This window comes from Lagopus leucura, unplaced genomic scaffold (assembly GCF_019238085.1).
Source record: "Lagopus leucura isolate 7727_CA_CO unplaced genomic scaffold, USGS_WTPT01 Super-Scaffold_1, whole genome shotgun sequence".
NCBI lineage: Eukaryota > Metazoa > Chordata > Aves > Galliformes > Phasianidae > Lagopus > Lagopus leucura.
The window spans coordinates 12,707,490-12,953,760 of NW_024962250.1; the positions used below are offsets into that span (position 1 = coordinate 12,707,490).

The following is a 246,271-nucleotide window of genomic DNA, read 5'->3' on the forward strand; positions in this document are numbered from 1 at the left end:
TAAAATCAGCTAATTACTGTATTACAGTCTTCACTGTAGCATCAAAACATTCTTAATTGTTTCTTGGGCAAATGCTCTACCTAGCCTCAGTTTTAGCTTCTTGTGGCCTCTTATATTCACATTCCCCAAGCAACAAGTGGGCACACTTAACCTAAGTGTTAACAGAAAACATAGGGCATGTCTTTAAGACATGCATAATTTTTAATTCAGACACTACACTAATTTATATTGTGTAAATGCTTGTAATAAATTAGCATGAAAGGCTGGCTTGGGTTGAGAGAAGGTCATTGGAATTGGCTGCCAAGAATAACAGAGATAAAATATGGTGACAAGATATTTACTGAAATGCTGCTGATATAGTGTACAAGTAGAATTGAGCTCAGGAAAATCCATGGCTTTTTTTTTTTTTTTTGAGAGAGCTCATGAGACAAACCACTGTGACAAGGAAGGACTGAGATGCTGGTTGTACTGCTTCTAGTTGAGATGGTGCCACCTCACCAGCTTTTTGACTACAGCAGCAGTCTGGGTGGAAGACTTAAACAGATAGGCATCTGCCTCTGCAGCTGTTTATCCTGATGTCTCTTTTCATGTGGAAGAAAAGCATGAGGCAGGCCTGGCTAGGGAGGAGTATATGATTAAAATCCCTCAGAGGTTGTTTTCCCCTTGTGGCTTTGACCATGCTTAGAGAGTCCACAATCATGCCTTTAAGACTGAATTGAGCTACTGCCCCTTAACTACAAAAAGGCCTTCAAGTGGACAAGTTGTTATGCTTGGGGTGAAACATCCTGCACACTCCATCTTGTTACAGTTTTAGTGGGGAGATTATTGAGGTGTTAGTTTGAAGCCCAATTTGACACAGGTAACAGATATTATTAACATAACTGGGAGCTGCAGAAATTGTACAAAGCATGAACAAAAGCAGGTGACACAGGTGCAAGTGTCCATGGTGATTTATTGTTCTCTGTAAGAAGTTCTATTGTACATCTTACACAACTTTTAAATGGAAAATGGTTAAAAATGTTTACAAAAAAGCAGGTTCTTAGAAAATAACACTAGAAAAAACATGGGGAAGAAGGAAGCAAAAAACTTCAGTTCAGTGTGCAAATATTTTATAAAAATAGAAATACTAACTCTACAGGTAGCATTTCATGATAAATTATTTAAATAGCATATCTACACAATTATGTGATTAACTATTACAATGGCAATGAGAAAAATAATTTATAAAAAAACACAAGCAATGGTATACAGGATGTCAAGAAAAAATATAACAATATTATAAATCGTATTTGACATTTTTTTCCAATGCTATTTCCTTACTGGGAATATATTTTTCCGCAATGAATTTTTGACTATGTACAGCATTAACTCTTCAGAACTACAGTAGCTTTAAAGTTTGTTAGACATTTGAACTCTGCTTAATCCAAAGGTTTTTCTCAGTCACACAATAATGAGGTAATATTTGTACGTAAAACTTTCACTGTTTCTTTTCCTTTTTTGAAAAGACAAAGAAATGATATAGGTATAAGATTGCTGCCCCTGTTCGTGTACATCAAGCCCTCTCCCTTTTCTGCAAGGAGCTCCTGAAATTCTGTCTAGGCTGTGAAGAATTCCTTCTTTTGTAGCTGCACATTGCTAGTTCCAATAATTTGTGTGCAGTGACATAAATAGCAAGACTGGATGATTACTGACTGTAGTCATTCTGTCTTTCTGCCACCTCCTCTGGGCCGGTTATTCTGCTTGAAAGTCAGTCCTGCTGACCAGTGGTAAAGCACTGCTGACGTTTCACAGCACTAAACTTCTATAATGCTAAATGACATTCCCTCAGCCCTAGCTCTATGGATGAGACAGGAACTGCTCCCCTCTAAAAGGGCTTGAGTTTTAATACTGCAGAACAGCTGCCTGCCAGGCAACCAACTGCCTTGCACAAAGAAAGGAAAAGCCAATGCTGAGCTCAGACTGAGAAAAACAAACATTCCATTCCCCACCCTGCTGCTTTTCCCTGTGCCTCAAAGCCATTATGGGAAAATTGCTCTTTGTAACTAATACATCACCACTATCTGCTCCAGACAAGATTTCACTTAACAAAAAACCCTCTAGTTTCACTATAGAACAGAGTTAATAAATAATCTGTATTTACAATCCTAGAGTCATGAAGACTTGTAATAATGGTGGATAGTCTTGATGCATTTCTTTTAAAAAAAAAAAAAAAAAAAAATCAGTAATTTCTCAGTCATTGCAATATCAAGGATAGTTAAAAATAAATATTTTACAATTTCAGTATTTTATCTACAAGCCCCTTCCCCTCCCCTCTGAAGCGAGGGGCTTAAAGCATCTATGGCATGTAGAAAAGGAATGTTTTTATTACTGTTGTATCTTGTGCCTTTTTAACCATAAAATATGAAGCTAACCATAAAATATGAAGCACATGCTGGTTTCTTCCTGAAGGACAGCACAGTGCGAGTTGAGATGGTGGTGTTTTCACACCACAGCTGAAAGAAAACATTTAAAAAGGTAAGAAAGATCTGCATCTAAGCAGGAAACAGAATCTTGTAGTAAATCCAAGTTCTACCAAAGCTGGTGTGATCCAGTGTGCCAATGGCATCCTCCTTTCCCCCCTCCCTTCATAGAGAGGGGCTTTAGGATATGTTTTGTCCTGTGTTATAGAACAGCTGATCTAGCTCACCACAAAGTCAAGGATTATTTTCATCTAAAAAGATGCAACATACAAAAGGATAATTTCTGCAAGTTAAGTGGATGTAAACCAAGGTAGCAGAAACCCCACTAAAAACAAAACAAAACTCCACCCCCCCCATGAAGAAAAGATTTGAGAGTTCACCCTCCCACCCAAAATCCCTTTCCCCACACAATGAAAGGTCTTCAGTTTAAGTAGTCCACAGCACATCCAGAGATGTTCTTTTTACAAAATGCTACTCCATGGGACCTCCAGTTAGAGGCAGTGACAATGCACTGTGATAAATAAACAAATGTCTTTGACTGAAAGAAGTGTGCATTTTCAGTGAAGACAATTCTTATTTGCAAGACATTTGTTTCCTTCCATTTCAGAGGTCAGATGCAAGTTTCACTTCTGTTCTCTCAAAACCATTCTCTTGAGGCAGGTAATGTTTCGAGTCCACATTTATGCAGGAGGAAGAAAGGAAGGAATAATATAATGGTCCCAGGATTTGTAAGGCTAAATGTTTCAGAAGGTGCAATACCAGCATTTTGAAATAGTCTCTGAATCCAGTAACCTTGGGATTATGGATCTGTGAAAAAGAGAGAATTAAGATAAGGTATTTCTGTTATGCATGATTGATTGCAGCTAAGTCATTATCCATATGTTCCCTACAAACACGTCTAGAAATTAAAGAATGAAATACTTCAGCACTTTCTGGAGTTAAAATTTAGACTCTAGCTCATGTAATCATTACCTAACAAAGTCATAATTTGAAGCAAAGTAGGTCAACTTGGAACTTAGTCACATGCACATATCACACTGAACTGCAAGATCAGAGGGCTGTGTGCAGACTGTACTTTGCTTATTTTTATTAAGTCAGTCCTTTGCATATCAGACACTATTTTTGCTGGTTAGTATTTTGCATTTTCACCTTGCAGTTTGTCATCTGTATTGATTCATTCTACAAAACTTCTTTACAAATTTCAGTTCTAGAAAAGAGCTATCTTAACATGAACTCCTGATACTTTGAACCAGCAAGACACAGGTATTCTTAAAATTTTGTATTTTTTAACTTTTTGATTGTGAATAGTGTAATTGAAAAGGTGTCCCATTTCTGTCTGGGAAACATGCTTGAGATGAAGCCATGTAAAGTGATAGATGAACTTTCCCTTTTAGCTACTTTCTAAAAACCTGTCCTATTTTTCTTGAACCAATTCTTTTATATAGGGCATCTTCAATAAAAAGTTTTCCTTACCTCTGCATTCATATTTAAGATCTGAGAAGAACACCATTTCTTGAGAGAAGACAAATAATCCTAGACGACCACCAGCATAAGTTTTATCATAGATTGGTCCTGAGTCTGCCATGATTTTCTTCCCTTCATACATTACAACTCTACAAAGATACAGTATAATCTTGTCAGATATGAACTACTGTTAGGTTTATTTTTATAGACATGTGGTTTCTTTGGGACAACTACTTAAAAGGATAATGCTCACCTGATGTAGCCAGTCTTTGGTCTATGGCTAAGACGCCATCTGTATGCAGTGAAGTCTTTCCAGCCTATGTGACGAGGGTCATGCCACAGAGTTCTCACCTACAAAAGAATAGTTCAGTTAACCAGAAGGTCTGAAATAAGATAACCATTACTTTGATATGCAGGTCTCTTTATGAGTAGCAAATGCTTGAAGTTCACCATTAGGCTCTGTAATGGGCTCTTTTGATAGCTCTTAAATATGTAAACAAAGTTTACTCCTGTAGTCCAGTAACAATTGATTCACTGCTGCTGAAAAGCTTACCTGCCTATTAATAGTTAAACTGTTATTTGTCTTTGCCAAGGCAGCTATCCTATTCTGAGCAGTGTGTAGATTCCTCAACATATCTAATTTTTTGGAAAAACAATATGCCTTACAGTGCAGTAAGCAGTGCAGAAGCAAAGGTTATCAGTGTGACCTTTACCTGGCCAGGTGTGTTTCCTGTGTGCCACAGAGCATTACGAAGGTGTTCTCCTGGACCTGTGGTGGAATTCACAACCTTGATGGACAGACCTGAGTAGCCTTGAGCTTTGGTTGGTGTGGAGTCCCAGTAAGACTGAGTAATCTGCTTCCACATGACAACATAGAAACGACTGCTAGATTGGTAGCCAAATACAAAGCCAGCATAATCATCATCCCTTTCTGTATTGATAAAGAAGGTGCCACTGAAGTCCACAGCATTGAATTCATCAAAACCTATGTGGGCATTAGAAGAGGAAGATTAAGATGTTGCTTAGACTTTTAAACAATTTCTTAGCAATTTCTCAGTTTCCATCCCACCTCTGCCCTCAAACACTGTAGTGCCTCTAAGAGTTAGCATTCTCCTTACCAACTGCAAGGCCAGGGTCACAGTTGACTGTCTGAACCAATTCTTTACCCTGGTGACGTACAACCCAGTTTGGATCATTTTGGGATGTTCCTTTTGGATCCAAGGGAATCATCTGAAACCTTCGGAAGTCAGTCTCACTGATTTCCACATTTTCAGGACAGATGTCATCAATGTCTGGCACGCTGTCTTGGTCAAAGTCATCTTTGCAAGCATCTCCACGTCCATCACCTGGAGGACAGAAGTAATTTCACTATTCTGAGCAATTAGACATGGGTTGTTGTTTGCCAGTATAGTTTTAAGTCTTACTATTTAGGAGGTGAAAACCTTACTGCAGAGCTCTGACTGCCCAGGTACTGCTGGCAGACACTACAGAAGCTGGAACTGTCCCTTTTGCTCCAGCCTGATATTGCTAAGTGTATGAAGACAGTTTAATACGTGCAGATTATCTTTTTACTTTGACTTTCTTTCCAACCCTCAATAGCATAAAAAAAATCTCAAACAGTTACAAGATACTCTTGAAGTGTTACTATGATACTGGTCATCTTACCATCAGAATCTGCTTGATCTGGGTTGGCAACTAATCTGCAGTTGTCTTTGTCATCAGGAATACCATCATTGTCATCATCGTGGTCACAGGCATCACCTTTCCCATCCTTGTCATGATCAGCTTGATTGGCGTTGGGCACATAAGGGCAGTTATCAAGATTATTTTGATGACCATCTTCATCTATGTCCTGGTTGTTGTCACACTCATCACCTATACGGTCAGAGTCTGTGTCTTCCTAAAAGAAAAAAAAAAACCGAACATCTTAAAAGCCATGAAAAGCATCTGGATTATGAGCCTTAGTAGCTAGAATTGGGATTTCTTTAGTTTAGTAAGAGCTAAAATGGAAGTATTAGAGAAGATTTTAGAATGTTAAGAGACATTATCTGTAAATCATGGGGCAGAAAGCATGAGGTCACCTTCCACCCTGAGATGAGAAAGCAGTTAAGCAAATGACAAATAAGAGTAAGAAGGTTTATAGTCTCATTTTAAATCCTTCAAGTAACACTGTTTTTAGGCTACATGACAGTACTAAACTAAATTCTCCTGACTTGCAACCCCTTTTCTAACTCTTCAGTCATTCCAGTTTTCCAGTTACCTTCCTGAATCAAGTCATCTTACAGCCTTGTACTTGGTAGGCCAGCACAAGCTTTATCTACTTTTGTCTTTGAATTTTGATCTAGTAAGTTGTATGAGAGGCTGGACTCCTAAATTTTAGTGGGGGGGGGGGAATTTAAAGAGTATCATACTCCTTTTCCCTAGGGAAAAGTTGTGATGCCTTTACTGGTAGAAAAATAACTTTTTTATAAAAAAATAAAAAATAAAAAATAACTGGTTTGGATTGAAGGACACAGATTATAAAGAAACTGTTTAAATTGAAGTGCAAGTACTATTTAATAGCTGATCAGTTAATTACTCCTAGCACATTTAATGTGTAGTATATCCTGCAAGTCCTGAAAGCATGTTTAAGACTTTGGGCTGTTGCTTCTATTTTAGGAAAAGGTGAACTAGGCTTTCTTTGAAGCGGCCAAGCACTGCAGTTCATTGTGATTTACAGAGCCATCAATAATTAAGAGTTTCTGTACTATTAGCATCCTGCATGTGCTATGGGCTACATATACATTAAGCTACTGAAAATATATTCCCTTCCAATTTTGATTTCATAAAATGCTCCCAGGTATTTCATATTGTTACAGTGAGGGTCAGTGCAGCTGACAAAAGGAGAGTTGTACATGTGATAGTCTCATGGATCCTCTCTAGAATTCATTTTTGGAACATTACCTTGCCAGTGTTTGAACTGTAAAAGACTAATACTGACACTGTTTGGCAAATTAATGAGAATAGTACATCAACTCAAGTTACATTTGGGTATAATATCTTGTGTATTGTAGCCTACATCAACAACAATATTCTATTTGTATAATAGAAATCCTCTACCTGGTCAGGATTATGTTCCAGTGGGCAGTTATCACACTGATCTCCAACACCATCCAAGTCTGTGTCCCTCTGGTCTACATTGTAGACATATTGGCAGTTGTCCCTTTCATTGAGGACACCTGCAACATTAAGATCATTTTGTAAATGCAAGTCAGAATATCCAAATGCTTCAAAGAAGCATACAGAGTCACCACACACTTTTTGATAATGCTTGATAACATTTTGTAAGCCTTTTGAAAAGCATCTGATTGAAACCTGACTACATTGCTAGCCTCTGTTCTTACAGGAAATAAGAACGGAGCTAAAATTTAACTGTACCCAAATGTATATTTTTCAAAATGAATTTCCATTAGCTTCAAGTGCTACTTTAATAGTCTTTATATCCTGAAAACATCAGAGATGGGGTCTTGTGTGTTCAAATATAAATTTCTGGTATGAAACCAGTGGTACCATTGTATACATTTGGCCTATCTGATGAGCAGTGGAAAGGTGTAATCAGAGGATGCCTACCATCTCCATCAATATCCACTGCACATGCGTCTCCTTCTCCATTGTTGTCAGTGTCAATCTGATCAGGATTGTGATTGTAGGGGCAGTTATCACAACGGTCACCAACATCATCCCTGTCATAGTCATACTGCTGTGGGTTGTAGATGAATGGGCAGTTGTCCTGCAAGAGAAAAAAAAGTCAAGATTTAAAAACAGTCTAATTAAACATACAGCAGCATGAGCAGAATCTGAATGGAACAGCAGATGGGAAAGCAGACAGAACTTGAATGCTTTTATGTCAAAACACAAAACTGCTTATTCAACTGTGGGAATAGTTGACTAATAATGAAGATTCATTTTTCAAGCTCACTAGCTGCAGAAGGTTAGTCTGCATGGTTATATCTGAAGGTTTCTAGGGTAGCTGTCAGTGCCAGCAATTCCATATTAAGGCCATAGGAGAAGGAACAGGAGAGCTACATTCTAAAATGCTGCTCTTTTCTGTTGTCTTACCCGGTCATCAGGAATACCATCATCGTCATCATCATTATCACAAGCATCACCAATCCCATCTTTATCATAGTCTTCCTGCCCAGAGTTGGGGAGATTGGGGCAGTTATCCTATAGCATGGATAAAGTACATATTTTTACTTAGTCCTGGCTTGAGCACAATACGGATTTTAGCAGATATAATCATTATGCAAAAATCAAAAATATCAAAACTAGTTAAGTGTTATTTTACTGAAGTATCTTTATTTTAGTTAACCATATTTATCAGATCAAGGCTGATCTATGTGATAGAACTAGATTACTCCTAGAATATTTATAATGCTTGTACAAGGCATCTTTCCCCACCCCACTTCCCATGTTGTAGAGATGATTAAAGCAACACTAAAGAACCTCCTAACAATGGAAGGATATCTTATTAGTTGTAACAGCTCTAACTAAATAGATACTAGATTTATTAGATTTATACCTTAAACCTAAATTATTTTTACAGAAGCATTCATTCAGACGTGTTTTAGAGGAATATTAGATAAACATACTTTTTTACAGTGGTAAGTGGCATTGGCAACACAGACAAGGTTCTCATTTGGCCATCCATCCAAGTCAGTATCTTCTCCACAGATTATACCATTGCCTGCATAGCCTGGTTTACATTCACAGCGATACATCGGGTCACTGAAGTGGCCAAGGTAATTGCATTTGGCATTCTTGTTGCAATCGTGTGTTCCATCTGTGCATGGATTACGGGGCTTGCAGACCTGGAAGAACACAAAGTAAATCCACTGGAGACATCTTTTTATCACAAATTTTTACCCAGAGATTCTAACAAGGCAAAAAATCCATGCCTATTTTCATCAAGGATGTTTCAATAAGGAAAGAAAAAAAACCTAATACATTATTTTCTCTGCACTTCATAACTCCAGTACCTGTCTTGCACTATTTCTCTTGTTCAAAGCTTTTATGTTCAAGTGGAACAATGCACCTTCAAGGTATGTACTGCTCTACTGCAAATTAATACTTACTAAATTACTCTTAAAATTATCTGCAATGTCATAATTCTCTATTGCTGGAGAGGACATTTTCTAATTCATACTGCACTCCAACAGGAGAAGCATTAATTAATTACTGTTTTGAATTACAGATGATGTACTACAAAATCCATCTTCCCTGAAATGCATAGTTGCTTTCCACTGTTTGCGGACAGCAACTTTGTATGGTTTGATAATCCAGCACAGCTCTTAGGTTGACAATACCTGTTTGTTTGCCATGGCATCCTCAACACTGCGACCAAATGGCTGTGACCCAGTGAAACGTGGTGGACAAGGCAGACAGTTGTATCCAGGTTCAGTATTCTCACACCTGTGTACTCCATTGAAGACAAAGCAGGCATCAGGAACTTCTTTACACTGAAATGCAAGAGTTTAAGATAAAACAGTGTATTAAAGCACTAGTATTGCTTCCCTTCCCATTTTCTTCTCCCTTTCAAGTCACAAACTTTTCTAGTCTTCCTACCTCATCAATATCTTGGCAGTGGATACCATCGCCATGGTAGCCAGCAGGACAGGCACCGCACTTCCAAGATCCATCAGGGGAGCTTGTACATGTAGTTCCCGCAAAGCAGGGATTAGACAAACACCCATCTGAGAAACAAATGAGAGTTAAGATGAGGGATGCTGCTGCCATACTGTGTTTTGCTAATATGCTAAATGTTCAGTGTTTAAGCACTGTGGTTTTAAAGACATAGGCCATATTTTTTTTAAGCCAACTCAAGACTGACCACAGCCTTAGATGATTATGGAAATGGAATACTCACCAACTGGACAGTCCTGTTTATTGCAGACCTGAGTTCCTTTAGCTTCACCTACACAAGTCTTCCCACCATATTGAGGCTCAGGATTGTTGCAGAGACGGCTGCGTTTCTGAAGTCCTCCTCCACATGTTACTGTGCAAGCATCCCATGGAGACCATGGTCCCCAGTTGCCATTAACTAAAGAGAAATAGAAATTAGGGCACTTGTATGGCTTCTAGTTCAGTAAAAGTTACTATTTTCAAACTAAGGGATGTTTCTCCTGTAGCAAGAGTACTTGAGACATTGTTCTGACCTAATTCACAGAATGGCAGCCCTAACTAATAGGCTCCATAGAAAACTCAGATCACAACTGCTAAACAAGATTAAACCATTTTCTATAAAACTGAACTATGAGATTTTACCAAGCCTGTACCAACATTTAAAGATAAAAGACTACTAGAAGTCCATTATATGGCAGCTTCTTATTTGTGAAGTTCACTGTTTAAACTAGTGAATAGTAGCTAGCACTTGGACACACTTACTTGGGCAAGGATCTTTCTGGCAGGGCTTGGTTTCTCTTGCTTCACCCTCACAAGGCTTGCCATTCAGCTGTGGTACTGGAGAGTTGCAGAGACGAATTCTAGTGATCATGCCCATACCACAAGTGACTGAACATGATGACCACGGTGACCAGTGGCTCCAACCACCATCTTGTTTAACTACAGAAAGAGATATCTGTTAGTAGAGTTTTTGAAAACCAGACTTCAGCTTCAAAGCACTTAGAACATAGAATTGTATTAGAAACTCTCTGTACCTTAATACAATCATAGATCAAGTTGTTCTATTGCTAGAGAAACTGTACAGCTAAACTAGTGTCAATTTTTTTATCTGGGAGCACAATCCAAACATGTTTATTTACTGGATCAACTATCTTCTCCATTTTACTTGTTAAATATAAGTACTTAAAGCCAGCACTCCAGTTCAGTGACAGAGTAACAAGATAAACTTTGCTGTTAATACTAAGTCAATAGAAGTGGCCCATGTTTTATTACCAGGATGAATGGATTAAATACTTACATCTCTTATCACACTCTTGAAGGTGGCAAGTCCGAGTTTGCACAGAAGACCCTTCACAGCGGTTGTTGAGACTGTCACAGGAACGCCCTCTCTGCTGAATTCCATTCCCACAGGTCACCGAACATGAAGTCCATTCAGACCAAGGAGACCATCCATCATCTGCGTAGTCGCTAGCTGTAAAGGTGCACAGCTCTGTTACAGCCCCAAATAAGATGCCAAGTATGTATTTTCCGTATTCCTTTCCCCATCCTTTCCCTTGCTTTTTCTTTACCATAAGAAAAAGCTCCACACAACTGCCCTCAAAATCTACATGCATTTCCCTTTCTTGTACAAGGTAGAGAACTCAAACGTTTCAGTGCTTGCATTACCTAAGTTACTTCAGGTGGCTTTACATAATAAGAATGAATTCAGAGATGTACTTAGATTAGACACTACACTAGTTCACAGTCAGCAAGGTTTCTAAGAAAACTCAAGTTTAATCAGCATTGATAACTAGAAGTATTATTGTCCGGAAACCCATTTAAACATTTTTATAAATATGCTTGGTTCATAGCTGCTCTGCAGATAAAGAGAAGCAATGTTGCTGACTGATATATTTTAATTTGCTGAGATGTGGAACGCATGCACTACTGAAACATATTTACTGGTGAATACAATACACTGGAGCATCTAATACCCCTCAAAAACTTGTTCTGCCTGCACATGTTTATGTGTTGTATTCTTTGGATTTCAGAGCTCCGTTTTTCTTCTCTTAATTATAGTGATCCAACGTATCCCTAAACTCCTTCTTTCCCTACAGAAATGCAATGACATCCAAAACCACTCTGAAGCACTGTAATTTTCAATAGGACAGTAGCAATTCCTTATGTAAGCGGCAACTGGAAATTAATATAACATGTTTCTATTGCTATAAGCTATTTAGCAGAGGATAGACATTTGAGTTTTAATTTAAAGATGCAGACTATCCAGTTGTCTTCTATACACAGATATATAGAGCAGTGCATGTCTACTGACTGTAGAGAGGTGTTAAGATATTTCTAAGTACTTACGCCAGCATCGGGGGCAGCACTCCCCATCAGGCACAGTGGCATTGGAACAAGGCATGAGAGGGCAAGACACTTTCCGGCATATAGTGGCAGAGTTCTGTAAAGAATTGAAAGAATTCAATAAGCAAGCAGGATATAAAGCATACCTCTGGAGTCTAAACTCACAGCTGATAAAGTCAGATGATAAAGACGCCCTTTGTGCAGCACTTAAAGGCTCACCTAGCACATCTAAAGTAGAAAACCTTGTATTTAGAGCTGATACAATTCAAGAGTAGTTCCTTCCAGCTATTCTTACTCCATCTTCACCTCATTCCTACCCTCCATCCATACTATTTCCTTCTCAGTTAAGCAGTTTTGTTTTGAATAAATTGGTCAAGAATGACTACTAGAAACAGGCTAGAGTAAAAGACTGAGTAAAGAACTAATGCTATACGATTCCCAAAGTATACGTTCAGACTTCAAGGGAAAGAACCAAGAAGTCAGCTTTTCTGTTAATACGGATTTAAGCTGATTACATGGTGAACATAAAATGAGTTCAGCGGACTTGGCTGAGGAGCCTTAAAAATTTATAACTTATACTTAAAGGTCTTTGATCTTTAAGCCAAGCAGGCAGGGCAAGAACACCCATCTCCAATCTCAATGAGAGATGAAGTGTAGTCTGTAGTTTTGTTTCTTGAAGGCAGTAGCTTTGTCCAAAGAAGGCCCTTGTGATAACCCTTAGAAGCCCCCTTTTTCCCCAAGCAAATGACTATATCAAGGCAGATACAGATAACATTGAATAAGAGGGTTGGTGGGAAGATGAGCAAAGGCAGAAGTCACAGTATCACATGCTGCATGCAAGACTGGAGATAGAAAGCTACAGAAGCAAATGCAGATTTTTGTGAGTTGCCCTGTACTGCACATCTACAGATACTCAGCCTTTGGCTTCTAAACAGAGGCAAGAAAGATCAGACACTCTTTGGTAGACTGATACTCTGAAATGCTTTGCTTATATATACTTTAAGCATTAAAGCAGAACAAATAATGAATATCTTGTCAGGATACCCTAGATTTACAGAGTTCAACTGAAATCTGGAAAAAGAGTTTCTGTTGCATGTGATCTGTTAAAAGCCTACAGGACATAGCTAGAAGCATTCATTATATAATGAAAAAAGGTGTAAATTTAAGAGCCTTTACTGAGGACTAGAATCTTTTCTGGTAAGCCAGCAGGAGGTTCACTGAGGATAGAATATCCATTTAAAGCATTCTGGGGAGGAAATATGGTAATACTGTTTGGTCTTTTAATACTGACTTGTAGATGTGCACATAGATTACATAGAAAGCAGAGGCATTCCCCAAATTCTGAAATTGAGTGTCACTCTCATACAGATATTAAAAATGCATTTAGTGTAATTCTAAATTACTGCTGCAGTAATACTATACAAAAGTTGTAGTCATATAAGAGATTTAATGGGGTAAAAAAGACAAGCTGAATACTTTCTCTGGGTATGATAGGGCCCCATTCTGTGTAGGATTTGTTCAAACAAAGAACGTCATTTAGAATTATCTGTTAATTTGAAGTCATGAATTTATATGCAGAGAACTTATGAATGCAAAGAATCTTACCTGGCAAGTACATTCAGTGCAGCTGTCAATAGTCCACTCTTCCTTATTTTTGTGCAAGATCCCATTATGAATGCATACTCCAGGAGTGATCTGAACCACTTTGGCAATCAGTTCATTTTCTTCAGTCTTAAATGGCGGGTGTCAGGGGGAGGGCAGCAGAGAGATGATATTTAGAAGTTAACACAGAAAAAACACTTCCACAAATTCATAGCAAGAGTGAAGTTATTACTGTTTATCCAAGCTCAAAGGACAACTTACACTTCTTTAAGTGACAGATAAGACATACTGTGAGTATAGCAAACACTTACCACTTTGCGAACTCTGTCTTGAAGTGTTGTCACCATGGACCGTAGCCCTTGCAGTTCTACAAACATGTTAGTTAGTTCATCACAAGAAAAGCCACAGACTGCTTGAATGTCCTTTGTTTTATGGCCAATGTAATTGGTGCGGATAGCTGGGCTGGAACCATTCATGGGGTTGTCCAAAGTAATGATTGCACTAGTAGCTAAGAGACAAGAAAGTTTACATAAAGTAAATGCATTTTTTTGCCACATAGATTTATAATTCCTGGGTAGGACTTGTTACACAGCTACCACCAGATTCACTAGAATATGTCCAGAAATATTATTTCTTATGCAATGTAGATTTGAATGTCAGCATACTTCTGAGTTCTGTTTCAGGTTGTCTTTCTAATGTACTTAATAGATCATTGGATTCAGAAGATTGCAGACTTACAGCTGGAGCAGCCTTTGTTCCTCAGAATAGTTTCCAGAGTTGTTCCAAACACGAACCGTACATTCTGCAACAGTCCCTGTGGAAAAAGAAAGAATTGCAGCTACCTGCAACAACTGCAAGGGAAAGAAGGGTAACTTGCATGGAGAGAGCCTGTAGACAATAAAGTTCACCTAAGTTCATCACAAGTAATTTCACAACAGACAGATGGCAAGGTGAAACATGTTAATTTATTCTCCTGAGTGAGCGCAAGCCCTGCTTCCTAACATTCTCAGTCTTGACCACAAAGACTTGGCAATTCGCCAGGCAGGAAAGGAAAAAAGCATCAGTTTCTCAGTCTTGTATAATAAGTTGAGCAATCAAACTACAACCACCTGTCCAGAAGCTTTGGGATCTACTGTTGCATGAAGTTCTCCCCACAAATCTAATGCTTCACACTTCAAGCTGCATTGATAGAGTTTAGTAAATTCAGAGGTGGTCCACATGAGATGTACAGAAGCAGAATCTTTTCTCCCGTTTCCTACAGTTTTCTAGCTGTTTAAGTTGGTTGAATAATGTACTTTCGAGGTGTATGACTGAAAATAATACGCAAAAATGCAAGGAAAAAAATCTTACCTGGAAGTTGTCATTGACTCCCCCTTTGGCAATACGGAGCCTGGCGCTGCTGGCCAGGTCCCTGGTGAAAATGTTTTGAATGGGAATGTCCAGTTCAGCATTCTCCATTTTCTCACACCCCACATAAAGCTGAGCCCGGTCTTCTTGCACAAACAAGGTTATGTTCTTCCAGTGTCCTGTAGCTAACAAAGCATCCTCTACAGACACCAGCTGCTGCTTGCCATCACCAGAGAGGCTCAGGTCCAAGGTGCCTGCCTTGCCGTTTGAAACTAGACTGAAGACATGACCAGAGCCGTCTTTCCGTTCCACAGCCAGCAGCGTGCCTCTGCTCTTCTTGGCTTGCCGGAGAGTGGCCAGAAGGATGAAGCCCTTCTCAGCATGGATGATATCTAGCAAGTCTTGGAACTTGGAGTCAGGGACAGCAGGGATGCGACTGGCATCTTCAATGCGGTAAGCAGGGCTGGAGGACTCCGGCCCCTTCACCAGGTGCACCCCAGGTGCCCGGCGCCCAGCTCCCTTGCGAATCAAGCCAGCGAGTTCAAAGAGATCAAAGACGCTGTCATCATCACCCCGGGACTCTGCAGAGAGACCAGAGTATCCACCGTAAGCCACGGAGAAGAAAAGGCTGCGAAACCATACATCTCTCAGGGCTACTTAACACACTGACTAGCGATGTTGGCACTACAAGGTACGCAGAGCACGGGCAGCAGCTCTCGAGGCAAGGCAGTCCCACCGGGAGCTGCGTGCGGCACTCCGCGCACATTCTTGTGAAGGAGCCAGGAGGCACGGGAGCGCCGGGTACCCGCTGAGTGACACCGAGGTAGCGGCACGCTGACACCTCATTAGGCTCTGACGGAGGAGAAACGGCAGAGGCACGGCACACCGCAAGGCTCTCACAGCAGCCGCCCGGAGAAGGGACAGCAACCCCCTGTGGGGACATCGGGTGGGCGAGATGCTCGAGAGCTTCTACTTTTGAAGGCTGCAGGAATTCCACGCCGAAGTTCCGTAACTAACTACCGCCCTGCTTAAAGTCTCTCGTTGGCCGAGCCGTGGCGTTCTGCCCCTCGGAGCGTCTCCCTATACCTACCCAAGGCGCGCTCCAGCCGACCCCGCCCGCGCCGGCCCTTACCTGCCGTGCGTTTGGCTTCCGGGCCACCGAGCACCAGGAGAAGGAGAACGAGAACAGCGACTGGCCCCATGGCGAGCATCTGCCTCTGACCGACCTGGGAACGGCCACAAAGGAAAAGGTCACAGAGCTGCCCCGCCGCTCGGCGCGACGGGACGGGTGTCCCGGGACGGCGGGAACCGCATCAGCACTTACCTGCAGGGAGAGCGGGCGAGCAGCTCCCGCTACGGGCGAGCGATATCCTCCGGGGAGCGCGGCGGCGCCTCGGCGCAGAGAGCGGCGCGCTGTGCAGCAGGGGTCGGCGCTGCCCGGTGCTCTGCCGATGCCGGGCGCCGCGCGCACCTTTAAAGGGTCGCTCGCATTCCTGGGCGCGCGGCGGGCCAATCGGCGGCGGCGGGGCAGGAAGCGGGAGGCGTGCGCGAGACGCGCAACCGTCGGAGACGGCGTTCCACAGAGCGGCCGCCGCAGGTCGGGGGCGGGGCCGCGTGCCGAGCCGCGCGCCGGGTGGCGCGCGGCGGCCGCGGACCTGCCGGAAGCGCCGCTTGGGGGCGCCCCGCGAGCGGTGTCGGCGGCGCTCGTCCTTCTATGGCGAGTCCCGGCGCCCAAACGGGCGGCCGCCGCTCCTCGGCCCCGGGCGGAGGAGCGGGAGGCGGCCGGGTCGTCGTCCAGACCGGGAGCGCAGCGCGGCTGGGCACGCGGCCAGGCGTCAGCCGCTCTGGAAGCGGCTTAGAAGCGAGCCCCGACGCGGGGATAGCGGTGCCCCGGCCTTGCGGTGCCGACACGCGGCAGCCCCCGGGGCACGAGCCGCGGCGGGTCGGCCGAACCTCGACCCTCGTGGTAGCAGCGCCCCCCTCCTCCGGCACGCGGATGTGGGGACAGCACGTAAACCCCGACAGCTCTCCCCGCACAGCCCCAACGGAGAGAAAGGCGGGGGGGTGGGACCCTCCGTGTCTGTATCGCGGGGAACTTTGTGTGAGATGAGCAACACCGAGCTGCGGCTGAGGAGCCGGCTGTTAGTAGTGAACAGAATGAATAACTGCTCCGGCCAGGAATGTCCCGTGTAACCAGATTTCAGGTAAGGGGAGAGCTCCTGAAAATGAGCGAGGCAGATTCTCTACATAATGTCCCACTCTATATGACTAAAAGTTACTTGAAACGGCCCTAAAGTAATCAAATTCAAAATAACGGCCAATTCCTCTGCCTTCCCTGGCCCTTTCGCATTTGGCATTTTCTCCTGCAGAAAGCCAAGCGTCAGAGAATGAGAAGAATCCATCAGCCGATGGCATGTGTGGTGAGGGGAAATAGGAGCACTCTTGGCAGCCCGAAACCCTGGCTGGACCGGGCTCTGAACTGAGCTGCACTGTGTGAAACACATCAGGCTGCTGGCCCGGCTGATGCACAAGGCACCAGTGCTCTGCAGATCATCCCAGGAAATGCCTTGGGAAATTCTTGACTTAAGGAACAAGATAGCTACAGGACTGTGTACGTTAGGGGGAAGCCAGAATGAGTGTCATCCCTTCTATCTTAGGAAACAGAGCATGCCATCTGAAGCAGGCCTTTCGTTATGAAGTGATTCATTGAAGAAAAACCTCAAGTGCCACAAAATAAGCAGAGAGCAAGAAACAGGGAGAGATGCTGGCAATGAGGAGGAACCTGCTAGGGTATAAAAATCAGTAGGAAAGAGAGCAAGAGGGAGACACTGACCCCACTTGGACAAGTCTAAGCGTCGCCTGGTTTAGTTCACTAAGCCCTATATGTGCCAGTGGCTTCCTGTCGTAAACTTGCACAGAAGTAAAAGGGACTGTATCCAGACCTTATTGCTCTCTACGGCTGCCTGGAAGGAAGCTGTTGTAGAATGAGGGTCAACCTCTTCTCTCAGGTAACAGCAGTAGGAAGGAAAATAATGGCCTCAGGTTGCTCCAGGAGAGGTTCAGGTTGGATATTAGGAAAAACTTATTCTCTGAAGGAGTGCTGAGGCATTGGAACAGGCTGCCTAGGGAGGTGGTGGAGCTGTCGCTAGAGGTTTTCAACAAAAGGGTAGATGCTGCACTGAAGGACATGATCTAGTGGTATAGTGGTGATTAATTAGTAATTGAGCTAGATCTTAGTAGTTTTTTTCCAACCTTAATGATTCTATGATTCCAGATCCCTGAATCCAGAGGGTTCTGATCAAGCTTTTCCTCATGAATCCCTAAGTCAAGCTGAGGTCATGTTGAAAGCTGAAAGAGAATGTCAAAACTGTTTTTACAGTAAGTGCGGAAGTTGGGGCAAGAATCCAGAACCACCCACTTCAAAGTGAAAAAGAACATCCCATGTTTATCTCTTACTTTATCCGAAGGTGCATGGATGAACCTCTCAACTTTTGTCAGAATATTCCCTATGAGATGCTTGTAACCTCAGTGAATGGGCATTCTAAGCATGAGATGCTGGTTGATACTTGAAAAAGTGTTGGAGCCTATGGAGCAGTGGAAAGCAATGATAACACGTTCTTCTAGGACAGGAGCATGCCTATGAAGATATCTAGTTTAGAAAGCAATCTAGAAGGTTACTTACCCTTTCTGAAGACTGGTAACACCTCAAAAAGAGCTCAGTCTCTAAAGAGAGATTTTGGCTGCTAACCCTTAAATGAGGGTGAGATGGGGTGGACCCAAGTTCCATCCCTTCCGGTCACTCTTGCTTGCACATTGCTTGCACCTGAGCTCCTTGGGTTGGCCATACCTTCTCACTTGGTGCTCATTCATTGGTTCAGGCCATGACCGAGCAATTCCCATACAGAGCCCAAAAAAACTCATAAAATTCCTCATGACTTTGAAAAATAATCAAATTGAGATCCAAATTTTTCAATTTGGACTTGTCTTCAAATTTTAAAGAATGCTTTTAGAAAATCAAACTCGAAGTATATGAATAAATCAGAAATGCATCCCAATGACTGAGGTCAAAATCTGGCCCATAATTTTGCCGTGTCCAACACTTCCAGGTTCAAGTTTTTATCACAGTGTTTAAACCTAGCTCTGTTGACCTCTGTGCTGCTAATACCAGTTTACATTCTTATCATTGATACTGGAATTTCCATTAGGGAAGGGAGGACTGATTTGTTGAAACAGTTCTAGGGGAATTTACCTGCTGTCATTTGAATGTGCTCAAGAATGTGAGCTGGGCTAAAACAGGTACCAGCTCTATAGATGTTTCAAATCATGAATCTGTTCCCTTTCTTGTCACGAGTCTTGGAATCACATCCTTTCACCATATCTCTCTGGGGTACAAGGTCCTCTGTTTACTTCCATTGAATATTCATTGCAGAATATTTTACAACTCCAAAGCTTGTTAGTATTGCTTTTGCTTTGAGACTGCAAAAATTGTAGCTGGAAATAAGTAAAAGCCCCACAGCAAGTATTTAGGACAACGTTGGTAATGATTTCACTTCTTTAAGTGTGGTCTCACTCCGTAGTAGTCATTGAATCAGCCAGAGTTAATGCATTCATGTTACTCTAACGATTTGAAAAATTAATTTCTATTGCAGAACCATTAAATTCATTGGTGATACATGCAGAACTACTTTGACTTTTTCAATTGCTATACAGAGAGTAATTTCTTTTAGTTTGTAACAGCTGTTCAAGTGAAAAATGCTGGAGTGTTTTATTAACTCTTTATCAACTGAACAAACTGATTTTCAGGACGAGAGTTGGAACCTGAGTGTTGATAGAAGTATGGATCCTAATCTATGGATCTGAATCTAAAGATTCAGCTTTTCTTGCCCTGCAGTGGCTCACTTTCTGTACTTGTTGGGACTGCTTTTCTCCTTTCTTGAAGCATCATCTTTCTCAGTAGAACAGCTGAAGTCAGAACTGAGCATGCTGCCATGTTATACTGCAGTGTTTCACATCCACATGGATAATAGTAAGGTTCAAGAAAGTGAATAGTGTATCTGCTCTGATTTTAGTGTGCAAATTTGTTGAAAATAATCAGTCAGTGTGGTTTCAAGTATGGTCTCAATCCAAGGTAAGCCATGAAGAAGTGTAGTTGCTATTATAAATGAACCTTTCTCTAGATTAGATTTGTCTGGAATCTTTTTATAATGCTATCACCTAGCACACAGAAGTATAGACTTTTTCATTTAAAGTTTTTAATATAGAAAATAGAATCTTAATAACCTGTCCCGAAACTGTAATTTAGGGGTAATGATCTGGCTGATTCAATTTAGGAAGTTCAGTGGAACGGTGCCACTGAAATGCATGGTATTAAAATAATTCACAGCAGTTTATCTGTTCTGTTTTAGGCACGCAGAAGAAAAGCTTTAAAAATGTACAATATAATTTCTAATAAATGTGTAAAGTGTACGAAGATAAATTTAAATATAGAAATAATGAACAAAAGAGATTATGAGTTTGGTTGTTACTATCATCATCATCATTCCACAATTTAGCAAAGGTCTAAAAAATTTTCTCATGCTGCGCAAAATTCCTTTGGCTTGCTTTCAGGGGGATTCATTGCACTTCCCGTCTGAAAACAGACTTGGGTTTGCTGGTTATGTCCTTCCTCTGTTAAAGAGTCTTCAGAAGGCCTTGTTTGTTTTAGGGTCAAACCTAAGCCTAAACAAAACTGCGAAAACAACTCGCAGTTTGGATTCAGTGCCTGAAGTTGGTTGAGGAAGATCTCACCAATTATGGCCTTCTGTGGCTGTGCTCTGTTGCTGTTCCTGGTGCTGTCAGTAAAGATAATGATGGCTAGAGGCCAGAGGATGTAGGTACTTGTTGGAGGAGTGTGTATTTGAAGGCAGGACATAACCGTTCCCCAGTGACGTGGACTCCAGCTCATTGTTCTGTGGTAGATTCATCTCATGTCTCTGGAAGAGGCCCTCTATGAAAACTAGTGTGAAAAAATTGCTTATACCAAAATACCTTGACAAGCAAACCATGCTTAGCGATTCTGGTTCTCTTAGTGTGCAGGTGTATTCCCTATGCACATCACATCTGCCTGCGTACAAAAATCAGATTGGATATTTTTATCTTTGAAGTACTTGCATTGAACATGTAATGATAGGGTTTTTGTACAGCAGTGGCATACAGTATTGTACTGCTGCATTACCAGAGAAGAAGTAAGGCCAATCAGTCGTCTTTAAGCCTTTTTCCTTAGATGAAATTTGCGTTGCTTTTATAAGAATTGTAATTTAAAGTACAAAGTGTAAACTGCTTCCCTACTGTATTCCTGAAACCAAGAACAGTTACTGTACTTCAACTCAGTTTCCTTTGTCTCTGCAGAAATAAAGAGGACAAAAAGCAGCATTCCCAGTGAAAAGATATCTTCATACACTGCCCTTGCCATCAATGGATCAAAGGTAACCTTAGATATAGGCGCCTATTCTCTGCCTTTGCAAAGTACTTCTAGCCAGTGAATCATTAGAGCATGTATTGAAATTCAAGCACATGGTAGAATTTCCTCGTTCTTGTTAAAATTCAGAGCATGCTTGTGGATGTGTGCTTTCAGATGTTCTGCTTAGTTGAGGTGAGCATAAGTACATGTGTTTATACATTTGCATACAGGACCTTTGATCCCATAAAGTGATTGAAAGCTGCTTATTTGCATGGCAGCAGTCTGTGACCCAGTGAGTTTCTATGTGTTGTAAACAAGCAGCTGCAGAGCTTATATTCCTTTTCGGGTAGTCACAGAGGAAAGAAGAAACTTCAGTTATTGTTCACCTATCAGAGCATCTTTCGTCTCCAGCATTAACCTTGTGTTACACAATCAGTCTGAACTTGATTATACACAAGACAGAGCGTATACAGTTTACCCATGTTGTCCAATGACAGTGCTCTATCTCTGTGCTTTTCTTCTTTTAATTAGGCAAAATCAATCAATTAATCATGGGTTCAAAGCACTGCTCCTAATAATGCCTTTACTTAATATTGCATAATTTAAACATCGGAGAAAACAGCATTGAAGGATCTGTGCAACACACAGCTGGGTCTTGCTGATGGTGATGTGATAGAGAAAGTGAATAATGTATGTTAAAACATATTAAAAAGACTGTGCTGTCATTACACAACTGGAAAAAAACATTTAAAGTAACTAACAGAAATGATGAATAAACAGTAATTTGTTCCTGGGAAGGAACTGTAATTTTCTACCAGGAAGTGATGTGCCTAGGAGTTTCTTAAAAGCCAGTTACTTAAAATGAAGTGCCTAGAAGGGACTGAAATAGAGAAGTAAAAACCTTGTGCTGTAATTTCCTAAGTCCCCTCCACTTGTCACAGTAGGTGAAGCTGTCTACTTTTTCACCTTTCATGAGAACTGATTGATAGAGCGTCCTTTGTCACAGTTTACGTGTGCTATGGACTTAGTCTAGATGAACAAATTAAGACAAATGCTGCTCTTTACTGCTGAGCTGCAAATAAGCAGTGCCAGCTTTTGGTCACTCCCTTATTCCTCATAAGTGTCTGCAGGGGTCTGACAGAGCAGCCGTTACACGATGCACACGTGTGGGTAACACTTTAGGAAGACTGGAAAAGTTCTGTCTCATTTTGAGGAAGGAGACTGAATAGCAAAACTGCTCACTGTAGTTATTTGCAGGCTTTTATTACAAACAATGCCTTGGGGGCTGGGAAGTAAGATGTCTTGCCAACAGATTATTTTGAGCATATAAAATGATCTGTGAAGTTTACAGCTAAGAAGCCTCGACACACCCCAGTTTAAACTCCCATGCACCCTACTACTTAATGGAACTGCAGCTGTGTGGTTTACATACATGAGATGGGAAACGCATAGAAGTTACAGGCACGTTTTTTCCAGTTTCTGATTATGCCTGGCCTTTTCTTTATCCCAGAGCTCGTAACGGCAGCGTTGAACCTGCAAAGACTTACTCATATGTCATTAGCCCTGTTGACTGAGTCACATGAATAAGACATAAATAAAATTCTTCAGGGTCAGGTTCTAATACTGCTCTATTTATGTGAGTCTGCTGTGACTCACATCTCCTAAATTCAGGTCACATATAGCATAATACATATAGCAATTTAAAGTTGTCTGCCAAATTGTTTCACATAATGACTTCTGGGAATGGGAGGAAGTTTTAAGGAAGTTGCATTTGCAGTGTTTGATGCTGCATTGTTGCGTGATGGCACAACATGTGAAGTAGCTCAAACCGTTCTGGAGAGGTTCATCCAGGAGATAACTGTGATGTGTAACACATACCTTCCTCTCTCCACTGCAAAAATAGAAGTCATCTTTCCCACAGTCCAGCTGTGACCATATTCACTTAAACAAAACTACTTAGAATATCTGAAAAAGGACACCCAGTAACAAGAGAGAAACCAAACTGTTTATGCTGTGGTGAGAAAAAATTTGAATGGCCCTTTTGAAGGCTGAAGACTTGGTCTTAAAAGATGAACTAAAGAACAAATGGTGATCTAAACAGTTCTGCCTAGGTGTGTTTCCACTCAATATTGAAAAGTCCTCCAGGTAGCATCTGTGGGACACACTGGGGACTTAAATTTGCAGCCTAGCATATTATTTCATAGCTTCCCTTTCTTAAGGAATTAGGTACTAGGAATGTGGACATCCAAATTATTTTATCCTTGATTTGAACAAAGTTGAGTTTGTAGAGGTAGAATTCTTTAGCTGTGTTTCCTAAGGAAATGAGGCATATGTGATGATGCTGAATGTCTATAGGTCTATATCTGCATAGAAGACCACTTTCCTCACCTAATAACTTTGAATCTGTTTCCAAAGAGTCAAACAAAAATCTGTCAAAGAGTAGAAGTGTTAAGAAAGTTTTTGTAAGTCTCATGAAAATTGTCAGCTGTATAAAGAGAGACAACTCAAATTTCCAGATGTGACAGGCAGGTTATTCTGTAAAGCAGTCAGCTGCTAGAGGGCCAGTCAGCTGCTCCAGCTGCGGTTTTTACTTACAAGTAGTCTCAATCAGCCCTCGTGCTTACTTCCTTCTACCTAGACAATGTTAGTGAAGTAAACAGGAAATTGGGAATAGATGGATATATGAGGTTGCTGTTATGAAAAGGAATTGGGATTGCTATGGACATCTCAGAGCAGAGAACTGAGATGGAGAGACATGCAACGAAGAAACACAAACTAATAGTTGGTTGTATAAGAGATACTGTAGAAAGTATTTTAGAATGAAACCAGTAATGTAAGAGAAAGGAGTAGAAAATAGCAGAGATCTCAGATGAATGTCAGCCTAATCCAGTCTTCTGCAATTAACCAGGTTCAAGTCGAGCAGTCTGTCTAAGTGGTAATCGCCCAACCTGTAGTGAATCTTACATGCTGTTTGCTTATACCTCTCTACTTGTAAAGGTACTTCCATAATGCAATTTGGACTCATTTCTCCTTGTCCATCCTTCTGCAGACACTGGGGCTGGTTGCTATTTCCTTACAAGCAATCTTTTACACATGAAAGCCTGCTATCATGTCTCTCTTCGGTCTGCTAGACTAAACAAACCCAATTTCTTCATCAGTCATATTTTCTGAACCTTATTCTTCTTTTTGGGCCTTGTCCAGCTTTTCTCCAGTGTTTTAAAAAGAGAAAAAAAACAGTAGCCAGAACTATATGCAGCATTCCAGTTGAAGCCTTATAGGACTTAGTGAAGAAAAATAATGACTCTTTTTAATATAGAGTAGTCCTGATGGCATACACTGGCATAAGAGTAGCCTGTTTTTTCTTACATTTAACCTTAGTTTTGCAGCAGTGTCATATTATGGATCTCTATTCCGTCTGCAATTTAATGTAGGCCTCAAGTCCTGTCAGTGTTTTTTTATTGCCTTGCCAGTTGTTTTCACTTTGTATTTGATTTCTTGCTCCTTGGTACAGGAGCAGACCTTTCTTACGATGAGTTTCACCTTAGTTACTTTGCTTACAAGATTGCTGGTAGGGCAGAGCTCTTTGAATCTGAGCTTGACTTTAGCCAGTTTTACCAATGTACATGACAAATGAGAATCTGATAAACCTATCCTGAGTAAGCCAAGAGAGCTTATCTTTTTGGAAATTATTATCAGTATTACTTTATTTACAACAAAAGCATCTAAGAACATTCTCATATAAAGAGTTGTATTATTCAATTGTGGGGATGAAAATTAGAGCTATTAGTACTAATAACAGTTTCAAAATGAGCCAGTGCAAGCTTTGCATCCCCACAAACCAGCCTTAACTAAAGCAGCCAAATCTGGCAAGTCTAATTTTCTGCAGAGGTGAAGGCATCCAAACTTGAAGGCTGTTCAGAAAATACTGACCGAAGGAACCTTTCTGAAGGCATCAAGCCAAGGCAGATACTGGAATGTATTTTGAGTATCTATATCTACAAGTGCACATTATCCTGTGTCTTGGCAAAGTGTCTGAAGTAAAATATACATCCTACAGCTATGCCTACTAACTGCAGTCTTTGTACCACAGCTGGTGCATGTCTTGCTCGCTCAGTGTGTGTGTGGAGCTAGCAGAAGACCATCTGCATTGTCCCTTTAGACAAATACTAAATCTTGCTTTTCAGTTCTGTCCCTGGTGGCTGGATGAAGCATTGTACTGCTTCACACTGGCAGCTTTTTTTTTTTTTTTTGCCAGCAATAAATGCTGCAATATGGAGATACTAACTGGAATTTTCTCTTAGGGGTTTAGTTGCCTGAAACTTCCCTTTGCAGAATGGTGCCAAGCATACTTGAAGGCTGATTCATCAATATAGAGATACTCTATTATAGATAGCCTAATGTTGCTTGCATATATGTGCATGTAGTATTCTTGCTCACATTCTTAGGCATGTACAGATCTAAAGAAAAATCACTCTTGATCTGAAGAGTCTTAGACATTTTTATTTTCTAAATTTTTGCTTTTCTCTCTCATCACTGAATTTACTTGTCAAGAAAAAAGCTGTAGGCACTGTGTGAATTCCATCATACATATTTACCCCTTATGGCCCTTTCTGTGAACATACTCCATGACCTAAGAATGCCAGCAAACCGAGTACTAGCTTTGTGGTTCTGAACAGCTTCTTGCTATGCTGAAGAATGTTATTTAACATACAGCTCCAACAAAACCAGAGCTGCTAGAACATATTTCAGAATGCGAACAACAGCCAGAAACCAGGACTAAAGTACAGCTTTCTGTTCAATTACAGAATCATATGCAGATAAAACATGTCCATATTGTGTTTAATAAAGTATATATCCCCAAGGAGATATAAAGAGAGTATTCCTGTATTCCTGCTTTTAGTTAAAAATAGATAACAAGGTTAAAATCAGGATGACATTTAGTTTTGGGATTAATAAATCATCACGTAGCTTTTCAGTTCCCCACATATTAGAAGCAGCCTACCTACAAGATATTTATTTCTTGCCAGCAGTACTCTTTACAGAATGATCAACCTATGAACAAGCATGAAGTCACGTTTAGTCAGAGCTTCTGGAAGACTGAAAGTAAGGAGGCTTTGGAATGTGTGATTGCCATGAAGAGGTAGGCATTTGACTTTGTACTTTCATTTTTTCTTTATTGGAAGATATTATTTGAGGTAAGGTAGCCCATGCAGGCCAGAGGGAAAAAACAAACAAACAAAAATCCTAACCCCACTGCTTTGGGTTACATTCTCTTTCCAAGTTTTCAGTAAGTGAAGAGTTTGTTCTTTGGTGCTTACTTTTGGCTGGAGATGGAACTCATTACTGAAACTTTAGACTATGGCTGGATGTATGATATATAATGCAAAAATAGTCATTGGTGAGACCAAATGACCTGAAAAGGCTGATGCAGAACAGTGAATGGTGTTCAGTGGAATTTCTATCGAGACAATGTAAACCCATAAAATACTGTAATATTGTTATGAACACACATTTTTATCTCATGATGGGTATATCTGTAACCATGTGGCATGTGCATATTTATTATGTAAAGAAATGCACATGGAAAATATAACTTGCTCTGAGAGATTTGTTTAGTAGCTACCATCAGAGCTACATTGTTGCTTTCCTCTGATCCATTTATGCCTACAGTCATAGGCTCTATTTAATTTTCACAGCTATGAGTAAATGCACATGTTTTCTCACGATGTGCAACCAAACAGAATGCATTCCCGAGAGATCCCAAGGGGTTTCAAGTCTAAAACATTCAGACGAGTCTCCAGTCATAAGAATGCTTAACCAAAATACTGTAAAGGTCATTTTACCAGGGAAAGAAGCAAAGTAAACACCTTTTATGTACTGGAGATTCCTCACAGTCAGAGTTAGACTATGAAATAGTTTTAGGAAAGGAAGCAAACATGCACAGTGTAAAGTATTTAGAATGACAAGGCATTTTGTCTATCATTTCAAAGACTGAATCAGCTCCATATAGCAAAAAAAGAAAGAAAACAACAAAAAACATCCAAAATAAAAAATAACCCTGCAGTATTGCTTTAAAATTATTCTGGGGGAAAAAAAAGCTACTTTGAAGTTTTGTCTTCACTGTGCATGAGAAGAAATAAGTGCCTTGCTGTGTAGGTAGCCAGGAAGTGACACAAGTACTGTATGTGCTTTAGGGTGTGCTTATAGGTGCATGGTAGAAATACATGTTAAAAACTGTCTGTGGACACTATTAGTGGAATCAATACTGTCAAATAGAGCATTAAGTGCAGTGTACTTACTGAAACTTTCAGAATCCGTGCTGCTGAGAATGTGACCTAAAAAAGTTGCCTTTAGACTTTTATATAACCTCATCTTGACCTGGCTGTGCTTCAGCTCAAGTTTTCAACAGTCAGTAACTTACACTCTTTCATGTGAACAGCAGGGAAGACTTCAGACTGAGGGACAGCAAGTAGAGAAATTAATCATCTAAAGAAGGGAGGAGGAAAAAGGATGAAATAAACGATGAAAAACACAACAGAATTACTGTGAAACTTAGTGACAATGACAGTAAGATTATTTTTATTGTTTGGTTTTACCCTTGGCCCCATAAAACTTTAATCCAGTCATGTGGGGAAAGAAAGTAGATTAAATAGAAGTTGTTCATACAAAAGAACATACACTAGAACATACTTTCCTAGAAAAGTGTTTGGGATAAGCACTCAGGAGGTGCCAAATGGGAGCAAATATTTGTTTTTGAAAAGAATGGAGAAAGAAATACAAAAGAATCCCTTTGAGATGGGAGGAGTATCACTGACAGTATGAATATGTCATATCATATGAATAGTAGAGTAGTTGTGCATTGCAGTGACCAGAAGAACAAACTGTTGCTAAACTGTTGTGTGTTGCTAAAGAACAATGAGTTATTTTTCCTCCAGTGGTCTTTTTTCCCTCATTTTTTCTGGGTGTCAGGTTTAGCATATGATGCTATCACTGTTAATTTGTTCAAGGGTTAAATGTAATTACTATCTTTTAGTTTTAGTTTTAAGCAAGATTCTGCAGTTTTATGAAGCCTTTCACAGGTTTTTCTGCAAAATAAACACTGCTTTTTATTTTGGCACAGTTTCAATCATTAATTGGGCTTTGTTGCTGTTAATAAATTGAGCAGGATGATATCATGTTTTTAAGTCAAATTTATTGTTGCAAATAAAAGTCTGTTTTGAAGCTAAATTTCAGTCAGAAGTTGGTATCCATTCAAGGGACATATGGGAATATGTAAGATGAGGGAAGATTATGAGAATAAAATTCTTCAAAATACTGGAAGTCCTTAGGCTCAGAAAAAGTTTGTGTATCTGAAATCTCCTATTTTTTAACCTGATCCTTTTGGTATAAGAAAACTACCTTCAAACATTGCCCTTCCTTGTTTTAAGTGGAATTTTGCTACAGCACTGATGATCTAATGTGACTTACAGCTTTTACCTATTGACTTACAGAAGCATTTAGAAAGTAAAATAAAGTATTGTTTGAAGATGGAAACTTTTGATCTGAAGCCCCAGTAGATGGCTTTGGCAAATGTTTGCATGTTCTATGTTGCCTCATTTATTTGTGTTTAAGACTGCTATGCTTGGAGAGCTGTCACACTACTTTCAATGGGAACACATACAAGGGAAAGCACTGTTCCATGTAGGAGTGGAAAGTTATAGCCTTGGCCTGCACTCCAAATTCATGTGATTACTGCAGCTTTGAGTATCTCTAACATTATGTACAATCAATAAATATTAAGATGCTATAATTATAAAAATAAGGCTCCACCCCTTCCGGCAGCACAGGAGAATTGCCTTCAGCTGTGCTCCCATGGCTGACTCATTGTTCGCCTCAGGTGATCAATCAGAGGTTCAGGCCGTGACTCAGCAGTTCCCATACACATTATAATGTGATGGAAAGTACAGCAACAATAGCAGGGTAGCAGACTCAGGTATGCAGGGATCTCCAATGAAATACCCTTACATCCACTGCCAACCTTTAAATGAGGTCTGGGAAGGATCCTGGCTCTACCCCCTCCAGTCACTCAGGTGCACTGTGTGCATCTGAACACCCCTGGGTGCTCAATTACTGCTTCAGGCCATGACTTAGCATTTCCATTGCAGTACCTTAAATAGAAGTGTGTCTAATAATTAAATTCTGAGGGAGTCCAATTGCTGGCTATTGCTAGGAGTGTACATCTTTGTAAGTGATATGTGGTGTTGAGTTTGTAGATGACACAAAGCTGAGTGGTGCAGTTGGGAAGGGATGCTATCCGGGGGACCTGGACAGGCTTGAGAGGTTGGCCCATGCCTACGTCATGAAGTTCAACAAGGCAATTGTAAGGTCCTGCATCTGGGTCGGGGCAATTCCATGCAATGCCACAGATACAGGTTGGGTGGAGAATGGCTTGAGAGCAGCTCTCAGGAGAAAGATTTGGGGGTGTTGGTTGATGAAGGGCTCAACATGAGCTATCTGGCAATGTGTACTTGCAGCCCAGAGGCCAACTATATGCTGGGTTGCATCAAGAGAAACTTTGAGCAACCTGGTCTAGAGGACAGTGTCCCTGCCTAAAGCAGGGGAGTTGGAACTAGATGATCATAAAGGTCTCTTCCAACCTGTATATGATTCTTTGATTCTATACAAGTCATTTTTCAAGCTCTATAGTAAGAAAAGTTAGAAAGCCTCCACTACTCTAATGGAAAGCCAATTACAAAATCTCAATTTGGTTAGAAACCATCTTCTAATTTTCAACTGCTGGAGAGTTTGTGGTTTTGACAATATTTAGCTTAAATAGCTCTTTTTCATCTCCAGGGTTTTACCCTCAGAACCAAATGTGGTTCTGTTTTGTAGCCTATGTTGTATATATTCCAGGTTTACTCTTTGTATCATCGTAGAAACTTTCATCTAGTCATTTGTCCTGGATGTAAATGATCAGATTGGTATACTGTCCCCCAGGCAGACAGGCCTTTGCAATGCTTTGTATGGCATCATTGATCTTTCGTAGCTTAGCTATACATAAACTGACAAATGCACACTGACATTTGTAATTATTTCAGATGGTATAATTTAGCATTCATTGTGACAAAGAGAAATATATTTTACTATTTCCTCTAGCCATGAACTTTTTGACCTTACTATGGGATAGTCAATGGTTAAAATGCCATCTTTCAATTCAGTCATCATATGGGCCCTGAAAAGTCTGCTTGCAACAGTGGACTGTTCTCAATAACTCAGAAATTTCTTAATGAGTTAACAGCAGCAAGTGTTGCTCTACTCTTCTATAACTCAAAGGATGAGATGACTTAATCTCCTTACTAGACTGGAATTTAGAGAAGGGGCCCATGTGACATTCTCTGAACCAACCGAGTATTTATGCATTAAGTGTCTGAAAACTATATGCAGCTTTTGTAACTGGCCAGCAAAGAAACTTGGCTTTTATCCCTGGTAAAGGATATTTTATCCCTGGTAAAGGAAGTGATACGCTGAAGATAGAAGATGTAAGACCTCAGCTAGGTATTTGCTGCTTATATAGAGAAGGAATTTTGATTCAGCATCTCATACAGGTCAAAATTAGGCTTAAAGAATTAAGATCAGAAAATGCCAGGCATTAACTAAAGCTTTTCTTGGCGAGGTGCCATAGATATCGTGGCTGATGATTTCCAGAGAAAGGTGAAATTCAGTCCCACAGCTTTTCATTTTGTTTTCAATATTCACAGATTTTATGGTGAACTGTCTGCTGCCATAAGGCTTCTTTTTTTTCCAGAATTCTACAGGACGTGTGCATTCTCTCAATCACATGCACACACAGCATGTCACCATGTCACACTGGTTCAGCAGGAGTATGTTCATCAGGTGTTAATTTTTGCTCCTGACCATCTCCCTTAATTTTCATTCTGAAGAAATAGTGGAAGTAGTGAGGTTATTTCTGGACCAGCTGAACTCTTTAGGATATAGTCTGTGGCCCTGTTTGCCTTGCAAGAATCACTGAGCCTGAACTGAGTCCCACAGAAGTCTCCCTGAGCACAAGGACCTGGCATGCACAGTAGGCATGAAAACTAAAGACTAGTTGTGTGCCGTAAGAAATGGCAGTGGTGAAATGTTGCTTGGCAGATTATTTGAGCTGGAAAGAGATTGAGCACTGCTGCCAAGAAAACAGCAGAGACCAAGTTCTGTAAAGATCAGCCTGAGGTAATGACTGTGCCCCATTGGTGACTGGGAGTCAATGTAAGGTCAATGTAAAGTTCTGTGCCTTGTTGAACTCCCTTCTCTTCAGCCTGTTCCTGGGTCCATGAACCTGTAGGACGCTGCAGAAAACTTGCATCACAGTCAGTTTTAATATGGAGAGAGAGCCTTATGTTTTAAGTTCTCATAGCAGCTATGGAAATACAAAGGTGTATTTGGCTCGTTTATCCTATTTCTCTTCTGGGCTGCAGTATAGACTTACCCTTTGGACAAATCATTGCCTGTACTCAGTGTGGCTTTTCATCTTTGTTATTTTGCACCTAGGAATGTGTGAAAGGCCTACAGTCAGGATCTCCCCTCTCCCATTACTATTGTCCTTCAGTGCTTACTGTGAGAGTTGTGATTTTGAGCCGATTTATAGTTAGATTTTATTGTTTAAATTCACAACCAGCCTCACCCTCAAAATTGCCACTTGCAGTCTCATATCGCTAATTTTCTTCATCTTGGGAAGAGAAAATGCAGATACTATGCCACTACCCTGGCATAGTAGATGGCAGTTGTCAGCTACACACTGAATTTTGTTACAGTCTTGTCCTTCCAAATGTCATAAAAACCAAACTTATTTCATTTTGTCCCAATGAGGATTTTTTTCTGAGAGGCTGTTTGGACTCGAGTGTGACCGCAGTATTCTTGGCAAGGCATATAATAGACCTATAAAATGCCCAGATGTGAATGGCTGTTGGATAAAAGCATTAGTTTAAAGAATGGTTTCAGGGTATTCATAGAAAACTCTAAAAGTCATACCCAGCGGATTTTCACATAGTGGGTTTTGCATCACTGTCACAGTTTTCCCCATAATTTCCTCCATATAGTTCTTACGATTGTGAATCTTATTAACATATTTTTGTTTTTAGCTGTCCTCAAGGCAGAAATGTGGAATGATTGGAATTCCAAAATGTTTTAGGTCCAAATAACACTACCGGGAAGACCGTGGAGAATAGGAGAAAAAAAAGTGCTTAGCGAGGTGGGTAAGGGGACTGGGCACTCCTGGAGCTTTTTATATCTTAGCAGTGCTAGACTCTGCTGGGCCTCTCTGACATGTCTCCTTGCTGACATGCCAGTTTGGAGGGAGGGTTAGGATATTTTAAGAAAGGAGAAGAATTTGGTTTCAGAGCCACTTGGAGCCACGGGAAACCTCCCACTGGCTTCCATGAGCTTTTAGTCAGGACTCTGCTGTGCTGCATGGTTGTGTGTGACCCTCCACTTCTTGGCCCAGCAAGAACAGCAGTCTTTGTTTTAGGCTAGTATGTTGTGCTGAATCACTGATCCATTTGTTACAGCATGCACAGCAGGACTGTTTGTCCAGAAGTGTGTGTAAACCGTAAATGTCAGATCCAGATTCAGCCTTTTCTGAAGTTCAGGACTGTTTCTTTCTGTCCACTGCACCAAATCCCTTTTGCCATAAGCCGTGTCTGTCTCTGTATGTCAAGGAGATTCCATAGCACTGCAATTGCTTGTGTCACACGTGAAAGCTAAGGGACTCAGCTAAAGAACTCCATATTGCCCAAAAAAGTGAAACTGAAAACTGTGAAAACCTGAAAACTGAAAACTCCATCCTCCCTCGGCAAAAATACCTAATTGTGAGATGATGCCTTAAATTAATTTTACTCCTGTGTCAGTGGATTTAGAAGGCAGAGCTTTGGGCGTTTTCAGTTTGCAGGCTAGTTGTTTACTAAGTCTTAGAGCATTTGCCTCTTCTTTGAGAACAAGCTAAAGCAGGGAGATTTAGTGCATTTGGCAGCTGCAAAATGATGATATATCTCCTGCCCATGTATCTATGAAAAAAAAAAGAGAATATGACATCTGAGAACAAACTTTAGTTTGATGTTAAATTTTCACAAAAGTTTCAACAGAGCTGTCTCTTCCTGCGCTTCTGTCCGTACTGGTAACTGCCTTGATTCTTGTTCATTTGCTCTTTCCCTCTGTGGGATCGACATCATTTATTATTAGCAACTAGTGCACATATTTTATTTTGCTGAAATCTTCTAATTTTGCTTACTTCATGAAAATTGACATCAACTTGTGGGGAGCTGGAAAAGAGAAAAGTGCCCTGTGGTGGCATCAGCGTGCATTCAGTGTGTGGGAACTGCTGAGTCACGGCCTGAACCTCTGATTGATCACCTGAGGCGAGCCATGAGTCAGCCAGAGGAGCACAGCTGAAGGCAATTCACCTGTGCTGCCGGAAGGGGTGGAGCCTGGCTGCACCCCTCCTAGCCCTATTTAAGAGCTGGCTACCAGTGGGGAAGGATCTTGTCTGGAGATCCTCTCTTCTGGTGTTTTTTGTGGGTGAGCCTAGCGTATGGGTAAGCCCTCCACTTATTCTCTCCTGTGATCTTAGTCTACTTTGCTTAACTCTCTTGTTCTTTTTTGTGATTATAACATCTTAATATCCATTGATTATACAATTCAGTAAATGAAATATGGCCTGGGTAGTCTGCACAAACACATCTTCAGTCCCAATTTTTTATGTTGGTACCAAAGTTAAAGCAAAGTTAAAGTTTGATTTTCAAACAAAGACAAATAAACCTTTCTACACATGGCATCCTGTGTGCGTGCCTATGGCCCCCTGACATGCAGGCAAGAGGGCATCAGCGTGAGCTATGCTCACCACACCCCAGTGTAGGAGTCAGGAACTGGCTCCTTCTAGCTTCAGGTGTTTCTCCCTTACTCACAGCTTCCCTTTCCTTGTTCTTCAGTAGGTCAGTTTTCACAAACACAAACTTAAAAGCATAGGAAGAGAGGGGTTGGGAGAAACTGGTGGTTTATTTGCTGAGGTGGTGTAGGGACAAGAAAATATGCTAAAGCGTGTTTTTTAAAAAATATCTTAGGTGGTGAAATGTAGCCAGATGTAGCTAGGAGAAGTACCTTGCAACTTGTCAGTAAGCTGGTATCTATGCTGAACGGTGGCTGAGAGTTTAAATAATCAGCACATTGCTCCAAAATGTTGTTTATCATGTTTTATTTTCACACCTTCTGTGGTAACCTTTGTGTTAGATTACTCACTCAGAATGTTGGTTCTGTTTCCCAGTCCATGATATTTATTTGCTTACTTTTAAATAAACACCAAAACTGTCACTGATCGGTCAGATGCTGGTGCGAAATCTCAGACCCTGAAGTGTTCCATTCTCTCTGTCAACTGTCACTTAAAGTGGACTGAGAAGCCTACAGGATGTTACTGCTGGTTGTCAGTGAAGTTTGAAAATCTGAATGCATTCGGAGTGTTGAACTCCTGAGTGAGTCCTAGAAGAAGCATAATCCTGACAGTATTTGAGATGTTGAAGCTGTTTAATTTCCTCTCCATATCAAGCTGTTCAGCTTGTTAAGGTTGAATGTGTATTTCAGGAGATGTCTATGTTGACATCTATGAAAAAAGACTGTCATATTCCTGCAGTCTCTTGCTATATATATATAGTTAGATATTAAAAAGAAATTATCTACCTCTATAAAATATTTAACTGGCATATTTTTGTGTCATATAAAAGACCTTCCCAAACAGAACGGATTAATGCAAACCTTCAATACAATTTCATGAATCTGCTCTGTAAAGAGCTACAAAACTTGTAGATTACATTGAGTGCATGACAGCAAAATGGAACGTTTGAACTACATCACACTGAAAATACAAGAGTCATAGAAATGATAGATGGAAATTATTTGATCATGGAGTTCTTCCTTTAGCATGGCACATGAAAATCCTTCAACATATCATTTTAATGATGAAATTATTTGTTTTCTCCCCTTTAGGATACTGCACTATACATATAAATAATCAGACAGGAACTTCTCTAAAGCTCAATGGGTGCCCTTGAAATTTTGTGCTCTCTTAAGTAAAGACGAGGTAAATGAATACAATAAAACTAAGCTTTCCTAACGCAGGAGATTTTTGCAAATCTGATGACTAAAATAACCTTCCCTAATCTCCCCAAAATTCTTCTGCTTGCCAAAAATCTTCCCAACTAAGCTTCCCATAAAATTAAAGTAGCAAATTGTTTGGAATTACTTTTCACAGGCAATTTCTCTGATTACTTCAATGTTGCAGTATCAAATATTCCTCCAATTGAAATATCATTTGAAGAGATGTGGGAACTTTGTTTAAAGGTCCACACTAAATGAATTGCTATACCAGCAAGATGCAGACCTTTCTGCTTCTGCTGTCACTTTTAAACTTACGTGAAGTTTCTATAACATGAAAATTCAAGCCCATTTTTATTACATGCCTGGAACTCCAAATACTTGGGCATCACCTTGCTTTTGAATGCAGTATGGTTTAATGGAAGCATTCTAAAAAAATTAAAATTTGCTCTTCATGAAAATAGTTATCTGAATCACTAATTGAATAGAAATTCATTAACAAGAATCCAGAGAGTGCTTCCCTGTCAGCTGGCACTGTCTTATAATAATACCCATTGTAGAACTAACACATCTTTCCCTTAGTACAAAAACTTTTTTTTGATTAAAAAAAAAAAAAAGGATGATCTCAATAATTTATCAAGTTCTTAAAAATGATACTCTGCACTTAATAAAAAGTGGGTAATAATTCTGGTGGTTTATTTCTGTAGTTTACCATGACTAACTTCTGAGCACAGTCCTACGAAGTGTTAATTCACAGTCAAATGAATTATTTTTTAGTAGTACTGTGTCATGGAAAATTCTGCTACTGTGCACTGTTAGGCAGTGCTACCATCTTCCACAGATTCTTGTCTGCTTAATGAATCAGTCCCTGGATGACTTAAAAATACATCTAGGATAGAAGAGCTTGTGCTACATTAGAAGTGTAAGTTGATAATACTGACAGTTATTTTGTCATAATTGGTGGATATGCTCAAAATTACTCTTAGAAATCGAGAAGACCTATCCGTAAACCTTCCTGACTACCCAAAGATAATTTCGTAGTTGTTTTCTAAAGGGATCCAGAATTGTTTTGAACAAGGAGAGAGTCACTGAAATTAGTGTGGTAAATGGTATTGAAAAGCTAGCATGTTCTGAGCTAAACTTGACTGTCTTTACCCCTGAAAAACGTAAAGCAAACATAAAATAGAAAAAGAGGCTGTCTGCCTACTTAGCATTCCATTATCTGTAGAGTGCTGTGTTAATCTGACAGCTGACCTGGTCCCATACTACCGTATAGTGCCTGGTGGAACTGCAGTTCAAGGCTCTGCTCTTTGCTCCCACTCTGGCTTTGTGCTTGGTCTCTTAGTTCTCTGGATTCTATCCTTCTCCAATTCAGCAGCAGTATTACACATGCTCACGAGGGAATCTTTGTGTGGCTTTTTTGCAAGGAAAGATAGGTTGCCTCATATGAGACCTTGTGTGTGGGAGGAGTGCATAAAAGCAAGGGATGATTCAGAGTCGAGTCCTTAGAGAAGTGAAAATGTAGCAGCAGACTGCTAAAGCCCTGGCTGGGCAAACTGGGTTTGAATGTGGTAGGAGCCAGTGTAGCAAAAGCCAGAGTCTGCTTGTTGGTCTTCCCATCAGACCTGCATCTGACTTCCAGCCTTTAAAGCGCTAAGGGGCTTTAGGGAACGGCAGAAGATGAAAATAAAAGCCCTAATTCTAAGTTTTGAATAATTTGGGATTATTCCAATTGCCATAGTAGTTGCTTGTTTTTATGTTGAAAAGTTTGGCTTGGTAGTGTCTTGTTTTTATTCTTTTTTTTTTTAATCATTATTAATAGTGCACGTAAATATTTCCATGAACTGCTTTGTAATTTGCAGTTCAACCTCATCCCTTGTGTCAGCTTGCATTTCCAAGACATGAATATCTGCAGTACCATAGGAAAGCAGATGATGTTACAGATTTGCTCAGGGACAATCAACATTAAGAGACTCATGAAAAGTTCCCAGAGGAATTTGGAGAAATCCCAACCCTTTTCTTATCCAGTAAATTCCTAGGTGTGCTTAAGGCTACCAAATCTTTTGTAAGGCCTCATAGCTCTGGAAAAGTTATCAGTGAACAAATCTGCTTGCCGCAGTGCCTATTTGCTGCAAAGCACTTCTGGTTATTTTATGGCTTCCCCACATCCTTAGTCTAAAACAGGAGGACAACTGGCGATATCCCAGTGTCTGTCACACAGTATGTTAACAATGGTACACAAAGGTACATAAATCCAGCAGAAGAGATGTAGGAAATCTCAAACAACTTGTATGACTGGTATAACCATTTCGGAGGTAATAATTGTTTTCACAGCTGTATAGAAAAATCATGTGCAGATGTAGTTGTCTGTATTTGTCACTATGTGCTTCATTAAATCAGGCTATAGTATTAGATGAGTCATTGTTTTCAGTACTAGGCTTTATTCTGAGAGATGATGTTCAAATAAATAAATGTGTCAGGATACTTTTTCTGTTGTAGTGAAGCTAGGTTCTTGCAATTTCCAGTGATTTGTTTTTCCTTACAGACAAGTCCGTTGAGAGGAAAGCATACACCACCAATATTACAGTTTTGTGTATGGATTTAATTTGGGGGCTTAATGTGGAGGCTAAAGGATGAATGGTATGAGTATTTGGTCTTCTCTGACTTGGTAACTTATTGAAGGCAGGAGATGCTTTGTGTGTTACCTAATGTAATAGTTCCAGCTAACGTTGTGGAACCAACCAGTGCATTGTGATTCAGCAATTTATAGAATATTAAAATAACTCAATTTTTGATTTTAGATAATGCTGGAGACTCTTGGTTTTATCTTCATTTTCAGTGAGTGTTTTTTGCAGAGATGCAAGAGGTTTTAAGGGGTTCAGTCAGATCCACAGGTCTGGATCTACATTAATGAAATACTCCCACCCACAGGCATGAAACTCTACAAATAAATTATAAAATAACTGACAAGTTAGATGGTGGTAGAACCAACGCAGATTGTAGCACATCAGTAAATACTTGCTCAAGAAAAAAATTCTTATCCCCCTGCCTTGGTTTAGGGTCTCTTATCGCCAAATGGTAGAAGTCAAACTAGTGAAAAATATCTCATTTGAATGGACTCCATCTGCTAGGAGTTGATGTAATTCTGAACTGCATGGAGTTGTAGCACGTGCATTAAATAGAAGACTGACCAACCAATGCAAATCCTTGTTTTCCCAAGATTCAAAATCTTAGAGGGACAAAATACAACTGTAGCAAAAGTCTGGTTGGCTTAAGCAGGAGTGCTCAGTCTGTCACATCAGCACAGTAGCACTATCATATGATCAGCCAGCTCTCTAGTTTGAGAATCAGACACAGGAGAGGGTTAAGAAGACAAAGGTTGGAGCAGAAGCAGTGCAAAGGGTGGTGTAAATGAGCTGGTCTGTCAATTCAATGGATAGCTTATGAGTTGCACAGAGAAGTCTGCCTGTTCCCACCTTCTGCCCCAGAGACTTACTTGTGAGGAACACAGTGAGATTGGCAAGTTCTTAGATGTATTATGGAGTTGGAGACACATAAAGATAGTGAATTTGAACTCAGTATTGTTGTGTTTTTCTGGGAAGTCTTTTCTTAATCAGTATAAATGATTTCCATCTACAGCAGAATTGAATCCAGACCAGAACAGAGGATCTCAGTCTGCTCATTCTGTAGGAGGGCTCAGATCGGGATATGGCTCCAGCCTTTTTGGCTTAAACCCATTTCTTGTCTGTGTTGTGGTTTTATGAGTTGATATAGCAAATATGTGACATTTGCTCTCCTTTTTTCTTCTCTTGAATTTTTTAGAAAGATGAGAGTTTCCACTGTAGTAGCATAAGGCTGAAAACAACTGAAGAAAAATCAGAATAATAATGGACATTTTCTGCAGAAAGCTCCGTGTCTGGAGAACAATAATTATCTGCAGCCTTATAAAGGTTAAGGATTTCATGGACGTTAATGCACAGACATTTGTGGTTGCTGATGGAGCGATGCCTTTCGGGGAAAGGCACAAGCACAAATACAGTTTTCTCCAGTGGATGTTACAAAGTTATGATGACCCTTCTATATTTCAGGAGTTTCTAAAGGGACTAGCACAAAGAAGCAGTCTTTAGGCTAAAGAGTCTCAGTGCAGTAATATGAAAGATCAAATTGAGTTCAGACAAGTTCATTTTGGTAGTCATGTGGAAGCATGAAAACATCCTCTAAAAATGAAGCTTAAATCACAAAAATGATTCTTTATTGGACACACAGTCCTGATGTTTTTAGTCAGATGGAGATCTGACTTTGATGCAGAAAATTTATTACTTAGAGACTAAATACCACTGATACCATCTCTCCATCTGGGACAGAACAGTTTCTTTAAAAATTCTTTTTCTAGGTAATGTACTCATCTGCTCATAGCTGCAGAGAGGAAGTTGTTTGGATTCTGGAAAAAGTCTTCAAACAGAAAAATGCATTACTTTACTGGTGTTTTAAGAGATGGACAGTATTGCATTGTAAGTGGGATTCATCATGTCTAATTTTAGACAACTAAAAGCTAGACATATAATCTAAATTCTCTGGGCTTCCCTTCACTGAAATAGAAAGAGATGGATACTTCTAGTGACTGTTTCATCTCTGAAAAAATTGTCTAAAATGGCTGGAAGGACTTGCTTGCTGAGGGGTTGTTTCTTTCCATTGATTATAGGGTTAACATGGAAATCTAGTATGGTCCAGACACCTACATTTTAGCTGAATTGAATTCCTCCGTGTATGTTCCCATTTCAGTGCGTAGGGGCAGTGCCTTGGTTGATGCAGATGCTGTGGAGGGCTAATATTGAAGCAGGTTAGTCAGGAGTGTGAGTTTAAGCATTTGTGCATCAGAAACCAGTGATTTCACTTAAAATGTCAGCAAAGGTAAACAAATAAACAGGACTGTACTAAAGAATGTATGGCTCTCCAGACTGAGCAAAAGGACCATTTACTGACCTCTTAAAATTCCTCAGAGTAGTGACCCTGTTTCAAAGCTAGTGGTTAAACATAGTCCCTTGTCATTTAATATTAGCTAATAATTTTAGATATTTTGGTTTCTAAAACTGCTTACAATACTTTTGATATATTGTAAGCATTTGGGCTTTTTGTTTGATGTTCTTGTATATTTTAACCCATATCCCGTTATTGGACATTAATTGTCATAATTCATGCTATAGGGCCTGTCCATAATCTGTCCCAATGAACAAGTTATTTGTCATGTGTTCAAGCCTTTGTGCTGGGCCTTTGTGCACATTTGAGGCATAAAGAGGAAGGAAAGATGAATACTGCAGAGACTGATTTTATTGACTTATTTGCATTTCTTGGTAATAAGCAACAGGTGAGAAATCTTCTCTCCCTTTCTCCTCAGGGTATTTTGAAATATAAACAGATTTTTTTGTTGTTGTTGCAGAATGCTTTTCTCTGTTGCTTTATTTCCTTCGCAAGATGTCGGAAACAATTAAAAAGAAGAGGGACTGGAACAGTTCCCTTCTGGCTGGAGCCAATTGCACTCATGCTACAGTGACCTGGCTCTAAATGATACTTTCTTTGCTGCCAAATATCTTAGATAGCCATCTAAGTCCAGTAAAGAAATGCTGCAGTGTATGCATAGGCCTCCTATATGCTTCTAGGGCACCTGCTCTATTATACCTGCCTGAAAACCACAGCAGCATTGAACTGCTACAGTTGAAAGGCTGGTTAACACTGTAGCCCTCAGAACCTATTTTATAATAATGTTATACAAAATGCAAAGATATTATTCTCAGTTATGTATTTATCTCCTTGATCCGTCCATTTTGAGAATGGAATTGCGTTGTGTTGTATCTTTTGCATTAAGCTGAGGCTAAAGAAACCATTTTGGTTGCTTGTATTCTTAGAAAAGGGTTTGAAAGACAGTGAGCAAATGCACATCGATCATTTTTTCTCTTAGATTTGTGTGTGTGCAGGATTTGCACACCATGCTGTCATTGGCACATATGAGTTAGTTGCTATCTGCTACGCTTCAGCAAGTAAAGTTTCTGTCTAAAAAAAAAAAAAGCAGAAATTTGCAGTAGGAAGTAAAATTACCAAAGAAAAAAAGTGGGGTAATTTTGGTGAATGCTTTAAAAACCCTTTGCAAGCACTGTAGGAAGTACCACTGAGACATCATACACAGTTAGTTACATCCAAATTGTTGGTCTTAGAGCATTATATTTGAGAATAAAGATGTATCCCAATTTAAAAGGAATGGATGCATCGTAATTCAATTAGATAGCTTTCCAGTGTCAAAGGAAAGCTTTTGGATACAAAATAGTCAGATGGGAAAGGTAGGAAATTATAGTAATGCAGTGTCATATTATAAATTTTTTTTCCCTAGAAAATATTTTATATTTCCTCTTATGAAGTTGATTATATAGCTCAGTATTCACTAAGATTGCTTTTAGGCACTATCTTTTTTTCCCTACAGAGAAAATATCAATGTGATAGACTCATCGTACTATATCTAATAATACTGTCTTGTGCACATATCCTCATGTTTTAGATGACCTCAGCAGAACAGTATGGCTTTATACCAGCAGAAGATATCTTGCTTTTTATCTGAAATCCTAAATGCTGGATCCGTTTGCTGGAAGTCAACTAAAGAGCTGTCACAAGTTCAGTTATCATATGGAGTTCTTTTTGTCACCCAACACTTTCACCGTAGAATAACTGAGAGAAAAACGATAGTTGTAATAGCTTTGAACACTTCCCAAGAAACTAATTTATTAATGTTCTTTTCTAGTAAGACCAGGACTTGATAAGTACTAATAAGTGGCATGTTCTTTAGAGGGATCTGAAATGCCACCCCTGTGGTCCATCTCTAGGACGCATTCTAGGACTTTTAGGTCTTTGCTATGTGCTAGCAAAGGCAGAAGGATTTACCTGCTTGAGTCAGAGGAGATGTGGTAATGCTTCTTGTTGTCACTAGTGAGTTCTCAGTCTTATGTATGTACTCAAAGGTGGGTATTGTCCTTAGTAGAATTTTTCAGTGGGAAAAGACAAGCCTACAGTTAAATTTCTATGCTTGATTTATTATTTCAACAAGTGTTCGATATAAAATGTAACTTTTCTTTTTGAGATTTATTATTTCACCTGTCTTCAGATGAGAATGCCAACCTGTTATCACTGGGAATGATAAAGTGTCTGGTTTCATTGCAACTCACGTAGCAAGCAACTTTGGTAGCTTCCACTGAAAGTCTTGTGGCTTTGCACAGTAATACTTTGCTATAGCTACCAGGTGCTTCTAAGTCTCTCATGTCTGCTGGATTTAGGAGTACTAGTACTTTTCCCCTTGGAACCACTTGGTGTATGCCTGTCCCTTAAAATAGGGCTTATGATAGGAATTAACATGATGGATAAGTGAGGGTTTTCTAGAAGTAGTTTATTTTCATGCCTGGATGAACATGGCACATCCACAGAGTAGCTACTAATCTACTGATTTTTTTTATGCATAACTACCTCTTGCCAAAATGTCAACACTGGTTATGAATTTGAATACCTATTAGGAAACAACACATCTAGACTTGGCTATGTAATCTTAACTTGTGCTCTTTTTTTGCATATGCATTTCCAAAGGTTTTTATTATTGCTAATGGTCCTTTAGTTTCACTCCAAGCAAAATCAAGAATGAAAATACTTGGATATATGCTTTCCTGCAATTATATTCAAGGCTATTTCACAAGCAAATGTGAGTGGATACTTTTCCAGGATCTGATAAAGAAAGCAATTTTCCTCCTTCCTGTAATGGAAAACATCATTGTTAGTTCTTAATTTGGTCCAGGCTGGTTTTTTTAATTTTCGTTTAAAGTGCCGATTAAATATGATTTTATGAAACTAAAACTAACTATGATTTTATAAAACTAGTGGGAGCCATTTCTTTTTCGATTAATTTGCACTTTTCAGCTTTCGCAACAGAAAATATTTCCTGGGTTTCTCACATAAGTTAAGTGAAGATAATTATCTTTTCTAGACAGATGTTTTGAGAGCTCCAAAGCGATTTACAAATGACCAGAATGTCCACTGAAGTGTTTGCATTCAGAATGATACTACAAAATTACAATGGTACAGAAAGGTAGCGTTTGTTTCCTGACAGTTGACTAGAAAACTATAATTGCTCTCAGAGAGCATTTTATGGCCTATACTAGATTTTAAAATTTGTTATAAAAGAAAGGATATACCTACACCCATTACTCAGTCTGTAGGAGGGGATTAGCACAATAACACAAGAATAGGAAAAAGTAAGAGAAGCATGTGAAGTAAATTAAAAAAAGAAACCAAGAATGTATTGTCCAGCTTTTCACTTTAGCATGTATTAGCTGGAGGATAGGATCTCAGTATAATAATTCTTGTGCGTTAAAAGTGCTTTTGGCATCTGTTCCTTATTGATGAGGAAAATATTTATTGCCATCTGGATTTCCAAATTTATTTTTTTGATATTACTTATCTGGAGTTGCCATAGGACATAAACAGCTGGATTAAATTCCATCATGTTGTGTCACTGTGACTCATGGCTTTTTTTCTTATCTATGAAAATTTATTGTTGTAAATAAGCTCTCAGTCTTTCCCTTTCTGAAATACTTTACTCTTCTGTGGAATTAATACTCTCTCTCTTATACTTTTTCTTCTTTTTATTGCTCCTTTGTCTTTCAATTTTCTAATTCCTTCCCTTTTTCTCTTATTCTCCACTTAGCTCCACAAATGCTAAGAAGCTTTATAGACCGTGTTTCTGCCTTATCAACAGGACCTAAATATAAATTTAATATTGCTCAAACAATAGTAACGTATTTATAATGTAATGAATTGGTTAAACTTAATTTAAGCTTCCCAACTGAAATTTCAGTCCACTTAATTGAAAATTAACCAGATGACAGTGAGAGAGGGCTGATTCCCTGGTGTCATACAGCTAAGTGAATGTACGAGAAAGGGAACATTTTATGGATATTAGATGAGTAATTTATTCTCTCTTCCAGCTGCGATTGAGTGTCAAGTAGTTCTGTATAGGGTTCTCATGCCCATGAGCAAAAAATTATTTGCCAAAATATATTAGCCAAATCTGAGAAGTCATAAAGAGTGCTAACTTGGCAGTATTTCTTGTCTGATAGGCCAACATCAGTGATTGCTGTTGTAAAAACGTTTGTGTTATAGAACGCAATCATGCACACAGCACTTTCTTTGAAACTGTGGCAGGTTTTTTTTTCACAAACTGGATATTTTAGGAATACCAATTCAGATGTAGCTGGAAGTCTTTCAAAAATGTAGATTCAAATTTGCCTTGGATTTTGGGTCAGACCACAGCGTGGTCATTTTGTGCACATTTATTTCAAAAATGCTATTTTTTCATTGCCAATGGCAAAAGCTAAAAGGAGGTTCCTTGTTTGTCTCATGAAAGGGGACTTCTCACAATGAAAATGATTATTGTTTCAGTGCAGATTTTTAGTGCTTTGCGGATATTTGTCTTCCAAAGATTTTGTTCAAACTTTTGGTCCTTCAAAGCAACATGCAACGTACTGCTGCAGACATAACAGATACTCTTCTGACAATTCAGGACTCGTATTTAAAGACAAGATTGAGCAAGAGGTATTTCTGTAGGTCAGATGATACAAGACGGGAGGTTGGGCTTGGATTTTTGGGTCAGGAATCCTTGGCCCGTGTTTGCCTCTCCTCCACACTTACAAAGGTCAGTAGCTCTGCAAGTTTTTTATGGGCTCTGATGGGGCCTGGGTGTTACCACAGTGCAGTCAAGGCATCATATTAGATGTGTAAATAGGGAGGAGGAGGAGAATGCAGGAGCAGCTCTGGAACTGATCACAGAGGTCAACACTAAGGCATAGAGGATGTGGGCTCATTCTGGCCAAAGCCAGTCTGACCCTGCCTAAGTTTGTTGAGGGAAGACGTGGAAGAACTGACTGGGGAGACAAGAGACTGGGGGTAGATATATTATAAAGAAATGACTCCTTATGTCTGTGGGAGAAGTGGGCCAGTCAGAACAAACTGGCATCAGCTACATTGATATAAGGGGGTGAATGAAAAATTAGAGGACTTGTGGAAGTAGATACATGATTGAAAATTTTGTTAATCTAGCATGAGCATTATGCAGTGTTTTCAAAAACAGCCTAAAATTTAAAAATTGCACTGCTCCTGGAAATATTTTCTCCATGTAATATTTTGTCCATGTAGTATTTTGAGAACTTTCAAAGCCCCTTAAAAATATGGTTCCAGCATTTGGTTGCCGTGAGTGGAAGAGTGAAGGGAGAGCTGTAAAGGCACACCAGTGGCGGTTCTGTGTGGTACATCTTGGTTCAGCATTCTGTTTATAGTGGCCAGAATTTGACTCTTGAAGATAGGGAGCATCTCATTGAGCAGGAATTTCCACTACTGTCAGATTTCTCAGCAGTATATAATTCCCCTTCATCGTGCTCTTACTAATTGCTTGTTATCCAATTCAGTACTTAATCCACTCATAATTTGCAAGAAGATGGAGTATCTACTTCTAGAATTATATTTTCGTTTGGCCTTTTCATTTTGTTTGGCTTTCTGACAGGTGATGTTGCATGAAGGGAATCTGGAACTAAAAAAACTAAATAAAATTACAATTTGTAAAAAAGCTTCTTTAGAAAGACGTATCTGGATTGAAGTTAGGTTGTTAAATGGTGTAAACTGAACTACTGTGTACAGTATACAATCTTCTCCTTTGTACACAATCCAGAGTATACAAGACCTTTTTTGTTTTACTGTTCCACTCAGATGTTAATGATACTCATCCCATTGACCTTAGTCATGCATGCATTTGAGAACCTGAGAACCATGCTCATTTCATGGTTTTTGATTTTTTTTTTCTTGTTTTGTTATTGTTGTTTTCTGCTAATTGAAGGAGCAGATATTTCCCCTAAATAAAATCTATTAACTTTTGAGACTTGAATAAAACATTTACTGGAAGTCATTCAGACATGGAACTGCCCAGGTTCTTACTGAAAAAATCCTCTTTCACACAAAAGAGCCAAAAAGTGAAATGAGCTGGGCAAACACATGCAGGCTTTATCCATATGGTTTGTTCTGTAAGGTACTTAAATATATGTTTAACGCTGTGATTATGAAGATGTGAGGAAGATTGTTTATTGATTACTTTTTTTACTATTTCTGAGAATTAGCAAGGTAAACAGAAAGGACAATAAATTCCCACAACAAGTCTACTCAGTAAAGGCATGACAGGTATTTGCATTCACTTCTAAGGACAAATGTACACCGTAAGCACTGTAAACCAGTTTGTACTGGTTTAACTGGTGAAAACTTGATATTTTATTCAATGAAATACATTATCTGTATTGTTTTGATATCCCTCCCCCACAGGCCGTCTCAGTTTTTTTTATGCTGTGACTCGTTCTTATTTGCCTTGAATATTTTTAGAGCCAAAGTTTTTTTTTTATGTGCTTTTACTGATTCTGTTACTTTTGATTCTGTTTAGGGAACTCTTCTATGTGATGAATAAAGAAAGAAAGGACTTTTTTTTTTTTTTTTTTTTTTTTTTTTAACCTGAGGAATCCTTACAGTAGCCATCCCATGGGAGGCCAGGGCTGTACCTGGAATCCAGAACAGTGGCAGCGCTGGGATCCTTGCTGTCACTGTGGCACATCAGGCTTAGTATTAGAAAAAACACAAGGGAGCAAGGAGTAAATATTTTACTCAGTAGCTGTGGAGATCTGTAGTTAAGGGGTATATCTGAATGTACTGAGTATTGTTTGCATAAGGAATAGAAACACTTTAGTATTTATTCACTTTGGTGGCCAAACGAAGTAAACATTATGTCTTGCTTCTCTGATCTAAAAAAAAAGGAGAGAAATTCTGGAGAATATCATGGCCTGCATTCTGCTACATTTAAGCACCACGTTCAGTTTGGAATGCTATCTGTTTTCAGAGTCTCAGTACAACCTTTTAGCTATGTTTGAAGACGTCCTTCCCTTTGGATATCAGGTGCACTTGTACCTATGCAAAGATTGGAAGAGCAGACAGCACAGACAGGGAGAAATGCCACTGAGCAGACCAGTATAATGTTTCTTTGAAGCCTTACTTAAGAGGAAAACTTGTCTCATAAATTAAGTTTTGCAAAAAAGCAAGAATTAAACTCTTATTTTGCTGAGATATGTCTTGAAAGAACAACAGCATGAGTTCAGTTGTTCCTAAAATTTCTCCTATGACATGTAAAGGTATAATTTCCATCCCCTGTTACATCACAAAACAAAACTGGTTCAGATGAGAAGTTATTAAGCATTGAATTTTTTCTCTTACTGACCTTTGAGCAGAGTGATTAATGAGGGACTTACTACGAAGATGTGCTAAGGACACACTCTCAACTCATTGGTGAGATCTTGACAGAGACATTCCAGAAGTAGTTCTGAAAATGAGCTCTGTTCTGCAGTGAGAGTATGTAGAATTAGGAGAGGAATGTAGAACTAAAATTAGCTTGGAGAAGAGAAGGCTCCAAGGAGACCTCAAAGTGGCCTTCCAGTACTTAAAGGGAGTGTATAAACAGGAGGGGGAATGACTGTTTACAAGGGTGGATAGTAACAGGACAAGGGAGAATGGCTTTAAACTAAGGTAGGAGAGATTTAGGTTAGATATTAGGAGGAAGTTTTTCACTCAGAGGTTGGTGATGCACTGGAACAGGTTGCCCAAGGAGGTTGTGGATGCCCCATCTCTGGAGGCATTCAAAGCCAGGCTGGATATGGCTCTGGGCAGCCTGGTCTGGTGGTTGACAATGGCAGGGGCGTTGAAACTAGATAATCTTTGGGGTCCTTTTCAACCCAGGCCATTCTATAATTCTGTGATTCTATGATCAGATTCAAATGAGTGAAAAGACAGCATTAGAAGCTGTTGCAAATAAGATAGTTAAGGCATGTTCTAACTATGGTCAGTATTTGTCAAGGATTACTTCTGATGGAACTTAAGTGGATATTTTTGCAGATCATCTTAGTGTCAATTTATATGTAGATTTTAATGTCAAATCTTAAAGTACTTAAAGATTTTGGAAAAAAGTTACTCTATCATCAAAATGACAACTAGTTAAACTATTGAGTTTATTTCAGAAGTTCTTGTTAGAACTTCAGTGATTAAAACACTGTCTGGTATTCGTATCAAGTTCTGTGTTAAGGTGACTTGGTATCAAATTCTGCTTCCATGATAACACCAGAGCTGTAACAGCAGCAAGCAATTTATGACGGATGAGTGGGATCAGATGAAATAGTGTTCAAATTAAGAACTGGCATTCAGCTCCCTGCCAAGAAAAAGAAGGGAAAAAGACAAAAAGTACTGCATTTTTCCTAGGCCTTCACCAGCATGACTTATTTTGGCTTTTTGTATTCACATGGAAACATTAGATACAATGAGCTAGCAAGAAGGCACTGCTTCTAACATTGTAGCCCATCTGAAACTGAAAGTTCAGGAAATATTGATGGACAGTTTGGTTTTCCAAGCCTCATCCTTGGCACATTGTGTTTATTAAGCACCACTTGGAGCACCCAGTAAGGAGCCAAACACAAAGGTCCCACATGTAGTTTAGACATCAGCAAGCAGAAGACCTAAAAAATGAGTAACAGATATTTCTGTCAGTGTTCAAAGCTCAGTGATGATCTGCTGTCTGCTTGTTGCACTTCAGACATTCCCCTTCTACCAGTGTATCTGCAGTGTGTGCTTATGACCACACTGTTGATCCCATTTGCTCCGTGTCTGCTTGTCTTGGTAGTTTTGGCAGCAGGGAACGCTGTGCCTCTTTCATGTGGTTTGTGCCACATGTGCTGCTGTGTGAGATGTATACAGCTCTTTGGGAGCCTGCTTTGATTGCTGCGCCATGTGCTCCCTTGTGCGCTTCCTATGCAGATGGCTTTAATGGCTCTCATGGACAATGTGTTTTTTTTTTTCAATTTCTTTTAATGTGTGCACATCCATCCCAGGCAGTTCCAATGAAGTATGTGTTGTTCATAGAGTCATAAGATGGCTTTGGCTGGAATGGACTTTAAAGGTCATTCAGTTCCAGCCTCCCTGCTACGGGTAAGGCTGCCACCCATTAGATCAGGCTGCCCAGGGCCCCATCCAACTTAGACTTGGACGCCTCCAGGGATGGAGCATCCACAGCTTCTCTGGGCAGCCTCTGCCAGTGCCTCACCACCCTCTGAGTGAAAAATTTCCCTGTAACATCTAATCCCTATCTCCCCTCTTCTAGCTTAAAACTGTTCACCTTTCTCTTATTGCTATTAGACTATGTGAAATGTTAATATCTTCATGTTTTTTAAGCTTTCTTTAAGTACTGCAAGGCTGCAATGATATCTCCCCAGAGCCTTGTCTAATTGAACAAATCCAGCTCCTTTAAACTTTCATCATAGGAGAGATGCTCAAGACATGCTCCCTGATGATCTTCATGGCCTCATCTGGACATGCTTCAGCAGTTCTTGTGCTGGAGGCCCCAAGTGTGGGTACCTGAGGGCAGAGTATGGAGAGACAATCACCTCCCTCTCTCTGTTGGCTGCCGTTCTTTTTGTGCAGCCAGAGATGCAGTTGGCCTTGTGGGCTGCAAACACATACCTGCTGGCTCTCTCCTTCTCTACAGGGCTGCTCTCAGTTTTCCCAATCTGTACACCTGTCTGGGATTGCTGTGATGCAAGTGCAACACCTTGAACTTGGCCTTATATTAGGTCATTTGGGGCCCACTCTTCAAGCTTGTCCAGGTCCCTCTGGGTGGCAGCCCTTCCTTTTATTTTGTCAACTGCACCATTTAGCTTAGTTTCATCAGCAAGCTTGCTTCTGTTTATAATCATGTAGTGCCTAATTTTAGCTGTCATTCCACCAGAAATCCACTGTTTGAGGAGAATCAGATGAGATATCCTCCTACAGCAGGCATCTAAGATAGGCAGCAGATGCACCTCTCCAAGATGACTTTCCTTTTCCCATTGACACAGAAGGATCTCAGATGACAAACCTGGACTAATTGCCTTCTCTTGGAGATAGCGCTATCTTGGTAGGATATATCCCTCAGCGGGGGCCCAGTCTTCATGGTGCTATGCTTGCAAACTGCTGTCTGGGATCTTTTCATCACCTAACTCTTACGAGCACTTTTCATGCTGCCTTACCTAGTAAGATAGAGCACAGCGCTCAGTGTCAGCAGAGGGGCATGTAAATGTAAGAGATTAAGACTAAGAGCTTCCTTACAAGTAGGCAATTTCCAGACTCACATGAGGTGTTTATTATTTGAAACAGAGTAACAGAGTGGCCTAGGTAAGAAGGGATGGATAGCAGTGAGAAGTTAGAACAAAAAAATCCCTCAAATCAAACAAAAGACAAAAACAGAGAAAAAACCTCTGATGCCAAATATTTCAAATGCAGGCAGGAGATTTAGCAAACTCATACAGTCAAGACAATAAGTGGAAGCTGAGAAAGGTCAAGCTTTCCATAACATTAGTGGTCCCCTTGATTTTCTCCCTGAGAAAGCTAAACGTATGCCATATGTGTTATTTATATCAACAGTTATTCATTCTCCCATCAGAACTGATGTTTTCATTATCAACTCTGCTGGTTTCATTCAAGACCAAAACCTGAATACTGATTGTAAATTTGAAGTATTTCTGCTGATTCATGAGATTTCTCCACAAATTGTTTTCAGAATTTGTGCCATTTCTATATTTGAAGGTCTGCACTAGGTAAACTTAACTGGCCACATCTGTGAGAAATAAGGCTGCTTTTGGAAGAGTTGTTAAAATATTCCAGATTTTTATATGTTGAAATGGTATTGAATAGATCAAATGAAACAGTAGCAGCAGCAACATTTTTATTTTGGCTGTTGCCCAAAAATAACAGGAAAAAAGATACTACTCATTTTCTGTTGGCTTAGCAAGCTGGTCCTGTGCTTGAACTCTATGTGGTGGCCCCTGCAATGTCACTATGAGCTCTGCATGAGCACCAACTGTACAATGGTATATATATATATATATACTCCCATATATAGGACACAAAAGCAACCGTGAAAACTTTAAAGGTTATTATCTGGAGAAAAACTAGCTTTGCCCAAAAACTCTGCAGATCCCCAACTATTGCAATTTAAGGAAGTTAAATATGGGTCTGTGAGGTGTGGAAGAAATGATAGGCTTTGAATGTGTCATTGCTCTGGTAAGAGAGGAATGATAGCTAAGGGCAGACTTAAGCAGCATCGTTTCTAGGTTGGTCTGTATCCATCTCTTAGGAGATTCATTAGAAAATATTCCACATAGTGTGAGTTATACATAATGACCCAGTTCTGTGCTTATGCAGCTTATCCTGTTGTAGTTTCTGGAAGTTCTGCTTGTAAAAAAGATGAGACTGGACATGTAGTCTCCTTTAAGATACTACTCTCTCTTTTCCTGGAAACTGATGAAAAATAAAATAAAATCTAGTGTTCTTCACCACTGACACTGGCTTTAAGGGGCACCAAAGCTTTACTTCAGTTGCCCATTTGTAATCTCAAGGTATTTTCCTGTCTGACTGCAAAAGTCATCTTGGAACGTGCTGGAGAAAGTGGTGGAGTTATCTGAAGGCCAAATGAGTTGAAAGTTGCTGTGGCTAAAGTACAAGTTTATTTATACAGAATAAAAAGGAGAAGTGAAAAGTTTGCTGACTTATTTTCTTTAATTTGAGAAAGCTTTGGAGGAGTTTGTATAAAATAGAATGAAGGGTGAAAAGAAAGGAAGCATCATGACGTGATATAACAGACAGTTAGTGGCTGTCACTAGCAAGTTTTACATTTAATTTTTTACCTCACTCTAAACTAGACAGTAATATCTGTTATGCTGCTGTTATTTCCTAGCTCAGGAAGTTTTTGAGGTTAAAACTTCCACTTTTTTTCTCTCTGAATTTGCTAAGCAGTCTTGTCACTATGAAAAGAATACAAAAGCTCTGTACAAGAAGTGAAATTAAGGAAGTACGGCTTCAGGTAGATTTATTTTTTGATTTAAGCTTATACCCTAATGCTGAATACCAAAATAGTCTTTGATTCTCCTGCATTCCGTACAGCATCCATACACTAGTGACAGCGTATATGCTAAATATTTTGGTCTTAGACCTCTGCTGACTGCTTTGTTATCTGCTGTCAAGCAGAATACACAACAGCTGAGTTATGCTTGCGGTCTCACCCAGTTCTTAGAGTTGAATCTTTCTCTTCTACCTTTTAAAATAAGTTATTTAAAAGTTGAAGTGTCTTTAAAATGTCCACTCCACGTTCAAACTTTACTGAAAAAGATCAGGAGGATCCATAGTTTCTGCAGTGAGTGCAGACAGACAGTATAACATCAGGATCAGCTGTCCCTCCTCTAGAAAACCAGACCAAGATAATGCCAGGTTACAGTCCACTCTGAAGTTTATTGGTTAGGTGTGGCTACTGATAGCAAACAGTCAGTGAACATCCAGCAACCTAATGAACACGATACAAGGTTAAACCAATAAACTGGTTTAAATCTCAAAATTATAAACATAATTCTTGGTGTGCAGCATTGAACCTTATGCTTGCTTCCACAGATACCCAGCAAGTCCTCAGCTAGTAGATCATTAATCCATGCCTGTTGGAATATTCACGTTCTAGTGAATGAGATGTTGGAAAGAATCCAAGAGATCTGGATTTGATTTTCAGCTCTGTCTCCTGAGATTACTGTTGGTCTGTTTTCCTTCTAACTGCTAAATTTTGTGTGCTTGTGTCACTCATAGAGGGGCCTTATTTTCACATTGAACCTTCCTGTATCTTGTTGATAGTTTGCAGGTGATCTTGACCATGTGTTAAGGGGAATTTCAGCAGATACAGCTAATGAACTTGTATGTTCTGGCAGTCATTCTTGGTCCACGAATCAATCCAACCTTCATGTGCAGAGACTTGGGCTATGTGTGGAAAAAAAAAAGAAAATGAAAAATAATCAATTTTTGAGAAGTAATAGGCCAGGATACTACTAAAATTAATAAAACTAAATGCAACCAAAACATTCCAAAGTTTGTAAACTTTCACTAGAATATATTGTTGTCTTTCTGCTGTAATAAATGATAAATAATGAAAGGGTCATTGTGATGAAATGTGTATGATAATGCAGCTGAGAATTACAAAGTTTCTGTATTTGATTGACTATTTATTTTTTTTAGCATGGATCAAGTATAATTGACTCCAATGGTTTTGTGTATTTCTTTTGACTACTGTGGTAAACAGTTTAAACTGTCACCTCAAGAGAAAACCTGTTTTGAGTCTTCAGGGATGGATGGAGGTTCAGCAGTCTGTTTTCAGGAAATTACTGTGACAAGAAATGATATTAAGTATGAAGAACTCTAATTACTGGATAGTTCTATATTTCATTATGAGTTATTTTGTGGGTTTTGAGATTCCATCTGGAAATAATCCCCAAATTTGATAAGGATTTGGAACCTGAGCTGATTTAAAAAGTAAGGATAAAGAGTGGTCTGATAAAGGAGCCTGATGAAATCACAGCAAAACTTCCTGTGGCATAATCATGAATAATGCAAAATGTATTTGTGTTGTATGTTGAACACTATAATATCTTAGGACTGAATATTTAGCACCAGATATTGGAAAGTCCTGTTCAGCTTACTTACAGTACTTGATGGACGTATTGCTTTAGCAGAGTTGCATGACACCGAGTACTACAAACAATATAACATGTTACTATAATATGGGCTTCTCAGAAATGCTCAAATCTGGCTCTACTTGTGTTATTTCATTAAACCTCTTATGAACACTGTCCCTGTTTTAAGAGCTCCCTGACCCAAGCAGTCACTCTAGTATGGGCAGCATTTTCCTGGAGTGTGAAGCAGCTTGATTGCACAAGTGTGCAACACATCTCTTCTTTACACGTGTGCCTATTGCTGCATTGAACCACCTGTATTAGCAGAAAGGAATGTGTTGAAGACAAAAGAGATGAATATTCCTGCCAAACATTCTAAGTTGGGCCTACTTCTGACCCCAGCCTCTGCCAGCTGAGAACATATGGTGGCAAAAGCATCATTGGTAACTGAGTACTACTTAGAACTTAAATTCCCACTAGTTAAGAACAAGTAGGATCACAGAGAAGTAAGCAGACAGGGAATCCTGCTCTGCTCTTGTGATTTTGTCATGAGAACATCAAGCTGAATTATCTGACACAGTTAATCTTAGTCCTTTTTCCTATTAGCCTGCTCACTACAGTCAGATTTTTTCTGAATTTGTTAACCATTTGCAGCTGCTGAATGAAGCTGTATCCAGTACTAAAGAGAGGCTTCAGCTGTGTGATCACTCAGTTATGCGACACCCATAGTTGATGGGTTGTTTAAAAGTTGTTTACAGCTGTTATTCATTCTCCCTATGAGTTACAGGTTTTACTGGCAGAGGAACGCTATTTACAGCATGTGTTTTGCCTGTACCCTATTGACCAAAGAACCAAAGAAGGGACGGGAAATATGAAAGAGGAATGATGGTTTTCATTTAAGTTTACTCATGTAAGTCACAGCTGCTCAACTGTTTTGTAAATATTAATGGCATGAGAGATTGAAGCATATGTTATCCATAGTATTGCTTCATTGCATGTCTAGGAAAGGTGAGTTTTGAATTCCAGGAAACCATTTTGTGTACATTAAAATAGCAGGTTTGAACAAAAAGGCTTTTTTTTTTTTTTTTTTACTTTATAAAAATAATGTAAAATATCTGAGCTTATGTGGAAAAAAAAAAAGTGATGAGAATATGTTTCTAGAAGAAATACAATTAGAAGGAAAACTTTGAACTTATTTCTGTTCATGCAAAGTAGGATCAAGCTGATAATCTGAACTGTATACAAATCAGAACACGAGTAAGCACAAAGAGTGAATGAGTACTAGTGTTCTTTTCAAAGCAAAGTTACACAAGTTTTTACCAAGAGCAGCAGTAGGAGGTTTTTCTGTCTGCGTAGTTCAATGAAATAGTAAGGGAAAGATCAAAAAAAGTGTCTCTGTTATGCAGGATTCACAACTTAAGTCATTTTTCATTAGAAGGCAGCTGGTAGAAAAGAGATGAGAAAGCATATGAGAAAGAGAGAAGGGAGCTAAAAGAAAGGTGGCAGAGGGGAAAAAAATGGTTCAAAGGAGAAAAGACTAACAGGTAGAGCCTCAGCAACGCTGGTCTGCCAGGCTGCCCACATTTTCTCAAGTTATTTTCATCAGCATGGTGAGCTTGCATTTTGTTTTGTGTGGTCCTGACTGCTTTATGAATAACGTTTTGGGGGACTAGAGGCTTTCTATACAGTTCAGTAGAACCACAGGGGTTTACACTAGTAGCTATAGACCCTCCCGTGACTTCTGAAACAAATGATCTCTGGGATTTGATTCTGAGCACTTGTGGTAATGCAGAAGAGAATTTCAGAATTCTCTAGGAGTAAACTAAAATATTATCACTGTTTATGGGGAACCATACTAAAATATATGCATGGGAAGAACTCAGAAGAGAGGTCATATCTGTAGGAGGTGTTTACTTCTATGTGCCCTTACTTAAGCTTGTGGTATGCTGTTGCAAAATTGCATGTAATCTGGTAAGAAAAGCATATTTCACTGTAGCACACATAGTAACAGTAGGCCAACAAACAGTATAAATCCAGGTGGCAAAGCCCCACCCTGATGAGTGTTAAAAAAATCTAGTATTACAAGAGCAAGATCTCTGCCAGGGCCTCTTTACAATTCTGGACTGGTGAAAATGGATTCTTCCCATTTGTTTAATATGACATTGAATGCAGAACAGATGGCAATTGCTAGCCTTGATTTTGAGAACAGTTTATTCTTATTTCTGTTTTACATATATTCATGAGTGGCTGGCACAAATGTTGCTTCTGTATTCATTTTATTATACGAAATGATAACTAAGGATAAATCACAGCAAGGAGAAAATTTGGTGGTATTTAAGGCTACTTTTTTATACCAAGGACACTTAAAATTATAGAATTTAACTGCTGTTAATTTCGTATGAGTTCTGCCTGGCTACTGCACAGGTGTTGTGCATGTGGAGCCTGGCAAAGGGCAGGCTTGAGCATCAAGCTGCAGCTGGTAGTCTTCATTACTGGAGTGCAGGTGGGAGGTCTGGGGGTAGAGGTGATTATGCTTGAAGAGAAAGATGGGTGCCTTTTTGCCTTTCTGCCTGTCAGGATGGGCTTGTCTAGGAGACTTTTCTCAGGGTGAGCTCAGGGGAGACATGTTTCTGGGGAAGGAAGGAGGGTTAGCTGGGATGGAGTTCCTTGTCTTCATAGTATTGATCTCTGGTGTGATTACTCATTCATGTATCTATGTTTGGTTGAGTTTGGGCGTACATTGTTTTCATTGCTTTCTAATTTTAGGGGCTAAGTTTTCTAGATCTGGATGTGGACAGCAGGCTTGAGGCTTCCCTGAAGCCTGCTTGTCCATGTCACGGGGTGACTTCTTTAGCTCATCTGCATGGTGTGAAAATAAGTGGCGCAAATCTTGCACTGCCTGAAAAGCAGCCATGGTTCTTTGCTTCAGTGTTGCTGACTGCTGAGTGGGGAGGAGGGTTGATACCAGCATGAGCTAAACGCACATGGTGGTGTTCCTGGCTGCAACATTTTGCAGAGGCTCAATAGGGCTTGGCTGAATCCAGAAGTTTCCACAGCAGCTTTTCAGGCTGTGTTATGCACTAGGTGAATAGCTCTGCTTTGCTGTCAGGGCATTTGTTAGGGAGAATAGGCCCCAGCTAGATGTCTCCAAGAGACTATCTTGTGAGGCTGTGAGGTGAATGGGAGAGCTGTTGCAATGCTTGCACAAAGCCATGAGGTGGTTGGAGCAGTGCTACTCATCCCTTGTGGTGGCCTTGCGCGTAAAAGTGCATCCATGCAGTTGCGGTCAGCACCACTGAACAGAGCCTACCTTTTGAGGGAAAACCATGAGACTTTCCCCTCTGCATGGGGGCTTCAGCAGGGCTGATAGCAGCTGGTATTTTTTTCTTCAGGTGAGAGTATAGGATGAGAAGTCCTGGTCTCAATTTGATCAATTCAGAGGTTGTGGGGGGGGGGGGGGGGGGGAAGAAAGCTGCTTTGGAAGAGAAGGGTGAGATAGTGCTAATAAGCTCTAGGGTATGATGTTTGGAGGCTAGGCCTGTGCCTGTTTAGTATGAATTCCCAATGGTTACCAGTGTGATGGGAGCTGGTCCTTAAAGTATGAAGAATATTTGTGACTCTTTGTAGGACCAATGTGAATCTTGCTCCTAATTGTTGATGTCTTTTTGTTTTGGAGTATTTATTGCAATGCTTTTCTCAGTTTCATTTTGTGAGAGCTCAGCACTCCCATGTGCTTGGCAAGTGTCACTAAGTTGAGCTGTGTTTCTATAGCTCTCCTGTATAATTTGCTGTTGTAGGTATTTTGTCTGCCTCAGTTGTGTAGTGAAGAGCAGAATGGTTTCTGTACAGCAGAGATGTATTGCTGGTCCTGGAGAGAGGGCCTAGTTCTCATTTTGCCTTTTAACATTTATGTACAGGTAGCTAATAGTATTTCTAGCTTCTTTTTCCACCCCCTTGCACAAATGCAATTTAATTGTTGTTTTAGCAGATCTTCGAGCCCGTTCCCCTAAATGCTTCAGTTTGTAAGGAATTTTAAGTGGTGCAGCTGTTCACTACTAGTTTCTCCAAATTGACACAGTTTGTAAATAACACCAAATAAGAGAAGGAAATTAGACTTGGAGAAAGAAAACACCAATTGTTGACTTACGGCAAAAGAAGAGCAAAAAAACCAATTTTAAATGGTTTCATAAACAAAAACCATGTGTGAATGGGGAGTCGTAGTAAGAAAGTGAGATCTAGTAACCAGAGCTTGTGCAGAGATGGTTGAGTTCACTAGTCAGAAGGAGCAATAAAATACTCCTAACGGTAACTGGTGAAGAAGCTGAAATAAGTTTTCCTCACCTGCAAATCTCTGGACTTTGGTTCCTTTTTTTTTTTTTTTTTTTTTTTTTAAGGCAGTGATGCCTGTTTAGAAATGAGCCTCTTTGTTTGTCAACTAACTGGGGGGGGAAAAGAAGGACTGAAAGAAGTTGGCGACCCTACTCTTGGCAAGGTGTTTGAAACTAGATAGTCCTTGAGGTTCTTCTCAACCCAGGCCGTTCTGTGATTCTATGAAGCAAGACTGACAGAATAGCTCAAGTTGGAAGAGATGCTGGAAGGTCTTTAGCTAACCTGCTGCATAAAGCAAGGTCTGTTTGAGGTCAGGTAATTCAGGGCTTTATCTATCCTCATCTTGAAATACTGCATGGCTTGAGACAGTATGGTAGTCTATGGACCCAGATGCAGGATCTATATATGGTCTGTAAAGTGCTCTGAGTAGAGGATATGGTCATATCCCTCACCCTCCTGGCTGTGCTGAATGCAGCCCAGGATGTTGTTGAATTTTCTCTGCTAGCAGGGCGCACTGCTGGCTTACATGCTGCTTGATCTCCCTGTCCACTCGAGTCCTTTTCAGCAGTGCTGATTCTCAGTCAGTTCAGTCTGCATCAGTGCCAAGGTCACTTCCTTCCCAAGTGTGGGTTCTTGCATTTGCCTTTACATTATGTTTCTGCTAGGTGTTTCCTTCAGGCTGCTGGATGACAGGAATTCCCTTGAGTATTGGTGGTCCTCCAAGTTAGGTGCTATTTGCAAACTTGCACTGTGACCTGCAGGTTGTTGATGAAGGTGTTGAACAGATATCCCAAGATAGACCCCTGCAGTTCACCTGTATGTAGCTGCCTACCTATTCAGACAGGAATGTCTCTTCTTGAATACAGCTATGCTGGGAGAGAGTGCCAAAAGCTTTGAGATTACTGATATCCCTTACCCTTCTTTGGGGTTGGACTCAATGATCTCTAGAGGTCTCCTCCAGCCCTACAGCTCCATAATTCTGTGATTCACAAATCCAGTCACAGAAGTCAATCAGATTGGTCAAGTATTATTCACCATTAGTAAATCCAGGTCTTCTGTTCCTATTCACTAACAGAAGTCATTACTTGCCTGCAATACCCACTTCAACTCTCTGAAAGTTTTATGAGAAGTGGGAAGCTACTTATATATTCTATATTGCTTAGTCGCTTACTGATATGTTTGTCTTGTACAAAAAGTTATAACTATTCCATAAGGATGGAGAGTGTAATGGGAACTTCCTGCAGATTCATGCAGAAATTGAGTTGATTACTTGAATTTATAGCAGCAGTTGTAAATGAAAAAAAGTTTGTATTTGCAACGCAAGCAGGGTTAAGTGTTGGATAATGTGTTGCCAGAATACTTGTGAAGACACTGGTATCACAGCTCTTAATTTTTGTAGACTGCATATTACTCCTCTTTAATATGTGAAAGGAAGATCTGATGTATTTAGGTAACCAGGGAAAATAAATTTAAATGCATGTGAGAGAGGTTTCTTCACACTATTGCATAATCCTGACAAGGTTTGTAGTTGGATACTGTGTTTATGTTCAGTAATAGGCTGGAATCTTGAGTGCTGCTCCGAAAGTATTCATGTTCTGTCCAAATTGATTTCTGAAGGTTTGAACTCTGTCAATTTACATCCTCCAGAACTCTCACGATTCAGGTATCTGCATGCTCAGGGCAGGAAATAGACACTTGAAGGTTTATGGAAGGTCCTCATTTCATGTAAATCCTTGAAAATGTGATTCACTAAATAGAGTAGAATGTACTGAACAGCACCCTGAAAAGCAGCTCTGCACATATTTCTATGATGCAGAAGAAAAGTCATTGCATGTTTTACTGGTATTTAAATATGTTAGGAATGTTATATAACTAAAAAGAGCACTTGAAGGACTAATAGGTTAAACATCCAACATGTATTGTTATATATATGCTAGATATCCTGTCATATTCCATAGACCCTGAAGCAGTCCTATACTGATCTTTTTCTCAAACTTAGCTTTTTTTCTTTCTTGATTAAAAACGTGAGAAACTTCTTTCATGTCTTTTTAACAAAAGTTTCTCTTACCAGAGTTAAGATTGCATCTCTTACTGTAGATGCAGAAAGGAGCAAGACAAAGCAGCAGGGACTTACAAGGACAAAATAAGTGCTTTCTGAGTTGTAAAAACAAATGTGATAAAACTAGTGAGTTCCATGTGTGCAGGAAAGACTGCAAAAATCCAGTACTTGCAGAGGCAGGAAGCAAGATATCTGTAGTACTAATTGGCCATACATTGTTTAGGTCATCTTAATACTGAAATATAGGATTTCATAGATCTCCAGAGTAGAACCTGCTGATAGGCAGTGGGTGAGATGCAATTTTATAATAAAGACTTTAGAAATAAAATGGTTTTAATCCAAAATGAGCTTGTTCTCCTTTTTGTTTAAAATATGAAGTCTTCTTATAATTTGCTATCCTTTCATTATTAAAAAAAAAAAAAATCTTGATGGTTAGCAAAAAATGAAGAAACTTCAATTTTTAGATTGTTTTGGGAAAAAAAAAAAAAAACCCAAAAACAAACCTAACCTACAAACCAGCAAAAATGAAAGTAAAAAACATTCTGAATGATTGACTTATCATTATCATTGGGTTTCCCATGAACCTGATTTCTTGTGACCTGCTTAAAAATTGTCAAACAGCATGTAGCAGATTGTCCAGAGATAAACTCTGGAGGTGAAGAGAAAGTAAATCCTGGCTTCAGTTTCTTATTACTCAAATTTGGAGGTGCAACTGAGAATTCAGGTATTGGACACATTGCTAGTGGAATGCTTTGCTCATTAGGCAGAGGACTGAGAGAGAATATACTTTATCTTGAAGATGCAGGAGGTGATGAAAATGAGAAATCATAATGTTGACACTGGCTTAGAAATTAGCAGAAAAAAATGTAATCAAGTATTAATTTTACCTTTTTACCCACTTTTCTACTCCATGGCTTACTTGTGATCTCTTGTTTTGAGTTCATTTGTGGTCAGTGTTTTGTTTTCTTCTGGTGTTCAGGTATAAGATTTATTTAACTTTGAATCAAATTTTATGTGATTTAGTTATGGAAGCTTCAGTAAACAAAATTTGTACCTTATTGATTGCTTTGCCTTATCTTCTGCCCTTGTGTTTAAAAATAAATAAACCTAATACTATCATTATATGTAATAAGGCCAGAATTCTGTAGTGATGGTGGCAGTATTAACTTAAATCTGCAACAGCTGTTTTGCCTCTCTTTGAAGCTACAGGATAAACTGAACTAGACTTCACCCTGAGATTCTTCCACTTCGGAAATTCAACAAGCAGCACAGTCACTGAGAACTGCAGCAGTGAGAAGTGATAACAGTTTATTATTTGATAATTCTTACTTAAGTAATAGTTACATTTGCAGTAAAATAACATGTATTTATATTTGAGTTGCTTTACTTTTCCTTCATTACATCTAAAATGTAAGGATCTTACATAGAGGGTTGTTGGTTTGTTGCATTGATTGCTCCTTCATCATTTTTAGGAAAAATGGCAAAGCTGAGCTTTCTCCCTTCCTGTATCTGTCTATAACTGGAGGGTGTGTCCTCTAATCTGCTAGATGAAGCTGCAGTGGCTTTGCAGAAGTAATCTCTGGGCATTGTTTTCACAATTTACTTCTTGTTTACACAAGCACAATTTACTTGTGCTTGAGAAACTGCAGTAGTTCACCCTTAGAATGACATAAATGCCAGAAAATTCCACCTACCTTTTGGTTTTGTGTGCTTATGTGGGATTAAGTAACCAGTGGAAGGCATAAGAGAGAAAAAATGGGATTACTGAAGGCAGGCTTTAATACATAAGCCAAAGAGCTGAATTGTGGAAGGCTAATTACTTGATCTATTAATTTGAGAATTGTCAGTACCCTATGCTGTGATTTAAATGAAGCCTGTGACAGTTAGATATGGTACTCTGGAAAGGAAAACAGCTAGCTAGGAGACAGGAAAATAAGTGAGAATTCTGCCTGGATAACAAAGAAAGGAGGAGGATTTTTAAATCCTGGCTTCTGATTTGAGAGGCTTATGTTCTGAGAAACCAGTGATGACTTTCTTTTGTGTTCTGTTGTTGTATGGGAACTGTTAGGTCACAGCTGAACCAGTGATTAAGCACCTGGTGAAGGGGTGTAGCTGGCCCTGAGAGCACAGGTGCAAGCAATTCATTTGTGTGATCAGAAGGGGAGGACCCTGGATCCTACGGCTCATTTAAGGGCTAGCAGCCACAAGAGAGCCATCTCTGCTAGGAAATTGCCTCCTTTGGAGTGTTTGGTGAACCCTGATACTCAGAAAGGAGTAAGTAATTCCTTCTTTTTTACTGGATTGTGACCTCTGCCTTTCTTGGGTGATCTGAAACTGGTTTAAAGCAGCTGCATCTGCTGCCACTTGTCCTTGCAGTTGCCTAGTTCGCTACTGGAATTTGTCATATCTTGTTTTTTGACTTGTATGCATCTTTCGTGTGTTCAGAGTCCCAGTATTTTGATTATTCTAGGAGAAACTTCACTGAGGTAGTAGAGGTTTGAAGTCTGTAACTACTTGGTTCCTTTCTGCCCTGCTGTGTTTAAAAAATGGTGGTGGTGTACTGTGATGAAGTGTAACGGGGGTTACTTTGTTTTTTGAAATAGGTAACAGCAGCGTAGTAGTTGACTAGTCTGTGAGGTGACTGTCTCCACTGCCTTAAAATAGTATCATATAGGAGGGCATTATTTAGAATGTCCATATAAATATATATCAGAGCAGAATATTATGATGTATTTATCATAGAATCACAGAATCATTAAGGTTGGAAAAGACCTCTGAGGTCATCCAGTCCACCTACTACCAATATCCACTACCACTAAACAATGTTCCTTAGGACAACATCCACGCATTTCTTGAAACACCTTCACAGATGGCAACTCAACCACCTCCCTGGGCAGCCCATTCCAGTGCCTGGCTGCTCTTTTGGAGAATTTTTTTCCTAATGTTTAACCTAAACCTCCCCTGGTGCAACTTGAGGCCATTCTCTCTTATCCTAGTTACCTGGGAGTAGAGGCTGACCTCCCACCTGGCAGCAAGTTCCTTTCAGGCAGTTGTAGAGAGCAGTAAGGTCTCCCCTGAGCCTTCTCCAGACTAAACAATCTTAGTTCCCTTAGCTGATCCCTCTGTAGGGCCTTCCTATGTTTGGGCAGATTGACCCTTCCCAACTTGGTGTCATCTGTGGATTTACTGAGGGTGCACTCAATCTCCCTGTCCAGATCATCAATAAAGAAATTAAATAGGGCAGGCCCCAGTAAAAATCCCTGGGGATTACCACTTGTGTCTGGTTACCAGCTGAATTTAATTCTTTCACCACCACTCTCTAGGCCCGGGCCTCCTTACAGTTCTTTACCTGGCAAGGAAGTCTATACATGGACTACCAGCTTCCCCGGAGAATATGGTAGGAGACAGTGTCAAAGGCTTTTCCTAAGTCTAGGTAGACTATGTCAACAGCCTTTCCTCATCACACCCAGTCATAGGAGGCAAGTTTGGTTGGACAGGAACTGTGTTTTGTGAACTGACACTGTCTGCTCTTGATCCCCTGGTTGTCTTGCACATGCAATCAAGGTGATTTGCTCCATAACCTTCCTGGGCACTGAGGTCAGGCTGGCAGGCTTGTAGTTCCCTGGATCCACCTTACAACCCTTCCTGAAGATTTAATGCAATAATGAGCAAAGAGTGAAAGTTATAAGCTGTGTTATAGGCTTTCCTTGTTACACACTGCAATTGTTATTTTTTCATTTGCTCCCTTCTAGATTAACTTGATTGTCATTTATCCCAAGCTTCCTTGCTTCATTATTTCCACTGTAGTGTAGTCAAGACAGTCTCCAGGGACACATATACTCTGTGACAGTATATTAAAAGTATCGTTAAGACATCAGCTTTTTTTCTAAATCCTTTCTCCTGGCCTAAATCCATGGCAATATTTGCACTGCTGTATGCTCTGAAGCGTTAGCCTTTATAGGTGTGACTTCTGGTGCAATCTCAAGGGCTGGAACAGATTAATGTAATTTGCATAGTGACGTTCCTTTGTTCAGAGTGGGAGCAGTCTGGAAAAATTGATGACTTAAAGGGAAAGCACGTATGGTAGTGTGTTGCACGTCATAGGAAGTTTCTACATATAAGGCCATGGTTCCGGTGAAAGTGGAGTATCTGTACAAAAACAGCACAAAAAGGAAACGTAACTTCATGTTGAATCTTTGAGCATTCCCAGATTACATCTGTATGTTGTCCAGCGAATAATTGGCCTACACATTTCCCTGAAATATGGAGATTCTTTGCTTGTGCAGTCATGCCTTGGCTGATAGGAAGCTTCCTGTGAAATCTGTAAATCATCAGTACTGAGATAACAGAAGGAAAATCTAAAGGATTATTTAAGCTAGCTTTGTAGAAATATGTTTTCGCCCAAACAGGGCATCTCCCTAGAGCATTAGTGCACTTCTATACAGTATTACAGCTGTTGTACTGGATCAGAAGTGGTTGGTGACTGAGGAACTTAAAGGAACAAAGGGAAACTGGTCTGGGCCTGGCTTAATTACTTATCATTCAGAAGTAGCAGCTGTGTTTACTTTCCCTTCAGTAAAGAGTTGTTTTCCAAATTACTAGTTAAATTTTGTCTTAATGCAGTCTGATTTGTTTTAAAGATTTTTTTCTTCTTCCCCCTCACTGTTGCCATCCATCCAGGGCAGTGCTAGTAAGTTGATCTGTGTTCAGCTCTATCTCTATTTTCAGTTAGAAGTAGGTACTGTATAAAAAGCAATGAAATGTCATGGAACAAACCTGTGTGACTGCTCTCTGTTATTACTAGAAAGGTCTTCTGTCTGCAGTGTTGGTGGTCTAGAACCTTTCATTAACATTCAATTAAGAATTACTTAATACAGAAGAAATTATTCACCGTGGACACTTCTGGATATAAGTGTTGTTTTAATGAAGCCAAGTGAATGGACTACCAGCAGAAATACTTTACTGTCACATTTGTGTTCCCAAGTGTCACAGGGATAAGTGTGTTGACAGATGAGCTGCTGAAAATTTTGTTTGGTGGTTGGGGAAATTGTTGCCCTAGTGCTTCCATTTCCTGCTGGAGGTTACTGTTTCCATAGTGGAGTTGGTGGAAGAGAATTATCTATTTCTGCAAGGAAACATCTACATTTTGCGGTGTTGAGGCTGCATTGTGTGCTTGTTTTCTGTCCCACCATCTTGTATGTACTGCCATGATGCTGAAGCTTGGTCTGCAAATGCTCATCTGTTCATGTGTGAAGTAGCGGAATACAGTGTGCCATTCTGTATTAAGGTTGATTCAGCAAAGCACCTCTGATTCAAATGAATCAATTGTTGAACAATGCTTCAAATAACTTAAGTGTACATATGTTAAAATCATGCAGCATCTTGAGCTGATGTATAAGTAAAATTGTTTTACTCTACAGTTTGAAGTTGGTTCCCATATCAGCCTTAATTTTCAGCAAAACGTGTTGCTCAAACAGGGAAGATGGAGGGCTACGTTTCTACTGAAAATTAGAACCTTAGAGTATTCCTTCCCTTTGTTCTCCAGAATAAAATTCTTAGAATTTCCAAATTTCAGGAAATTATCATGATGAGCAAAATCAAGTAATTTGTTCACTAGACTTGCGTGCAATTTTGCTCATGTGGAGCTGTTCCATGAGTAGGATCATGGCAGTTTATTAAACTGTTGCTTAATTGTGCTATGATGAATCAGGTTTCTTTAGTAGGATATTCTTTTTAAAGTGATAGATGTGATAACATGATGTAGAGAATTCCTGGGTGCGGATTATTACAACTATGGTTTTAAATGGGAACAGTGAATGAAGGAACCTTGAGAAACCTGAGGCTAAAATAATGTGCACAGAGCATGAACTCAGGAAACCTTTTTGTTTTTTAAAAAAAAAAAAAAAAGGCAGTGGATTGTCACAACATTTTTGACTACTATTAGTCATTAATAACAAGAAAAACTTTCCCAGTACATGGTTTGAGCTGGTATGTTGACTCATCTATGTTGATTGCATCATACCATGATTTATCCATGTTATATATAGATGTGTACTTGAGATTCCTTATGCGTAAATCATCACTGATAAACTCCGTGTGACTGAGTGGTTTAGCTGTGGAAAATTCTTAATCGTTGCCTTTAGGACCTGGACCTCACCTGTGAATGAGCACATCATAAAAATTTGGGTGTAAATAACACGTTCTTGAGGGCTTTGCTTCCTTCATCAAAAGAGTTATTTCATACTAAAGTTTTTGAAGCTATTCCTTCTGTTGCCTCCTTGCTTAGTTCTAATTCTTAACTATTGAAGGATGCAGAGGGACCTATCATGCTAGCAGCATATGCAATACTTCAAGACTGTCATATTCCCAAATGAGAAAATCCTTTGTAAGACTTCTTGAAGGCATGGTTACTTGCTTGTGTGGTAATATGCTTATTCAAATAAAGGGGCTCATGCTGCAACAGTTGCTGTGTTCGGTCCAATTCTCTGAACTGCTTCAATTGCTGGTTTACAGCACAAAGCTTGGTTGTTGGTAATTTCTCTTGCTGCTAACAATTCCAACATCATTCGACCAACGTTTTTATGACTGTCTGAAATGATGTCTGAGGTGACTCTTGCCTTTGGCTGTATTTGCTTGTAATGTGTTTAGATATTTATTTCAATGACTAATTTTCTGCCAGTAAGATTTACTGAAAAATTCTGAAGGTACAGATTCTTGAGATTCGTGTAATAATCTACAGGAAACTTAGTGTACTGGAAATATCTTTTTTTTTTTTTTAATAAATCTTGGTCAGCCTAGCAGCCTTCTATCTTGATCAACCTAATGGCCTTCTGTGATGGTGTAACAGCATCAAAGGACATGGGAAGAGCCAATGGTGTCCTTGATTCCAACTTCAGTGAGGCCTTTGACAAGGTACCCCATATCATTGTTCTCTCCAAGTCGGAAAGATATGGATTTCATGGGTGGACTGTTCGATGGATGAAGAATTGGCTCAGGATTGAATCCAGAGTGGTGGTCAATCGCTCAATGTTTGCATGGAAATAATGACAAATGGTGTCCCCCAGCAGTCAGTGCTGTGACTGATACTCTTTAGTATCTTCATCAATAATATTGACAGTGGGGTTGAGTGCACCCTCAGCAAGTTTGCAGGTGACACCAAGTTATGGGGTACAGTCAACATGCCTGAGAGATGGGATGCCATCCAGAGAGACCTAAACAGATTTGAGCAGTGAGCCCAGAAGAAATTTGAGGTTCAACAAATCCAAGTGTAAGGTTTTGCTGCAACCTCCACTACCAATATAAGCTGGGTGATGAAAGGATTGATCACAGCTCTGCTTTAAAAGACCTGGGGGTACTGGTGGATGGGAAACTGGGCATGGGTCAGCAATGTGTCCTTGCAGCCCAAAAAGTCAACCATGTTATTGGGCATCAAAAGAAGTGTGGCCAGCAGGTTGAAGGAAGTGATCCTGCCTTTCTACTCTGGTGAGGCCTTACATGAAGTACTGTGTCCAGATGAGGAATCCTCAGTGAAGAAGTGACATGGACCTAATGGAGAGGGTCACAAAAATGATTGAAGGGATGGAACACTTCTGCAGGTTCAGGCTGAGAGATTTGGCTGTTCAGCCTGAAGAAGGCTCTGAGATGACCTGATTATGGCCTTTCAGTATCTAAGAGGGAGCTACAGAAGAAGGGGACACACTCTTTACCAGGTTCTGTTGTGATAAAATGAGGGGAGATGGCTTCAAACTTAAAGAGAGTAAATTTAAGTTGGATATAAGAAAAAAGTCTTTTATGGTGAGGGTGGTGAGGCACTGGTACAGGTTGCTCAGAGATGCTGTGGGTGCTCTGTTCCTGGAGGCTTTCAAGGCCAGCCTGGACCAGGCTCTGGTCTAGCTGTGAATGTCCCTGTTCATTGCAGGGGAGTTGAACTACAGATGACCTTTAGAAGTCCCTTTCAACTCTCAGAATTCTATGATTTTATGATTAGTTAGGGAATTAACCTTTTTAAGCAGTGGCTGGAGTTGGAGATGAACTAATAAAAGGGGGAGATGAGCTAATAAAAGCACCAAATCTTCTGTGATCTGTAGTAATCTGAGGCTGGGATTGACTATCCAGACTCTCTCCAAAATATCCAGCTCATCCTTTTTTCTTGCCTAACTAAGAAGTAAAATAGCCATTTCCCAGAATTGAAATGTTCTTTAATTCAGTTGTGTGAGCAACATTGATTTCACTCGCTTGTTTAAAATTCCAGAAGCAACTCATTAGAAGTCATTAGAGGAGCAGTGCCTTAGCACACTCTCTGGGGAATGTCTGTCCTTCCTGGTGTGGTTTGGCATTGCTGGAGAAGTCTGGCATGCAGATGGCGTGGCGCTGGGCTTCCTCTGACCAATAGAGGCAGTTAGGAGGCCAGACGAGCCTGTGAAGAATGACAAGGCAGCATAAGTGAATCAAACAGCTCCTAGTATGTGCAAGACGTATTTCAGATATTTCATGTCCCTTTACAAATAACCTAATGAAACAGATAAATTTCCCCCTAAGAGTTCACTAGTTGTACTGTTCAAGAGAATTCTGGAAATTAGGTCTTAGTTTTATCCTTTCTTTTTCTGTGAATTTAGTTTTTGTGTCTTCAGAGATTTGGGTAAAGGTGGATACTGTTGTTGTGAAATGGTCCTGCCTTCTCAAGAGTAACATTGGCGAGAGTGCTTTGGTGGCAAGAGGCCCGAGTTGTCTTTATTTAAGTACTTCTAATTATGCAAGTCTTCATTTTGCTAGAATTGATACTTACACCATTTTTATTTGCAGGTTATGTGTTGCCTACTATCTAAGTGACCTTTTTCAATTGATAAAAATATCACCCTGGGTAGGAAGCTGTTATTGTTTAGTTTTGTATAAGCTTATGAGTTTTCTGGAATAGGAGTATGAAAAGCATAAAGCAAGAGGAGAGAAGAACTTTCCAGCTATCTTTGGGTATCTTATGTTGCACTGCTTTCAATTTGGAGGAAATCACAAATCTCTAATTTCACTCAAACTCCAATAATTTGCTAGCAATAGTCTGATTTAATGCTTGTTTCCACTGATGACAGTTGAGTAAAAAAAAAAAAACCACCATACACTAAGTACAGATGCAAAATTGTACTTTAATGATTTAATGACAGTGTAGATATTCACTGTCTTATGCTAATGTTCCTTTGCTTTGTCATCTTTAGTGTAAGGGAATTAAATGTAAGTGTAATCTCTGTCACTGCTTTATAAATTCTTAGTTTCTCAGGTAACAAGCAGCAAGTAGATCATGTTTTAAGTCTCTGTTCTTATATTGTCCCCAGGTTGTTCCCTTTCTGGGTGAATATGAAATCAAATTTAGTCGTTGTACTCTGCAACAACAATGAAAGGAAAGTATTTTGCAAAAATGGGTAATCTAAGTGAATATAAACTTTGAGTAGATCTATGCAGAAAGTACATAGGCTCTTGTAGGTGAACAGAGTATCAGTGCTGTCAAATGAAAATTGCAGACGTAAAACATTATTCAAGTTAAATAGTTGAGGAATTGTGCTCTTGACTGAAGATGGACTGGACACAAGTTGTCATAATTGCATTGTCTTTCGTGATGCTAGCTCAGTTTACACCATGGAACAAACTTCTCCAAGCTATCTCTGTCTCTACCATAACTCACTAACAGGCAAAGCAAAGACATAAATTGAGTCTTTATACAAAAGAGATACGTGAAAGTGTTTCCTTTTAGGCTTATATTCTATCTAATCAGTTTTCAGGGCAGTCTTCAGTGTAATGATCCATCTCTTCTTCTGACCCGTGCTTGCATTGTACTTCATGTGGAGTTTCTGGAGTGGTTGAGCGCTGCAAAAAATGCTCCTCAGCATGATCAATGTGAGGAAACTTGGCATTTCTGAGTAACAGCAGCAGCCTGCTCTGGTGCACCTTAGTAGTTTTCTGATGCAGTGTTTCAGATCTGAGATCCGTTATATCACGTGGATTGATGCTATTGCTCCTATTTTACAAGTACGTGGCACAGATGTTATAACAATTCATTCCAGGTCATGCATTAAAAGCCCTGCTGTACTCACCTGTAAGTCTGAACAGTCCAATTATGACAATGTTAGCAGGATCAAATGCTCTTCAGCTTTTGTAGAGTAGATGTAATTTTGGCAGACCCTACAGCAGCTTCAGAACTCTGAAGATCATTGGCTGAAGTTTCTAGAAATGTAAATGAGTACAGCCTGAGGCATTAGCTGGTGTTTTTCCTTCCTTTAGGCTGTTAAGTTTTCCTTTGTATTCCAGCCCCTTACAGACAGCACTGAACCAAAATGATTAGGGTAATAGAGTTGATAGGCCTGCTCCCATGTCTGTTCCTTCTACAGTTTTACAGCTGACAGCTATACTGCATCAAGCTACTTAATCTGTTTCATATCATCTGGCTGCTGACTGTATTTAGAGGAATTTCAAGGGGAAAAAAGCCCAGACAATAAATCTGAAATTAAAAAAAAAAACAAAACACTTTTTTTAGCTTTCTTTCAAGGAGCTGGACAATTAATCTTCCTATCAGATTATTATTTTTAAACTTAAGGTTTCTTATTTGCATACCTCTCTGCAAAAGGAAGGTAATATGCCCATGTCTCTTATGTTTAGAGGCATGGATCTTAACCAGCAACCTTTTTTTTTTTTTTTTCTTTGGTGGTAAGGCTGGACCTTGATCACAAGTCAGCTTCTTGTCTTCTGTATCAGACTCTACAGAGGGCCAAACCAACTAGCTGTGCATGAGGAAGGATATTAGGAAATGTGAATGCTGAAGTTACTGCCTAGCATGGGAGTTGAATGAGTGGGCTGGATGATCATTTGTCCTTCTTCCTCTTCTGTCTTGACATGAGAGGTTTGAATTCCCCATCTAAAGTTGAAACTTTGAGCCCATTCTCACCTTGTGCTACCACTTTTTGATTATTTTTTGCTATAAGTAAATATTTTTAATATTAATATATGGGAAGAGAGGTTCCCCTGTGAAGGGATGCTAATGGGGGAGTCTCCTGTTCTACTTGCTTGATTTCTTTCACTTTTCCTACTTTAGTATCTCAAAGCAACTTCTGTCATTGGTGATGGGGAATTTCCCTTGCTGCAGTACATTTTTACAGTCTGAGTTCCAACCATGTGCTCAGTAGCATGTTGACAAGCAAAATAGGGAGGGATAGTTTGGGAGAAAGGGCATGAGAACTGTTTTGCCTTTTTTCATGGAAAAAAAGTTTCACTCTTTCAGAATATAAGTAGGTAGAGGAAATACTTGAACTTTTCCTGAGTTTCTTTGTGTGAATCATAGATGTAATGACCTATAGTGAACTAATGGTGAAGTTTGATCTGGCTTTCTGATCTTGTTAGAAGTAGAGGGCAGTGAGTCCACCTTGGCGCATATGGTTGATCTGCACTCTATAGTGATTCCTCTAAAGCTTGCAGTTATCTTTTGCGGGAACTGAAATTATCAGCACTAATGATATCTTTACATCAGGTTTCCTCACACTGTTGTTATCCACCTTCCTGATGTCATGTCTACATCAAGGTCCACCTCCTTTGTTTTGCTGCCTGTGCTCCACCATACTTCATTTTGCCAAAGTCAAAACTTCTACACTGGAAAGAACTGTGATACTCTAATGACTGAAATTCACTGTATATCTGGTCCAGGAAGGGGAAAAAAACGTAATCTGTGGTGTGGTACTCATTCAGTCTCTCAGCATGTCTCTGCTGCAAGAACTTTGTCTAGTGAGCGAGCAAGCCTGGGAATCTCTTCTAACAAAAGTTACCTTAGAAAAGTTAGGAGGCTGAAATGTAGTGTGAAACTTACTGCCTTTGTGTGTCTAGAAACTGGAAATAACAGGAGTAGAAGAGGTATACTGTATTCATATAAAATCTTTTGGGCTCAAGCTTCATGAGAAACTTGGCCTGGAATATAAGCTGTCTTATTATTACTACATAGAAGCAAGTAACTGAGCATTTTGCTGATCCTTCAACTTACTGACTTGATCTTTCATGCTATATTTCCTTCATAGTTTTTCTGTGACTTAAAGTGCATGCATTTTTCACTGAAGTTGTCATTCAGAAATTGTGTCTTTACAAGCCATTCCCTATTTTTGGCCAAGGGTTGTGTGGAGGGTGGGTGACACATCAGAACTTGATGATCTACCCTGTACATTCTGTACTTTGAACAAAAACTGCAAAAACTTTCTCTGAAGTCAGTGTAAGCTACTCCAAGCAACTATCAACATGATTAAATAGTAACATGAATAGTCCTTTCTGAACCATCTACATGTTACAGATGGAACTAATGTATTTTAAACAAACATTGCACAATGAAGTACAATGGAAAAGCTTTTGATTTGAAGTTCCTAAACATACAACTTACCTTTGACTGCGAGTGCTGGCTTTAAGCTTTTGAAAATGTTTTCCTTACACTGCTTCATTTCTTCTGGTGTGGGAGATATGACTGAGAATTATCTTCTGAATTAAATTTGAAATAACTCAGATCTATCTTTTTATCTTTTTTTTCTTTTTTCTTTTTTTTTTTTTTTTTCCTGGGGTGCTGTGCCACCACAAGACCTGCTTTTCAGGGGCCAGGATAGTGTTTCAGGTGGCATTATGTGGCACAAGATATGTTTCAAGCCATCTGGTGGTTGCTGGCTCCATAATAAGCACACGGTGTTTGCCATGGCAGGCGTGTGGTAGAGCCAGACCTCACTGTATTTGTTTCAGCCAGCATTCTTCATATAAAAGAGTATCTGCTTAGCTTGTTTAATTGTAGCATATTCTATGCTCGTGGCTAAACCTGTGCAATAGTATCCATGGTCAAGATTACGTTTTTTCACCCTTGATCCAGAGCTTATCTATGTGCTGCATCCCTTCCTTGATGGCCTGAGGTGTCATGGACCTACTCAGCTAGAAGTAATTCAGCATTATGTTGTCAGTCCAGATCTACCTAAGCCACTTAAATGTTAGCAACCCAATCCACCTGGGTTGTTTTGAAAATGCTGGTTGTTTTGATCTTCTTCAGTGACAAGAATCTTAAGTATTTGGGCATCTACGTGGTGTGCTTTTGCAACCATACTCTCTACTCAGGCAGCAATATCTTTCCACGGTGAAGCAACCCACATGTGTTTACCTCTGCACTGCCAGTTTTGCTTTCATTGCTGTAACCACCCCTGCAGGACATTTGTCGCCATTTGAGAGTCAGCATAGAGGTTGGACACTGACCACTTCTCTTGTTCAGTGTTATCTAAAGCCAGTTGGATGGCTTTCACTTCAGCAAATAGACTTGATTCACCTTCTCTTTCAGTAACTTCTGCAACTTTTCGTGTAGAACTCCAGACAACAGGCTTCCACTGTCAATAGCTTAAAATATGATAGGCCCCGTCAATGAACAAAGCATATTTATTCTAATTCTCTGGTAGTTGATTACATAGTGAAGGATTTTCAGCATGTATCACCTCCTTTTTTGGCAGTATTCTATGATTCTTTGCCTTTGGGTCAGCCAGTGATCATTTCTAAGACTCCTGGATAGCTGGAGTTTCTTAGCTGAGCCCATCATGTCATGAGCGCAACCCACTTACTCCACATAGTATCAGTAGCATAATGTGTGGGGAATCCTTTCTTTGAACATGCAGTTCAGTACCAACACTTGGGGGTGCCAAGAGGAGCTGTTCTCCTACATAGAAATACAAGAAATTTGGTCCAGATACTGCAGCAGGAAAAGGAGCATCCAAGAAGCAAAGCTAAATTTCTGAGTCTTATCTCTGCAGTCTGAAAAAGCAGGCTTGCAATGTGCTTGTTGAGCCTGGACCTGTGGCACTACAGTGGCAGTGAATTCCCGTGACTTGGGAAAATGTCTGTGAGTCTTCAGCTCTTCCTTCTGAGAAGCTATTATTGAGCATTTCAGTGAAAGGACCAAGACTGTGAACTTCTGAGAAAGATAATGAGAAATGGGAAAAGGAAATAAAAACTGGTAATTCACACAGTCTTTGTGATTCCTTGTAAAGTACATACATACTATGAATTCAAAATTTTAATTAGGAATTTACTTTTCCATTTTTGATTTCTAGTGCTATCAGACCATGTTTAATCTGCATTTCATGAAATAAGTACATCACAACTTCAGAACACGCAGCTACATGCTGTGAAAATGTATTTACAGATCTCTCTAATAGAATTAAACAGGAGACTGAAAAGAATTCATTAAAGATATCGACTCTTGTGAGGTACTGAGAGCTAATATTAAGCTTGTGTTATAATTTTATGGCTATCCGCCTGTATCAGTTGTGAATTGAAGTAAGGAAAAAGATATTCTACAAAAACTGTATAAGCTGCTACTTAAGTGCGAAGGCAGTATGAACAAATTGGCTTGAGAAAGTTCAAGAGCAGCTCAGATTTTCCTTTTGGTATGGTCTAGAGTCTCTCAATCTAAGGAAAACTGAATGTTTTTTTGGTTTATTCCAGTTTCCTCCTTTCCAGGAATGCTCTGTACTGCAGTGTTCAACAGGAAAGAGGTCAACTTTAGCAGAGAATCTGGGCAACTTTGTATGGAAACTATTTTAAAAATCTAAAAAATAGAATGGACATTAGACATCAAGAACTAACTAGGTGAATAAATCTCAGAATCTTTCAGTCTCACTTAAGCCTTCTGAAGAAATATTTGAATTTGTTTAGAAAAAATAAATCTGGAAGTCCTTATTTTTTCTTCAAGAGATTACTTTAAAATATATATATATGTGTGTTTACTGTCTGTTTGCTACTGGTGGAAACTTCTGAAAAACTTTACTGATGGGGATTTTTGTACAATCTAAGCTAATTGTTCAGCTGAACAGAGTGTGTATAATGAAGGTTTAAACATTTTTTCAAATCTGTGTAAGATGGTTTTATAATAGTGCATTTCTGATAATTGTATAAACTTCTGAAAACATCTTTTCAGTACTTCTTACAGATGTCCTGTACAATTATTACTGTCCACCTTCTCCTTCAAGCAGTGTTTTACATACTAATGTTGCATCTTTAAACTGTGCTCTATTCCTTTACTTTAAAACAGCCTTAATATTCTTAGACATTGGAAGTATTTTTGTCGCTTTCTTTTTTATTTGGCGAACAATTTTTTTTCTCCATTGCTTTTGAATATAATTAATGGTTCATGTGGCTGTCTTCATTCAGTTATATTCAATAACTTACAACATCTGATTCTGAAAACATTGTTACTCATTTTACAGCATCAGATACAGTTACACTTTTATTTAATTGTCCATTAGTTTTTCCTGTACAGTTTGTTTAGGGTACTTAAGGCACTCTTTTATTCTCTTTTCTAAACAAAGCTAGGTCTTGTGTAGTGTTTTCAAGAAGCAAAAACAAAACAAGGGGGGAAAAAAACCACTAAGTAAAATGATGGATTTAAGAACAAAGCATTTTCATGTTTCAACACTGACCTATGTGGGGCTAAAGGTCACCCCACATCTGCCATCTTGGAGATTGAACAAGCACTGATGTGTAAGCTAAAAACTTTGATTCTTGCAGCTTCTCAGGGAGATGTTCATTTACAGCCTGTATGAAAGGCTTTATGAAAATTTTTTGAGAAGGCACATTGCATGAAATGCCTTCCTTATGTATTTGTTCTCTAGGCTACAGTTTTTCAAACACAAGTCTGCAGGGCTACTGGTGCTACGTAACTCACATTTTTTCATCTCATGTAGTAGCTTTGGATAAGGAAAATTGGGCCAGTTGGTGTTTCAGTCATTTCAGTGTCTTGAGAGGAACTTCAGCTCTTGCAGGTGACACATCTTGAATCAGTTTTAATACCCGATTTTGGTCGGAGTTTATATTCACCTACAATAAGTAATTCAGAAGTTAGTACTTCATTGGTTTTCAGAATCATAGAATCATAGAATCACTAAGGTTGGAAAAGACCTAAAAGATCACCCAGTCCAACCGTTCACCTATTCCCAATAGCTCCTACTAAACCATGTCCCTCAACACAACATCCAGTCTTTCCTTGAACACCCCCAGGGTCGGTGATTCCACCACCTCCCTGGGCAGTCCATTCCAGTGCCTGACCACCCTTTCTGAAAAGTAATACTTCCTCATGTCCAGCCTGAATCTCCTCTGCCGTAGCTTGAAACCATTCCCCCTGGTCCTATCACTGATGACACGAGAGAAGAGGCCAACCCCCAGCTCACTACAACCTCCCTTCAGGAAGTTATAGAGAGCAATAAGGTCTCCCCTGAGCCTCCTCTTCTCCAGGCTGAACATTCCCAGCTCCTTCAGCCTCTCCTCATATGGCCTGTGTTCCAGACCCCTCACCAGCTTTGTTGCCCTTCTTTGAACACGTTCCAGGGCCTCAATATCTTTCTTGCAGTGAGGGGCCCAAAACTGGACACAGTACTCGAGGTGCGGCCTCACGAGTGCTGAATATAGGGGAACAATCACCTCTCTGCTCCTGCTTGCAACACTGTTTCTGATGCAAGCCAGGATGCCATTGGCCTTCTTGGCCACCTGGGCAAGAGTAGGTAATGTTTAAAAGTAGCATTTTGGGGGCAGTGGGGAATTGACAATGAAAATGTTTTCAAAAACTTGATATAAGAAAAGAAATTGTACTGGGGTTTTGGAAAAAAAAAAAAAGTAACAAATTCAGTATAATTTTTTCGAGTGATTTGAAAGGCCACACGTTCCTGGAAATGGTGTGCAATTCACCTGAGCTCATTGCTGATGCTTTCGCTTATGTTTTATCAGAATGGACTCAGGATCAATTACTGATGTATAGCTTGGTCTCCTAGCATATCTAAAATTTATTTACTTATGCTGAGCCCTGATGTTTTCAATAAAAGAACAGTTACTTAGAGTGAATTTGGGGTATTTTTCTAGTTGTTGGTTTATGCTCATTTGACTCATGTCTTACTTTTCAAACTGCTGAACTGTAGTCTAGGGTCTTTTATGGAATTTTTCCAAAGAGAAAAGTGGAAACAGAGCCAATGTGAATGTAAGTCTAAAAAAAAAAAAAAAAAGTTATTTTATCAGAAATTGAATAGATTTTTTTTCTTTGTGACCTAGAGGAAAATGTAATGGGAGAAGTAGCCTGTGCTCAGAAGCTGTGTGTGGATCGAGCAAAAACTTCATTATGCTATCACTGAAGGCTTAAACTCCTCGCTCAGAAGTGTTTTGTGTCATAGAAATTGACTTGTACTTCTGCTTATTTGTGCAGAAGTAGAATAGCGCTGCGCAGAAGAATAAGGGAAGTATAGGTAGAGTTAGTGTTACGTAACTGGCAGGTACTCTTTTTGAAATGTTACCGTGAAATGATACTTTCTTACCAGTGAAAGTCTTTCTTTGCTTAGAGTGTCACTGCATCTTTCATGAGTAGGATACTGGAGAATGGAAAGGAACTATAAACTAAATATAGATCATTGACCTTAAACTTCAATAACAGACACATTTTTCCTGGACACATTAATATATCATTGGTTTTTTCCTCTAAAAATCAAATATATCTGTCACTCATTTGGATGCATTTAAGGAAGGATTTAACTGCCTTTTGGTACTGTTTGAGAAATTTTCAGGAATTACTTTTGTGTAGGATGCAGTGGGCTTATTTTTTACCTCACCCTAGTCAAGGTGTCTGCTGGAGAAACTATAAATCTGTAAGAGTGCCTCTCATGAGTTAATCTCTGTCAGCAAGACTGCAGTGTGAAATTGATGAGCAATTACAAGTTAGTGGTGTCCTTGGCAAAGCTGATGAAAAGGAGCAACAGAATTGGCTTTCAGCCAGCTAATGCTATTTATTGCTTAAGAAATACTACAGAATTCCAAAGTGTGGAATTTATGGGAGTGCTCACGACACGATGATCAGAAATGCTGGTTTGTTGTACATAATGGAGTTGTGAGAGCTAACAAAGAATGGCGTCTAATGCTTTTTCTTCTTGCCTTTTTGTGTTACTGCATTTGAATTTTTTGCTAGATTATCAGTTCTGTGTTCATTTATCTGATAACTAGTACTAAATAGAGGGAAAAACTGAATGGCTCTTTTGTTATCCTCTTAATTCCTCCAGAATACTAAAGTCTGAAGTCTTCCTCTTCTGATGGAAAAGCTGAGTAGCATGTGTGAGTTTTAGCATTATCTGCAGGTGAAGTTTGATTAAAAAGCTGGACTGAATGTGCATAGCCCTGCAGCAGCCCTGAGAAATCAGTAGTGGTCAGGGACTGCATCTAGAGAGATGAGGTGGTCTTCAGCTCTCTGTCTTGAGAGAAGGCAGTTTCTGTACATCTCAGCCCTGACTTGTAGCATGCACCTTGCTTCTGTGTGGTCTGTGGTCCCCAGCTGGGACTGACACAGAGGCATTGCTTTGAATACATGAAGATCATGTACCTAGGTTGCTCTGGAAGTAATGTCTCCTATTTATTTCCATGGAAACTACAACAGATACAAAGAGCTCAATAAAGACTACTTGATAGAGCAAATTCTCAGCTGGCAAAACACTATTTTTCAACATAGCACTATTAGCTAGGCATTTTTGCCAGCACTGAACAAGAACCTATAAAAAACTGTGCTCATAAAAGTCTGGCTGTCCAGAAAGTGGTTTGTTTTCCCTGTTGCTGTCACCACTGCTAAAACGCACCATCCACCACCTCGCTATGCTCACATCCACTATTGGGTCTCTATAAATGTTCAGCAACCATCCATGAATGTCAGTGGGTGCCATTTTTTGCACCTGGGTAAATTCAGTTCCACACCTTTGCTTCATCTGCACTTCCATGTCAGACACCATTTTGTCAGACTGCCCCTTTGCTGCCATCTGTCACACAGCAACAAAATATAACAGTTGGGAAGGTTCAACCTCTACTGCCATACCACCAACGTCCACCTCTGACATCATAAAATAGATGTTACTTTTAGAGCAGCCCTCCTATTAAGTGTTCCTGTGTGTGGCTGAATGTTCAGCCTTTTTATGACTTGCAGCTGGGTTAGACCCTGATCAGCCACGGTGCCTGCCTAGTCCTTGGAAGAGTACTTTGTAGATGGAGTAAATCCTCACAAGTGGGTTTTTAGAGGGTTTTTATCAGAATACCTCACGTTAATTGGAATATTTTTGATAAGTTCTTCACAACTTACCATAATTTTACAAAATCACATTTGGAGCCCTCTTACTCTACTTAAATGATGAGAGCAAGTTTTTTGTACTGTATCCAGAAAAATAAAACAAAAACATCAGTGTAGTTCAAGTAGGTTAGTTTTGGAGCAGTGTTTTTATAAGCAAGGATGCTTTCGTGAATTTTTCAGGCAGAGAGAATTAGAAAGTAAAGTGCCTTTTGTTTCATTATTGAAAATAAAGCCCTTGAAGCTGACCCTTTGTTACTACACAGAGAAATCTAATCTAAATGTAGGTAAAAATGCTCACAGAATATTCTGGGGACAAACTAGTGAAAATTAACATAGAAAAATGTTTTCACTCTACTTGCTTGTCTATTGCAGAAAGCATCAAGTCTCAGCCCTATTTTATCAAGGTGAATAACAGATTATACTGTGAGAAGCATCGCTTGTGTTGCAGTAAACCAAACCTGGGCTCACATTAGATGAGCAGAACAGCCTTATGCTCTGATTCACACAACACAAGTGCCTGTAGAAAGGATACTTGGTTTTGAGGTATGTCACAGACAATCTGTGCGGTTGCAGGATGAGTGGCCTTATATAGGGGTGCCTTCATCCATCCAGTACATGACTGGGCCTGTGGTTCATGGTGGAAAGGATCGTTGACAAACTGGGACAAAGGATAGTTTCAGTTTTATCTGTGGCAGGTGACAAATTGAATCGGCCATGCATGTCACAGATTTGCTGGCTGGTCAGGTGATACCTCGAACCTCAAAAGCTGAAGGTAGACTAGGGCTGCAAAAATCTTTTCCTCTTGCTCCAAAACCTTCATTGGGTATTGATCTGCTCTGCTATTGTTTGTTAGCTACTGTGAGATTGAACTGTTTAGTATGAAGATTTTTCTAATTCCTATGTCACATAGAGGAACTAAAAGTAATAAAATAAATATATGAAGAACTCAGTGTGTCTTTTTAGATGCAATTCAGCGATGCAGAAGTTTTCTCTAGTTGCCTCAGTAGTCAGTATTTTGGGAATTTTTTTTGTCAGTTAGAATTTAACAAGAGTCAGAGTAACAGTATGTAGTTTTGCTTTCTGGAAGGAGTAATGTAAAACATTTGGGAAATAGAAACTTAAAATTACAATAAAGGGAGTTCTATTTTTTTAGTTGTCATACACTAGTTAGCATTTGATTTAAGCATTAACATTTTCTTATTTGAGACTTACTGAAGGTAATTTTTCATTGAAAAACATGACCCCCCAAAATTCTAGACACTGCCGAAGGTGAGATAGTAGTGAGCAGAAAAATTATTTAGGAGTCACTGAGCCAGTTGATGGTTTGGAGTGTTTGATTTCAGATATCAGGCTCACCAGCTGTAAAAATGGTTGAGCTGAGCTGTAATACACCTTGTAGTTTATTTTTCTCTTTCTGTGAAAGCACTGAAAGCAAAATATACATCCAGAATGATCACTCAGATCCTGTGAAAGGAGTTAGACTTTTTCCTGTAAATAGGCATCTCCTGATGTGGCTGTTACAGGTGACTGCTCCCTCCACACCCCAAAAGATTGTATCAAAGACCCCTTTATAGAGGAGACCACATGTAATACTGTGAAACATTCCTGCTCTCCAGCCCTCCTGCTTTGCAGTCTCTGTAAACAAACATTAGCTTAGATCAGAGAGTGTGGACACAAGATAACCCCTTCTGCAAATAGTATGCGACTTCTAAAGCTCACACAGCAAATATGTTGTCTCTCTCCCTGGCCCCTTTGCTCAGAAGAAGGGAGTCTCCTCATAACTCAGCAGTCAAAGGGTTCTTTGATATGTCTGACTCTGTGCTAGAATCCCTGCTCAGTGACACTGGAACATTTAGAAGCTCTGGCTTTGTGAGATTCAAGTGTTGGATCAGGTCAAGACATGACTTGAAAAGTTTGCCAAGACCAAGTCTGATTTCAGAGTGCCTGTGGAACACCCAAAATAGTGCATCTGATGTACTGACATGCATACAGGGCTGGAAGGGTGAGTGGCTTGATTGCATAAAGGGTACTTCACAGACTCCTGTTCCTGTGACTCAGAACAGATACTTTCCAAATGTCTGGAGCCTATTCTTTTAGAAGAAAAAAATTCAAAGCATTTTCCTTTTATAAATCCAAAGGAACATTTCACAATAAAAAATACTTTTTAAAACCAACTCACACTGGTATTTTTCATGCGGCTCTGAGCTGCTGATTAAGAGCTTAATCGAACCCTTACTAAAGTAAGGGGAAACTTTCAGTGTTGTAAACAGAAATATAGCTGAGGAAATGCAGAACTCTTGAATGGGATATATTTTTAAAAGTACTCTTGTGCTTTACGTACATCCATTTAGCTTTGTGGCAGTTCTTTTGTCTTGATGTCTTAAGAATCCTTTTGTTATTGGATCTTATTTCCTTAGTGCTTACATTCTTAATTAGGATTTTAAAGCATGAGGCAATTATGAAAATCCTGAAGTAGGAATCTAAGGTTTGGCATCTTTATCCGTGTATAAATTACTTATGTCAGGGATGTTGGGTTTTTTTTTTTTCTTCTGTAGCGTTAGCACTACAGGATACAAATAGAATTATGGAGACAAGTGAAGATTTAATCCAGTTGAAAGTAATCTGTTCTTAAAGGATCTTTAAGCTGATTTTAGTGATACCATCAGAGTCCTTTAGCTCTGAGTTAATGGTGTCAATAGAGTCAAGTCTCCATCTTTGTTTTGTGCTTCCTTCCTTGTGCCCATGTTCATTAGGGCTTGGGAACTCCAGTGTTCAGAGCCTCTACCATCAAATGTTGATGACTTTAAATAACAAACGGATGGGCTATTTTTTAAAGTTAGAGTGCAAGGGTCTTGATGTCTGTGTAATTATTATGCTGAAGATTATTTTTGTGAATACAAGCACCTAATCTTACTGTAAATCTGATAGTCTATCCTGAGTATTCTAAGCTTATTTTCCCTAAAAACTGTGAGGCTTTAATTCAATAAATAAATATATAAATGGGGGTGCATTAGCAGGGGTGTGGTTAGTAGGTCAAGAGAGGTACTCCTCCACCGCCTCTACTCTGCCCTGCGGAGACTGCGCCAGGAATATGGTGTTCAGTTCTGGGCCTCTCGGTTCAAAAAGGACAGGGAATTGCTTGGGAGTCCAGTGCAGAGACACAGTGATTATTAAGGGAGTGGATCATCTCCCTTACAAGGAAAGGCTGCGGGAGCTCGATCTCTTTAGCTTGGAAAAAGTGGTAACTTCATTAAGCTTATAAATATGTAAAGCATGAGTGTCAGGAGGATGGAGCCAGGCTCTTTTCAGTGACATCCAGTGATAGCACATGGATCAATGGGTGCAAGCTGGAACATGGGACGTTCTGCATAAACATGAGAAAAAACTTTTTCATGGTTAGGGTAACAAAACACTGGAACAGGCTGCCCAGAGAGGTTGTGGATCTCCTACTCTGGAGACATTCAAAACCAACCTGGATGCATTCCTGTGTGACCTAATCTAGGTGTTCCTCCTCTGGCAGGGGGATAGGACTAGATGATCTTTCAAGGTTTCTTCCAATCCCTGGCATTCTGTGTTTCTGTAAGTGTCTTGCCTTCTTGAGATGAATGTGACCCTTCCTGGACATTTCTACAGCTGTGTTACTACAGATCTTGTAGAGTGCTGCTTTGGAGATCTCCTTGATAGTATGATCTTCATTAGTTTGTTCCTGGTCAGTTTAGATATTGAGTGCAGATCTGTTGAAATGTGTGAAGAGGTAGGTATGTATTTTTTTCAGTTACCACTCAAACAGCAGCATCAAAAATATCAGTCTTAATACTGCAAAAATGGTCAGTCCTGTGAAGGTGGAATCATGCTCAGCAGGTGGTATTAAGTGTATTTATTTCTCAGAGCCAACAATCTTATTAACTCCCAAATCATATCAAATCTGAGGTTAAATCAATGCAATCTCCACACAGAAACACTTTAAAACATGCTGGTATGTGGCATTCTAGTAGTTCTGCAAACTGTGGAAATAAGCTACACGGCTTTGATTTTTTTAATTTAGCAAACTGGGTGGATCTATTTCCCCTTGGCAACTCTTTCTGGTGAGCTGAGCTCACTTGTTTCAGTTTTGTGCAGCAGGTAAGGGAATGTCCTGCCAAAGTATCTTGGGAGTAATTGATAGATAGATCCGTTTTATCTGTTTTATTTATCTCACTTCTGCCACAAAGACAAACATGTGAAGTTGACACAAGGTGAGTTTCAGGATATATCCCCAACAGCTGATGTTATTTTAGCAGAGTCTTTCAGATAAAGAAAGTATTGTCTAGAAAAAAAAAAAAAGTCAGTTTGCTTTTCTTTAAACCAAAACTCTAAACCTTTAAAAACCACTAGAGATTCTGGTTGAAATCAGCAAATGTAATTCTAAGAGAAGGATAATAGTGACTTAAGTCAACGTATGCTGATCAGTTATACAATAGGTATATCGCTAAGCAGTCAGAAGGAATTTCAACTTGAAACACAGAACTTGACTCTTCACTTAACATCTTTTTTTTTTTTTTTTAATTTCTTTGCAATTTCTGTTTTTTCAATTACACACCCTTGCTGTGTAGAGCTCCTAAGCTTTGATATGTTTGGAAAAAAAAATGTTATGGATAATGAGAAGTAGTTCATGTAAAGCTGCAGCAGCAAGAGTTTGTGGCAGTGCTTTTTAAAGCTAATGAAATCTTTGTGTGTATCTGTAATTAAATATTTTTAATGTCTTCAGTAGTTATTTCCTACAGTACTATATATTGATACTGTAATTCTCAAATTCTACACGCCTATAAACAATTACAAAAATTGCATTGCTGTCTATTCAGTCCTATTGATTTTTTTTTCAATTGTTTTTTATGCTTAGCAAGCTCTCATTGTGGAGTTGACTGAGGTTATGACCCTAAGTTTTCCTCTAGTATTAGCTATGTCCTTAAGTAACCTCTCATGAGTATAATGATGCATCTAATAGGCTGGTCATTTGGGAACAAAGAGTACTAGCTGCTTAGGCAATAATATTGTGTTAGAGTAGTTTGTCAGCACTAGTTCAAGTGAAATTTTTCAGTATGATTTCCTTAACCAGCTTGGATCAGTAAATGAGATAAGTCATACTAGAAGTAAAGAGGTATATGCCTCTCTTATAAGTGGCTTTTATCTAGGTTTTCCCTTTACCAGCTCCCATTTGCAGTAATAGCCATCTTCTCCAAACAGTTTAAATTTAATCATAGAATATCTCGAGTTGGGAGGGACCCACAAGTGTCACTGAATCCAACACCTGGCTCTGTCCATGACCACCCAAAATGCAAACTGTATTTCTGAGTTCATTGTCCAAATATTGCTTAGACTCCTGCCGGGAAAGCAGCTATGACCACTGTCCTGGGGAGTTCCAGTGCCCTACTACCCTCTTGGTGAAGAAACTTGGGCTTGCTAATATGGTTTGGGTTGTAAATTAGAGATTATTTAATTTAATGTAGGATAATAATTCTTAGCAAAGAATTTGACAGATTGATAGGGCAGGAGAGAAAGGCCTCAAGTTGTACCAAGAGAGTTTCAGGTTGGATATTAGGAAGTTTCTTCTCAGAGTGGTTAGATGTTGGAACAGGTTGCCCAGGGAAGTGGTGTAGTCGCTTTCTCTGGAGGTTTAGCGAAAGGGTAGATGTAATACTTAGGGACAGGGTTTAGTGGGCAGTGCTGCTGGCAGGTGGATGAGTAGACTAGATATCTTACAGGTCTTTTCCAACCCTAATGATTCTATGATTTAAGTGTTCATAGTGGCCCAGTTGCTTCCCTACTACTGCTTTTCCCAAAAATTCATAGCATGACTGAGTTTGGAAGAGACCTTGGAAGATTTGTTTTGTCCAACCGCTGCTGCTTGGGGCAAGGTGAATGCAGGCAGCATGCTCAGAGTTGTGTCTGGTTTGATTGTATCTTCAAAGATGAAAAGTCCATCTGTCCCCAGAAAACTTGTTCAAGTGTTTGGAATCTATTAGAGTAAAAAGCTTTCTTGTATGCTTACTTGGAACTTACAGGTCACAAACTGAAATACAGTCACTATGGTTCTGTTGTCATGATACCCCCATCAGGTATTTAAGCATGCTGTTTTCCAGGCTGAGCAGTCCCAGCTCTTTCAGCCTCTCCTTGTAGGAGAGATTATCCTGACCCTCCTTTGCTGGACTCACTCCAATGTGTCCTTGTTTGTCTTATACTGGACCTTGCATTCTGCAATGGAATGCTGAATAGAAAAGAAGGGTGAGCTCCTTTGAGCTACTGCAATTACTTTTCCTATTGCAGCCAAAGACATTGATAGCCTTTGCTGCAAGAGCCCATTTCTGAGTTCTGCTCAAAAAGTTGAGTGTGAAAGTTTTGAAAGTCTACTGAACTAGTGCTTTTACGTACAATTTAGTTCTTCCTGTATTTTTTAAGGACAACATTCATGCCTTGATTTGGCTACTCTAGTGAATATCTAACAGTCCATCATTGGAGTAAAAAGGATATTTTTTGTCCTTACGCATAGAAAATAAGTGAAGGAACACATATTCCACATTGTGCCTGTTGGTGGAAAATTAAATTGGCTTTCATTGCCATCTGTTACTATTCCTTGCTTCTCTTTTATTTTTCTCAAAGATGAGACTATAGAAGCAAGCCTAGTTCTATCCTTGCGGTGTTCAGAAGCATTTGAGTGTCACCTCGAGACAGATTTCAATACTGGCTGCATGCCAGTTTGCTTTTTAAAGTATTCAAATAGTTAAACAACTGTTGTTTTGTCTCTGTGCCTCATTTTTTCATCTATAAGATGTAGGCAAGTGTATGTTACTACTACAGATGACAAATATCCTAATGAGTGAAATGTACAGAAATGCTGACAACTATAGGCTTAATAAAAATAGAATTATTTTCCTATAAGTATGTGACTTGTTTGTCCTCACCTGTGTGTTTCATCTGCAGGTGATTTTGTGGGGGACCAGCAGAGAAGGATGGATAGCTAGCTGTTAGGGAGAAGCAAGTCAGCAACTGTGAAAAGAAGCTTTTAACAAAGTGGAAAACCTTTTCCATTCGTTCTCCAAATTTTTCTGAAACTAAAACTTACTCAAAATACTACTTTACTCTACTGCCAGGCTTTAATCTGATTCCTTAAACTCTCCAGTGGGTTTTAAATATTTTGTAATTAAATGCGTTCAAAGTTTTCCCTCAGGACAAACTGAGGAGGATCTTCAGGGCCTAATCCATTATTTTGTATTGATATCTTTAAATCTTGTGAGGGTACTCTGCTCTTAAATGCATGTTTGTTTTCATATACTAATACCACACAAGGGCTTGTCTTTAATAATATTTTCTTAGACTATCTGGCTTATCATTTTTAATATTTAAAGCATCTAATTCGTTTATGATATGATGTAACCCCTTCACCCATTGTAACTTCTCAAACTATGTGGAAAAGGCTTAGGGTTCTATTAGGAAGGATTTAGGCCTGTGCAGCCCCTGATAATTTTAGTAATGAGGATAGCTCTTCAGCTTCTTGCAAAATCAGGCTCAGTGGACCTGCTCTAAAGTTAATTGATGTCCATTATTGATCTCTGAAACAGGAAATCTAGCTGATTATCCTGCAACTATTGAAGAGAAATTATCCTGTTTAATGGGTTGTGTTCTCTGTTTTTCTTTTTAATTCTGGCTTCATGTATTGGAATTTGATATATATGTTTCTTTTCAGAGTGACGTTTGTTAATAAAAAAAAAAAAGTGAGCAAAAGTTTTTCATTCATTTTTATTTGTGCATTTTTATTTCTGCATATGCTTTCTGGTTCACATTCCTCCTTCCCTTCTCATTACCTGAAATCCTATTCAGGGCATCTTGCAACATTTTTAGAGTATTTTACCTTTAATTTTCATCTTTATTAACTAATTAATATCCTTCTGTGCTACTTCTGCACTCTGCTGTACTAAAATGACCTTTTTTGAAGGATGGTCTCCTATTTGTACACATTTTGTATAGATCGTGGTCCTTTTTTGGCACTTGTATTCATGGTATATTTTGAAATCATTGAAATTGTTTTTATTTGTGATGCTTACGAAGAAATAAGGAATATTTTGTCTTGTTTCCCAGTAATTGCCCAAGCTGTTTTGCCTAGGAATTTGAATGTTGCCAAATCCATGATGTTGAGTTGTCTTAATGTTTAGGATCACAAACCCAAGAATGGTTTTGTCAATTTTGAACAAAAAGACTAATTGATTCCCTAAGGGGATAGACCTAAAGGTATTTGCCATACACAAATTGTTTTCACAGAATCACAGGATTACCGGGGTTGGAAGGGACTTCAAGAGGTAGAGTCCACCCTGCCTGCTAAAGCAGGTACCATGCAATAGGTTGCACAGGTGGACATCCATCCAGGTCTTGAATATGTGCGTAAAAGGAGACTTCACGACCTCTCTGGGCAACTTGCTCCAGAGCTCCATCGCCCTTATCATAAAGAAGTTTTTCCACATATCAATATGGAACTTTCTATGTTTCAAGTTTTAGACTATTGCTCCTTGTCCTCTTTGTGGCCCTCCTCTGGCCTCCTTCTAGGAGATCCCAGTCTTTTTTGAACTGGGGGCGCAGAACTAGACACAGTGGTCACAATAGTTTTATTTGAGTGTGTACAGTAATTGCTCAGCAAAGTGTGATTGTTTGTTTCTAGTGTTCTTCAGTCATTCTTTTTTTTCTTCATGATGTTGCCAAAGAGGTCTTCTAGCATCCAGGTCTTTCAGAAACACTCTATAGCATTCATGAATTCCAGTTCTTTCTTTGTGCCACTGTCTGCTGTTTTACAATTACAAATGCAATAAGACTGGCAGATGCAACTCTCCTAATTATTACATCTTTTTCTTAGACTGAATTCCTAGTTGGATACATGCTTTAAAGAAAAAAGATGTAATGAAATAAACATCTATTTTATTCTCCTGTTAGATAAATACATTTACTTTGCAGGCTTCTCTATAAGTGATTTGATGACAGCTATGTTTTCAACAAGACTGAGTTAGATTAGAATTGGGTTCAGAACTACAAGGCATTAAGTAATAATATATCAGGCAAAACTTGAATAGTTGCCACATCCTCTGATAATTAGAATTGTGGAAAATGCTTGTCATTGAAACTGTTGTTAATTCTGTTTGTTTTCTAATGGACTGGAACTCCTGGATGAAAAATGGTTCCACTGAAACCTAGGAGAACTTGTTTTTATTTGAAGTCATTGTCATAATTTTCTAATGGAACTGAACTCTTGTAGAAAACTCAGTTTTCTTCTTAGATTGAAAAACTGTAGCCAAAGACAAATGAATGCCTTTGTATCACTCTAGTGTTCCAAAGGAATCTGAGTACAGATATTATTAAAGGCTTATAGAAGTTATAAAAAGTATTGATAATGTACAAAGCATAATTAAGAAAAAGATTATCAAGTGTATTTTTGTGAAAAATTAAGAAGCATTGTTCTTTGCTGAAAACAATAACTCACAACTTATTTCAGAGCAACTCAAATCTGAATAAAAATGAAAACGCATACCTTCTTGGGAGCTAGATAGGGAAAATATAAGCAAAATTGAGGACTCTTGGAGAAAATTGTTCAGTTTCATCTTCAGCAAGGCAACAGTATTCATTCTTTGTATAAGTTTATACATATTCTTAAACCAAAAAAAGCGCCTTACAATATCTAAGTTCTGGAGTTGAATGTCTAAGCCTAAGGAACACTAGAAGCAAAAGAGCTAAAATGTTATCAGTAAATAATTTAAATTTAAAAAATAAATAAGGCTTTTCTAGCTTTTCTATTAAAAAATAAAATTCATAATTTTTTCAATAACCACTGACTTGATTGCTTTCTGAGACTTTTATTCTCCAATATGAAACTTGTAGAATTTAATTTGAATCACAGAATGACATCATAAATCTCTGCACAGATATCCAGCAGGACTGGATAATGTTCGGTGCGCACATCAGGCCAGGATTATTTTCTGAGAGAAGTTTTGTATTTAGGGGAGAAGTAGAAAGCATTTTTGTGGTATGCTGATGTTTGGAAAACAATGGTTGTTTAGAAGTGCTCAGAGGACTGGAATGTCACAAGTAGTCCGAGAGAAAATGGATTTGTTGGCAGAAGGCGGATAAAGTGGTAAAAGCCATGAACTAGATGCAGTTTGTGACACAACCTTCTGATTTATCATGTATCTGTTACTACCACACATGGATTTGGCTGATGTGCAACAATATCTATGTCTCCATAGGCTGTAGACTTGTCATATCCGATAGCCACACAGTAAAATCTTGTTTCAATCTCAGTGCATCTAGAAAAGATTAAAAAAAACCTTTCTGGCTAAATTATGAATTGTCAGTAAACTTGATTTGCAGAATGGTTTTTCAACATGTTTTTCCAACTTGCACATGATGAAAAGCTGTGGTTTTTGAAATGAATAATATACAAGATGGTTTTAGTTCTAGCAGCACTGGAAGTTCCAGCCTGCAGGATTCTTGGTAGAGCTTCAGTGAAGATAGATCTTCACTAGGGCTTATTGGAGATAGATCAGTTTCATAAACCTAAATTTGGAAATAGGAAGAATAATACTAAGTGCAACCAGATTGTGAAAGTAAAAATCCAAATACAATTACATCAGGAAAGCACTGGACAAGTGGCATTTGTTTTTTTGCTTCAGAGTCCAAAAAAACTGTCAGCTGTTTCAGAAAAATTCTTGGGCTTTGAAACCTGAAAGCTGCTGATAAGACGAGAAGATAGGGGCACTTTTCTCCATGGTAAAATACTCAGATGGCTTCTTCAGTTACGCAGCTGGAATGATATTTTGCATAAAGTGTAAGGTTGCTTTGTTGTTTGATACCACACATGACAAAAGCAATTGTGCAAAATTTGCAAGTACCTGTGTTTCAACCTTTTTTGGATTTAGTTAAAAGCTCCAAACTGCTTCATAAAGATTTGTGAGTTCTTTTTCTTTTTTAATAAAATAATGCCTGCTTTTTATATGGAAGATGTGTAGAAGTTGGAAAAAAGAAAAAAAAAAAAAAAGGAAAAAAAAATAGCCTTTTCTTTCCAGTACTTAAGTGTGACTGAATTTAAGGCTCAAAATAGTATCCAGGAGCTGTGATGTTATCTTGGGAGGAGCACAAAAGTATCTTGCACTGAGTCTTGGAAGATGGGGGGGAAAAAACTATTCTCATCTTCCTTTGCTAAGCTGATCAACGTCAACCACATCAGACTGTATGACTGAGTGTTGCAGAATATGAATCTACACGTCTTGGTCTCTGGGGATACTTAACTTGTATCTGCTAACATGGAAAGGTCCTATTCGTGTCAACTTCTTTACCAATCCCTTCTTTATACAGCTGGTATGCTTGAAGTAATTACACTGCTATGGAAAACCAGACAGCATTGTTATATTGCCTGAGTATCTAGTCTTTCTCATTAGGTAATAAAGAGAGATGGGCATCTATGAGGCATGTGGTAAAGAAGAAACAAATTATTCAGTGTGAGCCCTGTTGTGAAGAGTTGTGGGGCTCTTGCTTCTTGTTGCTTCAGGGGCTGTGACTCTTGAGTCCATTCAGAGCTGAGGAAATATCAGCATGGCTCATGGAAAGTCTCTTCCCTGCTTTGCAGAACAAGGTTATAGGCCTTTGTGCAGACTTACAAACACGTCAGGCCTTCTATTTAATTTGGTTTACACAGCTTTTATGGCTGTGCTCCTTTTGGAAATCACCATCAGTATTTTGCACCTGTAAGCATATTAATGGACCAGTGATGCTGCTCACTGTACAAAATTGACTGGGGTAGGAACTGGAGCCAGTTTAGGTCATCTCCTCTCCTCCTTCACTCCCCCCCCCCAAAAAAAAAAAAAAAAAAAGTGTCACTACTTTATCTTGTTATCTTGACCTCTTATATTTCTAGGAACGTTTCCTTTAGTTAGGCTGAAGATCAGTTTGTATTATATCTTTATCATTGGAAAGCTTTGAAACTGTAGCAAAGAAGGTTCTTTCACTTCTGGGGTAGCATTTATTTAAGCTACTTCTTTCCAAAGTGAGTTTGAGAATCTATTTGTAGAAATGGAAGATTTTTCTCTTGCCACAAATAAGTGCATTTTTGCACCAGTGACTGATGATGCTTGTCACAACCCAAGAAGTAAACGTAGAAGTAAAAACCCTAGACTGTATTGGATTTCAGCAGCCTCCCATTAGATTGATGTTTTATAGGTGAAATCTTTTGATGCTGACAAACAGCTGTGGAGAGTGTTATAACACATATAGAATATGAAAGAAATCTTGAAAGTGTAATTTTTTTGGTCTTGATTTGGAGGTAAAAGGATACTCACCTAGAATGGAGTTCAGGATGCGGAGCTCCATTACAAAATTTTCTACTGTGCTTTATATATGCTATAGTATAGCTTTTTGAGAAGAAAAGGCTTTTCTTCTCAAAGTTGATGACGTTAGTATAGGTGACTTGAAGTTTACTGTAGAGGAAGCTATCTTGGCTTTACTGGTACCTGTATGAATAGCCATTTATTGTTCCCTTGTTACCACACCAGACTCCAGTCCTTGCTTCACATTTATGTTTCATGTAACACACCATACCATTCATTGTTCTTGATTCACATCCTGTTGCGCTTCCTTAAAATGAACTGTTTGCTGCTAAAAATGGCTCTGGCTAATAAATATTCTTATTATTCAGTAATAACTTACGATTGTATTTGGAAAATAAGTCCCAGTGTTCCATATTTTTTTTTTCCTACCTCACTGCAGGTCCTTGATGTGCTAAAATCACATTGCTTGAATGTGCAGCTTAAGTGCCTATTGTTCAAGGCTATGTATTTTCTGAAAAATAGAGGTCAATTTATTCCTCCAAATATTGTAAATAGTATCTTAGTACCTGCTAAGAAGCATAACAGTTTCGGTATTGTGTATTATCTTGCCACTTTGGATAATTTGTTCTTTTAATTTTTTGTATCTTGTGTCTGGAAAATGTAAAGGTAATGCCTCAAAGTGAGGCATTTGTTGTAATGCCTCAAAGCCTCAAAAGATTAACATTTCAGCTTTGTGTTGTCCTTTATTCTCACCTTTATTCTCACTCCAGCAAGTACTTGTCAATCTAAGATTAAGCGTCAAGTGTGATGACGTTTACAAAAGCTAGGGAATGCTGGAATTCAGTTTGTCTCTTTATGCATGGACGTAAGAATATTATTTTAAATTATGGATACTGTTTTCTCTAGAAATGGCCTCATTTGCTGTATAAATACAAAAGAAAAAATAGCAAACAAACAAAAAAACAGTGGCGTTCATTTAATGAGAGGATTATTTTTTCATTCTTCGTACTTGAATGTATGGCTAAACCCCAGCCTCTATTCTTGTCCCAGCCCTTTCTTGTTTACTTCCATTTAGTTTGTTCTGGTCGTATACCATCTCCTTCTTGAACCATGCAGATCAGTTGAGTCTCACTTCCAGATTATTTCTGTGGCTTTTTCAGCCCATTTTAATGCTGACCCTTTTTGCCAATTGGATACAGGTTACAGAGAGACTTGTACTCATTGTGTTATAAGATCCCACGAGGGATGAAGGTGTTCCCATCATTACGAAGAGAGCACTGTGTTTGGGAATGTGCCTACTAAGCTGTGCATTTCCATAGTGAAATGTGAACTGTAGATTTCTGCAAGCTGTCACTACCTGATGTCAGAAGTTGTTTCAAGTGAAATGGAAGTGCTTCTCTTGCACTGCTATTTTTCAAACTGAAGGAGGTTCTGAATCTGTTTTTTGCAAAGAGGAGAAAACTTCAAAGCCCTAGAAGAACACAGAAGTTGATAGTGACTGCAGGGTGGGAGAGAACAATTCTCAGGGTGGGAGAGGAAAACAGACAAAATAAAAAACTTGTTATTTTTATTTCTTGAAACACGTGGATGAAAGATAACAAAAATTCTGGAATTACCACTGTTCAAGAGCTTGAAATTTCGGGTGCCCTGCCTTTAACAATGTAGTTAATGAAAGCTGTCTTTGGGATTTTGCTCAGTGTTTTATGGCCAGGCCACTTGGTCAGATGTGTATGCTTGGCTCTCTGAGTGATACAGATCAAGGGCAAAGTGCCACGCAACAGTTTTGGATTTAGCAGTTCCCAAAACAGCCTTCTGCTGATGAGATCTCTAGCATAATGCGGTACTTTGTCCCTTAATAGAGTAATTTAAAAAAGGATTAAAAATTCTTAAAATTTGGAAGAGGCAGTAAGCCATAAATGTCTGGCTGGAATTTCCTAGATCAGTCAGTTAGGCAACCAGACCAATGAACTCTGTTTCTAAGCGCTTTTTGTTTTGTTTTTGTTTTGTGTTTTTAAGTACAGCTGAAATATCTCAGATTAACAGCATTTTAGAAACTGAAGATCTTTACTGAACACATGTAGAACCGATCAAGACCTAGCAATATAGATCAATTTATCTTGATTGTATTCTTTTATTGTTTAAGAAACTACACTCAGGTTCACAAGCTTGAGGAGCTGACTTACGGGGCATCAAATAAATATGAGTATTGCTAAGGTTACCGAACGCTGTATTTGAATAAACAGATACTTCCAACACCATAACTCACACATGCTTTAGCAGAAGAGGAATTGCTCAAATCTTTGAGTACTTAAAATTCTTATGTTTCTGTTTCCCATTAATTGCTGTGTGAGGGCAGTTTTCTGAATTTGCGTATTTTCACCTAAGCTGAATACTAAGCTAAATACTGGAAATCTATCTGTTTGAGATTAAACTGTTTCCCAATGCTTGCGTCTCCACGTAGAAGAATATAAATCACAAAATACATTTTTTTTCTAAGGAAGTCTTGGCATATATGTGCATCCAGCTTCTTTGGGAATGAGTCAAACATAGAAGCTAAACTGCTCACTTCTAATGACTCTTTTCTAATATATTCCTTTGTTAGATCTTGGCTCATGAAACAAAGTCACAGCACGAATTTGTCCAATCCCTATAGTTTATTTCAATCCCTATTAATTCTTATCATGTATACTTGATGGAGGGAGGAATCCAGTTGTCTGAAAACAGGCATAAAACAGTACTGCAGGAATGAGAAAAAACCTTGGCTTTTAAATTCATGCACCAAAACATGAAACATTTACCATTGTTTGAAAACTTCAAGGAAATACTGACCAGGCTTAGTGAAAACAGCATCAATTGCACTGTTGAGCACAAATTGTTTTGATTCTGCTAGTTCGAAAGCAATTTAATATCTAAAGCAATCTATATAGTGGGGTAAGATATTATATGACTTCTTTTCTACTTCAGCATAAAGGCAAGAATGGGGAAGATAACAGTGCCAGAACGCTGGTAAAAAAAAAAAAAAAAAAAAAAAAAAAAAAAAAAAAAAAAGGTTTATTTATTCTAAATTCTTCTTTCTTCATGGAACATGAGAACATGACCATAAGAGAGGATGTAAGAAATAGTTGCTTAAGAAGATGGGAGAGGAGCTCTAGGACAACTGATTGCCATACCAAAGGACTGAAGCATGGTTTTCTTTTCTGCTTCACATATGATGCCTTAAACAGCAATGTTGCATTGTACTTTCTTGGATTTTATCCCTTTTGTTTTGCAATATACAAGTCTCCAGAAACAGAATATACCTGCTTTAGATGATGCCTAATTATGTGACCTTAATGCAATTGAGATAATGAAACACTCAAAGGAATTTCCAGCAAGAATTACTCATATTAGTAGTCTGACAAAAATCTGTTTCAAAAAGTTATTTGTTTTTCTTTCAGGATTCAAAGAAGACACAATAAATTGCAGAGGGTGGGGAGCAGAACATAGACATATGGATTAAAGTGTACAATTAAAAGATATGATCACAGTGTTTTCTGTGGGATTAGATTTGGTTTATTTTACTTACTTCCTGCCAGCTCACCAACTCTGACTTAGTAACACTTGGCATAGCTCAGAACTATCTTAAATCAAGCTGCAGTTCTGAGTTTGAGAAGTATGTGAAACAGTAAATAACCCTGAGAATGAATTCCATTCTTTTTCCTTTTATGATGGCCATGCTGTGACCTAGGTATATTTTTCAAATACATCTGCCCGTATAGGTACTGTTTGTAGATGCTGATATTAGTGGAGAGGATAAGGGTGAAGTGCTGAAGGAAAGCTGGTATTGAAGCATATGTGTTCAGGTGTCCCCGCGGTTTCCTTTTTTATCAGTGTACTGACACATACTCCAAAGGTTCAGTATATATGATATGTCATTTATTGAAACATTGTACTCTGAGTCTGTGAAAGAATAATAATAGTCAATATGATATTTGTTCTTCTGATTAGGGAGAGACATAAGTAGTTTCCCTGAGTGCCTTCATTCGTCAGCCTACTTGAGCTGGGCAGATTTAGCATAGCTGGAGGTGACCTGATTTTGATCCTTGCCAAATTCCATTGACTGTGATAAAAGGAAGTGCTTCAGGAAATCTGTAGCTGAGTGGCGGGACATAATTACTCTAGCCACTCAAGCTAGTTATGCACAGCTTGTTTAGTGATTTATCTTACTTTCCTGCAAATTCCTAATTGAGTGATTCATCGTACACAGTAGAAGTTCCACAGACTATGCAGAAGTAGGAGCAGAAGTCTGGCTATTTCATAATGTAATTCTATGACTTGTCTAGCCACGATATTTGAGGTCTTAATTTGAGAGGGTGATTAGTAAGAGATGTGTAATGAGGTATTTGATGGCTATGTATTCTTAAAATTGTCTGATTTACTGATGAGAATGTCTGATTCTGGCTGTAACTAATTCTTCCTCCTGGTACAGAATCACCCTGCTGTGAATATCAATTCATAAATTCACTGATTAAAAGAATGTCAAAAATGTTTTTTCCAAGAAGTGCACTTACTAAAGACTGTTAATTTATGTTAATTTATGGTGACTATGGTGACTCAACTTTCAGTCAGTTACCAGCTGCACTGGTTTTGTCAAATTTCATGGGCTTTAGGTATGATTGCTTTTAAAAAATAAATAAATAGAATAGAGGACTGTAAAAATGGTGTCATCAGTTCAAACGACAGTTGCTCTCCCTAAAACAGGCCAGTTTATTCAGGACTGTGAGAATAATTGTGACTTTGCAATTTATACAACACATTCTGTAAGAAAGTCAAATTTTGACACCCTAACTGCAAGCATTTAATTGGACGTAGTTTTGTGGAGTTGAATAAAGATCTCCCATGCTACCCTGTGGCCACTTCTAGCTGTGGTTTGTGAAGATCCGTTAGCTACATGCTAATTCCAAGAAAAAAACCTTGGAATTCCAGGAAAAATTAAGGGAAATTGTAACCACACTCCTCTTTTAAAGAAAAACGCTTCTATCCTGGAAAAGGGTTGTGGCTTAACAAAGCATTTTCTTGTTTGTTTAAATGCTTTCTAAACTATGTGCTGCTTTTGTGGAACTCCTTTTTGGTTGCTTGAAACATGAGCTGAATTGCCTTGTTCATAGCTATAAATTCCTGAGGTGATGGAAAGGTAGATATTATGACAGTGATGATAAATCCCCTATGTGGATCTGTTCTTTAGTAAATAACTCTGTTGATGATGTAAAATATTGTAAAGAGAATCCTAGTCTTCCTCCACCTCTTTTCATCCTCCTGATGCTCGATCCAGTTCTATAAGAAGATAAATGTTTATTCTTGTCCCCTGGCAGCTTCCCTGCAGTTATTTGTCTAAAAAGCTGTATGCCTTGCTTTTATGCTTAACGCCTGGGTATAATCCAAAATGCCCAACGGATTCTGAACTGGGTCATCCTGTCTCTTTATAACCTGTGTTTCAGTTCTCTGTGCACTCCAGAAAATTTTTATTTCATGTAGTCCACAAAAAGTGGTTGAAAAATATGATGCTATATTCTCCTGCCAGAATTTAAGCTAAATAAGTGGTTAAGAAAGAAGTTCCTCCCAAGCTGTTGATGCAGGTCAGTGGTTGATCAATGAATCCTTTCATTTGTAAAATAAATAAATAAATAAATAAATTCTAAATGTAAGGTGTATAAAGGTGGGGGTAAACTTTTAGTTTGTAGCAACAGTGTAAGTCCTTCACATAGTTTAAAATACCATCTTAACAGGATCCAGTGTCAGCAAAGCACTGTAAACAGTTTCAGTCTGATAAGGATATTCGCAAGTGAAACAGAATGCATTAAGTCCGTGCTAAAAATACAGCACGTCTGTACATGTTTTTTTCTGAATAGAGAAGAGTTTGCTGCTAGAGAACCTCAGGACAGTTTTATCACTGCTATTAAAGTGTTGGGAAGTAGGTGGAAGAGCTCAACATTTATTCTTTTTATGATCAGCCAGATGCAGGCTTATCTTCTCACCTGCTGTTGATTTCAGTTGTGCTTTTTTTTTTAATAGGTTGAGTAAGCCAAAAAACTTTCTTCTGTAGCTTCCTGATCAGAAATGGTTCTTCCTTTTTATTGTTAAAAGCACCATCTATGCTTCTAACCACTTGTTTTCAGGTGTCAGAAGTTACTTAGAAGTAATATAGTTACTATAGAATTAACTAAGTTACTATAGTAACTTGGAAGTTACTATAATTAATAATTTTCCCCAGGTTGTGATTATTTTTTAAACCAAGTTAATGCATTTTTAGTTATGCAGAATTTTAATCCTATACTATTTCTTATAATGTTCGTGATGGAATGATTGCTTAATTTTGACAATATCCTCATAAATTTCTGCCAAAGAGAACTTTATGGCAATATAGCAAAAGAGACAGCTCCACTTAGTTGGAATAGTGTTACAGTGATTCAATATGTCATAAGACTATCTAGGCTGTAACACAGCAGCTGAGATCACACTAAAGAGTGAAATCATTTTCAGATCTCACCAAATTAAATCAGATAAACTGCAGCTGAGTGAATAGAGTGGATATGAGTAAAATTTTTTTTGTGAAGGAATATATATTTCTTCAATATACGTGTATATTGTGGATGTCTGCTGGGAAACTGACTAATTGCAGGCAGGATAATGTTTCTTTCCAGAAAGTGATGAAGGCATCTTCATCATATGTATGCATACATTTAAATAAATAAAAATGTTAAAATATATATATTAAAGATCATAAGTTCATTTTGTTATTCATCTGAAGATGTTACTTCAAGTTTAAAATAGGCTCACATATTTTTAGTGTCATAGTTCAGTTTACTGTTTCAGATTATAGAGAATGATCTGTTAAATTGTTTTAATTAAAGACTTGGTAGAAAAAACAAAGTTTTATTTTTACTTAAATGACTCAAAAATAGGTATATAGTATCTATATAACATATGTACCATAGACTTACAGTATATAGATACTTCAACTTTGGTTTCATTGTACTTCCCCAGGCTGAATGCAGGATCAAAGGTAACATTAGCAATGTACAGAAACTGCTTTGAAAGTTATCTTTGTGAATCTCACTCTAAAATATTTTCATTTGGGAAGAAAATTGCAAGTCCTATACACTACCCTTGAAAAGGCATGAGCCCCCTGAGATCCAGAGCATATAAGCAGTCATAGGAGTTGCTATTTTAGTACAAAGCTGGCAGCAGCAGCAAAGGTTCATTTGCAGAGAGATCCTTTCCCACCCTTGGCATGCTGCAGAGGTCTGTCTGTTGGAAGGATACTCTTAGGTGCTTGTCCTCAGAGCGGACTATTGTAGTTTGTGCTTCTCTGTGCTTATGAGACCTGTCCTAAAGATCACACACTGAATTGGAGATAATTATGGTCTCTTTACAAGAGAGGACACCTCTCTAACTTCCTTTCATGAGGGATATGTGTACATTTTGCGGACATTTTTGGTAACAATTTAGACATTTTCAGTGCGAATAATATAATACCTGGTTGGGTATTTTTTTGCTGTGATTGCATCAAAACAGATCTATTTCTGCAATTAATCCTTGGATCTTACAAAGTTCATGTTTCTTCTCTCCTTATTTTGAAGAATCCTGACATAGTTGAGGTACTGAAGATGACCTCAAAGCCACTAATTAATATTTCAGAATGTTAATGGCATAGCGTTAAGAAGAAAGTGGTGTACTAAAGGAACGGCAGCAATCACTCAGTAACTGAAGATGGACCACAACTGTGCTATAAATGTGAATTTTGGTACTACATTAACATCTCTACTTCTGCACCCTCAGTATCCATCAGAAAGAGAAATCCTTGAATTCCTAAAATTTGGCACACTTCTTATCCTAGAGAAGATTTAAAAAGCGGGGGAAACAAATTTAAATCTGAGAGAAAGAAGGGATATGAAGTTTCAGTGACTTTAGGATTGGCAGGATTTGAGCACTGTATTATAAAAATTTAGTGGCCTTTTTTAGTTTTATCCCCACACCGCGGTGGTAACTGACTGCAAGCATGGGAAATGCAGTAAACCTTAAATCTTGAGACAGAGTATACTGGCCTGCAGTATAATTCAGCTAGAACATAAGTGCTCCATGTGGGAATTGTGCATGCCCAGTGCAGGCTGAGTCTTCAATAAAGTATGTTTAATAATTACAGCCTTCAGAGAATTAGTACTTTTTTAGAGGTCTTATTTAAGTGAAATTTTGCATGCAGACTGACAATCTAATTCAGATGCTTGCTTCAGGATGATTAATTTTCAGACAAATTATTGAACATTTGTCAAATTCTAGAAAGAATTAAAGAAATTTGAAATGCTGGGGAATGCGATTTGCAGGAATTTCAATGCTGACGGTCCTAAGAGTACATAAAGAGTTTGCTTTTCTGATCTAATGCATTTGATGACTATCGTGCTGTCATGCATGTGTTCACTTTGACTAAAACTCTTAATAGTCTCTTTTTTTTTTTCTTTAGAGTGTAGGGATGTGGGTGATGGGGTCATGGAAGTGTGTGCGTTTTCCTCTAGGTCCTGGAGTCCTCAACTGAGATTGTATTTTTTGTACTTGATGTACTGTAAAAGAAGATGATCACTAGTTCAAAGACCTGATGAGAGATGTGCATGATCTATCATCTTTCTCAGTCTACAGAGTGTAGAGAGGGACAATCCATAAAAATGACATGTTCACATACCTGCTTAGTTGTGAAAGTGGTCTCAGTTCTCCCAAGATCTAGTGCATAGCTTTCACATCAGGACTCTTCTTCCTCCCACAATTGCTTTCAGTCCTTTGTGAGAAATCCTCAAAATAAGGCTCTTCAAATGACAGGGATTTTCAGACAATCTACGATATCATCAGAAAGAAAGCAAGCTTCCCATGATTTTGTGTAAGTCATGTCACTTCAGGATTAAACTTTCCTGTGTAAATCCATCATTAGCCAGATTAAAATCAACATATTAAAAATGTCATTGCAATTCTATTTTTAAAAAACTTCTTGTGTTTTTGGCTTGCAATATCAATAGCATGTCTTGGCTGCGTTATATTGGTCTTGCAGAAGCCCATTATAGAATTTTGGGAAAAGGTTAAGAGGCTATAAAAGATTGTTTTTGAGGACATAAAGATCATTACTTGTTTTTATAAACACTCCTAGATTTAAACCAATCTAAATCCAACTGCTAGGTCATGGAAAACAGTTCCTTCATGGTAGAAGAATCAAGAAAAATGTTTCAAGGGGGGAGTGAGAGTGAGTGTGTTTGGGTGAATTGATTGGAGATTTCCTGAGGTCGTGCAGTGCAAGGATTATGAGCAGGACAGGATATTGGAAGGCCATGAGAAAATGATGTAGCGATAGCCTGTCTTGAGAGAGTGAAACATAATGGAGAGTGCTTGCGTCTGCTGAAGATCTAAACAGATTGTAAAGGGAAGACCAAACTTTTTTTTTTCTTTTTTTCTTTTATTTTTTTCTGTTCCTTTTGAACCTCATTCTTTTGAGACCATTTTTAGAAAGTTTAGTCATGCTGTGACGTGGACAGTAATTTCCTGGGAGTTCTGGGACTTTCTGGGTGTTGCAACCTTACATGTTTGTTATGAAAGTATTTTATTTATGAAGCATCTTAGAGTAGTCAAGTCAGTTCTGCTTTTGAGCCAAATCTACCCTCTTCTCCTTGTGAAACTACTCTTGCAATATTAGGTCACTTTCTCCTCTTTAAATATTCTTTGTGATGATCATGACTTGTCTGTTACAGAACAAATAGCTTATATTTTACAGGATGGAATTTTGAAGAAGTTGCACAAGAAACATATCATGATTGAAAGTTGCCCAGTTTTTCACTGTAACTGTGTACAAATGTGTTATACATTTTAAATGCTCATGTTTTTATATAGGAGGAAAAGGAAAAAAAAAGTTCATATACTTTTAAGGAGAAGCTCTACGCTCAAACCACTAGGAAAGAATCAGTTTCAGAGATACAAACTCTTTTAATAGTCCTATGTGTATTTATATATATATTTTTAATATGTATATGTATATTTATATGCATGTATTTGTATATATTTTTATATATCTCACACACATTGTGTTCTTAGGAATCATCATGGGGAAAATAAATGTTTAGTACAGAATGTGATTTAATTAATGTTAAAAAGTGTTACATACAAGTTAAATCACCAGAAAACTTTTCTTCCCAACTATCTGCAACGTACCTGCTGTTTGCATTTACCGCAGCAAGTACCCCTTAGTTTTCAAAGCAAATATCTGCTGTGTTTTATGATATAATAATAAATTGTACTCAAATGTACTGTGAGTGGATACAGAATATTTTAGTGAAATTTGTCTCAGAGCCAAAGTTTCATACAGGGTAGACAACATTTTTGAATCATAGAACAGTTTAGTCTCGATGGGGTTTCACCAGGTAATCTGAACCATCTCGCTACTGGAAATAGGGCCAGCTGGATTAGTCACTTAATCAGAGAATTAAAAACTTATAAAAACAGTATAATTTTGTTTCTAACTTATTAAAATGCTTTGAGAGAACTCGAAGATAAGGAAATGAAAAAAAAGTGTCTTGATAGGGTAACAGCTTATCATCAGTTAAATGTTAAATCAGTTAAATCCTTAGTTAAACCTTCACTGCAGATCTTCTACATGACCAGAAAATTTCCAATTTTGAGTGAAGTGGATTTGTCAACTAATTTTTGCTACAGAGCCAAAAACTGTAGTTTTTCAGAATGGGAATGTTAATGCTGTTTTTTGAACCCTCCTGACATCTATAGGAATTATGACTTACACAACTAAATCTAATTTTCTTTACAGTTCCAATGGTATAAATGTTTTAAATTTTATTTAAAATCTACTTGGTCGTATATTTTTAATTGGCTGTGTTTCTTTGCAGTGGTGACTGTAGAGTATAGAATCTGTCTGTTGAAGCAGATATAGAAAGATATAGAAACAATGCCATTCAGTGCTGTGGATTTTTGAGGAAATGATATATTGCTAAAATCATCCCCTAGGTGAAGCAGAAATTCTGTGTGGAATTTTCTTCTGAGGACAGTTATTCGCTCCCCTCACGTGTAGTAACATTTTCTTAGCAAATTAGAAGTGTGGAATTTTTTGAAGGCTGAGTTTTTCACTCCTTAAAATGTAGGCTCAAATTCTAATACTGAACTTGTTGCTTCCATCGAAGTTTGAAGTGTTTTTTCCTTAGAAAGCTGTCAAAGGACTGCGTCTTTATCTAGCTGCAAATGCACTTGAGTTCTGTCAGAAGAAGCTGGTACTGTGTTTGCATACAACTTCTGAAATACTGCTCGAAAATATTCTTAGTGAGTTGTTTTCATCCTTGTTTCAGACTTACGAAAATGTGTTCATTACAGCACAAGAAGCAGGAAAGACTGCTTGTCAGGCAAAGAAGGAAATCTCAAGCAAGACTTGGAGGATTGCTTGTACTGCTGTTTTTTTTCATTGCAAATCATTTGCATTGTGGTACCAAGAATTTTTAGCTTGCGTTAGGAACAGCTGTATGCCTGCCTTTCTGTTTGCACAGTCAGATTGGACTTGTAAGGTTTCAGTATTACAAATTTCATCTGGTTTGTTTATTATAACACAGCTGGGCTTCTCAAGGCCGTTGAAATTACTGCAAGCAGTGGAATGGTATGCTGCTTTTCACAGCTTCATGCTGTATTTCACAGGCGCTTTTAAGTTGCACTATTTACAGATTTTTTTTTTTTTTTTTTTTTTTTTTGAGGTATGGATGCAAGAACAGATAGATGTTTGTTTATTTGCATAAGGGGAGTTAGTCACTTTCTGGAGCCAAAACCTCAGGGGTGGGCGCTGCTTGGCCTCAGTGACTTTAAACTGTCCTAGCAGTGTGAAAAAGCTGTTTGTCTGAATTTGCTTTTTATTTTGATATGCTACGTTTTCAGTTGTCGTTGTTTTTGTTTTAAAGATGCTGACTGCAATAGAGCACAAAACATGCTATAATTGTCAGCACCAAGATTAGTAAACATACAGGACTCTCCTTTACACAAAAAATAAAGGACTCGGCAGAGATTAGATACCAGTTGAAAAATTTACCTTTCTTCCTCCTTCCCCAGGCTCACATTTAGCCTAACACCTTTCCTCTCCCTTTCCGAATTTCAACTTCTCATTTTCCTTATGGGTTACACTTAGTCCTCCATTGAGGTGCAGGGGCCTGGGTTCGTGCATGTAGATTTTGGCCTCTCTTCTCCTTGTTGATCTGCTGTTTTTGCTCTTTTGTTTTATTTTGTATCCATGCTCTTGTGCAGCTCCTCAGAACTGTCCCCTGTCTTGGGTGTCAGCTGGAGAGCTCCTCCCTGGCCAGTGCTCCAGGCCCTGGCTAAGGGAGTCCCATCATTTTGACACAGTGTGGGTGCATCTCATGCATGCTGTTGAAGACCATTCATTTTATATGACAATTAACAATGTTCAGTGAACATAGGGAATGGCTTCTCAACCTAGTTAGAGACTTGTCTGCAAATAAAAGTGGCCTGACATCTATTCCTTACCCTGGCTAATATTTATTTTACTTTACTTTGCAGATTAAAAGATCTTTAGCAGTGGAGGCTGAAAGAGGCTTGGCTGAGTGACAACTGAAAGGATACCTGAAAGGTAGGAGACCATCATCCAAATCTTTGCAGTGAATTCAGACATGAGTGATTTCAGCTCAAATCCTCCAGTTCCCATGCCAATGCTTTCTAATCCAGCTAGTTAACAAAATGCTACTGGCAACCACTGTGACTGTCTGGTTTAATTGCTGATTTTGAGGAGATGTCTAGTGGAAGTATCCATTGCCTAGCCCAGAACATTTGTGGAATGCCAACATCATGAGAATAGAAATATGTGGGTAAATTTCATGCCAAGAAATTTGCCAGTGTTTTTCAGGCAAAAACGAGGTGAATGGTTACTTCAGATGTTCTGAGATGCACTGTTGGCTGCAAAGGTTTTAAATCCTGTTCTAAGGACTGATGGGTAGAAGTTTACGTATGGGACTCATTTAATATTTTTTAATATAATTTTTTTTTTTAATAAAATACAAAGGACTATGGAAGAGTAGAGTCCTTTTGAGAATGCTTGCAAGCTACTCATGGTCTCAGATAGTCTTTGATTAAAAGAGCCTCTTGATATCCCTATTTTTTGGTAAGATATTGCATCAGACCTAAAAGATGAAAAGTTGTTGAAGGTATAATTTGTGTCACTTCATCTAAAAATATCTGGCAAAGGCTTTTGTGTGGGGATGAGTATGTTCTGAGGAACTGTTTTGCATTTATTAGTTTTTCCATCTTGTAACTTTGAAAAATGATAAAATATCAGTGTGATTGTTCAGAACATTGTGATAGCTGCAGTTCAATGTGCTGAGGGCACAAACACAACTCCTGTCTGTTGAGGTGACAGACAGTGCAAGTTTGTGATCTCTTTCTGATATTTTGTAGTGAATGCACATCTGTATTTTCAAGTTGTTTGTTAGAATGCTTTTTACTCTTTTTTCTGATGACCACACAGAGACACATCTCTTTTCTCCTTGGACAGAATATACCAGTTCTGATCGAGTTACATTTAAAGAATATGTTAATTTTCAACCACTCGCATAAAAATAGTACTCTATCTTGGGTACACCTTGTTATTCTTACAGTAGATACATATTTTGTCAAGGTAATTGTAACCCCATGTTCAGATCTTTCTTTGGTGAATGAATTTTGCAAAATGCTGAAGACTGCTACTGATGAAACTTAGCTTTAACACACCTACTTAACTCTGCTGATATTTATAGGACTACTTATGTAATTAAGATTGAGCATGTGATCCAGTTTGCTACACTCAGGCCAAAATGCTTGGTGCTTTGCATCTTGACTTATTAAGCATGGATAATACAAGTTTTAAATCTTAATTTAATGATTATCTGGACAAGGCAAGATTCCTATCTGGTAATGCAGTCTGCTTGTGATTTTCTGTTCAGATTCCAGTGTAATGTTTGCTTGTGTATAGGCAGAAGTGCATCAGGGCCACTTGCATAGCAGTAAAAGAAGGGCCACCCACATCATAGGATAATGCCTTAACAATGCACTTAACTAACAAATTTAACTGATTTTTAGAAAAATCCTTAGGGTGTATAATGTGTAAGTGCATACGTCTGATACCTAGCATGACTCATGTTTAGTTATTAATACCATCTTGGAGATAAGGTATTTGACAAGAACAAGCTTTTATGAGTGCTGAAACTAAGATGGTTATATAATACTAGTAATAGCAAACAACTTTTTCAAAGCCTCATGGAAACCATTCAGGAGTGGGAACTAGATGCCAACTTCATTATCACCTATAAGGAAGCGAACAATGGAGCTTTGTAGGCTCACAGGCTGTGTTTGAAACAGGAATTTTAAGAGCCAGCAGGTAAAGTCAATCATTCCAATGCCCATCAGATGGGTATGTCTGTTAACAAAGCAACTGAATGCATTTTAAATGCTAGTTAAAATTTCTTCAAGGTATGTTTATGGGCTGAACATAGGAGGATCACAGAATCACAGAATTGTAGGGGTTGGAAGGGACCTCCAGAGATCATCGAGTCCAACCCCCAGATTGGGATGGATGCAGTGGGCCAGGCAGTAAAGTAATAGTGGCCATATTAAAATTGTCTTAACCACCGATCTCAGGTCATTTTACCATGGAAGTGTTCTTGTGTGTGTTTTACAGACCTGGAAATGAAGAATTTAAGAGTTGCAATCAAAAGGAACAGTAACATTTTAAGCTAAGAAAAGAAAGTGCCAGAGAGAGGGAGGTGAAGTGCTAGAAATGGTTTTTGATTGCTGTGTTTTTATGGGTAAAATATTCTGATGAACCTAGCGTTGAGTAACTACTGATGTTGCAGTTTACCAAGCTGACAATTTTTTTCATAAACTAACAAGCACTGGTGAGAATTTATTCCTACATTTCTCTTCAGCAGTTCTAAGATCTTTCTTTTTTTCTTTTTTTTTTTTTTCATTCCCCTGGATCAAGTCATTGAGAAACTGAGAACAAATCAATTAACAGTATTAGTTAACAAGGATTTTCCTTTGTGCAGTTACATCCAATGCTTAAATAACAAAATAACAGTGGGAAGAGGCTGATCTTGTGAGGACTCTATATGATCCAAAATTGATTATGTAGAAACCCAGCCTTGACAAAGAGCCTTCTCAAAAAGATTTTCAGTGCCATTTAAAGAAATCTCAAGAGAAGAGGAGTTCTGGTCAATGATAAAGTGCTAAATCATATTAATTCTGATTCCAATCTTACTTCAGAATTGCATTAACAGTAGTTTTCTACTCTGGAGTACAACATTTAGAAAGTTTTGTACACTCTGGTACACTTTATAAATGCAGAACTTTTCAAAAAGATGATGTGGAAGAAAATGTGTTAGATCAACACGTCCTCACTTTTACTCTGTACAATTGCAGGTGAAATAAGTTCCTTTTGATTTAAGAATGCAGACAACTTTTATTCAAACTGAAACCATAATTTGGTGAAGAAGTTAGAATTACAGTGTTTGGTCTCTTCAGTGGAATAATTTCCTTTATGTGCTTCCTTAAAGAGGACAGACAGAGCACTATTGAATAATACCTCTGCTGCTCTATAGGCAGTTCTGCCCAGAAGGAGCTCAGTGTTTCCTCTTGGGACAAGCTTTCATCTTGAATGTATTTCCTGACTGCAGTTGGCTTTTACTATTCAATCCAAGCAGATTGCATTCAATAAAAGTTGTTCAAAGGTGTTACCAAGGAAAAAGGGTCCAGCCTGCTAAACTTTTACAGATGCACTGAAATCCACGTGCATCCCTCAGATGTTGCATTGTTGGCAGTTATGTGTAATAAACCACCAGATTGTCCTGTGGTAATGAGATTCCAGTTTAATTCTTTTTCTACTCATTAAAATGAATAGTAGGGGCACTATTCCTATACTGCTCCACTGACTAAGTTGAATCTAGTTGTGGCAACTGATACCACTCTGCTAGTAAGATATTCTCCTCCTCTTTACAGACCTGAAAATGTAACTAGAAGAATTTTTAGTTTGTAGCAGGCGCTATACCACTATTACATGATAAAACCAGAGGCAGAATTTGTTACCTTGACTTATGGTTCTGTGTGCTCGTGTAGCTGTTCATCAGTAGCACTTTCACAAAACAAAAGAGCAGGGAAACCTTTGGGTGGGATTGTTCATTCATTTTGAGTGTTTTCCAGCGGAGATTCTGCCATATCAACTATATGACTTGTCAGGCTTTAAAATACCGTGGTGTAAGGGAATTTCCATTACTTCTTTTTTTTTTTTCCTGGTTATTTCACTTTCTCTGGTTCTCCGGGGAAATTATTTTCTTTAAAGCTCCCAGGATGAGAGAAGAATCCTAGGTGGCAGATTGTTGTAATAGCTTTCTTTTACTTGACACAACTTCACACATGACAAAGTTTGAATATGTTTGCTGTATTGCAACTCTTGGGCACTATGAAATTTGGAAGGCAGTTTGCTAACAGGACCTTGAAATTAGCAGGTCTTAGTTCATGCAGACATCTCATTAAAAAAAAAAAACAAACAGCATAGTTGTTAAAAAGTTCTAAAATGGTCTATTCTAATTTTAAAAATGAATTCTGATTTGATAAGTTTTGTCTGAAGCAAGAGGTGGGATTCAGTGGACCTAAGTTTTTGTCTGCATTGTAGTTACTGATATCTGAGTTAGTTATGGCAAAAGCTGTTACTGAAGTTTAGCAAGCAATTTATGTGACTGTCTGCAACTCAAAAAACCCCAGAATGTTTAGGTGTTTTAACATGAACATGTTAAATCAGTACTTATTTAAAGGAATCATAAAACTTTTTCTTCTTCAGAAACATTTATATGGAATCATATAAAAGGAGATGAACTCATTGTTATTTCAAACACATCAGTTTCGTATTTCCTGGATAACTAGCAATCTGGAGGATTTTAAAACTTACTTGCATATTTCAAAAGATCCACAAGTCTTTTCAAAACCAATATTTTTATGTAGGATCATCCTCTAAAAATTTAGTGTATATGTCCGATCTTTGAAGACACCTTTTACAGAACACTGGCTGAAATGCTGATTGTGTAATCAAGCTGGGATTTGATTTGTTTTTCTTCTGTTAGTCATGGATGCATTAAGAATGAATTAGCATGGTTTGTGATGACAGATTTAATATGTTGTTGTCCTCCTGCTTATTGACAGAGTTCTGTCTGTGTATGTTTACATGCACACATGCTTGCTAGAATTTCAAAAGCTATGAAGTGCAGATTTTTCATGGTAAGGAGTCAGGAGTGTTTCTATTGAAGACGGATTACATTTGTCTTTGGTTGTCAGTTTTTCTTTAGTCACTAAAATAAAATTAACTCTAAATGCTTCATTTCAATTCAGACTTTGGGTGTAGGTTCTTAGACCTCTTTCTATGAAATCTAGATGCAACAAACAAAATTTTGGTATTCTCCCTGGAGTTTACCACATAAACTGTTTTCCATACTTAACCATAAAAGATAAAAAGGTTTTTTTTTTCTTTAAAAAAAAAAAAAAGGCAACTTCTGAAAACTTCCTGCTTGAAATGAGGGAAAAAGATACCTGATTACCTCGCTGTAGTCAGGGAGGTAACACTTTTCTGCTGTGTGTGTCATCCTTTGAGCCAAGCAGCCAAGGTTGTCCTAGTGTAAATAGTGTCGTACATGTTTCAAGGTGTGTTGTTAAAACCTAGCCCTGTATAGGAATTCCTTTTTACTCTTCATGCCAAATTTTCCTTAGGAGAGAAGTTCTAAGAAATACATTCTACATTCATGCCTTACACTTTCAGGCTTGAATGCCTTTTTATAGCAGGTAATAGATATGTCTCTTTGTGTTTACTATAGTAGCTGTTATTTTATCACACATCTGTTGCAGAGTACATGTGAGGTAGTTGGCAGTAGTGTCTACCAGCTGCTCACACGATTTATTTCCATCATTCTGTGTCTGTCTAAGTGAAGTTATGTCATAGTCCAAGCCAAAATTAGTTATGCTGAGACACACATAGTAATGTTATGATTATCTCTCAGTTTTACTGGAAATGGGCATCAAATTACGCATTATGTGTTGTTTTGAGTTCTTTTCTATCATAAATTCTGTAAGCAATGTGACAATTGATGTAAACCAAGATTATTTGCAAAGTGTGCATTGCCAGAAGATAGTAAAAACTGTTCATTTTCTGTACTTTCCATATTTTAGAAACTTATGATTCATTTTGCTTTTTTTGTCTGTGTCTGAGCTAGTGATGACAAACTAAGAAAGGAAGCAAGAACACTTACCTGGAATCTCAAACAGTGAACTCTTCTCTTGGCATGGACCTGCATATCTTTTACTTTCCATTTCTAGGTACAAATGAAATAGATGAATAATATAATCAAATGGATTCTTTTCCACTTGTGACATTCAAATGCAAGCTGGGAGGCAGTCTGACATAACTAGCTGATGACAGATTGTTGAATTCTACAGATGACTTTGATTGCAGTCCCACTGTTAGTGGATTGTATATTTTATTCTGTAGTTGTTTTTCAGTTTAATTTCAAGATTCTGTCCCAGAATATACTCTGCGTCATTTCTCATCCTTCTAACAGATGTTAGCTGCAGTACCGCATCAGGACTTTCTGTGTTTTGGAGAATCTCAGCTTTCATTCAATAATATTCTAGTCCTGGTTGTCTTAGGAGAGCAACAATACCAGAAGATTATCAAAAGCTATTAAATTAACATATTTTTCCCCAAGTTTTTAATTCCAGTGTCAGGTTTACTACTTCGAGTTAAGAGTGATATTTGCTACTGCAATATTTTCCATAGCTGATGCTGTCCAACACTGCACATGATGGCACCAAGTATGGAGATAAGATTTATTGTCCAGACATCTGTAACTAACATTATCCAACTATTGACTAAATACTTCATATTATAAAAGTAATACAAGCTTGGGGGTTGCTCAATTAAGGAAAATTAGATTACATCATTCTAGTATTTCCATTGACCTCACTGAACAATGTTCAGTGGAAACTTGGTATAATATCCTTACCTGTTACAAAATTATCCTCTGTGATTGTACCCAACCAAAATAATAATAATAATAATAAAATCCATAAAGGTAATCCTCAGGATAGGGGAGTTTATGACTCACAGAAAAAAACAACAACAACAAAATAAACAAAAAATAAAAACACGGAAGAATGATCAAATGTTTTCATGGTGAATGTTGGCAATATATTTTCTTTACGTTCACTGATATTTTATTAATCATTTCCCATCTTCCCATAAATTTCTTCCACTTAGCACACAATTTTGAATTTTTTGGCAAATAACAAAACCTTACGTAGTAGTGATTGATAGCACTTTTTAATAAGCAGGTGTTTAAAAGCAGATGTGAAAAGAGGCTAAATCAATGTCTTGGACTTGATGTAAAGACCAATCTGTAACAGACAATGGGAGAGGAACAGGAAATGGGCTACTGCATCTTGGTCTTAGACAAACTGTTCCCCCTTGTGCAACATTATCTATTCTGGCTCAAGGGATGATAAAGGGTGCAGATGACGTGTGAGAAATCTATAAGAAAGCTGTAATCAGTTAGGTCTTCTTCAAAGGTACTTGTCTGAATGGGATTCTGAGATTCTCTGAGCTGCCTGACTGGAAAACATATTGAACTTATGGCTCTAAGACATGCACTCCATAGGCCAAGTGAAATGTCATTACCCCAAAAATGTCAGACATCTTTACTTGTCAACTAAAGAAACCCTGAATTTATCGTGAGTAAAATCCCACAGTCCACAGGCACATTTCCCATCGACATCTGCTTGAGTCAGACCCTGAACCCAATAGCCCAAGGTATATCTCACTGTTAAATTTGTAATTCCTGCTTCAGCTGTCCTGGACGGACAGGATATTGTGCCTACAGATCTGTTTTTCTGAGTGTTTTACTGTGGTGGAACCAGTGAAGGGATGTCTCACCTTCCAGAGACTGTCACGCAAATACAGATGTGTTGGGAAAGGCAAAGGAAACTTTTGCCTTCTTATACAGATAAGTTAATGCAGCACATGTTCATGCAATTGAACTCCACACTCTACAGAGTGTAGCAATTTTGTGTAGCAATCAGGTGAAACTCATATAACATGGGTGTCCGACCTGTTGGCTTGCCTGGGCTGCACTGAGTGAATAGGAATTGCCTTGGGCTGCAAACACTTAAGTTGCTCTGAAAGTAATGCCTCCTATTTATTTCCATGGAATCTATAACAGATACAAAGAGTATAATAACACTACTTGATAGTGCAAATTCTCAGCTCCAAACTGTTTCTCAACACAGGCACCGCTATTAGCTATGCATTTTTGCCAGTGGTGAACATTCTGCATTCCATGCTCATAAAAATGTGCATCAGTAGAGGTGACCCAATGTTCCCACTGCTGGAACACACCACCCACAGCTTCACTGTGTTCACATCCACTGTTTGGTCTCCATAACATTCAGCAAGTGTCCGTGACTGTCAACAGATGCCATTTTTTTCTGCATGGAGGAATTCAGGTCCACACTTTGCTTCATCCACACTTCCATATTTTAGACACCATTTTGTCAGACTGCCCCTCTGCTGCCATCTGTTGCACGGCAACAACACATCATGGAATATTGGTGGAGAGGTTCAACCCCTGCTGCCATACCACCAACATCTGCCTCTGACGTTACAAGCCAGCACAATTAAACAGGAGGCATTACTTTCACGTTACTTTCAGAGCAGCTATCATAAGATATAGGATATTGTTAATATATAAGTAACACAACGTTTTAATTTTTAATATTTTTCTTAAAATGTTAAAAAACCAAAAGGAACAAGAATATAAACCTATTGGGATATTTGACCCTGTTTTTGTTAAACCAAACATGTTAGTTGGGTTCAGTGGCAGTGGTTGCAATTCTTAGTGAACTCTACAGATGTTTATCAGAGAGTTTTTAATGAAATTTTACTCTTCTTGTACTTTTTCTTTGGCAGTTATTGTTCAAAATGTGCATGCTGCCAAGAAGTGATGGCATGAATAAGGTGTGACTGTGATGTGAAGGATATTTCTCTTTATGAGATTGGGATTATGAAAAAGTCTAGTCTCTATGAAAAAGGCACGATCAGATTTTGGGGTTGAGTATCTGATCTCAACTCTATACTTTCTATGTGCAAGTTTGCACTGAAAAGTTATATCAATTGGAAATGGTCTCAGAAACATAAGTTGATTGTTTTTTTGTTTTTTGTTTTTTGTTTTTTTTCAATTTTGACACGTGTTTTCCAATTCCTTTATTAAAACAGAAATCAAGGCTTGCATATTCTTTGTTGTTCAGAATACTGTGTTTGGCATTGTATCAAAATGCATACAATTATTTGCCATCACTTGAGGCAGCACTGCACAGCACTGCCCTCCCTGTGCCCTGGTTTCAGTCAACTCAGTTCTAACAGCGCACTGATGGTTTGGTTGCTGCTGGGCAGTAGATGTGTGCCTGGGCTGCTCTGCTGGGAAAGCTGCCACCTTTACAGCACGGGGCAAGGGGCAGGCTGCATGCAGCCCACAGGCCACCAATTGAATGTGCCTGTCATGTACCATCTTGGAGTTGGGATACTCACATCCGCTCATTTCACAGACAGTAAATGGTGTTGGTGGGGCCAAGCTCTTTCAAGTACATTCAAATAAATATAACAAGAAGTATTAGTGAATGACAAAACTCAATTCAATATGAAAGCTGGGTTGCGTGGAAAATAAAAGTTCAGTGATGTTTTTTTTCCCTCCCAGAAATGTTTGGAGGGCCTAATAGTACTGGTAGGCTGAAAATGGGGAGTAAAATAACTGCTGAAAACACAGATGTTTTTGAAATGTGGGTTTACCTTGAGAACAAAATCTACAAAAATATTTGGACACTGACATTCCATCAATTTCATGTTGGTGCTTGAACATCTTAGAGGATCCAGCCCTTTAGTATAATATAGGTAAACAAAGATCTGAGATAAGGCAACCTGAATTTAAAGAGCCTGTACGTCTGCAGATATTATTGAATGGAAACTGCATGTTCAGTGTCAGGAAACTAGAGCCTAATTAGAATATACAAAAAAATAAGTCGTAGTCTGATAGAGTAAGTTTGTTCTTATGAATAACTTCTGGAACATCACTGTCTTACAGTATTGCCCTGTGCATCACTCAGTCCTGTCCTTTTTCTTGTAAAGTGGCTAAGCAAGAAAGTGATTAATGTGAAGATTTTATTGTCTGAATATTGATCCTGGGTGCAGAAGATTTTTGAAATGCAACAGAACAATGAACTTTATCTAAAAGCTGCTTCCACATTTTTAATTTGTAGGGTTCCTTGTTTGTTACCATATTTTTCAGCTAAAATAATGCTCAGTTGTTTGATTAATAAGTTTGGAGGTTCTTAAAGTCCATTTTCTAGAGCTTTTCTGAGTTTTGTACAGCTTCTGCTTAAAAAAATAATTGTTTTGCCTTTTTTTTCCCCCTCCTATTTCCTCTATTTTTGTACAATCTGTTCACTCTGGTATTTGATATGTAGGCTTGTTTTCCTTTTATGCAAAAAAAAGAACCATAAAAACTGTTGCTCTTCTTACACGTGATACAATAGTAACATTGGTATTGGCCTCAGTGAACTGGAATTTCCTGTGTAGTGGACATACCATACCAGAAGCGTCAGCTAGTTAGGCCACCAGATAAACTAGTGACTTTCTCAAAGCTGCTGCTTCCATTAAGTATATGCCACCTCCGATTCCTTCATACAGTCTGTCCTATGCAGACTGTAGCATACTCTTTCTAAACCAAACTGCCTGAAACACTGTCACTTCAACCTCATGAGCTCCTCTGCTTTGAAGGATATGTCCGTGATCTGCAGCAGTAGCATTGTGTATATATGTAATTATGTTTTGGAAATGTATCTGTGAGAGAACACTTTTCAGAGCAGGACTACTGGCTTACTTTGAATAAGTCTCTTGCTTTGCTGTCTTAAAATGGCTAGTAGATTGCTTTGCAGTATTAGATCCCTGATGTAAGGTCAGAAAAAGGGCTCCAGACTTGTCCGTTTCCAGAATGTAATCCCCACATATTTATCTGATCTTATTTCCTAAAGATATCTGATTTTGCCTAGTATAAAAATCACCCTGGCTTCCCTAGGGAAAAGCATTTTCCAGCACATCTGTACAGAAGCAGTCACTACTGAAATAGAACAGCAAAAAGAAACACACTCTTCACAGCGAACATTACTGGAAGCAAACTTGAGTACAGTAGGAAAATGTTTGTTTCTGTTCATGGAAAAGTATGTTGAATTGTAATTAATTTTGTTATGATGATAAGTACTTTCTGAAAGACCTAGAAAAAGTAATAGTGTTTAAATTCTTTTCTATTTTTATCCAAGGAAACAATGGTGAGGTTTTAATTCAGCAGAAATTAGTCAGTTCTCATTCCTTTGGCTGAGAAATTGAGTGATCAGATGTGCTTTACTGACCTGTTTTAGATAAAAAACTTTTGTACTAGAAGACAAAGCATCTTAAATAAAGGTTCCAGAAGAAACATGCAAAGTTATGCCAGAATCACAGAAATGCTAATTATACAGGACCACAGAATGTCTCCCCATGAAGCAGTACCATTGCCAAAGTAGTCATAGTTTTAGCACAGTTTTAGCATAGCAGCAGATCACTCATAGTTTTATCCACTGAAGTTTTAAAAACCTCTCAGACATAAGATATGTTAATCTTGTTGGGTAACTGTTCCAGTGATCACCTTACTGGGAGAAATGATGTCTTTTCTACTATCCAGTCTGAGCCACCTAAATCACACCTTGTCCCTATTTTCTTGAGTTTTACCAGCTGCCATTAGCATAAAGAGCCTGTCATCTTTGTAGTTCCCTCCAAGTAACTACGGGTTCTTCTTAGACTTCCCCCTGTTAGACCTTCCCAAACAGTCATTACCTATCCATTATCTTGTCCTAGTTGTGTGCCTTATTCCATTAGGTCTCCTGGATTGTGCTCATCTGGTAGCCCTCCTCCTCATAGGAGAGACTCCACAACCTCTCTGGGCAACTTTTTTTGTATTGTATAATTAGTGAACGAGAAGGTTAAATTACAGGAGGAAATGCTGTTTCACACAAAGAGGAAAGGCTGGGAGATAGGTTCTGGAGCTGTTTCTTCAGTTCAGAAGGTAAGGGAAAGGTCTGGTCTCACTCTGCAATATCTATCCCTCCAGATGTAACAATAATATAAACATGTCTGTAAAATAGTGCTGCTAACTGTTCCAACTGTATAGTGGAACTTAACCTTTCATCTGTTGGGAATGAAGAAGCTAAAATAGAGTAGATCCTGAAAATGACCATTGGCAGAAACATTACCATAAAAATAAAACTCCTTTCACGTCTTCTTGCAGGCAGGTGAATCAGGCATTTCAATAAACACTTATTTCTGATAGATTTTGGAATAGAAATACACACACACGCACACGTGTATATATCGATACACGTAAACATGGTTATATGTCCTAGCAGCAGAACTGCAAGTTCCCCTTAATCAGGAGAAAACAGAAGCAGCTCACATATATGGCTGTACAGCCTTAATAATAAAGAAACTTAAATTACTTCTTGCCTCAGTATGCGCAGGAGTATAAAATGTAAGTAAAAAAAGTGGTTACGTGAACGGATGGTCTTCACACACTGACTTAATATCAAAGATGGCTGAACATGAAGTAGATGCATGATATATAATTAGGAAAGACTTTGGTTCTGCAGCAATGTCATTAATCTCTGAGGTTTCTGTTACACGCATCTTTGAAACTCAGATTGGAATAGAAAGAGTGTGAGTCTACATACCACTGGTGAATTTCTCAGAATTTTTTGCTTATTATTTCAAGACTAGGCAAATCTAGAGTAATACAATGTGTAATAACAATGCGATGCAGAGATTGTTGATTAATAGATATAAAGAATTCCAGATTTATTACAGTGTCCTCTGCCTTATACTAGTTGACTTGCAAAGTTCCCTAGAGCATTCAATGGTTTCTGTATCATACTCAGCGAGAAATTCCATACTTCATGCAGTGCCAAATGTACTATAAGTTGAATTGTGTCCTTTAAAGTCTCCCAGTCTTTTGATTGCTGCAACAATTTCAAACATCTGGACTTGTCATATCATATTATCTCAGAACAATAACAATAAGCTGAGAGAGCTGGTCTGTGTAATAGAGTGGTATATGCATAGGGCCACAAAATCACAACCAAGAATATGGCATACTTCCCTACTTCGGGCCTTATCTGAGGACACTGTACACTGTGGCACTTTGTGCCTTCATCTTAGATTTTGAATGAAGACAGATTTAACAGAAATGAATGCTTTATGTTTGCTTGGATTTTTTTCTAAATAGAGAGCTGGACTTTTTTTCTTGTGCAGAGTAGGAAAAAAAAAAAGCATTAGAAGCCTTCTATTTAAGGTTTCATTCATTTACATCTTTTCAGTAGCCATCCAAACAGAGGTGAATATCTATCTAATTCAATCAGTGTTTCATGATCTACAGTTGAGAGAAGAACTTGTATTGTTTTTTTTTTCACAAATTCCTTGTGTGAAAAAAAATATTTCGTGAATTATCTGTATGTTTTATCTGTTTTCTATTTTATAAAATAGTAAATAACTAAGTTACTTGCCAGCTTTTTTTTTAATTATTTTTACAAATTTTTATTGCTATTAAAACAAGTTTTGTGGATTCTTTTGAACACTTGTAAATCTTGTATTGTCCAGGCCTTGGAATATGCTAGGTGGATCTAATGCTGCGTATAGGCCACCTGCAGTTGCCACTGGCCTCCTACCTACTGATGTTAGGTCCAGTAGGTTCATCCCTACGGAATAGCTTCAGCGCTGACAACAGGCATATAGGAACCTGGAGAGCCATTTAACTCATAGGAGTGCATTTTGAAAGATAAGTGGGAGTGATCTAAGACAGCGAGGATCTTCAGAAGTGCTGACTGTATGTGCTGACACAGATGTACACAGATAGTTTGTTTTCTCTGCCTGTGCTTGCTGCTGAGCAAACATCCACCATCCTGGGGTGCTGTGGACCAAGGCTGCTTGTCTGTGCTGGCGGGATATATTAGGTCAAATGCAGCATAGTGCTGATGTACATGTGCTGAGTCTGGCTTGTCTATATCAGGGGCTAAGTTGCAGGGAAGGAGACATGCTTCTTTACACTCAGGCACGTACCACTTTTGTCATCGGAATTTTATAGACTGCAAACCTTCAAATGGCTTACACATCTTTGAAAACATTCCTCCCTTTAGGCGATAAGGCGTTTGAAGTTTTCAGTCTGTAAAATCAAGAATACTGTAAAGAGCACATATCAGCTTTGGATGTAAAACATCTGATCAGGTTTTCAGTTTAAAAGCTTTTAATTTACACTAAATAAACTAAATAATTTCCATAAATAACTGAAATTTTGTATACAAGTTTGGTTTTTAGCAGTTAGAAATAAAAAATTAAAAAAAATTCATACAAAAATGTACAGGTATAATCAGTATGGCTTACATTTTTATTTTGAAACTTTAATAATTAGAGACTCTATTTAGACAGACATTCCTGCCTATCTCAGGTATCCTGTTCTGCATTTATATGCAAAAACTTGCTGTTGTGAGCTCTGTCCTTGGATCTGTATTGTCATTTTCAGCTCATAAGGCATATGTACTGCTGTCTACAAACCAGGAGTTCTGTTTCCTGGAAAAGTAAATAATTTTCAGGATGTTTTTGTTGTTTCATACATACAACACTAAAATCCTTGAAAATATTTTATGGCAAAACTAGCAGCATGCCCAGAAAACAATTTGCTCAGGACTTCTGTGGGAGACTGAAGTTGACCTCTCTTGCTATACTCCTCAGGTTCAAATAATGGTTTTGTTGTTGTTTTTAACATTATTTTTTCCTGTGACTACAAATGGTTGGTATAAAACAAACATTCTTCATATTTAGGTGAGATATCAGGGTAGTACAGCAGGCTCTTTGCAGCACCAGTCTCTACATGGCACTTCTTTCTTCATTAACGGCACTTGGGTGCTTCCTTTCTCTCATTCTTTTTCTCAATTTTCCTCAGTTCTAGCTTGAGTAATCTTGTTCATCCCTCACCATAGGTTTCTAGTTGTAGGTCTTAGGTTTAGGGAAAAAAAGAAAGGAAACTGTTCTACAACTGCAATCTCCCATTCCAGGGATGTTCTGTAATTCTCTACATAGACCTCCCATGAAATTCCAGATCCTTTTTCTGTTCTATTACTCTCAGATGCTGCCCCTTATTCCTAATTTGTTCCCTCCGGGAATAGGTTGGCCGCCTTTTTTGTCTGGAAATAAGGATCTTATTAGGAAATGCTGTTGCACAAGTTTATTTTTCTTCTACCATAAAATAATATAGTACAATCTGTATCTGTTTTACACACACATATATATACACATATATACATATAACTTTATTTATTTTTTTAATGTTCTTTTCATGATAGTTGCCAATTTTGTTACTGAATTCTATGAATAGATCCTTTAAGAGGTCAGTTGGCAAATACTGCACAATTGAAATTTGCTTCAGTTTTAAGCTGAAATTTGGAAGCATCAAAATGGTGTAAGTTTCTGCAGTATGTGTGACAACATTATATTGCCCTGCTTTATCTGAGACAGAACAAAGCAAACTCAGCATTCTTTGAGGGAGGCAGACTGCTGTGGTATTCCTCCTCACATGATTACAGAAGCACGTATATTTCACAGAATGGCTGAGGCTGCCATGGGTTTCTGGGTCCATGTGGTCCCACCCCTGCTCAAGCAAGAACACCCAGAGAATCATGAGTCATGGAATCAAGGCAGAAATGACCATTAAGATTATCTAGTCCATCAACCCGTCACCACCATGCCCACTAAACCATGTCCCTAAGCGCCACATCTACCCTGTTCTTGAAAATCTCCCTGGCAGGCTGTTCCAATACCTCTCCACTTGTTCTGAGAAGAAATTTTTCTGAACATCCAATCTGAGCCTCCCCTGCACAACTTAAGGTCATACTCTCTCATCTTATTGCTGTTACCTGAGAGAAGCAACTACAACCTCCTTTCAGGGAGCTGTAAAAGCAATAAGCTCTCCCTTGAGCCTCCTCTTCTCCAGACTAAACAATTGCTGTTCCCCAGCTGCTCCTCATAAGGCTTGTGCTCCAGACCCTTCACACATTGGTTGCCCTTGTTTGGACATGCTCCAGGCCCTTGATATCTTTTGTCTTTCTTGCAGCGCACTATTCAGGGCAGTCTTACAGAGATAAAGTAAGATTAATTTGAGCTCTGTGACCAGATTTTTTTTGAAAGATTGAATCTCTTTGAATTCTGCATTGAGAACAAAGTGTAATGTTCCTCTGTGTTTCTCAGTTTTGCAAAGCGAACATTTGATTTAGCTTTCCTCTGCTCGTATGATGAATGACCAGATTAAGATATTTCCTGAAATGTGGTCCAGGACTGCTCACCATAAGAGCTAAATAAAGGAAACGCAATGCTGCCTTTAAGATAAGATATTTCATGTTGGAAATGCCTTGTAGGAGACATTATACTCTTTGCTTGAATAGTCCAGTAGTGTGTGTCCTCTGGTTGTTAAATTTTTCCTGTTTTGTAATTAAACAATTTTACATAAAGCAAGAAGTGCAATATATGATTTCACATTCAAAGGATATCTTCTTATCTTGTTTCAAGGCCTTGGTGCTACCTTGGTAGCAGAAATCAGATTTATTATTTGGTTCATTGCTTTTATACCAGATATTGCTTTGACAGCTGCTTCTGAGAAATACTTAAAATAGGTTAGAAATGATACAGCAAGAACATCAATAAGCATCACAGAGCTCTGCTGCAGATGATTTAGGATGAAATACAAAACCTCCCAAATAGCTGCAGATGAAAACAAAACAATGTGTGCTGATTTATGTTGTGTTCTGAAGGTCAATAAAACTGGGATTTGGCAAAAACCAAGAGAGCAAATTCCATAGGAGACATCTGCCTGTGATAAGATGTGTTGCCAGTGCTGCAGAGCAATGACAGAATTTGCCAGTAAACCACATCCTACTGTTTTTTAACTGCTTAATTAGCCCCTGATAGGCAACAAAACTTGTTTTTTCTTTTATTGGTAAAAATATCTGCTCAAATGGTTGATCCAGCTGAAAATATTTACAGTTCTCAAAAGTTATGTCTTGCACACACAGTATGTGGGTGAACAGAGGAAGACTGATTTCTCTGTGAGCTCCAGCTATTAAAAAGCCCCAGATCTCAGCTTGAGAATGTATCATGCAGTTGCATGAGGATAGACCAATTGGTCCAATTGTATCTATCAAGATTAACACCTGGATGTGATGTGTGTGGCAAGAGCAAAGACAAGGGATGGTTTATTTCTTATCCCTCAACCCTGTCTTAATGTGATGAAACGTTCTCTGGTAGTGGGCACAGTTCTTGTTGGTATTCCCTGACATGACAATTCAAATATGAAATTCTGAAGTTTGAATTTCTTTTTCAAATTCCTCTTGGAAGCAGGCCTGCTTAACTTCATACATAAATGGAATTACTGGAAAGAAAAGCAGGAGGGAGTTATTGTTCATGCACTAACTGTTGCTTGGTCTGTGTCTGGGCAATCAATCTGATCTTTGTATGTTGTCAGTGTCTTCAGAGTTGCTGAAGCTCTGATGTTTTTGGTTATGCTACAAGTGCCACAGTGCGAGAAACTGGTGGGGGGAGGCTCCAATAGTAAATCTATAGCGAACACTGATAGAAAATCTTTTGTCAAATTAATTTAGTAGCGAGGGGCAGGAGAAGGTAGTGAGAATGTAAATCGCTTGAACATCTCAAGCTATATCTATAGTGGTATCACAGAATGGCCTGGGTTGGAAGGGACCTCAAGGATCATGAATCTCCAACCCCCTGCCACATGCAGGGCCACCAACCTCCCCATTTAATACCAGACCAGGCTGCCCAGGGCCCCATCCAATCTGGCCTTGAACACCTCCAGGGATGGGGCATCCACAACCTCTCTGGGCAGCCTGTTCTAGCACCTCACTACTCTCTCTGTAAAGAACTTATTCCTACCTGCACCCTTATATTTTGGTAGAAAATGGATTAAGCAAATAAAGAAACAAACAGAAAATTATGTAATGCTTCATTTGTGTGGTTGCAATATTTCTAACTATAATAAAGGATAATTGTAAGTGAAGGCCTGCATACACAGGAATGTGTTCTTTTCATCACTGAAACTGAACTGTGTTCTTGGCAAGCTGCTCAATCTTGTGTTTAAGTTAAATTTAGAAACATCTATAATTCTGGGATCTAATTTCTTAAATACTAAAGCACAGAAGGAAATGTACAAGTCTACTACAAAAACGTTTGATATATGTAAAGAGGCGTATTTCAATGGTAAATATTTGTTAGCAATTTGAGTGAATCAGGTTCTAACTAAAGCTTCAAAGGAATACTGCAAATGATAGTATGAACTGAAAAAGATCTGTCTGTGTTGAGTAGAGAGAGAATGTAACAGAAAATAACGCTATGATTGCTTAACAATATTATTCCTATTTCAGTGATGGAAGGACTGCTGACAGTTTATTTTAACCTCATTTAAGAGCTGTCTATCTAACAACAGAGCACTGTGAGTAAGAGTTATGCTGTGACAGCATGATATTCCCCAGTTTGCTTGTTATTTCTTACTGTAGTTCATTGTTCTTTTTTCTTTAAATACTAGCAGAAATTGGTATTTTTCTCAAACATAAGAATACTGAGATAAAAACGAATGAGCTTGATAAAAACTAATCCTTTGAAAGAAAAAATCTGGAACACACTTGAGACAACTTATATCACAGCTATGCTGTGTGAGAAAACCTTTTAAATATGTGTGTGTTGCTGTGGATAATGGTTTAAAACAGATTCTGCAGTCTTCTAAAGCATCCCTCACCAACAGCAAATCCAGAATGCACATGTACAGATGGAGACGTAATGTGATGTTGCTAGAGGGGCCAGCGGGCGGGTTCAGAATCTTCCAGTTCCCATAATTGCACTTTTTATGCGTTCATATTGATGGCTGTTTGCTTGAGATCAGCTGAGCTTCAAATGAGCTGAGTTCACCATGTTTTCTGGTAATCTACCATATCCTTTGGTATTCCTATAAATATTGGCCTGAGTAGCAGGAATGATGCAAGCAGGAACTTGGGTGTATGAGACTCCTTTGGCAAGTTTGGGCCATATTCAAATGTGACTCATTAGACAAGTTGGCAACTAAGAATGAGCTCTGAAAGCTATCAAAGAAAAGCATTTTGTTTCTAGGCTTGTGTTTGCTCCACAGAACTCTGGTAAATACTGGAAGATTTGCAGAGATGTGAAAATTAAAAAATAAATAACAAAAAGGGAAAAAAACATGGTATAAACAAACCACACATTTCAGCGGAGATTCAAATTGTAATGGTGCTGTCAGGAGAGAAATTTGGACTAAGTGCAGAGAGTAGTGAGAACAATGATTTAAGTAACTGTTAAAATAAATCCTCAGATGAATTGAACTAAATTCAAGGTTGCATGTTCAGGTCCAAAATTAAAGAAAATTAAAGAGACATTTATACTAATACATATTCTGTGGAAAAATGCATAATTATCTGTTAATCGAAGAATTATGAAGACTTTTGGCAATAATAATTTTAAATTAACAAAAACTTTAAATACACCAAAACTCATCAGCTAGACTGAAAAGCTTAGGAATTCTTCTTGTGAAATGGCCGAAAACTAAGTATGTAGTCCTAGTTTTGAACTGAACGCAGCAGTTTTTCTTTCAGATGGAAATAGATTGTTGCTTTACTGCAAAACATAATTTGGTGGTAATATTGGGAGGTTTTATGAGGAATCATTATGAACAATTAAAACAATCCTATTATCTTTGGTGTGCACTTTTGTCAGCTGTGATGTATATTTCATTCTCTGATGCATCTGCCTCTGAATCCAAGAGGTTGAATTAGATTGCACAGAGTTTAATTATAGATGTGCTTGCCAAAGTGGAAAAGAGAGCTTTCTGCACAGGTTTGAAGTGTATTATATCATTTAAACTTTTAATGATGCATAATAAATTCTGGTGTGGATTCCAGGTTGATCAGTGTATTTTTTTTTTTTTTTTTCAGAGATGATAACAGTAAGGGAAATGAGGGCACAAACTTTTTAATAGTCTTTATAAAAATGTATTTTGAATATATAAACTTATTCAAATTCTGAAACATTTTTGTACAATTCATAAAGTTTTTTTTTTTTTTTTTTTTTTCTCAAACCAAATCCATCAAAATTCTGTAGTTTGTATTCAAACTAGTTTGAAAAAATAGTTTGTATTCAAAAATACATAAGAAACTTGTAAGGACTTCCCTTAGCCAACAAATAACTGGCTTTACTGGAAACTTATGAAAATATTTAGAATTTGTAGATATGATGGATTTTTCTTTCTTCAGTATTAAGATTAAATCACATTATATAACTTTCCTTGGTCGGGATTTTAACAAGTTGTCAGTGTCAAATTCATTCTAAAGAAATTTCTAGCAAAGAAAAAAGAATAAAGGGAGTTTGCAGAGAAATACAAAAGGAAATGAAAATGTCTGGGCTTGTTCAGAAAGCCAGAACTTTGCAATTTCCTAAGGCAAGGGTTATTATGAAATATAAATCAGCAAAGAATATATAAATGAGAAAGAATTTTAGATAAAGAAAATCAAACATACAGTTTTTCATTTTTTCTCATGTAGCTTCAGAGTTGTGTTGTTGCTGTTGGGTTGTTTTTTAAGCTGGATGAATGGATAGGGATCTAAACTTTCTACATCTTAGTATTTAGTCTACCCATGGATGTGTTGAACATGGAGAAAGAGGAATATGACAAATGTGAATTGATGCTGCTTTTTCATCCTTCCTCCCTAGGAGTTTAATTATTAATAGATGCAGAATAGAATGCTATCACATAACAAGAAGGCAAAATAAAGACATAATTTTTCTTCCTGCCACAAAATATTTCTTCAAACTACAGTCATTTGGTATTTAAGGATGTCATTTTCAGTTAAACTGGATGTAAAATTCTAGGCAACCTTCATTGCATTCCATATCAGGATTTCATGTAAACAATAACTAGATAAACAGAAGCAAAAAGAACATGCACATATTTATAATTATTACTTACATTTATCCCAGTCATATTACTACAAAATAATTTCTAATTCTTCAAGTGTTTGTATCTTAGAAATATTCTATCATAGTTGTGAAACAGGTCTCATTGGCATTACTTACATACTGTCACACGAATGTGGCTAGATGTTTACCTCTGCATTTTTGGAGACCTGAGATGACAAGTGGATCAGATTTTGAGTGTTCAAGAATAAGAAATTTCCAAGATTTCGAGCACAATCCCTCACAATTCTGGTAGAAAACAGATCCAAAAAACAGACCATAAGTAGCTATTGCAAATTTGTTTAACAAGCCAATTAGCAGATAAGGGGAAAAAGGAGTAGGAGAAACAAAACATGTAAGCCCTGCTTCCCAAGGCTGTTTTTCTAAATGTTCAACTTCACTCACACAGATGGAACAGCTTTTTTGTGCACAGATTATGCAGCCAACTTAAAATAGAGGTGTTTGTAAATGACATCCAGTGATAGGTCACTTTGCTGTTTCTCCCCCTGCCCAAATTTAAATAAACTGGAAATGACTGTTGGAAATTTTGTTATAAATGTGAAATAGATGTTAGCTACGCTAGCAGTGTTACCTCATTAATAATATAAATATAAGCAAATTCTATTAAAATACAAAATCACTTGCTTTTCATCAAACACTAGTATCAGCCAACAATTAGATCACTAGGTATTTACTGAGAATCAAAGTGCAGTGTAAGTACATAAACCTGTTGCAGCTGTATGAGGTTGCAGAACAGCATACTATTTATTTGTAATATGAAACACAGAGTATAAAAAAAAAGGGATTTTATGTTTCATAGTTTTAAAAGTGTCTCCTCTTCTTAAAATGAATAGTTCTGCTTGTTGCAACTATAATCAGAGAATATCATATCACTTTACATTTTCAATAGTAGAAAATCTGCACAGAGAAAATGTAGTGACAAAATCACTGACTGTGATCATGCTGTTGCTTATTTAGTGTGTCACTTTAGAGGAATTATTTTCATGTTTACTCTTATCTGCTTTTATCTTATTTCCAGAGCCCCCATCTTAAACTATCGTCAAAAAATGGGCAGAGTAAAAGATGCTTTATCTGTCAAATGTATTACTATAAAATTATGGTGTCTACTGTCCAAAAGTCATGATATCACCATGTAGGATGATTAAATCTTTGAAAAGCAATGTGCACACCAGGTTTTATTCCTAAAACTTAAGTCTTGTTTTAGGGAAAATAAAAAGATTCTAGATCAGATCACAAGAAAAATGATGTATTAAATATATGGAGATGAAAAAGAACACTGTAGAAATGCAAACAAAGTTAAAGCTAGTCTACATTGTTTTACAGTTGTAGTTAAAAATTTTAATCCTCTCCTCTCCATTGTTTTGGGCTCAAAGAGACGTTGGAAGGCCATTGAGCACTGGAAGTCCATCTTCGCTGCTGTGGTCAGAGTGTGTGTTCGCTATATTCACTGATGTAGTGAAAGAGGTCCCTCAAACATCACTGAACAAAAGAAAATGTATGAAACTGAATAAAATTTAGGCTATTTAGGTATAATTCCTGACTCCCCTGCAAACACATTAGAGAAGCTGGCTCAAATCCAGGTTAAATGTTCTTGGGAATGCTTTCCAGCGGTGGAGTAATGCAAGACTAAGAGAGCGGTACATTTGACAGGAAAATGTCCACCTAAGCCATTCTCTTCTATGCTGTTTTGTCAGATTCAATTTATTACTGTTTTGAAACTGAACAAGACTAGTCTCTTTTACTTAATTTCCTTCCCCCTTCCCCGCCTTCGAGTCAGTAGCTCCTCCAGTTCCTATAAAGTATATTGTGTTATGTTTTTATTACCCTCAGTGTAACAGGGCTTATAAAAATTAGGAATATTAAACATTACCTATTTTCCACCATGTCACAGAACAGTGCACAGTCCTTCTGGGCTATTAAACCATTTTATTAGCAGACTGCAAAATATGTTCTAAGACCATTATTGTGTTGACAGACATTTAGGAACTCAAGATTTCTACGTGAATGAATTTTCATAAGTTATGTGAGCACAAATATTGTAACACTGAGGAATGTCCAAAGCCTTCTTTTCTCCTTATTCTCACTGGCTTTTCTTCCTGAAGATGGGAAATATAATTTGAAAATTATTTTCATTGTTTCAATGATAGTATTAGTGTTGCATGCTCTCAATCAGTTCAGTCAGATTAGTGTTGTACATAGGTTAAATGGAAAGGAAGTCTGATCTGAAGTGGGCATTCATATTTTTTTTTCAAATTTTGCTGCAGTGTCTTATACTAAATCCAGAAACAGACACAGAGCATCACCTGTTTTTCTCTTCAAATGGATGTAGAACCTTTTGGGTTGTTTGTTTCTGCACACAGAATACATCTCAATTTCTCTGATCTACTTGTGGTAAATGGAATGGGAATGATACAGGTGTGTAATTTTTTATTTTATTTTTGTTTTTGTTGTAATTCTTCAGTTCCATCACTAGGGGTGTGGTAGCTATGAAATCTGCCTCAAATTCTGATCATTGCCAAAGTCAGCAGAGCATTAATTCACCCTTAAAAGCACACGCACAACCTCAAGATGTTACAGGATGCACAGTAGTGTTAAACCTACATATGTAGTGCCATGGTATATTAAGCAGTACTAGTTGGTAGCGATACATGCTGTTCCACAGGAATTCATGTCACACAGGATAGAGGTGGATACAGACATCATGCAGTTTTCCAGGAGATTATAAACAAGGAGACCTCCCAGTGGTTTGTGAATTCCATCCATCTTTTGGCAGTTTTAATAAGACTTACATGATTATCATTGAAGGCAATTTCATTGTTAAATTCCAGTGTGAATAGTTCTACAACAGAAATATTCTCCATCAGCTCAGACATACCTGCAAGAGCAGAGCAGCTGAATCTGATTGCGTCTTGTGATATCAGTTAGGATGTCTGAGCAGCTAGAGAACAGCAGAAGCACTTCTGCACCCCCGTGCTGTGTCTCTGAAGACTTTCATACTGAATCTATCCCTTATGTATGGGTTAGGTCATCAGTAGGGAGATAAACAGAACTGGTGTTCTATTTCATTTTTAAAATCAGAGCTCCCTGTTTCTTCCTGATATCTAAGATCTAATTAAGCTTTGGATTTTAAATGCTATACTAGTTAGGGATTGTGCATGTTATTCTCATTCATGCAGAACCATAGTATTCAGCAGCATTTTGAGCTTGCTTTGTAAATTAAGGTGTTGTTCTAGAATCAATCAAGTTTTCTCTAGAAATACGTGAAGTTTTGTCTATGGGTAGATCCTTGAAACTTTTCTTCCCACACAATGCTATCAATCCACAGCTAGTTCTTCAAGTCTGGGAGATATTTCCTCAAAATTTTGCAGGGGAAGGGAATAGTATTTTCTATTGACATTATGGTCTCCTTTTTCATGATTTTTTGGTTGGTCTGTTGCCCTTTTTATTGAATCAAAAGCTCAGCTTTTGAAGCTGCTTTGGATCGTGTCCGCTTATGGAATTATAATTTGTATTCCACATTGAGGACAATTTGGAAAATCCTGTTGAGACAAGAGGATAATGTTTCAGTGGCCTTTGTCTTGTGTGTTTCAGATGCTTTCAATATAATCCCATATTCTGGTAAATTCAGATTCAATATTTACTGTATGTATTAAAGCAATGAGGTATTTAATGTTCCCTTGTCAACTTTGTAAACTCTGATGATGAAATATGTTACATGAGTGGCAGACTATTAATTTGTGACATATGTGTGAATTCCTTGATTTCAGTGCAAAGTAATAATACATTAATAAGATCTTTATCCATTAACCTACCTCTCTGAAACTTGCAGAAATGCAGCATCTTTACCTTCTGTCAGTTTTGACTGAAGTCAGCTTAGAGAAGTTGTTAGGACCATTTGGTTTTGCTTCTTCAGAAAATTTGGGAACAAAGTTAAATTTATTGAATCATTATAATGTAGTGCAAAAGCAGGATGGCATAAAGCAGTGTGTTTAGTTCTTTAGCTAATATCAGGGTTGGTATATTGTAGTATTAAAAATAGTAGGTTAAGTCACATAGAATCAGATTATTGAGGTGGTTTTCCATTCTAGAAGTGATTGTTTTTGCTGAAGTGTGTTAAAAGTTCATATTACCTCTTGTCTTCACTGTCCAAATGCCAGTTTGCCACTAATTAAAACTATCTGAACAGCAACATTTTCTATTGATTTTCGCTGTGAATTGAGATGCTGAAATCAGGATAGTCTGACTTACAAAATTTTAAGAAAGAGACAATAGGTTGACTACAGTTCTTACTTGCAGCTTCTTCTAGGTTTCCGGAGTTTTGGGGTTCTGTTGAATAAGCAGCAGCAGGGCAGATTGCATGAAAGGTAGAACATGCATTCTTTCATTAAGGCAAGCAAGGCTGAGAAAGGATAATAACTGACAAGGACCTGGCACATCCTGACATCTTTGATAAATGCATCAGTTTTTATGGGATAATACTGGCATCTAAGACTTCACATTATGTAGAAAGAAAGAGACAGAAATATGTTCTGAAGATATTTCAGTGAACAGTATTAGTAAAACATGAATTCTGTGGAACAGTCTTCATGCAGTATAAACATTAAATTGTGAGTTTTTCACAGATCTGTAATTTAAAGTATGTTTGAATATAACACAAGTAGGAATTTTCTTTAGGAAGTATCTATGAATCCAAGCAAAGAAGCATTGTACCTGAGAGAATAGCTTTCTTACAACTGCCTACAATACCGATTCATAATGATTTAAGCCTGTTAGAAAATTTCATAATTATGTCCTTTCCTCCTAGTATTTTCAGCAAGGGTTGGAGGTGCCTGAAGTTTATCAAAATTACTTAAAAGGAAAAAAAAAATTTAGTTTGGGCATTATTTTGTCTAAACCTGTTATACATTCAGCTCAACTTTAGACAAAATTGAGCCTTATTAAATCTGAATCACAACTAGGGTTTTATAATCCCATTCTGTTTTCCTTTATTTGAGATTCTAACTCTGAAATTGTAGAATTCAAGACAATTTCTATTATCACCTCCACTGTATTTATTTGTTATCCAGAGGTTTTTGTGCTTAATTTGCTGACATTTAAAACAGTTTGAATCTAAATATTGTTTTATTAATGGAGAGTCATTTTTTAAATGAGTTATGTGTTAAACTATCTACCAGGAGTCCAAAGATTAATTTTAAAAAATATGCCAAAATCAGTGGCAGAAAAACACCATAATGATGAACAATTGTTACAGCATGAGAACCTTTGCTGGCAGAAGATACATTCCATGGATTTTCATGTCAGTGCTTAATACAGGAAGAGCTGCCACATTTAGCTGTTCGCAATTTCATCTCAAATTGCAGGAGGCTTGGCAGACAGAATTTTTAAAACTTCAGGATTCAGAGACTTTGGATTGCATGTGCATGTAAATTCAACCCATTGGAACCTTTTACTAAAATCTTAATTGTAGGAAACTAGGGAAAAGCAAGTTCATTTATTCACCTTAGATGTTAGGATGTTAAAATTATCGTTTTGAAGTGCAAATCCTTTTATGACTATTTATCACAATTCACTCCTTCCCCCAGACCCAAAAATTGCTTTAGCATTCCTTGGCAGCAAACGTCTCCCTTATTTTTGGAGATGATCATGTTTTCATGTCAAAACAAATTGAGGAAGAAAGAACAGTACGTTCTATGAGGAGTCAAACCAGTTCCAGTCAATAATTCAAATGATGATGATTTTATATTATGCTTCTTAAAATAGGTGCTTAGTGCAACTAATTTCCTGTTAGACTATGGAGATGGAGTTCTCAATCATATTCTATGTAATTCCCATTTCAGCTGTGAGTACTGTGATGGAATTAATCTGTTGTATCTGACTGAAGGACTTCTACCAATGCCTAGATCCTGATTCTGGAGCTGTACAAATAAGCCACCAGATGTTTCATTTATTGTAGATGTATCTTGTTTCAGAAATATTGCGTTCTGTTTGCCTTTAATATCATAGCTTACCCTCATGAGTTAGCAGTGATAGCGTCTCCATCAACAGTGGCAAAGGGCATTCCAGCCTATTAATTAGAAACAGACAGTGAAAGTTTTAGACCCAATATTTCCTGTGAGTATTCCTAATTATTGCTATATATTATTTTATGTAGTATTTTATTTGATGCTGTTCAACAGGCTTCTGCATGTTTTGCCAAGTTATACTACAAGTATTTAGGAAGCACTGATTTTGTGACAGATTATAAGTATTGGAGTTGGTCATCCAGATAACAACTCACCCTGCCTTAGGCATATTTATATATGCCTCTATTCCTACTTCTCCTTCTGAAGCTTTTGAAAATAAAATTATTCTCTGAAAAATACTACCTGTTCTGAAGAGGTAGGAACTGCCAAATTATGAAGCCTCTGCTCTCATTCTCTTCTATTCTTCCATAGTTTCATTGCCCTTGTTTCAGAATGATCTGCTTTTCTTGCCTAAGGAATTTTCTCAAACTTGGATGTATTTTAAGAATACTTCAATTCATTACACTATCAATCTTATTGCAAATTTCAAAGAAGAAAATAAAGAAAAGCTCAGATGAAAAAATTTGTGTCCCCTTTTCTTTCTGCAAAATTTACCTGGTAGATGTGAAAACAAAACAAGATTCGTAGGAAAAAATAGAGGCAGGCTCTTTTTCTTTTTACTTTTTTTTTTCTCTTCTGTGTATTGCTGTATTTTCATAGGGAAATTATGCGACTGACATTTTGAGATTGATTAGTACTCTTTCTTTCTTCTTTTCTTATGGTGGTCAGGGCTCGGATCATAGTAAATTAGGATCCAATTTAAGCTGGAAATGAAGTGAATTGTGCTATCAAATCCTATGTTGCGCAATTGATTAGTTGCACAGGTGAAGACTGGTAGCTAAGCAGAAATACAGGTGGTGTCTTTTTCTATTTCTTTTTGCTCATTTCTCAAAGCAATCGTTGTTACATAATCATTTAGAAGTCTGAGGAACTTTTCTTTCTTCTCTTTTTGTGTTTACAATTTATAGTTGGCTTTAAAATGACCTTCCATTTTTTTTAATTCCCTAGGGAATTCAATTTTGATTCAATTAATTTATTTGGAGAAGATTGTAAGTCCTTTGTGAAAGCATTAATTGCAGGTATACTACAGTAAGATGAGAAAATACATCCAACTTTTATTAGGCACATTAGCAAGGCATGTGCTTTTGCTTCCTGATGAGAATGGATCTTTTAGCTTCCCAGTAAATTAGTTTCCAACAAATGTTCTTGATTACAAAATGGAAGTCTGAACATTAACCTGAGCATTATTTGGAAAAAAAATATTGTTTTGTTGCCAGTCTGTTTTGCGATGGTACTGTCACCTTGTGAAATGAAAACGGATTTAAAAATAATAGTTCTTTTCAAATGCATACCTAGCAGATGTTAAAGAAGACACTTTGTGAGTATAATTAGGGTGATTAAACAAATAATGTGAGCATAGGAACACTGTGTTGGATGTTGTGACGTTGTTCATTAGGATTTGAAGCAGGGGGAAAAAAACTGGCAGAGAAGTAACGCATTAATTTTTTTCAGAATTTAGTGTTCCAACTTTATGTGTCAGAGGAACGTTAGCACTAGAAACCTTAGCGTACTAGAGATATGTTGATGTTGTGATCTCAGTTTATTGTATTTGTGACACAAAATGTCTAAATGGCGTAGGGCTTCTCAAAGGGTCATATTTTAAGCTAGATTTTTCATAAAATCCAGTGTAGCAGAGTAGACAAGTACAATCTGTGATACTTTCGTCAACTGAAAAGACCAAGTTTCACAACTTTCATACAGATGACAAGAATCAGCAGCTTTTCTTTTTGATCTGTTGATGACACTGAAAAATGTCACGTAATACAAAGACAAGTGAATGAGTCTTGAAATGCATTTGGCCATGGCACATTGTGATATCTTTATCAAAGAATGTGCACACTTCACAATCATCTTGTGGTTCATTCTAAGGTAGTATTGCACAGTACATCCTTTAAACCAGACAACAACTTTCAGTCAAGTAATATGGTGTACTACTCAGAAACAAAATCAAAGTTATAAAATTAACATTCAGCTGCTGGAATTGTTTTTTAATTTGAAAGGTAAAACAAAGGCAATATCGAGTCTAGAAGATGATTTATCTAAAATTAATTAATTTTGACGCATTCTTTTTTTTTTTTTTTACAATAGTGAGCTACAAAAAGCTTTGAATTTAATGCGTGTTATATGGGTTTCACAAATCCCATATAGGTACAGATGCTTAAAAGTCTCTCGTGTCAAGGACTGTTTATCATTAAGAAGAGCTTTCCTCCATGACAAAAACATGATGCAAGACATTACATCTTTATGCTCTTAAGTGGAGCTGAAATGATGCCCTGTTCGTGTCCCTCTGACACAAACTTATTGTTCAAAACAGCTTTCCATAGATCATGGTCTGAAAAAATCTTATGAATGAAAGCTTTTTTAATGCGAAGAACTTCTCTGCCTGAAACAGAAATTATTGACATTCCCTGTTAAAATCTCTGACAGAAGTTGCATACTACAAACTGTACTTTGAATTGAGGCAAATAACGTGAAAATCTTGGCCAGTTAATGAAATTTCAATTAGCTGCTTTGAAGGTGCATTTGAATGTGATATGTTCTGAGGTTTCCCATGCCTCTCTTGGCAGTTGCTCCCAGCTAAGCAAATCTCTTTATTTTCTTTCTTTCTGAACATCTTTTTCAATGCATCCATGGTTATAATGTGTTGAAATTGATTCCTTTTTTTTTTTTTTTTTTTTTTTTTTTTTCATTTGGAAATGCAAAAGCAGAAGGAATGCATTGTATCTCTTGTGAATACATGAGTAAGAATTTCAGAACTTGGCCTGGAGACTGCTATGTATTTGTTAGGAAAATTCCAATCTTTTATTAGTGACAATTAGTTTCATATACATTTTACAAGGTATTTATCCTAAAACTGTGGTTTTCAAATGATTATATTTTCTATTACAACTATAATCAGGGAAAAATAAGGATATTTTAATTAATTTTCAATAATTAACATGTTACCTCATGTCTAAAAACAAGAAAAAGACATTCTATTTACTAAGCATCAACAATTCAACCCGAAAATGTTTGTGTTTTCTGGGTTGCATTTAAAGATTATGGAGAACAGATTATAGAAAACTGCCTGGAATAGATAGTTCTGCAATTGAAAGCCCTTCACTTGCAGAGGCAGAGCCACCAGGTTGCTAAAGCCAGTCATATGTTGTTAAAGAAACCAAACAGTGCAAGGCTAATGCTCCATATGAAAGACTCAAAAAATGAGAACTGTAGACTAAACAGTTGCCAGCTACAGATATTAAAAGATCCTTCAACCAATCTGTGCAAGAAGAAAAGAAGAAACTTGCTAGTAGATACAAGATTGGTGAGACATCATTCCAACAACATAGCTGTTAGGTACGTTTCACAAATTTCAGTAGCTTCTAATTGTTATTTAAATGTAGATATTTTCCAGCTATTAGTCTTTAGCCAGTTTTCTACAACTCACACTCTCAATTTGGGTAGGTCTGGAGATCAAAGGTTTTTTCTTTATCAGTTAGAGAGAGGTATTTCTCACTGTGCTCTTTAAGTCTCAAAGTAATTTCTCAGTCTTACCAATAGTTTTGGGAAATAAAATTAGTTAGAATCATATCATCATTAAAGTTGGAAAAGATCTGTAACCTGGTTCTCTTTGATAGTTGTTGTTTTCCCCTTTGGCTTCCTAGGCAACTGAAGCAAGTAATAAACATAGTAAAGTCACAGCACTAAGAGTAGGCTTTCAAACCAGTCCAAGAAAAATATGGCTTATATAATAATTATGAACCAAAAGCAGAATTGTCTCCTTCAACAAATGCATAATTGAAACCTCTGGTATTTTCTTCTGACTGAACATCATAGGAATTTTGTATCTTCACCCTTACTTCTTCTACCTTTTGGAAAAGATAACATGCTTGCTTTTATCAGTGAATATTTTAAACCCAAAGAAATCAGCAGGACATATTTAACAGCCAGGTTCTGATTAACTTCATCTGTCACTTCTGGAATGTTTTGGAAACTGAGATCCACCCTAGATGTGGCAATGTTTTGTAAAATCTTGGAATGTTATTGAGCATTATCTATGACAGCATTGTTTGAGAATTGTAAATCCTATCTCTATTTCATATGCAGCATCTAGGCACTTGATTGTAGGATACATTTGTGTTGTCTGGAGTGACAGAACTTAATGTAAACTTAAAAGGTTGCAACAATTGACTTACTGTGTTTGCCACATCTGCTCAGATGTAATGAGATGTTGATTTTTTGTTTTTGCTTTTTTTTTTTTTAATGCTGCTTATTTGAATATACTTTACTTTCTATGCTTATTTGAATATACTATGCCTTCAATCCACAATTGTTTCCATACTTCATCTTCTGCTAATGACTTATAACTCTAAGAGTCTCTGAGATAGTGAATTCTTATTCTTTAGAGATACTTAAGTATTTCACTAAGCTAAAAATAATGCATATTCTTTCAGAACCCGAATTCAAAGTAAACCACATTTTGTAACCATGTCATAGTCATTATAAAGGCCAACCTTTAATTAGCACAAAATTGTCTTGCACTTATATCTGGCGGATTTTGAGCCAAAAGTTGTCTAATCATTTTGGAGTTTAACTTTTCAGTGTAGACTGTTGAGGTTTTTACTGAAGCTATGATAAATGCTGTTCTACTGGACAATTGCAGTGCTTAATGTAAGGGGATGCTTACTAATTTTTACAAGAGAATGAATGCATTGAGGAGATGAGATTGCTTATCCTCTAGCCCAATTCACTTGGACAAATGTCTTGTCTCAGTGAAAAAATATATTTGAAATCATTTTCAAAATGTTTCTTCTGAGCTAAGTCACTTGTGATGTAAAGCATTGAACTTGTTACTGCTGCTTCCAGCTGGTTAGGCCAGGCTGTGGTTGAGGAATACTTAGCTCCTCATTTATGCTACTTTATGTCACAGAATTAATAAAACATTTCATCTTTTTATTTATGTCAGATACTTTCTCGTCTGGCTCAACATGATTAGTGAGCCTTTTTTATTCCTTCTTCTGTTACCTGATCCACAACATAACAATATGAGTAGAAGGGCATAATTTCTTTTAATTCTGAAAGCTGGAAGAACATTGAAGACAGACTGGAGGTTTTCTCAGGGGATCTGATTCAGGAACACTTGAACGTTAGTTCTAAGACTGTGTGTGAATAGATTGACTTCAATAGTACCCAAGCGTATGGATCATATTCAATCTCTGCTTTCTTGCCATGTATGTATGGAGGAATGTAAAGATTATGCTAAAAGCATATGCTAAAGCTCTGTGCTGCATTTGTGATGTTCAGATTCATTCAGACATAGGTCAGTGAGAATGAAGGCTGTGATTTTTGCTGTTCTGCTGCTCAGGCATTTAAATATCCATGTGAACCTTTCTGAGGTTTATATGGATTTCCATGTTCCATGAGGTAAAATGCAGTTACCTTGATACAAGAATTTCTTAATCCTGTTTCCTGTAAGAAATGTGATATGCTCATGTGATAGCCATAAGAATGGACATTGTGATGTTTAGATTCAATATATGATAGTAACTGGAAATTATATCTTCTAAATGGGGATGAGAAAGCATGAGTTTCTTGCAGGACTTTCAACCCTAGAGGAATTATTTATAAATAGTTTGGTGATTAAGTAAATTATTTTTTCTGATAACTGGTCCCACAGATAGAGAAGATGTCAAAAAGTCTTTAGTGCAGTTTGAAGGCAACAAGCATTCCTCTGTCCCTAGGTTGTGTGTGGTACACAGAGGGAATAAGAAAGTATTTGATGGAGGATTTGGATTGTGAATGTGTCTTATAAACACAAGGTGAACACAAGACATACCACTCACATTTTTCCCCAGAACGTTTCTTTTGAAATTGATATGGATATATAGATGCTAAAACCTAAAGCAAGAGTGACTCTAAAATGGCTGGAGACTCAGAGCGCTCATTAAATTACACCTGTGAGCAAAACAGAACTTACAGACTCAATAATTCAATTTGTAATCATGACACTGCAAACATTTTGGGCTTTCGCTTTTATTTCTTTTTCTCCACTTTATGGAATTCTGTTGAATATAAATTGCTGAAAAATTATCTACTCCCCCTCATTCCATTTTTGGTCACATGAATTCTAATAATTGGCGGTTATACATCCTGGAGATACAAAGCATTTGGGAGGAATTTATTTGGTATATTATGGTTTGTTTTCTGTAATCACCGGTTCAATTTTCCTCAGTGTTAAGTATTTCCAGATAACTGGAATTTTTGGACATCTAATAAAAACATCATTCTAATCCTGTGCAGATTTTTCATTCATCTAGACTTTTAATACTACTTGCTGACTAAAAAAAACCACACAGAATGGTAGAATATTTAAAAAAAATAGAGGTTGTCATGGAAGAGCTTTTGTAGAAAGAAACGCTGAGTGGGCAAGAGCTTCCAGGGTTAGAAGACGTGGAACTGTGGCAGCATTGCCTCTATTAAACTATCAGGTTTGTCTACCACCTGACATTTACTATCTCTAGTTGCTACCAGAATACATTGAATAGGATAGCTTTTCTGCTGACCCAGTACAGCAGCTATGTACAGACTATTAAAGATGCATTTTAAAATTTTAACAGCCATGCCCAGTGAAAAAAGTAATTAAAAATAATGTCATAAATTCCTGTTAAATTCCCTTTACCTCATATTTTCCTTATCTGATTCTTTATTTTATCTTCCCTATATGAAGTCATCTGTTGTCTCTGTATGAACCAGCCTTACCTTTATACATTCATCTTGTATAACGTTTTAGCTTTACTGCTTTTAGACTCTCAATCCACCTAGGAATAAAAATCATCATAAATTTAATAGTTCTGTTGAACAATGAAAGAAAAAAACCCAAGAAGTAATCCAAGGAATAAAATGCAAAGTAGTGCAAATTATGGCTGAACATGATCCCTAGCCAAAGTGAAGTGTGAGTTAGTATTTTCTCATTTTTCTTGACTTTCTGCAAAAAATCATAATGCAAAAAAATATGAGAAGGTGATGTGAAGCTGTTTACAGTTATTTTTTCTTAATATTAAGTGAGTTATAGCATCGTGTAGCTATGAACATGAAAAAATATATATCATATATATATATCATATATATATGATCTAAGAAGTTACTGTACTAACAACCTGGCTTTTGTTTTTTAAAAGATTTTAAAAGTTTTTTTAAAATAAACTCTTCCACATTCTTTATCCGTGTATGTAAAATTAACTTTCACAACAGCCACCACATACATGTGATAAAATTCAAGGAGAATTTAAGGAAAATGTTTGGGCTAAGAAAGAAAGAAATAATGTATCCTAACTAGTTAAAATTGTGATGAAAACTTTAGGTTAACAGATTTTAATTAACAGAAAGTAAATTCAGGTACCTTTCCACTGGAGTTAGCAACCCCAGTCTGGTCTGTCCCCTGGAAATTTATGGATAGTATCTTATGACAACACTTGAGTTCTAGCAGGAGTTTTGCAACTCCAAGTGCATAGATTTCACCAGCAGTGGGTTGAATGCTGATTCAAAGAATATTGTCTCTTTGTTACTTAAAGAAACATGTGAGGTCTCTCATGCAGCTACCTCCCTGCATGGTCTTAGCTAAAGATCAGTGAGGATCAGATTCTGATATGGCTTTAGCTTAGAAATGAGTATGGAATTTCGTAGAAGCAGCAGAATTTTTTTTTGTTTTGCTTTTTGTTTTGACAGGGCTGTACATAACCAAACACACTGTGGTAGCTTAGGGCTGTGTGTTTAAGTTATTTCCTTTCTAAATAAGTTGCACATAATTTAACTGCCTCAGCATTTGCATATTTTCTGAGAGTTCCTCATTGCAAAAGAAGTACGTATGTCAGAACACGCTACTCTTTGGTCTGGCATAGTATTTACATCTCTGGTACTGTGTGTCAGGAATTCAGGCTCAGGTTGTAGATGGTATCAAATTTTAGTAAGTGATAATGACATTGGGGAAATGTTGCCAGGAGAAACATCTAAACTATGCGAGTTTAAAAAATGCCATTCAAGCACGGATTTAAGATGCTCCTGATTCTAATATTTCTTTGAAATGTCATCAAAATTCTTAGATCTATCAGTACTAGGCATTACTTTTGTAATGAGGTGCAGTTTTCTCATCTCTGAACTTCAGCAGAGGAGTGCCACACATAAATCATCATAGTCAAATCAAATCCTTTTCTGATCCTTTTTTTTTTTTCTTTTCTTTTTCTTTTTCTTGTTTTTTTTTTTTTTTGTCTTTTTTTATTTCTTTCTGTCTGTCTGTCTGTCTTTGCAAACATGGAAAGATACATGGCAAATGCCTGGTTTATTCACTTGACTCTGTAAACCTGAGATATTGAAATAAAAGTATCAGAGATGAAGGCACATTTTTCTATCCAGTTAAGATACTAGATGCTAAGCTGACTAGTGAGTGAACTAGTATCTATTCCACTTGATTGATACAAAACTTTCCAATGTCATTTAAACACGCAAATTAGTTTATATGCAGCACAGAACTGTTGTATGCATGAGTAGAACTGTTGTTCTACTCATGCAGTGTTGTGAGTCTCTGATAATGACTCCTCATTTTCTATCACTATCCTTGAAAATGGTTTTATCCTAAGCCTCTAAGAGATCTACTGCCACATGGATGGAGTATTAAGGACTCTGGGCTAATGGCCGGTTCACCAGTGTCTTTCTGAGAGAGGTGTACATGACCAGAAGGTTGTTTCTGTGTCTGACTTAAAAGGGCAAAATTCCATTCCTGAAACTTCCCTTTGTACTCTGTGTCTCTAGCATGCCAATAGGGAATACATGGAGTGGATGTCAGTCTTGCATATTGAAAAACTGTTATTTGTACTTTTTTTGTTTTGTTTTTGTTTTGATGGTGCCGTTAAGATCTTTTTGCATTATATTTAGTGAATTTATAGTACAAACAAAATGAAATAAGAAAAAAAGCAAAGATTATTATCAAAGCAAAGATATTATCAATGCATATCAATGCATTATCAATGTGATAATGATACAGTAGATTAATTAGATTGTATTCACATTATAACTAACAAATACTGCCTTTGTTTGCTGTTTGGAGCAGTCCCTGTGAGAAAATATATGCTCTCATGATAAACTAGGTGTAAAATTGTAGGCTAGTGCTGCAGCTGGAATACATTATTGAATGAAGTACTTAAAAAAGCCCTGCTAAGAAAAAAAAAGCCCAGTCTGCTCTAAGTGAATAAAATAGATTGGAGGAATGATCAGAAATATCCAACTAAAAATCTGTTATATTTCTAATACAACAAAATCTTGCAAAAATGTCTCTGCCATTATTTACTAAACCTAAATTATTTTATTGCATACTTTATATGTAATCATATTACATATGATAACTACATGACCACATAAAGAAAAGTTAATTGTACTCCACAAAAACTTGTGTACTATCATTTTTATCTGCTGTCAGTATGTTCACAGTTAACTGCTGTATGCAACTTTAAAAGAAAAATGTTGGGAATACATTATAGCAATGTAAATAGTGTCTCTATAATTGAATAGAAAATACATTTTTTGCTCTGTTCACTACTCCAGATGGCATGCAGATTCAGAAAAGAGAGAGATAATTGCCTTCAGCATATGAGATGAACAGAAAGAGTGGTTGATTTGACAGTTGTATTGTACTGTTTCTTTTGTCTCATGTAGGAATCTTTAATTTATTGCTTTCTTCCCAGAAAATCCACCGTAATATTAGAGAAGTGCTGATAGTGTAAATACATTACAGTGAGTCAGCCACCTGTAGGTAATCCTGATGTGACCTGTTTCTCACAGGTATCAAATTCTCTAATTACCCTAAAAAATTTCATCTCAGATGTCTCCTACTTGCAACTATCATTCATTCTTTTGTTTATTCACTCATTCACTCATTCTCTCACTTTCTTCTTCTTTCCCAGTAGACATATGAGACTGGACAGACTTTTGCAAAGAAAATAAATTGTTTGAAAACAGTTAGCAACACTTTTTAACCAATCAATTGCAATACGCAAGTCTGTCATCTCCTGGTATTACTTTCTTAACTGCTTGGAACAGAAAATTTGAAACACGAAGAAGCCCACAAAATATCAGTCCATGACAGTAATTAAAAGGAGGAATAATAAAATCCTAGTTGTTTACATCATTTCTACCTTCTGGTGAATAATTTTAGTAAGTCAGAAGGAAGACTTAAGTCAATGCATACAAATACTGTGAGTGTTAGGTAAGTGAAAAAGTCTGTTAAATTGAGTCAGAGCTTCTGCTCTGACCCTTCCTCTGTGGGAATCACATATGAAATCCCAAGTTAGAATGCTGCCTGAAATGGTGAAAAGCCCAGCACTCAGACTGCGGTCTGGATGATAGCTTTGGGTTTAAAATCACCACTAGCTTGTGAAGAATGCAAGGCATTATATTTCGATATTGGTATTATTCTCACTAATTCTTTCTGACATTTCATGAACCTGCTGGTATCATCACAGTCTGGCCTAGCCCATATTGCAGAGAAAAATTATTTTGGAAATCAGCTTATCTGGCAGACACTGTTCCCGTTAGCTTAGGTACAGTTGGACTGAATAAAGTGAGGGTCACTCACTCAAATATGTAAAACACCTTCATGTAGACTTGGTAATAGGTATTCACAGATGATATTAAGTAACCATTCATATTAAAGGAAAAGCTGATAGACCACAGACTCAGAATGTTAACATTCCCTTCTTCCATCGCTTGCTAGAAATCTCTGATGTAATCTTTTTTCAGATTTCTCATTTCCTCTTGACCACTTCCATCAAATAATTTGTGCTCAGACAATTCAAAAGTTTTCATTCTTGAAGGTCTATGATTCTGCATCTTTCAGATGCTTTACGATTTCTTATTTTTCAAATTTCCATAGTTTTTTTTTTTTCCAACAATATGTGAAATGGACAGGTAATTAAATTTTACCAGACAATTCTTATTTGAGAACTTTGAAAAAGTTTTTTTTTTTTTTTTGTTTCACATTTTTTAAAGCTATTTTTTTAACTGTCGGTACTTTGAAAGAGAAGAAGCTCAGGCAGAATCATGCAGCTGAGCCCTCACACATGCTCTGTGGAAATGAATCCCTTTCCTACTATAAAATGTGGCCTCAGCTGTGATAGTTACTACTTTAAAGTAGTAGCCATTTTTTAATCAGAGACATAATTAAGCATGTTAAATTGTAAGAAGTAATCTTTAGACCAACATTCATTGTATTTTAAATAAATGGTCATATACTTTTTCAAGAGAAGCTAAAGGGTTTAAGCCAACAAGAAAATATTTCCATGCTGAACTGGTTTGTTGATATCTTTCCAGCAGCTTTTGATATAACACTGCTAAACTCATTAACTTTTTTTCTATAGTGGATCAAAACCAGGATCTTCAAAAATATTACTACCATTCTCAGATTGCCGGCTGACCGTATGAAAGAATTAGTTTGAAGTAAATTCCTCCTAGGTATCACAGCCAGTTTGGAGACTGGCCGAGCCACATGCCCTTCGGTATCTTCTTAAATGGAGAAGCCAAATTTGCAATTTGCTCAGAAAATATGTTTGGGACATAGATATATTCAGAACTACTTAGAGTGTCAAATTTTGGCATGTTTACTCTCCAGCTGTGAAACACAGCATAAGATGTCAAGTGATAAAAATGGTGAATGAAATAGAGAAGTCACTTCCGTCACTAAATAGACTTTTAGACAATTTCTGACAACATAAGATTATGGATACTGTTAAATTTTAAATCTCACTGCTGTGAAAAGTACCTTTTCAAACTCATTCTTTCTCTCTTTCATTCTTTATAACGTGTGCATATATGTAAGTATTTATTTATTTAGGCTTTCTTTCCATTTTACTGATTTGCTAATTTAAGGTTTGAATCATTTGGTTTAATTCTAAACCGTAATTTACCAGCAGTAGCTTTGCTGTCCTTAATTTTAGTAATTTCCATCACACACTGGTAAAACTTGAGGCATCCAAAAATATATTGACTCACAGTCTAGGTATTTGGTAAATGATCTTCATCTTTCCTTTCAGTTTTTCATTGCCTAGGTATGTGTGACCATTCTTCACATAGCTGTCATTATGCAACAATAAAAACTCCTTTGAAACATACCAACAAAAAGCCAAATGAGAATGATCAGATGAACGAAATAACTGGGGGAAAAAAAGTGTCTGTGAAATTTTCCTCTATAAAATTTGCATTTGTTATATTGACTCCATTTTATTATGTTCTTGAACAAATTGTCACTTCTCTGTAGAATCAAGCATGTAGTGTAGCAGCAGTGTGTGCCCCAGTACCTCCATTCTTAGCAAAATGAGCTTTGCAGTTGTTTTACACTGTATGTTCAGCTTTGTCATGTGTGTAAACTTCAGTATTCATACCAAGATTAAAGTCTTTGAAGGAGATAAGTTGTTCACATACACAGGAAGTGTTCTAGTAAGTGACTGAATTATAAGGTAAAGTAAAATGGTGTGTTGGTGCAGTTCAATCTGGGTATTGTCCATTTACTGCTGTGACACAGAATTGTCCTGATTCATCAGAAAAAAACAGCAGGAGTTTGATTGTTCTGATAGAACTGGTGGAAACTTATATCTGCCAGTGAAGTAATCACAATACAAATTCTGAATGTTTTCCAGGAGTTCAATTTAAAGAATTACAGAATCAAAGAATTGTAGGAGTTGGAAGGGAGATCACCTAGTCCCACACCCTTGCCAATGTAGGTTTCCTTGAGTATATATTTCACTGGACTCTCTCTAGTTCCCTGTCCCTGTCTTTCTTAAACTGGGGAGCCCAGAACTGAACACAGTACTCTAGGGGTAGTCTCATCAGAGCAGAGAAGTGGGGGGAAATAATCTTCCTCAACCTGCTGGCCACACTTTTTAATGCATCTCAGGATACCATTAGCCTTTTTGGCCACAAAGGCACACTGCTGGCTTATGATCAAACTTTGTCCACCAGGACAGCCAGGTCATTCTCCTCGGAGCTCCTTTCCTGCAGATCAGCCCTTAACCTGTATTAATGGTTGTAGTTATTTCTCCCCACATGTAGACTATAATTTCTCTTGTTGAATGTCACAGGTTTCCTCTTCATCCAACTCTCCAGCCTGGCCCAGTCTTGCTGAATAGCAGCACAGCCTTCTATTTAGACTAATAATCGCATGCTAGCAGATGTTTTAATCAGTTGCTTATGATGGTCTTACTTAAACAGATGAAACGCTCCACATTTAAAATTTTTAGAAGTTACATTCAGCTTCTAAATCAGTAATGCCTCTAGGATTATCTCCCAGCACAGCTAATTAATGATGATCAAACTGAACACTGCAACTTGACTAAAAACAATTCATAAGTGTTTAACCAATTGCAATGGACATGTTTGCAGCTGGCATTTATCCTAAATAGTTTGAGCTACTTTTAATGGGAGTTTATTCCATGTTGATTCTTTTAGTCAGCAGAGATGCAGAGGCAACTTCAGAAGTGATTTATCCTGTTCCAAAATAAATTCTGAAGAGAAGTATGATGAATCATACACTGAAGATGCTTATCTTGTTCTAATGACTGTTAAACCCTGGCTTCAGAGTAAGCGAGTAAATATATAATAAAGGACAACCAATTCCTTTGAGCCTTCTAAACGCACTCGCTACCAGAGAGATGCACATCTAGAGAGAATTTACTGTACCTATTTTAGATTCTATCTTAAAAGATCTTTTAGATTTTCTCTCTTTACTTTACTTTAGAGTCTAGTTAAAATAGATGCCTAACGTTGAGATGGTTAAATTAGTTGAGATGAGTCAGACTTTGAGCTGTATTCTAAAGTCATTAAATGAGGCACATTTGAAAATGAAATTAGAATTTGGCTCTTCCAGCTAATTAGCATAGACTTCTGCTTTTAATCTGCAGTCTTATTAGGTGACTGTTTTTCTTTGAAAACCCGCAAGGAATTATAATTATTACAAAGGCAACCAAATCAAGATGTATGTTATTCTCTTCCCACAGGCATGAGGACTAGGGTTTTGATTTTTCAGTGATTTAAATGCAGTGGTAGGTTAATCCACAGAGGTTCAGGTTCTAACCACAAAGATTTCCTTGTATGAATCTGAACTGATGTTTGTCAGTATGCAATGGTATGGGAACACATAGCCAAGAACAGCTTGTGCCCTGGTGACCAGTCCTGGAATGTGAATAGAAAAATGGTAGAATGGCAATTATCTGAGGTAGAATTACACTGCTTCTTTGCACAAACAGTCTCCTGGAACGACACTACCATTAGCTGTAGAGACAAATTCATGCTGTCTACAGTCTTAGGCAACCTTTTTCCAATCTGGTCATTCCTGATGTCTCATCTGCTAGATCATTAAAGTATGAGAAAGAATGTCTTGTAGGCCTTTCGACTTCACCTGTTTGGCTTTTTACTTCACTACACTGTCTTTACCTGAAAAAGAGAGAGACAATTTTTTCAAGGTTTTATAGCAATGGTATCTGAAAGGTTTTGCTCTGAACTACTTTAATACTAGCCTTAGCTTTTACCTGTGAAGTTTTAAAAGGACCTTCTAGACGATATTTTTTTCTTTTTGAATGATTCACTGCTATGTTAGACATGTGCCATATTCTCAAAAGAAAAAAAATCCTTTCAAAATCTTTCTTGCAGTAGATAATAGGGTATCTTGTATGGAGTGAGATGGACCAGATAGCAGAGACTGTTTGTGAAGTCTGCTTTTAACTGTTAGCTAGAATTTTTCCTGAAAAGGGATAGGCTTCAGGCTAGAGACTAATTCAGAACTGACACCTGATCCTTAGTGATACACTTTGGTTCCAGTAATCCATATGTGTCTAGGATTTGTGCCACGATTATCCCATATTTCTGTTCAATCCATAAGTCCTACTCATTTTGCAAAGGAAGCTACAACACTTTCATCGAAAGTAGAAAGCAGTAGGAAAAGAGATATTGTTTTCTCTTGACACTGATTACACACATCTGTATTAGAAATGCCCTGATTTAGAAACCTGTGTATCAAAAATATTTCATGATTTCTTCAAGTTCCTTGGGAATTTAGAATGCAAAAATAATTTTATATAGAATTTATATCAAGTTAATGAATATTAATAAATATTTGTTATATGCTAATATATTAAATATTATTTATAGATATACCAAATATTTAGTGTATTTATATATTAATGTGTGTATTCAAACTGGCTTTTATAAATCCTTAGAATTGTATTGCGCCATTTTGGAGGACACTATACAGTTTTTACAGCATGCTAATGTCAATCTCTGGTTTTAAGTGAATTCTCCAGGGAAAATAATTCTTTTTTTTTTTTAATTGCATAATAATTGTCCAAGTAGTGACAAAATCTGACTTAGGTTGCAACAACTTACATTTCTCTTAAGTTATTGTCTTCCAAAAGCCTTTCCTATCTAAGTTCTCTGTAGTGCTTTCTTAGTTTTATTTACATGCTGATATATGTTTATTCAAGAAACTCATCTTTCTATCTTCTTGAAAATATAATATTCTTTTTGTGCGTTATGCTGCATATCAAGAACTCAAGCATAATCTTCGTAACTTTACCACTGACTACAAAGCTGAATTCAAGTTTTTTGGTTACTTGATATTTAGAGAGTACAAGCAATATCTGAAGGAATCAGTCACTTTCCCTTGAAAACATAAAATTCAAACCGGATTATAAAATTATTTTCAATAATTCAACCTAGCAAATAAATAAATATCAATGACTAAAAATATCTTCAAATATTTCATGCTTAATGAGAAACAGACAATTTCAAGTCTCCACTTGGTGATCTGCATTGGGACAGGAGGACCAGAAACATGGTCAGAGACTAGAAACAGTAAAGATTTCGGAATCTGTCTTTAAAAAATTTGTTTGCTTTCTGTTCAGTTTTTATAACCTTTGTGGAGCCACAAATTTAGAGAAAGAAAAATAAAAAGTGTAATATTTGTATAAAAACAGGTGTTGTATATCCAGTAACACTAGGAAACAATTGCTGTGGGTGTTTCAAGCCATCTCTTGGGTCTCTTGTTTTTATACATCTCATCAGGCTGCATCTTCCAATTAAGTTAGCACTGAATGGTAATCTTAATAGTAAGCATTTTAATTTCATATGAGTTCAGATTCTGAAATGCTTGTGTGTGTTTACTTTGTGATTTCTTTATTTAACTTGTGTATTAGGAGCTTTTAAGCATATTTCTGATAGTCTTCCAAAGCATAGTAAAAAAAAAAAAAAAAAAAAAAGACATTAAAATACTTAGAATAAGATGTCAGAAAGATAAATAAAATCAGTAACCCACCTTTCCTCATGAAGTCCCTGAGTCAGCTTTTGGCCCAATTCTTATTTCAGAGGCTTTATTAATAGTCTGCCTGTTCAAAAGTCCATTGAAAAATCACGGTATCAATCTGTATGACACGGTTTATGAATAGCTGTAAATCAGTAATAACTCACTTTCTGACATATTCACAAACTTTCTATTTCCTTTTTGTCTTTTTCTCTTGGCCACTGAAGTTATTAGTACCTTCTACTCTTCGAAGAGACACTGAATTGGCATTTAGATGCTCAGTACCTAGTTACAGGGCAAAATAAGCTAGTTACAGCAGAAATGTGTGTTCGGTGTCATGACAGTAGCTCATTAGTTATCAATAGACATCCAAATTTTAGTGCTGCTAGAATTGAAGTAAGACCTTTCTTAATAACTAAAAACAATTATTTTGGTGTGAGCTTTTTGTAGGATATGTTATCTATCTATTTCTCTTTCTATCTATTTCTATTTCTATTTCTATTTCTATTTCTATTTCTATTTCTATTTCTATTTCTATTTCTATTTCTATTTCTATTTCTATTTCTATTTCTATTTCTATTTCTATTTCTATCTATTTCTATTAGGTCAAAATCGATCTATTAAATAAATGTTTTTCTTAAGCTTGTGTGGTTACAACATTTGTAAATATCAAAACAAATGTATATGCTCACAGTTTTTCATGCAAAACACATATGAAAATCAAAGCCATTATCAGCTTTATGAGTTTCCACATATTTTATTGCCTCTGTGGCAACTACATCACAGTTTGCAGCTCTTTGCCTTTCTGTGTAGTTCTTGTAGTTATAGAAACAAAAGACAGTATTTTCAGAAAAGACAGTATTTTCAGAATGGCCTCATTGCATGTATTTGTGTTCATTTGGTCTTAATGGAACCGAGTCCCACACAGCTATTCCTCATTCAATACACACTCTTATAATCTCTCCTTAGGATACGTGTTCTGGAAACATGTTCCCCAATAAACATAAGGACTGATTTACCTTTTCCACTTCACATCATACTAATAGTCTTATTTATGGTGTTGAATAGTGCACTTGTGTGTTTAGCAACCTTTTTTCTCTTTTTCTTTCTTCTTTTTTTAGCTTATAATTGCCTTTAATTTGTGTTTAAAACCAGGACCTTACATTTTTTGATACTGAGTTTATCTCATTTCTACTATTCCAGTCCCCAGATGTTGTACATTCTGGAGGCTTTACCCATCCTCCTCCTGCATTTCTAGTGGCTCATAACCCAATGGCAGAGTTTTTCCGCCGTCATCACAGATGAAATACTGTTCTTAAATAGTTCTTAAGGAGCTGCCTTAGGAACCTGCCCTGCACTGTTCTCCTCTACCTCCCACCACCGTTTTTTTAATGCTACCATTGTTATTTTTTCAACTCATTTGGAAAAATGATGGTTAAATATGTAATTGCATCAAATGCTTTTCTTAAATATTAAATCTAAACCCAAAGAGAGATTGTCTTTTCCGTTTGCCCAGAAAAGTAATTACCCAGTTTTCCACCTGAACAAACAGAAAATTGTATTTTTACCCAATGGTATATTAAAGAGATGCTATATAGAAATCTAAAGATATATGGTCCATTTTATTTGTCTAGAAAGTGATGTAAGTCTGGCCTAGTCTACCTCTGTGAGTAAGTATTTGAGTTTATTCTATTTTGTTTTCCTCACGTACATTTGGATAGTCTTTCTTTCAGAATTTGTAGCTTTGGTTATGGTTGAGATTAAATATATTTTTTACTTACAAATCAGAGACACTGTATTGTCTAGTCCTGTAAGTGATTGCTGACATATTCTTTTAGAATCACTTGGTTTAATTCTGTGCTTTAAATAACTCGTGCTTATAGGTATTTTTCTTCAAATTCTGAAAGTGCTGGGAACCTTATCAGTGGTTAATTTAAAATTTTGAAAGTTGCTCATAATGAACAATTATGCAATAAAGGAAGGTGAGCAAGTATACAGCTATACTTGCTCATCTATACTTTAGTGAATCAGATCAACTTGTGACATCAGTAGGGAGTTATAACTTGTTAAATAGGTTCTGGAAAGAAAATTTCTAGTCTAAATTCAAGTTTAAAATCTTTCATTACCTTTTGTATTTAAGCCTTAAATTATAAATTGAATCGAGTATTAAGCTGTTTGTTCCACATCCTAGCGGAAGAAAACCTTTCTTTCCTTTATGATCATAAATCATCTGATGTCTGAATGACTGAGGTTTGCATTTCTAGTATAATCACCAGCAGCATTTTAAAGTAAACATCTGCAATTTCTTGTGATTAATTATAAACTATTCCTGATAAAATATGTCGTGGCATGCGCTGGTAAAACATTTTGGGTAATTCATAAGACGAATGGAATGATTGCTCAGGTCTGACTGGCTAACTCATAGGGTATTCATTCTGTGGAAATACCCTGTGCGTGCAAAACAAGAGCACACCAGCAAACAAAAAAGCAATTTGCAATTTAGTTCTCTTCAGCTTATGATCTGTCTGTCTCCCCTGATGTTCTCTGGTAATGAAACTGTCATGGTAAATTTTCTTTCACAATAATCCTCAACCTTCTGAAAAGGTCACCAGGTATCTTGATACAAAGACTACTCAGTTTACAAAGACCCCAGTGGAGTACTAATGCAGCACTAATTGTCATCCAGAAATGTAGCAGTATGGCATGTTACTTATGGACCATTTTCTCATGCTTCAAAAATAGAAATAATAACTATAATAATAAATACCTGATTTTCCAAAGAGTACCAGAAGTTCCCTTTCAGATATCTATGCAGTGAACAGATTTCCCAGACTACCCAGCATCCAGCAGTTTCTAGAGTGAGCGGTAATCGATGCTGGTTGAAAATCTGGTTACACTTTTCCATTCTATTTTGATTAGAATACCATACACAGGCAGCAGTGTTTATGACATCCTGGGTGTCAGGCACAGTCAAGTGGTGGGCAAGGTGTTCTTTAACTGCTTTTAAGTAGTCAACATTCGAAACTTTAAACACTCATGAATCTTTTCTGTGTGAAACTTTGCAAAGGAAAGTCCAAGGACTCTAGGTAATGCTGAAGTAATTTTCTGCATGGTACATTTTGTGGGCAAATCCATCACTTGGGTGCATTGTTGGGTGCATGCTATGCACTATGGTAGGCCTTTGTGTAAGGTGTGACAAGTAGACCCAAGTGACAGGCAAAGAGCGCTGTTTTCACAACACGTATACGAGCTCCCAAAACTCAGCCATACTCCAGCATCGACAATATTTACTTAAATTTCTGTAGAGGATTCAGTTAAAACAAGCATTCGTGTCCCTTTCCTTCACCACACAACACTGCAAAGTACAGCGTAGCCTGTCCATCTCCCCAGAGTAACGGCTGGATTTAACTGGTGAGCAATATAGAAACTCTAGAAAACAATATAGTGCTAGGTCACTGTTATGTATGGTCACTAAATGTAGGTCACAGTTAATCATTTGTGACCTATGGCTCTAAAAATGGTAAAAACATCATGTACCATCAGATTGAGTTTACATCGAAAACAATGAGATTAGATATTTTGTGAATATTTAATTAACAAAATGTTAATTTGTTAATGTTGAATAGGTGTCTGATTGTACAAAAAGCTTGGTTCTGCCAGAACTTAAGTTTTCATTTTTTATCTCCACAGAGGAACATAAACCAGTGATGATTTTTCCCAGTGCTCAAGTTGTTAGATCCTAAATTTCCAGCTTCTCATACTGACACCTTTTCAAGGACTCTGTGAACAATTTAAACATTTCTTTCAGCAGAAAAACTGACTCCATTAGAGTGCAGTGGCCCAGAGGAGCAGGAGCAGCAGTTAAAATGCAATTACTGTTGAACTCATATAAATTGTTATAAAAGTTCTTTCACTGTTTCTCTATTTAAACTTGCTAAAGTACATTCAGTAAATGCATCTAGCCTTTCCTTTAGATGGTTGCTCCTACTAGCATTATGAAAGAAGGTCTCTCTGTAGCCGTCTTTGTGTTGGTCTTTTATCCTTGGTAATGTTCCAGCTGCTCTGAAAATAGCAATTATTAATTCACTGTGGGGGAAAAAGAAAAAAAAAAAAAAAAAAGAAGAAGAAGAAAAAGCACCACCACTTCCATCCTGATATTCTGATTCATTTTCTTCCAATTTCTTACCTGCTGTTTCTGGCAAAAGCCTTTTTGATAAAGTGAAGGCTGAGTACTTCTGAGTCAGACTTTGACAAAATTAGGTGCCACATGTGACAAGTTTCAGTTGGTGTTTGTTTAAGCTAGGAGGTAGACCACAATGACTCCATTTGGTAGCTGAGGTCTAAATTGACAAAGAAGTATTTAGCTGCTTGGTTCCTCTCTAGGGATAAATCCCAACTGGGAGTTAGGCACCTCATAGCTCTGTCGTCTTGAATCTTTCCTTCTGACCTGAGAGGATGAAGTGATTCTCCATAGAGCAAGCTGTTATCTCCCCATCTCACTGAAATCACAAAAGAAGGCTGGTATGTGCTCTGGGGGTTCCTGAAATGTGCAGGCAGTAACCCCAAAGTCAAAGTTTATGGCCATGTGAGTATGTTGCTAAGCTGTAAGCTGGGCTGAGAATTTATAGGTAGTTATCTACTTGAGAAAGAAGGCTTTCTGTGTGAAGACTTTAAGCTACAATTAAAGTAGCTCATGCTTCCTGTGCTGTGAAGGTGAGCTACCTGAAATTGCCTGATGTTCACCTGAGGCTAAGAAACACAACTGGCTGGTTACTGGAGAGTTGCTGCTGTACGGTAACAATTTTATATACTCAGAAGAGAAATTGTCATCTGTTCATTTGGAGTTTGACCAAACTCAACATCAAGCTATTTTCACAAAAAACTAATGGGCTGCCTTCAGGTAGTACTGTGATGATGATAAGGATCTATTTATCAGTCATCAGCTTGGACTTCAGAAATCCTAATTCCAACACTTCATAACCTGCTCCCAGTGGTCTTGGACAATGCTTATCTCAGATCCTCAAATTAATTTACACATCACTGAAGTTTGGTATGGCTTTTAAAATCTGAGCAGAATTCCTCTGTGCCCACTGCCAACTCTGTTGAATGAGTTGTTAATAAAATCTGATGTTATTGGGACTAATGAGGTACTATGATAATAAGTATGCCTTGAATAACCAAAACAGGTAACAAAATTTATTACCAAAATGAGGAAGATTTAAAGGAAAATTATCCTTGTCATTTTGAAACTCCGAAAATGAATCCAATAGAAAAAAGCAATTCTGAAATAGCCAATTTTCCACCTAAATATCTTTAATGGTTCAAAGGCTCATGTTATTTAAATTGCACCTCAATCTTTGATAAAGTGATGTATGAGACACCACATGTTTCATAGCTTTCTGATGGTATTAAATCATTGTGGTGAAATGTGTGTTCTTCTGCTCAGGCTCAGCAAAGCTGTTCCACTGCCATCTTCTCATATGCTCTCAGAGCCTGTATGTACTATTCCTATGGCATACTGTAGGTTTTGTATATGCCTACAGGTAAAGAAAAACTTGTGTATTTGTCATCTGAGGCTTTCTCACATCCTCAGTGAGGCACAGGGCATAGAATTGTAGAATATCCCAAGCTGGAAGGGACATACAAGGATCATTGAGTCCAAATCCTGGTGCTGTATCAAACATCAGACCATATGTCTGAGAGCATTGTCCTGACTTCTTAAACTCTGGCCAGGTCAGTGCCATCTCCGCTTTGCTGAGGACCCTGTTCTAGCCACCCTCAGCACCTGTCCCTCCACTCTCCCTCATGTGAAAGCCATGGGCTGCAATGAAGTCTCTCTTCAGTGTCCTCTTCTCCAGGAAAGAACCTCAGCTGCTCCTCATACATCTTCCCCTCTAGATCTTTCACCATCTATGTAGTCCTCCTTTGAGCACTGATAGTTTTATGTCCTTTTTGTACTGTGGTGCCCCAAACTGCACACAGTGCTAGAAGTGTAGAGCAGGATAATAATTTCCCTCAACTGACTGGCGCCCCATGCTTGATGCACCCCAGGATATAGTTGGCCTTCCTGGCGGTATGGGCACACTGCTGACTCATGTTCAACTTGCTGTTGGCCATGATCACCAGCTCCCTTTCAGCTGGGCTGCTATCCAGCATCTAATCCCCAGTCTCTATGTAGAGCCAGTGTCGCCTCTTCCCAGGTGCAGAATCCAGCTCTTGCTCTTACTAATCTTCATGCAGTTAGTGATCATCCAGCTCTCTAGTTTGTCTAGATCTCTCTACAGCTTAGTTCAAAACCAATTGCATATTGGTCTTGCTGACACCTGTGGATGCTGTTACCGGATCAAAGCTTGGAACTAATTTTCTTTGTGGTTATTTCACTTTGAAATAATTTGTAAAAGACCTTTAGGGCACCTTCAACTGAGCAGAACTGCATTGATTGGAGAGATAAGCATACATTTTGTGAACATATTTGTGCAGATTTTAAAGTGTAAGGTATTTACTGTTTTCTTGGAAGAATATCAGTGAACTACATAGTTGTACACATTCCTGCATCCTTGGAGAGACACCTACATTAAAACAGAAAACCTGTTAATATTCTAAGTGGAAAATATAAAAAAGCTGTGTTAAAAATTTAGGATCAAGTATCAGTCTATATCAGAACTGCTTTCAGTGGATAACCGGGAGGGGACGGGATAGGATATTTCCTTTCTTTGTTGTGTTTCTGATGGCTGCTAGCTTATAACAGTGAATATTCTCAGTAAAGAAAGAAAAATGTTGATAATAGTGTGTGTGCCAGATTGTCTATTTCAATAACACTAATACATTTATGGTCAAGGTAAGTGAAAGAGCTGGTAAGGAAGAGACTGACAGACACAACTGGTTTCATCCAGTCATTATCCATTCAGTAATGTGCATAAATGTAGTTGACAAAAGTGAGCTATTATGTCTGGCTAAAGGAGGGAGGTCATCTGCAAAACTCATCAGTTTCCGAGTTTTGGGGGGGTGAGACAGAGAGGAGGCAATCTCTTACTGCATAGCTGTTTTTCACTAACTGAAAAGTATGCTTAATAATGATTGTTATGCACCCTGAGCTCTAAAATACTCTGAAGAGTAGATAATTAAACCTGTGCCTTTTCCAGTAGTAACAATGCCCAAGAAAATAAAATGATTGTTGTAATATAAGAGCATTTCGAATTTCAAAAAAAAAAAAAAAAAGTATTAAGAGTTAGAACAAAGGAAGACTAAAGGAGGAATCTTGTAGTTGAAATCGGTAAATTTTTCACAGTGCTTCCACAAATGTGAAAATCCTCAAATTACTACTCCATTTTTGATATACATGATACTCATTTTAGAAACTCCTGATTTCATTAGAAAATGGAAGCATACCTAAAACAAAATGTTCAGATATGTAGATAGTGATGGCTAGAAATAACATTGTGTATATTTTAATTCTGACATTCCAGAGATATTTACCTTTGTGAAGATAAGCAGAACATATACAAAAGTGAATGAACAACAACTGCATTCCATCATTGAAATGAACTTTGCAGATGACTTGCTCTTGGGCTCTGAGACCAATTTTTTTTTCAGAAAACAGTCTGCAGAACCAGAAAATAAAGACAAAACCAGCCATTTTACTACTTCAGGGGCTAAATATCACACAGAAAGTAGCTTTGTGTTTCTGTTTTTATTTATTTTTAAGTACTTAGTTTAGTTATTAGAACACGACTTTTTTGTTCTCCTCCAGTACTGCAAATCAGCTCTGTGGTTAAAATGGTAGTTAAAATGTCTGTAACTTCATTACAGTAATGGAGAATTCATAACAAAAGCCTTTTGCTTTGGCTTGTTATACTATGCCTGCTGTGTGTTTCAATTTTATACCAGCAAGACATGAAGCATTTGCATTATCATTCTTGGATGCCGCTTTTTGGATGCTATTTGATGTGTCACTGTAATTTTACACATTTACACATCTGTCATACTTGAGGACCAGCTAACTTGATTCCCATTGGTGTTAAGCCCCTTTAATCAAGTTCACCGAGAAAAGAGTCTAACATGGCTGCAAAGTTTTATCAAAATCTGTTTCAGTTCTAGACCTTGGGAAAGTAATATTCTGTATCTGCTCAAGGTTCATCTGTGTGTTTAAACATGTCAGGGAAAGATGAAGTCAACAAATGGAGAATGAACAAAAATGAGGATCATCAGACTTGTATTTCCAGCCTTCTTCTGGGTGAGATAAAAGACAGAATCTCTGACTTTTGATCACGTTGCAAACATCAACACTGTGATGTACATCAGCTCTCAGAGTGGCATAAAAGCCAAAATTGTTGTTCATATACAGTACCATATTTCTAGAGTGGTGTTGGGGCTAACTTGATTTTGAACCTGATGATTTTTCCCAGGGAAGTGCACCCAGAGCTGCTCCTCGCAGTACAGGTGGAACTCGGCCTCCAGCTATGCCTTACCGGCTGGTGCAGGATGAGGCAGCAGAGTACATGAAGGCCTGTCACCCCTTTCAAGCACCTGAGATCTGCTAGGCACTTCAGTTCAGGTTGAGTTTAAGCACCCAGCTTCTTGTGAGATATGCTGAGACTTCCAGGCATAAACTGCTTTGTGCTTGAACATTTAAAGAATTAGCATCAGAGCCTACGTCTTACTATGCAGGACAAATTTAATTTAGACCAAATCCAGAATACTTCTTGCCCATCTAGCCAAAAGGAAGGAGAGACAAAGCTTCAATAGTCTTTTGTTTTGCACTTCTGCAGAAAAGAAGCAGAAAAAAAAGAGAGTTGGCATGAAGATATAGAATCACAGAATGGCTTTGGTCTTCGGTTCGATGTAACTTTAAAGACTCTAGCTGCAGCCCCAAATATGTCAAAATATAATAATAATATCTTTTAAAAGTGTTCTGAAGGATATGATGATGACTATTTTTTCTTGTTTGTTTTTTGTTTTTGTTTTTTTTGATGATCATTTCAGAAAGAATATAAATTCTGGCTTTAGTTCATCAGTGGCAAAAATACTGCAATGTATAAAAACTGTGGAATTCAAAGAAGCCTGTCTTCAGGGGCAGGGCTGTCTGCTCGCTGGCCTGGGCACACTGTGTACATGCCAGAAGACTGCTCCTCCATGGCCTTTGAATAATCCTTTCACTAAAATAACATAATAATGCTTTAGGTATTAATGGGCTGCTTTTGCCAACTTCAGTAAATGAAAGAATGGAACTTGTTATGCTCCAAAATAAAACTGGAGTTCTTTGAACTACTGACAGTGCTGAGAATAAATGAAGTTCATACCAAGTATTTGTCCAAAACCCACGCAAAGGCAGTCTCTGAGACATGCTAAACTGCTTTTTAAGGTAACTGTGCTATCATAGTGTATTTTGCTTGAAGGATCCATGTTCTGCCTGATGCTCTCTCTGGTGACTCCCTCACAGCTCTGCTCCACCACTGCTCCACCAACCCAGTGGAATTCCTGAAGCTGGCCGAAGGGAGTAATGTTTCTAGCTAACCACTGGTCTCTCATGTTTGTGCTGTCCTACTTGCTGTGACCTTTTCCCATTTCTCTTTGTGTGTGTATATGTGTGTAATAGTGCAAAATCCTTCAGGAGTATGGGGAAAACCTGGCAAGCATTGTGATATGGAGGTTTCTCTTGTAAGGGTCAGTTGCTACAAAGATTCAAATGGTGCACGTGGTGCCTAGCATTACCTAGGCGTAAGTTTTCAGCCTTTTTATTATTTGCCTCTTGAATCCTTTATGATCACCCCTTGAGATGATTTTCCATGGAAATGATCAGAGAATTTAAACCTCCTGAAAACAAAATTTTCTTTTTCCTTCTTCACAGACTCTCAGGAATAGACCATAATCATTAGCTGATAACAATAGAGCTACATATAGCACGTCTGTAAAAAAGGACTAGATTATTACATGACCATTGAATCCATCATAAATGGATTAATGCAACAAGGTTTTTAGAGAAGATCCACTCCTACAGTAAAAAAAAGCAAGCAAGAAACACTACAGAAATGGAAACGCTAAGTGCATAGAAACCTCACTTCCAGTCCACAGTAGAAAGAAGAGATTGAAACCATCCACAAGTTGAGAATAAATACTTTGAATTATGATGCTATCAATTAGAAAAGTCTGGATGCTATTTGTGGAAAGGAGATATTAATTACAGGATATTGCTGAAGTTACTAGTGGGATAAACAGGAAGAAAAGTTATTGCTTGTGCAATATTGAAGTTCAACTGATAATTAGTCTTCATGTATTCAGTTTCCTTGACAAAGTTTCTGTAGATTAAGTCTAATACTTTCTTCTCTGGACAGTGGAGTAGAAAATCACATTTCATTCTCTGAGAAAAGTTAAATGAGGTACTTTATGGATATCTGTAAAAATCTACCTTAAAACTTATGAGACAATACATGTTGCTAAGAGCTACGTTAATGATGTCTGTAGACATTCACTATTTTTTTTCCCATTATGATATAAAATATACACGTTCTCATTATTTCCTGGTAATTTTTTTATATATAGGAGACCAACAGACCACAGACAATTCTGAAACACAGAATCTCAATCAGAAGTCAGGTCAGAGTTATTAATTAAGGTTGATTTTTACACAAAGCATTAAATCAGATCATAGAAAAGGGAGCTATAGAACAAGAATACTTTAGTCTGATTCATGCACATTCTAAAGTAAGTTCAATTATTTTTCTGGATTACTGTACTCTAGAGTTCTTTCCTCTCTTTGTCCACCTTCTCTTTTTCCTCCCTGTCTTTTACTTGTTCTCACAAGCTAAAACTTCACCCTTTTGCTTTTAAAGATTCCCATCATGGCCCCATTTAGTGCAGTAATTTAGCAGCACAAAAACATTGAGTAGGAGTTTTGGACTTGCTTTCAGAATAACTGAGGTACTCATTCTTCCTTTTTGTTAATTTTTTTATATTTTTGCTAAGCTTTTTGATGAGAACTGAGGGAACTACAAGAAATTTTTTTCTCAAGGAAGTGGAAATTTTTTTATCTGCTATACATGAGAGTAGGAAGGAGAGAAAAGTATTTTCTTTGAAAAATAGAGCAAATGAATGAATTTATAGAGATTTCCAGAATTCACATCCTTGCAAAGGTTTTATACAATTCTTCCCAGACACATTACTATACAGCTGTGGTCAGACATTCCTAGGAGTAAAAATTCCTAGTCATTATGAAATTTGCTGTATAATACCTGTGAATAACACACTATATTGAAAGTAGAGTACAGAAATTCTGACATATTTTTGTGATTATTTTTAATGCATATATTCTTAAAATCTTGTCAAAATGAGGAAGAAACAATTTATATACATTCATGTACACGAATGTGCCTGCTCATTGGCTGCTCTTCAACTTACTGATGTTACTGTTAGAGGTGAGGTGTCATATTAGTTGGCTTCTATTCCATTCCATAGCAATGAGCTGCTTATGTGCCTTCAGCGATCTCATCTCTCATTTGGCTCATCTATAAAAGGCCTGTCATGTTGGTATTAATGGGGAGAATGTTTTCTAGATTCTAGGAAAAGTTAGGTATATAAAAGATAAATCTGTGAAACAATATGTACGTAAATGGAAAAAAAAAACAGTATTCAGTTGTGTAGAATGTCTTTCTATTTTCAGTGGTAGTATACCTCTGTATATACCTCTAAGCTGCTGCTAACAGTGACTTGAATTTGGGCTTTTTTCTACTTGAAAGAGAAAATTATCTCAATAAAATAGCCTTCCTTCCACATCCCAGCTCTCAGAAATTTTTGTTTGGTGAATTTCCAAGTCTGCAGCTCACAGTTTGAGCAGGAAAGAATCCATTTTAGGTGGACAGTAGAACAAAATGATTACACCTGGTAATGGGGTCAATAAGCAGTAATCTTTGCTCTCAAATTATCTGTCCAAGTAATTGTACTCTGTGTAAGCTTGTAGTGCTGAAAGTGCATATAAACTAATTCCTGAAAAGCTAAGCAAATGCCACAGAAGAGCTCTAAGAGCTGTGAAAGTGTTTTTTTGTTTGTTTGTTTGCTTTACATCCAGTGTTTTCTTATTCCTGGTCCACCCTAAATTCTTTTTAAGGGGTCCCTAAAAATAAAATTACGTTTTGCTATTAAAAAAGTATTTTCAAAGGATGAACCATTTTATTCTAGAAGATAATTTTCACTGTGGTCACAGTGTAAGCCCGGAAAGACTTTATGAAAATTATACATGCACCAAAACAGATATTCAGTTGGGCCTTTTTAGTTTGGATACATATGTTAGGAGCTCAGTATCAAACTAACACTTTGTTGTTGGAGAGACGAGACTTTGGGGTTTGCTTTATGCTTGCAAAATGAAGCATATTGGATGGCACACATGCTGACTGCTGGCATTTACAAAGTGTTCCTGAAAATGAGTGCTTCCCTTACACAGCTTTCTATGAAGGTGCTGTGTGAAAGATAAACCTGTTAGGCTTTTCAGAACGTGTATTTAATTTGAAAGCAATTTTTAGAGCGATACAAACAACAGCAACGGGAATCTGATTTTTGATACAGTTGTGGTTGTAAGAAATTAAAACCATCTCCAACCTTGATTAAGCAAAACTGCCTGTGATATATTAATTTCAATGATGTTTTGAAAAAAATAGTTAAAACCAGATCAAAACATCAAGATTACTCTAGCATTTCTGTACTGATTGCAATGAGATCATTAATTTCCAGATAGATAGAGGGAGTAGTAGTTTTGTTAAATATCTGGACTGAATCGGATGGTTTGACTTTTCTTTCACTTGCACTAGTAGAAATTAGAAATATGTTACATTGTGTGAAAGGAATAATGCCAGTATAACTTCAAAGAGAGTAAAGCTCAGCCTTTTTTACAGACAAGCACCTCATCGGAAGAAGTAAATGTTTGTGGTGTTGAATTCAGGCCGATAAACACGGGCAAAACCACAATTCTGTGAATACCATAATTGTCCAACCTAACCTCAATAATGCATGTGAAAGAATGCATTCTAAATGTGGTTTATAGTAATACCATAAATTTAGACATCATCAGTATCAACACTAAGTATTACATATGTAAACCTTTTTCTAGAATGGAGTGGAACATTTTCAAGCTGACAGGATGTCTAATCTCCAAAAACGCCGTTATGCATTTATGCCTGGATTTATCATTGGCTGGCTATCTAAAGTACGTGTTATTAGCTGCTTTCTAATTATGATCAGAGCTTATTTCAACTCTTTTAGGGTTGTCTCAAAAGCTGTATTGTGTAGAATATGGCATTGCCATCTGAGAGCACCGTGACCGCTGCTTGCTTCCTGGATATCAGTTAGTTCTTGCTATGTCATAACAAAAGCAAAGCTTCCTATGCTCCCTTCCCTCTTTTTTTTTAATTTCATTTTGAGAAGATATATTGTATGGCTTATGGTAACAACTAAATTGAGAAACCCTACTGGTACTTAACTTCTTCCAGTTTGACAGTTTAGTGGAAGACAGCAGCAAATTTTCTTCAACACCACTACTTAATTGTGAAAAGAAGAGCCTATAGGTTTTTGCAGAATTATCTTCCAAGGCTGTGTTGTGATTTTGCTCAAAATGTATTGCTTTGCATTGTTAAACAGGTTGGCAACGTTGCCTTTTCTGTTTTCTTGAGATATTTGTTCCTTAGTTAAGAAAATAAGTCCTCTTGGTGTGCAATATTTGCCACTTCTACAAACACAGAGGATATGAGAGAGGTTCTCACTTCTCAATTGTGTATTTCAGGAATGCTGGCTATAAACACGGAATATGTTTACCTTAGAGGTGGAGGTTTTCTGCAGATTATGTCAATAAAATGATCTTTAACAGCCACCCATTCTAGCACCCGGGTGTGCTGTACTCATCCTATTTCTCACACACTAGAATGTTTCAAATATCAGGGATCTTTATTGAAATCCCATTCATCATATTAAAACAGTGCACTTCAATGACTTTGCATTACTAAAGTGTTTTGTAAAACACTAATTCATTTATTATCAAGCTTTCTTTAGTGCCTGTATCTAAAAAGAGGCTCAGACAAAAAAAATTCTGATTTTATGCAGCCACAGAGCACTGATTAGTCAATTGATGTTACTAATAACAGTGCTAACCATTTTCATATAAACCATATAATGTTTTTTTCAATTTTCCTTTTTCCACAAATGATTGAATTTGAAAAATGGAAACACAGAAATCTGGCACTGACTTGGAAACTGCTTCTCATGCCATATAAAACAATTCAAACTTAACATAAAGAGTTTGACTTTCCTTTAGTAGAATATGAAAATATTTCAGACTGACCATTGCAGAACTTTTTCAGAAAGAAATATTTTATTTTTTTTTAACCTGGCTGATTTTTTTTTCATATCACTTTTTTGAACTTTTTCTTTCTTCCTTCCTTTTTTTTTTTCTTTTTTTTCCTGCCAGGATTTTTGTGCTTGAACAGTGTTTACTTGCTGTTTACTGACTTTCTTTTGATGCTTTGCAGAAGACCTTAGAGACAGGGAGCTTCCTAAGTTAATAGAAGCCTACTCCCCTTCTTTTTTGCTGTCTTCTAACAAGTCAAACCTACTTAGAAATGTTATGGTTGGTCTGAAAACTCAGGACGAGAAGAAGAATATTTTCCAATTTCAAGAACTCAAAACAAAATAGCGGAGTTACAAAAGTGAGCTCTAAAAATAATATTTTTGTGCTACTCTACTGATTTGTTGTCCAAATCGCTAAAAAATAATTACTGAAATTTTTAATAAAGAAAATCTTATAGAAAACTCTTTCCACAATAATGCTTTTCAATCTATTTTATCACCTTTAAAATTAGAACATATATTTCTTTTAGAAAGAAAAAACAGTTAATATTGTCCTTTTTCCCTTCTGAAAGCCAAGTAGCAAACAAAAAAATTCTATGTGACCTTTTCTTCAACTAAAGATTTTAATCAGGCCTGTATAATGTGGAAAAGGAAAGAAGAATTAAGATTCCAAACAACATTTTAAAAATGTTGTATGAATATTGTTAAAATGTTGTTAATGGTTAAAGGTATCTCTGATATCAATTTATTTAGGGTTATAACTTGAAGTTGATCTGATAAAAGGAATACAGTTGTGCCTACCTATAGACTTGTACCTGCGTATCTTTGTAGTCTCTCATGTGTATCATGGTGCACATTTAGATTGTGCATTTGTGGGCATGAAGGTGCAGATATCTTCTTCTCCTGTATGTGGTTGGGAAACAGTCAAAGTGCATACACCAACCAAGAATTTGGGAGCATGGGGAAGTTCTCTTGTATAGGCAAAATGGCCATACTTAGGTGCTTTCTGGTGGTTATCCAGAATAAATTTATCTGCTTGGTTAATGGCAAACTTAGCTGGAACACTGAATCAGCATTTGACTTAGACAACTGTTTAAATATTATTTCAGTGAGCCCGGTACCCTGAAGTATTGGTCAAAAGGAAAACTGGTCTTTATGCATAAAATTGAGGCAGATTGTGTTACTCCGGAGCTCAGCATCACAAAACAAAACAAAAACAAAAAGCCAACAGCAAAAAAAAACCCACAGAAAATCACCAGAGAGCCGCACTGGGCCACTATGCCTCTCTTCAAGACTTCTGAGCTATTGGTAATCTGATTTTGTTTATGAAAGGAAAAATGAAATCTCTTGATGTGGTTTCTCTTTTTCTTCTGAAATATAGAGTTGGGTAAGGGAAAAGATTGAAAATTTTCCGGTAAGATAGAGTAGCCTAATTAACTATTCCTTCAAATGTAGGACAAGAAAGCAATCACTGTGCTGGAGAACCATAGCACTGAAATACATACTGTTTTTCAAGCGTTATCTTAGGATTCTTGTCTCTGTAAATTCCTCTGGTATAATTCCATGTGTACAGAGTCAGTAGGCAGGGAGCAACATGTCTCCACTCAGAACAAGAGGAAGTGAATTGTGACTCACTTTCCAAGCATTGCTATGAAATTAGTGGGCCAACAACTGGGGATGACAGCTGCAGCTTTTAGTCTTAAAGACCCAGAAGAGTGATGTAGTTTCCACAATGGATAGTATATTGTTTGCATTTTTCTTCCCCATTGTGATGACTCGCATCTGTGTTTTGTGATGCTTAGAGAGTATTTGGTAAGGCATAGCCACAAAACAGGTGATTTGAGTATGATGGAAAAGTGGAAAGATCAGTATCTTACCGGAGATTACATGGGTTTGATATTGCTGGTACTTGCAATTATTTGGCAAGCAAAGCAGACCTATCCACAGTTACATCTAATCTCCTGTGGTCTGTGCAAATGGTGGCATACCAAAGAGCAAACAGCCCTTCTGATAGACTGCTTGCTTCATCATGTTGTAATCTCTTAGGTCTGTAGGAAACACTGAATTTCAATAGTGTAGGGAATCCCATTTTTAATTATCTTGCTGCCTTACAAAGAAGGAGAAAAGAACAAATTTCAGCTTTTGTGTGTGCGTGTGTGCGTTAAACAAATAGTTCCAATATATTTGATTTCAGTTCTTCGGATTTTTCTTTTTTTTCACTTTGCCATTTTTTGTTTGTACATTTGTAATCTTCTGAAGGGAAGAAATGATAATGATGTCTTGTCCTATAGAAACAAGTGTTTTATTTTTGTGCTTTAAAATGTGAGCAAAATTGATCCAGTCCACAGTGTAATTTTATATGCTGGCAGCATAACTGTTCAGTCTTACCACTGGTTCAATACCCACCAAAAACCAATATGCTGTATTCTGGTGGTAGCCAAAGTAGGGGAGCCATGGAGACTTCCAGTTGAGCTGTCTGACAAGAAAATACTCAATAATGAGCAAAGCAGAAGGAGGCTGGAGGCTGTGGGGTCCAGATAGAAAAGCAGCTCCCAGTAGCAGTGCAAAGGGCTATTTGATGATGCTAATAGGACTGACTTTAGAGACTCAAGAATGTCTTAATTTTTAACCAAATGCTCAGATACCGCCTAATGTAAACAGCATTTGAAGATCTTTATTATTTGAAGTGTTCAAACCCTTTGGGAGCCGCACCAATAGCAGTATGGGTTTTGGTAGCAGTCTGTTGAGACTGCAACAAGCCCGATACACTGATAGTCCTCAAAGGAGTCCTGCAGTGCTTGCAGAGACAGCCTACAGCACAGCTAGTGAGGAAGAGAAGGAACCAATGAAGACTGCCAGCCACTTTAAGGAATTACCATTACCAATTATTGTGGTAAGGTTGTTTATAAAATTTTTATAGATGATTTGTGTTAACATGATCTGACATTAGGTGTATATTTTAGAAATTATTCCTTCTTTGAAAAAGAAGAAAAAAAAAAGCAAACAAAAAACATCCCCAAAAGCATATAGTTCTAAGCCCTTTTATTTCAAAGAAAAAAATTTGAAGAATGTGACATAGCTGTAACTGGTGCTGAAGTGCCAAGTTAGTCACCTGGTGTGGTTCTTAGTACTAATTCCAATGGATGTTCTTTTATTTTTTTAGCTTTGACCTAATATTCCAATAGTTTTATTAACATTCTTAGGCATTTTTAACAATATTCCCAAATATGGTCAGTTGGCAAATTCATTTTCATCATAGCACTTTTAAAAACTCTGTATCCAGATAATTTCTAAGACTTTCTTTACTCCATCAGCGTACTGCTCAGTGATAACCAGCAGATCCGAGAATCAGGGTTTATCCTGTAAACCAAGTTTTAATTGAATCTTCCAACACTTGGAAGCATTATCTACCATATCTTAGGAAATATCTGGGACTCAAACATTTGGATGTTTGATTTGGATTTTGTTTTCAAATAAAAGAATCAATTTGTTTGGGGTTAATTTTCAGGTCGTCATATTTCCTTTGATAACAATGGCCCAGTAACAACCTGTAACGGTGGCTTTAGTTACAGATGTACAAACTTAACATCATAGTGCAGTCACAGCATTGGTAACAATATTGCATAAGTACTTAGGATTTTTTGGCAAAAAATTATTTTCTGAATGTTCTGGATATCCTAGCTTAGTTGTTCAGCTGATGAGGGCATAGGATTCTGAGGTTTTAGCTGGATTGCCAGTTTTCACATCCACTATCTGGTTAAAAAAGCCACTTCTGCTCATCATGAAATATCATACTGAAATGTCAGTATTTAGCTCCATTTGAAACATACAATTTAAAGTATTTCTGAAGACCAGGAGGCAAAAAGGCAATGGGTAGGGAATTTCTTGCCTGTCCCTCTCGCTGGCACATCCTATCCATCTTTGTATCTGTTTATCTCCACAGCAATTGTTGTTTGCAGCAACGCAAAGGGAGATTAAAGTTAATTGCAAAGCTTCACATGCTTTTTCATGCTGTGGGGATCTAACCAGGGACGTCTCCACCATTCATTTTGGCATACCAGGGGCGGCTGGAGGCAGTACAACTGTTGGCCAAGCAGGGCCTGACATGCAGCTGCCAGCCAGGGAGCAGCCGAGGCCCAAAGGTAGTAGCCAGGCTTGTCCCAGAGCTTTGGTCATCAGGCATATGTGTGGTGATGAGGCAAGCCCAAAGCCAAACCAGTACCAAGGGATGGCAACTTCCCACTGACACTATGTCATGCATGTTTTTAATATATTTGCTTAGAACCAAATATGTTCTCTTGCATTACTCCATTGTATCCTAGCATAATAGGCATGAGACAGGAAATGTTTTTTTTATTTTTTATTTTAAAGAAACCTTGTCCAGCTGCTTTGAGTTCAGGGTATAGTACAGTGTCTTTCATTTTTCTGAAATAGTTAAACCATCGTTGTTTTTGGCAGGACATAAGTTCAAATCAGGAAGTACTGGTTGTCAAGCTGTAGAAATTACATTGCATGTAACGAGTGGGCCTGCTGGGTTGTACGTAGTAAATTGCAACTCTGCTTTAAGCTTCTTGCAGTAACCTCTCATTCTGCTACTTACTGTGTAAGTAGCAGTGGCTACAGCCCTTGCAGTGGCTGTAGAAGGATGTGGGTAACTGTACACAAAAGCGCCGTGCTCTGATCTGGGGAGCCTTAGACCATACAACTCTCTGAGCTGGCTGTGTCCCACTGACACACCTCACCCTCGCAGCTGCCTGGGGCCTGCTGCAACACATCAAACCCAGCCCACTGTGCTGCAGAAGCAGCTTTGTCTCTCACAGGCTGAATGAGGAGGATGGTGAAGCAGGGTATATTCCCGCCACCTTTACTTGAAGCCAAGGCAGAATTTTTCTTCCTAATACGCATTACTTGCCTAAGTTTTCTGGCTTTGCATAACTGGGGGCTTTAATCTTTTCAGCCTTTTAACCAATAGTCTGTGGGATGTAGGATTAGGCAGTGTTGGTCATGTATAAGCTAAGCATTACTCGGGGGAGGAAACTATATCCAGTCTTTGTTTTATTCATTATGTATTGTGCAAAGTTAAAAAGTACATCTTCTTACAGTTATTTTACAGGATTCCACTTAAAGTAGAATGGATGATGTAACACTACTGCTTGTTTTCTTAATTAAAGGAGAATTGGTTTTAAGTGATACAGATAAGGATAATAATTTCACATCATCATTATATAAGAAGTGCAGACAACACAGCTTCCTTAATGCAGAAAAAAAGTAGAGGAAAGGAGAAAAGAAAGAGGGAAGAGGAAAAAAAAGGGAAAGCTTTAAAAGAAATTAACTATTTAATATAGAAATAGATTTAATCTTATTTAAAACCATTTGGCTATCTTGCCTGTCTATTAATTAGACAGGAAAATTTCCTGGCTTTATTTTCTTAACTTACTCACTTAGATGAATAAGTGAATATGTTGAAAAAGTACTGTGGCTGCTTGTTCCCTTGATCTGTGTTCAATAATACCAAAATTGGCTTACATTTGGTTGAGGGAAAATATTTTCTCAACAAATGAGTGGGCAGTCACTCTGTCCAATACCAGGAGTCAGCCATCTGGATTTAGCATCAGGTGCCCAAAGAAAGAACAGAAAAGCTCTTTGTCCTACATAAATCTCCAGAGAAGGTTTTGATCCAGATCCTCAGTCGGATGCTGCTTTGGATAATACTGAAAGCTTACTTTCACTTGTTTATTAGTGTTGTCTGCTTATGGCTTTGCAATGATTCTGCCATTCTGTTCCTATGGTCAGGGTGTTTTCCCTTCATTTGTCAAACCAGTAATGCCAGAGGAAATGCTAGCCTTCAGTGGCCTCAGATGTCTTTGTATCTTCACTGTCCAACTGTACAGCAGTTCAAGGAACAAAGAACTCTCTTCTCAGTCTCACTTCTTTGCCAAAGTCTTTCTATGTTTTTTTGGGAGGTACTGACAAGATATTCAATAAGAAACTGTCAGATGAGACAAGCTTTCACTTAACACACATCTTACTGATTCATTCAGAAGGGAGGATTTCTTTTTATGTCAGGTAGAAGTGCTACTTTCAGACCAAAAGAGTCTCAATTTAAATAGCAGCAGCAACTACTGTCCAGGGAGTGCATACTGGAAGATTAAATACCGGATGAGAAGAGTCCACTAAATCAATAAGTCTGCTGTAGTGTCTGACCATCGCTTGACAGACACTGCTGGCCCAGTTGGTGTAACAAAGTTCAAGCTTTATAACAGATTCCTTACTGGGACCACAACGCAATGTGGTGGTTTTTTGTTGTTGTTGGTTTTTTTTCTTTTTTCTTTTTTCTTTTTTTTTCTTAATGCTGTGTTGTCAGAAATACCATATGACATGCAGAGATGTGCCTCAAAGTGTAATTGCTTGCCAATTCCAAATACACTCTAGTGAAATTACCAGTATAACTAAGGAATGCATATAGTGCCAGTTCCAATGAAGGGATGCAGTATAATTTCTCAAGAGAGTGTGAATACATTTTAAAAACATATTTTATTTCCTTGGAATATTTATTGATGACATTCTTGCTATTGCAATTACAAGATGATCTAGAAATTTAATGGATTCTATTGCAATTACAAGATGATCTAGAAATTTAATGAATTTTGCATTGATTTAATGTGCCTATGTCTCTCCGAAAGTAATGCTTCCTATTTTTTCCTTGGAAACTACAACAAAGAGCAAATAACACCGTTTGATACAGCAAATTCTCAGCTACAAAATACTATTTTTCAACATAGTCACCACAGTTAGCTGTGTATTTTTACCACCAAAGATCAAGAGCTGGTATACCAGGTTCATAAAAATCTGCATCAGTGGAGGGGACCCACTGTTTTTACAGGTGTCATGACAGCATAATTACCAGGTAGAAATCAGAAGGCACCAAATCCAGACTGTAATGGGTGTAGTGGGACAGTCCAGCTAAGATGGGTAATGTGTTTCATGGTCTTCAAACTGATATGAAGCCTGGTGTTATATTGCAAGATATATTGCAAGTTATATGTCAGAGTGAATGGTTTCACTTTCACATGAACCTGTCACCTTCAGCCTCATATTTATTTAGTAGATTCTGGCAAACTTGCATATGATGTTCATTCTGTTCCTGTGTGAGCATTTGTGGAACCCACCTAATACAAACTTTGTGATACTCCAGTGTTGCCACTATCATTTCCAATGCACTGGAACTAATATTCAGCTCCATATATAGTTCTCTGGTTGTAATCTGCCAGTTCTCATGGATGAGCTGATCAAGACTTTGATTTTGTGGTCTGACTGCTGTGCACGGCTGTCCAGAATGTGATTTGTCTTTCACATGGCTGCTGCCAATGCTGAAACACATCACCCGTCACCTCACTGTGTTCACATTCGCTCTTTGGTCTCCATAAAGGTTCACCAAACATTGATGAATGTCAGTGGGTGCTGTTTTCTCCACACAGGGGAATTCAGTGCCACATCTTTGCTTCATATGCGCTTCCGTGTCAGATGCCATTCTGTCAGACTGCTCCTCTGCTGCCATCTGTCACACAGCAACAAAATGCAATGGAATATTGGTGGGAAGATTCAACCTCTGCTGCCATACCACCAACATCCACCTCTAATGTTGTGGGCCAACATAATAAAACAGGAGACATTACTTTCAGAGCAGCCCTTATGTAATTAGCCACAGAATGCAAAAGCTTGTCAATATGCTTCCTTGTGGTAAAAATAGAACATTTTTTCTTAGAATAATCATAACCATAAATTCAGTCATTTGGACGCTCACAAATAGTCTGAAATCTGTCTCTATGTCTAGCTATATAAGAAGATGCATCACTTTCAAGAGCACATGAAACTACTTGCTGTGTGCATGTACAATAAATACTTTCATGTTATATAGTCTAACAACAATTTGCACAGTGCTTATGCATATACCTCTCTTAAATGAGCACATTAACCTAATCAATCGTAAAGATAAGAAATTTGTTTCCTGAACTATTCAGATTGTTTAACCATTTATTTTCTTCCTTTTGATGTGTAGCTGCACTTCAGTGTTTATAAGCATAATTCAGTGCTGTCACAACTGTTTAACTTATTACTCAGTAGTGCAGTAAAAAGCATACAGCTTATGAAATGGTGGTGTTACATAAATAGGTCATAAAATGGAAACTATTCCTTCCTTAGAAATGTAAGTACCACTGAAGCAGGTGAAAATGGTTTTCACCCGAGCTTTGTACTGAAAATTTATCTCATTTGACTGAGATTTCTTTGCTACTCTGCTTCCATTTATGAATAGTCAACTTTTTGCTGTTGAATAACAGAATTGCATGAATTCATTAATCAAATTCTATACATGTAAAACATTATTTGATCTCTACTCTAATGTTCTGTTTCAAGGAGTGCCCAATAGCGGGTAATCAGTGTAAGATTAAAAGTAAGAAGGTTCTGTAATAGATTGCTTCACGTGACAATTTCTCAGAAAGATCAAACATACCAGATGTTAAACAAATATCCATTGAACTGTTTTCCTTTTGAGAACACTTAAAAGATTAAACTGCAGAAATGTTTTACATTTCCTGTAATGTCATTTGTGATGTGTAAACTGATGTTAGAATCTCAACTTGAGATGAACACCCAGAAGCAAAACTTTATTGCAGTGTGTTTCAGGTCATTGAAGGATGAAAGAGTAAGGAAGACATGCCTCTAGAAATACTGTTCAATAAAAGGCAGGCCCTGTCTTGCAGGCTGTTTCCCTCAACCTGACTTGGAAGCAGTTGAGGCAAGTGAAATAGCAGAGGAGGCATATATTTGTTTCTTAAAATTGCTGCTATGTGTAGCACTACTCTGCCCTTACTGACTTGTTCCTTTCTGTAGAACACTTAGATTTTATGTAGGGAAGAGCTCTCCACCATGAGCTTTGAGTTGTGAAAAATACATAGCAAGACAACACATTAAGTGTTAATTTTGAATACGTGTAGCCTAAATAATTACAATTTCCTTCTCCATATAATATAATTTCTCTGCATTCATGATAGAAAACTAGACAGCCACCACAGGCTTAGTGATGCTCTGTAATTGCTGAGAAATGTGGATTTTCCCAGGTACTCATTTCCCTGAATTCTGTCACCGTATGGCTCATTTGGAGGCTGACTGTATGGTTGCTTCACAATAACTACTGTTCAAAGCCTTAAGCAAAGAAATACACACTTAGCTTGTCAGGAGGCATTGAATTTCATCGTTTTGATATGTTTATTTTAGAAAAGTTGCAGCACGAATTGTATTCGTTTCCTATTTATTTCTGGCTTTGACTCACTTCTGTGTTCAGAATGATAAAGAAACTTCTGGGAAGATGTTAACACGTTCTCCTCAGCCCATATCCCCCATTCCAAAATATACACAAATAACATAAAAAAATACTTTAAAGCCACAAAAAAAGGGAATTTCAGGCTGCTAAAATTTTAAAAATATTACCAAAAAATGCCCACAATGTATCAAAATACTTAGGAAATGTTTGTTCATGAGAACTAAGAGGGTCTCTTTTTTTAAATTCCTCTCACTTTGCTCAGATGTAGTAGAGAGGAAAGAAGTTCATTTTAGAAGGAGAAGGGACAGCTAACCTGAAGGAGCTTAAGAGATGCATTGGAAGCAGAAGCTGGTGGTGTTTTAGCAGGTAGTAATGCCTGTGTGCTAGCTGGCCAAGAAGTCTGAACCTATGAATTATTTAAAGGAATTTGGGAATGAACTGAGATGGCAACTGGAACCTAAGGTTGACAAGGCAAGATACTGAGATAATGCCAAGAAAGTGGCAGATAAAGAACAAAGCGAATGAAGGTTGGAACTGAGTTACAGTGAAGAAATCTCACTGATGGGACTGACAAGCCAAGTGTATATCGGTTATAAATTTCTACTTATTTTCAATCCAGATGTAGGCTGTTTTCTCCTAAGTAATTAATATGTGTTTGAGGCGTCCCATGCTGAGAAAAGACTATAAAATATGTGAGTTTTGAGTGACTATTCTAGTCATCATTTCAGGGAACAGGAGCACTACCATGTAAAACTGGCGTCTATGCAGAGCTGGATAAACTAAGCAATGGAATACGGTTCTGGGCTTTGAATTCTCATCTCAGGGAGCTGTCTTATCAGAAAGGAAAGAATTTCAGACAGACTCGTTTCTTCAGCTTTTCCTAACAAATTATTTCCATTCTGCATGTTTGGTGGTATAACACCGGCTCCAAGCTTCCTGTGACTCCCATTTGGACAGGGAATGGTGGGAAAATGGGGGGGGACGTAGGATGGATTTTCTCACCTAAAACTATGGGCCTGACACAGGTATTTCAGTGTCATCAACAGCATCTCACATGGGCCTTAGTTCTTGGGTGCAAGCTTTATCTGGCAATTCTTTGGCAGAATTCGAGACAGAATGCAGTTTTCCTGGGGAGCATGTAACTCAGCCATTGGGCTGTCTTTGCTGTCCTCAACCTTTCTGGCTCTTCCCCTGTGCATCTTCTTTCTTGACAAATAATGACACATAGGGCTTTTCATGAGACTCCCTTGCTCTTGAATCCCTTCTGCCCAAGAAAAGGAAACAGGACTATTCTACAGCTAAGATGTGGGAAGAAAAAGTTGTGTTAACTTGTAAATGAAATGTTAATGTATAGGATGAGTTTTAAAAAGAATTTTGTCATATGAATTATTTTAACCTATTTTACTTGTGTGATTTATGAAGTTTGTTAATACTTACATTATTTTTAAACATTTGCAATCTTTCCAATCTGTTCACCTGGAAAATCTATGGCAAACAAGTGTATAATACACAAGCACTATGAGAATTTCTTCCAAACTAAATTTTATTTGGATATAGAAAATGAATTCTATAATAAAATAACCAGAGAAAATTAAGTCATTCAAACCCTAGCTCTGACTTTTTTTTCTCAGGTCCTGAAAATCCACCGATGTAGTATCATTATATTATTTCATTTGAAAAGCACTGAAAACGCTGTGGCAGACAGAAGGTGATAGGATTTTTAGGCCTATTTTTCCTGATTTTACTTGTAAATTTTAATGTTGGTGGGATCTTAGCAGAAGCAGTTTAAGAGTAGTTATAGTTTGGCCAGACCGTACACTGCTTGGTCACAATTTTATATTGTTGGAATGTGTTTTGCTTGTGTAGAAGTTGATAATCAGCCTTGCTAACCATATGCCTAAAAAGCCTTACCTAGTAACAGTACATCCTTGCTTGTACTAATGGGATTGAAGCTGATCTTACATACTTTTCAAGCGGCCTTTATCCCGTAGAGACATACATACTAACAAGGGACAGCCCTGCTAGCAGTTGTTACATTCACACAGCATTTGCAACCTTTTCTAAATCATACTCTTCCTAGGAAGCCCGCCACATTTGCCACAGTTTCCTTGGAATGAGACCAAGTGCGCTTTAAATTGATACAAACTTATTTGAGAAAGTCTGTCATAGCTTTCACCAGAAGCCAAAAATAGTTTGTTCAGACAGAACACTTGTTCCTTTCAAGAATTTTTGCTAAGCAGATGTGGCTTCAACCACAGTTTGAATTTGCGTCTCACTTTCAGAGGTCAAGAATATTTCAAAACAGTTTTGACATAGACTCCTCTCTGGTTATATCTCATGGTTACCATTCAAAAGACAGCCAGCCTCTGCTGGTATTTAGATGATGTTAATGAGAAGAAAGAGGGACCTATGGGCCTTTCTAAATCTAACTGATTCCTCTGCTGTGAGGGCAAAGCTGTCACAGATGGATTCCTGCAAGTCCGGTGGCAGAGCACCTACCTGGAGTCTGTTTGCAGCTCAGCCACCAGATCTGGCAGCTGGTCTCACAGCTCTAGACTTCCGTCTTTGCACCTGCAACAAGGCAGTAAAAATCCTGACTTCTTTATGCATATTGTTATTTCTAATACTGTTATTTGGTAGTACATTGATGGCAGGTTATTGATGTCTTAAAGTAGCTGTTGTGACTGAGGTCTTTGGGGTGCTTTGTCAACTTACTGTAACAGCATTGTGCGTGAAGCAACAAGATTTTGCATTTTTTGTGTCCTTGCATGGACAGATAGCTTGGTCACTTTCTAATTCATCATCAGACTTGTTTTGTCATTGCACTTTTTTTTTCTTTTTCAAGGAAGGTTGTGAGCAAAAGACAATAAAAAACCACTAGCTGTTTTTCTTCTAGATTGTGTTCTACGCACTATAGAGTTCATGCTATATCTAAGCATAGTTGTGTCCATTTATAAATGAAAATCTCTCAGAAACATGAGAAATGACCGTGATTATGTAAAAGTGATCAGTTGTGATTTGGTTTCTGCCCTTTTCTATCAACTATTATATACCTAATCCATAAATCCACTCTTAGCTTTGGAAAGTCTTAGCTGATGTTAATTCATGGTGAAAATTAGAAAATTTAAAGTATAAAAAGATAATGGATTGCACCCATAAATGTATTTTTCAGATCTATATGCAAACATGTAGCTGCTCACAGAAAACAGTGTAAAAACAGCAGTTTTTAATTTGTCATCTTTGTTTTTCAGTGGCATACCTTTAATGTTACTTATATTTCTGTGAAAAATATTTTTAGTACTTACCAGAATTGTTTGCACTATAATGGATTATCTTTTTTTCCATTTAAAAACACTAAAGCATTCTGTTTGTCTCATTTGCAGTGAATTTGGAAAGTGCAGGAAGGATATTGCAACGTTCTCACGTGTGTCCCGTACTCGTTTTCCTGCAGAGTGTTGGAAATCTGTTTCAAAATCTGTCACTTTGGCTGACCTTTGGGAAGCCTCCATTGATGTGTTCTGGTGAGTAAAGATGAAAAGTATCTATGAAATGAATGAAGCAGCAGTGAAGCAAAACTGTGAATATTTAGAGAGAAAGGAAATGAAAGTAAGAGACCATAAGAAGTCTTGATGATAGAATTATAATAACTTAGAGAATTGCAAATATTCTGTTTGCTTTCATCATTTGAATTTAAACACCGTTTTTTATTGTTATCGTTGTTGTTGTTGTTGTTAAGAGTTCTATCAAAGAGCTGGCCCATAAATCAAGAACAAAACTAACAAAGCAATATACCTCGGCTTCTGTGAATGATGTTGCCAGCAATAAATGCATAAAAATCAAGAAAAATGGTTATGGAGCCAAATAAAGGCTCAGGGTTGTTGGTCTGTTTGCACTGGCTGTACACACAATCTCAAGAAAATCAATGCCTACATCGAACATGCAGCAATTAAGCTTCAAACAATATTTGATTACAAACTATGTGAAAAACCTGTGAATTTCCATGTACTTTTATTGGTCTTGTTAGTGTGCAATTTCAATTTCTTTGCTTAGAAAGGTGAAGTTTGTATGATCTGTGGCTGAATTATGGGTGAATTAACTTAATATCAGTTATTCTGAATCCACATTTACACATTCAGAGGCTTTATTTTTTGAAAACTCTTCTTCAAACAGACTTACATAGCATTTTTGTTCCTGTCAGTTAAATACTTAAAAGCTTTGTGTGAAATTATCACAATCAGGATGCACATAAAATCAGTATAGTCTGGAATTCCTAACAAATATTCATAGTGTTGTGCTAATGTGATCTGTGGTGCATTCCTAGTGAAACTAGATACTAGAGGAGTGATATGATAGATGATATGAAGATTGTGCCCCAGTTTTATTGAGGAAACATCCTATCAACACAAAGGCAGCTGATTACAGCCACAAAACTTTCAGGCTGTCTTGCGACACCTTGCTTGTCCATGAGGAGTTGTGTGTCCCACCTCTTGCCTGCAGGTACAGCAACTGTCACTGTCTTGCTTGGGCGTCAAACTTTGAGTAGCATCCTTCATCTCATTCTTTTGTATGCAACAATGTGCAGGACTTTTAATTCTCATGGATCGCTGGGATATTTTCTGCTGCATTTCATTCCTTAATTTGATTTATTGCAATAATGGGTAAAGGCAGGAAATGTGATACAAGGAAACAATACAATGTAAGAGAAACAGAGTTGCCTAAATGACAATGTACAGCGTCATTTAAGATGCCTTCCACCATCCAGGATAATTGTACGGATTTGGCAGAGCTGTGAAACCTAGGGGGAACTCTAGGACCCCTTGGAGTAGCAGTGGAAAGTGTACAATGTCTGAAACGGCACTGCTCAGGTAACTGAATCTCATGCTGTTAGTCCTATCAATGTGCCTTTGTACTGGCATCTTAAAACCTTTCAAGTTTTAATAGGCTTCATGCAGTTGAGAATTGAGGAATTTGAATGACAGAATATTTTTGTCCTTTAAACAGAAAATGAGGAGAACCTGGATGATGAAAATGTCAAAGCCTTACAGAAGCTGTGCAAAAACAATTATATGTAGACACAATTATATGTAGATTGGACACGTTGTCTTGGCTGCAAACTGAGTCAAAGATGTTCCATAGGACTGTGGGCGTGTATAGGCAGGGTGGCAACTTTCCCTTCTGGAATGAGAGGAGAGTGAAATACACTTTGCATATGCGAAGTCTCTGCTTAGCAAATCCCTAAACAGTCTGCTCAGTGACAAATTCCTGTGGATAAGAAGCACTGACATTGCTACCCCTTTCATTCTTTCATTTTGCAACCATTTATTTAAGCTGTTACAAGTGTGGAACAATCTTCAACAGGGTCTTATGTGGTAACAGTGCCTAAAGTGTAATCTAAATTTTCTACTCAATTCTGCAAAGACTTTTGTTCCTTCAGGAACAAACAGAGGTCTGGTTTCTAGAAGACATAAGCAAAAGAAAAAAAAAAAAAAAAAAAAAAAACCCAGGTTATTTGAGACAAACCCTGGTGGGTTTACCTGAAAAGGTTTTATCTTCTCCAGGAGATAGCACATCTAGTGTAGAATGACATGAGTCATCCTGATGGTTTTCCTGTTCAGTACAGACTCATTGATGCTGTAGCACTGCTGCTGTGTAGTGATCTTTTGGATACCTCAAGAATTTAAGACACTTGTGAGCTGCATTCTGCAGATCCCATTTGTAACACAGGGCTCTTCATATTCAAAAAAGCTTTACACATAGTTTTTTGGCCTCAGACAGAAGCTTGCTGTTGCATTCTTTTGTACTGAATAGAGGCTTTTACAGTGTGAATGTCCCCTTATCTAATTCATAGGGTTACTTCTAAACTTCTAGCTGGCCAGGACAACTGCACTTAACTGTGCCATTGTTAGGAGGTGATTTTATTTCATCCTGAACATATTGAGGTTTCTTTTTTTTTTTTTATTTCATTTTTTTTTTAATTATTTCTTCCAGAAAGGTAGAATGGAGTCTGGGAGAATGGTGTTTGTTCCTATGCACTTTATTTAGCTATTTCTGTGAGAGTTGTTCAAGGGGGCTGTTTATCTGAATCACTGTGTCTATCGAACACTGTTGTCACTTAAAGGATGGTCCTTTTCCTTTTGCTCCACTGGTACTTCCTTCCAGCCACACAAGACACTTTCTCACTTCTGCCAGTTGTGGCATCCATTGGCTGCCCAGTGAGAAGCTAGTTCAATGTCTGAAATGACAAAAGTCAGTAAGTGAATGAATATTTTACATCTAGCTTTGTGAGCTGAGCTTGTCCACCAACGAGTCAGAGCTAGCATAAGGAAGAGAGCAGAAACTTCACCCACTGGTTATGATTGGAGTCAGAGCAGGGAGATGAAGAAGCTGACCCACATCTCTGGGACGTATTTTGAGTGTTTTAGAAGAGCTCAGCTGTCTAACAGCAGCCAGAGGTTAATTAATGGCAATTGCCTCAGCTGAACTTGTCTTGGATCAGAGTTTGAATAGTGCATGGGTCCTTCAGTGCAAGCAGCCAAGTGTGCAGCTTCTGCTGTCCTAAGAAGTCAAGCAGTTTCCCTAATACTCTTCTTGTTATAGTCTCCAGGCCAATTCAACACCTTTGCTCAAATGAGAAGATATCAGCAACATCCCCTCCTACAGCAGCCTTTTCCTTTTAAATACTCCTTGTTGCTGATAGATCTATCAGTGAGAAGTGCTGAGAAACCAGCTTAATGTGATACAGCTGTAAATACTGTATTGCTTGTGACTATCAGAACTGAAAGATCCACAAAAATGTCAGCTTGGATGGGAGTACTGAGTCATTCAGTAAGATTAACTTAACCGTATCTCCAAGGTGGGATGTACTATAAAGGAATGCATCCATCCTGAGTTATTTTAGGTAGTGGAATGGAATCTATTCCATTTTTTTTTCTTTATGAAATTTATTTCTCTTATTTTAATAATTTCTAACTGTTGTTTCTGGTTGTCCTTCTCATGAAGATGAGATACACTTGTAAAGCTTAGATTCTCGACTCAGTTATTTGTGGTTTAGCTTCTGACCTATGTTCAGATTCTTTTGGTGATGAGATGAAGTACAGGCCTGATGGGCCGAAAGAAGTCACAGATGGATCCCAAACATATATGAAACTGTGCTGACTACTTTTGCGTGACAACCCGGTGTTTAGTGCGCTGCAGAAAATACAAGGCCTCAGTATTAAGATATTGTGGTGTATCTCTTCCAATTATTCCTTGCAGGAAGGTAACTGCTGAAGGGACCCAGAGAGTTTGGGGTACAATGATACACTCTCCAACCCTGTGGCTCCTGTCAGTCTGGTAGGACATGCTCCATAAGGCTTGAGTTTGCTAAACCTGAGATGCTGGTACTTCGGGGTGCCTGATTCATAGTGTCTGAGCAGAGAGACAGCTTTGGTTATGTTTCTTTCTGTCTTGTTCACCTTTGTTCCACACTGTCTCACAGCGAGTAGAGAAACAGAACAGAGCTTTATTCAGAAAAACTTTGAAGTCTGTCTTTTAGTTAAAAGATCTGAGACATCAAATTCTAATTAAATCAGATACAAATTAATGCTCATCCTGCATACTTTCCTATTGCTTGGTTCTTAGTTATGATTTGTTTCATACTTCAGAGTAAGAAGAGCAAGGCTTAAAGTGTTAGGTTAGCTATCTGTTCTGAACTAAGCACCTTTTCTGCAAAAAAATTCCTTTCTTCTCAGCCTGTCTTCCTGGGTTCTTCAGTATAAATATTACCTCACTGACTCCATTTTTTGAGGAAAATCTCCTAGATTTTTAAGTCTGGGCTCCGAAAACTTTTGCAAGTGCCTTTACTGGCTCTGTTTAGACCTAGATTCTCAGCTTTGTATGCATTTTCTCTGCCCTTTCTGTTGAGGTATTTCTACTGGATAGAGAACAATGTAAACAGAGAGAAAGTGTTATGCCTATTTCCGTAGGCTGGTGGATAGGCCACTTGTCTAAGAGAAAGCCCTGGGCTCTGGTTCCTTCTCACTGGTTAGATGATAGACTTGAATATTCAATATCAGATGCAGATGAATTTTAAGGGGCTGAGGCTGGGGAACCAAACTCCAATCCTCATCAGCAGCTGAAGTGGATTGTGAATTTTTCATTCTTGGCTGCTTAGGAGCAGTTCATTAGTGTTTTGGAGAGTTCTCCCATTCCTCAGCCCAACCCAGCCTGCACTTTGGTGATGAGTGTGCTGTATAGGCAGTGTAGGCTTGGATGCCCTTGGGCAAAAGATTCCAGTGTTTGCCACCTGGGTAGTTGCAAGTCAGTGAATGGTATTTGGGACAAAGTGGAATAAGTGCAAAGTGTCTGTGAACAGGATGGTGTAGTTGTCTGCTTCTTTCTAACACACTTGTCTTTTCATCTGCCTATGATTCCTCAGCTGTCCTCCTCTGCAGGTGTGAAACCTTCATGATAATTATAATGACAGTATACTGCTAAACCTCACCATCAGAAGAGACATGGTGTTACAAGTGGCCAGATTTCTATGTATGTTGTATATATGGTGGTGGACAGTGGATGTCTTGGGGTGAGGGCATCAGTGTCAAGAGGAAGAGAAAGTGGGAAGCCAATACCACAAGTAGACACAAGAACTTCTAGGAGTGCAGTAGATCAGCACAGAGGCTCAGGGAAGTCTTGAGTGGTGAGATAGCAGTCATGGAAGTAACAATACGGGTGGGCCAGATCTGGACAGAAAGAACAAATCTGGAGAGGGAAGCCTGCAACACTCAGCTGAGTCAGATGTTCCTCATCCATTTTTGAAACATAGGGTTATTTCTTTCTCTGGGTGATAAATTTAACAACATTTCTTCTACTTCACGTTTTACAGCTAGCATTCAAGAAATCAGGAGAAAGTTATCCACCAAGAGAGTGGTCAGGCACTGGAGCAGCTTCCCCAGAGAAACAGTCTCAACACCTAGCTTGCCAGATTTCAGGAAGCATCTGGACAGTGCTGTCAGATATTGAGTCTGATTTTTGAGTGGTTCTTTGTAGAGCCAGGAGCTAGACTTGATGAAACGTATGAGTCCTTTCAAACTCACATTATTCTATGATTTTATTCTATGAAACTAGAACATTCTTGGTTGAGACAATATATTTCCAGATAAAAGAGAAAATTTAGGGCTCAGGGACATGCTAAGGTTGTTATGGTATGAGAAGACAGTGCATAATAAAATTGGGTCTGTAGCTGTTGGTATCTGTCTGCAGATGCTCACAGCCAACCCCTAACATGTCAGATCCTATATAAGAGGTGTATCATCTAACAGCCAAGACTGGCTACATTTCTGAATGAAGATAATTGTTCTGCTTTACCTCACAGATGGCAACTTGATAATCTACAGTTTAGGCTCCAGGACCTCTTAAAGCTCTCTGAAGGATACAACTTTTTGATAAATCAATAGGCTTTGAGTGTGCTGTGTTTGTAACAACCTGTGACCAGTTTGTTTTAGAAGGAGCGTTTTTCTTCTGAACATAAACATGAGTGTAACGTAATTCAATGAACTTCATTGAAATACTTCTGATTTACTTTGATATGGTTGACAGCAGAATTTGGCTCTATATGTGTTGGCATGTGCTCTATGGGACATTGTGAGAAAAAACAACAAAGTTATCCTTCACAGACCGTGTTTCAGCTTGCTGGTGGATCTGAGCTTTTGCACTATGCTCTAGTCTAGTGCCAGAAATTTTACTTACCTTTGGATCTCCCCATTGTAAACTGTCTGCCAAAACTTCAAGACTGTAGGTGTAAAATACAGTTAATAAGCTTTACACTCTGAGCCTTGCTAAGCAGAGTAAAGTCTATATCTATTAATGACTTGTATCTTAGCCTATTTGGAAAACTAAGGCTTTAATTAAAAAAAAAAAATAAAAGAGAATGCTCAATAGTGTAACTAATTTTGGTACATTAGTGCTACTTCTTAGAATACAAGTTTTGAAAAGGGTTTTCATTTATTCTCACTAAAGAAAAAAAGAAAAGGAAATGTAGTGTCATGAAGAAAATTTTTATGCCTTCTGGTTATCCAAAGAACAGGTAGATGCACTTCATATGATGTAACTGCATTTAGGCAAGTCACCTAAACTTAGCCTTGAGAAGGAGGTTGGTTGTTGTCTGAAGGCTAATCACATAATGGGTTGTATCAATAAGAATACAGTCACAGCAATTGATCATGCTTCTTTAGTCAACTCTCATTAGATCATACCTGGAACAGATCATTCACTTACAGGCCTTCACAAAAGAAAGACACTGGTATGCAGCAGCAAGTTTAGTGAAGAGCCACCAAGATGGTTGGAGAATGGAGCATTTACCCCTTGTGGAGAGGCTGAGGGAAATAAGCTGGTTCAGTCTGGAAAAGAGACAGCTTTTAATAGCAGCCTTCCAGTGCCTGCAAGGAGGTTATTGTGAAGATAGAACAGAGGTGAGCTGAAGAGTAGAAGAATGAGAAACAATGATAATAAATTGAAATGGTAAATTAGAACTACGTATAAGGAAAAGTTGTCTCTTTGAGGATAGTTCACGATTGGACCTGGTAAACTGAAGAGGCTGTGGAATTGAGCAACCTGGCCTGGATTCAGTCTAGACCTTGCTTTGTACAGAAGTCAGTTCCACAGACCTCTTTAAGGTCCCTCTCAACTGGAATATTTCTGTGATTTTGTGATTTTCCAAAGCTGCCAATATTTCCATCAGTAAAAGTGAATACAGCAAACTACCAAAACAAAATAGTAATTATTTTTGCTTGGATGTAAATACTTATACAGTATGCATTTTAAAGCAATAACAAATGACTGGGCATTGCTTGACTTAGCTTTCTCTGCTTGGTACCTCTTGCATTTGTTATGAAGTCACTAATTCAAGCCAAACTAAATGAGAGAGAGCTAGGCTATTACACTGCTTGTGATTCACTAAGCAAAGTAAAAAAGGATGGATGAGTTTAAACAAAGTTACACTGTTAACTGAAGCAAAAGCATTAAAAACTCACAAACAAATGCACAAGAAAGAAGAGGAGAGTAAGTAATATTTGAGCCTTTGATTTTCATTTTTTTTTTTTTGATGTTTCAATGTATTTTGGACATGTTAAATTAATATTTCTCTCCTGTATTCCTTTGGTCACATGCTGAATTCAAAAGTTATGCCTACAGTATAGCTGCAGTATACATTTCAGGATTCTTGGCAACTATATAAGTCTTTTGGGACAACAGTCTACATTTCAATTCAGCACAAATTGTGTAAAATTTAGGTAATGCCAGGCTTTCTATCTTGTGTTATTAATATGTAATGGACCAATTGTATATGAAGATACACATGGGATTCACAGTTGCATTCACATTCAATTGCCAAAAACAGTATGGTATGCTTTAAAATTTGGCTTGGTACAGATCAAACTACCATTATTCCTACTAGCCAGACTAGGGAGCAACACAAAGCTATTAGATCAAGAATTGCATTTACCCTTATATCTCTGATTGTGAACAAGATTTGCATATGGATGCCACTAATTTCCACACAGGAAAAATAGCTATGGATTATTGGTTATCTTGTTAAGAACAGCAATGGATAAGCAGATGTAATATAGCTTGAGTTAATATAGTTTTCTAAGAGGGAACTTTAGTTTTACTTAGTTTCTGTTGCCATTATTTTTAAAACATCTAGATAAAATTTTCATTAATCTACTTCCAGTGTTTTCAATCATGCTGCAACATAAGATACTTAGTGAAATTATTAAGATCATTTATTTCAGTCTCAGTGCCTTTACATGTCTGAATGGCACACAGCCATCAGTCTAGTCAGAGCATTATTCAGTGCACACAAGCAAGAAAACAAATTAGTAAAGTTATTTTGTAAAGATGCTTGCTAGAATATTTTGCTTTGTTTGTGAAGCATTCTTACAGAAGGTAAATTTGCTCATATTTGGAGATGATTCACTAAGTAAGAAGCAGTAAATATTTGAAGAAGAAGAAAATTGTTTCATTTTTGGCTCTGTAAGTTCTTGATAGGTTTTTTTCTTTTTTTTCTTTCTTTTCTTTTGATAGGTGTTTTTCTTCAGGTAGTTCCCACTGCTGTCTTGTAATCTAAAGATGCAGAAGTGAGTGAAACTGATTTTAAAGCATTTTGGCAAAGAGTAGAAGTCCTGGATCAAAACACAAACAAGCAGTTTACATTTCACAAAATGTGATGGGCTATAGCCAATAGTTAACTTACTTGCATAGTGTAAAGCTCATTTGCCAGGATTTTACTTTTTTCACTCGGTAAATCTTCTTGAGTCTTATTTTGCCACTCTCAAACTGAGCTGTAGCTTACTCCTCAAGGCATAACTTTGACTCTGTTTTCTCTGTTTAGACTATTCAGAATGAGTAAAACTTCCAGAATCTGATTTTATGTGTTGTACTTCAAGCTCTAAAGATAACTGAAAACATCATTATGGTTGCCAAGACTTTGTAGCAAATAAATTCTGTTAACCAAAAGACAGAAGATAAACCACAGATACAACCACAACAATTTCTTAATTAACAGAAACTACCCTCAAGTTATGTTTTTAAACTGAAAGGAATTATCTTTCCTCCCATTTTCACTACTGTGGCTGCTTTAAATCTCCACACTTAGGTTACTATAGAGCGTATGGCCACAAACACACAAATAAGTCTCAGCAGTGGTGCTACTAATTAAATCACAGTGAAAGGTATGATTCTGCAGCCGTTATGTTGTCAATCCATGTACAGTAGGATTGACTTAATTATTTTCACCAGAGATACCTGGATTGTGGTACATACTGTAATGTTTCTAAGAAATTTCCAGTATTATGAAACTTAGAGGAGGCTTGATGTTAAAAAACATAGAGGTCTACACTGCTGCATAACAGCTATATCACACCCTCCAAATAAGAGTCACAGGAGCCAGCAAGTAAAGTGGGAGCAGCTTATTACAGTCAGTAGGAGATGCAAAGGAAAAGAATACATCTTAACTCATTTGCCTTGTTGAGGCAGGTCGTTCAGGGCCACATACATTTAAACTTTTAATGTGCTCAAGGGTGGAGATTATACAAGCTCTCTGAACTGCCTCTGTCAGTGATGTATTGCTTTGATTGGGAAGATTTTTTTTTTCTTGTATATATACAGAATTTCCCATGCTGTGATTTGTTTTCATTGCATGTCATTTTTATAATATATATATATCTGAGCAAAAAGTTGGTTACATCTCTATAACATTTTCTCCTCTCCTGCTAGTTGAAGACAACAATTAGATTCCCCTTGGCCTCTCTTAAAGAACAGTTATTTCTGTTTCTCTTGTTCTACCCAGACCTCCTTATAATCCTGGTAGTTTTCCACTGAAGTTCAGTATGCTCAGAGAGATCAAAGCTGGACATAGTAGTCCAAACAACTTTACAAGTGCAATATAGAAGAGAATAATCACTTTCCCTGGATGTTACACACTCTTGCAAGTATAGTCCTAAATGTCATTGGTCTACTTGGAACAATTCTGACTTGTCTTCAGCTGGCTATCCATGGTACCTGGTCATCTGGCCAGTTTCCATCAACACTGTAGTTGATCAATTCAATCTGTATCTCTAAGAATTGTCTTCAGGGAAAATATGGAAGACTGACTATCTATAAAACCTTGCTAGAGCTATTCACCTTGCATATATCCAAAACAGAGCTCAGTCAGGCATTCCTCATTCAGTTGAGTATTTGTTCCTTCTCACCATGCCTGCTGGCTTTCTTGCAAAATGGCATGTATTACTCTTGTGATTTCAGGAGGTTTTTCTTGAGATCTAGCCAGCTTTTCTAGGCCCCTTTGCTTTTCTGGAAAGCTCTATCATATCTGAAGATAAAGTCAGTTATCGTGGAACTACTTCTGTCCTTTTTCTGTCCATCAGGATATCAACTTCCAGCCTGTCATGGCCACTGCAGCTGATGCAGTCATAGATGTTCGTATTAATTCTTCCTTTTTTGAGCAATGGGTCCCCCTAGCTGTGTAGTCCAACATCAACACCACAATACCTTAATTGGCACACTGCAAGTATCTCCCAGATTGCTCGTGCCTCTTAACATTGCCTTTCCAACAAATGTCATGCTGGATATATTTCCCCAGGTGAACCAGGGCCTGCTGTCACGAGGCTTTCTTGTAGAAGCGTTTATAAGGTGTTTACAGAGCACCAAGGTCTTTTCTTTCTTGCCTTGTCAGCTAGGAGGCTGGAGATGCACCAGAAGCTGGGATGGGGCACAGCCATGGCAGCTGAACCAAACTGACTGAAGGGTTATCCCATACTGTATGACTTCATACTAAGCAATAAAACTGTGGAAGGACAGATATTTTTGTTTTCTAATATGCAATTGCCTGCCTCTTTTTCTCCTCTGCATAACTATCTCTTTATTGCCCAGAATAACATTCTGTGGAAAGGATAATTTACATTTTTCGTGTTACAGCTTGACTATATGAAAGTTCCCTAAATGTTTTATCAGATATTTATGGAAGAAGAGAAAGACACATCATGAATACAGTGCATATAACACAAATGAAAGATACTCTAAGAATAGGACAGAAATAAAAAAATATCTTTCAAAATGCAGAAAATATAGAACAGACTTAAAGCACAACATTTTTATATTTACTTGATAAACTAAGCACACCTAGAGAACAGACTATATGCACTACTGACTTCCCTGTTGCATATAGCAACAGTGCAGGGCTTTTTTTAACTTTTTTTTTTTTTTTTTTTAAACTTGAAATGAGGCTATGTGAGGCAGTCTTTTAACAGTGGATACCAAAGCTCAATTGGACAGTTGAAATTATCTTCTTTTGAGTAGAAGGATTTTGAAGACAACTCTTAACAGCTTAGGAACTTTAATATTTTTTCTTAACTAAAGAGAAAAATTAGGACATGTGAATTGTTGATGAAGAAATCTACATGTCTGCCCTTACCTTATGTCAGCCATTTGACAGTCTTTTGTAAGAGAAAAAGAGGCAAAGAGATGGTGAATTGTGCACTTGTCATTAATTTGTCAAGTCAACATATTCAGGTGATTTGAGTTAAGATAGTGGCTGCTTCATTGCTTCACTAAATGCTGAGAGTAGTACAAGAAGTTGGGAAAACCTGTAAAAAATTTTAGTTTGATAAAGAAACTAAGAACCAAATAAAGGAGAACTCCAGAAGGAGACCTCTGTAAGTTCACATGACAGCTGGAGTGATCAGGGGAATTGGGTTATGTCAAATCAGGAAATCAACTAGGGGCAATGGTTATCCCCAGTAGGAGAGCTTTGAGGTAGGAAATACTGGGAATCTCTTGATATGTTTTAACAGTTCTTTTTTGAGCTCATAAGCCCAATATCCTATAGTTCTGCTAGCAGTAAAGACAGAAATGTTTGTTTCTCAGGTTAGGGACTCTAGTTCTTTTCATGTTTGATTCAGTGTTTTTATCAGCCTAAATAAAAGTTTCATTCATACAAGATGAAGAGTGCTAGCCCTCCCTGTTTTTCCTGTGTAATAACTCTGTGTTTATATTAGGAACACAGAGGCAGAGCAGTGCATCTAATCTCTTACTGGCTGCTCAGTCCATTTGTTTTTCCAGTAAGTGGAAGGGATTAAACATAAACAAGAAAAGGAATGACTACAAAAGACAATAGGTGTACTCCAGCAGTGATATCAGTAAGATTAGAGTTCTTCTCTAGAGGCATTTCATAGATGCTTATAAAATTTCTTGTCTTCATGTTTAATAGGGATAAACTGGTGATAGAAAACAGTTGGGTTTCTGCTGGCTTTCCCTTGGAAATTTCTATCAATTCTATGAATTTCGCATATCAGACAGAGTGTGCAAAGCACTGAGATCCCATGTCCCACCCTCAAACTTCTCCATTGCAGTCACGGTGAAAAAAATAGGTCTTTTGCTCTGCTGAAAACTGTATGCTGACAAGTTCTATAATTTTAACTTTGTTACTGTTCTTTAATTTACTTGATCAAAACAGTGTTATTTCCCATCCAACATAAATGATTCTGTGATTCTATGTAGTGTCCTTCCTCTTCCTTCAGGTACTCTGAGGTCGTGTAAGGGCTGTTTTATCTAGGAGCTTCCAAAATCATGATCTACTTGCAGACATAGGTAAAGCTTTCAGACACAGCCGAATGCATTCATACATTTTGCAAGTAGACTCTAAAACATTCCTTTTAATGCTAAGTCTGAAACATATGTGCAGTAAAAGCCTACTCCTAGGTCTTTTCAACTATGGCAAAACTACACACAAAGAATGTGTGTCTGAAAATGTGCAGTATGGCCTGCAGAACCTGTGCTAATCACACTCAGCTCCAAACAGAAAAGATCTCTTTTTCTCTCACATTTTTTTTTTTTTTTTAATGTTTAAAAGAACAGTTAAATCTTAGATAATGATGTAGCAGATTTCATTAATGGGCAATTCCAAATGCATTTCTATCTCAAATAGGAAATGCATTTCAAAAGCACTTTAGTTTCCCTTACTTAAAACTGCTTTTTTCTCTCATAGGTCCTTATCAACATGAAAACCAAAAATGTTTTCAAAAGAATAGGAAAACAGATGAAGTAATAGGCCTTCTGCTCTGGTGCATTGTGGCTGAAAAGGCACATATATCTTGAAACTGGAGGCTATCTTCATTGTAAATATGCCTGTAGGCAATTAGTTGAGGGAAGATACTGATCTTCTTCAGAACAGCAAAGAAACAAGCAAAGGCATCCCCAGGCATGTTCTTTTTAATTAAATCTTGGCTCTCAGGATTCCTACAGCAGAGGAAATTTTTGCCTGCATCCTTAGTATCGGTGGAGCCAGCTGTAATCACAAGAAACAATGCCATATTCTTGGTGCTGTTTCTTTTATCTATTTTAATTGTGTCTGGTAAGAAGAGTCATTAGAAACTGTTTTTCCATTAAAGGATGTCTGTCCATCCATACAGAAGGTGTTTTATTAAGGTGAAGAACTGGTATTTCAAATTGCATGGGTGCTATTATATTTCTCTGACTACATAAACAGCAAACACTGTGTTAACTGTACCTGTATCTTCTAATTGGCTTTTATGACTTGATTACAGTACTTCCCAGCCTTACCCTGCCATTTGATGCACAAAAAACAAAAACAAAAACAAAAAAACAAAAACCATCTGATGCACAAAAAAAAAAAAAAAAAAAAAGGAATCTAGCCCCTTTGTAGCTGATCCTTCTTAATATTTCATGACGAGAGAGTCTCAAACCTGTAAGAAACATTTGCATAAGAAGCAATATTCATACATTACTTTGATGGCAATTTCAAATTCAATGAAAAATTAGTTTAGCCTGAGCTAGAAGTGTTTTTATATCAGACAAGCTCAACATCCAGCAGTCTGAGCAAGAAAACTGTTTCTGAGCTCTCCAGCAATCTACAAAAATGAGTGCAGATTAGTCTCCAAAGAAATATAATAATGAGACCGTTGCCCTATACGAGCCTTCATAACTTCAGGCAGAAATTCTGCTCCTGCTATACTTTCCTTATGATCTTCTAATAAGTTGGTATTTTACTGTTGACTTTCAGAACTTGTTCTGCACTGCTCTCTCTCACCCTGGAGTGAATGGAGAATACCTGTGCAATTATTGCTGTTTAGAATAAAAGCATATGATTAAAAAAAAAAAAACATATCAAAATACAAGAGCTTTTAGTTTTGTTCTAGTCAGAAGCGATGGTGACAGCATTTGCAGGTAAATTTTTAATGCTGACTATGGCAAAGTAGACATACCTGTATGCTGGGTAGTTTTTAGTGACTTGCTCCCTTTTACTCCTTTTTATTCTGTTACTGTTGCTATTGTAATATCTGAGAAGCTAAGGGGTAAATACAGCAGAATTCTGGTTGTCAAGTTACCAAGCTATATTGAATTTGTCAGATAAAATTGCATGCTCAATACTTGTCAAAATACTCTGTCAGTAGTAGTAAGGATAGATCTCATAGTTAAGTTTTTCCAGATGACAGCTTTTCTTGGAGCCACTGCAAGAAAATGTTTCCTTCAAAGTGACAGAGAAGAATGAGAAGTGGGGAGAGAAAGATGGGAAGGGAGAGGGAGCTAGATAGCAACCTTATTGCATGTTTTATGTCCTCCTATTGCTTGAAAAATTCCATCAAGTGAGCAGCACTAGTGATAGATATTCTTCATGAAGCAACAAAATGAGGTTCAAGCAACACTGGGGAAACCTCATCTCATCAAAGTTGAGATTCCCTCTAAACATAGACTTATTCACACACACGCATACACATGCACTCACTCGTACAGAAGTCACTGATTCAGGCTAAATCTCCTCTGACTCTGCTTAGGAAAAGACATTCTACTAAGTTAGTGTTATGTATAATCTCTGATTAATGCCAGTTCTGGTATTCCAGGCTGTAAAATAAGTATGAAAAGTCCTCGAAGGAGGATATCATCTTATTTTGGTCTCCCTTTAATCTCTCTTGCCCCAAGAAACTCTACATGTCCCCCCTTACTCTTCTGCTGAGGAGCCCTGACTGTTTATTCCATACTGAATCACTTCAGCTCACAAAATGAGCTTTTTCTTGGGAAACGTGGACCACAGACACTGTGAACACATTTTGAAAAGGGAGATTGGCATTAAGTGGTATAAATCATAATGTTGCTAACTCCAATTTTTGAAAATGTGACCTGATACGAGGTGAATATTTCTGAAATTATTTTTCCTCCTTAGTGTGTAGAAAATTTATTATGATGACAACTGCATTAAAAAAAAACAACAAAACTTCAATTGGGCTACATCTTATAATGATAACTTGTGGAGCTTTTTTGAAAACTCAAGGAAGAAACTTGTATATAGGATCATAATCTAAAAAGTTTTAATGATACAGAGCATAGTGTAATGTTCAGCCAAATACTGAATCTCCTCTGTGATTCTTAGTGAATACAGCCCTCAAAGCATTTAATGCCTTCAGCTGCCCTGAAAAAAAGTGATTCCATTTTGTCTAGAAATTATGATGTTTGAGAAAGTATTGCTTCAAGCAGCACCAGTAAACTCAATGTTTAGGAGTATTCCATTGTTCAGGAACAAAACCGGTGGATATGGATTTTTGGAATTTCACTGTTAGAAAAATAAATCAAAGGAGAGGAACATGACTAAAGATGTGGCATTTTGCTGATTATTAAGTAGACAGAGGAAGTGCAATTTCTGGGATACTGTCTCTATTGAGAGTTTGTGGTTTTATTCAGCTTAGTGTCTGGCCTAGGCTTGGCTACATGATTAAAAAAAGAAAAAAAAAAGTAGATCTAATTTTTTGGCCTGAAGTGTCTATGAAATTGTTCAACAGAAACATGAAAGCCTGCATGAGTTGAACTGGAAAGCAATAGGACATTGTGAAATAAATAGGAGTCAGGAAAGTGACTGGGGAATAGCATTTTCCATTACACCAATCCAGAGCAGAAAACTCAACCACAAATTTCTTTTTCTTCACCATGTGTTATCCTTCTCAGTTTCACAGAATGGCACTCACTGTATTCAGACATAGATTCATTTTTCATTTCTCTTGCAATTATTTGCAAATTGAACCCTAAGTTTATCGTGTTCAGATCTTTCAAAAGAACATACAACTGCCAAGAGTTTCTGGGGGTTCAGGGACTTTGCTTTTTCAGACTTCTGCAAAGATGGTAAGTTAGTTCCAATACAAACAACTCTTTCATTAGGTTTCGGTGATTGTGACGATGAAATCAATTTTTCAGAAAGCACACCATTAATGTGTAAACTTGTCCTGCTCCCAAGAGAGTTATGTAAAACAAGATGGATGTTTAGATGCTTAAAAAGAGAAGTCATAGAGGAATAATCATTTTGTTAGACAGTTTTCTTTTTCCTAGTGGTGATTCAGAGGACATACTGCTACATGGCTAGCTGTTTCCAAAGAAGATGATCTCTCTTTAGTCCTTGGAAACTGCCCCATTTTTCTATTTCTATTTCTGTGCCCTCAGTAATTACCTTATCCTACATCTGATATTGGGGTGTATAGCCCTGGAAGTAGATTAAATTTGAGGTCTTTGTAGAAAAGAAGATCATAACCACCAACTCTAATAAGCCTCAGAAATGGACTGCTACTGGATCTGAATACTTATCTGCTCACAGACTAATTTTGCTTCCAGGTTCCAGAAGCAGATACTGCTTTTTTGGAAGTGCCATTCTGCTCCAAGCCTCTTTCAATACAGCAATGTTCTCCTTGAATGGAGGAGGCGTCTTTATAATTCCCTCAATTAATTCCCAATCCTCTTCTGAACTGGAATTCCCTTGCCTTGCATTGCCTTTTTTTCTTTTTTCTTTTTTTTATTAATTCTAAAATGCCTTGCTATAATCACTTTTTACTACTTTTATCTAAGTTTGACTTTTGCAAATTCATGCATCATTGAATTAGTAGTGAGAGAATAGATAAATATATGTAGCTATTTTAATTAAAAAGCAGTTTTACAAGGGCGCTGAGAAGCACATTTCACCACAATAACATATACTACTCTGAGATTACCTTGCCTAGGTAGAATAAGCTAGACCAAGAGTGAGAACCTGCCTGACTACACAGCTGCCATGCTCTGAGGACAGGAGCTAGCAGTATGCTGTTCAGGGTGACTGGAACTAAACCTGATACCTCAAACACAGCACTGCTCTGTGTTTTGAAGACATATTTTAATTTCCATTTCCAGTAATCTGTTGGTAAGGTTTTTCACACTTTTTGAAAGTTGATTCAAGTTTTGATGGCAGTGAATATTAGTGCATTGAATCATTGACAGGATGAAAAAATTGGATTAAAAATATCTACTTCAGTTTCTGTTTCTTTTTGTCTAAATAGGCTCCATTTCTCATCTGCTGAAGCAGTAGATGACATACAGGCAAGTAGCAAAATGCCCCCTGGATGACACTCATGAGACCATTCTTTTTATTTCCCCCCACAAATAACTCAAACCTCAGAGCCTATTGCTATTTGCCTGATCCTCTTTGACATAGTACGGATACCCCAGCATTTTCTTTTAGGTTATGAAGTTTATGGCAGAATGTTTCTGTGAATTGAGTGACCAAGCTGCTAATACTTTTAACACAGAAATGCTAATATTTTTGATTTCTGGCTGTGCAGGAATCAAAATTTTGATTGCTGATTCCTGGCAGTGCAGCCAGGTTAAAGAACTTTCTTTTCTGCTTCTTTTCTAAATGTTACTAGTCTTGAGAGTGATAGTCTGGGTGGGGTGCTGCCAGTGTGGGTAGACACTCTGCTACTCAGCGGTTGCTTTGTCTCACGAGGCAATGAAAAAGGTTTCCAGCTGGCATGCTTGAGCAGAGAATGTGTTAAAGATACTCCACAACAGGAGAGGACAGTAGAACAGTAGAAAAGCATTCCAGGGTTTAGCTTCTGCTACCTGTTTCATTGTATTATTTAACTAATAATATTTTGGAACACTTTGAGCTACTCCATAGATTCTGATAAACTTTAGCCACTTTATAAATTAAACTATTTTTAAGTATAGGAAATAGCGCATAAGATATATTTTATTTCTTATTGCCTAGCTCCATGATCTGTTAGTGGAAACACTGAATAAATTCACCTAACCTGACACTACCTGTGCCCAGTAAGTGAAAGCTCTCTTTGTCTCTGGACCACCTGACCTGTGCAAACCAAATAGACTTTCTCAGTTCAGTTGCTGTGGGACAGGGGAGCATGGCATCAGTGAAGCTGATTCTGTGGCAAAGAGAACAAGAAGTTTATGGACAGAATGAGAAAACAATCTTTTTGTCAGTATTAACTGTTCTTCTTGATCAAAGTATGAGAGTTGTTCTGAAAATAATGCCTCCTATTTGATGGTGTCGGCCCATGACATAAGAGGCCGATGTTGGCGGTATGGCAGCAGAGGCTGAACCTTCCCACCACAATTCCATCATATTCTGTTGCTGTGTGACAGATGGCAGCAGAGGGGCAGTCTGGCAACATGGCGTCTAAGATATGGAAGTGCATATGAAGCAAAGCTGTGGCACTGAATTCTTTCATGTGGAAAAAATTGCACCCATTGACATTCATCAATGCTTGATTAACATTTGTGGAGATCCAGCAGTGGGCATGAGCACAGTGCAGCAGTGGGTGGAGCATTTCACCAGTGGTGGCAGAGACAGTGGGTCACCTCCACGGATGTAGAGGTATATGAGCACAGCATGCAGGCTCTTGTTCACCGCTGGTGAAAATTCATAGCTAATGCTGGGGACTGTGTTGAAAGAGTGTTTTGTAGCTGATAATTAGCTTTATCAAAGAGTGCTATTGTACTCTTTATATCTGTTGTTATTCCCATGGAAATAGGAGGTATTGCTTCCAGAGTGATCTGCTGAATAGTTCACAAGTTGAATAATTATGTGGGAACATTGCCTTTGGTCATAAATGGACTTTCTTTCTCAGAATTTGAAAATGCTTCCCATTAGCTTCTTCTTCATTTATGTTACATTGCACAATGTATGGATTTCAGAAAGTCTTTGGAAGTTGAACTGTGTGTCACTGTGCTGACAAGCACTGAAAGTACTTGCAAGGACAACTGTTAGTACTAGATTAAGCACTAGTGTAACAAGTTAATCTAGTAAATCACATTTCAACAACATTATAAGGAAAAGGAGGGACATTAGACTGGAACAAAGTGCTTTTCAGAGCGCTGAAAGGTTAGTCTTATAAAAATGTGTTGAATTTGCCCAGAAAAATAGTACATGAGTATGGACACAGTGTACTTTGTGCTGTGTTCAGTGTGTGTATGTACATATGCAATTACATACATATATGCATAAAAATTGTAATTTCAGAACTAATACTGGTAATCTTTAAACACTATTTACGAAAATAAGTGTTGATGCAGTGTGAATCTTCACACTCACATCTTCTAGATGTATACAAAGGTTAATAAAGCTCAGTGGTGTCTGTGGTCTCTGGCAATAATCTTAACAACTTTAATGCTTCTGGAATTATATCAAAATTATTTTCATCTTTAGTGGAAACGTTTGCCTCAGTTCAAGGGTTGTGGACAGTCATGTGAATATGTGGATTTGCACATGTCCAATCCCAGATCTTCACACTTCTGTAAAACGTGTTTCCTTCTTCCTTGGGGAATCTGAAGCTTCCAGTGCTGCATTTAATGATGCTCAACTAGGAATATTTGTGAGTACAAGAAATCCAGAAATTTTGTACCAAGTTATTTTCAGAGAATGAAAAAAATGTTAGTGATTTCCAGAAAAGCCATAAAATTTTAAGTACCTTTTGTATGTGTGGTAGAGTGGACTGTCCAGAAGTTCCATTACAAAATCATTTTTTTTCTGTTGCTTGCAACTTTGCCAAACTTTAACTATTTGGCTTGAAATTTTGCATACTGATTATCAGCCTCAGACTGAATCTTTTTGGAAAATTTCAGTCAGAATGATTACTTCCAAGAACAAAATTAAGGGAGAATACATCATTCTGTCCATATCAAAATATGGTGGTTACCTTTTTGTTTTGGTGAAATTTTAATGATTGGAAACAGAAACAAATTTTGACAGGGGTGACTAAGATATCCAGCCTGTGCTCTTGTTTGTATGGGACTGCATTTTGAATAAATAAAAAATCTTACAAGAGAAGACAAAATTTTGAAAAATCCCAGTCTGTATGTGCTGAGTAGAGGATTGTTAAATTTCTGTAGTCACTGTTCTGAAAGGCTCTCATCAGTATTGATCAAGATATCAGCCTGCACTAGCTGAGCTTTTAGCGGTAGATCAAGTCAGGGTCTACCCAACTCAGAGTACATATAATGAGACCTCGGCACTTTCAATTCCCAGTCTCTTTGCTTTGGACCTGTTTTAATATTTTTAATGCTGCATTTTAGTGTGCAGTGTAGATGAATGCTGCCATTTTCAGTAGTATGCTCTCATGACCTTCTAGAGCTGGAAAACAGAACTTTGTAACTCACTGGAAAACTGTGTTTTTCCTTTTGAATTATATAATGTTCCCTTCATAACCCACTTGGATGATAATATACCAGAATTTATCTTCTTGCTTGTGACAGAAGCATATTGCAAAAGCTACAGACATTAATCACTTGTTTTATCCTTAGAGTGGTGGGCATTTGCCTATCCCAAACTAATGCCTTACTCCGGTGAAGGAAGCACTTTGTTAGTGTGGGAAGGATTTACACTGGTTGTGCAGAGCAAGAAGCACAGAGATGTATGATTTATAAACCACTTCTGTATACAGTAGGTTAGAACTGCACTGAGAAACTGGAAGGGCTGATGCAATTCAGCTGCTGAAGTTGGTTGCTTCAGTCTGTGCTGTACTGAGTAGTCCTAAGCACAAGAGTCTAACCCAACTTTTACCTCAAGAACTGAAGACACTTATGGAATAGTTTAGGTTGGAAGAGACCCTGGAGGCCATCTGGTCCAAAATCCTGCTGAAACCATATGTTAGAAACTGAAGAAACCAAATTAGACCTTTGTGCAGAAATCAAAACAAATCTTTTTTAGACATCTTAACTAAACACTGTTTTTCCTAAAGAAATTACTTCCTTTGAAAGAAAAACACATTTTTGAGGTTGGTAGATCTGTTTACGTCTTACATCACATGAGAACAAACAATGAGGGAGAAATTAGTAAAATTCTTAATACAGCAAATGCAAAGTGTGAGATTCTTGGAAACAGCTGCTCTGCTATTAGCACTCCTCAAACACTAAGGAGATTCAGAGTGGCTTTAAACCTCGCCAAGTTAGTTGCCATTGTAGCTCAGTTGGTTAGGGCAATGACTGTTGGAAAGGAGTCTTAATTCTTCACATGGGTCAAATGAGGGCAAGACTTAGCTGATCTCTGAACTGCGAGGTTAAATGTTTGACCTGATCAGATGGTCAGGAAGGCAGAGGGCAACAGAGACAGGAAAAATGGATGGGTTAAGCAGCACTGGCTCTATCGTTCTGTCTTCCACAGTTACACAAGTATAAACAAGTGCAGAGCTGTATCTTCTAAGCTAACATAAAAAAAGCATGTTTTTAAACTTGTTTAGCAGACACAGGCCTGGTCTCCGAGAAGCTGATTGTAGCTCCTATCAGCTTTATGTATGAAAATGCCCTTGTGCAACTTAAAAACCCTTCCTCACTCATATTTGGTTCTAGTTTCTATTTATTGCGAACATTTGCAACAATATGCAAAGCATCAAATAGTGGCATGTAAGTAGCCACATGGGAGGTATCAAATATACTTAACTGTTGATAATGCTATATGAACACGTTTTTATACGACTGAGCAGTGGTCCATTTAGCAGAAAGGATGGCATAGTGAAAAGCCATGCTACCTTCAAATAGCTGTGTTTTTAAAAAAACACAGATGCGATATTCTGGAAAACAGAATTTTTTTGTTTGTTCTCGTAAGCTTTGTTATAAATTTCCATCTTACAGAGTTTTAATAGTACTTCAGCCTTTCACGGGTCCTTCTGTGAAGGAAATAGACTTTCATATATTGACTAATGTTTGTTATTTGTAGTTCTATTGCACAGGAGACCACAATAATATAAAACTGGGAAGATAAATGTTTTATTAGTGTGCTAAACCTTGATGCTACATCACAGAACACTGTTTTCCAATTGTATCTTTCTCTGTCTGTCTAACACAGACACTTGAGAAGAGTAATTAAGGGAGAATGACAAATTTTCTGATCATTGGTTCTTCTGGATTTAAGCCATATTTTGCATTTTCATTTATTCTGATTACGTATTGGTCTATACCATAGCACTAGTTTTCATGTGTTGGACAGATCTTAGATAACCACTGCTGGGAGGAAAAAGAAAAACAAACAAACAAACAAATGTTTAATTATAATCCAGTAATCAGCTAACCTAATCAGACCTGCAAACATCTGTTTATTTGTGAAAGAAAGACACTGCGTGTTATTTAATATAGTCTGTATAGTAAACTGACAGCCAGGTGAACAGATGTAAGCAATTGGTTCAACAAACTCTTGTCCAATAATGTGCTTTTCTATCTTGTAAACATCATGTTGCTGACAGCTGAAGACCTTTTGTTCCATTTGTGACTGCCAGAGATCTCCGCAAAAACAGCTCCAGTTTATCTGTGCCTCAGGGCAAGGACCCTCAAAGCAACCATTTCTTATCAAGAAAATGTATATAGATCAAGTAGACAGAGGGCTGTATTATTAGTCTCTCCTCCTTTTCCTTGTTTTCCTTTTACTGTTTATCAATTTGAACTTACTTGCAAAGCTGTCGTTTTTGGAGCTTCTATCAGCCTAAATCCTTTCAACCAGTAATCGAACACACAAATGAAAATAATATTGTTCCATCAACAGGAAAATAGTTACTATTACTAAGGAAAATATTACTCACCCTGATTAACTTCAAGATGAGCCTTAAGTGGCTTCAGATTGACCCACTTTCTCTTTTATTGGGTTTACTGCTAAAAGGTCAACAATATTTTGTGTATTTCAGATTATTTTTAACTGTCATTCAGAACACAAAGTAAGCCAGCATTGATTCTTGTTTGTTAATTTTATTGATCTGTAAGTAAAAGCCAAGAACACATTTTAGATCAGAAGTATTAATTGAAACATTATGAATTGAGGGAGAGCATATGTATGCTTCCATGTATTAATATAAATCAGAAAATTAGAAAGGTTGTATATTTTTCAATATGAGTAGTGAAGATATAGAAATACACTTTATTTCCAGACTAGACCTTATTTATTTATGTATTTATTTATTTATGCAAATAGATGCTTTTAACCAGAGCAACAATCTATAGTTGGGAATCATTTTCATTCATTGCCCTGAAGCATTCTGAAGTTTTTAGAAATGTGGTTGGTTTCATACCCAGATGAAAATGAAAGAGGCAATAAAACAAAGGGGAAAAAAAAAAAAGAAAAAAAAAAGAAGGAATTATTCAGTCATCCTTAAAGCAACAATATCCAAGTCAATGTAGCATTCTCCAATAGGACAAAAAGCCATTGATTTTTAAATTCTGGGTCCTAGACACTGGAGAGCAGACCAGAGGACACCATAGCAACTTTAGGGATGGAATGCCCAGGTCTTGCCTTGGCATACCTGTGGGCACTTGCCTGAAGTAGTGTCAAAGGCAGCCCAAGCCCTGCTCTTCAGCTGGCTTTGCCCCAGCAGGGCAGAGATCATCCTTGGTGTGACCAGATGTAACGGTTCGCCCTCGCAGGACTAATTAAGCACTCTTGGAAGCAGAACTTCACCTGGCCCTCAGCTGGCAAAATCAGCTGTTTGAGCCTGCAGAAACAGTGAGAATTTTCAAGGTAGGAGTTAACAGCAACTCTTGCAAATCTCAAATGACTCGCTGCCAAAAGTGCTGGATGAAAGTTTGTTTTGTGTATTCATTTGCTGGACTTGGTTCATCTGTCTGCTTGACATCAGCACATCTACAGATTACTTTGCTTGGAAGAGAATGAAGCACATGGGAGATGAAGGATGCTGCTCTCTCAAACTCTTCCTGAGCAAGCAGGTCCTACAAGTGGATGTATTTGCATCTACCATTTGACTTGCTAGCCCAGACCTACTTAGCACCCTTAGCATCACTACAGACTGACAGCCTGTCTGACAATTTCATGCCAAAAAGGAAATGCTTTTTCTTAGCAACCTCCATTTATGTTTATGTGAGCAGTGAGCCTGATCTTGAAGGAGGCTGCAACTTCGGTGTTGTATTACTGTTTCCTCGGGTGATTCAAATATCACTTTTCAAATTCTACAGTGATCCATTAGTCCAGAACAAAATAGCCACAAATGATATGTTTGCACAAACAAACAACACGATACACATTTTTCCTAATTTACAAATGCCTACTCATGAAAGTATTGTACTGGATACTACATAAGCATGAAACAAAAGAAGAAAGCCTATTCCCCTGATAGTTTTGCATCTAATTGTGAGCCATAAAGCTATAAACCTGTAGAAAGGAGACTGGGATGAAAACTGCAGATCAATAGAGCAAACAATGGGCTAAACATGTAAGTAGTCCAGTATTACCAAACTGTCATCTGAGCAGGGTGGCCCAGAAGAGTCCAGCAGTTTAGTGTGGTATAGAAGAGAGTGGATGGAGCTGAAGGGGATGATAGAAGTAACATAGATGGATACAAGGATAACTTTGCAATAACCCTATGGGCATTTTCAAACCCAAAGAGCAAGATGACATACTCACCAGGTGGAATGAGCCTGGCTGAAAGTTGCAGTTGTGAAGATGGAGAGTAAAAATTAATTCAGATTTGGCACATGTAATGAAATTTAGATATGGGCGTGAGAACTGAGAGTTACCTTAAAAAGATGACAATTTGCTTAGCTTGTGAACTTGCGATGATTTTTTTGAAGTGTACTGCCTAGAAATTTACCAGGTTTTGTTTACAATTACTATGAGGGCAGCCATTATCAACTGGAGGATGGTATTTGGGATGGTCCAGTGGGAGGTGTCTCTGCCCATAGGAGGGGAGTTGGAACTAGGTGATTTTAAAGGTCCCTTCCAACCCAAACCATTCTATGATTCTATGATTTGTAACGCTTTTCAGAGCAAAACTATGCTGTGTTGAGTTATAATGTCTGAGAACGTTACAGCCAATGTTTAAGGACCTGATAGGACATGAGAAGACAATTTTCTTTGCAATTATAGAGTAATAAATAAAAGGTGCCAATAATAATTTTGGTCACATACTTATTCATGACTTAAGTCTTGGATATTACAGTAGTTTTAAAACATGGTAACCACAGGTCTACCGATACCACCTTCTGTAAACGTACTCAGATTGAACATAAATCTAGTAAGAAAGTCCACTGGAATCGTATTATCCCTCCATACAGAGGAGATGTAAAATAGTGCTTGAATTCCCCTATCTGAAAAGCCAGTTGGCTCTCTCAGCGGGAGAGCAAGTAGAAGCCAACTTGCTGGCACATCTCATGATTAAGGAATGTGGGATCAAGTCAAAGAAGACTATTGTCCCTACTATTACAAACCATCATTTTACAGCGCAAATTGTAGACCGATCAACTGGTGTAATGCTGCACCTGTTCTGCCATTGGGAAAGAACTGAGGATAAGTGCAGGCAGAGGGGTATCGTTGGCTGTGACGTGACAGCTTGGGATCTGGAGGAGTCTGGAAAAAGAGGCAGTGGAGTAGGAGAGCAGATCTGGCCTATTTGGAGAACTGCTAGGCAGAGTCACCTGGTCAAGGGCCATAAAGGGGAAAAGGTGCCCAAGAGAGCTGGCTGATTTTTAGAGAAAACTGTTTAAGAGCTCATGAACAAACTATCCTGTTGCGCATTAAGATGGGGAATTTCAGCAGAACGCCTGCTTGGCTAAACAAGGGGGCATATAAACATAGCCTAATGCTACTGGAAGGGGAGTTGGGAAAATGTCCAGCTCTTCTCAATAGGAGTAGTCAGTGTAAGAAGAGGAAGTTGGCAGGAATTGCAACTTGAGAGGCTCAGACTGACTAGAAGGAGAAGGCTTTAATAAAGGAGGTAGTACAGTATGGAAACAGAAACCCAAAGGAGAGGTGGGCATCTCCAACCCTGCAGATTTTCAAGATTCAGTTAGACAAGGGAATGGCCATCCCGAATGAGGTCTGCCCTGATAGTGGGGCTGGCACAATCATCATTTCTATAATGTTAGGAATATCCTTGGATGAATTAAGAACTTATTTTCTCACCTTTGTCAACTGAGCATTCCATCTAGCTGACCTGGAGGACTGAGCTGTGGCACGAAGAGGAAATGGGAACATCCTTTTTCCTCCTTGGGTCAGCATGAGCCTCAGCATTGTGTGCAAGACGTAGATAATAGCTACTTATCAACTTACTGCCAAAGTGAAGGCTGTGCTGATCATACAAAGAAGCAGACCATCAGGCACCATGAGGAAGTTTATTGGTAGATTCTTTTTTGTGGACTAGTTGCATAGTGATTTTGGCTTTGTTTTTTGTCAGAATCCTTGTAAATGCCTAAGTGTTTTGGTGTATCTGAGCCAAAGCTCCTGCAATGGACGTGGAATGACTGCAGTTCTGTGACTCACTCATTAGAGTAAGAAGTCTAAAGCCTCTGAGAAATAAAACGACAAAACAATGTCACAGTAAAACCAACAGCAACAACTATGTATACATGACTTACTGAAACCTGTAATGGTCTTACATAGGAGTCTATCATTAAAGATGTTCTGTATGTTGCCTTTTGAAATCTCCACTGTAATTAGAGTTCCTCTCACCTGACAGTTGAAAGTTTTCTTCCATTCCAGTCTCTGATTTCTCACAGCACATTCCTTCGTTATTTGCAGTACCTGCTAATTAAGTGCTATCTGCAAACTTGGAAATCTTTGCGTTCCACGTTGCTGTCTACATTGTATTTGTGTAAATACTTCAAATCTGGACCTCTAACACTAACTCCTGTCATCCTCTACTACTGACATTTTAGTTTGAATACTTTCCATTTATGACTACAGTAGATTTCCTACTAATCTAGCCAAATTTATGCTTAAGCATGCCAGTTTTCTTCCTGTCTGATGACTAGAGGAGAGCTCAGTAGCAAGAATCATTTAGATTTCATGCACTTTTAAAAATTAATCAGAATGAGTTTTTGAAGAAAGCTCTGTGCTCCTCTGTCATTATTAAAGGTGGATTGCTTCCATTGCTTCCATAAGGCTTAAAAATGAATTTGTCTCACCTGAAATGCATTACCTTTTATAATTTTTCTCATCTAATTCACTGTTCTAAAATCTTTTGTATGCTTTTTCAGGCTTAAATCATATTTCTTTTTATGTTTTGGTATGCATAACTGTATATGCCTCTGACAGTGTATGCACACATACACAAGCTCATGGACAGGATTCAATAATATTATTTGGAGGAAATCAAAGATTTTTTTTTCTTTGGACGTTGCCTGTTCTTTAAATGTATATCTTGAAAATTTCAAGTTATAAAAATAATCCTACTTCCTCTAAAACACTGCGGTGCAGGTGTGCTTGTGTACGTGCCAACTGGTCCATCAGTCTTCCTTTTAAACCACTTCAGGAATCCACACACATGCTTAATGGTCTGCAGTTCCCCAGAATAGGTGCAGTTTCATAGATGGCCTTGTTTCATAGTAAATATTTTTGTCTTGGTTATGCTTCTTCCAGAATGGTTGCCTCAATACATGCTTTTCTTAGCTACACTTCAACAGTGTGTTTCTGTGTTTCCATAACTTATGATTTACATTAAGAACCAAAGTTAAGTTTCTTATTTGAAGCAAATATGCAGAGATCTACTGCTAATTATTTGGAAGTGCAATGGGGTTTGTCTCAAACAAAACAAAACAATCTCAAACAAAAATGAAGAAAATTATTTTTATGAAGGATTGCCAAATACAGCACTTCACAGGCTATCCTGGGGAGAGCATGAAACTTACCATTGAAACAGTGCCTGAGGTGTTACTATATGTGCATGCTTTATGTATTGACAGAAATAGTCTGGCATGTAAAAGACAAAGGGTAACTAGATATTTTTTACAAGTGTTTTGAAAGAAGCATTGTAGACAAAGTTCAATTTAACAAATGCAGTCACTGTTAAGCATGAAACCTTCCAGTAAGCAAAAATGACAAATTAAAAAATTATTTTTCATAGAACATATTTTAACAAACCAAAACCAGTTCCTGGGAATGCCTTAATAATTCATGAAGAATATACTACACGGAGAAAACATATTTAATTGTTTTTTTTCCATAATGTAATAACTTAGATATAATTCAAAAGTGAGTGTCTTGTAGGATTCTTGTTCATTTACTTGACCCAAGTTGCCAATCTCATGAAGAAAAAACTTGTTCTCTTTTTTTGTGTGTGATGGTTTGCTTGTCAAGTGTGGCCATTTCATCACAAGCTCCAGGCTAAGTCAAAAGTTGAGACCCTTCTTTAAATAAAAAGTTATTAAGCTCTGGAGTATAGGGATATAGTATAGATAAGGGATCTTCACTGTGCACTTCACAATATTTGAATTAGAAGCTGTATAATGTATACCTAGTGCATGAATATCCTTTTCCATCTGCACTTTGTAAGAGTAGTATGGTACAGCAGGACTTTGTACTTCAGTTGTTTCCATTGGCTATATCAGATATAGTTATCTGATCATGACATGCGGGTTCTGCTTTCATGAGAATGATGTTCCAAGTATTTCTGACACTTTTTAAAGAAACAAAACTGCAAAAAAAGAAAAAAAGGTCAGTTATTAGTTTATCTGACCCCACAGCAGTGTGACTGCTGGAGGGTATTGCATGTAGAAACTGTTTCCATGCCCTTAGAAGCCTGGGCTGTGGAAACAGCATAATGGTCCCTTCAGTGGCAGCACATACCTGCAGACTGACTCTGAAGTCTCACCTTGAATATTTAATAATGACTTCATCTAGATAAGGCTTCTGGCTGTTGTCCAAGTGTCTTCTCAGGGTACTATAAAGGAAGCATGGGTCTTGTGCGATTTAACCATTTCAGTTGGTATGAGGAGTGTGTCTTTTGCTGCCCAAATATCAGCTGCAGAAATATCCTACAAAAAGGGGTGTGAGGAATAGTGCACCTTACTAACACGATATTGTTTGTGAGTCTGTTCATCCGGTTTATACAGCTGCGTGCAGCAGCTTTGGTAGGCAGAATTCCCATGGCTGTTATCTATCAGTAAGCCATACCTGTTGCAATTACATGAGGACCCACTGTCATATGGAAGGACATCTGTTCCTTCAGGCTCTGCCCAAGGTTGCTTCTCATGCAGCTCTCCTATGATTAATTTAATAATCTATTACATACCATGCTTCTTGAACATACCATTGTGCTCTATTTTTTTTCTATCAAGGAGCCATTCAAAGTAAACAATGACCTCATCAATACTGTCTGAAACTTACAGTAAATGGAAATATTCCAAAACCATAACAGAAACCGTATTTCAACAGATGTAAGCTGCAAGATGAGGAATGAGAATTAATTTGGATGAGAATGCCATCCCCAGCAAACTGTACAGATACTTGACTCTGATTTGCCCAGCTTCATGTCTTTGCTAAGTACAGTATGCTTCTTTCATGTGGGCCTCAAGATGAAAAAGAAATAAGAAACTCTCAATTTATATTTTCAACTGTAACATTCCTGGCTTGGTGAGGGAGAGACAAAAGTAATTTAATCCACACAAGATAAGAAAAAACAAAGCAAAACAAGAAGGCTTGCAGAAGAGAGTAGCAAGAGTACTGTCATGACTAGAATTTCTAAAGCTGCACAGGAGTTTAAACAAAACCTTTTTTAATAAAGATTTCATTAACCTATTCGTCCATGACCTCTAAAATGCTAACCTTTCGAAAAGCATACAAGGATTGCTAGAGCAGGAACAGAGCTGCTATTCAGGCATTTTAGATTGTTCACAGCTAAAAAGCCAAATAAAATACAAGATCCTATCAGAGCATCTGAGTATGACAGACAGCATTAAGTTGCAGGTGCTTAATTTCCAAACAACTCAGAGAAACACTTCTTTTTGCTTTGCTGATGTACCTAGATTGTCTTAATCTCTGAAGCTCTCAGCAGATGGTCCGGTCTACAAACATTTTTCTTTTCCAGATAGAGAAAAACAGCACTTTCTTACCTGGTAAGCCTTTAATGGTTTTGATTGCTACTGAATTTGTTTGTTTGTTTACCAATAGTTATAATCTCATGTAACAAATTCTAAGGCTAGCCGAAATTTCTCTTGCAGTATTAATCTTCATATACATGTTCACTTAAATGATCACATTATTGTAATTTCTAGTAGATTTCATTATAAGAAATTTCTTGTAAGAATTTTCATCTCTGGTACAATTACCTGTCAGGTGACTTTCTATTGCAGCGCTTTCGGTTGTAGTACTGCTTGCAACCACTAGGAAAAAGAAATCTGAATACAAAAGTTATATGAAATTCACTATACAAAGTGCTGCATTCACAGTGAAGTCCTTATTTCCAGCATTTTGCTGAACACCCTGGATTTGCTCATCTTTGAAATCTTGAAATTGAGTTTAAAATCCAGAAGCTATAATTAAGCTATAAGCAATTAAGATGGAGAAAATAAACATATAAAGGCATGGTCTAATTTACAGTCAAAAATGCATTCATGGCATCGACATTTTTTATTGTATTCATATTCCATCTGCATATTATATATCTATGAACTGCAGCCATTCTAGTGAAGCATTAAGTATGCAACAGGTTTATCGTGTTTCTGGTCATTTATAGTATTGAAAGACTACTATTTCATTGAGTTTGGTTTGGTTTTCAGTAGTTACTGAAAGCAGAAGAAACCTCATTTGATCACGTGTACCTTATTGCCAACTTTACACAAGGAAAGTTTTTATTTATAAACAGCAACATTTGTGGATGCAAGCAAACTTCCAAGAATCTGAACATCTGATAAGCATAGCAAAGCCATTGTGCATTCACTTGCTTGATGAAGGACTATGATTTACAGTTATATATATATATATATATAAATATATATACACACACACCTGCTTTCCATGGTCTGCTCACAGATTTTTACATTACATTTACAAGGCATAATCTTTTGCAGACCGTGTAGGCTCGAAGATAATGCAAAGTGGTCCCACTCACCCCTTTACTTTAGAAGATGATAAGAAACAGGAGTTGAAATGGACAGAGAAGGCTGGCTATACAAGAAAGCAAAGTTGGATGGAGTGATAAACAATTGGATCTGCACAGTTGGCAGCCATCCTGGCAAAGAAGCCTGAAAGTGTCTGTGTATAAATAAGTGTATGCATGAAGTTCCCCTAAATGTCTTCAAATGATTTTTGGTTTCTGGAGGTTGGGAAGGATTGCATTACTTAATACAGGCCTCAGAGCATGGAGCCAAAAAGCCATTTTTGGTACAAATCCAAAATGGTTTCAATATGTGGTACTTCAAATCTCTATTCCATGTTTTTTTAATATGTTTTTTTCTCCCCACCACCCATATATCACAGGATAAGTGCTCTTCTCCTGTATATTAGGGGACTTGGAGGGAGATATTTGCCAAGCTGGAATTCATCTTGACAAGTTTCAGTAAATAAACATTTCTTACTTTTCCATTTTAGAGTTTGCTTTGATTCATCCTCTGGGGTGGCTTTTTCTTCCCACTCAACATTGCTAAGAAATTATATAGAATTTTTCCTTTTATCCACTTCTCTCATCATTACTTTCTTTCAGCAGAATGACTCACTGCTGTTCTGGATTCCCCATGCATGTCATCACAACTCTGGGAACAAACTTGCTCTAACGTTAGCCTGACATCATCTTTATTACGCTTTTACTCTCACTGACATTAAACATGATGAGCCAAAGGAGACTAACTGTGTCTCGTCATTTTAGCAACACTCAGGCATTATATTTAGCTTACTTTCTACCATGTTTCTCCTTTGACACCATTCCTCTGCTGGGAAGACAGTACCGTAAGCCAGCTCTGTAGGTGTAGGCTTTTTTAGCTGGCTTCTGTTAGGATTTATATCTATCACATTTTAGCTCAGATGATCTCAAAGCACCAATGCACTTCTATTATCCTGAGTGAAAGAAAATGTATAAGTAATGTGGTTCAAGGGAAACATCACTGGTCTAGTGAGCAGGACTGTTTTACTTCTGTTGTCCCTGAGCTCCCTCATCCCTGCAGTTTGGAGACCTATGAGATCTCCATGAGTAGGAGCCAGCAGTTGTTCCAGTGGGACAAGAAGCCTTGCTTATCTTTTGACTTCTCTAGGGGGGTTGCAGAGGGGAGTACAAAATGCCTTTCACAAAAGGCCTTTCCCAGTGGTCCTAACAGTATTTTACAGTAAATGTCTGTAGTGTACTGTGTTACTAATCCTGCGGCAACTCTTGAGGTTACAGATCACTTCAAGCAGCTAACAGGAGAAATTAATGAAAAACAGCAAGGTAAGCACATAAAGTGCTAGAAACTCATAGTGAAACTAAAGGATGTTTGGCTATGAATGGTGTAGAAGAGCAAAAGGCATTGTACTGCAGTAAAACTTAAAGTTTGGGTGAATTGCAGAGTGGGATTTCCTTTCTTTCCACCAGAGCTCAAGCTCACACCATCATCATCTCCCCCACCTCCAGACAGACTCCAGTGCTTTATAAGGTGTTTTGATATGGCATGGAAGAGGAGCTGAATTAGCCGTGTTCTCACCCTATCATGTAATAAATGTTTGCTTATGACCTGAGTGTCTAAACAAGCAAAACTTGGGCTTTGGTGCAGCTTCAGGAGTGCAACTCTATCAAATTTAGGTCCTTACTTGAAAGCCACTGTTTTCTTTGGCCATATTTTGACATGACTATGGCAAACAGTTCTGGTTATTCTGTTCTCAGCCCGTTTTTTCAAGTGGGGTTCAAGTTTTTTCTTTTGTTAGGCCTTATTGCTGACAGGAGACAAGTGTGTCCTAGGCCACCAAATATGTATATGGGTGTGAGGAATCCTGAATTCTGGTCATGGCCAAGCAAGTTCTGATCAAGCATGTATAAGCAATTACAACACGATTTTTACTAATCTGTCTCAGTGTTTTGCAACTGCCTGACCGTATCCCATACAGAGAAATCATCATGACCTTGTGTGTATTGGCCAACTCATCAAGCGTTGATTTGATAACTTACCAAGGTAAGCATCAAAACAGTTCAGGTGAGCACATCTCTCTTCACTCTGCATTGAGGATGAGTGTGCCTTTGGTGCAGCGTCTCCTAGCACTTCCTGGTTTGTGACTGGCTGTTTTGCTCCTAACATGCATCTTACCTGCACTGTACACCACAGAGACTTTACATTAGTTTGAATAACTGCTATGTACAAAAAGCAAAAGAAGCTTGTTTCGTGTTGGGATTTTTTTTTTTTTTTTTTTTTGCCCATTAAAATATGTGACTTTTCAATGAGGAAAATAAACAGAAGGTCTCAAACTAAAAATAAAAATGGTATTCCTATAAAAAGACAAAAGATTTCAAGAAAAATAAACACTTCTTACTCCCACATTTATTTCATCAAAAATTTGATCTTCTATTTTTAAAGATTTCATCTCACTATTTTTCACGTTTTAACCAAAAACAAAAAGGAAAGAATTCCATTAAGCAGTTTGTGAAGAATTTTGCTGGGTATCCTAAAGATCCAAGTGCTTCATGGTTCCCTCTTGACAACATATCAGCAGCAATGAAACAAAAGGTTAAACAGACCTGCATAGTGCTGAAGCCTAAACTTGTATTTGGAAGGAGGACAAACGTGCCTTTGTAACCATCACTCTTAAAAATCAGTGGAGATAAAATAACATTGGAAATTTGTAAAGATATGAAAATCAGTTTCACAGATGTTTTTACTTAATAGGGCTGCTCTGAAAGTAATGCCTCCTACTTTATTAGGTTGGCTCACAGTGACAGAGGCAGGTCTTGGTGATATGGCAAAAGATGAACCTTCCCTGCCCATATTCCATTGCATTTTGTTGCCCTATGCAGGCTCTTGTTCATTGCTGATGAAAATTTATATCTAATGGTGCTGGCTATGCTGAAAGATTACATTTTGTAGCTCTTTGTATCTGTTCTAGTTTCCATGGAAATAAATAGGAGACATTGCTTTCAGAGTGGCACACTGAAACAGCTCTGCATTGCTACAAGTAGAGGAGGAACTTGTGCTCTGTGTTGCAGAAAGCACTCGCTAACACCAGGATTCAACTGTTCCTCCTGCGGAGCGCAGTGGTTTCTGGTGCTGCTTCTTGTTGGAATGTTGTGTCAGGGTTGAAAGTATTATAAACAATTTTATCTTAATTTAAGGTATGGAAAAGGATTCTGAAACAAAAGGAAATTTGGGAGGTATTTTGTATTCTTTGAAGTTGAGATGGAGAGGGATCAAGCAACCTCCTTCCTTCCATCCTCTCCTCTATGATTTCTAATACTCAAATCACAGCACTGTTACTGTCATGCAGGAGCATACTAGACACAGGAAAATAATCTCCTCTACGTCAAAGCCACAAAGCTTTCATTACAAATAAAACAAACTAGAAAAGTTCTGAGAAAAATTCTTCTGGTAAGAATTTTCCAGTACAGACAAATGGGGACATTTTGCTGCAGCACTGGGATTTTCCTGGTTCTCCTGGCTGTCAGGCAGTCTGGGAGTTGCTTGCTGGCAGGGATTCCAGCAGTTCAGTGGTGCAGCTCTGGAGCAGGTCAGGCAGGAAGAGCCTCCTAGGGCAGTACCCTTCCCATCCTGGCTCCAGAGATCTCAGCACTCACAGGAGTGATGGTTTGGGGAAGCCTAGGAGATGACCTGCTCCCACATTGAGACTTTACTGCCTTTCATAGATAATTATGAAATGCTTGGCTTTTGTTCCAAACTGGAACAGACCCAGATTTCGAAATATCAAAATCCTATGTGAAAGTCAGTCAGCTCTCTGCAAAGCTGAAACTATGACCACATCCTTCCCATATGCAGCACCTGCATGAGATTTTGGTGCTGAAAATGTGGCAATCCTGATGAGGTTGTATTCAGCACTCTGGGAGATCAATGTTTTGAATACAGTGATACTATTAGAAGTACAGGCCTGCTTGAACTGAATAGCTGCCGAATTCCCTGATGCTATAGAAATGAAAAAGGAAGGTATTAAATATTTGGTGGCATTCAGTGTTATAACTTGGAATTTTCTGTCATTTAAGGTTTAAGATGTGCTTTGTGACAAAGATTAATATGCATTGATTTCTCAATGCCTTCAGAAAATAATGATCATGTGTGAAATACATAGACAGAAGGGGATTTTTGACATCTTCAATATGTGAACTTCTAACAAGAGATTCTTATCTCTCCTTATAAGGAGTGACTTGTTGTAAGTATCATGTCAGCAAGGTAATAAGCTATTAGTACTACATTCTTTTAATATATTTTCATGTCAGACTTTCATTTATCATCCTCCAGTGGGCAATGTGAAATGAATTGCTACTGCATAATTTAATTGACATGAATTCATATTTCTCAATGCTCAGGTCAACTTATGCCATTTGTACTGCTATTCCCATGGAACTGAACAAAGCTACACCTTTTATACACCCTTTAGCTTGCTCCTGCAGATGGCTGCTATTACACAAAAAGATCCCAATGAAGATTTCATCCAGTCTGCTTGTTGAATTCTAGGCAGAGGAAGTGAGCAGAAATACTGTGATTCTCTTCATTATGATAGTGAACACTTCATAAGATGGTATGTGCGAGTACCTCTAAGCAGAAGCAGTCTGCAATTAAGCAGTATTGCAGTTCTAAGAAAGAAACCACGTCTTTTATCTGTTAATTTACTGCTTGTGGGAAGCTGAGACAGAAAATGGTGTAGACAGAGCAGTGACAGCTTTGGTTGGTGGCCACTGTGGAGGAGACTGTGCTGAGGTTGGTTACAATCCCTGAGGAATTGATTGCACTCTAATTCATGCAACTGCAAAGTCTTTAAAATGATACACAAAGTCTTGCAGGACGTCAAGGAACATACCTTTACAGAATAATGGTGGTTTGGGGTATTTTAATCATTCGATCAAATGCTAAAGAAAAGCCTTACAATTCAATTCAGTTTGGTAGAACAGATCAATGATTCTATAGGAGGAAACTCAACAAGAACTAAACAGTTGTAAATAATAGTTTCAAATGTTGTCATTTGAGCTTCAGTTTGCATGTAAGTGCTTTTGTACCTGATTTTACCTGGTCTGATGGAAGAGTGCAACACCTTAGATTTTTCTGTTTTGTTATCAGGACTGTTACTTAATACAGTATCTTTGTACTTCTCTGAAGCCTAACATGCAGCACCAAATATTAGTCTATCTTCACATGTGAAAGGACTTACGAGATTCCTACCAAGGGAATACGAGAAATCAAGCAAATTTATTTTGCTTATTCAACAAAGCTACCATAGATACCACTTTTTGTAGCATCTGCTGCTACAAAAAAGTTGGAGATGTGCTTTGCTATATGTTACTGATTTTCTGTACGTATCTAAACAATAGCAACAGCTTTACTCCACTCTGCTGCACCTCAGGTGGGGGTATTCAGAAACATTCTTATTCCCAGAATCATTTCCTACCATAGTGGCATCAATAACGTCTGTTCAGAGCCTGCAGTTGCTTCCTTCATATCTTAAATAAAATATGTAGGATACAGCTGAAAATAGGCATTGTTGGAAGACTGCAGGCAAATATAGTCTCCTTTATTGTGTTGCCTCTCTTCAAGAAGATTTTGCAGTGCAGATACAATTCTCTTTCTGAACATAACTTTTGGCTGGAATACATGTTCTTTTACCAGGCTTCAAAGCAGCAAACCAGGATGTGAGTACAGAAGTTGCTTTCAGATACCTGAGAAGTAAAGTACTCTCTGGTCAATCAGTGACTCTTCTTATTGAGCCTAAAGAGCATGCGAGACAGTAACACTTCTGAAACGTATGGAAAGCATGCATCCCAGATGGAAGGAAGCTGCAATACTTAGTTGTACTCTGTAGGAATATGAAGTTAGAGTTTGTTATGGAAAGATCAGAATCCTGATAGATTAGAATCTGCATTGTGATATGCTATTTGAAACCCACTCTCACAAACCCCATTGGAAAAACTCAATCTTTTTGGAAGTATACTGAACACATGTAAAATTTGTTTTTCTAGGGTGATAAACAGCAGCATTGTTACAAAGTTATTTTCATGTTTCCTTGTTACATGACTAAGTTTTAATGACTTTTCTTTTATTCTTTGAATGAGGCTTTCATATTTCTCAAGCTATTTGAGAACCTCCCACTCCTCCAGTCCTCAGAGCTTTGCAGCCGGCCTTACTCAGAGGACATTCCAGTCTTGTCACTGCACAGCTGCACTTGGCAGCAAGCCCTCCAGGCAAGGCCTTTGCCAAAGCGGCACTCAGACCCCCCAAACACCCTCCTGAAAGAATGGCCAATGATATGACATTTGTATAACTGCTAAATATCTTTTTGCCTTAGAATGAGTTTGTTTACTTCACTTATAAAATGTGTTATATCTGTGACGTCACTGGGTTTACGCTCAAAGCGTACTGTGCAAAGTAACACATTGTCTTATATTTCACAGGCTGATGGGTAGCATAAGCTTAAAACACTGAGCTGCTGATAAGTGACATCCACTACATTCTTATTGTTGTATGCCTGCTCTTTGGTCAGGGAGTTGCCTCCTTGGAACTCTTTACTTTCTAAGTTTTTTAAGTGCTTGTCTTAAAGATCAGCCATGAAAAGAAACAGAAGGATAAAAAGTAACATACTTGAAAGATATTTTTTTCCTTTTCCTTACATGCTGAAATTAACCTTGGTCAATTCATGTGATTTCATTTGATTTCAGATAGAGGAAAGCAGAAAGCTATGTATTTCTTTAGGCCTATTCTAAACTTTAAAATTCTCCATTTTATGTGGATACTAGGAAGAATTTGATGCAGTTTGTATGAAATCATAATGAATAAATAAATACGTAAGTAAATAAGAAGTTATGTTTGACTAAGCTATGTTAGACACATCTCCTCTTCCTAATTTTTCTCATCCTCTAGGTTGGTAGTATTTTGAACCATAGTGCTAGGAATTCTCCCTCCACAAAGGAAAAATGCAAGTTAGAAGTAGTGGCGATTAAACGTTATGAAAATACTTAAGGACATTTCAACAGTGAGATTTCAAAATGTATGTCAGATTTTGCCTTTTTTTTTTAATACAAGTTAACTTTCTATTTTAAAATAATCATTTTGTTTTAAACTAAATGCAGTGCTGGCTAAACTTGTCCAAAAAACCTCAGAAATCCTTTCTGCACATAGTAAGAAGAGCACATGGCAATAGCAGGGTAAACTTGGCTCCTACCAGTATTGTGTTGAGGGGGCATATCTAGGTCCAACTGAGCAAAGTCTCTCCAAGTACTTTCTATGAGGATTTGCTTAAATTCCACATAAAACTTTGCTGAGAGTAAATCTGTCTATGCCCATTTGCACCTCATTTTGGCTGTTTATCTCTCCTGTATGGATTTTTTCCTTATTACATATTGTGGAATAGAAATAAATTTCTTCAAGGCAAAACTCAAATTAATTTTTTCAGAAATAGAGCAATTTTTATTGTTTCCTTTATTGTTTTATATTGTGATTGTTTATTTTAAAAAATCTAAGTGGGAATTCCAAACACTTGAAATACAAGCAATTGTGGTATGTTTTTTCAGTCACTTTTTCAGTAGTGCTCTTTTTCAGTTCTAAGCTTGAACCCAAGTGAGAGAACTTACAGTTGTAGGCATAGTGGAAATACTAAGTTGCAGCTTCAAAGAGTGATTGAGCAGGTGGTGGGAAGGCAGGGCTAACCCAGGGCAGCTCAGCTGCAGGCGATGCACCTGACTAACTGGAAGGGCTGGAGCCAGGATTCTCCTCATTAAAGACCTCATTTAAGGGTTGGAGATCCCTGTATGCCTGAGATCTTCTGAAGGTAAGTAGATTCTTTTGTTTCTTTGTCCATAGCTGTTGTATTTGAGCAAGTTCTTGCTTGCTACTGCCTAGGACTTTGCTATTCTGCTGTTATTGCTGTGCTTTCCATTGTGTTATGGTAGGTTTTTTTATTGCTGTAGGCAAGTAGATGAAAAAGAAATGTGCTAATACCTGGGAAAACAATCAGGCTTCTCAAGAAGTCAAATCCAGCTGGCGACCGGTCGTGAGTGGTGTTCCCCAGGGGTCGGTGCTGGGGCCTGTTCTCTTCAATATCTTTATTGATGACCTGGATGAGGGCATCGAGTGCACCCTCAGTAAATTCGCAGATGACACCAAATTGGCTGGAAGTGTGGATCTGCCTGGGGGTAGCGAGGCCCTACAGAGGGATCTGGACAGGCTGGAGAGCTGGGCTGGAGCCAATGGGATGAGTTTCAACAAGGCCAAATGCCGGGTCCTGCACTTCGGCCACAACAACCCCAGGCGACGCTACAGGCTTGGGGCGGTGTGGCTGGAGGACTGCGTAGAGGAAATGGACCTGGGGGTATTGATTGATGCTCGGCTGAACATGAGCCGACAGTGTGCCCAGGTGGCCAAGAAGGCCAATGGCATCCTGGCTTGCATCAGAAACAGTGTTGCAAGCAGGAGCAGAGAAGTGATTGTTCCCCTATATTCAGCACTAGTGAGGCCGCACCTCGAGTACTGTGTCCAGTTTTGGGCCCCTCACTGCAAGAAAGATATTGAGGCCCTGGAACGTGTTCAAAGGAGGGCAACAAAGCTGGTGAGGGGTCTGGAACACAGGCCATATGAGGAGAGGCTGAAGGAGCTGGAATGTTCAGCCTGGAGAAGAGGAGGCTCAGGGGAGACCTTATTGCTCTCTATAACTTCCTGAAGGGAGGTTGTAGTGAGCTGGGGGTCGGCCTCTTCTCTCGTGTCATTAGTGATAGGACCAGGGGGAATGGTTTCAAGCTACGGCAGGGGAGATTCAGGCTGGACATGAGGAAGTATTACTTTTCAGAAAGGGTGGTCAGGCACTGGAATGGACTGCCCAGGGAGGTGGTGGAATCACCGACCCTGGGGGTGTTCAAGGAAAGACTGGATGTTGTGTTGAGGGACATGGTTTAGTGGGAGCTATTGGGAATAGGTGAACGGTTGGACTGGGTGATCTTTTAGGTCTTTTCCAACCTTAGTGATTCTATGATTCTATAAGAAGTAAGCAGGCATTTTGCATTTGTTGCTTTAACCTAAAAAACTGATTATTTATTTATTTATTTTTCTCTCTATATATATGTTGTCTTCTTGTTTGGAAATATTAAGTGCAATTTACCCAAATTTTGAGGACGATTCTATCAATACTGACTGTAAATTATGGGATGTGTTTCTAAATCTGATAAGTTCCTGAAGTATAAGTATACTATTTTATATGTCTTAAAGTTTTTCTTGGGTTTGGATCTCAAAACATACAATCTAATAATACTCTGCACAACTGCTTTCATCTTCCTGAGACAGTGTTTCAATTTGCCATAGTATTAAGATCAAAAAATGTGGCATGAAGAAAGCTGTTAATCTTATATCCTTTGCTAAAGTTGCAAGCGCTATCAATTTACTCCCTACGTATCTCCAAAATGCCAGCTCAAGAGCCAATCCAACTGGAAAAATATATGATATGAAAAAAATAAAAAGACAAACAATTACAAGACAGATTTCTTCAAAACAAAGTTTAGTTCACTTAAAACAGGATGACTCAACCTTTCCTGCTAGGAAGTTAGCTGAACCTTCACTGGGGAATAAGAGAACATAGAATGTACTTTTGTACTAACTCCTGTAATGTAGAATTTTTCTTTCCTTATGCAATTAATTTTGTTTGTCAGGCACAGCTTCTCAACCTGTGATGAAACATTCAAGCATTACCTATTCATTGACTCATCTAGAAGGGAATCCATGGGCCTACTAGGGAAGTGACGTATTACAGCTGTGCTGATGTCCTTGTTGTTTTTACTTGGAGTCCAAAGTACAGCACGTGTTTACAAGGGTTCATCTTGTGATGATTTTTTATTATTTATTTATGTCAACAAATTCATTGAATGGAATGACACTCTAAATCTCAGCAGACTGGAGAGTTATGTGAAGTGTTGTAACGTCTTTCTCATGGAAACTAACAGAGGACTAATAATATAACTTTCTATATATTCCAAATGAACAAAATCTTAAGACTCCTTTATACTCTTTCAAGAATGTGCAATTGGTTTCTTTTATATGTTAAAAATCCATAAAATTCCATACATAAGAATTTACAAATGTCAGAGGAAAAAAAAAAAAAGAAAACTTTTCACCGTGGTTCAGCTAGGCTGAGTCTGTAGGGACTTCTGAAGGAAACCTCAATGATTGGCAGAACTGTCTGTTACTACTTTGTTATCAGTGATAGCTGAAGTTACAAAACAACTACTCAACTGCTAACAGGCAGAACTAGTAGTTCTGTTTGGTGAGAGGAATTAGTGATTTAATATTGTCTGTGAATTTTTTTTTTTATGGTAACAACAGCAATTTATTAATAAAATCCACATGGGTCTCATGACTAACAGAAAGTAACAGGCCCACAGCTTTCCCATACAAGGCCTACTAGTTAAAAATAAACAAATATGAACTGAACTGCTATAGCCTACGTTGAAATGCCTAAACAATTAGTGTGGGATAAAGTTCAAGCAAATTCAAGAAGTTGAAAAAAATGATTTGTATTAATAAATCAGTGGATGACTAAATCTCCAGAAGAGGGGGGGGAGGGGGAGAAAAAAAAAAAGTCTAGGCAGTCTGAGGATTTAGTAGGAGAGGCATTCTCAGCAGAATTAATGCCTTTCTAATCAGTACTGGTAGAAAAAAAAATGTGAAAAAAAATGAAATAAAGTATACAGTTCTCATTTCCCCTTGTTTGGGGAAAAGATGAGGAGTGGAGGAAAATTACACATTTTGTTGAGTTTAGTGAAACAAAGGTGAAGATTTGAATTTTTTTTTTTTTTCTTGGATTTTATCCAGAATAAGTCTCAGTAAGGAACAAAATACATACAATATGAAGAATGAAAATGGGAACTTAGGCTGGAAGTTAAAAAGCTTCTGACTCTCAAAGGAGTGAGTTTGTGGAATAACCAATGGGAAAACAAGTAGAATAAACATGATGCAGTTGTCTGCACCTGTCTTACATAGATTTGCTGAACTTACCATTAAAATTAACGTGAAAAGCATGAGTGTGGACAAAGTGAGATGAAGAGTATGGGTATAGGATCTGTATTTTCTCTGCTAGGAGGCAAGGTGATTAAGATGAAGAATGAGAATCAATCAGTCTTAAATGTCTCTCTTCCCTGTGCTTTGAGCCCAACAACAAAAGGAAGATGGAGCAAGTGGGATCAGTTTGGGGATGGACAGCAGAGGAGGTCTGTGAGTGGCCAAGTGTCAGCTGTTGGAAATGTCAAAAGAATACAGGAACATCATGACAATTGGAAAAAAAACTGGGCAGTGTGGTGGAGGTGCTGCTGTGCAGGCCTGCTCAGGCAGCTGTTTTGTTAAGCATAATTTTCTTGTACATGACTGAATCATGTTTTTCCAAGTAGAGGAAAAAAGAATCTGAGATGTTTTCTTGAGAATTTATCTGGTGACAACATATTTACTGAACTTCTCACAAAAATCATCACATAAATATTTGATTCTGATTGTGATTTCAGCAAGTTTATTTCCAAGAGCTTGATTTATAGATAAAATTCCGTGTACCAGTCTCCAAACAAAACAACGAAGACTGAGAATATGAAAGAGACAGAGTTACTGGGTTTTATTGTAACATGGTATTTTCAGCTACTCCTTTTTGACTTTAAGGATATAAATCACAGAAACTAAGTGAAGATGGAGCACATCCTTTCAGTTGTAATAATTTGCATTTCAATATTACCTCCTTCTGCCTTCCTCTCCCAAACCCTGACAGATTCCTTGCTGCAGTTTTTAGATGAAAAGTCCTGCAAAGCAAGGCAAAAATCTGAACACTGCTGAATTAAGATTGAAGTAATATAACTATTCAGGTTAACATAAAAGTAAAGTACCAGATATAATCTGATTTAATTACATAATGCAGAGACTTTGTGTCAGTGGAGTAAATTCCTGATTTAAAAAGGAGGCCTGGATTCACTGGAACACTTATAAATTTTTTCCATGGTCATGTTTTTAGAGAATGAATTTCTGGCCATAAGGAGGCATACAAGGAAATGAACAGGTTCCACTGTCCATCACTGCAAAGCAGAGCTATTCTCTCAGAATTTACTTGCTGCTAACTAAGCCTGGTTGAAAATAAGTGGAAATTCTATTAAGTCTCTTGCTCTCCACTTCTTTTGCATCAGAATCTCATTACTTTAAAGTACTGTTACTGAAACAGTTTGAAATCAAATGCCTGAAATGTGTTCTTATTACTTGAAATTAGTAATAATTCTAGCAGTAGCTGAAAGTAATTTTAGGAGCGTGAACTGATGCAGCTGAGATTATAAATTGGCACTGCAGATGTTCTTTTCAATTCATGAAAGCCAGTGCAAGTTTTATCTGGCTGACAACTTAGTGCCCAGCATGTCAGGGCCTCATCCTGGCTTTGCTCATATGCACATTCTCGAGAACTCTTTTTATAAGTTGCCATAGAGCATGTATGAATACCTTTTTCTTTCTTGAGGATGGGAGAAACCTTTCAAACACCGTTAGCAGGCCATACGTTTTCCAACTATTTCATAATGTCTAACTTTAATATCCAAAAAATTTATGCGGTAATTAGCATGAAGTCAGAACTGATGAGCTTTAGATTTCTTAGCCCTGCCATAAAGGAAGCAGTCAGATCCAGTCAGTGTGAGAGATGAGAAGGTTTTATTTACTCTTTTGCTATATCGCAAAGGAAAAATAAGATCAGAGAAAGGACATTAAGCTGTACAATATTTGGGAAGTGAGCTCTGCACAACGCAAATTGAATATACAATTCAAGTACAAGCTTGGTAAAGGAATCCCCACTGTGTATATGAAATGTTTCCCTGATGAATAGTCAATGGCTCTGGTTTGTGTTTTAAATTCCTCCTTCTGCACTCATGCATTTAGGAAACTAGGTTGGAAAAGATTCATTTCTGTCATTAACCAGATTTACTGGAACAAACAGGAATGCTTCCACTGTGAAGAAATTCCTTATGAAAGAGGCACTGAAGCAGTGATGTCAGGTGGGGAAGACATCTTTAGTGTTTGTCATAGCTTCCATAGAAAGCTTAGCTGAAAAGGTCACGGATGCTCTGAAGAAGCATGATATTTTGTTTTTCCAAAGTGCACCACCTGCTTACCATGGTAAATTACACTTAAATATAAGAAGTGTGCAGATGGCAATACCCTGTCACTTAAGCATAGTCCTTCACCCACAAACAGGTGGTACATTTGACCTCAAAACATCCATAATAGTTATTCCTGCCTTGACAAACCCTGCTTTCTAACTGAGAAAACAAGAGCACAGCATGGCCTTGACTGTGGTCTAACTGCACCACCCTGCGTGGCATGTCTGGCCCATGTTACCAACCTATTTTTAAAAAGGAGCAGTGTGTGTCATCTGAAGAAGCTGTTTTCAGCTTCTATTGCTGGAACTTAAGAATCATTTTTATCCTTCCTAACCGAAGAAAAGGAGGTGAGCATGTTAAGAAAGGTATCTAAATATAACCATTAATTGATGAATGTGCTCACTTTGTTCCTTGTAAGACAATAGATGACTTCTGTTGATTGAATAAATACTGGAGTAAATGGAGGGTTTAGCTAGAAATTGTTTTTGTGGGAAGCTCTAGTTGTGGTTGTGGCATTAAACAAATTCTTTGAAAACATAGAAAAGATTAATCATTGGCATTTAGAGAGGAAAAAAATGTTAGTGATGTTTATTGAAGGCATCGTTAAATGCCATGGCTTATTATAAAACATGAAAGAAAACAAGCTTCAACAAACCACAGTAAAAGGAAGAATTTTTTTTCTTGTATTACAAATTTTTGGAAGAGCTGAGTTTCTGCTTTATGAGAACAAGTACGTCTCACTCCATATTTAACCTGTCAGAAGGATGAAGGAAGGTACTGCAAAAGTTCATTAAATAGGCACCACTAAAACAGTTTATAGTTCTTTGATAAAAGATAGGAAAGGAGAAGAAGGAAAGGAGGCAGAGAACATGCCCCCTTCATGCAAGCTGCAGTACAGTCATGAAGAACAGATCTTTTCTGCTGCGCATACCATTTCATAAAGTAAAACAAAATAAGACAGACTAAAGTATCATTCAGCTCTTTTAGGTATCTATGTAATGTCAAATTTAAGAAATGTTGCTTCTGAGCTCACCTATAAAAAGTACTGTGTATATTTCATCTCTTCCAAGTAGGACGCATGAATGGGATCATCCCCTACTGCAGATCTACTCATAATGTTTGACCCAGTGTTAGAAAGATGTCTATTAATCCTCTAAAATAGTGTTTTAATATTTCTTATATTAACAATTGTCCTCCATTCAGTGAAGAAGTCAGTAGATGTTATATAAAAGTTATTTTAATATTGAAACCAGATGGAGGTAGGTAGATGTTCTTATTAGATGCTGTTTACTGTTCATTTATCTTGATTTATACCTCAATTTCCTAGAATAAAGGAGAAATGTATGAAAAATTCAAGATAAACTTCCTTGGCTTCTCTTTATCCTTGAATCCTACTCATTTTGCAGCCTTTGAGAAGAGAGAAGGAAAAAGCTTGATTAAAATTCAGATATAGACAACCCTGACAATTTCTAGAGTAAGGTCTCATAACAGTGTATGTTTTATAGTTTATTATCTTTTCACAGTGTTGTACCTAACCAATGGTTAAAGGCTATACCCATTTTACAAATCTGTGTTCCAGACCTTTTTGTTTTTGTCTTTTACTACATGAAAAGAAACAGCCAAATTTATAAAAGGCCTATAACAAATGACTATTCCATGCCACTGTCTAAAATCATCAGGATTACTACTGCATCCCAAACATTCCTAAACAATGAAAAACTTTACTGTCCTACCCAAATTATTTTGTTTCTGTTAGCTGGTATAAAAACTTCTGGAGCTCCTGGATTCCTCTTTGTTTATTGTCAATACACCTGGGCCACGTTGGAATAGTGCAAGTTGAGTGGGCATGTAGACAAAGCAGCCCAAAAGAAACTCTGGGATCTTGTGCAATCACACAGTTAGTACATGGGTGGATGCATCAGCATTCTGCATTTCCTGTGGCCTGCTCCTTAATGGCTCTTTGTCTGTAACATAGCCAATAACACTCCCTACCAATACTTAGAATTAATATCTTGCATTGATCAGTAGCCAGGAGCAACTGACTGAAGAGAAAGAGTAAAAGAAGTTTAAGTTACTTTGTACATGTTCGTGTTAGTGCAGACACATGCAGAGAACTCTATTTACAGATTGTAAGCAGATGGCTGGATTTGCAATAGCAAGTCGTCATGACTTGCATCGTAAGAAAATGTAAAATGAAGCAGCAATTCTTGTGCCTGTCTTACTGAATGAAGTGAAACTATATATTGAACTTGCTGAACTTTACAATAATGTCTCCCTATTTATCAAGAATGAACACAGGTAGTGATGATGTAGTTTATTGCTTTCTTTTGTTTCCTGTAGCGCTCGCATGTTCCATTACAGGTGCCATACAGTTCCTGCAAAATAGTATTTGATATTTTGTTTTCAAATCATTACTGTTCAGTCTTTTTTTTTTTTCCTATGCTAAAAGTGAAGTTGTTTAAAAAAAAAAAAAAAAAATCATGGAAAGTGTTTAATCAGGGTTTGTACCATTATTTGGTAAAAGATGATGACAGAGGCAGCACTCTACTTCAAAGACATATCAGTCTTTTTAATAACATGCCAGAGGTAATCTTTCTGTGAGTTTCCAAACCAGAAAATGAAAAACACGTGAGGCCATTCTATGAAAGAATGGTGTATTAACTCTTCACCGTTCTGTTCACAAATTATGAGCTGCATAAATCTCTACCAATGGAAAGAGAGAAGGCAAAGGTGATGTATTCTTTGCCTTCTATTCTCATAATGAAGTTGACAGAAATGCCAGTTCCCCAGTGCATCTTGATGGTCTATCTAACTAGGCATAAACAAAAGAGCATTTGATTATTTCTGTGCTTCTATTAGACAGGTTTCTGTCATTCGTGGCCTGCTGTCCTGCTGTGCCAGAGGAAGACCAGTGTAATTAGAAATGCTGGTAAGAAACTTCTGGAGGAAGTAAGATGGTGAAATACATACTTTCATCCCCCAAGTAATAGACAATTTCCTCAAACCTACAGAAATTGGTGATATAAGAGGTCTCTTTTGAAAGAAACAAAACTTTAAAGCAAATATATGTAAATATATATATATATATATATATATATATATATATATATATATATATAGTGTTTCACTGTGATGCTACAGACTAAAAGCCTTTTGCAAACTTTGGTCCTCAAATGGATTTTTTAATTTATATTTGCACACATAAACACCTTTTGACTAATCTGTAAAATATCTGTCTCCCTGTTGAAGTATGAGGAGCTGGCAGAGTACCAGACCAGTTAAAATAAAGTTATTTAGGTATCTGGATATGCATAGAAGTTTTAACCCTAGGTGAGATGTTAGACTGTACAAGCAAAGAATGCTATATACTGCTTCCATGTGTTTTTTTTTTTTTTTTTAAAGCCTCTAAAATGTAGTTTATCTACTTTTAGCTAAGTTGTGCACACAGAAAATACTCACATGTACACCTGCACACATTTACATACGTAGAAAGTAATCTTGTGTAAAGTGCATGGGATTTCTGTGGGACCACTTAAACTCTGAATATGCTCTTAATAAAAAAAAATCTGAGGGTATTATTCAGGAAACAACTAAACCCTTCAGAAAACCTGGGTTGGATCAGTAGCTTATTCAGTTCTCACTGACTCTTTGATGTACTTATGTGGTCCACTTCAAGATGTTGCAAACTTTTGAGCTTTCTAGATAGCAACTCTTCAGAGCATTTTGGAACTTGTTTAATTTCACACGTGTAATCAGTACCATTTAATAGGACTAGCATCCTTTGCTTTTAGGCTAGAGCACTCATCACCTGCAAGCCCTGAGGAATGTGCTTTTGTAGGACACTCAGAATTTACGATTCTTTGCACAGATGGCCTGGAAGTCTTACATCTTCTACATCTTCTCTTGGTGAAGTAATCTATCTATTCACAAATATAAACATTTGTTCAAGTCAAAGGTAAAGATCTATTATTTCATTATCTGTCAAATCATATTCACATTCTGAATACACTGTGAATTGTTCTCAGAAGCACTTCTTATCATTCTAATTTGGCATTCCTCATGACTTTAAGAAATGGTTATTCATCATGACTATCATTAGATTCAAATGTATTTATTTCAGAAATAGATGTACACTAAGGGGGGAGTAAAAGGCAACACTAGTTTGTATGTAAATAGTGGGCACTAAAAATAGACAGTAAAGAGCAGACCTTATTTAGAAGATTTAATACTACTGAAAACACATCATCATCTACCCACATAACTAAGTAACGTCCGTTTCAAAGGGACTCAAGCTTCTTCAGTAAAGAAACGCACAGAACTGTAGCTGTGTGCCTTTAACCGATAGCTTCCTGTGGAATAAGTGCTGAGGGCATTCCTGAAATTCCCAGGAGAAGGCTGCTGGCAGGAGCATGCTGTCGTGGCTGTTTTGTCCCAGTTCTGTGCTGACGGCTGTGCTACATCTGCACAGATGCCAGCTGTCCTTTGCAGCCATATATGGACAACACCCGGATTGAACCCAGTGCTCTTCTGCCCCTGGAACACTCTGAGGTCTCACGTTATGGATTCCCAATGATGTAATTATATGCATCTAGCGACCAAATTTGGTAGCTACCTCCTGGAGGGGGAGAGGAGGCTTTTCCTTTTTTTTTTTTTTTTAAATTAAAGAAAAAAATTACCTAATTAAGGCGAGATTTATTTTTAAAATTTCAGCATTATTTTTTCTAAGCTTTTGTCAGGAATCTTATAATAGATTGGCAATATGCTTTTTTTTTTTCCTCAGCAAACAAAATTCTCTGTGACTAAACTTATGATTCTTGTCATCTAGAAATTTGAATCTTTTTGTGACTGCTGTATATTTACAAAACTGACTAAACAAATGGAATTGGAAAAGTAAAATAAGCCCTGATTTTATAGCATTATCTGTACATCTCCGTAGAAATACAGCTTGCACTAAATTTCTGAGAAGTCATAAAGATGTATTCTTTCAGCTTAGAAAACAAAACTTTTCAGTCACTGGTGAATTTTCTTCAAGAGGGACAAGAAAATATAAAGGGCAGGTAACATCAGGGCAAGGGGATGTGTCTTGAAACTGGAAGAAGGTAGGTTTGGACTAGATATTAGGAAGAATACTTTACTGTAAGGGTACTGAGACACTGGAACAGGGTGCCCAGTGAGGTTGTGGATGCTTCCTCCCTGGAAGCATTCAAGGCCAGGCTGGATGGGGCTTTGAGCAACCTGTCTAGAGGGAGGCATCCCCGCTTGTAGCAGGGGTTTGGAACTAGATGATCCCTTCCAGTCCAAGCCACTCTACAGTTCTCTGAATGTCAAATGTACACAAAGTTGTTATGAACAGTAAATTTGACAGCCACTTATGTATTGCTTGCTTCAAGCTGAATAGCTAACCATCTCTTTCGTTACCTCCCAACAGTTCTGGCTACTCTGAAATTGCAGTTGCATTAATCCAAACATAGAGGGAATCAAATAACAAAAGGCTCTCTCAGCCTGCTTTTGCCCTCTCAGAGCCACATTTCTAGTGTTGTTTTGTTCACACATTAAAGTTATCTTGCTGTTACGTTCTCTTCCTATTCTGTATTGCTGGCATTTGTGTTAGAGGTCACACCATTTCCTCTGTCCACTTCCAGATATTTGTTTCTGAGGACTGTCTTCAAAAACAACTAGAATTTACATCCAATCTAGAGTATGTATATACATACACACACACACCCCTTCAAATTGCCTGTTGCGAGATGCCTCAGACTATGAATTATGTTGCATTATGTGGAACAGTCAGGATACTTTCTCCTACATACAGTCATACCTACATTGTGCCTAAGCATGGACAATATTGACAAGTACTAGAAACATCAAAATCAAAATGAGTGGTAGAAAACAAACTGTTCCAGCACAGACTTCTCATATTGGATGATATGACGCAAATACTACTTTTTTCCTCCAAGAAATTTCTATCACTATTTTCCCCAAACAATGGTTTACCAGAGCATCCAGCCTTCTTTACATGTTAACTAACAGAAAGTCATGAGTTTTATATAGTATGGAAAGATTTTGTAAATTACCTACAAAATGTATCATTAACGTGATGCATTTCCTTCACGTTCCTACACATAGCTGATAAAGTGAGGTTATTTGTTTTGTTGAGGATCTTAGAAGAGACATAGCATTTTTTAAGTATAGGTTATCACTATGAGAATTAAATGTAAGTTTTACAGTGACAGCACCGGGAAACAATTCAAATACATTTGAAGAAATTTAGCTTTGTAGCATTGAGCTTCTTGCTGTAACAGGAAGCATTTAGGAACTGTAATCTAAATGACAGATAAAACACACAGTGGTGTAAGAACAGATTAATTTGTCTTACTGTTCTTGTAATTCAATAAATTCCCAGATAAGTTGGCTTCCCTTGCATCCAGCCCTAAATTCTGAAACAGATTTTTACTGCATATTTGTTTGATGTATAACACAACAGGCCCAGAGGCTAAGATCAGGAGTACCTAGGAACTCCAGAAGTACAATTGATATTTTAACTAGGGAAAAGAATGCAAATGACATAATTTTGTTTTCTATATTTTGTTCTCTTCGTATTTATGTATGACATACTACAGTGTCTGTCACAAATGGATTTACAGGACATGTACCAACTATTAACAAAAGAAAGGCCATCTCACTGAAGTACTCGTCTAAACTGAGACAATGTATATATCTAAGAAAGAGTGAAAACAAGATAAAAATAAAACCCTTGGATTAACTTGGTAATCATAGCACATCCCTTGCTTGTTTTTGCTCTGTATTTATACTAAATGGAGAGGAACTCATGCAGCCAGGGATTAAATGAAACCCAACAGAACATCCAGTGATTGCTTATGAGCTACATAGCCAAATGTTTTCTGAAGCCAGATAACTTAGCTTGCTATTTAAACATTTGAAAGTGCTGTCAATGAATTACAATTTCATCAAAACATCCTGTTTCATCAAAATCAAGCCATTTCAAAGACTATAAGTTTCAACAAAGCTTTCATCAGCAGTGCTTCTAAGGCGAATACATTCAAGCTCACTTCAGACCTGAATGAGATAATCATATGTAAGTCAAAGAGTACTGAAAAAGGGAAAAAAGACCTCTAGTGGGCGTTTATCAGGCATTACTAAGAGCTGAAGGATTCACATCCTTCTCCTCCTGGTTTGGAAAACAGAATCGCAATGAGAAAATGCCCCAAAAGGAGACACCAGAAAATAGGTTTATTTATTGTCTGACTGGAAAAAAAGCTGTCAGCATGATTTAGAATAATAATTAAAAGAATTATGTCACCTTCCACACAAATTCTGTCTATAAAAAGGAAAAAAATAGGCACCTCCACAATAAGATGATGAGAAAACTCTGCCAGAAGAGAGTGCTATCTCTATGAGCAGTGAACTGTAGCTTCCGACCAATTTCAGCTTCCAATCAGGCTGCTCAGTCTGAATTTGTTTAGACCAACCAGTTAATCCAGTCAGGACAAACACAGAAATTTAATTTCCCCTCCTAAAGAAGGGAAAGGAAATAAAGAGGTAGCAGTTATTCCTCAAACCACCAATACAAAGATGCCTAGTCTGGCTGAGCACATACAAAGGTTTAGTAAATATCCAAAATGCAGTAGTGGAATAAACCAAATTCAGATTCACTGGACCAGAAAGCCTTTAAAAGAAGAAACAGGAGTGAAAGTCCATCTGCTACTTGCATGACAAAGAAGAGAAATCTTGGTAAGGAAGATCCTGTCTTTTAATACAGTTTTTGTTTGTTTGGTTTTGTTGGTGTTTTTTTTTTTTTTTTTTTTTTTTTTGCTTACAACGTACACTATAGAAGGTAGAAAGCAAACAATCTACTGCTTTCCAGGAGCCCTTTATAGAAAGACCCAAAAAAAGAAAGTATGATGTTAATTCTCTCATTCTGAGCTTGCCCATGCAGTCAGGGGAGGAACCTGGGCAAGTTCATCAAAACTGTGATTGCCCTTGATGCTAGGTTCAAAAAAACAACCATTTCTAAATCTGTAACTTTGTCACCAGAATGGCTTCCTGAAATAGGTCCTACTTGGTTTTTAACAGCAATAAAGGTGCAGCTATCCAAACATGGAACATCTGAAGACTCTTCTAAGTCCAAGAACAGTAGAAAAGAAGATGTTAGCAGAGAGAATCGGTGACTGACAGGCAAGCAGATAACACTGTAAACAAACTTCATAATACATCAGCTATATTTGTAGCCATAACAATAAAGGACCCATAAGCCAGGGATGCAAAAGTGTTATTACGCTTTTCCTGTCATCCTGTATGCTCTAGAGAGCAATGTGCCCACTGATCAGTGTGATGTTACTGGTGCAGAACTTGCACAGATTGCCTTCAGTTGTGGATGGCTTTCTCCCTGTCCTCCTTTGCATTCTATGCAAAAATGAACAATAGGGAGCATGCTGAGATGGGAAGGTCTTGCAGGGGGTACTGAGGGGTGAATAATGAAAAGCTGCTGCAGGAGGCACCTTCCAATAAAGAGCTTCACGGAGCAGAAATCCTATTTAAGGATGAGAAGAAACTTCAAAGCTATCCCCCCTTCAGGAGTGTGAAACACTTCAGAGACTCTTAGATCTAGATAACACTATCAGTAGTGAAGATAAGAAAAAAAGAGTTTATACACACCTCACATTGTGTCTTCCTCTGAAAGTCTTGTTTTTAATTTTTATCCAGCTGCAGGAATTCATTGCTATGTTTGTTTTTTTTTTTTTTTTTTTCCAGACTCATCTGTGGCTGTATAAAAACTTGCCAAAGAATGTGGGTACATGTTATTAGACATCTGTCCAGGCTATAGTGCCTGAGCCAGGCACACTAATAAGCTTGTGGTAATTATTTTGTACTAAAACTAGACTTTCCTACATAACAAGATGAAAATACATCTGTCAGTTGTGAGCTATCTTTCTAACAGGAATCTGGAAAAGGAGGTTTATAATACAGGCAGGAGAACTAGAGTGCTGCACAGAGGAAGAATGTGCAATAGCAATTCTTTGATATGTGGTACATTCTTTAATGTACATTTTAAAAGTAGGCTTATTCTCAAATCTGGTGCTACTTCAATAATAATGTAAACCATAGATAATATGAAATTTCTCATATTCAGTTTCAGACAGGTAAAAATGGGAATTTTGCACAAAGAACAGAAAAAAAAAGCTTTCAAATGAGCAATGAGCTTGACAGGAATCTTAAATTATTCTGTGCTACAATTTGATAGGCTAGCTTCTGGTTTCATGAGAATATTCTGATATTGTGTAAAATAAGTTTGAATCTAAACTCACACCAAATACACTTACCGTTAAGTTTTTAAGTAAGTCTGAAAACAAAGTGTTTAGACCTGAACAATCTTGCCTTCTCTCACTTCTAAAAATAAGTTGAGGGTTTTCCCACAGTATGAAAGTGGATAGGAGCATGGTACAGTTGGTCAGTGAAATAAAGTTTCCTGCCTGGTTGACTACTGGTTTTAAATCATTTCACTCAGCTCTGCATTGATAAATATTTAGGAAAGATCTTTATTGCCTCAGAAACATTGATGATTCTTATTAGCGTCCTACTTAAGTAGGGAAAATGTTTGCATTTGCTACAGTTTTATCTTCTTCAGCTTACTTTGTCTGTTGGACCAAACTTTGAAAACTTCCAAGCAGTGAGCAACATCTGTGTTAACAGAGGAGGTTTCTCCTCTCATGATCCTGTCTGCGTTGGCATTTATACCCTATGGATGCAATGTGGAGAGCTGTGAATAACAACACACACACACAAAGTTAATAACTGATACGTAGAGCACTTACGTCTGGTAATCAAAGAAACAGGAAGGCCCAATAGCTAGAAGTTGAAAGCTGCAAGGTTCAACATGGAAACAGGATGAGTGTTTTAATGGGAAAACGCAACTGGCTAGAGATCTGTGAACCGTCAGCTGGAATCTACTATGCAAGACATCCTGCCCTTTGAAAGACTCTCTCTTCAGCTGCAGGGTTTGGGGCTTGATAAAGAAATGGCTGGGAGAAACCAGATGACCTGAGTAATGCAGGAGGTCAGATGTGCTATCCAGAACAGACTCTTCTGGAAAGGAAATTTGTAAAAATAGTAATAGAAATATCCAATCCTGTGAGTGTTTCAAACTTTTATTTAAGACGGGTTCAACATCTCGAATGTAATGTACTTTTCTCCCTCAAATTCCATTTATATCAGGCCAGCTTCTCATGACTACTTATATTTAGTTTGCCTGGTTGTCACTGGTCACATTTTTACGTTTGCATTACATTTTAAATCCCCTGAGTCATGTTCATGTTTACCACCCTTTCTTTTATGAGATTTTTCCATAAACCTGAAATTAAAAACATCCTTTCCTTTTCTCTGCTGAAGAGTCACAACCACAAGCAATCTATCACATGTCTAATTTGTCCCTTACAATTCTTTCTTATTCCTCACAAAAGATGCATTTTCAACATGAAGTTCAAGCTCCATTTCTCCCAGTCTCCAATTTGGATAGCAGAAAAAAAAAAAACAAACTTGCCCCTCTTCCAAATACTTAGTTTCCATTTTTTCCCTTCAAATTCTGCTTTGAAAGTGATTTCAATGAAAATTAGGTCTTTCTACTCCCTGCCATCTCAGGCACTTTTATTGTCCCCCCCCCCCCCCCCCAAGCTGTTTTTGAGCTGGAGGGGAAAAAGCTGTGGGCAACAGGCTGTGCTGTGTCTGGGCCCATCATCTCACTCCCTCACACTTAGTTCACCTGTTTCAAGATTCAAAGTCATGACTCAATTTGCTGTTCACTGGAGACAAAGAAATGACGCATGCACAGAGTAAAAAAAAAAACAGGATCAAACAGTATGTCCAGAAACATTGCATAACAGTTTTTTCTTTAAACAAGAATTTGTAACTTCACATTTAGCTCTGTATTGTACTACAGGCTGAACATGCTAATGGAGTAAAGACAGCTATTTTCATTCCACATTTTTATCTGTATCATGAACACTCTCAGTCCTGACTGAGATTTGTTACCTGAAGCACAACTTCCCAAAAGTAACAAATTGTCTTCCTACAGCTTTTCACAGATAGCAATAAACCAGTAATGTATGTAATATCCTGGTATGTTTGATACCTAGATTTCTGTAGGACCCTGTACGAGGGACTTATGCATGTGCCTCCAACTTCCTGAAACCATGGCAGTGACGTGGCTCTCACTCCAGGTTATGAGTATGTAAGTAAAGTTTGCAATTGGTTCAGTTGGTTTCTACATCTTCACTTAAGTTATTGTTTCAAGAGACAACATAATACCAAGGGAAAAATAATGTGATGTGTGGGAGCTGGCAGTAGGGTTTTTTCCCAAATGTTTGGGAGGATCCTATTTCTCACAGATGGTGTTGCCAAGAAACATCCTGCTTTTCTTTCAGAAAATAGGGACTACTGGCAATAATCTTGTGTCTAAAGTATTTCCCCAGTCCTAACACCAACATTACTGTAAAACAAGAAAGCTTTATACAAAGATACTTCACTTTTTCACAGAAAGGCCTAACAAAGAGAGGTGAAGGGATTAACTTAACACCAACAGAGGCAACCACAGACTACCTAGGAAAAGACCCTGTGGGAGTGGAAGGAGATGTGAGATTAGCCCCTTTCTAAGTAGATGGTCTGTTGCAGTGGTGGGGAATTTTGAAGCTAGGTGTCCCAGCTTCAAAGACTGATCCTTTAGAAAGGGGGCAATAAATATTAGCAAGTTTTCTTTCACAGGCACATGTGGTCATGTCATGGCTACTCTCTTCTGCAGGTTGTCCCTCAGATTATCTCAGTCTTCACTTACTAGGCAGAAAAAGTGTTTTGTTAAGGTAACGAAAGATCAGCCAGGGTGCTGAGTCAAATACCTTTACTTTTCAACATATTAAGAAACAGGGAATATGAACACCTGTGTATGACTGGAAGAGAAGTCCTCTGCTGTAGCTACTGAACAGAGATGCTGATAGCAGAACTCATACAGGACACTTTACAGGTCCTAGCACTAGGAATATAACAGAGGAAGGCATGCATGGAAAAAGGGAGACACTCAAGGGAACCTGTTGCCACTGGATTGAAATGATGAGCAAGTCTCTTCCTGACTGAGCAACTACCAGCTATCACTCCTGTAATGCCCTAAAGTGATGGGAAGTATAGCAATAGTAGCAGAGTAGCACTATCTGCTGCAGCAAATAAGAACAAACACAAATGCAGCAGCTAGGGACACAGAAACAAAAAAAGAAAAACTGCTCACCTTTAGAAAGCCTCCAGTAGGTAGAGATCTCCAGCACAATACCTTTGCCTTTACTGCCAACCCTCAAATGAGGTCTGGAAGGGGTGGATCCTAGCTGCAACCCTTCCAATCACTCAGGTGCATTGCATGTAGCTGAGCTCCCCTAGATTGGCCCTGCCTTCCTACCAGGTGCTCAATCACTGTTTCAGGCCATGACTTAGCATTTCTACTACACGTCCTAATGTAGGAACCTCAGAAATCAAAGCAGCCTGACTTGCCAGGCAGAAATCCCAATATGCTCCCAAAATTACAGAGGACAAAGACTTTGGCATAAAAAGATTTTCTTTTTCTCTCTTTGTAACTCCAAGGTGGTATAGAACCTGTTAGGGAAATATGTAAGCCTACAGATTATTTGTCATAACTGTATCTGGTGTAGTGAATGGTAACAGATATAAATTTACATTAGAAGCTGTGAATCCTCAGTCGAACCTAAAAAATTAGCATGTCATAGAATCATAGAATCATAGGGTTGAAAAGGACTACGTTGATCGTCTAGTTTCAATCCCGCTGCTATGTGCAGGATCGCCAATCACTAGACCAGGCTGACCAGAGCCAGGCCTTGAATGCCTCCAGGCATGGGACATCCACAACCTCCTTGGGCAACCTGTTCCAGTGCATCACAACCCTTTGTATGAAAAACTTCCTCCTAATATCTAACCTAAACCTCTCCTGTCTCAGTTTAAAACCATTCCCTCTTGTCCTATCACTACCTACCCTTGTAAACAGCCATTCCCCCTCCTGTTTATACGCTCCCTTCAAGTATTGGAAAGCCACAATGATGTCTCCCTGGAGCCTTCTCTTCTCCAAGCTAAACAGTCCCAGTTCCCTCAACCTTTCCTCATAGGAGAGGTGCTCCAGCCCTCTGATCATCTTAGTGGCCCTCTTCTGGATCCAAGAGCTCCACATCCTTCCTGTACTGGGGGCCTCAGGCCTGGACACAGTACTTCAGATGGGGCCTCAGAAGAGCTGAGTAGAGGGGGACAATCATCTTCCTCTCCTTGCTGGCCACCCCTTTTTTAATACAGCCCAAAACACAGTTGGCCTTCCAGGCTCCAAGCACACACTGATGAATCATGTCCAGCTTCTTGTCCACTGGGACCCCAAGTCCTTCTCTGCAGGGCTGCTCTCAAGGAGATCTTCCCCCAGTTTTTATAAATACCTGGGATTGCCCCAACCCAAGTGCAGCACCCTGCACTTGGCCTTATTGGACCTCATTAGGCTTTCATAGGCCCACTTCTCCAGCCTGTCCAGGTCCCTTCCTTCCAGTGTATCGACTGCATCACTCAGTTTGGTGTCATCTGCAAACTTACTGAGGGTGCACTCGATGCCATCGTCTGTGTCATTGATGAAGATGTTGAAGAGTACCAGTCCCAAGACCGACCCCTGAGGGACATTGCTTGTGAGCAGCCTCCACCCTGACACAGAACCATTGATCACAACCCTTTTGCTGCGTCCAGCCAGCCAATTCGTAATCCATCAAACAGTCCATCCTTCAAATCCACACCTCTCCAATTTGGACAGAAGGATATGGTGAGGGACCAAGTCAAAGGCTTTGCAGGAGTCCAGACAGATGACATTTATCGTCTTCCCCCCATCCACTGAAGCCGTCAGTCCATCATAAAAGGCCACCAGATTGGTCAGGCAAGATCTGCCCTTGGTGAAGCCACGCTGGCTGTCCCGTATCACCTCTTTATCTCATATGTGCCTTAACATAGCTTCTAGGAGGATCTGCTCCATGATCTTCCCAGGCACAGAGGTGAGGCTCACTGGCCTGTAGTTCGCCAGGTCTTCCTTTCATACTTTTTTAAAAATGGGAGTAATGTTCCTTCTTTCCAGTCACGGAGGACTTCACCAGACAGCCATGATTTTTCAAATATGATGGAGAGTGGCTTGGCAACCACATCAGCCACCTCCTTCAGAATCCTAGGATGGATATCATCTGGCCCCATGGACCATGTTCAATTGGACAAATGGACATATGTTCAATTTCATGAGGAGGACTTGGACTTGTTCCGTTGTTACAGTTGGACAGAAACCACTCCCCACACCTTCACCTAGAGGCTCGTGGTCCTGGAAGACATGGGAAGCCTGACCACCCGTGAAGACTGAGGCAGAGCACTCATTGAGTACTTCAGCTTTTTCTATGTCTGAGGAAGCCAGCTCCCCATTACCTTTCATCAGAGGGGGAACACTCTCCTTGGCCTGTCTCCTCCTGCTTATGTACCTGTAGAACCCCTTCTTATTATCTTTCACATCCCTCTTCAAGTTCAGCTCCATTTGCGCCTTGGCTGTCCTAATCCTATCTCTGCACACACGGACAACAGCCCTGTATTCCTCCCAGGCTACACAACCCTGCTTCCACTTCCTGTACATTTCCCTCTTTTCCCTCAGTTTAAACTGCAGGTCCTTGCACAGCCACGGTGGTCGCCTGCCTCCCCTGCTCGACTTCTTCTGCTGGGGATGGAGATCTGTTGTGCTTTCAGAAGGGTGTCCTTAAAGAGCTGCCAGCTCTGTTCCATGCCCATGCCCTTGTGTTTAGGAGCAAGAGGTTTCAGTTGGACTTCTTCACAGGCAGACAAAATGTACTAATTCTAAGTCCAATTCCATGTTTTTCTTGTTTTAGTTGTTATGATAGTCATGGCTACCGCTACAAAATTAGGCCATTAAAAAAAGACAAGCAACTCAATCCAAACGATTCCATTTGAGCTAAACTTGGGCTCAGCAATAGACAGAGACGTACCTATTTAGGACATGTGTTTTCTACTTATTCCTGCCTTTGACTTGTTTTGGATGGTACAGCCAGTTGACAGATGAAATTTCCTTCATAGGGAAAGAAGCTGATATTTTTAAAACTATTTTCATCCAAAGACCAACACGTTTAGAAAAAAATCAGTTCCGAAATGTCAAAATATTTTTTTTCAATCAAAACCAAATATTCAACATTTCCCAACCTGTTTTAAACATGCTCTCATATGAGCTGGTGTATGCCCTTAATCTGGAGACATGTTGCTTTTCTTGGGAGTGGCAATTCAGGTGCAGTATTTTTACTTTTATCATAGAATCATAGAATCATAGAATGGCTTGTGTTGGAAGAAACCTCAAGGATCATCAAGCTCCAACTCCCCTGCCGCATTCAGGGCCACCAACCTCCATACCTAGCGCTAGACCATGTAGACTTACACATAAAGACTACACAAAGTATTCCATTAGAGCTCAGGATGATGGAAAGCCGTTTGGAAACTGGCATCAAATGGGAAAGTTGCACTTGGGCAGTGCACAATGTGTACATGCTAAAGATTGGTCAAGATGAATACTCTCGTCCAGAAATCCTGTAGATACATCTTCACAATGGGAAGTAATCCATTGGAGCTACCAGTTCAAATTAACACACCACGGACTCCATAAGTACTTCACTTCTCAGGCAAGCAGTGGAAGAATACTCTGTATCTTTCATCTGTTGCTGGAAAGTGGTGCACAAGTCAAAATCACAATTTAAAAGTTAACAGCTGATCAACCTTACCATAAGCCTACTGATACAAAGTCTGCAGAAAGGAAGGATTGCTTTATTTCGGGGAAGAAAGCAAAAAATTCAGATCCTGCCACCAGAAGAATTACTTTTAATTTCTACAGGTTTCATGTTTGTTCTTTTGCCTGAGCTGTGCTTTGGGGTGCATTGGCTCTTTTCTCTGGAGTAAAATATTAAAAATCTACATTTTTGGGGGGAATCTCCACAATTTTTTAAAGGTATGGCAGAAGTGTGGTACTCTCACAGTACAGTTTTAATGGGAGAAAAGTGTTGCTGTGTTGTCTTACAGATTTTATTAAGTTGTGCTTAGAATTCATTCATTTTGTTCACTCAGATTATAGATGAAATTCTTGTTGTAGGATGTTTATATGTCCCAGAGCATTCATAATTCATTGTGTTCAGCCATCTACAACCATTTAATTACAGACTGTCTGTTTCATGTAAAAAATGCTTGCCAAGACTCTTTTGGCAGAGTAAGGAATGAATTTTGTAAAGGAAAACCAAGTTGCTCATCAGTGGCGGCAGCAAAAATGGGGAAAAGAGCTACCCAAGAGTTTCTTGAAGATTCCAGTTGATGGATCCTGGCATTATTTGGTCTCTTGATAAACCTTGATGAAATTGTGCTAAATTTTGCGTGGAAAGCTTTATTTCTTCCCCCCTTCAAGAACTGTAGTTGAATGTACATTTAAAAATGGTATGTGAAAATTACCCATAAGACATCATTATACAAGATATAAGCACAAACAGTACAGAAAGGGAGAAAGCATCTAGTCTTTGAAAATAATATTTGTGCTTTGTGCTTTTTTAAAACATAAACATACATTATCAGCATCTTACTAAAGTGAGGCTGCATTTTCACCTTCCACTGTCTCACAGCATAAAAATAGCATATTTGAACTGAGCAGAAGATTGATGTTTCTTTGCTCTCATATTTCTTTTTTCTTTGTAGATTTTTATGAAAATTTATGCCTTGCTGTTGAATGTTGAAAAAATCCACTGAGATGCTTTTAAAGTTAAGCCTGAAGATTTAAATTGGAAATGACTGAAGAATGAGTTTGGGTCTTTTTGAAGTGCTATTATTTTGACTCCTTGAAGGCCCCACATGAATACTTTATCTCTCCTTCTCTTTCCTTGGAGATTCATAACTGCAACTGCTGTGCAAAGTAAAGTTTCCACTGAGGACTAGCTAAGCAAATTCGTCATGCTGAAAGTGAAAGTTGTATCAGAAGGAGTGGGATTTCCTGAAGTGCTGCAAGTCTGAGTACTGGAGCAGGTTCTATTTCAGTCATCCCTCCACTTCAGCATACATCAATAGATGGAATCAGTGCATCTTTTCTATTTTACTTCAGCCTCCTACTCACTGACCGCAGCAGGGACTGTGTCGCACCATTGAGCACCAAGCGGCACTGGAGAGAGGGAGTCCAAATGCCCACAGAGGCCCTGAGGTGCCTGGAGGAGGAGAACACCCCAGGGTGTCTCACCTTCCTCCTCCATCCTCCTACCAAAGCCAGATGCCCTGCATGTGCTGAGCTGAACTGAAACCCTGCCCTGTGGCTTTGGGGAGCAGTCAGCTGTGTGGCCGTGGATGCCGTATACTGAGGGAGCACTACTCTCTTGCTTCTATTGGTAGAAGTGAGTTTTTCTTAAAAAACAGCAAATTATACAGTCTCACACCTGACTCTCCAGCTGAATGGGTGGAAATGTCTTTCTCTGGGCCTCAACAGTGCAGGAGCCAAAGGCCAGGGGTCAGCTATTAGATTCAGCTGTTCCCTACTGCAGGTTCAACTCATGTTCCCTGGCCTGGCTGTGCTCTGAGGAACCTTGAGGCACTTGCGCCTTTGTGGTATGAGCTCATTTGTTGTCATTTCCACTTTGGAGTGGGAAAAAAGGTCATAAGAAGAGATCAGTAAATGTGCAGCATTCATAAAGCAAGGCCTCTTCAAAAACAGACATGTTGCAGTGTTATCATATCCAGGAAAACAGCAACAGACAGCATAGCTTTAAAATACCACCCAGGAACTCTTGCTTGGAAAGGACAACTCACAGCATCAAAGCCTGGACATACTTGCCAAACCATGCTTTACTGCCAAGACACCAGATTTATCCCCTTAGTAGCAATGATGCGCGAGGCAAGATGGTGACTGCTACAGCAAAGTGGGGATGGGTTTGTATCGTAGTGGTCACAATTGTTGCTCGGCCTCTAACTCTGCCTTGCTGGTCTGTTCAACTTCTGCAACAACAATGACAGAAGGAACCCTACAGATATTAATACTTGATGCAAAAGGTACATGAAATTAGCCTGAGGACTGTTTGGGAATAAGTAACTCTCAAGCGTACAATAAGAATTCAAGAGAATTAATTTAACAGCTAAAAGTCAAATGTAATGAAAAAATATTAATGAAAATTTTTTATGTTTAGGTGAATAGTTTCAAGCCAAAAATAAATGAGAAATAAGCATGGCCTGATAGAAATTGGACTGTGTTTAGATTCTGATAACCTGAAAGAGAATTTTTTAGCATAATGATAAGTTTGGGTGATTATTTGAAGAATAAGAACAGAATGGCTGTTCTTGACTTTAATTTGGAGCCAAAATATTCTGTGTAAAGAACTTGTGAAATTCATGTCCCCTTTAGTTCTGCAGTCTGTAATTACTCACTTACAGGACATAGTATTCAGATTTATGAGGAAGGAGAGAGTGGCAGTCAATTGTTATTTTTTATTTCTAGCTAGTGTTTGCAGATTCAATTGTGATAACCAACCAAAACCTGATTTTTTTTCCCTTCAAACAGCTCTGTCTGTGGTAAAAAGTGTGTATCCATGTTTTACATCTTTTTCAGTGCATAAACATTTAAGGATACTTACTTAACCACAAGACAATTTTCTGAGCCTTGCAAGTCTTACAAATCCCTAATCACAGGTTGATATATTCAATAATGTAGAATTAATGAGTAACAGTTGAAATGTGCCTGGGTTAGGTGGCTACTGAGGTTCTGTGGTGTTGAAATAATAAGGTGTGGGTCTGGTTACAAGGGGACTAGGCATCTGTTCCCATCTCAGCTATGACTTCCCATACTAGTACCCATATTCATGTGGAGAATTATAGCACTAGTGATTGTGCTATAACTGTGATAGTGATTACTGAAGTAATCTAAACAGAAAACTTTGCTTCTCTGGAAGTGGGGAATAACTACTGTATTTTAGTGACATGCTAATTGAACCTCAGTTTGAATGTCCAAAGGTGTAGTTCCTGGCTGATGCATTTATACACTATTGAATGTATATTTTTACTCACTTAATCTTGTCTTAATGTGATTCTTTGGTTGACAAGGTAAGTTTGTGACTTCTGAGCTGAGAACTGTCTTCAGCTGGTCACAGTTTTCATTTGGAGCAAGCACTGTACTTGTTACTGTGACAGAGGCCCTTAAACAGGAAGATGGGTAAATTCTACCAGCAAGGAATGGTAGCTGGCCTCACTGGGACATGTAAAGCTTTTTGGTAAGAGAGGGCAGAGCAATGAACAACTTCCTGGAAACCTTAGCAATGCAGAGGTTTGAAAGAACTATATTGGCCTGCAGTTCATAAACATCATAGGCTGAATAATCTGCTTCTAAGTGCATCAGAAACCTTTGCTCATATATTTAGACTTCGCTTCTAGAACTAAAAGTGCTAAAAAATGGCAAGACTAAAAAGGCAGCACAGCAATAAAAATTCCATTTTGACTCTGGGGAGAGCTTCAGAGACGTTGTGGTCAGAATTTTCTCCATTATTTGCAAGTTCTCAAAGAAGAATCTTCTTTCTTTTGGATTAGCTTTTTGTAAAATCTATTAAGATTTTTAATTGCATTTAAAAATATTATGTTTTGAAACTTAGTCTGCAGGAAGTTTAACCAGACCTTATTAAGGACTCTGAGTGTGACAGAAGCTTGTGTATCAGCAAGGTGCTTTGCTTGTCTGCCCAATAAAAATACAAGGAGTAATGCCAGTTTGGGGAGTAAACAGAGTGAGGGAGGCTCAAATTATGAGCTGCTTTGGTCTTCATAGCCAGGAAGTACTTTGCTACTTCCATTGCCTCATTACATCTCTTCTATTAGAAAGCCTTCATAAATTACAGGAATAAGTGGCCCTTAGCAAATAACTTCAAAACAGAGCAACTAAGTAGGACTGGAGGAGAATGGGAAACTCCATTCTGCTACTGCTAAAGCAGATAGTTCTGAGCTGCTGGCATTTTTTTCCCCCTCTCTGCTTAGGGTGAAAGACAAAAATGTTAATAATTTCCACAAATTGAAAATCTGAAAAATGTGAGCTGAGGTCAGCTGGAACATTTTGTTTCTATAATTTTGTAATATCTTTTGACAATGCTGATCTGTCTTTAATCTATTTATGCCTAAATTTGCTAAGATTTCAAAATTTTAAAAAGTTCCAGCTTGAAGGAAACAAAAGCTTTCTAACTCAAAATGTTGAAGAAAGACTACATTTTAATGTTTTCAAAAAATAAATAAATCAAGGAGCAATAAGAAATTGAGCCTTTTCTTAGCCATTAGTCTGAGTCATAACACAGATCAGTAACAAATGCTGTGTATTTCAGTAGGAGAGCACTCCAGTGACTAACTTTTTTTCCTATCCGGTTGACTGCAGTGACATTTGGGTCAGGCCTACTAAGATGGTTCTCCTAACTGTGCCAGTGCCAGAAAAATGCTTGCATGGTGATAAGTCAATGGAACATCAAAGAGAAATATTCATTTTTTTAGTCAAGAGCAAGATATTTGATGATGGAACTAATCCCTAGGCAATAAAAATTTTCCTTTACAGTCAATTCTGTGATTAAGCCAAAGCCACTGCTTTGTTCCTCCACCTGTCCCTATGAGTCAGCAGTGCTTTCCTCATGCTTTTCCTCCAAGTTAGATGACAGTGCCTCTCCTGTGCTGCAGATGCACAAGTGTTTTGCCTACAGTTGTGACTTGTTTAGCTTTTGCAATGTTGGGAGCCACTCTGAGCTTTGGCACACTTTTTACCAAATAGGAGAGTCTGGTGGGGGCAATCTCATACTGCTCATGGCTTTGTTACTGTAAAAATCAGGAGTTTGAAAATCTCATCACAACCATTTGTAATTTGCTTAGAACTGTAACAAAAATGCTAAATTTCGTCCTTAAAAGTACTGAAATTTTTAAGATTTAATCCCATTGGATTCTAAAAGCCAGAGGTATAATATACATCTTTGTGCCAAATTTTCTCATAGTGTTTTGTTCCTTACCTGCAACTCCAGTGGGCACAAAGACATGTCCACTTGGTAGTGCTGTACATGTGAGTTACACTGTCATAACATCTCTCTAAGAAGAGTTTCTTTTTTTTCAAAGGACACCTTTGAAATTCTATCTGGTCAGTGTCTGAAGTTAGAACAGGAGCAAAACATTGTCCTCAAGTACCAGGCTGAGAGATTAATTCAAATTTTATTGAACTTTTGCTCTGAGTTAAGGTCGATTGCATGAATGAACTTATATTCCGTTTCCAAATGGGCACATCTGTAATTTACAATATATATTTTAGCATATCTCATAACTACATTTTGCCTCTGATTCTCTATACTGGGGTAAGTATTGGTGGCTTTTGCCAGATGTTCTTCTGAAGCCAATGTGAATATCAACAACATGAAGTAAGAGGTGCCACCTGTACAAGTGTCATGCCAGGCCACGCAGTGTGCTTCCCACCTAATCACAGAGAGAAAGAATCTGTGTGACTCAGAGAGGCAAAGGAAAATAAATGTCAGACCTCTGGACTGAGAGCTCAGCTGCCAGAGAGGAGAGTTGTTGGAGCCAGTGAACTCTCCATTGCCTTATTCATTGGCTTTTAGGTCTGTGATTTCTGTCGCCATGGCATTCATCTCCCCCACAGAAACAAAATTCTGCATTTGGCTGCTACTGCTTTGGTAATAGCAGTGGGACCAACTACTTTGAGGTATGGTGTTGCTCATACAACAAGTAAACATGGCAGTAAACAGGCCAACACAAAACACACAAGAGTATACATACACAAACTTTAAACTGACTCCTCTCATGCCATAATGATGAGCAACATATTCTGACCATTCCTTTCCCATGCAGGCTCAGCCCGGCTGATCTGTGTACTCAGCACTGAAACCTACACTTTTCCCAGGACCCATCAGGTCAGACTGCCCATAAACCAGTGCTTCTTTGATGGCCCTCATCCTGCTTTCAATTGATGTGGCAGTGCGTGAATACCTATGACCGAAAGCTTGATATAAAATTCATTTGTCTAAACACCAGCTATTTATGTTTGATGGCCTGAACAATTATTAATCTTGATTGGAAATATAAGTCATTGTGTGCACAGTATCCTGTCACAGCATCCCTGTTAGCTCCCCCGAGGCCAAATTCTCTGACAATGCACACAGTGTCCGGTTCTTTCTGCACACAGCACCATGCCCTAGCTGAAATCCCAGGCAGGAAACCTCTTTTTCTGTATGCTCACCAGTGTGGATGATCCCCAGGAATTTCCCGGGTCTGCCAGTGTATATCCCATAAGCAAGAGACAGGCCTTGCACCGCTGTGCCCAACAGTTTCCATATTTTCACATACTGTTCAAAAATGCCATAAAGCACATGCTAACCTCGGCGAGCAAAGCACATGTCCCTCCTGCCCGGACATGAGCTCCCACACAGTCCTGTGCCTGGGGAGAGCTCTGAAGGAAACAGAGCCTCCTTTAGCCCACAGTGAGAGTGAAAAGTACCAGAGTTGCTGTTCCTTGATGGTAGAAACACAGTATGATCCCTCTTTGCTTCCCTCTAATGTCTGAATTCTCACTCTTATTTCAGAACTCTGCTCCTCCACTGCCACCAAAATACCAAATCCAAGGCTTCCAGATAAGCTACATCTGCCAAGCAAACAGTCACATATATGAAACCTAGTACAGCAGGACCTACCACCTGATGCCTTGCTGGCCACATCTAGTATGAACGTGCACCCAGTGCTCTTTTGTCAGCAGTTGTCCCACACAGCCACCCCCAGCCACTACACAGCCCACAGAAATACGGATGTTGGTCTGGGCTGTGGCAGTACTTATTTGCCTCATCTGTCACATCCTCTTTTATTTTTGTGATTCCTACAAGAAATGTGTGTCTGTTCTTGATTTGTTATTAGAAATCTCTTTGTGAGTGAATAAGAGCAGAAGGAGAGAAGACAGACCACAGAGCACTGTGGATTAGACACTGTTCAAAGGCACACTGGGCAGAACGCAGCACAGACAACCCTCAGAAAACTGCAGAGATTATTTTTGGGTCTGCAGAGTGGATCAAACCAGGTGCTCCTCTGTTCCCTCTTGCTCATTCCAGAAGCATTATAGGGAACAACCTACCAGGGGATTGCAGTAATGACAAAATCAACATACCGATTTTGAGTGTTCAGTCTTGTAGAAGAATCTTCGAGTATCTTCATTTTAACTTCAGTTGGATGTTCCATTTTCCGTTAGATGACAAAATTGCCCTACATACAAAAAAATCAAGGCTGTTTTATTTTCTTTAATATTGAATGAGTTAGAAACGCAATGTAAGACTATAACTAATATTTTAGTGCTGGTAGCTAAAATTGCTGGATGTTAATCCAAAAGGGATTATAATAAACATTTACCTAGACCACCTGCCTGAAAATGAGCACAAACTGAATGAAGGGGCACTGTACCTCTGGCTAGATATTCCCGTATTACCTCTTTCAATTACACAAAATTGAGAATACAGCAGTTTTATCACCCAGCAAAAGCCACATGCACTGTCAGTTGGTACTCTTGCATTCCTACACAATGAACTGCAATGACACTTTGTGTACAGTGAATCAATACAAGGATATAACCTTTTATCAACACAATTCTAGAGAATTTAGAAACTTACTTTCAATTTGAAAAGTTAGATTTCTCTAAAGTCTGAATGACAGTGCACGCACATTTTTTTCCCCACAAAACAAAAATAATGAAGTAAATTCCTTAAGGATAATACCGAATCAATCAGAAACACCTCAAATATATTTTGGGTCCTCCAGATATTTTTTCAGACGAGTGGAAAAAAAAGTGGCAAACTCGAATAGCTGAAAACCCTGCACAATATTAAATGATTAATACTAGGTAAAATTTTTACAATCAATAAGATTATTTAAAACTGAATTTATAGTGAAGTAGAAGACTAGTGGGGTTGTTTTATTCTGCTTTTTTTTTTTTTTTTTTTTTGGTTGTGTGTTTTTTGGTTTTTTTGGGTTTTTTTTTTTTTTTTTTAATTTTTTTTTTAAATTTTCATTTCAGAAATGAAATATTCTATTCTGTTTGGTGAACTTACTCAATTGCTCCTGAAAATTATTTGTCAGTGAGAGGAGTAATGAGAACATAATAGCCAATCCCTCAAAAGTTCAGCTGGATTAAAAGCAATTTGAAATCTTTTCTGGAACTAAAATAAAGTTATTTGCAGATGGACTTCATTAGAAAAACTGGTGGCAAGAATTATTTCATATCTCTAAATGTGTCTAGCCAATATCCCCTATGCCTTAATATTTTTAGTATTGGAGATGAACGCTTTCTTTGTAGTCATCTGCTTGCATTAAGGAAGTATCATGCATTCACACGTGCATATTTACACACATATGGACAAACCATATTTATGTATGCATACATGCACACAATATTTTTTAATGGAAGTAGATGATGTATAGCCGTGTATATAAAGAGATTTTCAGAAATTTGTTTAAAAAAAAAAAAAAAAGAGCTGCACTTGATGCTAAGAAACATACTGGTCCTAAATATTTTTTATTTTTTAAAGCTGCACTTCAGAAAGGTAACAGCTTCTTTTATACTATACTGATAATGTAAATTGAATATTGCTATTGCAAAAGTATTTTCCTGCTACATATGAAATGGATGCGCCTCAGAGAATATATCTGCCTCCATATCACCCCAAGACCTTCAGTTAGCTACAGTACCACACACAGGCAGGGAGTTAGGTGTATAGCTATCCAGACTGCATATATTATCTGATTGGCATGTCCACTTGCTCCTTTACTGCCATAAATGAGTGGCTGTGCAGGTGCCATTAGCACATGCATCTTTTTCTGAATGCACCATTGTAGGAGTAGCTGAAAAGCTATTTGTACTGCACAGTCAGAAAGTTGGCAGCAGTGCTGGGTGAAAAATGGCAAGTATGTTTCAAGAAAAATTCAAAAAACTTCATGTTTACTCTGCATTTTTTTTTTTGACATCTCAATGAGAAACTGAAAAAATCTTAAAGGTACTGAAACCACGTATTTTTCATGTTTTAGGTTAGTAATTTTTGTGTTTTCCCTTTCTCACCTTCCTGCTTCCATTTTGTTTTGTATTTTTATTTCTTCTCTTTTGCTTTTAATGATCAAGTAGAAGAGAATGAAGGAAAAGTAACAAAAAGAGAAAGAGGGTGGAGGAAACAATAACTGGGTTGTTTACTGTAGACGCTTTTGTATACCTGTACTAAAGTAATAAATAGTGTGCCAGTAGGTTGAGCACAATGATCCACAAGATAGATTACATATTTCCAATTTGATAGAAAACTGTTTGGCTTGCTCAAGAAATGTCCCTGCAGGTAGCTGTAGATTTTGCTCCCATCCTTTTGCACTCTTAAAAATGGAATAATGCTTTGTTAAGTGACATTTTTAAATGTTTCTGTCTTTCTGGTTCATGGATTGGGATGGTAGCAATTTATAACCTAATTTATAACCTAAACTGGTATAAATATATGCTTCATGCGTATGTGCAACTTTTGTAAGTCTTTTAGTTAGCCAGGAGAAGAAACAAAAAGGTAATAGTTACAAATTTAGGCTTAAGCTATTCCTCCATTTCAAGCTTCATTTGTTTGCTTTCCACCTCAGCAGCTGCCAGGGGCACCCTTCAGTAGGAACCAAATAAATCCATACCATCTGTTCCTCTCTGAAATGGTCCAAACCATTAACTATCTCAACATTTAAGAATTGAAAGAGCATCTCAGCTTCAATTTCCATGCTTCAAAAAAAAAAAAAAAACAACAAAAACAGTGGAATAATAAAAGCTTTGTTATGCAATTTGCAAGCATGTGACTGGCAATTACAGTAAAATCTTCATCATTCCAAAACAAAAAATTAACTCACAGTCTGAAGTGCACTGTCTTCATCTTCAAATTTGGTAAATGCCAGTATGTTTTGGCTGGAATTTGAAGCTGTCATGTATTTAGTTTATTACAAGTTAAATTTCAGGATCTCTTGATAGTTAGCATATCCCTTCAACGTGTCATGGCTCGGCACCTGTGAGGAAAAATATAGACTTGTGGGTACAGAAACAGTTATTTGAGAAAGCCATCAGGGTTCTCCCAGAACCTCAAAACATATTTATCCCTATAGACTAGAAGGTTATTCTGCTCTCTTTGTATCTCCCACCCAGTGTTCATAAATAAAAGCACATTTTGAACTCATGCCTTTAATCTGAAATCCCAAGGTAAGGATTGACTGGAATATATTGGAACAGATCTTTAGGTTTGGACTAAACTCTCATCTTAGGTCATCGTCATGCCTTTCAAGAACTCAAAAAACTACTGTAATATGTTATTTTGGTTCAGGGCTGTGCAAATCTTGCCCAAATTCTAAGTGCATGAGCTGTCAGCAAAGAGCTGTATAGCTGTAAGCAGCAGGCAGTTCAACTCAATTTGAATGAAACTTCTCCCCACTTTCAACATGGCAAACTTCTCTCCAAATCAGCTGATTAGAAAAAATGTCTTGTTATGCCAAGATAAAAGCAGATAAGCCAGACTGCTCATTTGTTTTCCAGGGCAAGTTTCATGCAGTTTATTAAATAGGGAGTCCAAAGCAATAATCAACACATTTGGTGGGATGTGAGTGAAGAAATGATAAAGCAGCGAACGACAGCCAAGGGACAGAGTATACTTCTTACTCACTCTCTCCATCCATGGAATCAGTTGCACAGATCATTTGTCTAAGTCACCTACTGTTATTTTGGAGTGAATCAGTAGAATGATGTTTAAAGACATCCCAAGGAGCTTTGTTCATTTAATTGGAAAAAAACAAAACAAAAATAACAACTGTTTTATTTGAAAGCTGGGGCTGAGGGAGATTTAGCTTAACTAAAGTAAGTTTTGACTCCACTTCAAATTGTGCAGGAGTTCAGCCAGAAGTTATCATATGATTGGGTTTTGGGGATTCTATTTCTTTTTTTTTCTTTCCTTCATTCTTTCTTTTCCCTTCACTTTTCCCTTCCCTTTTCGTTTTCCCTTCCCTTTTCCCTTCCCTTTTCCCTTTTCCCTTTTCCCTTCCCCCTTCCCTTCCCCCTTCCCTTCCCTTCCCTTCCCTTCCCTTCCCTTCCCTTCCCTTCCCTTCCCTTCCCTTCCCTTCCCTTCCCTTCCCTTCCCTTCCCTTCCCTTC

The 246,271-nt window shown here is 38.0% G+C and overlaps 1 protein-coding gene and 2 long non-coding RNA genes across 3 annotated transcripts in view; 2 read left to right on the forward strand and 1 right to left on the reverse strand.

The window, feature by feature from the left end:
* Window positions 1–1,782: 1,782 nt before the first annotated feature.
* Window positions 1,783–16,303, reverse strand: THBS1 (thrombospondin 1). The gene is made up of 22 exons (XM_042868098.1): window positions 16,201–16,303; window positions 16,009–16,102; window positions 14,880–15,457; window positions 14,268–14,343; window positions 13,841–14,037; window positions 13,533–13,658; window positions 11,931–12,024; window positions 10,882–11,055; window positions 10,347–10,523; window positions 9,829–10,002; window positions 9,528–9,655; window positions 9,269–9,421; window positions 8,555–8,773; window positions 8,022–8,129; window positions 7,533–7,692; window positions 7,023–7,141; window positions 5,589–5,823; window positions 5,042–5,269; window positions 4,637–4,908; window positions 4,177–4,274; window positions 3,933–4,072; window positions 1,783–3,266 (listed from the first exon to the last, which is right to left on the reverse strand). The coding sequence occupies exons 2-22, from the start codon at window positions 16,085–16,087 to the stop codon at window positions 3,259–3,261; spliced, it is 3,543 nt and encodes a 1,180-aa protein (XP_042724032.1). The 5' UTR covers window positions 16,088–16,102; window positions 16,201–16,303; the 3' UTR covers window positions 1,783–3,258.
* A 634-nt stretch (window positions 16,304–16,937) lies between these two features.
* LOC122177925 lies at window positions 16,938–174,733 on the forward strand. Its single transcript, XR_006178200.1, has 4 exons — window positions 16,938–17,080; window positions 21,264–21,340; window positions 104,461–104,530; window positions 174,602–174,733. It is a non-coding gene; the product is annotated as an uncharacterized LOC122177925 (long non-coding RNA).
* Window positions 174,734–237,099: 62,366 nt separating this feature from the next.
* LOC122177918 overlaps window positions 237,100–246,271 on the forward strand; it is a 28,420-nt gene continuing 19,248 nt past the window's right edge. Inside the window, exon 1 of the long non-coding RNA XR_006178198.1 lies at window positions 237,100–237,127. This is a non-coding gene — a long non-coding RNA (uncharacterized LOC122177918). The remainder of the gene's footprint in view (window positions 237,128–246,271) is intronic.

Coding starts and splice junctions, on each gene's coding strand:
- THBS1 (XM_042868098.1), bottom strand. CDS start 16,087: ATGCTCGCCATGGGGCCAGTCGCTGTTCTCGTTCTCCTTCTCCTGGTG. Junction 14,038..14,267: donor GAACAAAGGCTGCTCCAGCT/GTAAGTCTGCAA, acceptor CTTGTCTCTTAG/CTACTAGTGCAATCATTACT. Junction 5,824..7,022: donor TGGAACATAATCCTGACCAG/GTAGAGGATTTC, acceptor TTTTTCTTTTAG/GAAGACACAGACTCTGACCG.